This window comes from Symphodus melops (genome assembly GCF_947650265.1).
Source record: "Symphodus melops genome assembly, chromosome: 1".
Lineage (NCBI taxonomy): Eukaryota > Metazoa > Chordata > Actinopteri > Labriformes > Labridae > Symphodus > Symphodus melops.
In genome coordinates this window covers 39,769,433-40,057,790 of record NC_136691.1, presented here as the reverse complement: position 1 = coordinate 40,057,790, position 288,358 = coordinate 39,769,433, and the positions used below count along the sequence as shown (strand labels likewise).

The window sequence follows — 288,358 nt, the reverse complement described above, 5'->3', positions numbered from 1 at the left end:
AGAGATGACCTAGCAAATTATTGAGAGTTTACAGCAGCGGCTGGCTCCTGACCCCTGCATCTTTTGACAATACTGTAAAACTATGTACCTAATGGATGTACAGTACAGACGGATAGACTTTTTGATATTTCAAGCTGTATGTGTTGATATTATTTGAGGACCTTTGGCTGTAGCTACAGCTGTGCTTCTACAGTGCTAGCTAAATATGATTGCCTTAAGCACTGGTTCTCAAATTTTGAGGGAATCCTCCTGGCAGTGTGAAAAAAAAAACCCATATCAAATGGACAGATCTGGTTAGCTTTTTCTGCTGTGTGTTGGAAAAGTGTGATAGTTTGGAGGATCTACAGACAGAAGGGAGACATTCTGGAATGAGCAGCAAAAAGAGGAAGTACAACCGCAACAAAGTTTGGATTTCACGTTTTGGTCCTGATGATGCTTCATAGCCAAAGTAGGCAATTTTTATAAATAGGTGATGAGTAGTGACAGTATGAGGCATACATGAGGAGAAATATTGAGAGAAGTTTGGTGTCCAAGCCACAAGGAACACCAGTTGCATAGTTTTAAAATAGATACAAAAGATTAACCAAGTATCCCTTGTGCACTTTTAGCTGTCTATAGACACTGAAAACCCTCATCTGTCCAAAACAAAGGCTATTAAAGTGCTGATTTCTTTCACCTGCACTAACCTGTGTGAGTATGATCAAAAGCAAGTACTGTTCAAGGCTGCAGGCAGGAGGATAATCTGCAGTTATTACTTCCTACAGTATATCATTGTCTTCAACTATTCGCATCGAACACAGAAACTCATTTTTCCCACTAAATAAGAGGTCAGCCAAATTACAGTAGTAGAATGCAGTATTGGCAAACAGTTTATTTCTGAAAACATATGAAAATGATTTATGCACAATATAGAGACAGTCATGTTAGGAGTACAGTGTCCACAGTGAGCAATAATGGTTTTGTTTGATGTCCAACTGACTTTGATATTAAAGACATTACTGGACTTGAGTAATGTATTTTTTAGTTGGTCTGTTTTCGTTTTGGATATTAGTTGGAATAATCGTTACATAATTGTGTTAATTTGAGAGAATCTTAGACTGAGTCATAGTCACTAGATGTACAATAACTATAGGGATTGTATCATCATTTTGCCCTCTGTACAATCAATAATTGTAGAAAAGGCGTAATGTACGATCACTTTGCAATTTCAATGTCCCTGCAACCAAACTTTGTTTGTGACTTGAGGGCAACCAATCACATCAGCATGACTGAGATAGCTATCACATCAGTACCACTCAGCAACGCTGCTGTACGATTTAGCTGTTGTTCATCTGGTAACACTGGACTGAGTGCAAGAAAACCTTTCTGTTCACTGCATGTTTTCTTAACACTTAACCCCAAATTGCTCGCCCAAGTGCACTAGGGGCGTGTGAATGTGTATGACTGGGATACCGCATGTGGGTCAACATACATAGCAACCATAGCCATCAATGGGTGTGAATGGGTAAGTGTGTAAAAGTTGAGAAGACTAGAAATGCGCTATGTAAGCTCGAGTCCATTTCCATTTACCGATTATCTCTTGCAACTAGGCTAGAAAAAACACCTACATTTAACTCTTCATAGCAGTGGTTCTCAACTGGTGGGTGGGGATCCAATAGATTGTAAATCAGTTTTTAAGTTGTTCCAAAAATGTTCTTGGAAAAAATTGACAAAGATACTTTGTAGCACTTCTTTAACCTTTTATTTCTTAATTTTGTAATCCTGCATGGCCAGTAAATTCACAGTCAGAAATATAACAGAGACAATTACATTCAAAAGGACAAGAGAGAAGACAAAAAAAAGGATGTTGACAGGATCACATAAATATTTCTGTACATGTGAGAGCTTGTGTTTAAGGTTTTGTGTTGTAACTTTTTTGTATCCACGTGTTTGTGTGTGCGACGTGCGTGCATATGTGCAATCAATCATTGGATAGCCATGTGTATGTCCTGGTATCAGGAGGCTCACCTACAACTTCTGATGGAATGCCCTGAAGGCCAGACGGGCTGGTGTGAAAGGAAAGGGAAAAGAAGAGGAGGAAAGGAGAGGGTTATAAAGGTAGTCGGATCAGTGACAGGCAGGAGCTCCCTCCCCAGTGAGAGGCCATTAAAGGGGGATGGAAGGGGGACACGATGGCAGGGCCTGCCACCAGGCTTATTGGCAATCTGTTAGCAAGGCCGTCGGCAGGAGGGGGAATAACAGATCCAGGGACAGGAGAGTGCCTGCGAGAAAAGAAAAAATCTACTCTCCTCAGGATTCCCTGCATGAGGAGAGGGAGATATGTTGAGCGGGTCAACGGTCGACAGCAGGGAAGAGAGTAGGGCAGAATATATAGCATTTTGTTACGGCGAGGGGCCGGTGGGGAATGTCTCAACACTTGGATTGGCATTTGAATTTAGTGCTATATGAAAGATGAGAGTGTGGTGATTTCACATGTGGAAAAGAAGCACAGAATAAAACGATTCATTACAAAGAGAGACATTTGAACTGAAGGCAAAATAAACCAAAATGTGCTTTTTGTGCATCCACTAAATAGTAAAATGTCTTTTTAGACAGACCTACATAATAGATCCTTTTTCCAGTATAACAAACAACAGAGTTGTTGTTGTTCAGTGTGTCATATATTTATATGAGTCCTCATCATTCATATATTAGGTTGAAATACTTACATTTTAGTTAGAAACAAATAGGGATAGGTATCATAAGAAATGTATTGATATCTGTAGTGGTATCAATACTGATTATCAATACAGATACAGTCATTATAGATTCTCTCAATCATTACTACTCACCATATGTTTATGCATAAAATGAAAGACATGAACATCTTTCTTATTGTAGCTTATCTTGCAACAAAACTATCTGTAATGGAACATTTTTCAAGAAATTGTTTTCTTAATAACATCAGTTCTTCTCATACTGGAAAGGGTTCTCCTTAGGATTTTTTTCTTCTGGATTCCATTGACTAAATTTCCCACAATCCATAGGCTGGACTTAAACATTACGAGTAATTACTAAAAAAAAAAACAACAACTAAGAGCTTCTTAGAAGCTTATAGAAATGGATTACAAAGAAGCTAGGGCTACTGCTTGACGCCGTCAGTGTCTTTAATCGAAACATAAACATGAAAGGCTAACAACACTGACTGAATAACTGAACTAAAGGGTTGAATCTCTGATTTGAGTGCAGCATGGTCACTTGTCAATGGACTTGAGCAGAGCAACCTGGTGCTCGGCAGTCAGCTCCCTGAACCCCAGTACCCTCCATGATACCTGCTTTTTGGTTAAAACCATGTGAAGCATTGCCAGCAGAGCTCACAAGACCCTGAGGTTGCACCAATGGCATACGCTAGTACAGTAGCTACTGCACTATTGGCAGTAGTGGCCTTGCTGAAGCAGTTAAAGACACTGCTCTACTTTATCTGAACAGCATGATGATTTTGCAAGTGTTTCATTGCTGGTGTTCCCAGGTGCTTCCTTTAGACACAACAACCTTACTGCATAAATTACACAGAGACAATTTAGGGTTAAGTTTGGTTAGCCCGAATCTCTTTTCTCTGCTATAACATGAGCCCACAGCAAAGTAAGGATTCACCATCACTAGGTGATGGAGTCCAGTCTACAACAATCTAATGTAATGTAATGTAATGTAATAGAAATGTTAATATAAATTAAGATATTAACATACATTAAGCCCAGTGCTTTTTCTTTTTTTTAATGCACTGCAGGTTTCCACTGTGGGTTGAGGGGATTGAAATTTCATCTGTGCTGTATGTTTAACATGGAGCATATTTGACAAATAAAACCTACCTACCTACCTACCTACCTACCTACCTACCTACCTACCAACCTACCAACCTACCTACCTACCTACCTACCTACCTATAAAAATAGTTTGTTAGTTTAACAGTACTTTCGTAATGACCAATCACGGACTGGTACAAAAAAAATGTTTTTGGTGCTTGTCCTTAGAAACAAGCAACATAAAGATTGTTTTATTTTGTATACATGTATCTGTTATTTTAGGTGGGATTTTGAACTTCCACTTCATTCTACATGACACAATGTAATGCACGTATTGAACCTTTCAGTGAGCACAGTATGGTTATACAGAGAGTCGAAATTAGAAGACTGTCATTGAAACATGATGAAATATAGACAGAGACAGGAAATTCCAGATCGGCAGGAGTTAGAAGAAGGAAGATAACATAATCTTTCAAAACAGGCACATTATTTCTTCCAATTTCTCCCGGCCTGATACACAGACTGATACTGTGCTGCTTTGTGCAGCCTTTCATGTCAGCAACCGTAGTAATTTCACTTTCTTAGACAGAATTAATGATGTCCAAGGGGAAGAAAGAAACATCAATCAGCAGATGAGGTGACAGACAACCTTATAGTTGAATTACCCACGCTTACTGCAGGTAATGTCATATTAACCGCAACATCTTTGCTGAACCTCCTCAGAGTAACTTACTACAGACTCATGATCCATCTGAGAAACCAAGGTTTCCCAGAGACTTATTGATTCTGTCACATTACCCAATTTCTCATAGACCCTGCTCCATGGGGAAAGGGGGAGAAATGAAACTGTACCCTGTACCACCAACAAGCAGTTATTTTTCTCTGTAACGGATGAGGAGGGAGCAGATTTCCATTCCAAATGGGCTTGGAGTTATTAGTGTACGTGGTGGGTATTTTGTCACTGTCAAAAGCACAGTGAGAATTAATTGTTGAAAAGGTGCCCCACGAGCCATCTTGTGTGATGCAAACAACATTTTCTTAACCTAAAGACCTTAATCAAAAGCAACGAGGTGCAGCACACCTACCAAGTGTGTTTTAACGGGGACAACAGGTGCAGGCTGACACCAATTTGGAAAGTCAACCAGATTTGCTGCTAAAACGGCTTAATAGCAAGTCTTAACTATTTATGATTTACCATTTTGTCCTCTGGCAAACAAATTAAGGGTTTAAAATCTTCCTTTCACATTTTAAAAAGAGATGCATTGGAGCTGCATAGTCAATACAAATTTCATAGTTACTATAATATGAGCATTTGCAATAAATATATCAAAAAATTAGATTTTTCCGTAGAGAACATTTAGAGATGCAGCGTTTGCCATATTTGTTACTGATTAAATTCCTGATTTTTTCCAGGTCTTACCTGCGGAGACTGAATTTTGGGTTATGCAATTATTTTTTATTTATTTATTCACTACAGTTGACATTACATTTTTGGAATTTTTTTTCAATGGAAATTAATGTTTTGTGTATAATAAAACACTGACTGTGTCTGTATTCTACTGTGACTGATTATTCCTAAAAATCTTAAAAACTGCTCATAGTTCTCACTCAAATGAATCTCTTCTACAACATTTTTAGAGTCAAACCCTTTGTTACCTGTGTTCTCTTTTATTTATATGCCACCATTTATCGTGGAATTGTAATTAATGTAAAGTAAAACAAAAAAAGGAACTCAATTATATTCTAAAATAACAAACGAAAAGTATTCTATTCAGTACATTTTAACATTCTAGAAAGATTCAAATTGAAGTATCTAAACATCAACTGTATGCGATTACTACAAAGACCCTGCAGCTTGTCTACTCCTTTGTCTTCAATCCAGTAAGTCTTTTTACGTTATTGGCAGAATGGCATCCTGCACTACTGTGGCTTTAAGGTTCTGGCTGCTCTGAACTTCTGGGCTCCATCCCTCATTACCAATTATATCACTATGTTTTTAAAATAAAAATAATTACAGGAAAAGTGACACTCTCTTCAGCTGATTCTCCCAGATTCCTGAAGTCATTAATTATAGTCTCCCACCTATCGAAAGAAAAACTTGCAAAGAGTGTTTCTTCAGGTTTATACACTTAAATTATTTATATTAATCTAAACTATTTATTGCAAAGTGATACTTTCTCCCGTTAAGTCAAACGTTTAGATAACATGCTCAAAAACTAACCCTCCGTACCCAAATTATATTACACATGTATTTATTAAATCACATTTTCATGTGCAGAGCTCCCACAGCCTGCTAGGAAGAGAGAGACAACAAGAGATAGAGAGTGCACGCGCATATGAGCAGCAAAGACAAGAAAATCTGCCATGAGCCACATTTTAAAGAGAGAGCAGCAAGTGCAAGGAATGTTTTTTTCCTCGGCTAACGGGCACCTCTTTGTAGACATGTTTGCTTGTTGAATGTAGCGTCTGTTAGTACTTGTGTTGCAGTTTAAAGGCATGAAATGGCTTGTATGTGTCTTATTCTGAGATTGGCACAAAATCATCCGGCTGTCAGGATCAAACAGGCTGAAAATCTGCTGATTCTGGTCACTCACAGATCTATTGATGCCCCTTTAAAGAAAATGTATTGTAAATAAATGTATACTTTAACATATCGGATGCAAATCGAGCAGAAGTTACACATCTGTAAAATAAAACAAGCTCTTCAAAACACAGTAGGTGTTGACTTTAAGAAGGCAAGTGGAACATTTTGTAATGCCATTCCATTCACAGCAAGTAACTAGACATTTAATCAAGTGCTTAATTAACAATTGTAAACACTAAATTGCCAATATTGGTTCAGAGCATGTGCATGAATGACTTTCACACTTGATAAATAGTTGTGTGAAATATGATAAGTTGGGTGAAGTGGAATATAAAAAAAGTAATTCTCTCACTGTGAATACAATCCAATTAACCTCCTTGAGGCCTTTTATATTTACAGCAGGAGAGAAATAACATGATTCAAGACCTCTGGAAAAAAATAAAACCTTTAGTGCCTTAAAGCAGAGGGGAAAATGGGCGACTGTTGCGCTCGCATGTACTTTTCTTCAGTGTACAATGTACAGATTATAATCATATGCATTGAATGAAAGAGCTTGTGTGCGTAGGAAGTCTTTGTCTGATTCCTGATAATTAAGTTTGATAAGAACACTTGTGACCTGACTTTGCTTAGGTAGGACTCAGTGATTCTATCGAGCGCCTGTATTAAACTCCTTCTCTTTTTCTCTGTCCTCCCCTCCTTTCTCTCTCCATCACCGGCCTTGTCCGGACGGGTAAATAATTTACGCCCCTTTCCGTGCATTGTGAGAAATTTATGAATTGAAGGAGCAGTGGAATGGTTGTATTTTTTCCACGAAGAAACTTCTCAGTAGACCTTCTGTGACTTATCTGTGTATCCGCACCAAGGTCAAGAAAAGGGTGTATATTTTGTAAAGATGGATTACTGTGGCAGAACTCTCATATTCAGACCTGGCCAGCACTCTCTATGCCAAGATGCTTACTGGCCTTACCTAGCCCCAGGACGCCCATTTCTCACAGTGCATACTCGTATGTCAGTGTGTGTGCAGACGCTTCGATGACTAGAAAATATGAAGCATCAACACCTGATTTATTTTCAGAGCAGACCAAATCAACATATATTCCCAAGTACCAAGAGGGCATATGGGTATAAATATAAATATTAATAAAGCAGGCATTTCACCAAAAGCATTCAGGCTTTGTAACCCACAAAAATGGCCATGAAAAGAAAAAAAAACAGAATTTTCTTTAAAGAGTGCCAAGTGTTATCCAATTACTGTGAAGTACAGCAAGACAAGTTCACCCCATATCTTCCAAACTATATTTTGAAAGAAGGCCTCCATGAGCTGTCCTGTGGCCCGCTCTTCAATCCCACTTAGCACCAGACAGGGAATTATAGATATCCCCCTCCGCTATCTGCTAACATTTGTCAGCTCATGGGTGTATTTTCGGTTAGCGTGCACAAAGTCAAGTCAACTTCGGCAGAGAGGGAGAAAAGCCCACAGCACAAATATCCTCAGCGAGAGACCTCAAGCAACTTTTAATCCCAACACTTCACAAATCATTTTAGTTGTTTGGGTTATTATTTTTAGAGTGTGAAATGTTCTTGCTAGTTGTTGCACAGCTGTGTTTGGCTGGACTGTAAACAGTGAGCCATGATTATAACTCCAAGTACAAAAGATGCTTCTATATAAACTCCAGTATAATAGTCACTGTATTGCATATGTTCAAGAGTGTACAGCAGCGATACGGCTTGAAGTCAGATTTTTAAAAAAAGATGTCTACCGTTAGAGAAATAAATTACAATTTGATGAGTTAAAAAGAGAGGACGTGGACTTGACCACACATCTCGCTGTGTCTGCATCATTTTTATTTTTTATTCTGCCTGCCTTGTAAAGTAAGCATGCTAGAGGTGTTGTTTTACAACTTTATGTACAAGAGGTAACCATGCTCAGGCCCATGTAGTCCTGGAGCAGTGTGAGTATAGGCCAGCGGGGAAAAGGGGAGGGGGGCAACCGTGCTTCATCACAAACCAGTACAGCTGTGCTTGGTGAAAGTGCACCCTCCGACCAACTTTTGGTCAGCCTAACTGGCAGAGAGATGGAGCTGAGGAGGGGCTTGAGCCTCCTGATAGATAGCTACAAAGCGCAAGCCAGTCGGCTCAGCTACATCCCTATTATGAATCGCTCTTAGGCCTTAATAACATCAACATGGATGAGCTATTTTCACATGCAAATAGGTGTGTATGTGACTGGGGCATATGCAGCCAGCCTTAGGTGGCCACTCTATGCAGTGCAGGTTTTAGTACTTCTTGGCTTCATTTTTCAAAACCAGAGGATGCTGCTTAAGCAATAGCAGCAATCATGAAACAAGGTTGAATAAAGTGAGAATAAAGCTTTGAGGTGCTTTTCAGGTGAAAACACAACAATCTGATAGCCACAGCGATTATTTTAAGGCACAAATAAAAACCCCAACACCTCCACACAATTATTCTGGTTTCAGATATTGTGTGAAGCCAACTACACATCATGCTTCCTGCTGTGACCTCTATGAGAGGCGAACATTTGAGAAAGCAGTGTGAGCTAGTTACTATGTATTTATGTAGCCTTGACTTGCTGACTGGCTTTGTGCTACTCCCACCACCCAAACATCCCTAAATCACAGTCAAAAACAAATACAAACAGAGCTCAGTTTGTCAATATCACATACACTGTTACACACTGTGTAAATATATGAATAAACTGTAAAGCTACAACCAACAATCATTTTCATCAGTTTTTTTTTGTATAAACACATTTCTTCTTGCAAAAAGATCTATCACATGTTCCCAGAAGAAAAGAGGATACCTTCAGATTTCTTGACATGTTAAACCAACAGAAAAAACTCAAATGCATTTGGAAAAATTACATCCTTACATTTAAAAGGCTGAAACGTATTTTGTAGTTTATACTTTAATACAACTCAAGTAGCAAAGACATTACCTTTAACATCTATCCTTTCAGATCAAATAAACCGTTAGAGCCAACTTACACAAACTGGAATGAATGTACGACATACTTATTAAACACGCAACACAATTCAGAGACAGGACTACCCTTTCATCTTCCTCTCACTTACGTCTCAAAAATACAAAAAACAAACTTGTCAGCAGCCTAATTTACTTGACTAGTTGTTAGAAAAACAAAATGTTCCATTTGTTTATGTTACACCACACCACACCACACCACAAAAACAGTATTAAATGACTCTGTTGTCAACAGAAATTCATTAAAGAGGCACATCCTCTCCAATGTGTTCTTCACCCACTGCCTCCCGCTCTTGTCATCCACGACTAATTCACCTGGCAGCCAGTGTCAGGGGCCCAAATTGTATATTGGTTGACAAAGCATGTAACCTGCATTTCTTCTGCCTCTACTTCCTGCCCTGGGTAACGTGCTGCTCCTCTGTGCTCCTCACTCCACACAGCAGCAAGGGCAGCAGCAGCACCAGGAGGCAGCCAAGCGCTCGCTGCCTGTCTCGACCATTCTTTTCAAGCCATGCCAAAAGACTCCCCAGATACTGTATGCAATGCTGCTCGCTGACCAAACACACTTTACGGACTGACAAACTGTCTGTTAGCACATTCAGATACAGTAATTGTGACCCCGCAAAAGGTTAATTCACAGCACAAATGTTTGTTCTCAGTGAACATACAAAACTATTTGAAAACAGATATTATCAAAGCTGGATCAGTTTCTGTGAGCAAAATTCCGGGACTTTTTTCAAAATTAGAAACTTTCCATGGGAATTAACTGGAATGTATGGGAATAAACTGAGAATTTACAAAACTGAAGGTTGGCTCTTAACAGGGAACTGAAATATAGTTGGGGAAATTTCATTTTAGCATAATCTTGATTGAAACAACCATATTTCATGAAAGTACACTTGAATATGCTATTCTTAAATCACATGAACATATCACACTGCTAACTGTAGGGCTACTGAGGCCACATGCACTGTGCACTCCTCCATCACATGCACAAATGATTTCTAGAATCCTGGACCAAACTTTGAGCCCAGAGCACAAGACTATTGAAGTCACACATCTTAACCTGTGTACTACATAAATGGAAGTAAGCTTTGATGGTATTATGGGTTAATATATTTTAAAGTGTGATGTGAATGTATTGAAATGTTTTTAATTGTATTTTTTTTGAATGAAGGTCTGCTTAGGACGAAACAAAATTTTTATATTTACGCATGGATATGATACAGTTTGATTAAATTACCCTCAATTTCAATTACTGCCCCTAAATTCCCATAATTCCAATCAAAGGTGTCCAATTTGGAATATTTCCAAAATCCCAAAGCTTAACTTCCCATCGAAGTTTTCCAGAAATTTACCGGGAACCCTTTGCAACCTTAGTGGGTATTCATTTTATTTGGTGCGGTTTGCTCCTGCAAATTAATGGATTTCATGGAACAAGAGGAAAACTGAAATCCTGAAACAAATTCAAATCAGACTTGTAAATATATTGTAGTTTTTCCTGTTGTTTTTGTTGTTCAAGGTTGTTGTGGCTTATCAATCACACATTGGCTTACTGTGCTGAAGTCTGTGCTCATTTGCTAAAAGGTCAGTGTGCATGCACCAACGTTGCTTTCTGTCAGCATGAACCACTGTTTAAACTAAAGTGGAAAGTCAAATCATTGCTCAAGCAGGAGCTTTACTCTAGACTAGATATACATCTCATAGAACTCACACCATTGTTTCTTACTAAAAAAGTCTCAACCTTGGACATGTTCTGTTAGCCTCCAGCAACAGCTCAGATCAAAAAAACTACCATCTACTGTAGAATAAGACATTCAAATGAACAACTGGAATGGCATTGTGCTTTGGCCTTTTTCACAAATCAATGTGGTTATGTGTTGTACATGCAAGTTGATAACACAAGCCAATTGCAAGGACAGGCTCTGTAGGCTCAGGTAGCTATTTCCCCAAAAGCATGACCCATAGACTACTTGATCTGGTTCACCAGCTGAAAGTAAAATTCAATTACTGTTTTATGTTTTATTTTCACCATTAGAAGTCAAAGCCAGCTTCAGTCATTTCAATTAAACTCTGGCTTATTGAACTATAACTGCATTCTATTAACTTTATCTTAATTACTTCTCTGTGTCCGCTGTAACCTTGGGGGTTGCATTGCAGTCCCATGACTATTCATTGTCAAAGCTCGAGGTTTACAAGAAATCGCTGCTTGAATGTTTATATCCAGAAAAAAATAAATACCAATGTAGTGACAAATGAGGGCCTCAGGGCCTCCTGGGTAATATGGACTTGATTTTCAACTTATTTATCCTGTCAGGTTTTTTTTTGTTTTGTTTTTTTTTTGCTGTGGTTGGGTATAGTCAAGGCTGGGCAGTTGAAGTCCAGCTGATCTTTTGCTCAGCTCGTGAACAAACCATGAACTTTTAACCTCTTGGTGTATCAGATTTTCTGAGTTTTCAAGTCTTCATGGTCAGTATTGATGCGAAGTCAGCTTTTTCAACATTGCAATATGATTTGTCAATATAAAACATGAGGAGTGGGTTGCTGTACTCAACATCAGCATTGCTTTGATTCATTTATGGGAAAAAAAGCCTTTAACCAAATAGAAGGTAATATTATGTTCATGCAAAGTTTATACATGCAGCATGCATTAGAAAAAAAGTCAAATAGCCTACAACAACATTTTTGTTATTTAATCATTCAGTTGGTTGTATCCCAAATGTATGAGCTCTGAAACTCCACTGGAAGTTGAGAAGTAACTGGTTTATTTCCCTTCATTGTTGTATACGTTTCCATGTTACTGCTTATCAGATACCTTAAAATAGGCACATTTATCCGTATGTTTCTGAATCCTGCAGCAATAGTGGTCGATCAAGAAAAATCATTTTTGCTGGTTTTATTCTAATACTCAGAACTCGACCCTGGTTGATACAAAGAGATAAAAGAGCCTGTAATGATGTACTCTTCATCAGCCCTCATGAAATGCTTCTTTTTTAAATAAATTTTGTTGGTTAGAAATACAGTTTTAAAAATGGCATTTCTATTGTAAAATAGTATGTTTTGATGAATTTCATCTTAATGCTTGTGATTAATTAAATGATAAAAATCTTTTATTTTACCAGGTTGTCTCATTGAGATTTTGTAATCTCTTATTCAAAAGAGACCTGGGTACATCAGGTACAAATAGATAATAAAAAACATTAAAAAAACATATATCAAAACACAAAGTAGATTCATGATCAATACACATAAAAAAATACATTTTACAGATAGATACAAATAGATTTGAGATAAATACTTTATTGATCCCGAGGGAAATTCAAGTAGTACAGCTGTTGCGCAAAGTTACAGATAAAGAGGCACATTGGACCAGCTGGTGACCAGAGTCAGATAATACTCAGTCTGTTTGGCTGTTATTGGTGGAAGGAGGTTCCTCACAAATATAGCTGATGCAAGCCACACACACTCATGCTTACATGTTGGAAGTGTGGATGACAGGTGCCCATCAGCTGAGTGGAATATTAATGTATGATGAACTATAAATTGAATTTTCCTTGCTGACCTTTGCTGTTAATCTTTTTAGGAAAGATAATAGGAATAGGCCAAAAATGGTACCTGCAGGTCAGGCCAAAATCATGTAAGATGTTCAGGATATTTATTCATCTCTCTGAGTTACTGATGTGTTTTGACGTCCAAATTCTCTTTGGTGAGTTCTTCTTATGCTGTTTTTTTGTGTGACTCTGTTTCTGTTTATCAAGTGATTACATCGCTTATTTTGTAGACTACACTAAAAGATGGATCCAATATTATTTGAAAGCACCCAAAATGTAGTTCTCTCTTGTATATATGTGGACTGTATATCCCAATTGGATGAATTTAGATTACTCTTTTAGAGAAGTTTATGTCATCAATTATTCATACCCTCACTCTTCTTCTATCTCTTCCACTTTCGCTGTCTGTCTCTCTCTCTCTCTCTCTCTCTCTCTCTCTCTCAATACGTCTCATGCTTGAATATACTTCCACCTGAGTAAGCACGCTGTCATTCATAACACAGCCAGTCTGGGCTGAGATAAATAAATAAACCAGGCACATATATGCCTCATTTCATATGCCATTGCGATATTCGTATCCATCACTTTCTCTGCCTCTTTGGTGGACTATCATTCAATTAAACACCATTATCTGCCGTCATGCTCGGGGAATTTTGCACACCTCAGTTACTACGTATGTTGCAACCTTTAATCTCAATCAAAATGCAATTAATCAACAAGAATCAGTATTATGGAAAACGAACCAGGAGATGACAGACTTGATCAAATGTTCCCCAATAAAAGAAATTACTCCAAGGGACTGTGGTCTCATTTGCAATTTACAAAAACAGTTTTGAGGTATTGAGTAGGAGATGCTTTGAAACCTCACTGAGAGGTGTTAGGCAGCAGGGTTTAGCCTGCAGTGTTTGGATGAAGCTTTCATTTAAAAGGGATCAGATGACATGTTTGCGTAACTGCTTTTTTATCCCAAAGGGCTTATACTGAAATGAATGTGACCCTGCATGTTAAATAATCCCTGGGCTCACTTCATGTTTAACATTCATTTGACCAACAGCAATATAAAATAGTGCTTCTAATGGATTGTCACCTATAATGTATTCATTAATGGAAGTAAGTATTCAAATAGCGTCTTCATTTTGGAATGCTTGTGTTGGATCTCCGTTTAAAATGTATAGTCGTACCCTTCTCCCCAAAACTTTCTGGCACTTCTGATAGTAGGGTAACATTCAGCTACTGGATGAAGCTACTAAAATGAAATCAAATAGAAAACTAATCCTCCTGAATTCAGTTGGCTTCAAAAAGTGATATAGGATTATCTCACCAGACAAGCTTTTCAAATTGGTGAGGATGGGCGAGGAGGATTGAGTGGTTAAGATTTTGAATTCACAGCTGTGGCTGGACAATTCACTGGCAGTCCCTGCAATGCTTTTCAAAACTTTCAAAACAATAATTTTCCTACAATTGTTTGACTATTTTCAAACTCTTCTCTGAAAGATTGCTACAATTTAGTTGAAAAACAGAACTGGAATTTGTCTTTTCGAAGCTTTGCACAACACAAATTGTCGGAGCATAATTGTTAAAGCATGATCAGCATGACGAATTCCCACAGCACATCCTCTAACAGTGCATGAAATGGCAAACCACAACAAGAGCTCACAGACAGTGCATGTAATGTTGTCCCTTTTTGGAATGTGCAGGATCGATCATTAATAAGACCATTTGTTTTTCATTGTCACGTTTATCATTTATTCCTTTTTTTCCATTCGGCCTTCGAAGCATGTTGCCTTCTGTCTGCACAACCTGTCGTGTTTCCCTTTGCAGTCAAAGGCTGACCGTTATCTCAACAACAAAAGTTAATTCAAGGGACTCATTGTCATCCAGACAGTGAAGAATGCACTCAATGCAGGTTGTTAATTATTTGATTTATTGATTTAGAAATAGGGGGGGTGCACTTTAAAAGAAGAAAAACACTGTAGCCATATTGTAGCTATATAAGCACTTTAACACTGGTACTGGATTGTCTCTCTGCATCATCAGACACTTAAAGCACAGGCATCTGATTGATATCAGAACTTAAACATTTGGATCAGTGCCTTACAAACACCTATCAAAGACAATGACACAAACTTGTATGAAGGACAAGTTATTTTCTTCATTAGATGTAAGTATGTTGCCAAGAAAGTTTCTGATTGATGCTCGGAAAGAAACATGAACACCTGATGGAGGAGTTTTTGTTTAAGTCTTAGCACATAAAGACTTAACACCAGAACCATTTCTTTCTGTAAATTATCTTACTGACCAAGGAGGATTCTGATGAGATGTTTTGCCACAAAACTAACTTTCAATAGGAAAAGAGGACAGACATTTTAAAGACAATAACTTATGCACAGACATAAGAGAAAAGGTTTTGGGTATAACCTTTGGTTTTATTATACTTACCCTTACTTTAAGAGTATCAAATCATATATGAGGAAGAATGTCAGGTACAATGTCATATATATGAGTGATTTTCGGATGATTTTATGATGAAGAGTTGTCTGACATTGTACCTGACATTCTAGTTCATTTAAACTAAAAGGAAGAAGGATTAAATATTTAACTTGCTCTTATGAAACACAAAAGGTCATCAGCAATGAACCATCCATGTGCTATTAATGGAGCTGCCTCCATCAGTCACCTAATGTTACTTTTGAAATATAACTTTGGGATTTCACTTTCAAAAAGTGTCAGTCCTGTGGGTAACTCTCTTAATCCTCAATCATGAATGTTTGAAAGCTGGAACAGAAAATATATACCACAGATATCTTAAAGATTGTTCTTCATTAAGACAATACATTACATTTACTTCAAAAGGTGATGGTATTGGCAGACGTTTTTTGATTGAGGAAATAGTTGAGAGTTATGTCAAAGAAAGGACAATTACATCATGTAACAATTTAACTTCAACATAAATTGGTTTCTTTGCTTGAAGGAACATTGTGTGATTTTTTGGTCCAGTAGATGTCACCCTTGAGCTCCGCCATGAAACCAAAACAAACTCCGCTCTCCTCCAGTGACACACCTCAAACCCTCGCTCCACTCATGTTTGGTCAGAAACAATTTAACACAAGCGGCAGCAGACAAAATTGTTCTTGGATCAAGCTGCAATAGCCTGTGGCCTGCATTGTTGTGTTAGCTAACAAGCTAATATTAGCACACTTTAGTTAGTTCATACCTTCACATTGCATATAAAGGGACAAAGAATAACCTTCTCTGTGACATCCAAAGAAGTGGTGTTATGTTATTCTTTTTTTTGTTCCTGTATTCCTTAATCAAAACAGCTTTTATTGTAAACGCAAGGCCACCCCATCCATGTAAACCTGATGTAAACACAGCTCTAATAACAACACTGCCAGCAGGACTCACACTTCTCACTCATTGTAAACAGTCATGACTAGGGCTGGGCAATAAATCGAAAATGAATCCCAGCTGACATTTAGAAACTAAAACAGCTACTATTGCCCATGTCAATTGTTTTCAGGGCAGAGTCACGTGACAACATCCAATTAGTTAATTTTTTGCAGTGTTGTTTTCATTTCAAGCACTCTTCATAATATTCAATAAATAACCACAAAATCAATCATCAATCATATGACCATGGAAGTGAACTATGAGGGCAAGAAAAAAATGATTGAGGTCATATCGCCTAGCTCTAGTCATAACTCTGAGAGAAATAAACAGGGTGTACTTGATTTCTGCTGTATTTATGTGTAAAATGTCACACATTCTCCCTTCAATACATTACATCAAATGAATGTACCTGACGGGTTTTCCTATAAGTGAAAAAGAATTGACAGGAATTTCATAATCACTATTAATTGCAGCACAACCTGACAAAGGTCAGAGCCTAACAGTTTGTTTAAATTTTAATGAGGCCCAGGAGGAAATTGAGGTCTTCATCTCTGCAGGGGATAGAAAAGGAAAAAAAAAACATCTGACAAATAGTGAATTCACCTTTGAATATTCCTGATAGTACAGATGTATTTATTTACAGATTTAGTTGTTTTATCTAAGGCTGAGGCCATTAAATAAAGATGTTTGAGAGATATGGTCCAGAAAAGGGTAGGAGATGGTCGCACAGTGTATTTGTGTAGAATTGATTGCCAGTGGAGGAGGTACTATAGGAAGATTACATGATTTAAATGTGGGTTTTTAGTCTTCTTGCAAACTTTAGCCTTTCTAGAAAATCTAGCACAAAGATTTAAATGTTCGTATAATACCCAGGGTAGAAAACCAACACATGAACTGAAATGTTTTTAAGATAAAGGGGACATATTCGATTTTATATTTCTAAGCAATCAAATTATACATGTGACAGTATAACTGAAAAATTAACACATAAATATGAAGCCCCTTTCATGCAGTCAATGTGTGAATGACACAGTTTTATTAAATCTTATTTGAATGGCAGTGTTATCACTAATTAAAGGCTTGGATACTTGAATTAAAAACACATTTTCCAGAGTTTGCAGAGGACAAAAGTTGTTTTTGGTTTTATGCCTGTTGCAAAAGTTGAAATACAGTTATTATTACTCTAAAACATATGCCTTTCTTTTTCATAATGACAGGGTAGGACATTGATTTTTTTTCAGATCGGAGCACTAAAAGAAGGGTTGTGAATAGGTTGTATAAAAAGGTCAAAGCAAAACTGCCAAATATTATGTTGTATAGCTCAGGGTTGAATGACAGCAACAGTATAAACAGACCCAGGAAGACCCCTGAAAACAAATGAGGCAAGTTCTGTAGGCAAAAAATACATATATCTTTTCGTTAGTAACAGTTTAAATTCAGGACTTAAAGTAAACGACTTGAGTGACTACCAAGGTTTACTAAAGAGACATTTATCCATTTGTTTCAAACACACTCTCTCCACATAATGTTCTCTGTAAAATATGTGTCAACAAAAGCACACACAGGTCTTTTAACATTATGCCACTAGGGTTTAGGTGCAATGTTGAAACAAAACAAACTGCTAGTCCAATGTACTGTTGTTTTTGTTTCTAGCCTATGTTAATTCCCCAAAGCAACAATAGGCTTTCACACCACTATAGGCAACCTTGTAATTTACCCCCAACTAAACCCACTTTAAGGTACCAACTTTCAAAAATTGTGTCATTTACCCCCTAAAAATTACAGTGCATGCAATAGAGAAAAAAGAGAGTCAGTGGGTTTGAAAATGTTCAGAGTGGGTTTATCATTATCATTGTTGTTTTCATCATTTTCTTTTCTTTTTTTTTCTTTTTTTGTCGATTAAATTGTTTTGTTACTTCTATCTTATTTTTTTTATCAAGCTTTGGACAAGTCTGTGCCAGCACTTAACCATGTATACTTTTAAAGTATTTGTCAATCATGGCTGCTACAAAAAAAGGTAAGAGAAGTACAATCTGTGCTGAGGTTGGACACTTAGCTGCTTTAGCAAACTTCAAAAAAAGTCCTCCCTTGGTGCTATACTTTGTGTATTATGTGGGGGAAAAAAGGTATGTTTAGTCAAGGCAGTGAACTCAGCAACAGTGCAAACTCAGCCCTGAGGTAGTTAGAAACCTTTTGAAAAGAAAAATCCAAACCTGCAAATGAACTTTTAGTCTGTGACTGTTAGCAATGTCATCTGTTGGGAATTGCTCCTCAATTAGAAACAAAAACAAAGAGACACTGACTGTGAATTTACAATGCTTCTCATCTGGCTCTTCTCTCTTTTTCTGTTTCGAGCGCCCCCACCGTCATGTAAGATGGTGTTGCCTTTTGTGGCATCACCCAAAGCTGCCAGCCAGGTTTTAATAAATTATGAAATGCACCTTGGAAAAAGAACCAGTTGATTGACTGATAAGTGCAATAACAACACAGAAAACAAACCCAGCTACCTATTCTTTGTGAGGACTGAGAAAAATAATAGATTTAAGAAAAGACAAAAGCTGAACTGTGCTCGACAGGGTCGGCGGTTTATTAATTTTGAAAACGTGGAGATGGTAACATTTTGTTTTTCATGCTCAAGATGTTCACAAGAGAATTGAGCTTCTGGGGAATTTTTTAACTTAAAAAGTGGGGAAAAACTGAGAGTATGTCAGAGAGAATGCTTAAGGATATAAACGAAACACAGCACAGAATGAAGTATGAAACATAATGAGGCAATTAGTGAACAATCCCAGATGATTATCACTCATCATCAGACACAGTTTTATTTAATTGTCTTATAGAAGTCTGGATGTGGTCTGTATTTTAACAAAACTCTCTCTCCCAACCATGTCTCTTATCAATCCTCTAAAAAAATCATTATCTTAATGAGAAGAAATACAACATACACAGTAAATCCACATTCTGTTAATTTGATAATTGAAGGTATGCTGAGGTCTCTGCCAGATGAGCTCTTAAATCAGTAGCTGCAATCTGTGTTTTCTTGGAGACAATTTAAAGGTCTACAGTCTGAGTGATAAAGTCCCTGTGCATTAATAGGTACAACGTCCATGTTGACATTTTTTAATAAATCCAAGTGATTGTTTTTGCTCACCTTTATGTAAACATTACCTTCGCTTTCATTCTTTTTGATGAAGGTGCAGTTAAGCATTTAGTATTAAAACCTTTTTTTTTTTTTTTTTTCATGTTTCTGCTTTCGAGTAGATAAGCTAAATTAATTTGAGAACGTTTATTTGAAAACAGCACATAAATAGATATTACATACAAATAGCATATACATAGCATTTAAAACTGATGTTGTTTTGTCTCAGACTGGGACAAACTAATGCTTGCAAAAGTTTCCTCGGTGTTTATTGAAAGTGCATGAAACAGCAGTGGAGGAATACAGACTATTTTGGCTGCATTTGGAGCGAAAGCGGTTTGATGCAAATTCGCAACAATAGGTGTCAAGGGGTTAATGTATAATTTTACATTCCCTGTTACTGATACATACATACCAAGTAAAATGTCATATTGTTGGTGCTATATCTGATGTGTTTTTGTTAGTCATTGTGATTTAGTGATTCAAGTCATTGAATCACTAAATGATTGATCAACTCAAGACTGATTTCAGCACATTTCACCATCTCGTACATACAACAAGTATTGGACCACACAACAGACATTGCTATCTGATGTGTTTAAGCTTGCCAGGTGCTGTATTTGAAAATGTTTTCAGCTGGACCATTGCCATCGTTCTTCTCTTTTCTCTCTCCAAATAGAACCATAGCCACACCAGCCGCATTTTCACTGATCGCATTGATAAATGAAACTTAAATGTACTGTTTTATCATCAAACGGTGAGTCACAGGCTTGTGTTTAAGTGATTTCAAAGTCAGAGGCATTCATTTCAAGTATCAAAGATCATTACTGTTTTATCTCTTTTTCTTACCTTAGCTTGAGAATTCCTGCATTTCAAAACACTGCACTGTGAAAAGAGAAGGTGTTATCACAGACAGAGGATTTCAAACCTGTGGAGTTATCAGTTTACTGCACAAAGTGTTTTGGGGGTAGTGCCCCTTCTAAGCTCCTCTGATCACATTTAAATTGCTAAGTAGATTTTCTTACTGCGGCTGATTGAAACGGTTGTGTTGCTGCTGCTGTTGCAGCTGTCCTTGTGCATTTACTCAGGTAAAATGTTAAAAAATGACCTGAAATGATGACAAATTTAAACATCTCTCATAGTAGTCATCATTGATTTATTTTGAATTGTTGAACTATTATTTGGTATGGAAGACAGAGAAGTGTGGTGAAGAAGTGTTGGTTTCCTCTCAAAACCTTTGGATTTGCAGGTAATTAAATTTATTTAATTACCTGAATGAGAAGTTAACAAACAGGTTTCTAAAGAGAAAAAAAAAATACAGTAGAAAAATGACTTTGCAAGATTGAGAAAGACGTGTTTGCTAATGTCTAAGTATAAATGAATGGGTTCATAGATAGAAGAAGAAATGAAAGAGCTGAGGTAATTCAATAGTTCATATACTGGGAAAGTGACAAGGAGCTTAGTGGATTTCAAGCCTTTGCGCGACACTCAGCCTTAGTTAAGAAACTAATACCTCAGTTCAGCATCTGGAGACCCAGTATGACACTCCCCATTCACATATTCATCCCTGACTGACACAAAACTGAGAGAGTGAGGGAGAAAGTGTTATATTCACCAACACAGTTTTTGTTTAGCACCTATGAGGCACTGCAGAATTCGTAATAGTTTCCTGGTTTGAGTAGTTTGTCTTTCTTTAGGTTTAGGGTTATAGGTTCCTATAGGACTCAACAGTTTGGCAAACTGTGATGAAGTAAAAATGCCATTCATTTTCTTTATCGCTGATTTGATTGTGAGACATGATGTCATAACCATCCAAGGTGGACTTACCCTGAGGTACCTCAGTTAGCTACATTTGGTGTGAAACGATGATCTATGCTTTGTATGATATCAACTTTGTTTTGAGAAAAACATGCTTAAAGGTCCCATATTAAACCCTTTTTCGGTTCATATATCTATTGTGTGTGTCTACTAAAGTATGTTCACAATTTTCAATTAAGGGGGGGCGAGGGACCGAGCGTTTCATGTGGCTATTGCCACTGTTAACAGGAGGACGTAGGAGAAGTCGCGTTTCAGCGAACTTTGAATTTTTACACATTGATTAGCGCACCAAGCGGTCGACCACAGGAGCAGTGACCCGCATACACCCTGACGGAGCAGGGAGAGCAATTCGGGTTTAAGTGTCTTGCCCAAGGAAACATTGGACATGTTGCGGAGGATCGAACCTTCTATCCTCTGGTTTAGGAGACAACAATTCTACCCACTGATCCACAGCCGCCCAAATGATGTGCCTAAACATGCACAAGACACCTGGACAACACACTAAAGACCAAACTAAGAACCAAATTCATTTGGATTACAGCTCAAGGGCACACAACACATTTTTACAATTCTTCTTTTCAGCTAAGAGCACAGAGTGTTTTTTTTATTTTTTATTTCACTAATAAATATATTAAAATGAAGTTGTGTATCAGGCTTGAGAGTTCTGTTGTGATTCATGTCTCTCTCACCTCCAGTCACGGACCTGCGAGAGAAGCTACAGGTAATTGATCCATGGCCGCCTTGTGGACTGCAAATTTTCTTTATATAACTTGCAATGTAGTCTCTGGCTTTGACTTTGTCATCCTTAAGCTTCACACACCAACACATGCAGGCACACACATACAGTAATGTATTCACTGAGCACTCACCAAACACACTACCTACATTACACACATTCATCACACACTAAATGTGACACAGGGCTCTTGAAGGTGGCTCTGTGGATGTGCGCTATATAAATGCAAATGATGCAGGACACAGACTCTTTTCTTGATCCTTACAGAGGAATGTGAAGATCACAAAATAAACTATCCTCATTTGCTGCACTTTACATCCCCTAAAAGGTATTACACTTTTGTGTTTGTTTTCTATGTTGGTGCATGTGTGCATGGTGCAAATTTCCTGGTAGATAGAGAAGAGAAGAGACAGCCGATTCAGGTCATTACAGCAGTCAGGCACCAACATGTAACGGAGTGTGTCATTTCTGAAAGGTCAGTTCAAGATGGAGCTGCTGCTTGAGAATTATAGATTCAAAAAGTGTGCATATAATAGTGTATCAAGGACGAACAAGCACATGCGCATTTAGAAGTAGCTCAGTTTTAGCGTTTTACCCTCTATTTCATTTAAAGGTCACATATTATCCTCCTTCTCAACCAGTTTAAAAAATATGTTTCAGCAAGCTCCAAAACATATCTGTTAAGTTTTTTGTTTTAAATCCACTCTGATCCTGTACTTTAAGGTGCCTATAAACCCCTCTACTTTAGCCTTCTTTAGAAAATGCGTATAAAGCTTCAAATGCAAATGACCTGTGTCTGACCACACCCCTTTGGGTGGCACAGGCTTTCTTGCACCATGGCCAATTGTATATTTCATTTATTTATTTATTTGAACAGGGGCAGTGTACAATATACATTAACCTCAAAAAGGAGAGATGCATTGTACCAGGTTGTAGCACTTGTGCTAATTTCCACCTGCAGTCCCTGTATATATGGTGAGAAAGCAGAGTCAGAGGGCTACCTGTGCCAGTGTCACCAACCTGGAAGATGGGTTGCTGCCTTTTGTGATGTCACAAAGGGAAATTGCCAAACATATAAGTGTTAGAAAACGTGCAAGTGTGTAAGGGACCTTTAAAGTACTTCGTCTGGCTAAATTGTTGATAAACTTAAATATCTGACTTAGAGGTTACCTACTCTAACTGCATACGGTGAAAAGAGGCATCCATAATTTGGATCTGCCACATTGAGGATAGTAAAAGAGAATAGGGAAAAGCGTGGTAAACTCTAAATACCTTCTGCCTCTTCACATTCCAGATGTGTAAAGAGTACTACATATTCATTCAAGCAAAAGTACTGTTACTTTAATAACATTTTACTTAAGTACAAGTCAAAGTAGGCCTACCAGATCAAAAGTGTACTCAAGTAAAAAGTAGCTTGTTGAAAATGTACTGTAAGTTAAAGTTACTAGTTCCTTTTACAAAGATTTATCTTTTCCATGAACATTTTATCTTCCCACCATTTACTAAAACTAAATATGAATATAGACATTAATAAAGATTTCCCCCTTGTTTTAATCAGCAGCATGTTTAATGATGGATCATTTAATAATCAATGCTTTTGATGTTCAAGTAATCGGCTGCTTTATGGCGGTAAATGTTTAAAGTATTTAAGAAAATACTGACAGGGTATTTGTCTCTCTCAGAAACAGTGTAAAGTGTATTTGAGTGTTTATAGTTTAATTATTTTGAGGCTGCTTCATCTCTACGGCTGTCTCCTCAAAGGTTGATTTAGCTGCAACTCAACCTGAGATAAAAGATCATCTGTGTAATTGTTTTAAAATCAGCCTCTTTTAATTTGTATTCGATAGGAGGGATGCCCCGATACAAGCATTCAGCATTGGTCTGATACTATCTTTAAATACTCGTAAAACAACGCGGATACAATGGCGGGTGGGCGCACTACCCTATTAAATTGAGTAGATGAAGAAAAAGCGAGAGGTCAGCAGTGTCGAGATATTTCAGTTGACAGAGTTTGTTAAATCTAGCAGCATGAGACAGCTACAGTCAACTTTGCAGCAAACGCTGGAGAAGCGAGAGAAAAGGTCAAGAGACAACACGCGTGCTGTAAAAATAACAGTAGTTTGTCGTCTTCTAAATGTTTTGGAGCCGAAGTATGACTTTCCCAGGCGTTATCACATCACAGACACTGTGTTTGCTGCTGTACTCGATCCGAGGTAAAGTACCTGTTTATTTCTGTGTGCCTGCTTCTGTCTGTCTGTCTTTTATCATCTTAAAAACTAAGTTATGCCTCCATTTCAGTGGCATTAATAAGTACTCGTAACAGTACTTGGTGAGTAGCCAAATGTAAGTACTTGAACTTGGTTTGAAAAAAAAAGTGTCGGTGTATCTCTAGTATTAGATGTTGTAATGTTCACCTCTTAGCAAACGTCAAACTGAATCTGGTTTGTATTTATTTTCACACGTCTGAGCTGTGTTAAGCAGCTGCAGCTTACAACACCCACCTTCCTGATACATCTGATTCAAAATGAAAGCATATCAAGGAGATGACAATAAGGAACTTTTTTGTGAGAAACTGTACAGAATCAAACATGTTTATTGCTAGGCATATTTTGTATATATGTAATGGAGCTGCAGTGGTGATTGTCTATACTGCTGTCATGGAAACAGCATTCACAGCCACTTCTTTGTCCATGAGTCAGATCCAAAGACAACTTTTGGACTTAAGACGGTTAGTCATCTACAAACCTTCAGCAGGTAGACCCGCTGTGATGGAGGTGTTTATCCACTCTGCATTAGCTTAAGGTGCACTGAGCCAATAAAAGGGTATATCTGCCTCTTGTTACTCTGGTGCAATGATAAATCATTCAATAGGCCTTTTTTTAAAGTCAGTAATGGATGTGATTTAAAAATGTAGCAAATTACAATACTTAACAGAAAACCTACTTAAGTAAAAGTACAGATTTTAAAAACCACTTCAAAAAGTGTAAGTACACACACAAAAAAACAACAACTAAATTACAGTAACATGAGTAAACAAAATTTCTTACTTTTACATTCTCTTTTACATACTCTGTCACATTCTAATTCAACCATCTTTGTTTTTATGGTGGAACAAGTGCTCACAGTCTTCCATCAGTGCCACGAATAATCACACAAAGGACCTATTTATGGTTCCATTATAAATGATTACGATGGTAGAGTCAGCATGGCAAATTACAGGTTGGGATTGGGTTTCTGCTGAAGGTTTTGTTGTATGGAAGCTTTTAGGGCTGGTTGAAAGAAAGTCTTGATTGCAGGGACTCCACTCCTTTTCCTTTCAATTTGCCCAGAGTAACACTGTTTTCCTTCCATATAGATGTACTTTTACCATATGTGCGACACATTGCTGGAATTTAAGGTCACTTTTTAGTGTGAAATATATGACAGGTTTTATGATGTTGGGATGAGAAATGTACACATTTTCCTTTTGCCACTGCCAACAACCAGGGTTGTAATCATTATCTGTCTCAGGAGTCTCAGCTTTGAACCACAGCTCCAGTCCATAGATATCTTGCACTTACTAAAACTGATAAAACATAAACTTGTTTTCATGAAAATAGGTTAACATTTGCCTTGTCAAATACAAGGTAATGGTACAATGCTAAAACAGCAGGACACTTCACATGAGAATATTACTTGTTTTTTAATGGTCTAAGGAGGCCTTAGGAGAAACTGAGAGCCTGGGGAGCAATAAACCTCTCTTAGCATGACCTAAAGAGAAATTAATGATCCGAGGGGGGAAATGGAAGGAACGTTGAGTGTCTTCTGCTCTTTATGTTTCACAGAGTGCCACAAACGAGATTTATTCCCATCAAACCATTTGCCCCACTACCTAAACTATTAACAGAAACCTATATCTGACAAGCATTCTTTCCAACTTACACATCCCACAATCCCTGCCTCATTACTTATCCTATACTTCAATCAGTCAGGTGAATCATGATGGTTTTTCTTTGGTCAGTTGCCCATAAATTTAACATCTCTAGCAATAATAACTCTACTGTATGAAGCCAACACCAACTGAGTTTAAATTTGGCCTGCAGCCAGATGGGTTTTCATTTTGGCAGAAAAAAAGGGGTTCAAGCTCTGGATGACACGTCATCAGTGTCATCCAGAGCTTGACAGTTAATTATTTTACCATACCATATCATCAGACGTAAAGGAAACATGCTATGTTGAAGTGCTGGTGCTGGTGGCCAGTTTATTGATTTGACTGGGGAAGTAAGTGGCACCCCAATACAGCTGTTTTGCGTCTTCGCCCCTTGGTTTGCCTGGCAAATGGCCAACCAACAGGTGTTGCAGTGATGGTAGCATGGGGAACAAAGAGGTTCAGGTGATTCTAACCGACTTAAAAAGCCTCTGTATTTTGCTAATAAGAAACGGGATATAACAAGGACATGAAGGCGGGGAGTGCCTGTAGCGCAGTGGCAGCGCATGCGTCACAGTGTATTGAAGCTATAATCCAAAGTCGGGATACAGTTGCATTCCTATCAACAAGAGCCTTCTTACTGTTAGTAGTCCTTAACGAGCCAATGCACAATAAGGGGCTCAAGAGTGTGGAACAAGACATTATTTTAACTTTTTTTTTTTTTAAAGAAAACTCAGATGGAAAAGTACTTGAAAAATTGAAAACAATGCAGGTCCATTTTGAATTGTGTCAGCTGGTAATCATGTCATAACAAATGTCACTACTTAAGTATTATTTATGTTTTGGCTAGCCATTACTTATTTATTGTTGGTTCTAATATTAAGCAAACAATACTTTTGTTTCTATTTTCTCCTTTGTGAAGTTCCCTGGTTATCATGCACAGATGGGGCTACACCATATGAAATTTTATCGTCAATATTGTCCCTTCAGATTATTATTAATGGTTTTAAAAACAGCCATGTATAAAATGGATGTTTAAAATGAAACCTCAAAAAGCTGTAATGATGTTAAAATTATTATTTTTTTGAATGAATATGAATTAATTTTGACATAAAACAGTCCTGCTCCATGGAGATTGCGGCTGTTTGGATGGTAACAGACTTCACAGCGTGCAGTCAACTTTCTCTCTTACATCCACATGGTACGTTCTTGTCCTCATTTACACATCAGTTACTGTTTGATCTCCATCAGCCATGCACTTTAATAGTGGCAGCCTTGCATTTGGGCTGGTGGATGAGGAGACATGAATGTTTTAAGCACAAGCAGGCATACATCATTATCCTTTCCCCTTTCCTTCTAATTAGTTAATTGAAAGGACATCTGTGTAATATCTGCAACACATTAGTGTCTCCCCATGGATTTACTCGGGCGCTGGTGCCATGTCAGTTCATTGTGGCTTCTTTTGAACAATTACTGCACATTCTGTTTCATCTTGGCTTTCAGTTTGTGGAACAAGTTCACAATTTACAATCAAAGTCCATCCCGGTATTGAATATAAACTCAAAACTGTGCTTATAAGTTTATCTAGCATGGAAAATATATACCACTAGATCTGTGTCAATGGTGGGAATGCACTGGGGATAATTAGAAAACCAGTGAGGCTGCTTTATCCAAAGGATTTTTTTTTTTACTCTCTGATCCTACACCAGATCACTGAATTCCTTTTCGCCTGTTCTCCTTTTAATACCTCCAATGTATTTCATATAGATTTTGTCATAAGTCGCGATCAATACCTCCATGTGAGATTTGTGTTTGCTGCCAAAGCCAGGCTATGGGCTTGGCAGGTGAAATAAGCGAGTGCTGCAGGAGAGTTGAAATGAATACAGAACATTAGGTATGCTAAAACATTACGACATGTGATAAACGACCCCTTAGAATCATTCTCCTATTTTGAGTTACTCTTAATTTGTATGTGTTGATGTTGTTTCCTATCAAAATCAAAGTTTTTTTGGATATACTGTTTTAATGACGTGCTAACAATTCTAAGGTAAAAGTGATTTTTAACTCATCCATATTCTAAAGAAATGTTCTGTCTTCTATTGTCCACCTTTTACTTCTCTCTTTTTGTTATTGTTAGCAGGACACTGCTACACTACCCAACAGCCAAAATGTGTGATAGCAGGAAATGCATTCTGGGACACACTGACACCCCAATTACCTGCTGGCACTGGCAGGGCTAGCTCCTTGTAGTGTCCTTGGGTTGTGACATTTTCCCTCTCAGCTCCCCCCTCAGATTTACTGGAATGTGCGGGGTTGCTGAGCAGGGCACTTTATAAATACATCTCCTCTCGATTACCGCGACCAGCGGCCCTGGGCATCTGAGTGCAGCTGGGATGGCTTCATCCCTTGAGATCCCATGCCGTAGATCAAGGCCCCAAATGGCTGTCCTAACTTGGCTATCAATCTCTGTTATTGCCTGCCACTGACGCCAACGTACGGGACACAGAGAGTGGTGCCATCTCATCAGTCTGCTGGAGATCACTGTACGGCAAACCTTAAACAAAGGGATGTTGTGATACTTGCTACAGGTTGTGCGCAGACAGAGTGATCATTGGTGGTTGTTCAGTTTACATTGTATCAACCTACATTTAAAAAAATAATCTGTCAACCTCTGCTTAAAGGTAAAAAAACGTCAGCAAATTGAGGTTGTATCCTCAACAACTGTAGATATGTAAATACAAATTAACACTAATTTACTAAGCCCAAGACATATAGGGCATTCTCACTTTCATAAAACTGATATTTTCAGGAGCAGCAGTATGTGTGAATTCAGATTTTATCTGGAGTCCGAGTGAGCTGATGTGAGGAAGAAGAAGTGAGGGGGGCTGGTGATGTTTATATCCTGTAACCAGTTGCATAACATCATGGTGATAGGCCCCAGTGCATTTTTTTTTTTTTGCACACACGCTTGGACACACATACAGCCACTCAAGAGAATTGCTATTTTCACCATGTAGCCTAACGTTACAGGTGATTGGCCGCACACTCATCCTGCAAACCAGCCTTTAAGAACCACAGAGAGCGGGCGAAGTTCCATGTCAACACTTAACAGTCTGCCCTGACCTGGGATCAAACTACCACAGGATGATGGTGTCTCCAAACTATCAAACATTCAAATAGCTGACACTAACAAAGCTACATAAGTTCCACTTCATAACAAAGATAAGCTGTACTACTCACTCATTCAGAGCTCATCTTATGGCCTTGCGCTTAGCAAAAATGTGCGACGCTGCTCAGAGTATTGTATATTCCTCAATCTGTGGGCAGAGGCTGTGGTGACGGAGAAGTGTCATTAGGGCCGACCAGAGAGGTGGAACAGGGCAGGGCAGTGCCTGAGTAAAAAAGTTCTCTAATTTGGCCATATTCGTTTTAGCTTCATCCTGCTTCTTTCTTTCCTACCTCTTTTGCGCACCGTTTTTTTGTTTAGGCTTGCTAAACATGATCATTTTTACTCTCACCTGTGTCTGATTACCACTGTCTATTTAGTCTCTGTGTTTTCTTACCCTCTTGTCAGTTCATTGTCTTTCATAGTCTGTTAGTGTGGTATGTGGTTTGTATCCCTGCTCCGGTGGATTACTTTGATTTGCTCTGCTTGATATTGGACATTTTAGATTTATTATTTTAGTAAGTTTTGGTTTTGCCTTTTGTTTAATAAATATTTTGTTTATCTGCGATTGGGTCCTCCTCCTGTGTTTCTGCCGGCGTCCCTGACAGTCTTATCGGTATATGAAGGTGTTTGTGTGAGGAAAACTTGCAGGAATGACTCACACATTCCAACATAAGTTCAGTGTGAGCCTTGACAGTTAATCACTTTAATGATCATCTCTTTAAAAGGAATAGTTTACCAGACTAGATGTCAGGTTCTTGATAAGAAACAGACCAGGTAGAAAGTATCTTCCCCTAAAGGTTGGAGAAAGGATGCAGGAGTGTGACGCACCAATGAGAGAAGGGGAATCACACATCCAAAGATGCATAATTTGGAAAGCTGTGCCAATCGGAGGAAGGAAACGACACATCTGAAAATGCACAATTTGATTAGACAATCTCTGTCTTGAATATAAGAGGGTACAGGCAAAAATAGCCAGGGTTCAGACTTCTTGATCTGAATCCAGAATCTGTCTATCAGGAAAACGCAAAGAAAATATGCAGAGAAATCCTTTTTTTTTTTTCAAATTTTAAACAATGCAAAAATGATAACAATAAAACTTTAAGTCGGTACAATATGGTCAAGCTGTCCTAGGCAGAGCTTCTATCAGCCAATAAGTGGAAAGTAAAAATACCTTTGAAGATGTTTTCTCTATAAGGGGCTAGTTGAACCACTAAAGAGTCTAAAGTCAACCTTGTATCAGAAGCCGTTTTGAACTTCCCTTTATTGCTCCCTTTATTTAAATGTATTTTTACATTTGTCTGAAAAGTTTGTCTTCTATAGCTCCAGGGACACACTGACTTTTTGAGCTGATAATTGCTCTTGTAAACACAAGTTTTGCTGCTACTGAACCTATGCATTATTTACACAGCTAACTCTCAGCAATAGAATGTTAAACAGTGGTCTAGTCAGCTCGGGCCTGGAGGCTTTTTGCATTTGCAACAAGAAAAGTGGTAATCTGTCAGCCTCACCAGAGTTTTTCTTCTTCTTTTTCTTAACAATGGACATGAAAGGAAAAAAAAGGCTGACAAATATGAATTCAACAAAGCAAATGAAGGGGATTTTTCTTTGAGAGTGTGAGCATCGTAGCGCATTTTCCTTTTTTCCCCCTCTCGACAAGGTTACTGTAATGTCAGTTGTAATTGTTGAGCGTTTTATACGTGTTCCTCAAAACATGCATGCAAATGATTTACTGTAAATGTGAACAGAAAACAAAACTGTCTTAATGAAGGCTCAGCTGCTTTTCTCTTGTACCCTGAGACATTGTCCTTTATCATTCCACTGTTGAAATGTTGCAAAGATGAAGTTTGTTTTTGTAAAGCCTCAGAGTAAATTCTTATTATTTTTAATTACATCATTGTTTAAATATAAGCTCAAAATGCTAAACGTGAAAAGACCAAATTCATATAATATATTGTCTGGAAACTCCTTGTTTACACTACTATATAAAAATATGTTTTTTAGTTTCTCCAAAATAATTGTATGGTAGATCTGATCAAGAACTCATAGCTCTCTTCTTCTGACCATACTGTAAATCTGCATTAAGCAACAGGAACTGTCTAGTGTTCAGTGTGTCCTCTACCTCCCACAATGATTGTTATTATTGTACATGTTCTTAATGTCTTATTAAAGTCTTTTTTGCACTGATGGAGCCTAATGGATAGTGTGTCCACCCCATGTACGAAGATTGTAGTCTTCCAAGCAGGCAGCCAAATACTGCTCGTGGCCCCTTTCCTGCATGTCACTCTACACTCTCTCCCTCCATGGGTTCAGGCTCTATCCACTGTCCTATCTCTAAAAGAAAGACATGAAAGTCCAAAAATAATCATTAGTATCCAAACAGGACAGCTTAGCTTACTGTTGCTGTCTACTGGCTGCTGAGCTCAACAGCGGGAAGCCCCGTGGCTGGATTACTGTCCAAAGGAAGCAAACCACCCAGCAGAAAGAGCCCACAGTCCACCAACAGCGAGTTCACAATTCTCAGAGTTTATCTGTTTGTAACCTGCATCCAGTCAGGTGTGCTTTAGTGCTGCAACGAGCGCTAAGCCAGACAAGCACAAAACAGGAGATTTTAAATAGAGCGGTGAGACTGAGGGTGGACAGCAAGGGTCAATCAGTCACATGTCTGTGATGTGCCATTTGGACCCAAGCCTCTTTTAAATGGATTTTAATCCGCATTTAGCAGCAAATGTGGGTGCTAGTTTTGGAACCTGTTTGATGGCAAACCTTGCATCAGATAATATTAACAGACTTAGATAAAGCAGAATAGTCCAATTCTTTTCCATGTTCTGATTCCCAAATTACCAACCCATTTCAAGATGTGATAATAGGTTCCTATATTTTCTATGCTTTCTGGGGCGTTTTTGCTGTGTTGTAATAAAGTCATCAAATTCCATCCTTGCGTCATATAAAAAAGATTTTGTATTTCAAAATCAGTCCAAATGAGGTTGTTACGTTAAATGAGTTGTGTTTAATATTAAGTAAACAATCTAAGCAGTAACAGGTCTAATATCCATCATCAGTTTCAATTTTTTTCTCTCTCATAAATGCTTTCCATCTCTCTTTAAATAAACTGTAATAGCTTTGATCTTTCAAAACAAGGTGACAGCATATTTAATTGTCTTTCTCTGGCAGAACTGTGGAGGCCACAAGAAGGTATTGTCATAAACATACAATGCTAAAGTCCCTGAAGACAGAGCCAATTCCTTAATGTATCTTACACCTTTATATAGTGACCTGAATTTGATCCCAAAATGGCTCTATCTTAAAAGGGAAACAAGACACCCATGGCATTTACATGGCTCAGGAGTGTGGACTGTGGTCATATTGCCAACACATCTAAAAGAGTACAACTCCACCTTTAACTGATAACTATATTAACTTGTTTCTTCCTTACTTATGTCCTTGGAACCCATAGTTAGAACCTGCTGGTTCATTGAGTCCATTCAGTTGGCTTTAGCATAACTGATGTGCTAACTCACAAATTACTATTAAGGTTAGTGAGATGTGGTAATTCTGCATAACAAGGGGCCTATTCACTGAATGAATCAAGCATCACATGTTAGAGGTGTAAAGAAAAATCAATTGAAAAGTCAACTATTCAAGTCAATTATTACTTTATGAGATTTTGAATCAGTTTTAAAGGATTTTTCAATACATGCTTTCTTACACCAGCTCATTTCTGAACAGACTTATTAAAATAACATCACTCATTGTCTGTTTCATTGACCTGCATTGGGTTGTTGGTGAAATGTTAGTTGAAATGGCCCATTCATATATTAATTGAATCTTTTCTGTTTATAGAATAATACACGGGTAATGTGGAGGGTGGGACTGTAATATATGCTATATTGACAAAATCCAGTCTTTTTTTTGTGAAATCATGATACTCAATTCAGAACTGGTACTGATGTGAGAATGTTGGTATTGTGAAAATCATGTTACAGGACAAAATTGATCCAATTGTTTGTTAGACCGAGGGCCCGCTCAAGCAACAGTAGAGTAAAAGGGAATAATGTGGTCAGCTTTAAATTTTCACAGACATGAACACTGTGACTAGGCTGCTTGTGGTGCAATGGCAAAGAAAAAATAGCTCCTCTGTAAGGCTTATTATGCTGTCCAATGTGGAGTGAATCCCCTTCGTAGCTGGTCTCAAGTAGTCACAAGAGAAGCAAAAGTTTTTGACTCTTCAGCATTGGCTTCTTTTCTCAGCCTTTTCTCAGTTTTTCAATTGGGTATTCACTCAAGAAAAATGCTGAATTGGCATTTTGATAAAGATGTAAATATAATTTAGTTTTCAAGATTACCAAATTTGCAAACAGAGTGGTGTTCTGTTATTGGACTTCTGTGCTAGTCACAGTCTGTCCATAACAAACACCATGTTCGAGCACAGGGATGTCCATAAGTGCACGTGGCACCAGGACTCCCTAGGCCGGAGGTCGATGATAGACTTTGTGGTCGTGTCATCTGATCTCCGGCCGTGTGTCTCGGACACTCGGGTGAAGAGAGGGGCTGAGCTGTCAACTGATCACCACCTGGTGGTGAGTTGGATGCGCTGGCAGGGGAGGAAGCCGATCATACTTGGCAGGCCCAAACGTGTAGTGAGGGTCTGCTGGGAACGTCTGGCTGAACCCTCTGTTAGCGAAGTCTTCAACTCCCACCTCCGGACGAGCTTTTCACAGATCCCGGGGGAGGCTGGGTGCATTGAGTCCGAGTGGACCATGCTCTCCACCTCCATTGTCAAAGCAGCTGCTCTGAGCTGTGGTCGCAGGGTCTCTGGTGCCTGTCGTGGCGGCAATCCCCGAACCCGGTGGTGGACACCGGAAGTAAGGGAGGCCGTCAAGCTGAAGAAGGAGTCCTATCGGGCGTTGCTAGCGCATAGGACTCCTGAGGCAGCTGACGGGTACCGGCAGGCCAGGCGTTCTGCAGCCCGGGTGGTCGTGGAGGCAAAAACTCGGGCCTGGGGGGAGTCCGGGGAGGCCATGGAGGAGGACTTTCGGTCGGCCTCGAGGAAATTCTGGCAAACCGTCCGTCGCCTCAGGAGGGGGAAGCAGTGCTTCACCAACACTGTTTACAGTGGAGGTGGGGAGCTGCTGACCTCAACTGGAGATGTAGTCGGACGGTGGAAGGAATACTTCGAGGATCTCCTCAATCCCACCTTCTCGTCTTCCACTGAGGAAGCAGAGGCTGGGTGCTCAGAGGTGGATTCGTCCATCACCCAAGCCGAAGTCATCGAGGTAGTTGGCAAGCTCCTTGGTGGCAAGGCACCAGGGGTGGATGAGATTCGCCCTGAGTATCTGAAGTCTCTGGATGTGCAGAGGCTGTCATGGTTGACACGCCTCTGTAACATCGCGTGGAGGTCGGGGACAGTGCCTCTGGACTGGCAGACCGGGGTGGTGGTCCCTCTTTTCAAGAAGGGGGACCGGAGGGTGTGTTCCAACTACCGGGGAATCACACTCCTCAGCCTCCCTGGGAAAGTCTATTCCAGGGCACTGGAGAGGAGGTTCCGGCTGTTAGTCGAACCTCGGATTCAAGAGGAACAATGCGGTTTTCGTCCTGGCCGTGGAACACTGGACCAGCTCTACACTCTCCAGCGGGTGCTCGAGGGTTCATGGGAGTTTGCCCAACCAGTCCACATGTGCTTTGTGGATTTGGAGAAGGCATTCGACCGTATCCCTCGCGGCGCCCTCTGGGGGGTGCTCCGTGAGTATGGGGTTCGGGGCCCTTTGCTAAGGGCGGTCCGGTCCTTGTACGACCGGAGCAGGAGTATGGTTCGCATTGCCGGTATTAAGTCGGACCTGTTCCCGGTGCTCGTTGGCCTCCGGCAGGGCTGCCCTTTGTCACCGGTTCTGTTCATTACTTTTATGGACAGAATTTCTAGGCGCAGTCAGGGGCCGGAGGGGGTCCGATTCGGGGACCACAGGATCTCGTCTCTGCTTTTTGCGGATGATGTGGTCTTGTTGGCTCCATCGAACCAGGACCTTCAGTGCGCACTGGGGCGGTTTGCTACCGAGTGTGAGGCGGCTGGGATGAGGATCAGCACCTCTAAATCTGAGGCCATGGTTCTCGACCGGAAAAAGGTGGTTTGCCCCCTTCAGTAGAGCCGTTACTCCTCCACATCGAGAGGAGTCAGTTGAGGTGGTCCGGATGCCCCCTGGACGCCTCCCTAGGGAGGTGTTCCGGGCATGTCCCTCCGGGAGGAGGCCTCGGGGTAGACCCAGGACACGCTGGAGAGACTATGTCTCTCGGCTGGCTTGGGAACGCCTCGGGGTCCCACCGGAAGAGCTGGAGGAGGTGTCTGGGGTGAGGGAAGTCTGGGTGTCTCTGCTTAGACTGCTGCCCCCGCGACCCGGCCCCGGATAAGCGGTAGAAAATGGATGGATGGATGGATAGATGGATAGATTACCAAATTTAACAGTGCCATTAAAAAACAAGCATTAGCCATGTACTTTACCCCTGTAAGAACTGTTAACATAATGGGAAAGAAAGAATATGATACATTATGCGCTTTCATAACTTTTGTAGTAAAAGCCTGACTGCATTAGTAGCATGCTTTAAATAAGATAAGAACCTAGATTTAATACATTATACTCCCTGATATTTTATCTGTAGTGAACACTGTCTGAGAAAATGGTATTTGCCCTGGGATACAATTTTAGCTGTATATCTTATACATCATATCTCATATATCCCATAAGACACAGTCTTTGCTTACAATGCCTAATAAACTTACACAGTTGTTTACAGCAGTGTTACACAGCAGTATGGCATCAGCTTTAAAGTGATGCCTACCAAGCATCCTCTCTTGCCAAAGGGCTGTTAATAGAGCAATTACTCCATCACCCATTATCAGCTGGTAATGTCTTCATGCAACAAAGAGCCAGCGTCTTAAACAGCTCTCCTTACACCAGAGAAGTCTCCAAAGTTTTCCCATTACATTTTATGAAGAACAAAATAAGGTGAATGCCTTTACAACAATTATAACGAACCTGGCAGTAATGTCGACTTGACCTTCAGATTCATATTACAATATGTGTTGCTTATTGCACAGTTACAAAATGATATCATGGTATAGCAGTATTAAAAGGGATTGCACATAGATGCATATTCACACATATTTTAGCACTTCTAAGCAAGAAACCAGACAAAGACATTTTTGTCAGTCACTGTGTGTTCAGGTCTCAGTAGTTTGTTATTTGGTCAGTGAGATGCTGGCTCTGCTATGGGTTCCAGGCCGAAAACATGAAGAAAACTTAGGGACTCAATCTAAGCCATTGTTTTGTCACAAATCATCATTAAACGCTACTTTTATTGATGCGGCACTGTGGGTGGTTGGTTGAACAATCAGTGTCACCTCATGTGTGCAGAACAACCATAATGTGTTTATGCTAGCCCTTGATGTTGGTATCGAAAAAACTCATGCTCGGCAGAGCATAATACCACTGACCCATACCTGGCAGCAATGCACGTTTGTTTTTTCATTGGCCCTTCCTTTTCGATGTCAGGGTAGATAAGAAGTGTCTCTATTTGGACTGGAGAAGTAATCAAGTTGCTTTAATTGTTTGCTCACAAAAATAGTTAAAGAGATCAAAATCACACATAAAATAGATATATAAATGAATTAAATCTCTACACAAAAAAAGTTGTGCCATTGAAGTTTAAAATAAAGGAACCCGTAATATTTTTATTATATTGTTTAGTTTTAAAAAAATCACTTTCAGTCATTTTATTGCTATTATAAATATAAATATTATAAATAAAATAAAAAAGTTTGTCCATCAAGAAAAAATATCTGTCAGGAACCAATCAGCACTTTTTTATTAACTTATGCAGAAATAATGTAAAACTACAAAAACTCAGTTCATTTCAGTTATCTTAACAGCATCATGCAAGTGATGAAAGCACTTTTTGAACACAAAGGAAATAGAAGAAGACCTGCTGTTTTTCTTTGCCACCAGCACTCTCACAGCCTTGACTTATGGACAACCTGATGTGTGTTATTGGTCAGTGTGTGGGATGAGCTTCCTGAGCTATGTCCTCTTCCACATGGCAGGAGAGAAGAATAACAACCTGATAATATAATAAACAACAACCAGTGAGAGAGTGTAAGGCCTTCACATGAAGCCTCTTATAAATTACGGAGGAAATGTGACAGTGTGCTAAGGAAAGAGAAAACAAATACACGTATAATGATGCTTCAATGACTAATGTTGTATTGCTGAGGTTACCTTCCTGCCTCTAAAAGCTGTCTGCAAACAGCAATGCATCTTCAAGCAAAAGGCAAAGAGAGCGATGAAGCCAGATGATATAGTTCAGGAGGTTGAGTCACTTGCAGTCGTAACTGACTGTAGCAAACAAGCAGCATGTGTGAATTATCCCATAACAACAACACATGGAATGACAGGTGGAGGATAATGAAGATTCAGCCACAATTTCTATGCAAGTGCATAAATCACATGCTGAATCAAAGAGAGCGTCATATAGACATGACAACACTTCTAATAAACGTTTTCTGATGGTGATGACAAAATGGCTGTTCTTTTACTCAAAACATCTTGTTGTTCAAGTTACACGAGACATAATTTCCAACATATGACTTGATTTCATCTAACTGGATACAAGCAAAAGAAAGACAGTACAATAGGAGGCCAAGGCAGCAGCAGAATTGAGAGGAGAAAGTATAAGGCTATCATATTTTTTAAAATGTTGTTTTGTATATTAATGTTAATTTCATTCAATATTTTTACACAATAACACTTTTAGTCTTTTTAGAGATTTTTATTTTCAATGTATGAAGTAGATAGATAGATAGATAGATAGACAGATAGATAGATAGATAGATAGATAGATAGATAGATAGATAGATAGATAGATAGATAGATAGATAGATAGATAGATAGATAGATAGATAGATAGATAGATAGATAGATAGATAGATAGATAGATAGATAGATAGATAGATAGATAGATAGACCTTTCCAATTGGAAATCATATTGTAAAAGTCGGGAAATTTCTAAATAGTGTTACCATCTTTATTTAATCCGCTGCAAAAGCTTTTGCTATTGACACTGACAAAAGGTAGGACGTAGAGCTGAAAGTTCCTGCCTTGTCTGATTGTCTCTATGTTGTCTTAAAAGCACAAACAGACTGTGTCTGTTGAGACAGCATAGTATGCCGCTCGCTTTCTTATTAAAAGTCAGGGTAGATCACCCATTGATCTATCTCCCTTCCCTCTTGTTGTGCCCCCGGAGCCAATACATAACATGAAGCAGACCCAAATCATTCACTTCCCGAGCTGCCACGTGGAACAGTTTAAGGCCTTCAATCAAAACTAGTATGTATTTTGATGTTTTAAATCATGAGCATGAAAACAGCAGTGACAAATAATAAAATAACTAAAGATAAGGGTGAATCGCTGTACAACAAAACAGAGGCTAACCTGATAACTCAAGTAAAACAAAAGACAACCAACTTACATTACTAACTAATACAAACATGAGAAAACAAAGGGATCCCCCCATAACACAAATTGAATTAAGAACCAAACAGAGAATGTGGTGTGGCCTGCAGTGATGTCGTCTTTCTGCTCTACCTCGATACAAAGTGTAGTATTGGCTGGAGCAGACAAATGACCAGCCAATCAGCTCCTGGGCCTTGCACACCTAAAACACATACAGCCAGAATATTACAAACTAGAAAACTGTCGTAACATCCTATATGATATAAACAAGTAATGTTCTATCCTGATCACCAAAAAGAGGAGATTTTCTGAAGTAGAAATAAAATGACAGTGTTGTAAAAAGATGATTTATTGGTCTACACACAATCCACATTTTGGCACAAAAGCAAAATGCTTTACTTGTTTGTGTCAATAGAAAAATCAATCTCAGTTGGTGAAATAAAAGTTGTCTTAGTATTTAATGTTTCAGAGAAATGTCTTTTAAAGAAGCAAATAATACATGGTATCAGAAAAGGAAGAGGCCTATCCAAAATTTGTACCCTGGTGATGCGTCTTAGACAAACCATAAAAGATATGTGTCAGTCAGTATGATTGGGTCAAAGACAAAAACTCGCCCTCTGTAAGAACAGTGACATTGCTCAGAACTGATCCCCATGCTCTGCTGAAATGAAAAAAAAGCATGTGAACTCTACAAATAAATAGTTGCGTGCCTTTCTTTGGGGGTTTGCACCTTTCTCAGGCTCAAAACCTCCAAATGAGTAAGGTAAAAACAAGAAATATTGGCTTGGTTGAGCCGATCATAACTCCTATTTCAGCATGTTACTGGGAGTGAAGATACTATTTCTGTTTATTTTTTCCCACTCTTGGTTTATTTGACAGATATCAATGTTTCTTCATTCATCTGAAACTGTCTGTCTCTGATTGTCTTTTTCTCTTCTACATCTCTTCATGCACCCACATGATTGATCACATTGCACTGTTGCAGCAGTCAGGCTTTATTTCCTACCTTCAAGGAATCATAGTGTGGTGTGTGCTGAATCTTTTTCCACACCATTTCTGATCTCTCTCTTTTTTCTTTTCTTTTTTTTACAATGGAGTTAAGTAATGAAAAGTCTTATGGTAGTCGCTATGTGTATTTTTTCTCCTAATTTCTTGGAGAAATAAGTTTCCTAGTTGGTCTTAAGAACGCCAAAACAATACAGAGACACTTAACACACCAGGATTTATATGCCTGCAACTTTCATGAGAGCAGAGGCACAATTCTTGTTCTTCTCTTTACCTAAACAAATTGGAATAGATGAGAATACAGTGGGTCATTGGTCAAGCCCACATGATAAGAAAGTTTAACCTTCTCACAAATAGGACGTTTTTCATTATTCTCATTTCACATCTATCACAAATGAAGTGGTATTGATTTTACTGGGCTCTGCTGAGGCCGCTATATACTGACTGCTGTTGTTCCCTCTGTGCCAGCACATTGAGATTGACAGAGGCCTTATGTAGCCAGGCAACCGACTACAGGACAGAATAAATCTGACAGAAGGATATTAGTCATTCTATTGCCCAAAAGAGAGGCAGCAAATAGAAAAAAATGAAAGTAGAAGATCCCAGTAAAGCGCTGTAAACCACTAAGCTTGTTAAAGTTCTGACAGCTCACCTGGCGAATGCCAGCGGCCCCAAATCCATTCAACAAGATGAACAGGAACACTTCAAGTTGTTTGTCTTTTAGAGAGAATCCATTAAAAAGTTCCCTCTCCTCTGGTTTACAGTGCATTCAACTTGTACCCAATAAATCATGCCCCTGTCTTGAGTTTCTTCCTGCTGTGTTCTCCCATTTGCACAGCACAATACGTCTGGTACAGAGTAATCTTATATTGGAGAGAAAGCTGATGGTAACATCAATCTGAAAACAACTTATAAAGTCACTGATTAGTGCTGTCAGGCATTCTGACTGAAGAGTCATCTCAAGGTTTCAAACTCGCCAGCCATAACAAAGAGAAGAGCCAGGGAATGAACGAGAGAGATACAAGGCAGGAAAAAAGGAGAGGAAAAAAAAGACTTTTAAGACTACTTTGCACACACACACACACACACACACACACACACACACACACACACACACACACACAACATTTTCAATTGAGAAAATTAATAGATGATCGAGGAAATAACAAATAAACGTCATTATCCATAAAGCTTTGGTAACATTAAATAAATAAGATGGATAAGGATTTGGAAGAAAAATGTTAAGTAGGGTGCAGAGAGTATGGGATTATAGCAGGTAGATATGTAGAGAGAGGGAGAAGACACCAACCATTTTATGAGGTCCGAATATAATTTTTGGATAGACTTATTACTGGCCTTAGATATAAAGAGTAAACTATATCGTTCCTTTTTTATTGCTTCTTGTAAGGGTTTAACAGAAGCTTTTAAATAATATACAACATTATTTTAGCAAATTCTGAGAGCCAGTCATACACAGAAGTGACTTAAACAGCAACAGGCAGAATGTGCTATATCCTCTGCTCTGCCCTTGAGAACAAATACGGCATAATCCTCAAATTCAGGTATGATACATTCCTGTTTGCATAATCCCAATTCATCCCTGCTTCACAAAGTGGCAAGACCTTCAGAGAGCTGGGCCAGAGAACTGATTATCAGCAGAGCCAGGCACATGATTTAAATTATTTCAAACTCACCCGAAATCTAATTCAACTCACATATAATTATGCTTCAAAAGAATATTACTGATTCATGAATTTAGAGGAGGTGACATTTTTGGAGTTTTTCAATATTAAGTTAACCATGTTTTGTGGATTGGCTGTTGGAAATGTTTTGTTAGTATCTCTAAGAGATAATATTTTTAGTGCAAAGGAACTGATTTGCTGGGTATGTCGGGTCCAAGCACCAAGAATACAGAGCACCAGTGACTCTTTGATCCCATTCTGGTGTTTTTCACTGAACACCAATTGAGCATCACAGTCCTGTGAGCAGGTCTAACTACGGTAAGTGACACCAGATCTCAGCATGCCTCTCTCAATGAGTATGTTTCCAGTAGATTGAATGGAAACATGCACACCAGTAGCCTGCTGGAGGTCACTTTGTAGGGCTATGGCAGTGTTCCAATTATGTTCCTCTTCCCACATAGGAGCAGATACTGGTCCTGCTGATGCTGTATTGATGCCATACAGTCATGGCCAGCTATCCTTATGTAGCTGCTGGTCACCTGTTATCCCCTCCATGCTTGTGAGACTATACTGGAGATTGATGTGCCATCATAGAGGACCTGGACTACCTGTGCAACCTTCAGCTTACACCTCATGCTTCCAGATGTGACAAGGACACCAGCGTAAAACTAAGATAGAGAAGAATCAGTCAGGGAGGATAAGGAGAGAGAAATTCTCCAGCCACTACATTATAAAACTGTTCTGTTTTTGGTTGTCACTTTCAATTGCACCAAAACATGCTGAAATTGGTTTATAATCGCTTGTGTTTACTGAATGGACAGATTAATTTTGCTAAAGTTTAACTGACCGTGTCTTACTGTGATACTGTAAAGACTAACTAATTCTTTTGAGCAGTGTACATAGCTCATTGACCCATCCAGTCACAATAGACTGTCAAAATTGATACTAAAGAAATATACATCTTGTCTTTGTTATTACTTGTATCCAGAATCTTTAACCTGTATCAGCCACAATACTACAGGACTAGTCACAGTTTGGCTAGAGATTTATATGCATGCCAGTAGCAGTTAATGTAGCCCCAAGCTTTAATAGCCTCAGGCACAGATGTAGCGCAGACGACTGGTAAACTCACTTTTTTTTTAACTCACACTCCCATATATTGAATAACACATACAAATTGAGCTCCCATGGACAATTTCTTAGCCTTGGAAAAAACTCTTTATTGTGCACCAGAATGTGTTATACGACTCTCTTCTCTTGATATTATTTGAGAATATCTGAAAATAGATTTGACTGATGTGTAAAACTGGTTGTACTTTTAAGCTTTAATCATCTAAAGTACACCCTCTATAATACTCAAAATATTAAACTATCAGTGGCCAAATAGTGCTTTCCTCTGGATTGTGAGTTCAAATGGATATAACATTCAGGATTTCATCTATGATAAAAACACCCAGATTAATTAATGCCTCACTGAGAATAAACACAGTGGGTTTTTTGTGGACATAATCTTGCAAACATCACATTTGAGCTGCTTTTTTTAAATGTGTTAGTTGCAAAACATTCACAACCTGTGAACTGTTATATAATCCAATTTTATCTGGATTGTTTGGTGTCCCAAATAATTAAAAATGTCGTATACCAAAGCTGTTACTGGGACACTGAAGGTGGGGAAATTACTGGAATGAGATCTTGATGTTCAAAGGTGGCTCCCAAAGCAACATGGTTTTAATTGAAGCAACATGATTATAATTTTACCCCTGTATTGCAGATCCATTGAGAATACCAATTTACAGCTGAGGAAGAAGGCAGTTAGTGGATTTCATTGAACACTAGAGCAACAAGGGATACTGTATCCATCAAGCCAAATGGTTTTAAACTGGTACAATTAGAAGAACATTTGCAGATGAGAATTATAAAGCAACTTTCAAGCAAATTTTATTCCTTGTCAAATTTTGCTGGCCTTTCCTTTACAGTGTTTCCAGGCTGTATTCACCTCTCAGGAAAGACATGAGTCTTAAAAGAAAGATCGAGCCCAACTCCAATCTGACATTCTAATGAGGACAGTGAATTTGGATGAGTAGGTATCCAATTTCAGAATCACCAGCGATCCTCCTGCTCACTGATTACAGTGTCATCAGTTTGCTGCCTCACATACTTTGTGCCCGTAGGGCAGAGATTAAATGTGGAATTATTGGACATCTGTCATATTAAAGAAAGTTGAAATGTCCCTGGGCCTTTTTAGACTGTGGGAAATGAAATTACAATGACATGACAAAAATGAAAGCAGGTGAGGCAGTTGTGGATTCCCGACAAGACTGCAATGTGAGAAGTATTAAATCAAATGTTTTACTGCAAATTCCACCTTTTTTCCACGTTATTTTTGCCTCTGTGTCTCGCTCTTTCTGTCTAACTCTGTCTCACTCAAATTCACAATAGACTTCTTCCTCTGTCCTTTGTCTCTTTTTCTCTGCCTTGTTAATTCAAACATAAATCATCCTGTGACAGTGACTGAATTGCTTTTGATTGTGATCTTGCAGTTTCCTTGCTTGATAGTGTTCGTTTCCTTGATTTAGCCCTTTTTGTGAACATACATCAAGGCTTCCTTCACACAAAAAGATGAATATGGGCTTTTCAATGAACCTACAGTATGTTTAAATTTCTCTTTGATTGGCAACAGACCTGTTATGTAATTCATTTCCCATTCCTTTACATTTTCATGATGTTTTAAGATTCTGCTTTACTTTGATTTGTCGGTGCAACTGGGTAATCAAGAAGCTGATTAATGGCATCTCTATCAGGCTCTACCTCAGGGGGTTTTGGAAAAGTCTGTTCAGGATGGGCTTGATTTAAGCTCTAGCAGCATTTTACCAAAGATGGCAAGAGGAAGGTCAATGCGAGGGAGTCCGCAGAGGAGAGGGGAGCAGGAGAACAAGGGACATAAAACCAGATGATGGATGCAGGTAGTAATTCAACAACATTCCCTCAAGGACAAGGAGCTTGGCCTCAAAGCAAAAGGAAATAAGAAAACACACATCTGCCAATTAGACAGACACATCAAGTCATCAACTTTGCACTTAGTTGGCAGTAAAGCTTTAAAAGATGTATTACTCTTAAGTGCAGACAGGTAGAGCCTGGAGCAGTGTTCAGAAAAAGTGTTCAGAAAAACTAGGGACCTTTTAAAATCCAAGGGCAGTTACTACACTGATTTGTTCATCACTTAAGTGTTGACATGATGAGAAGACAGCAACAGGCAAGTGCAATAAGTGGTAGTTATTTTTGTCTAAGTATTTTCATCCCTATATAGACATTTATGGGTTTGAACCGTTGCATATAGCCAAGTGTATTTTCAGGGTAGCCACACATATGTAGATAGAATTTACATTAGCTGCTGGATTCATCAAGTTGAAACTCAGTCTGGACACATAAGCTCCTATTTCTGATGTATATTTGCCCTTCTCAGTTTTCCAACCTTTGATATTGCTGGTTCCTCCACAAAGGCAAAGGCTATAACTGATCTGTGTGCATAGTAGTTTAATTTAATCAAAAAAGCTAAGCAAAAGTAAACCATGTTTGATGAAGGTATTCATTGACAAATCAGCTGCAGAACAGACAGTTTTAGCATGTTTTTTCTGTTATATAGAAGATGAATAGAATATGAGTTAACATAGTCAGTAACCCAGCATACTATAAATTCCCATATCATGAAAAAAAAAAGTTTTCCTTGCCAATACTTACATAATGCTCCAGCCTAGCAATCAAGAGAATGTGGAAGTGAAAAAATATCTGAATTTTTCTTGTAACCCTGCTTGAAAAACATGGCTTCAATAAGTTGTTTTGAATTTAAAACATCATCACATAACGACAGGAGTAATTAACATAACCAACAACAAATACAATTTTGTTTATCTAAACATAGAGTCTATGGAGCTGTAGCTAAATCATTTGACATGTGTTTGGAGAAAGACAAAGAGATATGATGTCTTAGTGAACTTTAGTACGATAACTTTAGCAACAACTTAGCTCTGTTCCTGGAGGCCCTTTGAAATGGATTTTGAAGGATGCCTATTGTGAAAAAGCATTCAGAGGAAGCTTGTTTGTTTGAGGAAAAAAGCTAAAATGTTTGAAGTGTGTGCAGTTTAAGCCTGGTGCAAAGTTGGCCAAAATAATCACTAAATGACTTACATTTTTACTCAAAGACTCTTCACGTCTGCCTTGCATTTCAATGTAACTAACCATATACAGAAGACAGCTGACGGTCAACAGCTCTTCAAGGTACACATTCCCAAGTCCAAGAAGGAAGCGTGTACCACAGATGAAATGACAATAACATAAATACTTAAAATTATACTGAACAACACAAATCATTGTTTTATTTTTTTTATTTGCCACTGTGAGTACACAGTCTTCATCTGTAAACTTTCCAGCTCCACATCTCAAAAATACCCTTTCAAGAAAATACACAGTTTGCAGTCATTTTAGCAGGTCAGCTAAGGAGAATTTCATTGCCAGCTCTGTGTCACAGTTCAATCCAGAAGTACCCTGCAAAGCTGCCTTCAGCATAAGAGGACTCGATGTAAGGCATAACAACATCTATGCTTACATGAATATGATCTTAACCTATAGGAATCTCTGGCTTTTGTATCCTGCTGATTTATTCTTCCTGTAATGTAAGGAAGTTTAAACAAGGATACAGTGAGTGATTTTAAATTGTATTCAAGCATTATTGTAACAAACCCATTGATCTCATGATACCTGTTGTGTAGCCCTGCAGCATGATTTCTTATTCTGTATAGGCATGTTGTATAATTCCAACATGTGCAGCTCTTGAAGAAATAAGAACATTTAGATAGAGTCAACTAGAGTTAAAACCCATGGGTGTTAAAAATACCTGGCCAATATAACTGAATCTAACATAAGCAATGGTTATCAAATGAAAAGCTAGTTAGATGTTTTGTACAAGGTCCAGTACCAGTAGGTCTCCATAAGATACGTTTGTATATTCCAGCTTGTTGCAAATGATAAAGTGCGTTAATTATCAAATTGTTGAGCTACATCGATAAAAAAAAAAACATCAGACATTGCCAAAATGATAGTGTGGTACATATTTTTGTACTTGTATTTGTGCTTCTAGCAGTAGAGCTGTTCTCACTTGTGACTGGAAGCTAAAAACTCAAAACACAGTACATTACCTACTCGTTAAAAGCTTATCAAAAGGCTGCAAAAAGCCACATAACATGGTAAGTGTTGCAAAAAAGTGGCTTCTGAACTATTAGCATTATAAACAGAGCTTGACTAGACCAAAATTCAAGATTCTGTTTATTTGACATTTTTCTCATGTATCTGCATACATAGAAGAGACAAATGGTTTTCACCAAGCCCCAATGTAGTGTGGTCCTCCAATACGAAGTGATCTGAATACAATAAATAGGAACGTATAAATCTGAATTGAAAACCTTCAGTGACACATCTGACACATCCCAGCACTATGAATCTAACATGTTCAATAAGTAATGTTACTTTTTGAAGAGCACAGTTAAAGTGAACACTTTGCATGTAATAAAGTTAAATTGAATTGTGCGCTGAAGGAAATAACTTAAAATCTAGTGAGTGTTTTTTGATTCATAGCAAATACTGAGCGCAAAGCGTGAGTGCTTTTTTTGGTCTCTGTCAGCTGGCTCATCAGATCAAACTATGACAACAGCCATAAAACAAAGCCGTGTCAGTTCTGAGGAACTGACATTCAAAGGAAGCAAGAAGTTATTGGACTTAAGCACAATCTGTGGAGCCTTTCTGATGTGTGTTCTTGTGACTTTCAAAAGAAGTTAGCTGCAGAAAACGACATTGAAAAAGCCAACTGTGCACATACTCTTGTATGACATCATCCCCTTTGCAAGGAGACCGTGAGCCTGCGTCTCTAATCTTCACTTTCCTTTTGCACAGAGCAGATAGGTGAAACTGCTCTGAAAGCCCCCTTTAAACCAAGATCATAAGGGCTCATTGTGCAACACGCCTCGATAAGAAATGATTTATTTGGATGCATGCATAACCCGCAACTTTGAAATAGCCTGTGAACACACAAGATAAGTGAGTTTACACCTGCTAAAGAGACGCAGTGCATGGACAATTCATCATTATTCTGACACATACAGAAGGATATAAGGGTGGGGGAGGGCAACCCTTATACCCTGATGAAAACTGGCAGTTTATTTAACATCATTTTGTGCCAGATTTTAGATTATAGTAATTCTTGCTATTTGTGAATTAGATGAATTGTTGTAAAGCTGTTTATGAAATAGAACCACAGCCAACACGCTAACTTAGACCTGAGAAAAATTAGGAAGAAAATAATTACACAGCTCTGCCTTTTATTTTTTTTAAACCAATCAGTCGCCTTCTTCACCTACCCTACTGATCTTCTCCATCACCCTCCCTCTGCCTCTCCCCTCTCAGTATGTCTAACAGCAATTTAGGGAAAATTAGTGCTTAAAAATTAAAAGTGTGACTTCAGAATAAAGCAGCATCCCCTTCATCGACTTGTACCAGTTTATAATTATTTTTTATGTATATGTAGATGTATAAGTGATACTGCCCTGCGGAAGATGTTGGACCTAAGCTTTGGGTACCATTAGGTCTTGAAGGTAAGTTGTTCTATCGAATGTTCTGTTAGACAATAAGTCATGAATAAAAGAAGGATTAAACAAAAATAAACGGCAACCCTCCAAAATACATGACTTATTCATTTGCAGTATTCTGCTTTCTGAATGAAAAATTAGCCCGTGTATTACCTGCTGATTGCATCAAGTGCTGGTGTTTTTCTTCCACAGCTTGATAGGAAATTCAAAGGGGAAATTGCATGGATGACATGAATTTTTCTTCAATAAATAAAATGACAAAAAAATAAAATAAAATAAATAAATAGAAGTATTTTTGCTTGTCTGAAGTAAAAGAGAATGAGTAAATTCCTCCAATGTGGCATACCACCCGCTCTTTGATTCAGAGGTTAGAAACAGTGTGTGTGATGTGTGACTATTGAAAGAATCATGAATATTCTCATACTTCAGAAATAGAAACAGCTTCTGAAACCCCCCCCCACCCACCCCACCCCAAAAGAAAAAAAAAAACATGGCCACAATGCCTTGAAAAAAAACCCATAACGGCATATGTGGTTCTGTGATTAATTATTATGCATATTTTTATTTGTGTATGACACAATAAAAGCAAAGAGTTGTTATTTGACCGAACAAAGATCATTAGTTGGATGATTAGCTTGTGTATACTGTATACCGGGGTCATGGGAGACAAACTATCTCTACAGAACAATATCATTAAGATGTTATCGGGGGATTAAGCGTCTGCCTCCTGCTCACTGGGAGTTCATTCCCTCACTCACTGCTGTCACTGCCAATTTCTATAAAGAATGATAGACACTTGGAGATGCTTTACTGTGCAATCAAAAAGGTTGTTAGGATTCAGGTGTGTCCCTGTTTACTTCTTTGCACAACAACACACAAAAGAGACCAGAGGTGTCCTTTAGCGGGCTGGTATCTGAGAATGCCCCTAATACCACCTAAGGTGCTGCATTGGCTATGGGCGAATACAAACCTTGATGTGATACCTTATTTATTAGTTTCAAGTTTTTTCACTGAACATGATTTCCTTTTTGCTGCTCAGAACAGTAGACCACACAGCAAACTATGCTTTTCTGCCACCATAACAGGTATTATGGCTGCCACCTTACATTTTAGTGCATCGAAGAAATATAGTATTTACTGCAGTTAATCTAGTCATCCATTATCCGACGATTCCAAACAGCAATTATGTCCTAAACGCTTGGGCGGAAACAAGTGGCTTCAGGCTTTGCAGCTGCTAATGTTAGCTTAGCTTGAGTGTTCTTCTTGTCATCTTGGACAGAATTTCTTTACTGCACAAGGTTGTCAGGTTTTCAACAGCTGAATTATTCCTCAAAAGCCTCCTCCTCTACAAAATAAAACAATGATAATAATTTAAAAAACAATTGAAGTGCTCATAAAGCTGAACTTTAAGCGACACAAAACTCAGTGTTTCTTCTACTCTTGTAAGCAGAGACAAGTGAAAGACATTTATGACATTAATCTCTGGACAGATTTACTTTTTATTCCAAGATCTGTTGATTTATTATGTTCTATGTGTTTTCTTACTGAGGGTAAAAGTGGTAAAAATCTATAAGTTACAGTCTATTACTTTACCTCACAGAGCCAACTTAAACAAGAATTATAGCAATCATAACACCTTCATTCAAGCGTTCTTGTATCGAGATGGAATGTTCAGATCAGGACCAAACTTGGGAAGTGAAAAGAAAGAAATGTTATGAGACGTTCTATAAAATGGACACACTAGTCTTCATTGAATGAACTGCAACCCATCAATCTGTTAGCTTACATGGAACACATTTGTAATTTTTAACCTCCCAAGATCTAAACGTCCCTCACTGCAGTACTTTCTTTTTAAATGTATTCCACTAAAGTCAGAGAGGGAGAGTGAAAGTTCAGGAATCTCACTGTAGACTCCAGTGTTTTAACCAGCTTGAAGTCAGGCGCCAGTCAGTTCAGGCTGGGTTTATTTACCTTACAGTGTCTTTTTTTCATGGGGGCTTTGGCTGAATTTGGGAACTATCTCAGAGGGAGGAAAAGCTAGCCTGCAGATTCACCAACAAACAGAGAGTGGTAAAGCCTCCCCACTGGCTTCATGTAACTAAAGCTGATAGGTGTCCCCAGGCTCCTTTGAAGCCATCTGGAGTGAGCTGGGCGGTGAAGTGGGCTTGCAGGGTGAGTCAAGGGAGTGACTGGAGTTTCAGAGATAAAAAAGTGTTTCAGTAAAAACTCCAACAGAGCTGCTTAAAGTATTTTATTTGGATAGTCTTCCTACAGGGAAGAAACACTGGAGTCTACAGAGAAGAGACTAAATCAGAAAATTAAAACTATAGATCATGCAACCACAAGCAACAAAGATATTATACAAACACTTTTCAGTTTACAATTAGCAGATGGTATAAAAGCCAGAATCATGTTATCCATTATACAGACTGTGTTTTTTCTATTTTATACAACACTAACAAATGTCATTTGAGGTTTTCTGTTCTTCATTCATTTTCAGCTTTTATCATCCAGCCTTTATATTAATCAAATACAAATTGTATTTACAACACTCACAGTGATAAAAGAAAACTACAGTTGAATCCCTTTTGAAAAAAAAAGGTAAATTGACTTCCATTGAAACCACTTTTTTTTTTCCAATGATATGAAAGTGAAGCAATTTCTATCCCCCATGTGTGCACAGGCCTGTAATTCTCAGGCATAAACCAAGGGACGTAAACAGATCTAAAAGAAGTTGTCTCCACTCTATGACACTTTGGATATCAATATGAACTCATGCCCCCTTGCCCAACTTAAACATTATCAGCTTTCCCATAAACAATTTCAGCACAGCTAATAGCAAAATGCAAAAATCAAATGAACACTGCCTAGAGCAGGAGTTTGTGTATGCAGGAGCAGCACAAATCATGAGGAATAAGATCATTTCACCAGGGGGAGGAGGGGCATAACCATAAAGTTTCTAAATCTGGCATGTGGGTTATTATTCATCCATGTTGGACTGGGATAATGAAAGTAGAATCATCTCAATACCCGAGAGTGTGTTACGAATTCAGTGGTATATGATCAGTGTTGGGAGGGTTACTTTTAAAATGTATTCCCCTACAGATTACTGAATACATGATGCTAAATGTAATCTGTAATGCAGTTCCTAAGATTACTCCAGTAAAGTCATGTATTCTAAATTCTTTAGGATTACTTTTAGTTTTTCTTCAAAAACGTCGAGCTGAGCGTGTTTATCTGGAACACTGAATTTAGGTAACACATGCTTTAAAGAACGATCTAATTACTAGTGCCACCTCATGTCAGTGAATGTGTTAGATTGACAACAGTGCTCTGAGAGGTTGTAAACCTGTCAGTTATGTCAAGTCTCTATGAGAGTGTTCTACCCAGGTTAAGTGTGTGATTGGTCAAGAGCTTGAGGGAAAGGTGGGACTGCACGCTCTGTGTGAGTCTGTGTGGCTGTGTGAGCGGAAGCTAACTTGTTACAGTAGGTTTGTCATTTTGGCCTTGGCTACAGCCCATAGTCTGTGTTACGTTTGGGAAATAAAACCCATGGAAACTGAATAACATTCTGTAATTTCACGAAGCAGAAAGTTACAGCATGTTAAAATAGAGCAGCTTTCTCTGCTCTGCATGTCCAAACTACAGCCAATGAGCCTCGAACGTTTATTCAGGAAGCCCTCCTAAAAATACACAACTTAAAACAGACCTCATTTGTGAGTGTTGGACAAGCAGCATGCGAGTCGGTGGACATCACCCTCCTTTCTTTCCCCGCATGTGAGTTGGTGGAGCTGTATTAATAGTTGTTGGGGTCATTTCGCAACGCAAATTAGCCAATTTAACTCAAGATGCTTCTTCAAATTAGACGTGGAGTCCCTCGATGCTGAAAGCAGCTTTGTTGACGGTTTGCAATTGCTTGCACTGCACTGTGATGCCTTCTTGCTCAGGTTTGAAAGTAAAACGCTACCTGAATTTCCATTTAAAAAAACATGTTTGTCCTCCTCCTGGGCATTTTCCTTATCCTCTGCCATCATCACTCAGTTGTGTTGAAAGTGCTCTCGCACAATGACTTGCATGTAGAGCCGTAAAGTAACCCCTACAAGTAATCTTTTTTTTTTTTTGAGAAAGCAACAGAAAACACCAATTTTAACTGTAACTTTAACAGAAAACTGCTACTCTTTTTTTGTATTATATTTAACGCCATTACATGTAATCCATTACTTCCCAACCCTGTATATACACTCTGTCATGTAAAGGGGTCATGTTTTAGTTCAAGAAGACCAAAACTATATAAAACATTGATTAAATGGAAAGAAAAAAAATCTGGAAAAATAGGTGAAGAAAAATGACACGTAAGGTACTTTGACCATTTGGTGGTCAAAATAAGTAATTAAGAAGTTTTCTCTCACCAGAGACAGTTGACAGCAGTTTCACAGCCCAAAATGCCCAAGACGAAGCAGTTAAACACACAAAGTTTGATTCACCCAAACAGAAGGTCAAGTGTAAAAGTTTCACTAGAGAAAAGAGAACCTGAAAGCTCCAACACTTTCTATAATAAAGTAAAAAAAAAAATAAAAAAAAATAACCTGCTTGGGCAGCAGTGTTTGTGTTCCCTCCAGGTAACAACAGTGAATTATTCCCTCTCTGTTTATGAATTTTCTATCTCTATTGTTTGTTTGTTTTTTCTTTTCAATTGTCATTCCAATAACTGTACGTGTTGTGCAATTACCATACAACACTTAACAGGCTGAGGAAATACAAGAGCTAAAGACCACTTTGAAGTCTCCCTCTCACTCCTCTGCTTTAATATCCACTTTAATTTTACCTCCATGCTCTGCAGCAACACATAAATTGATATAAACAATACAACTGCCAAAGAAGAGAAGCACCAGAGTATGCATTAACATATTATGCAGTGTTCTACAAGCCAATTATTTTCCAACTGAGTTTTGAACTAATGTTTATTTCTGACAATAGTTTACAGTCAGAAACGTTTGTCCAACAATAAAGATGTTGGGATGTTTATACAAAGTTTGTCATTCAATATTATATCCCAACATGGCTTAATCTGACCCAGAACCAGTACATGGATGCAATTAAGTTTTTTCAATTAAAGAAAAAAAAATAAAATAAATGTCAAATGTTGTAAAATATGAATGTGCCTAACTTAAATTTATGTCTGTTGAAGGAGTGCATACACACTGCTGTAAGTCTGCACATTATTTTATTTGAGATGAGATTGAATAATTCACATCCTTTGCAAAGTGTTTTTTTTTTCTTTTTCTTTTGTTAAAGGTTATTCTTGTATGGAACAGATTGTAAATGAACACAAGAAGAACTCTTTGTGCTGTTATGCTGCTTGGTTGAGACAATCAGGATCCTTTCATTACTTCAGTGTCACATTTTTATTGATATCCATGAATCTGAGCCAGAGTTGTCCATAATAGGATGGAAATCTAACGACAGAAAAACAATTATGCAAACTCCAATCATCCTCCAGGCATACTATATTTTTCCTAACAGGAATCCTTCAAAGGCTAATTGACTCCCGAGTCTGAAAAATCAGTTGGAAGCAACACAGCGACTAGAAATGATTTTCAAACGTACAAACAACAAGACAAAGAAGGGTCAGAAATAGAACCATGTATCACTCTCCTCTGGAAGCAGGCATGTATTGTCAGAGAGCTCCTCTCAGCTGGTCTCTTCCTTCTCACTCCCTGGGGCTGACCCTGGAACAATTTGTCAAGGTTTTTCTTTTTTTTCTCTTTTTTTTATCCACATCATAGCCTGCAAGAGGTGTAATTTGCCCCGGTGGTGGAGCAGCGAGTAAAGGCGGAGTATATCCTTGTGTTGAGATTTGCTGTTGGGGCCAGGTCAGAGCTGACATGCTTGTTCACACAGTATACACTGGGTATTGGGCCTAAAGAAACTGGACAGTAAAGTTCTGCTCACAGCTTTAGCAACAGGTCGATTGGACGAAGTGTAAAATCAGCTCTGACACAAAGCCCACAGCTGCTATTCAGGTATGTTCCTATATACTTCTAAGTTTGATGCCATGGCCTGAAATGAGACTGCTGGAGTCTACAAAGAACACAGAATTTCCCCCTGGGGATTTATAAATGATTCCTGATACTGATTCCAAACCTGTTAAGGACGTTCGATGTAACCAAGTACTAGTTCAGTCACTCTACACAAATTCAAGAGACAGAATTGTAGCAGTTCTCCTGGATCTTTACTATAATTCCATCATCTCTATCAACATTGAATTAGTCCTCTTCCTCAGTTTTAAGTTTTGCTTGCTGGACCCTAAACAAGCATGTGGCACTGAACCCCAACAGAGGTAAAAAAAAAAAAAAAAAAAAAAACAATATTAGAAGCATTGTAATGGCAAGGTAGGTATTTTCATATTTCAGCTTGTGATGTCATAATAAGGTCAACAACTGATTTTGAATTTATTTCAATTCTTAGTTGTACTTGAACCTTGTTCACTTTTGACAATCAAGATTTTTGACTAAAAAATGTAGAATAAACTCATAAAATCTGGTGCATTAAGTTGAATCTACTCTAAACAGTTCATGTTACATGTTCACACATCAACGATTGAAGACTGAAAGGTCCTTTTGCTCTGAACGTACATTACAGTTTAATTCTACAGTTACAAGGCACAAGGAAATAGTTGTCCACATATCTAAACTTCCTACTTGAAAGCACAGTACATGTTAGATTCCTAAAACGTTTTTCAAGTAAGCAGCACATGGAACAGCTTCTTGACAAAGTCACACTTTAGAAGTGACCCAATACACCTTTAAAATGGGGACCAGTTAATGGTCTGTAAAACTCTTATCAGGGCAACTGTTTATGGTTTTCTGTTTGGCTTTAATCACATAAGAAAAAAATAGGATCATCCTTTGTGAGGAAATTCAAGTGTTGGAGCAGTAAAAAACAAGAAGAAGAACATATAAGTGCAAGTAATATAGAAATACAATAGAAGTCAAAATACAATGTATTGACAACCATAAGCATTTTATACTGTGCACCCATTAAATGCCAAAATAATAATAATTAAAAAAAAACTACATGCATATACAGGACATTCAGACATGTTGAGCAATAAGTGGAAAGTTGAAATGACCAGATATAAGAAATAGAGAACCAGTGACGGGTATTATTTACTATTATTATGAGCTTTACTAACGGAATTAGAAAAAAGAAGTTTGAAAACAATCATCACAATGTCTTACTTGACAATAATCAACCCCACACACAATGATGTAAATATGATCTCTTTTAAATTTTAAAGCCATGAGAACACAGAGAGATGATGCAAACCAACAGTAACAACCCTGCTTTGTTTGTCCTCCTCAAATTATAATTCTTGGTCCATTGCACATCAATCTGTCAATCTTTTTTTCCTCTTCTTCGATGCATCGGAATGTCCTGCTTTCCTCTGAACTCCTCTGAAACACAAAGAGGATTACCTTCTGACCATAAAGATTCTTAGAACACAAGAAAAATCATTAAATCACCATCTCTCTTTTCATCATGTCTTTATATCAAACAGAGAACTATAATGATGTCCTTTATTTGATTTTGAAGACACATTCAGTTCAGAACAGTTTGCAGATTTCTATCAGATTTATTTTGTTCTGCAGACATCTGAACTCTCCGTTGTGTATTTGGAACAGAACAACAAACCTCATTGTTGAGCTGTTGTTGTTGTTGTTGTTGCTGCTGCTGTGTGTCCCCTGAAGTGTTTCTGAATTTCAGATCATACTTCTCAAACTGCTGTCACATTGATTTGTTTCTCTTCATATGTCTATGTTTTTGGAACTGTGTTTGTCAAACAAACCTATTAATTCAAGCCCTAAATGCAATATCTATAGTTGGCACATTTGGCTGCTCCGTATGTAATATCACAACAGACCCTACGGATGTCATGATGCATAGAATCATTTTATTTTATTTTATTTTGTTTAATTGTTCTGAACATGCCATCACATATGATGTTCACAGGAAAACAGGGAGACAGAAAAAAAGCATCATGTTCGGATCTTATTTTCTCCTAAAAAAAACAACAACAAAAAAACAAGAAATGTCTAGATGGTCTGTCCAATTCCGAATTAGTGATAAATTCCATGGCAACACAAAATAATTCTGACAATTTCGAGTCTTTAACTTCACTTCCAAGTTAATAAGGAGAAAAAGACATCAAACACACTAATTGCCAATTTCATACAGTTTAAAAACTTTCTCCTTCTACATTTTTTGAAACTGAAATATTTGAACAAAGCTCTTCAATTTGTTAGTTAGAGGATTCCAAAATTTGATACCTGTAACAGAAATACACATTTGTTTTAGAGGTTGTCCGTGCAAACTGACATGAATATATATATATATATATATATATATATATATATATATATATATATATATATATATATATATGAGATCATATAGTACATGTTATATTTATCGCCTTACATCTATGTCTTTAATGGAGTTCAAAAAAAGTCTAATTTGCCAAAGGCTGATCCCTGAATGCTAAACAGCCCTATCGGCCCTGCGAGCTCCTTTATGGATTATGAGCTTTGCCTTATCAGTAGATTGGAGCACCTGGAGCATCAGAATAATAATGCAGCTGGGAGCTTGTGGGTAGAAAAAAATGCAGCATAGCTCAGGGCTCACACCCAATAGATCTGTCAGGTTAAGAATGCATATTAAAACATTATTTTTTAACACACTCACCGAAAGGTTTAGGCAGATTTGAGCTGAATGATAGCCTTATGCACTTCTATTTTGATGTCTGAAAGCCTAAAATAAGTTAAATCAAGTTTAATTGAGCTGTTTGTATACAGGCAGGTTTTTTCAAACCTTGTACGCTGTCATTTTTCCAAACGTTCAGCTGTTTAAAAGCCACATGGGGTGTTCCCTGTTCAGCATGGCAGCGGATGTGAAATATGCGGCTGAGGTCATAACGTTCAGTGTATTTGACGTGTACAAAGGTGAACTCCTGACTCTGCTCTTTTCCGTTGCACCATGCTTAATATTTTAAATGCCGCAGTCTCACATTGTTGGACAGAGGGCAGGCCTCCCACCAGAGTACAGGACCCTGAGCTGAGACTTACGCCATGACTGACGCCCCTAAGCTGCCATGCTGCAGAGTCTGTGCAGCACAGAGCAGATCGATCACAGCCTCAGCTACAGCACTAGTGTGGCACTTTTACAAATTCGAAAGGAGGTGGATTCTTCCCCAATGCTTGCTATTTCCAAGACAAATTGTTTCCTGGCAGCATTTTCTTCACATTCCTTATTTTGACTTAAGAAAATATGATTGAGTTCAGCTGAAGACCTGTGTTTTGCTGAAAACATGCTGGGCAAGGAATCTGTCTTAACGCTATTTAAAACTCACAATTTCAAACAACATTTCTTAAATTTAAAAAGTTCTCCTAAGTCACTGTTTCTTGTCTTTGTGTTATGAGGAATTACTCTCATGAACAATATAGTTGAATGTTCCACAAATAAACCCTCAAAGGAAAATAAAAGACTCCAAAAAAAAACATAAAATTATCAACTGTGGAGCAGATTGATGTTTGCAAACCACAGAGCACTCAGGAAGACGTCTGCAACTCTCTTCTTTTTTGAATCATGTTTTATGAGAAACTAGTATTGACTTGGATACAGTTTGTTTCTAGGGGCTGAGCCTGCACAAAAGCACAGTGGTTCACACTGTCTGCCCTAAGGCCAGGGGTTGGTTTGGATTTTGGCCTTGAGCCTTTCCGTTTGAACTTTGCATCCTTTCTCTCTGTTTGCAACAGTTTCCTGCAGGTCATAGTTGATTCCCACGGTCCTTACATGTGAGAAGGAGGTCATGATGAAGTAACAAACTGCTCTAGATGTGATATGTTGGTCTGGGTGAGAAAGATGATATACTAGTTACCTGTCATGGGCTTTTCTCTGCATTTCACTGAATGCATGCTGGGTGTATGCTGAGTCTCAACTTTCACAAGTGAGCACCATCCTAGTGATTTTAGGTTTCACTGCTAATATGTTAGATCAATCAAGCCTGTAATGTCCAGAATTTCACTCAACAGTCACTGTAGCTGTGTTTCAGGCACACAATGTATGTGTATATCTAAATTTTTCTATTTCTACAAATCGAAGATAGATCGAGATATTGGCCATATATATTATCTGATTTTTTCACTTGCAAACTTCTCTCGAGCATCAGCCCCAAAACCCCCATATCAGTCAGGCCCTAATTCTGTTTCATATTCATTGAATCAAACTTGTTGCTAACAATCAGCATTCAAAGAGAGACAAAGGTAACCTTCAGTCAACGCCAAGAGATGACACTAAATCTCAATATTAAAACGGTATTTCAGATTTACTGTGAAGTCAAAGTTAAACTCATAAATAATATTAAAAAAAAACCATGTAGTTTTAATTTGCACTTCACTGATTCAAACTCAAAAATCCTATCTCCTCAGCATTTCTCAGTTCAGGTTCAGTAATTCAGTATGAGTTTGACAAGTTCATGTAACTCTTTTTTAAGACAGTCTCTCCTGGCAATAAGCTCTTGCTTGATACTTGCTGTCTCTGCAAGTTCTATTCACACATTTCCAGATTGCTAAGCGTAGAATAAGGCAAGGATTGTTATGACTGTATTTATGCATAGATACAGAACTACATTATTTTTGTAGTTGTACAGAGTTTTGTCTTAGAATCAAACACTGCATCAAGGCACAGAATTACTGATAGCAATTACTGTTAAGTCAAATATCCAACAATTTTTGGTGATCGTAGGACAGCAGAGAGTAGACATTTTCAGTGACAACTGACACGACAAGAACAATCACAAATGAAACGGACAGCAGAAGATGGGCGGCTACAAACACAGGCTACATCACTTCCGCTTCCTGTCACCTCTTCAGAAACCAAAGGGTTGGTAATAAACTCTATAATCAATGACTTTGTAGTGACTTAAAGAAGAATTGTGGGACATTTGACGCATACTGTAAATAGTTGTTTCTTTTGGTTTCATGCTGGAGCTCAAGGACGACTCCTGGATCAGAAAGTTGACCATTGTTCCTTTGATTTTACTTTTTAAATGAAACCCTTTTTTTAAAAAAAAACAAACAACTATATTCAATATACTGTATAATCTAAATGGCAGTTAGTGTAAAGAGCATACCAACACAAGCTTGTTGGACTTCCAAACACTACAAAAACACATTATCCATTCAAACAGAGTCTTGGCTTATGGCAATCGTGAGAGTTATGTGCTGCTGTTCAGCCACAGCGAACCGATTTCCTAAAGCTCCTGCATGCTGATGTTGGTTTAAGAGGCAGGTTATAACTCCGAGTGATGCAAAAGGTTATAGGTGATTTTAACTTGTTACTTCCACTCACTGACCATTCCTCGGGGGTTTGCGTGACCTATAACCTTATGGCTGAACTGTTGTTGCTCCTAAGGGCTTTCATTTTGCAGTTGATTTTAAGTTAAAGGAACAAGACATTTTATGAATTTCATGAAATGGCATGATGCAAAAGAGAATCCAGTGTCTCATTTTCAATATCACAAAGCTCTTTATAATTAATTCAGAATATCCCTGTTTAGAGACTGTAGTGCTGGATTTAATGAGCCTGTTAGCTATCATGATAGTCTTTTATTGACAAGTACATTTGCTGAGGAACTTGTCCTTGAGTATTGGTGAAAGAAAAATCAAAGCTAAAATAACAAGTACTTCAATGAAATAAAAAATAGAATTAAAAAAAGTCAAATATATAGAGAATAATAAAAAACACATAATGTAATAAAAAAAACAGGAAATGTACAAAGGGTGCATGAGAGAAAATAAATTTGAAGTCCAGTGAGCGTTAATGTAACGCATAAAGAGGCCGTGTCAACCTTCACATACTGTGATGCTTTCTGACAGTGGGGCTGATGAGAGTCTGTGTTATGTGGGAGGGAGGGCAGGGACATTGTTCATGAGGTTGACAGCTGAGGGGAATAAACTGTTCTTGTGGCGAGAGATTTTGGTTCTGATGGACCGCAACCTCTTACCAGAGCGGAGAGTCTCAAACGGTCCATATGCAAGGTGAGAGGGGTTGGCCACAATCTTATCATATTCTCTTCAGAGCGGATGACACGCTGCAGCCTGCACTTGTCCTTTGCTGTGGCTGCAGCGTACCAGACTGTGATGGAGGAGGAGAGGATGCACGCCATGATGGCAGTGTAGAAGTGCATCATCGTGGTCTTTGGCAGGTTGAACTTATTCAGCTGCCGCAGGAAGAACATTCTCTGCTGTCCTTTCTTGATGAGGGAGGTGATGTTCAGCTCCCACTTGAGGTCCTGGGCAATGGTGGTCCCGAGGATGCGAAAAAGATGATTTACTTTATTGATCCCTGAAGGGAACTTAAGTGTCTACACTGAGTTTTTATACTCTGAGTGAGGGAGACTCCAGTGAGTGAGGGAGATTGTTTTGTTTGTTCGTTTTGTTTTTCCTGAAGGAACGATCTCCACTGTCTTCAGAGCGTTAAGCTCTAGGCTGTTGTCGCTGTACCAGATCACTAGATGTTCAGCCTCCCACCTGCAGGCAGACTCATCCCCACCAGAGATGAGTCCAATGAGGGTGGTGTCGTCTGCAAACTTGAGTAGCTTGACAGACTGGTGATTGGAGGTGCAGCTGTTAGTGTACAGGAAGAAGAGCAGAGGAGAACGCAGCCTTGAGGTGAACCAGTGCTGATGGTCCTGCTGTCCGAGACATTCTTCCCCAGCCTCGACTGCTGTCTCGTGTCAGACAGGAGGTCTGTGATCCACCTGAAGGTGGAGTCAGGTACGGTCAGAGCTTGTCCTGGAGCAGGGCCGGGATCGTCGTGTTGAAGGCAAAGCTGAAATTTACCCAGAAGGGGTGTCTGTGATGATTTGAGGTGCGAAAGCACAAGTCATTTAAAAGACTTCATCACTGCATAGGTCAGGGTGACAAGTCTGGGGCCTGGGGCAAGGTAACTTCAGGGTTAACCCTGGTTTTTCAGTCCTACGAAGGTCGTTCACTTCTTACCTGGGTATATCACCACGGTATCTTATACTGCACACCTAACCTGCTCCGGAGCAGGTTATGATGGAGATAAGAGGTCAACCTGTGAAAATCTCCGCCCACTGACCAATCAGAACTTTAGATCATGGAGCACCGGGAGCTGATCGAGAGAGGGGAGGACACTCTCCATACTGCTCTGTTTGTGATCGTCAGAGCTGCAGCTGAAATATAACTTCTGAAAGTGTTATAGGCCTACTCACCACTTTAAAGAGTCAGAGCAACGCATTCAGTTCAGAGAAGAAAGAGGAGTTATTATCAGTTCAAAGGTGAACTAACGATGGGACAAATATAAACAGCCGCAATTTTCAAGTTAATACTCGCCAGATTTTTTTTCCTTCCTGCATTTGTTGCTACAGCTGTGTAACTTCAGTCTTTTGTAGCCTGTTTGTCTTAAACGTCTCTATATAGTTAATATAGTTTGATCACAGTTTGTTAGATATGACGATCTACTGACAGCAGATGCGGTGATGATTGCGATAGGTTAAAGGAGATTAACTCCGCCCCTTTTATGTGAACATGCTCTCTGAAACTCTGGGTTGACATATCAGGTTGATAACCAGCTTCGTAGGACTGTTAATCACGATCTCTTATGTCAGGGTTAGTGAAGCCAGATCACCCAAAGAGACCCTGGATATGTTGAACTCACTTCCTAGTACAGGCCTCTGAAGTCATGTATTTATTGTTTTTACTAAATGAGTGTGTGTGTGCACAACTATATTCAATACCCTGTGGACAATTTCAAACACTTTCCTTCTAAAGAAAGTCCGAATGATTGTTGTCAGCCCCTGCAGTGATGAGTGCTGTAATGTACTACGCCATAGCAACAGTGACCCCTGACGCTTGTGCTCACAGCTGAAAGCAACCCCCCCCACTGTTTAGACTCGTTCTGCTTTTGATATATTGAGAGAACTGCATGTTAAATTGTTAGACCATAGCCCACGCAGCAATAAGTACACACCTGCAACATTCAAGGTCAAAGGTCAGAAGAATGTAGTTCTGTCAAATCAATCAACGATTATGCAGTGGGGGGGGGGCCCTGTTGAATTCATACTTAATTCAGCAGGGGGCCCCCCACTGGAGACTCCAGACGTGTAGAGATAATGATAATGATCCCCTTCAGGTATTTGAGATTTAAAATAAAAAATACATTGCAACAAAACCATTTTGGATTTTAAAATGTTTAAACTCACTCAAATTTGCTGTTTGTTTTCCTTTCTTGGGTTTTTAGTATTCAGAGCAGAGGCCAGGTAAGAGAACACAGCTCCTCTTGATAGCAAGGGCAGACTGTAAACTTAAAGAAGCAGTATTGAACATTTTACAACTAAAGCCTTCAAACTACAGCATGTCTGCAACATTCACTGGAGGAAAGAATAAAACAACTACACCCTTGGGTATCAAGTCATGCATAAACAAGTGAGTAATAAATTATGCACCATTCATGAATTTTTTAACAAAAGCACAGAATTTAAGGTGAAGAAAAGTGAGTAGTTTTAAAACAATAAAGGAAAGTAGATACAATGTTCTCTGTGTTAGCTGTAGGCTAGCACTGCTGCGGTGTGGTTAACTGAGTCTCAGTGTTTTTGAGGCTCAGCTAACTGCTGGTATTGTGCTGTTTATGCGCAGCTAGAAATTAGCTCTTGCTCCATTCGAAAAAAAAATGAACAGGCACGTATAGAAACACCGCTCGTAATTGCAAAGAAGATGGCAAATTGAAAGGAATCGCTACCTGTCCCAAAGCTATTAGAACATTATGTTAACCCTTCATTGGGAGAAGATCAATCTTTAATTCTCATAGAAACATAATAACAGTCTAATCAAAATGAGCCACAACAATAATCAAAGCACTGGCGTTATAAACTTTTTTTTTACTAATCCTTAGTGTGACCTCATTCAAACCCTTATTATTGTTCCTCAATTAAAGTTTTAATTTACTTTTTATTGCTTCCAAAATACAGATTAATCCATAGATTATAACTATATTATGTATAACATCATCCCTAGAGGCATATTGTGTATATTATATGCATATATAACTGTTTCTGTTTGTATGTTCTTGTAGATAGGAGCCATTAAGCAAACAGTTTTAACTGTTAAATCAGATGCACTATGTAGTTTTGGTTGAGAAATGTAAATGTTGCAGGGGGGTACAGATTCTGTGGTATATGTGTATAACTCTAAACTATCGATGTTCCCTGTGACACTTATAGTTAAGACCAAATGCTTCATGAGAAGTTATGGAGGGCCGCAACAGTGAATCTGTAGTTCTCCTGGTAACTTTTTAGCTCCAAACAGTGATCCAGGGACCCATTTTTTTCTTTGAGTAAAGTTTGTAAGTCATCTAAAAAACTGATTGCTGTTTCTGCTACTTTGTGATGTGATAAGGCTTGAGTTTACTGTTGATTCTGTACTAGACATCTTTATATATTAAACCATTTATGGAATGACAATAAATGCTTTTAAATGCTTAATACGCCTCCTTAATGAGGGCTTCAGCTCGATGGATAGTCACTGCTTTAACTGAAAGGAAATGTAAAAGGATAGAATCGAAAAAGTAACTTGCAAGAAGAATAAGACTTGAATCAGAGTCTTTCTCTGTTGGGGGTTGAGGAGGTTTGCTGGCCCATGTTCAAACACCTCTCCTCTCTATCGTTCACCCACTGATTTGTCAGCACAGTCAGACACCATCTTGATCCGATACATTCGTGCAGAAAGATTTAATCTCTTCAGAAAATACTTACCACCATAATTACAGGTTGTCACTATTCACCCCGCTCAGTCAAGTGACTGGTGTAATTGGTTGGAGGGAATCCAACCGCGTAACACCATACTCAGTCTATCCTGACAGAGTAAGACTCTAAAGTTTGGTGTCAAGAGGGAGCTTTAGAAAGGGCTGAACGGCTTTAGCCCAGAATCGGCTCATTAAGCCTTCATAATTGCAAAGAACAAAGGTGTTTAGGCCGAAAAATATTCAGGTCATTAAGTGGTCCTCCTTCTGTGAGTCAACACAGCAAAATTAGATATGTATCCCTTAAAATTGCCCACTTGATCACAAAAAGAGGAGCTCTTAATCGTACAAAGATAACCTGATTGAACCAAGGTTAATCCCCATTTTCCTAGAAAACAAATATATGGAGAAAAAAACAAGATAAAACCAAATAAAGAGAACGGAGAAAACAAATGGTTCTGAGTTGGATTCAAGCCCTGGGAATGCCCTCTGGCTGTGTTTTATCTGCTTTGATCCTGATTGCTTAGAATTTATGCAAAAAAAGGCAAAGAAGTGGAACAAGACTTTTGCCTTAGAGGTAAAGCTTTCTTTCGCTGTCCTCAACCATCCCAAGAAGCGTCACCACTCACCAATGAAATGATGTTCTATGAGGGTCATTAATTCGAAAGCTACACAAGGTATTAATGATTAGAGTTTGGAGATATTGGAGTATTTTTATCTGATTCAATCCATTGGGTAGTGTCACGGTGCCAACTGTGTGTCCTCATTGAGATAAACCAGGGTGACGGATTTGTATGAAACCTTTCAAAAATTCGAGCTGCCTGCAAGGCTGAACTTGAGGCATGGAAAATCATTTGGATTGTTAAATTAATCTGACTTTTAAGAGTGTCAGAGTAAGTCATTGGAAACAAAGTTGCTACAATTGTGTGTGTGTGTGTAGGTGTAGTTGTGTGTGTGTGTGTGTTTGTGCCAGTGCATGAGAACAGAAGCTTTTTTTTCCGTGACACGTTTAAGTTTAAGGTGAGGAGCAATGAAACAGAAGTTGAATTACCACAGCACTGCATTAAGTGACACGTTGCCATTATAGCAACATCAGTACAACTATCATTTATCTGTCAAACCCAGCAGAGTCAACACTGCTCCTAAGTTTTTCTTTCTACCCTGACAACTCCATAACAAAAACAGCTGTCAGCAGGGATGACACCATGAGCACTTTTGTAGGAGAAAAAAAGATATATTTCCAAGCACTGTTGCTCAATGTCAAGCTGTCCTTGTGTCCCCTGTGAGTTGGTGTCTAAATGATTTGGTCAAGTAGCTGCTCTATTTTATATTGCTTTGTGAAGGGGTGCTGAGCAGGTGCTCTGTGACTGATAGCTGTTTTCTCCCTCTCTGTTCCCCTTGTCTTTCAGAGCACTGAGCCTTTCATTCAACCTCTCATAGACGATGATGTGTGTCTGAGAAATTATACATGGGGACTGATTACCCAGCAGGACCCCTGGTGCATTCAGATATGGCCTGTGGTGACGGACAGGTGGTTTCTTCTTCTCTGGTTATTGTTCTGTTCGAGATACGCTGTGACAGTTGATGTTGAAAATGCCACTCTAAGAAGTGATGGATTTTTGGGGGGTTTGCAGGAGGTGTGATGATTGTATGTAGTCAAGCTGAGAAGACGCATACATGTAATGAGTCAACAGTGATTGGTGTGATTTGCCCCTTCTGGACAGGGGATTATTGATTGGGAGTGTGCCATTTAGTGCGTGGAAAAGGATGAATGTGAGATAAAACGTTCAATAAATCTGTTCATTATAGTTTATGGATGCTTTACTTTTCTCGTGTGCTCTTTTTGCAGTGTGTTCAAAGCACTTTTTTTTCTATCACTCTTTTATTCATTTTCAAATAAACATTTCTACAGGGTACACCAGTAGCACAGAGAAAGTAAATGATCTGCTGTATATACAGACTTTCTGCAGAGACGTATTGATCCCGGACAGACACATTTATCATTGGTATTCATGGCTATAAGATATTGATGATGTTTTCCCCCCTGCTGCAGAGGTGATTTGCATTTAAAATCTCATTTTTATGAAGGTCAGGATCATTTATTTTTAGAGAGAGATAGACACTCTTTACGTATTTGTATAATAGAATATGAATCACTTCACACCTGAGAAATGAAAAGGTGGAGCTGTGACATTTCCAAGATCTGCTTTTCTATCTCTCTCTCCCGCTCTTATTTTGGTAATGGCATAATTTGGATTTGATAAATGGTCTGTATTTTTAATGAAGAAATCGAATTAGAAAAAAAAAAAAACTTGAGCATCATTAACTGTTTTCACTGTTCAATTGTCACTTATGCTTTTCTTAATGATGAATGATGGTCTCTCAGTTACTTTTCTGGGCAGTTGCCACAATGGAAAAACATTAAGTCTCTCAGAACTTAAAAGTCAATAATTCATTGTGTATTACGCAACAAAATGGTGCATTAAGGGCATTAAATTAGTGTCATACTTGGGGCTTATTTAATGGCATGCTATCTTAAGTACCCAGAGACAACATTAACATTTCAACACTGTGTTAAATACTAAAAGAAAAAATATAATAAACAATACACTCCCAGCTGAAAGCAGTAGCTCACATATAAATTAGACCACAGACTAAATTGAGGGTATTACGACCAGACAAGAGACTCAAGCGCACAACTCAGAGTAAAAGCAGAATCAAAATCTGTTTATTTAACAGGCAGGGTTCAGTACACAGTGATCAGTCAGTCCAAGCAAAAGTACAAAAACGGCAGGCAGAAATCGGGGTTAAAAACATAACTGGTTCAGATTAGAAGGCTATACAAAAGAGTGCTGGTAACGCTGCTACGATGAGACAAGACGAACTGGCACAGAGTGAGGGGAAAGCAGACATTAAATGCTGAGGGGGTAGAGTTAACAAGACACAGGTGAGACATCAGGTAATCAGAAGGCTGGGAAACACTGGGGGAAGGGCATGCAGTCAACAGACCTGAAATGAGACACAGGGTAAGTAACAAGTAAAACACAAGCACAGGACATGATACCTGAGGGAAACAGAAATAAACAGACACTTAACCTGGGGATGTGACAGAGGGTTATGTTCTTTTTTAATTTTTAGTAATAACTAAATGGAAGATGTGTAGCACATTAACATGCAGCTGTCTGCACATTTTTACTGCATTTGTTTAGTGCTCCAACAAGTTGCAGCTCTCTTTCCTTTCAAAGCAAATCGAGCACTGGTTGCTGTCTCCCGTCAAAACAAGTTTGGAGTTGAGATATGCCTCCTCCCTCAGAAAGAGTCAGTCACAGCTCCAAGATAACAGAAGATTACTCCCTTCCCATAAATAATACAGACTACTAAAAATGAACTCTCCTGCAGTTCACCCTGCTTAATGAGGTTTGACGTACCAACATAAAACACAGGAAGAATGCTTTTAGACTCATTATGACAGAAAAAAGGAAATTCAAGGCAGACAAAGTTTTAAGAATACCTAAGAAAAACTCCTGCCGATAATCTAATTGTACCTCTCTTTACTGGCAGGAAATAATGACAACATACGTTTAATTTCACTGCCAAGCCCAACGCAGCAATATCAAACAAATTCCTCAGGGACAAAAAGAATAAGAGAAGGATTCAGGGGAGCGGATATTAGAAGTATGGGGTAGAGGAAATAAAACAATAAGCCTGTCAAATTTACAGGGAAGCCAGCTGGTCTTCATCAGATGAAGATGAAATGATATGTCTTTATTACTCAGCGTTGAGCGTAAATCGAAGATCTGCCACTTGTTGGTGCGGCTGTCATAGAGATTTTTTAATTATTCTAAATATGTGCTTTGAATGTCTGGTAAAAGAACGGCGGCAAATCATTTATTGTGACTCTTTGTTCTGCTCCTTTTTGTTAAAAAATTGAGATTTTGTGGTTGTATTTCATTATTTTGTTTGGTCAAGAATGTAAAAAAATAAATAAAAAAGATACTGAACTACAAATTTCTCCACCGATTGCACTGGCGAAATGTGAATGTACATGAATGCGATTAGGTAAAAACTGATGCACTCTTTACAAAGCGGCCTCTGCCATCAGTGAGTAAATGTGGTGTGTCATAGCTCATGGGTCATGGCAAAGATGAAGAAGTCAAAGGTTATCAAATAAAACATGTAGTATTAAAAACAACTATGTAGATAAATTACCAATAACAAGATGTCAGGTGATTTTCAGTGAGGGATGTGTGGGTGTGTATGAAAGAATTATGTGGTCCTGCTGATGAGCCTCCAGCCAGGACACACCTCCTGCAGAACATACAAAACCGCCGCAAGCCGAAGACTCCCAGTGGCTTGATGTCAGAGTTTGAGTTCATGTGACATGTAGTGTTTAAAAGGAACATGAGTAGTCAGAAGACTGGAAAAGCATCATACAAAAATGACCTTGTCTGATTGATCTCATGATGAAATGACTACTGTTGTTTCGGTTCATAGTCAGACTCATTCTGCCTGAATTCCATTTCTCTGTCGATACAAAAACATGACTGACAGTTGAAGACTTGTTTCTTTCACTTTTCAAATTAACAAAATTTAATCTGCCAAAATAGCAAAAATAATGCATATAGCAACATGAATGATAAATGACTTTTTGGCTTTGTAAAACATACATGTATTGTACTGCATTAGAGCCAGACAATTACATTTCTAAAGACAGAATAATCTGCAGGCCAATGCAATTAAATGGGATTGTGGAGGATTATGCAGGAAATAAAGAGGGGAGTAAAATGCATTATGTGCAGATTACAGTAAACCTCGTAATCTGTTTGTCCTAAATGAGCTTTGTTCATAGGGAGCCACAATTCATGTGTGTCTCAATGGGCTATTGTTTCACTGATGCCATCTGCAGCTTTTCAGGCAAATATATATTATATTCTATTGAATCAGCTCCATATATACCACCAAGTATAGAGCTCGGACACACACACACACACAAAACACACTTCAAAGAAGTCACAAGCTCTTCAATTTTAAAAAGGCTCACAATAATGATGCATTTATCGACTATTGATTACTTCTAAACTTTCTGCAGACATTCCCACCTCTCTCCTCCAAATCTTAATTAATATATTCACAATTTGCAAATCTGAGTGGTAATGAGCCGTTGCCATGGATGCAGATTTAACATACTGTAACCTCTATGTTTCTTCACTAATTAACAAAATGTTTCTTGCAGCCCTTATTTAGCTGTTCTCATTCCCCCACACCTCAGCCCCCTCCATGTTTTTTTTCTTCTACCCTCAAGAAACATGGCTGTGGGTAATGTGTAATGGCAGTATTGTAGCAGCTCGTGTGGAGAGCAGGATGAGAGGAAGACAGGATAAGAGGAAGACAGACAAAGTTTGAAAGCCATGGATTTTATACCAGTGTAAAGCTTACGTCTGCTTTTCTTGAACAAACTTTTGAGCCCCATTTAAATATGTATAAATATTTGGTTTGAATCCAATTGTAAATATTCCTTGACAATAGTTTGGGGGATTTAAACAAAGAGTCTGCCGCTGTTGACAGACTTGGCTTCAAACCATATTTCCCATGAATGCTTAGGGGATGAAGGTAGCTCCTCATGATAAGATGCATTATAAGCTCAGTGTAAATGTACATACTGACACAGTGACAAACAATGTATGGAAACAAATGCAGACAAGGAAACACTACGAATTGGCAACACAGGAAGGACACCGATAAAATATACAGACAATCAGGGAACAACGAGACACAGATGAGGGTAATCAGGGCAGACACACCGGGCAGAAACAAGAAGACAAGGGTGAATATGAAACACAAAATAATGAGGAAATAAAATAAATATGCAAAACACAAAACATTACCATAATTAAGGTTGACCCTTATCATATACAAGACTTACCTCTCAGCTGTTCAAACAATGTGAGATTTTCTCTCTCAAATGAAAAATGTTATACTTACATCTAGCTTCTCCCTGATCTTATTATGGTGCTCTGGTTATTAATAGCTTATTTAAAATTGTACTAAAAATGCTTTGAATTGCTCTGGAGATACTTAAAGGCATACTTCACCCATTTGCATTAGGCTTTGTATCCAGTACTCATTTTGCCCTCAGGAGAAAAAAGCTTTTGTCTTTTCCTGAAATGGACATTTTAATGACACAAAAATCGTCACAGTGGCAAAGAAAATGTCTTTTAACAGGCAGAAACCTTGAGCTAAACCGGATTGTACAAAGCCATTTGCCTGAACAGGACGGGCTATGTAACTGGGATAAAAAGAGAGGCAGGGAGGGACAGAAAGAACTGGACAGACAGTCAGGCAGACTCACACATTTGTGTCAAATGTAACACAACACTTAACGAGCTATATGTAACTTTCAAAAATACTGAGTTTGTAGCGATACCGCATGGCCGTCAGGTGAACTGCCTAACGGTCTAATGATTGATCTATATAGTTATAAGTCACATATATATGTAACTTTTTACATGTATACATCTTTTTTATTTCCAACTATAAGTGAAAGTTGTGAAAAAGTAGATGTTCACTGTCTATCTGTGATGCCTATTTTTGCTCAGGTCTGATTTTCTGCGAAAGCTCCAGGCAGTGTCATTATATTTGCGTTTTCAACGTCCTCCTCACTCCGCTTTGCTTAAAATCAACAGTACAAACTGCAAACTAATCACATACTTAGGGTCATGACCTGCACAGCCAGAGGCTGCCTTTCACACACTTCTATCTGTCCTAGGAGCTCTCACTGGCGGACAAACTCATCAAACACTCCTGCTCTCAGGCGCTGCCTGCAGAGACTGTCGTTTGTAGGATGGAGAATGAGACACATAGAGTTTTTCACAGACTCTCACATGTGTATGACCACTAACCTCCTCTGGAAACATTATACCTGTAAATCCATATAATAGATGGTAGGTGCATTTTAACAATGCTGAATATAAATTGAATATCTCTGAACAAGGCACTGGACCATTGAACCTGCTGAAGGGGCATGGTAAAGAGGCCTTAAAAACACTGCCTACATTTACATTCAGAAAATGACTTTTCGACACTGTTTGAAATAACAAAAGGCTGAAAAAAAGTCAGTAAACCTGGCGAGATCACATGAAAGCACACCAGCAAACACACTTTGAAAATGAGAGCTCTAGCCAGCACTGTGATACAACACTACACTGTCTGCAGACAACCGCTCTGTGTAGAAAAACACCATTAGCAGTTGGCTGCTCTTCAGTAAGGTTGTGGGTTCAAGGAGATGCAGGGCAGTGCCAACACGATGATGGGTAATCTAACATGACAATATTATTGCGTAGGAGGGCATGGTTGGCACTTTCCTCTGCCATTTCTGCTCCTCTCGACTATGCTCCATTATTGCAAACGAGATAGTTCACTTTGTGGATGTTTCCGACAGGAAGTCAGACGCAGTGAGAAGAAAGGCAGAGACACAGGATAAGGAAGATGATAAAGAGCAACATCAAGTGAGATTTAGTAGGCGGTCTGCTAGGTCTTTCCCCCCTAAAGGTAGTCTAGCAAGGCCTGCAGATCTCATTTTCATTCAGTACTCAACTTGCGTCTTCAGTTCAATTAAACAGGAACTTCATCTTTTAATTTTTCATAATGCATATTTTTGAATATATCCAGCGAATACAATCCTTCTGGTTCTGTGTCTATTTATTTCTCATGGGTTTGTTCATGTTGTGCATAATTATTGCAGTCTGTTGGTTCTTCTTGTCTATTTTCTGTGACATGAGCTCCGGCAAACTGAGAAGCTGATTCAATACAACAACAGGCCGGGGCCAAAGCACATCATATTAATTAAAATTTTGGAAGGGACGTTTGGATTTCACCCAACACCAACACACAATTCACTGCCATTCCATTTCTAGTCTCTTTCCACTGGATTCTATGGCACATAGTTAAGAAGAAACCAAGGAGGATATTGAATCATAAAAAAGGCGAAGATGATTAAAAAATAATATAACATACGTGTCTTGCGTCAAGATGAATGCAATGATATAAGGAGAGTAAAATCAGTCATTTAAATAACCTTGCTTAAAATAGTGGAGAGCTTCATCAATCTTCTTGTCATTCCCGAGGATGAATGGAAGAAGTAATTAGAGCTAATAGGAATTTCATTTTCAGCCCTATTCTGTGGAGTTATTATTCATTATCTGTCTGTAACGGGGAAAAAGGATCACCAGATGCATAGGAATAGTTTGTTCTTGAGTGGTGGGCTGTATAGAATGAGGACCTCATATATGTTCTTTTTTTGTGTTCTATTACTTTAACATGAATACAAATATGCCACATGTAGGGCAACCTTTTTTGTTATTATTTAACACAGTGAAATACATTCATCTCTTCATCTCAATGACAGACGTTCTTAAAGAACGTGACTCTTGAGCAAGGAACCAACCATGTGGTCCAAACACACAAAATGACACAGTTTATGAATGTTGTTAACCAATCTACCAGTCAACTAAAAGGCAACAATATATGAGTAAATGATATTGTAAATATTACATGACTTCCACTTATACAATGCCAGTTTCATCCTTTCAATCACTCAAAGGGCGCTGCAGTTTTGGACATAGATCACATTGATCACACATGATATAAATGGCGCTTCAATCTCGAGTTCTACCAATGAAAAGATTCCTGTGCAAGATGCTGACATCACAATAGCTCCTTAAGACATACCGCCTTCAGTGTTTGAGTGCAAAAGAGTGTGTTTGTGTGAATATTTTAGTAGTGTAATGCTGTCTCAATATCTGACAAAGTAGTGTTTATAAAATTGTCTACAATAAATTAGCTTTCAAAGATTTAAAACAGGTATTCGACTTGTAACAGATAATCCTTTAAATTACTAATAGTTGAGTAAAACAGCTTTGAAGCTCTGATCTTGAGAAGTGAGTAAGTCTTACTCTCTCCGGCTCATCGGCTGCTTCAGAGATGCCCTTGAGCAGCACGCTTAACCTCCAGCTTCTGAAGTAAAGCTGCTCAGTGGCCAACTGCAAGGAGACCTGCAGTTCCATTGGGCAACTTCCAAGAGTCATTAACCATTACTGTGTGGGTGTTTAAACAGGGCGTGCTGAAACACATCATTTCTACAGATACATTTCTTTCAAACATGGGATAATGCTGTCCTTTTGGATTTAACCATTGAAGGAACACTAGCTTCCAAAGGACAGGTGGGATATATAGAATTAATGAAGCATATAGCAAGAAATTATGTGCACAATATTGATTAATTTTGCAGGGGTTTTTTAAAATGTTTTTTATACAACTAAAGTTACTATCAAAGTAATACATCATAAGACCATAAGAGTTTTTGTAAGTCATTTTGTCATGGACGTGTTTCTGCCTCGTATTTACGAGACCCAGGTTTGGCTCACAGAGAGTTCTGACCAGGATTTCTGGCTACTGCAAATCTGGACATGTATTGCATGCGGAGAAGATTGCAAATTACAAGAACTTTTTGTGAGGGTTATCAAGTTTTTATAATTAAAAAAAAAAAAAAAGATAATCCTTCTCCTCAGTTTTAAAAAAAATTAAGAATTATTATCCAACACACTCCTGTCTTGCTAATGAGCCCGGGTGATGCACAAAACTCCCTGGATATCCAAGAAAATGTTGATACCCATGCATTACAGAGTCATTTTCTTTGCTGCTTAGATGCATTTGCAGAAAAATCTGATTTGTTGTACACTAGGGGGACAGGATGGTTTACAAGCAGTGAGCCATTTTTCACTAGAAAAGGTTAAACTCACATTTCCTAACACAACAACTCCCAAAGCTTCACAGCTTAAGTGTGAGGGCCCCTGATGCCCATACATCATCAGAATAGGAAAGATGATTTACAAGAGTTCTGCAAGACCTCCAGGAATTAACCCAGTGATAAATAACTCTGAAAAGACATCCCCAGAGGATTACATAATAGATGCCCTTATTCCTTAAGGTCTTGTGTTATTTCATTTTCAAGGCTTTGTCAAATAGCCACTCTGTTACCTCTCAGTTCAAAGTAGATTATGCTATCTTTATTAGAGAGATAGAATAAAGGATGAAGGGTTGCAGTCTGTACTGTAAAAATCGGATGGCTTATGATGCAAGGACAACATAACCCAGGCAGATACCATTGAGAACTAAATGCAACTGCTATAAATGTAAAAGTTCAAGAATAACACAAATCATCACATAACGATGCTCTGAAATATGTCATCCAACGGTGAATTTTTTGCTTCTTTTCTTCTGCCAGTGGTGAAAGATCATGAGCAATTTCAAGGCTGGATGGCCCAGATTCTAGAACATGTGTTTTGCCTGAGGGGACTGAGTATTGGTGAAGTATATCTATAAGTAAGTCTTTGGAGCGGGTGCATTCAAGAGGAATTGTTTTGGTGGGTGGTCTGACTAACCTGATACAACATACACACTAGCGCATACATGATTTACTTTCATCAATATCTGTTTTATCAGGCTATCTGCTGCAGGAATATGTTTCTGGTTTAAATGTCATTGCGTTGCTGGGAGTACATGCTGTGATTATCACATGTTCTGGTGATTTGACATCATACATTATAAGGGGAAGTTCTATAAGAGGACAGGAACACTAAAAAAGGGGTTTTACTTGTTGAACAAAGGTTTCAGTTTCGGATAACCGAGGTATACTTCTCGAAATATTCAGATCACAAGCGTTGTGCCCCACTATAAACATATTTTCGCTAACCTTAAATGTGCATAAGCTACTTTGAGCTGTCCCTGTGTCGAAAGGAATCCTTCTCTGACACCACATCTAAGCCACTTTGCTCACATCAGCTGGGAGAAGAGAGAGAGCGTGAGTAAAACAGAAGGATGGGATGATAACTGCTTTTAAGAATTTAAACCAAAAAGAGATTAGGCCAAACTCAGCTACAATGGAGAGATGACTACTGGGAAGGACAATAAAATACTATACATTAAGTTTTTATACTGTATTTCTACATGATTGAAATCTGCCTAGTTAGGATTATGAGTTAAGTCTGCAATATGAGACCATGTAATTCGCCTGTGTTAAAAACAAAACAACCTCTATTGTTCATTTTTCACATGCAAAACACACACATACTAAAGCACACAGATCGATGCTGAGTTTCTTTTAAAGGTCTCAGGCCAGTGTTGTGTTCCCTCTTGAATTTCATCATGCAACAACACTGTTTTCATGTGCCATGGGCTTTTGCCTGTTGACCCATTTCCCCCCTCAGAAATCCAAAACATTTCCAGCGCACTAATTTAATCCCAAGAGGAGAGTTCATATTAGTGACTCATATTTTTGTTGGTTTGCATGATCTCTTTTTGGACTTTGAGACGCATTATGACAGAAACATTGGCACATTTATTGGGAAATTGGAAATTAATAATATTAAAGATGATGACATGGAAAATATTCAAAGTCTTACACACAATGTTTTTACTTTTAAGAAAGCAGCAATACTACTTTTTCCTGATCTACTTACATATTGCTGGGATTCATACCTGTTATGTATGTAGACTGCCCTCCAACAGCCCTAGTAAGTAGTGCATATGTGTGTGTGTGTGTGTGTGTGTGTGTGTGTGTGTGTGTGTGTGTGTGTGTGTGTGTGTGTGTGTGTGTGTGTGTGTGTGTGTGCGTGCGCCTGTGTTTGTGTATTTTGTGAGTCTAAGCCACTTCAGACAACTTCACAGTGATGGCATTCTTTTTCAGCACACTCAGCAATATGTTGATGTGTTTTTTTTTTCCCCCTCCGCTCCTTCATCTATACATTGGCTTTGTATTCTATAGCTGGCTTAGGGGTGTTTGAAATGCATGATTCTGCAGCACTATCCTCAACACAACCCCAGTTAGACCACTGAGAGAATCTACATCTGGGTTCACTTGAGGGCAGACAGCATGCGTCATTGAAGTGCTCTGATGTGAGTTAAGAGCTGCTAGCTGTCATTATGGGTCAAAAACCCTCCTGACAGTATTGGGAGTACAAAGTTGCTTTGACCACAGGGGACATAAAACAATAGCATCAACATGGCAGCTCTTTGTTGTGTGATAGTGAGACACAAAGCGACCAAAACTATTGAGGGAGTCCATTATGAAACTTGAAATTGGTTCTGTCTGGCTGCTTGACCGTTTGACTTCCCTTTCCATTTTGAGAATGTCCCAGACAGTGCAGACAGGGAGGCTTTGCTGTATTTTTCTAATGTGGCTTCTCTGTATTTCTCATCAATCTTCCATATAAAGTGCAATGTGTTTTGGTCCTGTTTTTCAGTTAGTTTAATATTCACAATATACTGATGAGGATTTTTGGTGACCATTGCCCAGTTCTCCATCTTCTCCTTTTCATCACCTTTTCTCTTTCATAACTAAAACCACCCAAAAAGAAAAAAGAAAAAAAGATAAATATTTGATCAAAGACAACCTGGATCATCTTGTAAGGAACATATATTGCAACTCTTCAGTAGTTTTTCATCATCTACAAAAAGAAAAACCTACAAGTGTCTAGGCTAATGGCTTTTTTATTTTCGCCCTGAAAACAACCAATCCACCTTTATTACAGCCTTCTTCCTGTTTTAGTCAAGGCCAAGCCAATTTTAAACGGTTGCTCCCGTCTAAAATTCATTGCACGACTGAATCAGTTTTAATGAGTTCTGCTCAGACTGCTAAATGAAAGGTGCAGAGAACATCTGATTTATAAGATATTGGATTTTTTAGTCTGGCTGAGTATGGATCTCTAAACATGTCTTAATTAGTGATTGCCATTTACAGAAATCTACAATAAATACTCCTAATTGTATTACCTTATGAATGAGCACTCAAGTACTTGCTAATTTTACATGTTTTTTCCATCATAAAATGGTAGATACAGACCTTCCAGTAGCCTTCAGGTTTTTTTTGTGTCACTGATCAATACAAAAAAAAAGTATAACCACATTTTTACAATACCCAACTCTAAAGCAGAATTAAATGTGTTTATTTCCTGTTCTCGAAAGCTAATGTATCTGTCCATGACAACTGTAAGGGTGAATATAGTGTTCCATTCAGTTGTCTCATGGCTACAGATTTGGTTGAAAAAATGGTGTGGTTGCTGTAGGTAGGTACAGTTTGGTCACTGTAGCACTTTCAGTAACTGGCACCACCTGCTCAGCTGATTCCATTCAATTAACTTGACATACTTGCCTTGTTTTATTGTGGATGTCTTTTGGTGTTTGTTTTTTTCACACGGTTTAATTCCAGTGTTACAATATTAGCTTGCATTTACAACAGTTGGGTTCTGTGCCCACCATACCTGATGTACTTCAGTCTTTCTAATACGTTGACTAATAAGCTCCACCCTCTTGTCCAAATATGGTCACCTCTGACTCTATACAAGCAACATGGTGACCTCGAAAATGCCAAGCTCGAGGCGTTAGTGGCCCATAAACCAATGGCTAATGGCCTGATGTCCACTTCTTATTTACAGTATATGATTAAGGCAACAGAACATTAGCATTTAATGTTACACTTAGTAGTTGTGAAAAACAATTGTTCCCCTCTTCTAATTAACTGTATCACAGTAATGCTAAAAATAAATCCAAGGACTGATTTGTTTCAGGCATGTGGAGATGGAAGGGGGGTTATTTTCAGATAGAACACCCAAGTTTGAGGGGAAAGAGACCCCGAAAACCTGCATAAATTACTCCAGTACATTCTACACAGAAATCTCTCATTTCTCTGCATACATGACCTAATTTCAGATACCTGGGGGACCCAGCAGCATCTCTACTCCCTCTCGTACTCCAACACTCTTAGAGAAGAGGCACTGCAGCAGAGCACAGAACATAGAGAACGGGGATTTTAATGACCTGAAGTAAAATGCAGGTAAACGTGGGTCAAACTCTTATGTGTGGTGAAAATGTGATATAATTAGTGAGCTTTATATATGTTGTATTTATTGCTGTTAGAAGGCTAATTTCACTTAAACCTGTTCTCAGTGTTTATATTGTTGGGTGGTGTACATGTTTTTTTTTTTTCATTTATAAAAGTTATTCATGTTTTTTTTTTTTTTACAATTAAAAGTGCAGATTGAACCACTGCAGCCACAATCTATGTTAGGGTGACCAAACGTCCTCTTTTGCCCGGACATGTCCTCTTTTTACGTCCTGTCCGGGGCGTTCGGGTTTTTTTTTATACAATCATGAAAATGTCCGGGGTTCACTGTCTTTCATGGAACCATCAAGTTTGTACTTAAATTGACCGGCGCAAAATACTACGGTAGCTACTTCGTTGTGTGACGTAATTCTCGAGGGACTGCTTTGTGGGCGGCTCTGCGACGTGCACATTCACAGGGAGGGAACAGCAGACAGCGGCAACAGAGCTGACAGCGGAGCAGCATTGATTGCACACAAAATGCCGAAACGTAAGTGCAGCTTCACAGATGAACGACAAAAACACTGTAAAACACTACAGCAGCTACACAGCAACAGCATAGAGATGTCTTGCAAACACTTTCATGCTTATTTGTTGAGCAACTGGAAACTGCTGGGAAAGACCAGCGCTGCAGAAAATATGGATGGGCAGACAAGGAGGATGAAGAAGAAAAGCAGGATGAATAAGACAAACAAAAAATGATTAAAAGTAGATCATTTTTGTTTGTTAAGTTAGTATTTTTGTGAGCATTTTTTCTAATTTATTATTTATTTTGTTACCTTGAAAAGGGATATATTAAAAGCGGCATTTTCTAACACAAAGAGTTCATATTTTCACATTATTTGAAAAGAGAGCTATTATTTTGTTACAGGTAGTTACATATTGCATTTGATTTCATCACAGAAGTTACATTTGCACCATTGAGGCATAATAAATCATGATCATAGACCTCTGAGAAGCCTGTCTGAATTTGTGTCTCATGGCCGTCCCGAATGTCCTCTTTTTTGGAAATCAAAATATGGTCACCCTAATCTATGTATCTGTCAGATCACAAACAAACACAGATCTATGAGCTTACCATTTCAAGATTTACTGATTTCTACCGATTTCTACCCCATAAGTCCAAATCCAGTAATAGATTAAGCCAAACACATTATTTCCAAGGATCTCTTCACATTTACTTCCGTGTAAATGTAGACTTTAAGCACCCCCAAATGGAATAATCCTTGTGTTCGACTGGCAGTTGATAACATTTTGCTAGTGTGAAAATGGTTTTGAGTGCTAGCATGCTGAGTACAGTGCCAAGTGCATGGCCGCTACCTTTCTGTTTCACTCCCTTATGATTTTTAGCTGGTTAAAAACACTATTGACACTGTGTAAAATAACTAAATCAATAATTAATTTTGTTTATTTGCAAAATTAAGTTCTTTATATTCCTTAAATGTGTTGTTATCTGGTCGCTCTGTCAGTTAATATGGGTTTTTCCTCATTGAGAATATTGCTCAGTAAGCAAAATGCACGAGCATGTGTTTACACTTTTGTTTGTTGGAACATTAAAATGAGATTTAGTGTTCAGCGTAGTATGTATCTGAGTGTCTGATATGCACTTAAAGACACAACATATACTGTATATTGTGTTTTGCAGGTTATAGATTTGTTTAATAAAAGTCTGGCAGAGGCAAGAGAAGAGTAAACAACTACAGCCTGTCATGATTTAGTTCTGATTTCCTGTTTTGTTTTTAGTTCTCATTGTTTCCCTAGTGTTTCCCTGTGTGTAAGTGTTTTCTGATTTATATTATAGTTCTAGTCTTCAGTGTTTCCTGAGTTACTTTGTATCCTTGTGTCCTTCTATGTTGTCTGTAATATTGTTTCCTGTTAAGGTTCCTAGTTTGGTGTTTAGTGTTTTAAGTCTAGTCTTTAGTGTTTCCTGTTTTATTTTGTAATATCTTGTTTAGGTTGTGTTTTCAGTGTCACGTTTTGCTTTGTACTTGTCCTCAGTGTTCTGGTCTTGTGTTCTTTGTTCCTTGTGTTTCCCGCCTTGTTGATTACCCTGATCAGTCCCACCTGTGTCTGATTACCCCATGTCTATTTAGTCACGAGGTACGTTCTGGTTCTCTTATTTGCAGTCTCCTTGGTCCTCAGCCGAACCACAAGTAGTTCCAGAGCCGCCATGTTGAGGATCGTTCCAAAGCTCTTATAGTGAACGGAGGAGAGAGGATCGAGGAGCAAGGAAGCAGATCCGAGGACCGATGACCGAGGAGACACGCAAGCCGACTTCACGGCAAGTGTTTTCACTGACAGAAACGCCCCTTCTCGTATATCACTCAGTGATTGGACGCTGCAGAGGATCAGACGCCAGTGAAACTTCTCAACATGAGCAGAGTTTAATACCGGAGAAAAGACGGACATTAAAAATACGCTAAACGGAGCGTCTGACATTTAAACAGATGATGAACATCAGTGAGTTTGTAAAGAGTCGGACTGTGATGAGCTGGGATTAAAAAAGAGTCTGACATGAAGATTAACAACCAAATATGAAGCTCTATAACTTCTATAAAATCAATACACCCTTCATGTTCTGTTCATCATCCCTCAGACTGTTTAAATGTCTGATGATAATGATGAGGATGAAGGTTTGATGAAGAAGGGAGTCTGTCAGTCACAAACAAGTTTTACATTTACATTTATTTATCTTCAGAAAGTTTCATCATTTAGATTCTAATCAATCCTTATAAAATACAGAGTGTATTTTGTGTTTATAAAGTCATGCCCAGATTTATTTTGGTCAAAGTATTCAAAGGCCAAGAGAGAGCACAGGCAAAATGAAAGACGATCAATAGTGCATAATGTCAAGCCTAATGTTTCAACAGAACAATGGTTGCTCTAAAAGCGTGGGTAGTTTCTTTTAACATGTGCCCAACTATCCCACCACTTCAGCCTTACAGAAGGAGGGTTTATAGACTCAAAGCTTGATATGCAAACAAGCATGACAAGGACACAGCCAGCAATAAACATGGTAATTTAGGAGAGCGTAACAGTCACTTATCCAGAGCCAAAAAAAAAAGTCCCAACAAAATGGGTTATAGGATTCTCATCATCTCTGCAACAAACCGAGGCAGGAGTTAGCAGTCACAGCATTATGGCATTAGGTTGCATGCTAAAGCCGCAGTTTGTTTTTGCCTTCCACCCACAACTTATAAAATATTAAAGGGCTATTTTTATTAGAATAACATAATCATCACTTCTGGCATTTACATATAAAGTGTATGCTTTCAATGGAATAATGTCTCTGCTCAAGGACAGGATAATATTGTTTACGCAAAAAAAAAGTCTAGTGCCTTTTACTTCTCTAGGCCCTTTAGCTGTGTGTTTGTGTGTGTGTTTTGAAATTCATTAGAATATAGTTATTCTCACTTAAAGTATAAAGGTAATCTGGAAAAGAGATATGTGTGCCAATGGTAAATTATTTTCACATTTGTTCTGCTTTTATTTGAGAATATCACATCTGTTCAATATAATGTGAAATATCTATGAATTTGAATTGAACCTCATTTTGAAGTTTGAATTGCATTTGTGTGTGTCTCTTTGTTTTTAGTATGCTGTGTTACAACCTGTTTTGCTACTTTTAGGTCTTTTCAATTTTATTTCCATATAACTCTCAATTTCCACATTGCTTGTGTGCCACGTTTTTCTCCCTCAGACTGTGCGCATGCTGCCTATTCTGGAATGTGAAGGCAGTAGAGCTCACCCATGAGCAGCTGTACACACAGGACAACTACAAAAAAAACTTTCAAACAACATGAAAGTTGTTTCCGTTTTGTATTTGTGCATGTAAACATCATATCCTGATTTTAGAAACCGGGATACGCCATTATCCTGGTTTTGAGGAAATCCGATTTGCCGAATACTGTATCCCAGTTTCTGACAGCGCTGCCAACATCTGTGCAGGCGCAGATTCAGCCAAGTGACATACAAAACAAAACATAAAACAAACATGACAGCGGAAATGAGAGTGTCTTTTTCTGGAGAGAGGAATATGATTTATGTTTTGCTATTAAAACATAAAATATAATTAAAGGTAGACTATAATATAGACTAATAATAAATATGGCCCGATCTGGCATGCATCCTGGTGAGATTGCTTCTTTTATTCTGGTATAGCTGTGATTGATCGACTACCTTTGTTGGATTGTTTTTTTTACGTTTTTGGATGGACTGAGTTTGTTTTGGGTGAGCAAACGGCCGTGTCGGCAGATGACTTCCTTCTTTTCCTTTTTATTGTTACAAGTCAATTTCTTATTTATAAACCACTGTGAGCATTGAAACCTCATATCTCGAATATGATCAAAACCAGGATAAGGCTCATAACTGGGAATCTGAAGTCCAGGTAAAGACACTCATTGTCTTTCCATGTATGCTTTTACAGATCATTCTCAGTTACTGTTGGTAAACATGCTTCGTCTGCAGAAACCCTATTTTGTGCTGCTCTGCAAGGTTCTTTTCTGGGCCTTTAGTTTTTTGTTGTTGTATAAGTAATGTTGATAAGAGGCTGTGAATTGTGTTTTATTTGGAAATTGTACCTGTCATGGCTGTTTTATTCTGTCCATCTTGCTGCTTCCTCTCAGAAAAATAGATCATTGTTTTTGTAACAGAGCAGGGCCTAATGGTACAGCTGTCACGCGCCAGAGGCGGACCATTGCGCTCGCTGTGGAAACACGAACATATACCAGGCTGGCAGCGAACAGCAGTGTAATGAGTGGAAGTATGGGGAAATTGGCAGTAAATGTCAAAGTATTCTCTTAATCCAATTATGAATAAAAACAAAAGTATTCATCTTTTTTTTTTTTTAAATATCGGCTTGTAATTCATTTTCTTGATTTTGCTCTTGCAAGTTTAGATAAGACTAAAGGAATTTCTTTACAAAATAAGTTAACGCCTCTAGTGGTTCAGGACTTTTACAAGATGCATTGTTTCACTACATGATACATTTGTGTCTCAATGGTAGCAACATTTTACAGGATGACAATTTTGCTTTTCACGTAGGGAAGCATGACAGAGATCTTAAAGGTTCTCACCAACAAGCCAAAATAACAATGGTAAATGGTAGGCGATTCTGAGGGGGCATTAGAGATGATGGAGTGCCAACATGATTGCTCGCCATCATTTTGTGTGTTCATGCCACATTTGATTTTTCCCCCGAAGAAATAAATTGGCCCATTGAACAACAGAAGACAATGGATTATACTTTATATGACTCTAGTTTGAAAGTGTTGTCAATCTACCCTTCTCTAAGGCAATGTCTTGATTATGACATGTACACTGTTAATTCCCAATTAACAATTAGATACTACATTTAATTATTAAGTTTTTACCTACAATTACAAATACTTGAAAATATGAATTGTGCTGTTACGATCATTCATATTTTTTGTCAAACTATGAATTTATTGTCTTGTGGTGTTGACACTGTCCATCTATGACTCCCTCATTTTCTTTAGTTCAATCCAAACAACAGTTCCTTTGCTATGAACTTTGTTTCTCCTCATATTAGCTTTACTTTCTGCCTCTGTGTCCCCACTTCCTGTCTCCTTTCCCATCTGCCCCTCTATCTTCATCTCTTAATTCCAGCCAAGTGTTAAGTCATTGGAATCAATGAGGTCTTTTCAAATCTAACTTGTGTAGCAGCTGCCAGCCATACTGACTATTTGATAAGCACTTTGGTTTCCAGCTAAGGTGCTTTCATCAAAAACCTCAGGGGGAGTAAATTCAATTTCCATTTTGAATGTATCTCAGGTGTTTTGCTATAAACAGGCCCAGGTGCCAGAGTAATGTAGGGTCACTCTCTGCATGCACATAACATTTATGATGATTGTCTGTTTGGTTTATGCTCATTCCATAAAATGTAATGATACATATTTGAACCCCTAAGGAGTAATGCAAAAGCCATGCATGTACTTTAGAATGTAGTTTCTTTGCATTCCCAAAACCTATAACATGTTGAGAAAAAATCATTCTCAACATCTTCACAGTCCTTATAGGTGCAGATGCCATGTTACCTGTTTTTTAGTTGTCACTACCTACCTTTGTGTCATTTCATTAAAGAACCAAGCAAATCTAATTACTTTAATTGGGAACTCTGGTTTTATGCCTTGCTTAAGGGCATTTCGGCATAAATGATTCGGCACCTCACCTGTACAATTTCCAGTTTTGGTCCACACCAGGACTTGATCCAGCAACCCTCCAGTTCTCGGGCCAAGTCCCTTCAGACTGAGCTACCAGCACAGTATTTGGTCATATTACAGAAATTCTGCAAGAAACAAGCATAAGCCAGTGGTCAGGATTAGCACCAACTACAGGTCTGCTTACAAATGGTTGGAGACTTTTGAATTCTTTTTCCTGCCAGTCCTTTGGTAGTACGTCTGTATGAAGTCTGACAGTGTGTGAAGGTAGCAGGTGAAAGTCTGAAACATTACAGCTTGTAAGTGAGCAGGGTGATGGCTTGGTTCCAGTTTATTGGTGGTTTCCTTTTTAAGTCTTCACTTCAGTAAAACGTTTTCAATCATTATGTTTTTACAAAAAAGAAAAAGAAACAATCTTTAAGCTAGTGTAATGATATTAACCTAGAAAACAGTCACCATTATGGGAGACTCCTCCTCATCCTATAGGCATTACTCAAGCAGCCCTCTCAACGAAAGCAAATATTCTGAGTAGTGAGACCGCATCAGACATTAACAATACTCTACCTTAAATATGAGGGCTTTAATGTTCTGAAAGGATCTAGATGCTGTATGTTAGGAGTTCACTTGTGAGGGGGTTGAGCCTTTCCTGTAGCTGGTTTTTCTGTTTTCCTTGCCAGTGATTGCTTTTTGAATGCATACAAAAATACATTATATGGGGCCCCTTGAGCGCCTGAAACCTCTTGTGTGGCTATTTCCCTGTGCTTGCTGCTGGAACTTCACTGTTTTTTGTTAAAAATTATCTGAGGGAACCACATCTCTCTGCTGAAGTCTTCCAACCAAAAAGCATCAAAGTCAAAGCCCCAGGTACTTAATATGCTGGAGTGATTTTAATAAACAACATTCAGTCTTCCTGATTTTTTCACTCCCCTAAACAGATCTACATATTCATATTTGGTCATCATCAGAATGTCAGCCAGATGAACGAGGCAATATAAACTCCCACATCTTCTTTGATCAACGTTGTGTGTGGACCAACCTGCAGCTGCACCACATATTAATGTTCACAATGGTGTTAGGGCCCATTGCAGCATTGCTTTTCTTGTCATTATCCCTGTGGGACAACAATGTATCACATCACAAATTACTTATTTACTGTTGAGTCCTGTTTTCATATTTGATGTAATTAGGGAGCCTAAGTTAATAACATGATGGTGATTTTGAGGAGTACCCAACGATCAATGACTTGACCTCAGCTTAATATTAATGCACAAAAATTGTTTCAAGTCTCACTTGTTAAAATCTGACAGGACAAGTACTAAATAAAAACCTCTTAACATCATTTCACAGTAGGTGGTTTGAAAATTACAATTATGACATGAACACATGTATTTACCTGGCTATAAAGTTATTTCATTATCACACATTGTCCAATTCAGCATTTAAGTGTCCTTGCATTATGCAAATGTCTTCTGAATGCTACTGTATCTAATAATTAGCAAAGAATGTCCTGCAGTCACCAGAGAGAGGAATTTGTGTCAGCGTGTGTTGTATGTGGTGCAGAGCCTGTGTGTGTATATTGTTCATACTAGCATCAGAGTCATCTTGCCCACTGAGGTTCAGTAGGCCAACAGTCTGTTTGGTCTTCCAATTTGACATCCACTAGTGCCTGCAGATAGCTGGAGCTAAATGCTTGTGCATGTTAAGCCAGAGGCAGAAAATAAATAGATCATAAATAATCAAACATCCCCACATCATAGACTCAGAATTGAGATGTGGGATGTTTCTAGGGCAGGGGAGGGCAATTATTTTTTACAAGGGGCCACATGAGAAACTCACATTTTGTCAGAGGGCCGCACCGACGATAACTTAAACTCTGCTCAATGTTCTCTTAATGTAAAATACAAAATGATATATTTTGAATAGCTGGTGCTGGAAATCAGAAGAATAAAAATAGTCTGTAAATATTTGTAGAAATAGGCTTTGTTAAATTGTGGTGTACAGGTCAAATAAGAAAATACAACTATAGAAGTAATAAACAAAAAAAAGTGAAATGTCATGCAATTTATTTGTAACTTTGTTATCTATACAAGCAAAGAAAAACTTTCTAACAAGTCCAAACGATAACTTTGAATGTTTTTCATCTCATTCATTCACTTAAGTGAGAATAATCCAGTATATCTTCATCAGTCTCTTAGTCTTGTACACATTAGTCTTTATTTACCTGTTTATTTTTAGTTAGTTGTTATTCTCTAATGTTTACATTGTACACAGAGAGCACAGGCCAATAAAACTGATTCTGATTCTATCTTGGACTTCAACAAGGACATTGAAATCTGGCTGAATGTCTTGAGGTCTGTCTGAAGTGGCTGTGAATCACAGCTGAGAGGTGTTCGTCACTGATAGAGGATCTGTGTTTGGATTTGTTGAGCTTCATCACTGAGGATGTCTGTTCACAAAGAGGACATGCATCTTCTGAAAATTGTTAATGTCATACTCGGCCGCTCTGTCCTTCAGCTGAAGCTCCAAGTTTGCAGGGATGCCTCAACCTGCCTCGTTAGGCCCGAAATATGCTCAATGTTAGATACGCAACCGCCGACGCAGGATACGCACTTGCGAACCTGGTGTCGGTGGTCGCACCAAAATGCGTGAGGTACAACTACGCGTCCGCAAGTTGCAGTATCGTCAGTCCCGCCAGAGGTGCTCCTAGTCGCTGGTTTCTATGGTTTCCCCGGAAGTTTGGTGGGTGACGTGCATATAGGAGCATAGGAGGCGGGAAGCAAGGTTTTTTAAAAATGGCGGCGCAAGACACAATTATGTTCAAGGAGCGTTTCATGGACATGGTGCGTGATTATAACCACCTATATGACATCACCCAGCCACTCCACTGGGACAAACATGCCTGCCTGAACAGTTGGAGGCAGATCGGACTTGCCCTCGGTGCCAACATAGGCTGCCTGCCCCCTACAGGAGGCCTCCAGTAAGAAACGTATGTTAGGTTTGGACTTTGCGAGTATAAGCAAAGACAACGCGAGTGACAATCAGAACTCGTACGTATCCGTTTGGTACTAACGTTGAGCATATTTCGGGCCTTACAGTGCATCAGGAGAGTGGTATGTTGTCAAGTGCTCCTATTTCTCCATAAGTGCAATATAGTCCAATAAACACTCCTTAATAAACTCTCCGTCAAAGAACGTCTTACTGTTTCCGGCAACTCGTCCTGACGGCTACGTCACTGGCTGTGTAACGTTTTGTAAAAACCCCTCGTTGGGTTTGCAGCTTTGCTAGCAATGTAGTTTACCTTCACTCGCGCGCGCACTGCGTGCGTCCATACGGAAGTTATACGAACGTAGTGTCTTTCAAAATAAAAGTGTCAGCGTTGTATTGCATGCACGGCATAAATATACAGTATATTTTGATTTATGATTGGCATCGCGTGGGCCGTACAGGGACGCACAACGGGCCAGGTGTGGCCCGCGGGCTGTAGTTCGCCCAGGTCTGTTCTAGGGTGAGTCTTTGCTTTATACTGAGGTATGTGAGTTTGCTGGAACAAAATGTACTGCTACATGTTTAAGTCGGAGTTCAGTGAGAACAAGGACTGATACAGAAAATTTTTACATTTGAGAGAGATATCCTGACATGGGAATGTATGTGTTGGAGCCAAATGGTGTTCAGGGAGTTCCCAGTGTGAGGGAGACATATGGGAAAGCACATTGTAATTCCTTATTAGGAAACAGATGGTTTCAAGATTCCCATACAAATATGAGCGTATTTCCTGTGTTCAAAAGAGATGATTCTGGCCTCCTGTCTCTCCCCGGCTGAACCATGGCAAGTCTGGTTGATACTGTTACTTCTTTTAAATAAGCATTTTGTTTTGCAATCAAGTCAGTGTCAACAGAGATTCCTTCATTATCGACACACATCATTGTCTATCAGCTAAGAAACTTCAGTATATATCCTTATTTCCCTCTCTGTTTGCACAAGGCTGTTAAACAGAGAGATAACATTTAGCTTGATTTACCAGAGGCAGTCCTTTTAGAGGAGGACATGATAAATCTATTGAGATCTTGGTGAAAGATGGAGACAAGCACAAGGCTTCATTTCTAAAGGAAAGAAGGAGCTTTGAAACGTTAGTGTTTAATTTTTTTGATGGACTCTTCAGAGTATCAAGCAGCTCTCACATACAGAAATAAATACAGGCCAGTAGGAGCAAGAAGGCTCTTTAAAATATGTTTTTGTATCTTCCCTCCTAATAGTATTCCATGGAATCCAAACAAACTCCAAACAAAGTTAAAAAAGCTAACTATTTGAGTTCTTTAAACCACTATTATGATCATCTCATTGATATAACACTGAAAACACTCTATTAACCTTTCTTTTGTTAACTAATACCTGACCTAACATTTTTTAAAGACAATTCTTTTGATAACATTTTTTTATGAACTTGAAAATTAAAATTCCATGAAAAAGCATTTTCAACATGCAGGGTATCTGTAATGTATATTAAATCATTTCTCCATGTGATGAATGAGGGTGAATATCCTTACAGTGTGTCTAACAGAAAGTCTTTTTACTGTCACCACTGCTACAATGGATTCATTTACACTGTAATGCTGAATATTTTGATTGCAATGGCCTGTAAATGTCCCTGAAGTAATCTATATGGGTGACGCCTATTATAATTTCCCACTCACATCCATAACAATGGGAAACTTTCTCAGAGCTATATGATCCAGAAAGGACCCCTTCTCCAAAGAGCCACGACGGTTGTTGCTCTGATCACTAACAGTCATTCTTTTGGTGTGATCAGGGGAAGCCATTTACCGTTATAAATGAAATGGACCTGCCTGACTGTGATATCTAATGACACTGGGCCTATCAGAGAAAAGTCCACAAAGGAGTGAGAAAGTGATCTGATGAGTGGTTAAATTCAAATAGCTTTTGAAGTGGTCTTGGTCTGTTTACTGCTAAATTATATTGGTGTTTCAATACCAACCACAGCTTAAATACACATCAGGCCTCGAGGAAACCATATTGAGACAGTGTCTTAGAAGAACACGTTATTGTCAATCTATATACACTTTGTGATGCAGAGCATTCACTAACTAGCTGAAAGGAGGATTTATTTAATTGTGATGTATTCTTTTCAACTCCACTGGCAGCCGCTCAGCCTCTGATATTTCCAGGCTGCTTTTGCTACTAATCTGACAGACTCTTAAATGTACTTATGATAATAATTCATTCAGCACCACTTCAACAACTACCCAATCTGCCAAAACTCTAAAAAAGAGATCCTAAAATCTATCCCTCCATACAATTAGAAGACCTTTTGGCTTTAAACGTTATGAATTCAGTGACTCAGTCCAAGTTTAGTGTTACATGTTGGGTTCCTTTCGCTGTCATCTCTGATTGAACATCAGCCTGTATCAGTTGTCGACCTAAATCCCACTGTAACACGCCTGCATGAGCATAGCCCCCCCAAGAATCAACCTCCCTCTCTTCTGCATCTAAGACATGCAGAATCCTCCCTTGTGAAATCTGACTGGGGACTGAGCAGCACACCAAAGACACACATTTGCATATCCAGCATCTTCTGTTTACATGGCTCTCATTTATCATCAAAGACAACTATATGGATAGGTCTTTCAGTGGGCGAGAAATATTAATCAAGCGCAGATGCAACAAGAAACAGGAAATCACATGCCAGAGGCCAACATGTTCTTGTCTGTGTGGTGAAAGCCCATGTCTTTGGTAGATATTGCATACAGATAAAAGTGTTGGAGTAAGCAGAAAAAGGCAAAGGAAGGCAGTGAAGTTTGCAGAAAGCAGGTTTCTTGGACTCAGCATTTTGGCCTTGCATGGTGTGCGGGATTATACAATGAAGCACTGCTTTCAAGGGATGCCGTCCTATGTTTGCAAGAGGCAATGTTGGCTTCCATTTAATCAAACATGGCACTGTTAATGCAACACTAAAGACAAACACAACATACAGTATGCTTGATGTGTTGCAGGATAAACCATCTACCATACATGCACAGCCGTTGTATGGAAGCCTTGAACTGCTATTATCAATGAGAAATAGAAAAGAAACTGTAAGAGTATTTTTTTTTTTCAGTATAGGTGCAATATGAGCAACATAATCACATCTCACGGTCTCAACGGAAACATTAAATGGTCTCTGAGGAAATACCCAGCAGAAGGGGCCTCACAGTGTACAGATCTATCCTTCCTGAGGGCTTACGGTTCATGGTGGCAAGTTTGTAATGGTGTTACAGAACAACACTTCACTAAATCTGCTGCCCAGGGAAACCCTACTCCACTGATCTCTATGGGTTTTCAGGATAAACTCTTTTTCGCCAAGTGTCATAGGATGGTGTTTTTATCAGTATTTCTGCTTCGTGCCACAATTACCACTTCACTTGCAGTAAAAGTGGACCAAAACATTTCCCTACAGTTAATGAAAGTTCAGCGTCAATTAATCTGACATTTCTTTTTTTTTTACATTACAATTGTTTGATTGTTTTTTTTTCATATTTTGCCAGAGGCATAAATCTGTGTAGCTTTATTCGTAAAATCAGTTGTTCCAAATCATGAAAGTATACAGTTCATAATAATAGGATAAAGAATAACAGCTAATAGTTTTTGTTATTTTCTCAGAAAACTAATGTAAACAAATGTGCTGATCAATTTTCTTCAAGACTTTGAATCAATTAATTGGCTAACAATGAATCTGCAAAATGTTTTTCAAAAAAAAAAATGTTAAGAAATACAATTACGTCCTTCCCTTTTTCCAAAGAAAATACTGTAGATGTTGAAAATAACACTATTAAGACCTGCACAGTCGTGCATGCATACACACATACATACGTTGTAAATAAACCACAGTCTTCACACGCACACACTATAACACGATGACACATCCACTCACATAGAGATTCTTCTCATGCTTTACATCACTCTTTTTATAACTGATGTAAACAGCAAAACACACACACACACACACACACACACACACACACACACACACACCGGGGCACAGCCCACATCACCAGTGATAGCTCTCCCAACACCCACCATCAGTTTGTTGTGTTATTCACATGCTGTCCCCTGTGTGAGTAGCTCTGATGGGGGAGTGAGAAACGAGAACAAAGACTAAACACGGTGTTGAGAGGTAGGAGAGTTTCATCCCACAGTAAAAAAATGGCCACTAACAACGCCTCGGCTTTGTCCTCAAGGACTCACACAGGTGTCATTTATCTGTCAGCAAGTATCAATCAGCCATTAGTTCAACTATTTTTTCAGGCTTCACGGATGCAATCACTTAATGTTTTATGGTACAATTTTTTTGCTTTTATTTTCCACATTTTAGTTCCATAGTGTGTCGTGACATGGTATAAATATAAGTATGACAGTCACTGCAATTGCATCATAGTCAGTAAGTTAACATTCAGAGTAAAGTCAGAACATTATTTGACTCACATCAGGTGATGAAAAGTGAATGCAGCAATGAAGTAAACAACACATTGCACATTAAATGGTTACATATTTACATGATAAAGACATTGAAAACTGTAAGGTGGTATGTGTGATGTTTCACACACAGTTTAAGCTTGTTCTTTCATTTAAAAGCAGGATAACCCTCTTCATAAATCAATGAGGCAAGTTCAGGGGGAAAAATCCATATATGGACAAGATATACAAGATGCAAAAAAAGTGAATATTCAAGAAATGTGTATTCTGTCTGGAGTACTTTACATGCAAGAAGGCACAAAAATGCAATTTCTTTCCACTCTAAACTAAGTATACAGACCTTTTTTTAATGTTGACATACACAACTGCATGTCACTGGGAATAGTGTAAAATGTACAAAACACTCAGAGACATCTGTTACCCGTGGTTTGTAAGGTCAATGCATACAATAGGTTAATGATGATTAACAGTGTCAAGGTGCTGAAATCTTGAATTTTTGAAACCCTGTAGCTTTGTAGCAAGGTTCTCTAATATCTCTCTCTACTAGGTACAGCTCCAATGGCAAAGCGATTCTTTCTGTAATCATACAGCCTATGCACAGAGCATCGCAAGTAATCCCCCAAAACCCAAAATAGAGCCAAACCATATGTCAACTTAGAATGTGTTCAGCCTTGCTAATTGCTGCACAATCAGGATTAGACACGCTTCCAAAGTGAATTGTGCTGCTTGTAAGCATTTAGTGTTTCTGCAAGAGAAGGAATCAGGTTTCCTTGACAGACAAGGAGCATTCCCTCTTATGTTCTTCAGCAATCCCCATGTAGATGTATAAGTAGCCATGATACAGCGCCAACATCTTGGAGCATACTAAATATTCTGCCTGTAGAGCTAAGACCACATGTATGGAGCAGGCTTCCACTGCTTCCTGGATATCATGGACCATCAGTGGCTCATAAGACTACCGCTCATAAACAAAATGTGAATCACCCAGAATTGTTGCCCATTTCATTTGGCTGAAAAAAATGTATAGTGTAAAAGCTCAGTATTTCCATCAAGTTTTTAAACCAACATTTTTTTTATCATCCTAACCAAATCTTTCAGAGAGGAGAATATGTACAAAACAGCACAAAAATAGTTTATTTTTTGCTTCTGTCTTTCAGACTGCTCTTTTTTTTGGGTTGCAAAAAATGAATGGCTTATAACTAAGCTCAGCCTTCATCAAGTCTTTCTAGATTCATAGTGATCCCTCAGCAGGGTAATATTACTGTCCCAGTCTGCAAATTCAAACTGGTTACAGCATTATAGAAGCCCACCACAGCATGAGCTCCAAACACAGTCAGACATGCATTGCACACACACTAAGAGCTGCTCTCCCCTGCTGCATCTGCTGAAACTGTCTCGTCTCTGTAACCCCCTTTGTTACCACCTCCAAAGATGGTACAGAGAAAGGATCACTTGGTCCCTTCATTACGCCTCTGCACCATTCAGATTGAAGGCAAAATGTCACAGTGGTAGTTATATCACGGCTTGGAAGAGCAGTCTGAATAGAGGCTAGAAAGAGTTAGCCCTCCAAATGCATGTTGATTACTTTGCTGTTATAGTCTCTCTCTCTTACCTGATTTCATACAAAAATAAGATTGTTTCATGTTAAACATGTTGAGATTAAACCATTAAGAGGTCCTTTATCAAAGGATACCCCATGCCCTCAGTTAAATCTCTCAGGCAACCCTTCCTCTCAGGCTGTCTGATTCCCCAGCAAGCTCACAGCATGAGACTAAGTGCAGTCTGAGAGTATTAATATAGGCCCAAAAAGTCTCTCTAATACATGTCCTGCTGTAGTCACAAAGACCCAAAAGATCTGGCACATTGGGAGATAAAATTGTAATTGTAAAAACCTTTTGCACAGTGTGTTATCTTAAAAAAGAAAGAAAAAACTACATATTGAGAGGCAGAAAAGTGTAAGTAACAAGATCAGCTTCAAATCCTGAATGGCCACTCTTTCAAATCTGCCGGTTGATTAACAGGTCTGTTGTTACCCTCTGACAACAGCTTGTTCTTATGTAAAGAAACATTACCTGTCTGAACAAGACAGGTGACTTATTAGTCTGAGAGACAAATTGGGGTCTGTATCCTCCAACATGCTCAGTCGCAATGTGACATTATGCATGCAGACCCCCTGGAAATGAGCCACCCATACTGGAGATGAAGTGGACAGGAACACACTGCTTTCCAGGGTTTGAAGTGGCTCTCAGTCATGAGTGCCACTTCATTCCCCTGACAAGCCTTCTTGAGGCTGTATACAAACTGTGATGCCAGATCCAATGGTGGGTTTGGATTGAAGTAGATACATGAATGTATTGTAAAATGAATGAGGTAGTCGAAATATGGCTGCACATTCAGTCCTGTTAAATATTCTAACTTGAATCCTCTACCATATAATTTCTTGTTTCCTAACATATGTGAACGAGAATCTTTCTCTCATTAAGCCTAGCTTAGTAACTTGTTAGTGAACAGTTTTTACCTAATTAGCATTTCACTCTCTTAATTCTCATAAAGCTTAATTTCTCAGCTCTCAAACCAGACATATATATTTTATTCCAGGCTTTAAACTTCCTTTTAAGACTTGACATCCACATTTACACAATACACAGATCAACTGCTGTCAGTTCAGTCCACAGGTTGGAGTTATGCTAATAGTGGCTAATATAGCCTGGAGCTGCTAGCCTCAAGCATGGATGAGGAGCAGGCTGGGATCAGCTAAGCTCCCTTCTTATCTAGTAAACTCACTTCATATCCCCAGAATTTTTTTTTTTATTTGCCACTCAGCTGCAGCACTCATTATACATCAGATTCCTTAAAGCTGTCTTTGAAACCACAAAAAGGCTTAATACAACTTTTTTTTTTCAAGAAAGATGTACTTCCCAAGACATACGTTAAATATAAAATTGGTGCAGTTCCCTTTAATAATTCTGCAGCATTGATAGTTTCTGGAGTGGTTGAACAAAAATCCTTTCATTTAGTCTTTAGTTTGAATTTCCAACCACAGAAATGACTCCAGTCTGAAGACATAACATTACACAGTCTTATTTCCACTGGCTCTAAGTCTCTGCAGGCACACACATTCTCCTGATGTTTGGCAGAAGGCAGCAAAATCAAAGAATTGGCATGTCTTTGTATAATTCTGTCTTAAAACGGTCAGTGATCTCATTTGTTTTAAAGATTAGTACCTACTATACTTGTGTTCCTAGCTGAATTACAGCATGTTTTTAAGAAATCACAAATCGTCATTTATTTATAAATGAAATGTACCGAGTTTAAGCATGAAATCACATTCATTTCACTTTTTTTTGACCCACTTCTTGAAAATCATATGATACTCCAGGTGGGAATAACCTAAACTGCTGTGAGACCCATTCATTATTCATACTTTCCTTTCAATGCCTTAGGGAAAAAAATCAGTCAAACACAAGAGAGAAAAACTGAACTTTGGATACTGTCTTTCAACACATTGTTTCTATTTCACCTCAGATGAACTTCATCCTTTGACCTGAGTACTTTGATAGATTATACAAAGTTTCAGTCTGACCCGGTGGTCTACTTGGGTAGACGTTTTGTGACACAACTCTGTCTTTTATGAAGTGCTGGCTGTCCGTGTTCAGTGTGACCTACAACAGAAGCAGGCATGTCTCATCTGGGTGACAACACTCAGGGGAAAAGAAGGAAAGAAGATTTTTTTAAAAAGAGAGCAAGACAGAGACACTGACAGAAAGATTTTGATTTCTCAGTATGAGACACATTGTGGGTAATGCATCTGTGAGAGAGGCCTCAGAGACAGGAGATCAGTCAAACAGAAAATGAGAAGGGTGGATTCCATAAACAAGAATCAGACTTATTGGCTGAGCTTGAAAAATGTGCTTTATTTGAGACAAAACACTGAGTGGTGATGGGAGAGGACAGGTAAACAGAACGGTTACTCATCCCCCATGTTGACAGTGAGATGTTGCGTCAACAGGGAACTCATTTTCTCTTAAAAAAAAAAAAAAAAGCTTTAGCTGCAGAGCACTCATCGGTTGGTCCCTGATGTGCACTGAATAATGTTTTTTCAGTCTGAATTGTTGTCATCAAACCTACATTTTTTCCCCATTAAAAATGTATATTTCAAAATACCATTTTAACAAATTACCATTCCAATGATCTAAGTACACATGTACTTGTGAAAAAAAATGGTTGGAGTGCTTTTCTCTGCATACATACACTAAATGATTAACTGCATCAGGTTGTTCGGTACCGCATTTAACAGGAAATAAAATAAAAAAAACGTTAACATCGCTCCATATATACCCTATAATGACTTGTATGACACTATGCAAAGCCTATAACTCTTCCTACAGTATCAACTGACATCATTATTAACTTAGACTCACACACACAAGTCCAACAACAAAGAAAATATAAAAATCCCAAAAGTGAGTTGACTCATTCAAATACTATCTGAGGAAAAAAAAAAAAAAACATAGACCATTTGGAAGTGAAACTCCCCAAAGTCTTGTTTTTATAAGCACTGCCAACAATCCGTGAAAAAACACGGAGAGAGATCTAAACACTTGGAGGCTGCATAGTTTTGTTGCTAACTGCAGTTTGTCTCAGGTCAGTGCTTCTCTTTGTGTTGGCCACTCCATAGTGCCTCACAACACTGTTCGTGGTTTTTTTGTGGTTTTTTTTATCTCTTGAGTTTTTTTTTGTTCAACTGAACATGTGTTTATTGAGGTCAACTATTTCTCCAGCTCCACCTACCAGAGACAAAAAAGTAAATTGTGATACAAAGTGGAGTACAGTAACAATATCAATAGTTGTTCAGATAACACAGTACATTTATAAATGTTAATTTGTTTGAATTTAAACTTAGCTGATTGTTGTTTTAATGTTGTTTTTTAGATCCCACAATTCCACCACATGTGTTGGATTAGGCTGTGGGGTGATTTGATTCCATCAGATGAGTTCACAATCTTGAAATGTTTCTCATAAAGCGATGCTCTGTGCATAGGCTGTCCGTTGGACAGGGCATTTGCAGTTTGCTTGTTCTCCCCATGCATGCTTGGGTTCTCTCTGGGTACTCCGGCCTCCTCCCGTAGTCAAAAGACATGCTCATTAGGTTCATTGGTGACTGTATAAATTCCCATTCCTAGGTGTGAATATAAGTTTGGCTGATTGTCGTTCTCTGTATGTCAGCATTGACTGGCAAATAATCCAGGGTGTACCCCACCTCTCGCCCAATGACAGCTAAAAACAGGAAAAGCAGTAAAGATAATGGATAGCTGGATGGAAGCTAGATCAAATAATTCCTGCTTTGCTTGATACCAAAGAGTTGTAAAACTGGGCTTGTTGAGTGTTTTTCTGGTTCCTATTATTTAGATGAGGTACAAAATCTACGTTGCAATGGAAAAAAAGAACTAATCTAGTCAAATAAGGCTAAAGTTGGGGAAAGCACTTAGCAATGATGCTCTAATTTCAGTTTGTTTATTTGTTGGTTTTTCATCTCATTTGGCACTCCAATATGGAATACTCCGAGTATAACTATGTTAATTACCCAGACTCTGATTTGATAGACACTCACTTGCCAAAGTACCGCCGTCAGATTCTGATCAAAGCACCTTGTTTGTGCTCCTGTTCCGTTGTTGACCTAGAAATGATACGAAAAAATAACTTGCTTGTGCACTGTGTGCTTGTGTGTCTGTCTGTGTTTGAAGGAGTGTGCACCTTCGTCAAAAGCTTTTTCTTCTGATAAAATATGTAAATTAGTGTAGATGTAAACCATGTGGAGGAGAGATGGAGCCCACATGTGTGTAATTAATGGTACTTGAGATGCAGAACAAAACTGTTGATATGCATTTGTCTGTTTATCTCATATACATGGCTAATGTATCCATGGAGACCCTCTGTATGTGGGTGGTGGTAGTAAGGACTTTTTAGCCATTCACATTTTTTCTGTCCTTGTCTTGAACAGCTTTTATCTATAGTTTGGTCTTGCAAAATAATCATCCAGGGTCACAGTCATTGCATGCCAACTGTTTGTAGGAAAAGCCTCTATGCAGGTTTTGTTCAGCTTTAAGTCAGTTAAACTAAAACACATCTTTACACATCCATATTACAAGACAGGTGCATATAGGGGAGCAATGAAGCAAACAACTCCTGCACACTGTCTAACTTGCAAACAAACTTTTATTTATTTAACATTTCAGTACTAGAAACCCATATTATTCCCTTTCTAGGGGTCCTACTAAAGCACGTTCACAATCGACAATTTTGGAGTTTTGGAGGAGCTAATGCATGATCAACAATTATGTTGGGTTTCATACAGTAAAGTTTGGTTATCAACTCAACATTAATAATTAATTTTATTATATAAATCAACAATATTGTTAAACTTAGTTTAATAAAGTTCGGAGCACCCCCCAGAAATCAGGGAACAACCAAACTCTCAAATTAATTAATTGAATACTAATATTACTAATAATTAACAATCTGTATTTAATTGAAGGTATAACATCCGAACACAAAGCCCTTGCACCCAGCGTGTCACAATGTAAATACCAGTAATCACAGAACACAAAGCATAAATAAACAAGCGTGGCGTGTGTGTGTGCGTGAGAGAGAGAGAGAGAGAGAGAGAGAGAAAGGGGGGAGAGGGAACAAGATGGCGGTGCAACCATGTGCGATCATGTGACGGCGGACACTGAACACAGGTCTCCTGGTAACCTGGTTTATTGTCTTGAGACCACGTGAAACTCTTTCTCTACTTGATCTATGTCTGTGCAGCGTGAGAGCGGCTACAGATCTCTATGTGTGTGCTTCTTATCCGAAAGGTACGTGTGGGTTAGAAAAGGAAGCGGAGAAAAGGAACAGTGCACGTCTGAAGAGGCTGGATCATTGTTTGAAACTTGCGCACAACTCGGGAATAAGTAACTTCACTACCAGAAGCCAGTGGCCAAATTTATGTTAGACAGTGTTTACACTGGTCTTCCTGATCATGAAGCTATTACCCAGTCATAAAGCTAGAGTTCATAGAGAAACACACATCGGACACAGCAGCCCAAACATAGAAAACAAGAGGTTTTACTCTCACAAGACACAGTGGTCAAATAACAATAACATATTATCACAGTTTCACATTAATCAACTCAGTTAATCACACTCTCTAAAGCTAACTGCTCAGACCTATTTTAGCCTTACCTGTAAACGGTTTGTCCGCGGTTGATGAGAGGTAAAGTCCAACAATGAAACCAGATCTCCAGTCTGCTTCTGTGCAGATGAGTGGTGATGGCGGATCCCAGAGGATGAGCAAGGCCGGTGTGTTCTCCGTCGTGCGAGACGATCTCCTTTGCTGGATGGAATGAGATGTACTCTCTACAGTCTCTAAATACCGTTTCAATTCGGTATGTGAATAACAGGCTCTCCGAGCATATGAATAAGACGGTCTCCCTAGCAACCCTTGCTAGGGATTCAGAACACCGTCATGAGGCCTAGGTTTGCCTGTGCACCAAAACATTTAAACAACGAAGCGTGCTGTGAAACAAGAGTAGACTTGTGTCTTCAGATGCCAGTGGGCTTGAATCACTGACATCATGTCATTTTTAACAAGGAGGCTAGGGACTGAGCGTTACATGCAGCTATTGCTACTGCTAACCGGAGGACGTATGAGAAGCCACGTTTCCGGCTTGAGTTTTTGCAAATAGATGTGCCTAAATGCACAAGACACCTGGAAAACACACTAAAGAGCATATAAATTAAGAAAAATCACAATATGGGACCTTTAAGTAGGAAGAGGCTATAATCTGGCAACCAATCACCATGGTAACATCAGCTCCGCATGCAAATTCTTGCAAAAAAGTTGTGTTATATTGTAACGTGAGATTTTCAGAAGCCATGAAAAGGGCCAAACGTATTGATGAGGTGAAATGGATTTCATATCGCCAGCTTCAGTCCACCAGCAGCGTGCTAATCACCCCGCAGCATTCTCCATTCTCACATCTGTTTTTCCACGTCTCTTTGGGGGTAGGGGCTGTTTTTTACAGACAGTGCTGCACCAAAAATGGCTCTTGTATTGGAATGCAAAAATGTCAAGTGTACTGCTTTGTGAAGAGAGGGACAGGCAAATTGAAAATCCTTCTTCCCTTGCGGAGAGTTTCTCGTCGGCTGACTCAGGAGCAGCCAAGACAATTCATTGCATAACCTCTGAATAATTTACATATTCCAGTGTGGGTGCATAAACATTACTGTTGTGTGCTTGCCTGAGTGAGAATGGACACAAACATTCCCCAACAGTGATACACCATGTGACAGGGGGAAGAATCTATGGAGCAAAGGGGGAAGATATGTTCATGAAGGGTAGATATATTGATCCTGAAAGCAGAGACCTGTGCTACTGTCAAGTCAGTAGCCCCCCTGCTTAACATATTGATCATTTAATAGTTCTTGCCAAAGCACTTATTGATGATGCAGGAATTAATCATTAACAAACCTCCAAACTGTTGCTATGAATAAACCTGCATGTGCTAAATTTCAGAGTATATATTTTAATGCTTAAAATGAAAGGTGAAGTCTTCTGTTTTACTACCCACCATGAATAGGTAGACATTTCTCAAGGATGCTGGTCTCCAGGGCACTTGTTCTTATCAAAACCAGTTAAAGCGATGTCCCTGTAGCATACTAATACAAGGCCATTGGGTTGTCTAACATACTTGCTTGTTTCAATTATAGACAAAGTCCTTAGCTTGAAATGCACATCAAAAGAGAAAACATGCCTGGGTTGTTTTCTCCTCCATTCTTTCTGTTGTATTGCCATTAAAGCTTTCCTTGAATGTCATTGACCTTTTATAAATGCTTCTTGCACAGTTATTTGGTCAGATACTTGTCAGTGTACACTAGTCAATACTTTGCATCTGAATGGAACAAACTGCCTCTTGTGATTTAACAATTGAATTAATATAACAGCAGAAGTGACATTTAGTAATATGTGACATTTCCTGTAGTTACAAATTGTCAGCAACTTTCTCAAGATATTCAGTAATCCAGGCAAAGGAAGAGTGACTGAAGTCACACGTGTTAGTAAGTAAACCCTGCTTTAATGTTATTTACTCTATCTGAAAATGGAGGCTTGATGTAAAGTGTCACCTCGTGCTTTCGGCTTTCATCACCTCCTTTTCCACCCACAAACGGCATGTGCTTAGGAGTACGATGTATCATCATCACCATCATCATCTCTGAGAGGGCTGTAGGGAGAAAAAGCAGCTTAAAGACTCTCTGAGGCAGCGACACATTTACTCATACTCTGAGTCAAAGGTTTGAATATTTTTCGGAATCAATGACGTAACTTCAATGCAATCCAAATCTTTTCCTAATTTTTGGCTGCAATGGATGGCTGCTCAACCACAGCTCATTACCTCTAAACAGTGCGTTAAGAAATCAAAGTGTGGCTTTGAAATCACGGACAAACATTTAAAAAAAAAAAAGCCACTTTACCATTAGTAGCAGTATATCTGAAATAATTAGAGTAATTTCATTCAAAACTGAGGTGAGTGCTCCAAAGAAATAGACAATTAGGCTCAGTGAAAAAATGCTGTTAGTAAATGTTTATTTATTGTAAAACCAGTAATTGAAGGACATTTTGTTGTTCTCCTTTTAGAAACACAATAGTTACATGAGAATACTGCCCTCACTGTCTAGACTGTGGGTGCTGTGTGCTTGTATATAAGAAGTGAATGTTGCTACCATCAGGTCAATCAAGTTCAGCATTATTGCCATTCATGTAGTTTTTCACGTGTCAGAAGCAAATTGTCACGAACACACCAAGAGACCCAAATGCACGACTCGGTGGGACAAAAACAGTTTCTCAAAACGTTTATTCCAGGCAGGGTTCGGTACACGGTAGTCAGTCCAATAAGGCAAAGGTACAAAATCGGCATGCAAAAAACGGAATCCAAAAACACTCGGGGGTCAGAACAAGAATCAGAATACTAGAAATTGCTGGGACGCTGCTACGAAGAGACAAGACGAACTGGCACAGAGTGAAGGGGAGACAGACATTAAATACTGAACAGGGGGTGGAGTTAACAAGACACAGGTGAGACACATCAGGTAATCAGCAGGCTGAGACACACTGGGGGAAGGGCATGCAGCCAACAGACCTGACACGAGACACAGGGTGAGTAACAAGTAAAACAAGCACAAGACATGATACATGAGGAAAAACATAAAACAAACAAACACTTAACCTGGGGATGTGACACAAATACATCAACTCACTTGATCTGAACACAACTAAAAAAATGAAAAATGAACAACTTAAACAGATGTTTAGTATAGTGTCCAGACAGTTGCTGGTTTTAGCATAGAGAACAATCCAACACATAACTCTTAATATAAGAAATGGTATATGGTATGGAAAAGTGATTATTTAACCTCTGAACAACACCAGGCTAGCTGTTTGAGTCTGTATGCTAAGCTAAGTATGCTGGTGATAGCGCCATATTTAGAATACAGACATGGACACATCTTTCACTTTCTTCTCTAACTAATAACTCTATTTTCAAAATATTCTACCTTTCCTTTTTATTAATTCACACAGTATTGTCGGATTATTCTTACCCATCTTATAATGAAAAAGTGACTCAGGTAAGAGAATATTTACTTTACAGTTTAATTGGTTAACAATGTATAAACATCATTTGCATTATCACATTATCATTTTATTGCTGTAGATGGGATCCCACTAAGGGAAATGTTTTCTTGGCCATTTAGCCATGATGACACTTAAAATGGTATTTTTATAGACACACACACACACACACACACACACACACACACACACACACAGACTTGTGCAACTATTAATAAACACAGTAATACACATCATTGTGATCCCTGCATGCAGTTTGAGTGCAGTGTGATCATATCAGCGACCCTCTGTGTGTACGTAAACACTTTCTATGGCTTCACCGGAACAGAGGCCTTGAGTAGCCTCAGTAAATGATTTTATAAGCAGTTCACTGAAGCATGATGTTTCCTAACCTGAAATTCCATTACTATTATCCCTCACACATTACCACTGATACAATTTATTTTCTGATGATTGTACCACAGACCAGTCATTCCCCTGATTACTTCTCTTGCTTATAGGCTAAAATGTCTTAAATGAAGGGAGTCATGCCTGTACCATGTCCATCAGATGTGGACTTTACAGCACAGCTCTGGTCACGTGTACATTAGGAAAATGTAAGTAGTTCATGGTGACTCAACATTTTTTAAGAATTTGTCTAGGCTGAGGCTAGTATTTAGGGCAAACAAGGGCCAACTTCAAACAAGAATTATGATGGCTGCTGACACTTTAGAATAAATTCCTTTAACCACTTTTTTCAAAATGGTTACTCATCAGGAATACCATGATGTTTTGATTCATTTTGACAGAGAATTAAAATGTTTAACATATTTTAGACTTACTTTAAAGCAGACCACAAAGCTGCTATCAAAAAAAACCACACAAATATTTGCAGTGTTTATCACATTATGATAGCCCATGACTCCCTCTTTTGATCATATTTAAAGCTGAAACAATGCAGAGCTACCTTAAGATACAGAAGCTTTTGACACAATCAACATGCGAGCAATGGAACAATTTGATTGATTAAATTAGCTGACCAAATTAGGCCAAAGCAGTCAGCATTAACTAGAGTATATTCATTGTGGAATGGATTCTTTGCTGAAGATCCCTTCAAATTTTCAGCAAAGAATCATTTTAGTGGATAGTAAGTTTGTTTTCAGTCTTATAGTAAACAGGTAGATGAGGGAATGAGTGGGGAGTTTGTGAGGGTCGGGAGGTGGGGGAGCACGTCAATTGTTTGGGTTATGGAGGGAGTGGATGGGAAGGACTTCCTCATAGTTCATATTGTAACGTTATAAATCCTGCTGTCTCATGCAGGCGAATGGCATATTGATTTTTACACAAGACATATCGTCCTTCCAAGCTGTTTCCCTTTGTGCATATGTGGAAAATGAGCTTCAGAGGTCTTTGGAAATGAGATTAAACTCTGCACTTATCAAACCAGTCTTCATCCAAACTGTGACTTTTTCTTTTACACAATTACCAGTTTTATATATTTAGTAAATCACACAATTTGATCCAGTTGGGTGTATCGTGATGGCAGCTTGTGTTTGAGCAAGCTTTGAAGTTCTGTTCTCTGTAAAGGGGTTGAGTGCCATCGCTATAAATTGCACTCACGTCCCAAGCCTCTGCCACTGAAGAAAATAGTTGCTTTACCCTGGAAGTTAACTGTCAAGTCTTAAACTTGCAGGTAAAAGTATGTCCTAGATCTTAGCAATTATATAACCTAAACCAAATCTGATTGTGTCAAGACTTAAGGAGCACAGCTAAACAAAGTTTTGACATATTTGAGTCCAGAAAATCGTAATAAACAAAGCTGCCTGTAATTACATGCAGCAAGAAGCCAAACAAGAAATTATAGTCTGTTAAAATACCACCCTGCCAAGTGTTGTTGATTTGGGGAATCTGTGGAATTCAGTTAGAAGGAGCCTTGCTGAGCTCCATTGAGATAACTTGATCTCTTGAAACGTTCATTTTCCCATCCGAAATATGGCTAACTTTGGTGTTTTCAGACTCTGTACTGCTAGTGTTCTCATGATAACACTTAGACGTACTGGAAGTATACTACAAAGAAATGGGTTTGTAAAGGACTAAATGCACACTAAATCACAGCGAAGACATCTGAAAAGACTCCAATTCTAAATACCTGGCTAATTAAACCATGGTTATAGGAAGGAAGGCTTACAATAGTGTGAGGGCTCATGTCATTCATTCAGGAGAACCTGGTGTATATCACTCTATTATGCATTCAGCAAAAACTGACAAAAACGCCGTGGAGTGGAACGTCAGCCGAGCGTAGCTGACTACTCAGCAAACCCGGCCAAATATTCTAATTCTCCCGTCGCAGTGTAAATAAGAAATGCAGGTCTGTGGATGTGAGAGGGTCCAGGCAGTGTTTCCTAGTTTCATTGTTTCCTTGGACTTATCTGTGGTGGAGACAGATGGGAAGGGGTACACAGTGGCAGATCATGGTTATTATTATGGTCACAGAGTGTAGGCAAGTTATTGAAAATGTTCCTTTTGAGGCAATGCGTCATTCATTGTGGACAACTAAAGAGAAAATCAACAGCTGACATTGTAAAAACATTTTTTTTTAAAACTCTTTTAATGTGCATACAGACAATATGAAGATGGAAATCCAATTGCTGTACAGCAATTCTACAGTTGGTCAGTTTTGAATGACAAAATGTGTAGATAACATTTTATTTCCTCATTATGAACATCACAATCAAAGCCTAATCTAAATGTTATTGTACATGCATGTGTAATTCTTGCACCAAGTATACTTGCTGCAGAAAGAATCGAGCAATAAGCCGAATGAGAAAGACGGAAAGTACAGGCTGTTGCCAGTGGTATCATCGACGTGGGACTAACAGAGGCGAGGAGAGAGAAATAGAGGAGCCTGCTGGGGGAAGCACATAACTCTCTGTGTCCTAATGCTGGGAGAGGAAGGGGGGGAAAAAGAAGACACAATGCAATATTCTCTTTGGAATTAATTCTCTGTCTCTTCTCCAAGAGCATCTAATTTAGTGTTGCTTGCCTTCCTTACCGTCTCAATCTGCCCACTCGCTCTCTCCATCTTCCCCACTTTCTTCATCCATCTCCTTTACTGTCTCATATGAAACCTCCAGCACCACCGACACCTCATCATCACCAGCCTTCTCACTGCGGCCGCCCCTCTCTTTCCCTTTTACTTTCTCTCTCCTTCTCTCTTTCCCTGCCTCGGGCCTCTGTGAGACTGTCTTTGTGGCGAGTGCAGAGAGAAAGAAGGGAGGCCTTGAAGACGACTGGAGCCGTCTGATTGGGGAGGAGAGCAAAGGAACCTGGAGACATGGGAAAATGAGAGAGGGAACGAGTGGATATGAAAAAGCCTCTCCTCCTCCCCTATGAGAGATGGGGGGGGGGGGTGGAGAAAGGAGAGAGAGAAGCGCAGACAGGCGAGGAAGAAAAGACGCAGTTATCCCCTTATCCTCTGTTTTAAAGAGGTTAACCTCATTAAAATTGTGGTTATGAAAATGCTGAGGGCATGGCAGATAATAAAAGCCTCACTCCAGTGGTGCTCCCTCTGTCCAAATTCATAGATTCTTCACCTGTGAAGTTTCAATTTGAGATTATTTCTGCATCCTTAAAGTGCCCTAGTCCTCCGGTCCATTCGTAATAAAGGAAACAATCCTGGTGCCCTTCAAAGTGTGGATTATTTCTGGAGGACAGATCGTGACCACTCCAACCACTCTGTAACTTCTGCTAGAAACAAAAACATTTTCTTAGAGGCTGAAATAAAACCAGCAGTAAATGAGTCAAATATGAGAAGGTCACTGTGTTTTCCAGACCGTTGCTCATCCTAAATGGGTCCCCGTGGCCTAAATGAGGATGGATGTGCACCGAGGAGGACTCACTGGTCTGAGCTGCACCCTCTCGACAAGCGGAGGGGAAAAACAAGGGCAGATGAGGAGACGGGAGGAGTTGAGTTTTGAAGGAGGGCTGGCGGTGGAGAAGTTGATACAGTGTGGAGGATTCACAGAATTGAGTTGTAATAGTTCTGTGTGTAGGCAGACAGCAGAGGCTGGGGAGGGGTCAGGAGGTCTATGCTTAGTGTACAGATTTACCAACACGCTACAGAGCCCGTGACCAATCCAGTCATCTCTGTGTCTGATTTTTTTACATTCTAAATTCAACATAAAAAAGGAATTTTGTATCTTGTATGCTTATAAAAGCACACATGCCAGTCAAATTGAATATATGTATAAGGGCTCATTTTAATCCAACGCCTAACAAAAAGGTAATACATGTAAAACAAACAAAAAATAAAAAAAATAAAATTATAATAAAATAAATCATTAATTAATAGCTGGATATGCAGGATTAGCAGTACTTGTCCTAAGTGGATTCTTTTTTTCTTTTTATAAACACTGCCTCAGACGTTTTAGTGCACGGTTGTTGTTTTCCTATTATTAATCCTCCTTAATGCTAATAACTTTTTAAAGAGATCCCGTTATCTGCTATGATCTGCTATGGAGACAGAGCCTTGATACTCAGGAAAAAAACAGGTGTTGCTGCGATCATGTGAATACAAAGTGGCCTCTCGTTAGTATGATCACAGACTTCACTGTGGGTCCTCTAGATGATTTATAGGTCTTGACCAAGTGCATACAGTTAGAGGTCTCTATCTACATTAAACCCATAAGACATTTGATATCTTTCATGATTCATGGTGAGGAGCTCGGAAACACCTCAAGGTCGCACTGATAACTGCGATGTTGGATGATGACGTCAGCTTAGGGTTTGAAACTTGCTCTGCGCTTTCTGCAGTTCCAGGGTCAGTCTCGCTTATGTGCCAGGATTAAAAGAGGAAACAAGATGTATGATGAATTCTCCCTAATGACCAATTACTGACCTACCGCGCATGTCTCTTGACAACATAATATCCAGAATTACACTGTCTTGCAAGAGAAGACCACTGTTCTTCATCTTGAATTAAAAACACCCCTATACTTTCTTCTGAAACAATCTCCCTGTCATATAGGTTAATTACAGATTAAATTGAGATCACCAAAGCAATTGTCACATTAATTTAACCCCAAGTTTTTCTAAATCTAATCAGGGCTGGCAAAATATCACACATGTTGCCTGAACAATCAATAGGGATACCACCCTTGTGGAAGTAATCACATTTTCAAAATGTCACAGCTCAGTGTTACCTGCAACAGTTTTAATTCTAGTTTCGCCTGAGACATGTTAGTGCTGTCTGAAGGTGAGGATGCTTGAAATCTCAAGATGGTAGCTACAACTTTCCTATTACGTTTCCTATAGCTGAAGTGGCATGTAGGCCACAGGATTGTGTGCATTTGGTGCTTATTGCAATATCCCACTTTACGTTTAATTATTATTTTTTTAAATTAACGTTGTAACAGATCATGGAACAATATGAGATAATGATAACAAACACTATTTCATGTTGTAGTAGATAAAAGATAATTGGCTGAAGGGAGTCCACAGAAGACTTAGCACTCAATGAAAAAAGATAAAGCCACTTATAAATAATGTTTTGGGGTACTGAGCTACATAGTGTTTTAGCATAACATTTTATCCTATATTGACTACAGAATGGCATATTTTCCACCGTTTTGTTGTGGTAAAAAAAAGTACACGTTTCCCCCCTTTAAACTTAACAAGCTTTTCTTTTTTTTTCAGAGGAAAGATACTTGAATAGCTATCCAACTTCACTGAGCTTGAAAGGGAAGTCATGGGGAGTGAAAAAGAGGTCAAGAAAAGGCTGAAGAGACAGATTACATAGAGCTTTAAGCCCCAACCCAGCAGGCCTGTTGGAAGAGCTCTTCAGAGGAAGAGGAGGAGAAGGAGGAGGAAGAGTTGTCTCCATCAGCAGGGCAGGGCCCCAGTCGGGGCTATATATATAAAATTATATAATATAATATATGGACTATATAATATATATATATATATTTATATAGATATATATCTATATTTATATAGTGATGTTATTTAATTCAAAATAAAATATAGTAACATGATTTTGGTGGAAACACAGTCTTGAGCTTTTGAAACTGGTTGCATCATTGAAAAAAGACGATGGGAAACAGGGTAAAATCACAACCAACTACTTAACAATATTCACAAGCTTGATATTCCCTAACCTTATGTGAATAGGACCATTTTAGTTCAAATTCAGTTAGTTATTACGTTTTACCTTGAAAGTGTAAGCCGGAAGTGATGTTCTTCGTCACTCTATGTACGCTTGACACAGTTTAGTTGTCCGGGAGCAGTGAGCGCACACGTCGCTCTCTCCTACATCGCACCACTGCGGTTGGAGCGGAGAAGGCAGGCACTCTTCACTTGTCCCTGCACGAAAAGAAAATCCAGCAGGCAAGTGCGTCTTTGTGCCGAGTTTCTCACTGACGAGGACGTAACCTGAGAGGACATATAAAGCAGCTTCCACAGTCCAACAGAGCGACGGTGGGACAACTTTTGGCTTATCGCGCCGTGATTTTTTTTTTTTTACCACATCTGCGTAACCTTGGAAGTCAGATCTGGTTATTGTGAGAGAGGATGGGACCACTACTCCTTTTCCTCGCGCTGTGTCTGAGCGCCGCCGTCCCGCAGCACGCGAGAGGTGAGTGGAAAAGTGGACTATAGCTGTCATTACCGTTGTCCAAACATTGTACATGACATGCCCTTAAGAATGGAGGCATTATAAACTGGTGAATAGCGACCAGAGCATCTACCAGACTGAAAGTAAGTCGATAATTCAAACTGGGGAAACCCAGATGAATAGCTTACCAAACTGGGATGATGCGTCTATATAGAGAACCTGTGTTGTTTGCGGAATGTTAGCAGACAATCAGCACGGATTTGCCACATAAAACTATTGCTGCTTATCTCTGCACGACTCGTTAATTAATTCCTCAGCTTGACTCTTAACGACACTTGTTTGAGTCGTTTTTTTTCCATGGATTAAATTATGATCCATGCGTAATTTCATTTTGATACTGGAAGAAATCAATCCGTGCATCATGCGCGCACATTTACGGCAAGAATGCGCACAGCTCCAATGTGAGCCCTCACAGGGAGCATCTTCAGCAGTTTGCTTCTCTCATCCGTGATGTTTTTTTTTGTGTGTTATTTTTTTCTTTTAACAGAATAAAAAGACCGTGCTTACACATAGTGATGATGACCTCACCTTAAAAATAGATTGATGGGACGGTTTCCAGATTAGGTTTAAGATGCTATCACTTGGCAGAGATATGCAAGAAAGCCTTTTTCATCCTATTAGTTGCAACAAAGTATCGTTACTGACAAGGATGACACCAAGAGAAGGTCAGCTGTGCATTTTAAGTCTGGTCACTCTGTGGATTAAGGATGTAAAAAACGCTTCTAGATTGACCCTCTGGATCTGCATCTAAATCATTCCAAACACACACGCACACAGGCTTCTATCTTCCTCCCCTCCAGTTTTCTGGTGAGGGGAATATTTAAGCTTATTCCCTGCTGTATATTCTCCATGAACGGTGCAGAACGGTACCTGTGGGATTTGTGTAAAAGAAGGCACTGTAGCTTGTATGGAAGTGGGTCGTATCATCCTCCCTGTCTCTCCTCATTTAGCAGCGTACTCGACTCAGGAGTCACACATGTCAGACAGACCCGGGTCTCTACAGCAGAAGGGTGCCTTGAGCACTGAGTTTCTCAGGCTTCCTAAGCCTGGCAGTGTCAACTCAGAGTCAGCCTTTTGTAAGATGTGATACTCCCTGGTAAGGTGGCATAATAAATATACAGAGGAGGAGCAGGGAGCTGTGGTGGTGCCATTGTAGACTTGTTCAAGGCTCAGTGAGTTAAAAATACACCCTCAATTAATCATATTCAAGTTAAATTTGGTGGTATTGTGAAAGGATTTTTTTTGTCCATCTGTTTCCAAACTGAGCACAGCTGCAGCCTCATCAGCTGAAGGGCTGATTCGAGGAGAAGGAGGAGGCTGTTAGTAATATGTGAGCTCTGTGTGAGCATCCTTTACCCTCAAGTAGCTTTTTTAGGAACAAAACTGCTCTGGGATCAAGGTCTCCTAATGTCAAGCAGCATCCAAAGTCCCGTTTGTGAAAACACGCCCAGAAGAATGCATTGCGATGATATGCTATCTTCTTCTGTTGTACAAAAGACACACGTTACTTACCTTTTTTTGTGGTTCCTCAAAGGCAGCAGGTGTCTTCACAGACAGCTGCTAACAAACACTCTATTGAAGGTGTCACAGGGTGCCTCTGTCTGCTGAAACAAATTGATGGGGTAGAAACATTCGCCTTCAGGTAAAACAGACTGCATTGTTCCAAGTCAGTGTGCAATACATCACTTCCTCTGCCCGGTTACTGGTGCTGACTCTCACACATTGTTTGGGATTCCGCCTGTCTGCCCGCACAAAGCACATGACTGCACCAGCGAGCCCTCTGTATGGAAATATAGGATGCTTTTGTGCTTGTTTAGAGAGCCAGTTGTAATGAATTCTTTGCATCTTAATTTGAGTCTCAGGCTTGTTATAATAGCACCGCAATTAAAGCCTTTTAGGCAAATGGACGGCCATCTGGAGAGATTTGCGAAGTCTGCTGTTGGTGAATCATGATGAGTGTTAGTATTGTTGCTTTACTGTTCGTTTTGCACAAAGGTGTCACATGCTTAACACAGTTCAAGAAGTCTGTCAAACAAAAGGTGTTGGTGCAGAAAGGTTAGGATTTCTCGACTCCCTGTTAAGAATGGCTCGATCAGTTTTCTCAAACACAGACTGTGGTGTTAGTTAAAAAATCAAGTGAAAGACTGACAGACAAGACTCTCTTTGCTCTCTTTGTTGCTGCTTCATTTGGATAAACAATTGATCTGACTATGAAGGAGAGGGTTGACAAAGATGGCGACATGATAACTGCTTTGAGGCTATGAACTCCTCAAACATCGAACTGATAAATCCTTTTCTCTGGACAAAGGATTTTTCCACAATTCATGCAACTATTGTCATGATGTTTTTCAAGCTTTGATTACTACAAATATATAAATGAATGGATTTGTGAAACAGAAGCGGAATAGTCATGCTCAAAGCTACAGCAATGATTTGTGTATTTGATAAATGGAATGAATAAAGATGAATAAAAACATGGTAAAACATACTGATACGTTTATGCAAAAATGTGTAGGTTAAACCTTCACAAATGTGATGTTTAAATTTGAATTTGTTGGTAGATCTCATTGGTCGGATTTTCATCAGGAAGTGGGAGGTGGGAAGGAGACCGAATGTGTTTGATTTTTAATCGTTATTGTATTGGAAACAAAATTATTGACTTTTATCTGTCTGTTTTATTAATCATGTGGTTTAATAGACAGAAAAGTCAAAACAGCCATTACAAGTTTGGATTCCTCCATTCGAGAAGAGACTGATGACAGCGAGGCAGAGCATAATTCAATAAAAGCTGTTCACCACCCTGATGATTTGTACTCAGTGTTTCCATAAACAAATAAATAAATAAATAAATACATTTACAAAAAACACTCAGGCAGTTTAATGCATTCTCCTAAGTTAGGCTGCAGAGCAAACAGCATCTTTGTGCACTGGTGCTGGTTGTACTTATTTAAATGTTGCTTTGAAGCAGCCATTTAGGGAACACTAAAAACGTTGTAGGGTGTCGCAGACATTGATTGATGTCAATTTTAAAGTTAATTTAGACTACCAGCCGTGATGCACTGACTACACTGTCACTAATTAGGTTGATGTAGAGATTGACTATTGTGTTTTTTTTCAACGACTAATCCATTGAGTGTAATTTCAGTTCAATTATATATTTGTTTGATTGACTACAGCCCTTATTTTGCTTTAAGGTGGGCACCATTGACTGTTTTCTAACATGTATTGACCAAATAGTAAGTCAAAAAAGTAATCAGCAGATTGAGAAAAAATTCAAATAGCTACCGTCTTTTCTTAAAAGCAATGAAAAAAGCCCTTTGTAAACGTTGTACATCACTATGTTAATGTGTTGAACTATTTGGGTTTTACTAAAATTCAGTTAATTTTAAGTCAGCTGTTCATTGTCGCTATGCAGAAAGTGACTTGTGTCCGTGGATGTTATTGGAAGGAATCCCCTCAATGCATGCCGAGGAGATTTAGCTAAAAGCTCATTACATTACATTTAGCGGCCACTGAAGGTTATGGTTGATGTACAGGTGACTTTTAATAAGAATGACATGCAGCCTTCCCCCACAGTGCCCTTCTCTCTGGTTGTAAATGGCACAGTCTTCAATCAGGCGAGGGAGGTGTGACCTCTGTCAGATCAGCAGCCACGATAACCAACAAACTCAAAGCCTCTCATTGGACATCAACCCACACAAACGGAAATGAAACACTGGATATCAGAACCCATAATCAATCCTCCCACAAAGCCTTCTCCTGCTGCTACTGTCTTTATTTTTCTCCTGTTTAAGGAACCTGATTAGGCTATTCATGGTCTGTGTGTAGATGTTCTTTAATCCCATTAATATTTGAAGGAGAGTTCATGTGTCTCCTGTGCTGACAAGTTAATGGAGACAGTGCTATTTGTCTTGGCTGTAGTTTGACCTGTGTTGTCCTTCCTACATTTCATGCTTGACTTATTGGGAGGGCACTGGAGGGGCAGTGAAAGAGGTTGCAAGGACACAGGCTTAGGAAGTGCTTACCAAAAGACTTGACTGTGTCTCTGAGATGGAGCTGCGAAGTGGTGAAATAAGCTGTTAGAGCATACCAGCAGATTTTAGAAAGAAAGAATCTGCATTTTAACAATTCACACAACCCCTCCGCCCCCCCAAAAAATAAAACAAAACAAACAAACAGAAAAAGGAACCATTCTGCGGTAGAAGTAACCTTTTTTCACTGAAGATTTCTCTTGTTTCCCCTAATCCTCATGTCAATGCCTGGTGTTTCTATTCTCAAAACTCTGGAAACTTTAATTCAGTATTTTCCCAGACATGCTTAAGGTCTAAAGATGACTACAACCATCATGTAGCATCATGGCAGGTTGGCTTAAGAGGCGAGCATCGTATTAATGTGGCCCTCAAAACTCAGACCCAGACTGCACTGGAAAAAAACGAGTTCTATGAATCAGTGGAAAGATTACATAAATGTTGCATTTGTAGTGCCGTCTCATGTTGAGTGTACTTGACTTTTTCACTTTGCAACATGCACCAGCAGCAAGCTGTCCTTTCATAGTGTTAGCAAGTCATAAGGCTGCATGCTGGTTTTTAGATAATCCCACTGGGTCACGATTAATCAAGACTCAAGTCTTGGAGGCAGGAGCTGGCTCAGAGTACAGGCCCAAATGTGTAAGGCAGGAATATAGCAGATAATGAAGTTATATGATGTTGTGCTTGAAATACATACTTTAAACTATAATAACTTGAACAATTTGCTTGGGATTGTCCAGGAGCTTCGCCACATTATTAACACAGGTCTTACTGCAGATCACTCAATACAAAGAGACATTAAATCCGAATCTAATTTGATGGCATAGTTCCCTTAATTTGTTGTTAAGGAAAATCTTTTAAATAACAAAAGATTTTTTAGCAGGCCGCCGCTATATTGGTTGGTGCACGCGCCCCATGTAAGGAAGCTTTAGTCCAGTCCTCCCTGGTTTGAATCTGACCTGTGGCTCCTTTTTCTGTCATTCCCCTTCCTCTCTGTCTCTCCCTGATTTTCACGGTTCTATCTCTACAGAAAGGCACAAACGCCTTAAAATAACTATCAAATAACCAAAGCTTTTTCGAAGCATTTATCATAACATAAAGTGTAGAGTGCAACAGAAATGATCTTAATTAAAGCTATAGGTGGTAAAACAGTGGTCTAATGACTCAGCTTTATTATACTAACATTGGTATAGTTGCAATTCAATTATCAACACTCATATGTTTAGAATGTGTTTATTGCACTCAGTAGTGCAGGTAACATAGATTCAGGTCAAGGTTTTTTTTTTTTTCTAGCTTTGAGTTTCACCAAGAATAACAAAGATGGTTAGGCTGTCTTACACTAATTCAATCAGACACCATAGGTTTACTTCTCTTGCATCCAAAGAGGCGCCTGGCATCGTCAAACAGGATGTGCCTTTTCGAAAAAAGACAAAAAAAAAAAAAAAGACAAAAAAATCACAGCTCAAATAAGATTAGAGCTCTTCATCTGAGAAAAACAGTCCAAAGAATTTTCCAAAGAATTTTCGATTGGCCTCGTTCCTGAAGCAGCACGCTGAGGAAGAGGAATGCACTCCGCATCCTCAGTGTGCCCCTTCTGCTTGTGCATGAAAGAGGATATCACTTATTTCATCATTCTCTCCTCTTGTAAAGTTACATAGAGGCAGAGTGCAAATATCCATTTGCTTGTCTTTTATTTGCCTTATAAGAAGGCTGTATATGAGCTGTGTTTAACTCTACTTGAATTATTATTTCATCGCAGCTGTCCAACTCAGGCAGCAAATAACTGTTAACTGGAGACAGGCAGCACTGTATGCAAAAGAACAAAGCCGATTAATTGCATGAATAAATCTCTTAAAATAATATTTATAAACATTTTTCAGACTAAGTAAGGGAGTGTTATGATATTGCATGACAGCTTGTGTATATAGGTAGGGAGATACAGAGCAGGAATGCTAACCCCCACTGACAAGCATCAGGGTGGATTTGATTTTTTTTATTACATTCCTTATTGTGATTTGTGGGGTGGATACTGACTGTCTTGCACCGCCCTTTTTCTTTCAGGGAGCTGTCAGAACAGCGTCAGCTTTTTTATTACCAGTCACAGTCCTACCTTTACAGAGCGGATCGATAAACAGAATGTATTATTTTGGATTAAGTGCAGAACTGCAGCAGTCTGAAAACCTGAGGAGTGACAAACGTCAGCCTTTTGAAAGCTTTATTGTGTGAACAGAGCTTTAAAACAGTGACATTAAAATTAAAATGTCATTTCTCACAGTTTTGATTGTTCAACGACACAGCGAGTCATGGACCGTTCAGTGTTTGAGTTATTTATCTTTCTCAAAAAGCCAGCCCCTGACACATTTGGAGCTGTTCTGTCTGCTGTGTGTGATCATATTATTGTCTTTTATGTGCAGAGTATGAGCCAGAGCTTGTAATTTGTATTGTTTCATCCATTCTTCACAGACTTTTCTTACAATATGTGTAATGCGCTCAGATTTATAAGGCACAGTCAGGTGTGTGTGGTCCATCCAGGCCCATAATATGTTTGTAATGGGAGCATATTGTGTGGCTAAGTTTTCAAATAAACCTAGAGCTTGAAAACATTTCAGCTTTTATTTATTGGACAAGCATGCCTCGGCTTGCTGCAGACTGAAGCTAAGCCTGCTTTAGTCATAATAAGATTGAGGAGTTAAAGCAATGAGCTTTGCTTTGGTCTGATAAAGTCTCTCCGTTGGGCTCTGGAACGCCACTGCATTTTCAATAAGCTCCAATCTACTCATTTGAGATCAGATGGGTGCAGGTGGCTTAAGTTCTTACTTCCAACAAGCCCTAAGGAGATGTGGGCTACTTATTCCTATTCTAGAGGCAAACTTGAATGTCGAACCCTCATATAACAGTCTGCACACAGAGGTTGAAAAGGTCACATGGATTATGACATATAATAAATGATGCCATGGAAGCTAATCTCAAAAAAGTCATAGTTGACAAAAAATGTCTAATGTCAAAGTTATGTCAGCTGCCATTCATCCGTATATTGTATTTCCTTAATTTCAATGCATCTCTAAATCTGGTGACATCATCCTTTCTCCTCCCTATCCCATAATGAGTGTATTTGATACAGGCTTTGTTTGAGGATTTACTTGCACATTTCATCTCATTCCCAGACTCATCAGCTCTTAAGTCTTATTTAATTTGATCATGTCTATACCCACTCTGATGATGCTGCATTCTTTACTGTGCCTGTGTGCATGCATTCGTGCGTTCGAAGCACTGAGAGGTAACCCAGAAATGTCACCACATAAAGTCTATAGGGCAGAAATTCTGGATATTCTGCACACGGTGAATGCGCATCTTCACTTCAAGCCAAAAAAACCATCCTTTTACTGAGAATTGGCCACATGAAATCTTGAAGAAAAGATGTCCTTGATATGCTCTTTGATATGAACAAACTACAAATTGAAAGACCACATTCCAACTGAAAGACTCTCAGACTTTCAATTATGAACAAAAATGACTCTGGACTCTTCCCAAGTTCTGTAGAGGAGGCATTTGAGGTAGAAGCATAAAGAAGATGCTATCCATTGAGAAGTGAAGTTTTTTTTAAAATGGACTATCTCCAGTCCAGATGTTTTAGATTAAGCTTGGGGGTATGTGGTACCAGAGGAGAAACAGAGCCAAAATGAAAATCCCATTCACTGTGCAATTAAAAGAACATAAACCGTTGACTTTCAAACTTTAAAGTAGAACCCATTTATAAGGTGTTACAACAACCTTCTTATAACAGTAGTACATTGTCAATTAAAAAGATGGCAGAGGTTGCAAAACTTGCATAATTTGGGAAATTGTTTGGAACAGATGTGTAGCTGATGAGTCATTTTTTTGTAATATCAAAAAATCTTTGCCAACTGATTAGAGGTTTATAGTTTCCCTTCGGGAAGCTAACTTAATGTGGATTGGCAGTAACTTTATAGTGCACTGGATAACATTTCGCACATGTTGATTCTGCCATTAGGCTTCTTTTTTCCTGTAGTTCTATAATACAGTATATCCAAGGGCAAGCTGCAAATAACACCATTTAATGCCACTAGTTTAAAAGGCAATCACATCCTGTGGTGCTCTTTTATCAGCTGCTACTATCTTTGGTTGTAGCAGCGATCAGAGTCTCACAAGGCTCACGTAACAAAATACATAGTTTTAAAAAGTATGAATCCATACTCGACGTTAACAAATCCATACGCACGCATTATAAGCCATACCCAAAGATTTGTAAACTGAACCGTGCCCACAGTTTATGAAACACTGCCCCCATTTTGCAAAAATGTGCGCATTGTTTACAGGTCTGCAAACACAGTTTCCATTCCCCCAGATTTCAAATCGGTGCACACAGATTTGTAAAACATGGAAACAGATTTGCAAAGAGCATTTTTTTTTTTTCTCACACGAGCCTTTGGGGGTTCAGTACTTTGGTAGACTATGTACTAAAAAAATACCCATGATGGTGGTGCAACTACTGCTAAATTGCTGAAGGTGTGTTCACATTTTAAACCACAGAACACCAGTCTTTGTTTTCTTTATTAAAGTCATCAATTTGAAGCCTTTCTCAACATGTATTGGGAATGAGTCATGTTTCAGCCTGCTACCCAAACTGTCTATCACAGGCCTCACACAAATATTCACAGAGTTTCATCCTGTTACAAACAATGATTATGTCTCATTTTTAATCTCTGCATCATGTTGTTTTACAGGAAGGAAAATAAAACCATCCCGGTCTCATCAATCTGCGTACAAGTAACACAACATTACACTTTCAAATTATGTGCCATGCATATGCCAAATTGCAATTTTGCCTGTATATGATACGACTTGCAACACATCCCAACTGGTTATGGTTAGGAAAAGGGATCGAAAGAGGTTAGAATAGTTGTCTTTGGCCCCGCCCAGAAAACTGTCCTAAACCTAACCAGCAGACTGACTTGCAACACATCCCGACTGCTTAAGGAATGGATTCTGGTAGGGTAACCCCTTGACTCCTGACAAAAGTTATGTACATTCTTGTACTGTCGCGCTACTTCGCTGGTGACGTCATGACTTTGAAAGGTAAAGCGTGCGCTACAGCTCGCTACAGAAGTTAGTGGCAGGGATTGGCGTATCATATGCAGGCAAAATTTCAATTTGGCATATGCATGGCACGTAATTTGAAAGTGTAATGTTGTGTTATTTGTACGCAGACTGTGAGACCAGGTTGATAAAACAGTTTAATTTGTGTCCTTCACTATGTACTGTACAGTAAAGAATCACACCACTTCTAGAGAAATATATGGATGAATAATTTGGTAAGCATCACTGACCTTTTTATATTTAGATTAAACTTAAATCTTTTAAACCAGGTAGTCTGGCAGAATGCTCTCTCTATTATTTACCACTGCGTGAGCCTTATAAAATATTTACTAGTACGATCTTATGGACCTGCTATAGATGTCCTAGGTAAATCTCATGAATTGAAGAGGCAGGAAATGAAAATGCTGAAGTATATTGTGAAAGCTGTTTTTGTAAATCTTGTAAAGTACTGTGACTAGTGTTGACGCTGGGAAAAAAAAGTCTGACAAGTTGAATTAGCTGCAGAAGAAGTTCAGAAGTTTAAATTCCAACTCATATTTCTAACCAGCTTTAGTGTTTCGGAGAGAAATAATTGTGGAATATCTCACCCTCTGTCAATCCTTCTTTCTCTCTCTCTCTCTCTCTCTCTCTCTCACACACACACACAAACACACACACACACATGCACACACAAACACTAGAAGTTATTATTATACCACGTCAAATCATGAGGTCTTTAGGTGGCTGCTGCAGCTGGAGGAGGATTTGGTTTGATGCTACAAATAAAAGTGTTTTATAGCTTTGCTGCGCTGTGGTTTGGACTTGTGTGTTTGATTATGGAACATGTGCTTGTTTTGAAGATCCATGCCTGTCTCTTTGTCTCTGATACTGTGCTTGCATGACTGTGAGATTGATTCAGTTAGTGGTTTAACATTAGTTATTCATGTTCAAAGTTTGGGTAAAGTGATAATTGCTGGCTTTATAATCATTTATGTAGTTTTGTCCGCTGAAAAAGGGAATGTTTTATTCAGATAAATGAAGTAATCCCTCCTTTGTGGACAATGTTCAGTATTTTGATCTTCACTAATTTCCTGTGACTGTAGCTGTCACTCAGCTTCTTTGTACCGTTGTCTTGCTTAACACTAAGGCTCTTTAAGGAAGCAACACCTGCCCTATGAAATTCACTGACCAAGTTAGGTAGGATGAAGAAATCCAATTTGTCAAGGCCTGCCCTTTTCAATACACACACTGCACAGCTAAGGCTGGGGAGTGTGAAGTACCAGTGGACAAAGGATCGTAAGATATTTTTTAACAACTTCTTCACCTACTTCTAACATTCATAGCGTATAATACAGATTTATTGCACGCAGCTTTCATTATTCAAATTGCCAGTTCGACATTTAAATAATGGCATTAAAAGATGCTATTTGCAGCGAGACATTGAGAGGTTGTAAAGTCAGCTGAATACATAGTCATAACAACCACATGTTCTCTTTAGACCGGGGGTCTCCAACCTTTCTTCACCTGAGAGTTACTTTGACAAAATGAAAGTGGCCAAGAACTACTTGCATTACTTCACTTGCATTTACTTTCTGCTACAGCACATATCAGCTTTATTAAGCTACTGTTTGTACATGCTTAATTGCAATACACCGTTGCTTATCGATAATCTTAAATTCACATCAAGGTGAACACAAATTCACATCAAGGTACACTTCTTATTGTGCCACATAGTAAGCTATGTTATTGAAAATTCACATCAATGTGCAAAAAAACATTACTACTTTACACTTGTTTTATGGGTCAAATATATGAATAGTGGGAAGAGGTGCATTTACGTCGTCAGTTTTTTGTTTTTGCCCTGAGCTACAGGTTGGAGACCTCTGCTTCAGAATAACTGTGAAAGTAGCTTTTAAACTATTGATAAAGTATCCAGATTAATTTGTACAGGCAATATTGTCTAGGAAAAGTTTGATCATTTAGGTTAGCTCTGCTTTTTTGCTTTCAATATGTAGCAGGAGCTATTTAGCAGTTAGCTTAGCTAATTTATCCTACAAATGTGAATGTTTCAAAAGTGACCTGACGTTTTAAAAGGGTTTTTGCACAGCACTGTTTTAGTAAGACATGGTTTATCGTGAGTCTGGCATGCCATCAAATAAGATTGAATAAGATTTAATCAGGAAATGTCAGTCACATAACCTCCAATGAAATGGCATCATGCCTTCTTTTTTTTGATTTTAGTACAGTTTAGTACAAACAAGATGTTGTGAGCTTCATGGGCTTGTTGTTTAGAATGAACCACCATAGTTGTTTCCCCTTCATCTGCAGATTTTTTGATGCGAAGCTTACTTGCTAAAGCATGCCACTATATGTAAACCTGGTGGACATGAAATAGAAGACTAAAATACATGAAGACATGAAGTATATTCCATTTCTAATAGGATAAGCCCCTTAGGATGTACCATCTTATTTTAACAGGGGTCCCAACAGAAAACAATTCACAACATGGCATAGTAATAGACAAAAAACCCCCCAAAAAAACAAAAACAGAAAAAAACAAGTTACTCACTAAGCTACGCTAAAACAAAGTAATGAATGAGTAGCAGTTTTCTCAACCATTTCTTGTCATTAATAGAATAGTATCGGTAGTAATACAACGTGTCTCTGTTATATGTTTCCTTAAAGGCAAAGGAACTTAAACAATAACTTAATTCTAGTCTATTAGATTACTGCATTTATAAAACATACGTTTACTTCAAGCTATCTGTCTCCCCTTGTCTCTTACACTAAAACACAATTGTAAAAAAAACTGGAACATTAAAACTCATCATAGTAGGGCATCCTTTGTGAATTTAGAATCAGCTGGTTGCTCAGAGTGTATTTGGGTGGAATCAATTTCCTTTCATCCAAAATGCCACATGGAAAACATCATGACAACAAGAGCGCTAATGAGGAAAACATTTAACAAACAGGGTCACTGCAAATGCCTTCATATTCTGATGAATATGCATTAATCCTGTGAATCAGTGGCATGCTTTTCAAGTCAAATGCATTTCCAATTCAGCCCCCTTTTTTTCTCTGTTAATCTGCTCTGGCATGCTCCATCCCAGACACCTTACTCTTCAATGGTTACTGTGAAAAAGGATTCAGAAGAGATGTGGGCTGCACTTCTTTATACATGTTTGATGAATCTTTTTCATGCTACCTCTGGGATACAAGCATGAATGTGGGGGATCTTGTTTGGAAAAAAGGTACAAAAGATGGGAGTTTTCCAAGTTTGTAATGAGGCTAGCAAGGCTCTCTTGGCTCACAAGCAAACTGGGGCATCTGTAATGAGCGTGCAGAGAAACAATGTGGTAAGCGAAGTGAGACTGGGAGAGGGTCATATTGCAAACAAGATTTGAGCCACGAGCTGTAACATCGATGTTCAGAGCCAGGAGGGGTCAGCTGTACTGTAGCTCCCACTCAACAGGAGATACTGCAAGGATTCGATAATTGCAGCTCCCCTCATACATAATGTGTGTTTTTTTTTTCCAAGAAACAGCAGCTTGATTTCTGACATGTTCCAGTTTTGCAGAATCTTTAGATGGATGGTGAAAGAATGCAACAATGCTTGCCAGTGGATTTGCTTACATATGAGCATGTAGAGGCAAATCTGTCTAACGCTGCTATATGGTATATGGTAAAAAAAATAAAAATAAATATATATATATATATATATATATATGTAGCTGGTGTCATGACTCATGTAAAGGCAGAATAAGATAACAATTTACTGTCATCTCTGTATTCGAGTACTTGAATTAACTAATGAACGAGTACTGACGCGAGATTTTTTATGCCTGTTATTCCTTGAAAATGACATAATCGTACAATATTTAAAGATAAATATAAATAAATAGCCAACAACAGAAAGCGATCGTCATGTCATGACAGCAGCATAGGCTATGTACTTCATACTGTGTTGCTTAACCCCTCGTACCTGTTGTTCTCCGTGATGTAAGCTTGTACTCCTGTTCGACAGACACCCTGAGCTCTCAGAAGCTCCTTTTATAAAACTTAATGGGAGTGTATCTCCAGTTATCGTTTTGGTTATTAGCAGGCTAACGACGTGTGCTAACAGGGCTAGCTAATGACATGATGTGAGACTGCCTGTTTCGGTCTCCGCTGTTCTCCAATTGTTTTTTAAGCATCAAACTAATATTTCTATGTTATGCAATTTAAACGCCACAAATCTTGTACGGAACATTCACTATATCATTTTGTCATCACTTTTCTTGACTGACATATCGCAGGTGTAGCAGACAGTTCTGTATTTGTTGTGCTTTTGCTTTCTGTCTAATTTGTCCCATTAAGATTTGCCGCAGCTGCCTATTGTTTTTGGCTCGTGTGTACTAAAGCTGAAGCCGTGGCCGGAGAAGTCATACGTTTGTATCACGTTCCTTATTTTCCTTGCCAGAATATTCAGTGAGGCGAAAATAAAAAGTTTTGTCACAAGAATAACGCTGTATGAGCCAAAAGCAGCGCTTGCACGAGTGCAGCGAGTTCTCGAGTGCTCGTACCCATCCCTAATTGTGATTAGAGAAATGTTTACAAACCAGATGAGCGTAGCTGACTCTGAATTAGCAAGAACTTGACAGATGATGGATATGCATTAATACACATTATGTTATTATCCAAATCTATCATTTGGGGCCTTAATGCTTTGTTTGTCTGTGATTTATATCTCAGTTAGACTAGAACATTTACACATACTGTAGGGCCTTGTGGCCAGTGATCATATTTTCATTGTGGACCTCAAAGGTGACTGAAGCAGTAAAAAAAACAATACACACTCTATGAAAAAAAATGTACGTGATAAACTTTAAAAGTTAAGGTACAATATAATTCACATGAGCTTGAGAGTAGACTTGAGTGCAGACTTAAACTGAGCTAAAGAGGTAAAAAGGAACTTTCCGCATGTCATATATTACGATACAATACTACATTAGAAGTGAAATTGCAACATATGTTACAGTACAATACAGTACAATTCAATATTGAAATAGATAATACAAATTGATACGACAAGAAGATGCATCATGATACAATACAATCTGATACGACATCATACGATCTGATAAGACTATATGTTATAGATACAGTATGATATAAATATTTAGATAAGACTATATGATCTAGAACGATCTGATAACATACGACACAACACAATAGGACATGATCTAATGTTATACGATAAATACGGTACACATTATTGTCTCCATAGGGAAATTTCTATCGCACTCGAATGCTTCTCATTTAAAAACATATCACTCTTTATGTATAAAACTTCATTTTTCATGGTTTTAAAAGTTATTTGTTTTTAACATTGATTATATGATGTCACTAATTGTTCTAGTGTCATGGGAGGATGCTGTATTATGTCAAATGCTCAAGTATTGTTTTGGATCCTTACTGCAGGACTACACTACCTGGGCTTTGCCCCATAAGATTAGCTGTCAAAGTTTCCCAAATCCTCTTTTTTAATAGCTGCAAATTAGACATTCATGAGAGGGGCATTATGCAGTGAGTGACTCATTAACCCTGTAGCATTTTTATTAGGTGGTGCCTCTGCATCCCTTTGTAATGTATGGTGATTTATAATGGCAGCAGAATTAACCTAAGAATCCTACTAGTCTATTAAAATCTTCACATCTAAATGTCACTATATTTAAGGAACCATCACATGTTTTTTATTCCTTAAACTGACTTCGGGGTTCATACTGTACGTTTGTAATGGTTACATGAAAGCCAGAGTTCTTGGTCCCTGGTGGCTGCCAAATCCTGTGAACCCTCCAGACCCTGGGCTGAGTGTCTTATCGCTGCCCCTGGCCCGTGATGAGGAGATGTATCGATCTTATCCTCGGACAAAAGCCCTCTGTGCACCTCTGCAGAGCTTAGACTGGCTGAGGCAGGATGTTCAGTAATGAGAGCAATAGAGGGCGGGATAGGGGACCAGCTTATTCCTAACAAGGAAAGAGACCTTTACTATAAAGAAAAAGAAAGAGGCTAGCTTGGCTTTTTGTTGTGTGTAGTTTATTTAACCCCTCCCTTCAAGCTGCACTGTTCTGTCTTTCTCTGAGCACAGCCGAGGTCTTAACCTCACAGCATGCACTGTAGCCGTGACGGTGCTATCTAGAATTGCGGGCTCCTGTGGGAATACTTCTCAGCACAGACAGTCTGAAGAGTAAATTTGTTTTACTCCCTGTACGAAGTCAGAGGAGCATGGGAGGTGGGTCTCAAACGATTAATAGTTCTTCTAAGAGAAGATAGTTTGGGCTGAAACCACACATATGAGGGTCGGTACCCGACCCTCATATGTGTGGTCTCTGCCCTTCTGGCTGGGGAGAAAGAGCTTTACTCCTTTGAGAGCTGTGGTTGGATGCTTTAGTGGCTACAGAACTTGTTTTTTATGACAAGGACTGAAAAGAGAGGACTTTTTGTGTGCAAGCCTTTGAGAAGATGATGATGAATGAGTGAAGGCTGTAACCTCACAGTGACCAAAGCTCAACCACACCATGCTTATTATGTGTGCTGATTCTAGGCCCTGGCTGTTGTAGGTTTTGGTTAGGATTGCCCAAAGATTACATCATAGTGTGGCAGTGGGGGAATTAACGAAGCTGAAACAAACCTTTGTTTCATGTGCAACAACAGATGAATATGCTTATTTCGTAAAAGAGCACCTTGCAAATGTATTCACTACTGGTCATATCAGTCAGTGTGTATGCACCAGAAAGTGGTGAAATGTGTTTGTGTTTCATTGTAAAATACTGTAAATGGTTTTGGAAGTTTTTAGGAAATATTCTGAATGGCTCTGTTAAGGATTTGATTAGCAGATGTATACCATAATTTAAGTCAAATGCATATATTTAGTTAGTTGACGGTTTGCTGAGCTTGGCAGAAATACTTGGAAACAGCTAGCCTGCTCAGACCCAGTTTAACATTGAACACAAATCTTTCTATCTTTAAAGAAAGGGTTGGCCATTTTCTCCAGATACACTTTTTTGGTTGAAATAAGTCTTTAGGTTCTGACAGTAATCGATAAAAATCGATAAAAATGAGTCATGTCTGTACTTGGTACGAGTTTTATGAACCAATCATGCTTCCATGTCTCCCTGTTCGTTCTCTACCCCATGCATACATGAGCCCACACTCAAAGCAGGAACTGAAATTCGCTTCTGGACCAATGCGCTAGTGCATTTAAGTGAGGGGTGCGGCTTTTGATGGAGCACAGAGGGGAGGGTGTGGTTGAAAATGCTATTTTCAAAATGTGCTAATTTTTCGAAAATTACCAATTCTGGCTTTAAGTGCTAACTGAACGTAACTAGCATGGAACCATACAGTTTTTTTGCCAATTGTCTTGAGGCAAACTGTGCTATACCTCTTATATCTCCTTAGGTTGGTAAAACGTATTAACAGCTTCAGAACCACAGTTGCTGCAATTACACAGCAGTAAAAATGTCCTTTTCATACCTTTTGAACCGACTGGGCCTTTACATTCTTACTCATTCAAAACAAGGGAACTACTGGTTGGACCTTTCTCAGTACTAAAATTGTCCTTTTCTGCCTCACTTCCACTGGCAGTGAAAATTGGTTGAGCTCAGTGAGGGGTAAAGTTTAAAGGACTGCCCCCAGCTAGTGGCTGACTTCACAGGAGCACCTAAGGTTTCTCTCATCTTCAAATGTTCCTGCAATGAAGATCTAGATCTCTTCTCTGTGGACTGGGTTCTCCCAAACACTTTCACAGACTCAGCAGCCAGCATGCTTTCTATTATCATAAGCCATTTTATGTGTTTCATTTTCTGCTTTCATAAAGGTCTGTCTCTCTGTGTTTTATTTCAGTCCACTGTGTTCGTTTTTCTCTATTCACTTTACTTTTAGAGCTGTTTCTGAACAGTAGGCTGTGTGTATGTGTTAGGCTTACCAGGACCACACTCTGTCTTTCCATCAGTCCGATGTTTAGCATTTTCAGCCCTCTCTAAACATATCTCCTCTTCTTTCTCACTTTCCCCCTCCCAGAGGCCAAAGCAAGCTTATTCCCTCTAGCTATTACATCCAATTAGGAGGAGTGAGAGTTTCACCCCTCCTCCCTTTCTACACTAACAATGTGGAATGAGTCAGGGTTTTCTCTTCTCTGCCTTTGATGTGAAGACATTACATTTCAGATACACACTTGGCGAAGAAACAAAGATCCAGTTTACTCTTTCAAGTTTGGATTTTTGATTATTTGGTGAAGGAGATGAACAATGGAATAAGTACAGTATATCATTCGTCCTGAGTTTATGGCGTCCTTCAGATTGAGATTTCCTTACAGTATTTAACTTTGCAACATAATGTATTTATATGTCAAGGAAGGTTGTAGTTCTAACATTTACACTCATATCAAACCCATCCCTGAAGTACCAACTTTGACCTTTTGTTCTATGAACACACAAGCTGTTCTTATACAGTGGTTGTCATATAATTCATGCAATTACTTAGTTAATGTGTCATGTTAATTCACTGTTGCCGATGTCAGTCAGACCTGATACAGTTCAAGGACAGCTGGGAGCGAGTCAACAGCTCTTACTAATATCTGCTGGGATGTTTGGGAGAACTTGTTCACTCCCGGCACCTTGACGTCACAGATTATTCTAGGTGGGTCAATGTGTCACGACCCTGATAATGATAATATCTCTTTGAATATATGCAGAGCCTTTGGAAGTGTCTGGCAGTTATGTTTGAGCATGTCAATGTGGGATTTCTTATCTGATGTATAAACTTTCATCAATGTGAACCATCTGAGTCTAAGGCCTCTTATTGTGTGGAGTCAAGTCTTGATCATTTCCTCGACAGTGATGTGATTTCTGTTATTTCTTCTTTTACCAAAACATATGCAGAGCGGGACTAAAGGCAAACTTTATATTTTAGTAAAGAGTAGGGGTGGGTAAAAATCAATTCAATTGCGTTTCAGGATTTTTATTGAACGATTTTATTAGATGTTTTTTTCTCCCCAGAATCAATACTCTGACAATCCTTAAATCTAAGAAAAGTGGAGTTGTTTGTATCCAATGAAGCGCAGGTATTTATTTCATCTTAGTGAATGTGTTTGTAGCTAAGAGCTGATGAGGTGATCAGTGATTACTGTTAACCTGTTAACAGTAGCCATTGTTAGCTTGCATGCTAATTCAGTTATGCTTTTGTAGAGCTGTTCCCAATGAAGAGAGAGTGGATGAGCAGAGGGCAGTTATTTAAAAGTCACATACCCAGCATCTTTTACACAGTGTTCAGAAAGCTAGTTAAGTGTTTTCGTTGAGCCGCTCTGGATGCTAATGCTGCAACACCTTTGCCCATACTGTTCAGAGAGGTGCTAAGACACTGTTTCAAGCAATCAATCTTATATGAGAGGGGGCGGGACTTGTTACCCAGGGAAACCAAGACAACAGATGCTCGTCAGGCGATGATCACATAGAAAGTGAATATAGAGTGACCATATTATCTGGATGTTACGGCTGGATGAATTGATACAAAAAAAAACACATACACACAGAAAACTAAGAAGTAAGGACTGACTGACTTATGCAATGTGTATTGTTTGGGACACATTACTTGCAATATACTTTTTTTTCTTTTCTATTGTATGATTTGACCTTGAGAGGTAAAAAAAAAACACAATTTGCCTGGGTTCTTATAATGGTGCTTGTAATGGTCGGGTTGGCTACGTTGGGCTTTAGTTTTTCGCATTTGTCATGTTCCTATGCTGTTGTTTATGTTTTTGTGTGTTTGATTTGTTCTTTTCTTATTATTGTAAAGCACTTTGTAAAACAGTTTTTTAACGGTGCTATAATACAGTTATTATTATTATTATTATTATTATTATTATTATTATTATTATTATTCATACTATTGAATCACAATACAAATCAAACCAGCACCCAGTAGTCGTGATTTTTGACTGGGCAAAAAAAAAAAAGAGAGAAGAAAAAAAATAAAATCAGCAATATCAGTAAAACTGTTTCTGACTCTACTTAAAACACAAAAGGAGTTAACCTTTGGAGTCCCTTCTCAGGTAATTAAAGTAAACAGTGGGTTGTGATACTTAAGGGGCAGAAAATTACCATAAATTTCAGGAAACAGCTTGTGAATCATAATGGGGTCAGTGTGCTTGAGCACTGTGGGAGCTTATTTGCTTTTGATTATTGGTCACACATAAGTTGACAGGATTTGACTAAAATTGCATACGTGAGGGTGAATGTAATGATGGCAGTGTCTTTGTTTTGGTGGTGATGGTGGTGAGCGGTCTCATATATGTAGGCAAACGGTCCTTGTTAGTACTGCTTTGGTCGGCTTCTTTCTTCTTCTCTACCACTCTCCTCCATTTTTTTCCTTCTTGGTACTGTTGCAGTTATAATCCCTGCTTGCATTATTCATTTGGAAACAGATCAAATAAATGTACATTTGCCCTGGTAGTGGAGACTGTCTGTGTATATATACACTGTGAGGTCTGAACACACATTTGCTATTTTAAAAAAAACAAAAACAAAAACACAACAAGCAAAACAAGAGCTGCTCTGGTTTTGATCTGACCACATTAATGCCTGGCCAGTAATAGGGCATTTATATATCATGACTGCTTGATTTTGCTTACATGTATAATGTAATTTTCCATTTTGCAATAGCATCAATTATGGAATCCATGTAGTTTCTGGTTTTCAAAAAATATAAGGAAACAATGTTTTTAATAGCTTACTGCTGTAGAAAACTCTTTGTCCTTAGACCCTTCAAAGACTAACATCTACAGAAAAATATGCTCATATTGTTGTTGTCTGCAGTGTATCAACTAAAATTAAACAGCATAAAGCACGGCATGGCAGCAACATCTCAGATGAAAAGAATCACTTGCTCCACTGCCACGCATGTCTGCCTCTTTGACAGGCATCTTGTTGTTGCTCATTAAACAGTGCCTGTTATCCAGTTCGAAATTATTACTGGAAGAAAAGCTTTAATTACTGTGTAAACAAATAGTTCATTCATCAAACTGGATTGTATACATGATCAACTGTTGCAAAGGAAATCTATCAAACCTCTGAAATTGTTGGCAACTGTTATTTCCAGTATCAGGGATTGTTTTGTTGTTGACAATTGTGAGGAATAAATGTCAATTTTCTCAACTTCTGTATTCTTGATGCAGCCTCCTATAGGGTATGGACAATCAATACTGTCAATAGCACTATTGAGAACATGCTTTATTTGCTGACACTTGGTTTGCACACTGACACTTAAGAGCAGACTTTGGAAAACAAATCGATTATGCTTCAAAAACACAGTATGAATCTGGTACTGGATGTATCTGCTCTGTGTATTGACCACATTACAAAAACACTTCCCCTCTGACAGTCTGATCCAATTGGTTTTTCTTGATGTTATGCTTGGAATAGCAATTTGATGCTCTAGTTGAGTGAACATCCCCTACACAAGCATTTACATCAGACAGTACTATTCATTGATATTGGACAGTGTGGTTTCTTTTGTTTGTCTGAGGTACAAATAGGTTTCATTAATGTTTTTTTGTTTATAGCAAGGTCATATTTAAGAAGAGTCATACAGATGTAAGAATTGACTGTTACTCGTTTAAACAAGTTACATATTGTTGAACTCTGAAGAGGTTGTCAGTGTTTTAAAAAAAGGATGTGCTACATCGTATGTATAAATAAAGGATAAATTAAGTATATCCTATTCAAATGTCTCTTTGAGTCATGATGAGCATAATGAGTGTGAAGCGCGATTCCCGCTGGCTTTGCCGCTGTCCGAGCCGTTCTTACATCACGTGTACATGGACGGGATGGCTGGCTCCTCCCCTTGTGTATAAAAGCTGTGTATAGAAAAAGTCAAAATAAGATACATGCGTGGTGCTTAAGGGCGACATCTATTGGATCAAAAAGTTGCACGTTCTTCCTTAAAAATACCAACAAAATTCATGTTGAACATATGGGAAAAACTTCCCATCTTTTGGCACGGAATAAAACCGTCATACATTTGTTTAAATAATTGTATTTGTGTGAATGCATTTCATTAAAAAAAAAAAGTCGTTTTCATGTCTGTTTGATCTAACTCATGCTTTAAGAATATAGTTGCAACTGCATTTCATAAACTATAGTGCAGGCTAATTTAACATTTTCTCCAGTGTGCTCACTTCATAACTGTTATTACAGCACAGGTTTAAAATGTGTTAAAGGATAATTAGAGTTTTCATACACATCATCAATCAATCACTGCTTTGTTGAGCAAAATTTGCTCCCATTATGACAGTAATGTCACCACTCCATTAGGAAATTATATATATATATATATATATATATATATATATATATATATATATATATATAATTCCACTTTCCTGTACAGTCACTGATTTAAAACAGGTTAGAATGGTGTGTTAAGCGTCGATAGCAGACTCCCCTTTGTCAAGCACATGTTAAAGAGGCATTTGCTAATGGAGGACTTTTGCCTGGATTTCTCCTGCAGCTGGAAAAACAGTAAAATGAGGATGGATGAGTTGTTTCCTTACATCCGTATTGTTTCACCTCTTGACTTGATAAAAATGGGTACAGTATGTGAGTGCACTTCCTTGTCATTAGCTGGAGGAGCATCAACAATGCCTCCATAATTATTGTTGGTATTGCATCTGTGAGTCATTTCTCACTTAGCCACCCACTCCATAGCAAGATGATTTAATGTTAATAAGCTCAGCTATGATGGAACAAACACTTTAAGGGTGAAACTATGTGGGAGATAGACAACCGTTGAACATCTGCTGCGGGTTGGAGAGTGAAAGTGTGTGTGTTTAAGTGTGTGCGTGTGTGTGTGTGTTTGTGTGTGTGTGTTTGTGTGTGTGCATGCAAGAAAAGGTAAAATCTGTTGTGCTAATGTCACTCATGAACACAGATTGCCATATGTTGGACAGTGCAGCAGCTAAATCCTCATTTGCAAGAAAAACAACAACCTATAAGACACTGTTTTTATTTTACTGTCAGAAAAATAACAATGATGAATGCAAATTCTGAAAAAATGATCTCCAGCTGGATTTAGCTTCAAAAACAAAGACAAGTCTGAAATGTGTTTTAAACATTTGATACAAATGGAATGAAAGCTGGGTGTGTATGTGTTCATGCTTGTGTGCGCATGTTTGTGAGTGTGTGTGTGTGTGTGTGTGTGTGTGTGAAAATGCTGATTTCCTTAATAGTGTGACATATCTATGGTAACTCACATGTCAAATTACGATTTAACTGCTGTGACTAACCTTCATCACCTTCTTTTTCTGCTGCTGCTGCAAGTTAATTGTTATAATTAAAACCACTTGATTATAGCTGAAAACACATGGAACAGCTCAAACCTCTACTTGAGTCATGCAGTAATTAAAAGCAGTTCTTTGGCAAATTAAACTGCCGCATGTGACAATTTCATGGATTCTGTTTTTCCTCAAACTACTGTTTCTTGATTTAAGGAGCTCACATCGGCCACTTACTGAGAAACAGAAGAACTCCAAACAAAAAGTTTATTTTTTTTTTGTATCATCTTGAGATTCATATCATGAGACACATGATGGACACAAAGAGGATTTGTCAGGCTCACAGAGTGGTGTCTGGGCTGCCAGCGTTAGCAGTGATGGCTGACTGTCACTCTTGATGCTCTGCTGAATGGAAGTCAGATCCATTACCCAGATTGTTTTGACTTTGTCCTAGTCTGGCAGACTATAAAGGCTGGAGTGTTTCTATTTTTTTTTTTTTTTTTATTGAACCTTTATTTGACCAGCTTAAGATCTAACAATGACCTGGCCAAGAGGGCAGCAGCACCTGCATAATACATGTTTCATGATTAAAAACTAAGTTAAGAGAAAACAACAACTACATTGTGCTAATTGGTTCTCAGAGAAAGAGAGAAAGTGCAGATCACAGATTTCCATGTCAAAAAACAGCTTGTGATGAGCTTTACAGAGTCACTGTGTTGAAAAGTCAGCTAGCTGTCACCCTCGGGTCATGGAGTTGTTGTGCGTTTGTAGTTTCATTGTATGTTTGGCAAGAATAATCAATAAAGAGTAGTTTATAGCTGAGAAGAACTACAATTTCAGTTCAAGTGCATGATGTGTACTGCAATTGTTAAGGTTGGTATTGCTCTATGAATAAATTCTGCATATGAATGCACAATCTCTCAGCAAGTGAAATGATTTTCGCTGTTGGAAGCATACTTGTTCCCATGCATGAACTGAGTTGAAAAGTTCACTAAGTGCCAAAATGTATCAGCCGTAAAGTCATTTAGAACGTATCAGCTATCATACAGCGGCAAATTGACTTTAATTATTTGATGTAAATAGATGCCCCTGCATGCAAGTGCAGTGAACGATCTGCTCTTAGATGTCCTCTTTGAAATCTAGCTTCTGTTGGTCTTATGTCTTAAAACAATGATAACACTGGGGAAAAGGAAGTCCTGGAAATACTTCATTGCTACTAGCTGTCCACATTAGAAGTCATGAAAATATGCCTGTTGCTCCCTAAGGCTATGTCTTTGTCAGATGATAGCTGGTAAGTTTAAAGGTTGGAGAAGATTAAAAAGAAAAAATTTGTCGTTTTATATTAATATATTTTATGAGTTACTGTTAAAGCTAAAAAAATAAAACAGTTAAGGAGTTAAAGAGTTATTATGACTAATGTTTACTGCCATAGAAAAATGGGCAAACCATATCACATCTTAAAAGACTATGTTTCACCTTCACAATGCTGACTAGGTTTTTCTTTTTCACTCCATCTCTTGCATATCTGCATATTTCAACCTTACAGTCATTATTACAGTCTCTATTGTATCAAGTATCCAATCCAATCTGTACTCAGAATCTTATTTTGTCTGGTACAAGTGATTCTTAGAGAAGGAGCATTTTACTGTCTGTATCCACTGCCAGGAAAATCACTTACACTTCTATTATTTACAACAACTCTCACAGCTGTCAAGAATTTAGGTACGGCTTAGCGTTGGCTTGTTTAAATAGATTTGACCACATTAAAGTAAACACAGCTACAGAGTAGAGGAATCACTTTATTGGGAAAGTCCTACACTTTTGTTTGGTATATTAAAGTGTTCCTATATTCTATATTCTCGATGTCTTGTACCAACATTTGTATTTATTTCAGTGTTACCCATGTAACAAATAGTAGATAACAAGGTTCACATTTAATTCCAGCTCCATACATTTCTCCAATATCTTTTTTTAAAGTGTTTGTGGGCCTGTGATACTGTCATTGCGTGGTTTATCAGAAGTGATCAAATGCATTTCACACTCTTATTCACTGAATGACATTCCCTTTGGCACCTCAAACAAATGTATCACATCGAACATATCTTCTGTTGATCTCACCTTCATTGGTGATACATTAGCAGAGGTCTTAGAGTTAACTTTTTTTTTTTTTTTTTAAAGGACATGTCACAGCTCTGTATTTGACATTTTATTATGTTTGTAGCGTGATCCGCTTTATTATGTTCACGTCACTGAAGTACACTTTCAGTTTTTAGCTAGCGGAGCAAATCCTTCTTTGATTACCGGCTGTTACCTGCTCCCTTAACTAATTGGAGATTTCGAAAACCATATTTATCTGCTACCCTGCTTTCTTTAGACCCACACTTGGACGATCTGAGCCTCACTATTGGCCAATGGTTAGATTAACAAGATTGACTTTATTAATTGCAATAGTTGCAGAAATGGAAGGCAAATGTTAGTTGTTTGATTCACTACCATCTATTCTTCACATCGAGGTGGAAAACTATTAATAGAAAGTGGAACTCCATTATTCTTATGTTTAATATAAGGTAAAAACTCTTTCGTAATTTTTTGTCACTGAATATCCTTTACAATTCCAATAAAGATGCATGCTTGTTAAAATGAGCATCTCTGTTCAGGATTGTGTTAAATGTGTGCCCTCTCTCTTTGCAGCAGCCACTGCCATAAAAATCCAGTTATTAGAATTTCATTCAGAACTCAGGTTCATCTTCTGTGGCCTTGACTGCAGCAATGCACTTATGCTTTTTCACTCCGTAAAACTGAATGAATAAGTTGAGTTGTACTTGCTGAATCTTAATGTAATTATCTTATATTTAAGGTTTAAAGAAAAACAATCTATAGAGGGATATATTAATTTGTTACTTTGTTATTCACCTGACATTGTTTTTGTAAAAATTGGTTGGACAAGACCCTGGTGTATTTTGTTATTGATTTTATATTATGAATACACAGTATCTGGGTGTGTACACTGTATTTTGTAAAACTCAAACCTGTCATGTTTTATCTATGTGAATTTTAATTCATTTGCTATGTCCTTCCTGCTCTGTGCTGTGTGTGTGTCTGTGTGCATGTGTGTGTGTGTGTGTGTGTGTGTGTGTGTGTGTGTGTTTTCAAGAGTTTTGTACGAGATGGTCCTATGCTCGGGCCTCTCTATCTCCTCTGAACACCTTGAGGTCATATCGCCCCCATGCTGGACAAGCTGCCTGCTTCCCATTTAGATTATGGATGGTTATTACTGCCTCCCAGCTGTCAGTCAGATTAGACCAACTGTGTATGTCCCAGGAAGAAGTGTCATCATGGGCAGGAGGAGGTGCAATATAAGGAAGACATCTCCAGAACCTACCATGTTGTACAAAGTTTGTTAGTGCTGTCTTTGAGGTGTTACCATGAGTGAAGTCAGAGTATACAGTCTGAGGACTACATCGGCCTTTTCTGTTTATAATATTATGACTATATTATTAGGCAATCCATACCAGTTGGTTTGATTAGCTTTAGTGCTCTGATATGTGCTTAAGCATGGCACACTTCCTTGGCCCTGGCACACTTGGAAGAGGTGTGCTTAGACACGGTACAATTCATTCACAAGCACAAACTCGGGCACACAACTTGGACAGCCTCCCATCATCAAGAAATCTCGAAATAAGTACAAAGAATTAAAAAAATGACACAGAATCAGTAAAGTAGCTGTCACATTCTCTCTCGTTTTCTCTGATGTGTGGATGCGGACTCAACCGTGCATCCCTTTAATTTAATTTATTTTATTTTTTTTCATTTTCCGAGTCTGTCGGTCTTGTAAACTAAGCACGCTTCATAATTATGTAAAGCCATGCATGAGTTGTGTTACTACTTTATGTACAAGAGGTAACCGTGCTCAGGCTCGGTTAGTCCTGGAGTAATTTAAGTGCAGACCAGTAGTGGAATGGGGAGGGGGGGGGGGGGGGGGCAATTAAGCTTAAGCACAGTAAAGGAAAACTGGGCTTAGTGTGACTGTGCCTTAAAAGAGGTTAATCTTGGCATCAATCTAATCAGAATAAGATTGCCTTAAGCAGCTTTCATTGGTCTCTAAATTACAAAGTATAACTTTCAAATACAAGTCTATCCACCTGAATCAAAGCATTTTTACAATGCCATTGATTATTCTTTTTCTTTTGTGGGTATGTAACACAATATAGAAAGCATAACCACCAGAGTATTTGTGAAAAACCGACGAATCAAAAGCATTCCATGAAGGCGTGTATGAATGCACAAAACATCATGCTCTCTGCAATCCCCTGTGAAATTTACTATGTACAGTACATGGCTATACAATGTGAACAAAAACAACTATAAATGGGTGCTGAACTTCCTACAAAAAACTTACTTAAAAACACTTAAAAAAAAATGCAATCACATTGAATTACAAGGTTTTTGAGTCCTCAACCTTTACAACAAAATAGGTAACCTGTATGTCTTTTAACCCTTGTGTAATGTTCACATTGTTGTTGCTCAGCCAGTGTTTGTTGGTCTGATGGACCCGTTGCATTTTGTGGCTTTTAATGCGAGGTAAAACAAATTGTTGCATGTGATGTTGTGTCCACTGAGTCCCTGAGACATGTCGAGGACAACCCTCATTCCTTGGTTTTTCTCTGGGGCTCCTCCATCAGGTTTCCCTGTGTAGACTTGTAAGTTCCAAGCATATGAGGAAGTGGCATCACAGGCAGCCCAGATCTTTATACCATACTTTACAGTTTTGCAGGTCTGCTTCTTTTGTGTTTCTGCACCTGCGGTTCCCACACAAAGTTGCAACATTGTTTGTCAACACTGTCTGCTCTCCTTTTCTCGCACATTTGACCCTCTGATGTTCAGTGTACCCACACTTCTATTAGCCCCGGGTCCAGTGGACCCGGACATCTTATATGTAATAGAAATGTGTAGGGGGGATGTATGGTGTGTGGTCATTAAATTTGTATTCTGATATATGTTCTTCACAGAAAATGAGCCAAAGTCAGTGAGTCTCAGTTTGAAAAATTAATTAATTGTATCATTTTTCTTTTAATAAAAAATGAAAACGGGTCCCACAGCCCCGAACACCACACAAGGGTTAAGAAAGCATTTAGAATCTTTCACCATCTTCCAAAAACAATATACACATACACCATGTTGAAACGTACAGTAGGCGAGTCAATGTGGGTGAGCTCATGAGATTTTGACTGTAGTTACGATATAGGACATGTATCTTCACACATCTTTTCAACCCTACCTCCTTTTTTGACTTTTAATCGATATTGTGCTTTTAAAACATCAGATTATCTCAGATTTTCTTTTCCTATAGAAGACGGCTAAAACAATCTCCAAAACTGTACTTGTGAGGAAAGTGTAAACATAGATCCTCTGAGTGTCTCATTTAGTCATGCTAACACTACAGATATACCTCCTACACACTGCATGCGTGTGTGGGAGATAAAGCCAGTCTGCAACTGTGTAGCAGTAAGACATTTACACAGTGTTACCCACTGTGCGCTTACAAGTATGAAGCACTGATTAAGTAGAAGAAAAAACACACACAAATCTTCAAAAATTCATCATATGAATTTAGCAAGATTATATCATTGTTAGATAAGGATAGTAATTCTTTATAGGAAAAATAGTTGCAACTTGCACAGGGGTGTATTAACTGATATGGAATATGAACAGTTGAAGACCCCTTAGCGTGGTATATTTACAACTATCAGTCACTATGTTTTTCTCTCATTTGATTTTTCACTTTAACACTTGAATAAACCACTAAAAACCTTCATCTAATGTATCTCTATCTTTTCCACATGTGTATTTGTATGTGGGTGTGAATAGTTATCTGCTCTCGTAGGCGCTTGTTGATGTGTTTTTCTTCTTTGTGGGTGTGTAATTGTGTGTGAACTCTGTATATAGTATTTGTCTCTGGGCTTGCATGTGTGCGGCTTGACCTCTATGGTAAGCTAGGAGAGGAAATGGCAGAAGGAAAACCACAGTTGAGTAAGTGAAGCGTGGAAAGTGCTTGGTTTTGGGATTACACACTGGCCCTTGTGCATGGGAATTCACAAAGGAGAGTTTCACTGGCAGACAGATGAGAGGTTGGGAAAGTGCTCGGCTTTGGCTGCCTGTGACTTCAATTTGAGCTTTCTCTCACATTTAAGGCACTTTTGAAAGGCTGCGGTTCACTCTTTAATTCTGTATGTTCATCACAATGGTGTCTCAGTGAATCATTTTCCCCGTTCAGTTTGCAGCTGCTGAGAATAAGAGTCATGGCTGCTGTCTGAGTGGAAATCATTTGTTTTAGAGGTTTCCTTTATCAAAACAGTCAGCTCAGCATTTTTCACCAAACATGAATGTAGACCCCCCAGAATTTTATAACCACCACATTAAATTAGATTGGCCATATAAAAGTTTATAAAACCCCCTGAGAGCACTTTGTGGAGTGATTTTATTTTCACGTCCAAAAACACCACAGGGAAGGACTGACAGAGAGCAACTATTTGGTTTGTGAAGAGCAGAATAATCTCCTCTGTGTATGTTTCTCTGTGTTTTGTCTGGAAATGAGACTTGATTAGTTTTTCAAAGATGGATTTCGGAGCATTTGTAGTTGCAAACAAAATTATGCCATCCGTTACTGTCTCGCTGTTTGCCTCATGATCTATGTGGCCTTAACCCTCTACATATGCTAATATGGAATTAACATTCAAAGATGTGAGAGGAAACATGTGCATGACAGTAAATCATGCTTTAATTAAGCTGCCTCTTTGGAAGGCAGCATCATTAGCTATTGAAAAATAACAGACATGCATATTTAATGTGGACTTCAGAGCACCGAATCCCGATACATTGATGTTTGTTCATCCATCAATCCAATGAGTGCTTCCAAATGTAACACATTACTGATCCTCCCCAGCAGTAATGTCGATTGTATTTGTCATCCAATGCATCTAGTACCCTCGGCATTTTGTCTCTAGAGCTGTGTCCAGCTTCAGGCCACATTTTCAGGGCAATATTACAAGTGATGATGGAGTTAGAGGGTTGTGGTAATGATGGTAGACAGGCCAAATCTCAGCTACAGAGTCCGACTGGGGGCTTATAGAAAGCGGGCATGCAGCAAACAAGTATGTACAGTATGCCACAGGGTCTAATCCTACATTCGTCCAGAATGATGAACACATATTAGTCAAAGGCCAGCAACCAAGATGTAGCATCATTCCAGTGTATGGATGGGGGATGGGCTTTGGGCTGTGACACAGTGCCAGGTCACGCTCCATAGACACAGTGTGGAGTATGCTGCTGGTAGGATGCACCACCCTACAGGTAGCAGGTGTGTCTGGATGAATGTTCGGTGTGATGAAAACATGTCAAATGTTACTACACACATGCTAGTGCACAGTGTGATTAAGAATACAGCTGAATCAGCAGTGTTATATGCAGCTGTAGCATTGAATCAAGCTAATATAATGTTTCTCTTTCCCTCCCCCTCATCCCTCTTGTCCTCCTCTGTGTCTCAACAGCGGCAGATGGTGAGGAACCAACTTCAGCAGGTGGGAAAATGTTATGCTTGGTAACGTGATTTCCCTGCTTTTGTGTGAGTCTGTGCATTTGTGTGTGTGTGTGTGTGTTTGTGTGTGTGTGTGTGTGTGTGTGTGTGTGTGTATAAAGATGGGGATGGAAAGAATGAGCTCTTTTAGTTTCTCATTCTTGGCTTGAATCCTTTCCTCCTTCATTATTGCAGACTTTAATTTCTGTATCGACTCACTGGTCTTGCCTGGTCAGCAGTACTCTCATGATTATATTATTGGTATTTCAGTTCATAGAGCAGAACTGTAGAAATCTATGATGATATTGCAGCTCAACCGAAATTTCCTGTCTTTGACTGGCGCCCAGTTTTCAGATTGTTTTCCTCACAGTCTAATCCAGTGCAGTGATTGCTTTAGCTTGATTGTCCATTACGAAGGAAATTTTCCAAATATGAAAGTACTGAATATGATTTCTGAAGCTGTGGAAGTCCTTAAAAGCATTTACTTTATGATCCATTAAACCCACAGTAGTATCATTACAGAACATAATATATCGTAAAACCTTACAGTTATTTATTCAAATGACGAGGCGTTCCACCCTTAAATGCACATCATTATCATCTGCCTTAATGTACATGGTGTCCGTTCCCTAAGGAGTGCGTTGAGGGTGTTTTGCACCTCTTTTGTGTGTTTGCAAGAAGCGGGTAGTCAAGGAAATAGCATAGCAAATTATCATACAGAAACATCTAATGCTTTTGAAAGTAATCTTCCTCAGAGTGCATATTAAGTATTCTGAAATACTGCTGCTCAATATTAAAAGAATGAATGTGACCAGACTTTCATTACAAAAACAAGACCACAGAGGACGGCAGAATCTAGAAACTGATTTATCTCTGTCAGTCATAGCATTAAAATATTAAAATATCCTCCTTGTTTTTCCTACATTCTCAATGTCTAATTATCTTGTCTTCAACTATTTTATTAATATTGGTATTGGCCCGTTTATTCAAGATTAAATGGGTTAAAACTGCCCAACCAATAACCATAACTGTCGGTATCAGCTAATTTTATCGCAGAAATACACAGATATTACTAGATTTATTCAAATATGATTTCATTTATGTACCATCGTCTTACACTAGCAGTGTTCACACCAGCAGAGTGTGCTATATGGATTACAACAAATTACTGTATCACTCTACAAAATGTAAAGTTGTCAAGTGAACAACTTGAACAACTTACATTTTTTTTTCTTTTTATAAAAGTGTTTGATTACTGTATTTGAGAAAAAAAGAGATACTGTAGATAGATCAAAGCTAAGAAAGATATCAGCTGAAGTATCGTTCTCTGATTTATCAATTTCGATATCAGTATCAGCCCAGAAAATCCATATGGGTCTAGTTAAAACAAGAACCAAATATTTATATATGTAATTATACCCCAGAAATCAAAGCAGTGTGTTTTCAAGTGTGAATGTTATCTCTATAAATCAAGATGCAAAGACATTTATACATGTTTACACTAACAGTATTTACAAAAGGTAAATACATGACTCTTCAAAACAATGGATTTTTTTACACAGACGTAAAATAAGAAAATGACAAAATACTCAAAAGAAGTCAGAACCCATAATTTAAATGTGATAGTCTAAAGGTATAAATGTCACGCAGAAGAAAGAATTTAGAGCTTCAAATGTCAAAGATAACATATGAAAAGAAAGTTCATAACTGTGGCGAGAAGACCATCAGTTTGTCACCCATATTTTCATCATGAATATGTAATAATGTGAACTATAAAATTTGTATGATTTACAGTTATATACAACGAATTTAAAATTCTCTTTAAGTCGTTTAACTTGTGTTTCCTGCTTTATACAGACCTATGTTTATTTAATGTACTGTAGACAGTTCAGATAGCAGAGATGGACTGTTGCAAACAGCACAAGAAATAATTATCGGATTAGAAGATGACCTGAATTAGGTGTGACTTGTGACCACTGACCTGGAACTGGACTAAGAGAGAAAATAGGACAGGGCGATATGGGGGACCAAATTAATCGTGACAGCTTTGAAGAATTTAGCATATCAGCTGCTTCTTCACAGGCGTCATAATCTTGAATCTACATATTCACACTCTTTTGTCTGCACACATAAAGGGGACTATGCTTCAGCGAGTTTGTCCTGTATTTCTTTAGGTGCTGTTTAAATCTCTGTGCCCACGCTGATACGATTATATTTTAGTATCCTTTGCATATTTGCCCACAATCTACGGGCATCTAAAGCTATACGATTTAAATAAAAAAAATTATATCAGGAGGAAATAAAGTATGTCCTTAGTTTGCAAGATCTGACTGAATATTGGATTTAATTTTATCCTTTTTCCTAATGGGATAATAAAAAGAGGAAATTGGCCACTTTTCATCTACATAGAGTTGGAATTTGTTTCTTCACGTCCAGGAAGACTTTCTGTTCGGTAAAAATATGGAATAGATAAAGCCCATAGAGAAATTTCAACGTATCAGAATGCATACTGAATCACAATTAGATGTACCGTAGGCCATATTTAAGTTGACGTGTAGTTAAATTTGACCTCTTTCTCACTGTTGGCTCTGATGAAACAAAGTCATTCTCAGTGTAACTGCAACTTAATTTTTCTTTTTTTCTTTTTTTTAACCAGGAATATCTTATATTATGAGTATTGGTCCTTCATTATCTATCCTAAGACTCTTAGACTTTATTATTGAAGCTCAAGCAACATGTTCCACATTATATATCTCAAACTGTCACATGATGTAAACTCTTCAGTGACCTTTTCTGCAGCATATGAGCTCAAAATGTAGAGAGACAAGCCTGTGACACAAGTACATGTATTATCATATTAAAACATTACAGATATGAACATCATTTTCCTGAGTTTAGTTAATGGGAATAGCTTGTCAGCAGCTGCGATTCAGCTTGAAGCTGCATAAAATTCGAGGAATTGAATGACACTTTCCGTGTTCGTTCTGTTTCTGAATTCTCTCACAGGCTAAAGATTTGACTCTATATGTTCAATATTTTGTAACTAACAGTCTTTAAAGTCACAGGGTCCATGGCTTTTATTAAGAAAGCATTTGTCATGTAATTTAATGATACAGTCACTTTTACCTTTATTACATGTAAGCCTTGGTTTTCCACACACCAATCACAAATGTACATTTTTGCAAAGCCACACAAATCATGTATGTGCATTGTCTTCTGATGCAAAAGGTGTAGGAGGGTGTAAACATGAATTTAATTCATTAAAATGCTGCAGGTTTTCTTGAAAATTCCATAAGTTTCACAAACCCTGTGGCTGCAGCATGTGCCCTTGATACCACTGAGATCTCGAGATTCAGAGCCTTAAGGTTAATTGTGTTAACTAATCGTCTATTTGTGTATCGCGGAACAATGGATCTCCATTGAACAGGTTGGAGCCATCCTCCATCTGGTTATCTGAAATCTCATTAGGTTTCAGGGAATTTTTTTACCGTAAACAATCTGACATTGCTCACAAACATTAGATTGAGCAAAAGGCCTTTGTTAGAGAAGACCTTTGGGGAGGCAGGGACAGCGCTCTGACATTTTCATGGCATTTAGTATCTGACAAGACAACCTCCCTTTCCTGCCCTTCACTGGCTGTTCCAAGAAAGATTCCAATCCTCTGTGTGACCTCTCCGTTTGGATATTTATTTGACATATTCCAAACCATTTTGCTTTTGCGTCATTTCTACAACTGTCAATTCTAAGTGCATTTGTCCTGACATTGTCAACGTTGATGGTCTGAAATGGCAGAGTGGTGCTGGAACTTAAGAACAGGAGTCCAAAGACTCACTAAAAGCAGGAACGTTTGGGCGTCTCACGCTGAGAGCACTGATGCTGAATCGGCGGTGCCAACTTTCATCAGTCGAGGTGAAGGATGGGTGCAGTGACCATGAGCCTGTGAAGCGGTGAAGCCATCATAGAAAAAAGAGGCTGGGTTAAAATAGATTTGACACAATTAGGCCATGTTAGATTCCTCAGTGATGTGACTGGCTGTACAGTCAGAGCTCAGGCTTCAATGGAAACGTCTCTCTTTCGGGGCAGGTAAATGTTTCGTTTCTGAAGATTTTGCAGAAAGGTTAACAAGATTGATGAAGGGCTAGCTCGTCACTTTTAACCTCATTAGAAGATGGCAAGGGTGAGACAGAAATCACAAGGAACAGTTTCATTTTGAAGAGTTTTTTTTTCCATTGACAGTCATTTGAAAAGTATAATGTTATGTCTCTTTAATAAGAAGCCTTTCCAATAAAGGCTGTTGGTATCAGTGGGGAAATATTGCTTGGGGAGCTGTAGAAAGTGTTGATGCTGGTTAGCGATTACACTTGAAACCCATTGGCTATCATCTGAGGAGGATACAGCCCCTGGAGGCCATCGCAAATGTTTGAAGGGGCTTTAGTTAATTTAGCTCTCTTAGGGTCTCTTGAGCCAAGACTTCCTTTCATGGTGGTCCTTCTCTGTGAACCGTCCATAAAAGCCACTTGACAAGCAAGAATTAAGTTTGAGTTGATAAACAGTGTCTGGGAATTATTAGCTGGCTGAAATTAGACATCTTTTCATAGATATTATGTCAAGATAAATCCCTGACCACCCATGCGTAGTCAATGCAACCATTTGTGTTCCTTATGAACATACTTTATATTCTACTCCCCCTGTAACACTTTGTGGCTACACAGAAATCAGAACCTTTTGGACATTGAAAATCTTGTCGTTCAGAATCTGTTTTATAGATTATCTGTGTATTGGCACAAGTAAATGGTGTAGACAGAATATAAGGCTTTATAGTAAATTCTTTATCAAGCAAAGTGCAGCTTGTCAGAGCTTGTTATGATGGGTTTAACAGTAACTGTAGCACGACACTTTCTCCTTTTCTGAATTCTGTTTTTATAAAGATATCTTGTCTCTGTAATAGAATAACAGAGTACAACAAGAGACTTAATTATATCCCTCTTATGAAAGGGAGGGTGTCCTAACATTCAGCTTCAATGATGCATTGTCAAATTAAGAACTGTAAACAACATCATTTATAAAAGGGCTAAACTGTAATGTGCTTATTATGAAATATTTCCTTACTCTCAAACATTTATAGTGTTGAAGTTTTAAGATGTAACAGTGAACTTAAGCTTTCTCTTTACAACAATAGCAAGCTTTTATTTGTGATTGCTGTCAGCTAAGAAACATGGACACATGTGTAGCTTTAACCCTGAAACCATCAGGCCTATTTGATTGATCTGCAAGGAAACAAGGGATTCTGTCCTGTGTTTAACCGTTGCTCAGGTTTTCACAGCTGATTGATTGGACTCTCTTTGGCGCCAGAAAGGGAATCGCAGAGCTCGTGCCGGACACAACACAGGCTCACATCAATCACGGAGCGAGCGTTGGCTCGTACAGCAGAGCAGCAGCTGACATTCACACAAGAAAAGCTGCCAATGTTTCCTCCAGACATGCATCACAGAGACGTGCGTCACACAGCTCCTGAAGAGAGCATCCACTGTCAGACAGATGAGACACCCCCCCCTACACACACACGTCCACTTCCTCTTCTTTGCCTTTACTGGAAAAGTTGAGTTTTTCATTTTAAGCAAGGTAATGTGCAGGTTTGTGTCTTTTGTCCCTTTTGCTTCCATAATGCCTGTTAATCCGTTCTACATGTGTGCTTCACTGAACATGTCACTCTGATTTGCTAAATTATTACTGGACTCTTTAAAGACAAGAACTCTAAATCCCAAAATAAGGAAAAAGAGTACCGTAAATTCCGGACTATAAGCCGCTACTTTTTTCTCACACTTCGAGCACTGCGGCTTCTACTCCGGTGCGGCTAATGCATGGATTTTTTATGGGGGACAATGAGCTTCTGCCGCAAAAACATTTGACTTCGTCACGTCGGATCTTAATATCAGTCATTTTGCGCTTCATGCACGCACCCTCATGATGGAAAACACACAGAGAAATACATATGATGCAGCTTTCAAGTTAAAGGCGATCGACCTGGCTGTCAAAGAAGCTAACAGAGCTGCTGCACGTTAAGATGACACTGACAGCGACAACAGAGACTGAGGAAGTGAGTAATGAAGTCATTCTGAGGCAGTGAATGGATGGACTTTTTCTTGTGAAATATATTACGGTCATCTTTTTCATCAGCCGTGTTACAGACACCGTCGGCTAGGCTTCGTATTGTAACGGTTCATGTTGTAAAGTCAGTAGTTGATAATGTGTTCATAATTCCGATTATGTGGAGAGTCAGTGAATGCACCAGCGAGAACGTGTTGAGTGGCTGTATGAGAGAACGCTGGGGGAGAGAGTTGGATTGTTACGGCAAGTTATGTGTTGCTCTCTGCTGTAAACGGCGTGGTCACGGCCGACAGTGATCGGGTTATTAAAAGTTATTATTTGAACGCTCTCGTCGTCCTTTAACGTCCGTACGGACGCTACAGTATTTGCGGGTGTTACCGGTAGCCTACGTCTGTGTAAATAGCTCTTGTTATAGCGTGGACACCTGCGGCTTATAATCAAGTGCGGCTTATATATGTACAAATACATTTATTTACTTATTTTTAGCCGGTGCGGCTTATATCCAGGTGCGCTCAATAGTACGGAATTTACGGTACATTCAAGGGCTGTTTGAATTTTCTCTGTTCAGACCAACTGGGCACTAAAAAAAACACTTTAAATATGTATTTCCTTCAGCGTGGTGCCACACAAAACTACTATATATTGATGTGTTACCTGTTAGAGGCACATGTTTACTAGTGCAGAGTTGTTTATAATCGTTGCAGCCTTCTGCTTTCTGTTGTTTCAAGTCATATCACTCTGTATAATATCTACATTATTTTGGGAGGACTGCTGAGGAGAGTCTCACTTTGGTGGTTCTTCTTCCATGAAATGATGGCGTTAAGAACTCACACGTGTGACTTACACTTATAAACTGTAAACCCTTTAGTATGACAAAAAATGGTAATGGTAGAGATATGTAAAGAGGAAGCAGGCAGCAGCTGACTCTCATAAAATATTGAACATCTGTACAGGAGAAAGGCCAAGCAGGGTACGGGTGTTTTATGTATTTGATAGCTGATGGTAGAGTGTTATTAGATGATATAGCTTAATATAATTAATACTTCTATCTACAAAAAAGTTTTTTTAAAAAGATGGGGAAAATGCATAAAAGGGTCATTTAAAGGTCCCCTATTAACCCCTTTTTGGGGTTCATATAGCTAATTAATGTTCCTACTAAAGCACGTTGACAATCACAAATGTTCGTAAAAAGTATGTGTTTTCATGGACTGCAGCTCCAGGCAGCGTCTCTCATCTGTCCGTGTTTGCAGCACTCTGAATCCCCAACGATCTGAGTCCTCACGTGGGCCTGGTCTGATGTGATTAGTCGGTCGTTCCGGTCCGTTGTAATTGGTCAGTCGCTCAGCACGGATATCACATGGGCGTGCAGCACGAGCTTGATGTTGCTACAACGAGCCAATGGGCTTGGATCAGTGATATCATACTGGCAAGACGACACACTGGCAGATTTCATTCGGGAGGAGCGAAGGGCTGAACGTTACATGTAGCTTATGCTACAGCTAACAGGAGGACGTAGCAGAAGACAAGTTGGAAAGACACTTGGAAAACACACTGAAGAGCATATAAAACTAGAAAAAAGGATAATATGGGATCTTTAAGGGGGAAAAAATCCCCCTTTATGCTGGCTATGAGCCTGAAACTCACCTAGGAAACGATGTTGACTAAAGAGTCACCTATTTTCTTGCATTAATCTGTAAACATCTGCAGAAAATTCAGAGATGCAGACTAAATGTGAGTCAACTCTGAATGTTTTAAACTTATAGTTCAAATTGGTGGCAGATCCCATTCATGCTTCATGCACGTACTTTTGTGTTGGTGAGTGTGTGCGGAACTGTTTCTGTGTCATCTGTTTCTCACACACAACATCTACCATGGTGTTGTGTCAGTAATAGCGTTGAATGCTTTTGGTTTGAATTGTAATCAAGCCCTTAAATCCATGTATAAATCTTTTACAAAATAACACTCTCTGACTTAAATGGAGCTGTCATACAAAACAGAGTCTCTCACGCACTCAAACACACTGTGCCCTTCTCACTCTCTTTTCCTTCTCTGCTTTTTTTTTCTGCTTTATGCGCTCTCCATTAGGAAGGCTGTCAGTGTGCTCCATGGTGCGACTATAGATTGTCACGTCAAAACAGCTCTGAAACCTGTCACCCCCCCCCCCCCTTTCAGAGAGCAGGGCCTCTGTGAAAGCTATTATACATTTCTCTGTACTACTGATTAGCCAGCGCTCTCGTTATTATACTGATACAGGTCCTGCCTTTGAAATGGGATGACTTGGATAGGATTAACTCATTTGTAATTCATATCCAGAGGCCTACGACTACTTCAAATGAGAACAATAAGAATAAGGATCATGCCGTTCTTTCTTTCTATATTTATTATTTTGCTTACTGAGTTCATTTTCAGACATTTCATGTTCTGGTTTTAGGCGAGTCTTGAACACTCAGGTGATGCAGTTTATAATCCAAGGCTGCACTCGCTTACTTTGACATTGTCAAATTCTCCGCTCATGGCTGTTCATTTGTCAAATTGACTTAAGAGGGCATGATAGTCTCACCCTTGAGACTTCATCTTGTTTCCTAACACTTAAAATGATATAAGAGACCCGTCAAAGCTGAGTTTACCTGCCAACGCTAAGATACGGACAAAAAAAGACTGGAATAGAAATCACATCAAGACACAGCGAGCTTAAGAAAAGACTTATGATAGCTCACACACTTCAACAGGCTTTGCACTGATAATAATTTGTCATGTTAACCACCAGGCTTTCTGTTTCGCCTGAATTTTGCTGTTCAACATGTGCTGGCCTTAAGCAAAGTTTGCATGAATATCCAATGGAAGACTTCTCAAGTTTCCCATCCAATCTCAATCCGAAAAAGTTTTGACAGCCTGGGTGCAGTTCTACAACTCAATGTTTAATAGATGAGACAGCTATTGGCAAGCCCTTGAGTTATGAAACCAATAACCCCGCATCAAGGCCTCGTCATTTACATTTGGCCCCACAGGGCAGGTTAGTGCAAGAGAGGTTTCAGATGGCAGGAATATGGCACCACATTGTGAGCGCTGCCAATAGAGTAATCTACATTTGGTTGATTTGATTTAAAGCTTCAGTTATCACCATCCTTCCAAATAAGACAAATTATGAGAACATTTTTTTTAGTAAAAAATGGGGGAAAGCAACTCACTGAATGAATTAGTGTTCTTACTGAGTGATAAATTTTCACTGGGTTTTTTTCCATTGGTATCTTTTGTATGCTGAATCCCCAAAGAGTGACTACACTAATGTCTGCAAAGCTCCTCCTTGTTGTCTGCACCCAAAAAATACAGAGACAACAATGGTAATGATGAATGGGGCGCTACACACACAACGAGAATACATCTGCTCTATGAATATAAAATCCTTTGCAAATTTATTTTGTGCAAGAGCCTTTCCAGAACTTAGTTAAACTGACCCATGCTAAGGCGCACAGCACATATAGGTATGATTTTCAGGAAAGCAGTTTTCAAGTTAATAAAAATATTGGGTAACTTCCTTTTACAGAATGTCCCGACAGTCAAAAAATAAACAACTGAAAACACATTTTAACTGATAAAAGATGTGGGGAAAGCACATGGATTTCCAATGACGGTTATTATAATCCATATCTTTCTAAGGGTCATTTTATTTTAGTTAACTTATTTTATATATTTACAACAGTCAGCGGCCAGTCAACACAGTACCAACCATGTTGGCACAGGGGCACTCAAGGAAGAGTTAAATGTTTCTGTATTTTCATTTTTTAGATATTTTTGTTCAAATGTTCTGTTCCCTCTCTGGGGTCTGTAGCACTTTACTGCACTCTGTATGCATTGAAACAAATCAATTATGAATGTGAATGCAAATCTTTATTGTTGTTATGGTAATGTGATACACAGCAGTGCAATGAATGCACAATGGCACTCCCTGAGTTAAACTATAAATATATCAATAAGGCCTCTAAACATTTGTAAACAATTGTAAACATCAACATGTATTAAAACAAATAGACACAAACTGCAGTGTGAGTTATAGTGTAGCTGTACCAATGACTTAGGGTCAGATATCACGTAGTGAGGCATGTACACTACCCAGCCAAGCAGGAATCATTAGTGCAGTCAAGCAAACACAGTTGTACATTTTAGAGTGTATCAAACTTTTGATAATTGGCCTTATAAATTGGGGAGTACAAAGACCAACTCAACTAATTTGGCTCACTTAACTTTTAGATTTGTTTCAGACACCGTGTCCACTTATCGTTCAGTTCTGTTTATTTAAAAGCATTACATGGCAGTTGCTCATTCCGTAGGGACTTGGGTTGGTAACTGGACGGTCGCTGGTTCAAGTCCCGGTGTAGACCAAAAATAGGGAAGCTGGGGGCTGCTCCCTCACTCTCTCCATTAGTGCATGTCCATCCTGTTTGTGCATGTATACTATTTACTGTACAGTATATCTGTGTGTGTGTCTTCTTCTTCTTAATATGGTAAACAAAATAGGAAACATTTTCTCTCCAATAAAAGTTATTCAACTAAGTATTCAACCTGCCAATGCTTTCATTTGTGTATGCACAAGTTAGTGTCAGTCTATGTTGTTTGTGATTGTATGCAGGCTTGTTTTGTATACAGGTTGTGAAGCTCTACCTTGCAGCTAGTCTGCAGTGCTCTCCAGTCAGCTCTATGAGGATGCTTCCTGTATGAGGCATATTGAGAATTTCTAGACCTCAGGCTGCCCTCATGACCACAGTGATCAACAGCAAGAACCAGATCAAGCCCTTCCCCTTTCCCTGGCCATCCTTTTTGCCTCTAAGACATTTCTACTCATTAGTGAAGGTTATGGTTAGTGTGGTTAATAATTCTCTTTTTCTTTTTTTTCTTTTTTACTAAAAATGTCTTCAAATCCTCAGACTTAAATAAATTTTTTGATTAGGTTAGTCGGTTTTAAATCACCAGTCTGGGAAGATTGTGAAGGAAAGTTTATTTTGCACTTTCAGCATGGGCAGTGAACTACACCAGAGGGAATCAATTACCCAGAACCCTTTGTTTTTGTATACACTGTAGATATGAAAGCCAAAAATGTGAAGCCTGTCATCAGTGTCTCTCTGGGTGAACTGACTTGTTTCATTAGTGGCACAAATGGGACTTCTCTGCATTGTTTTATTCTTTATTCTTTTTTTCCACCATGCAGGCCCTTGCCATCCAAACCCCTGCCACAACAGAGGAACATGTGAGATCAGCGAGACCTACCGGGGTGACACCTTCATTGGTTACGTCTGCAAGTGCCCACCAGGCTTCAGTGGAGTTCACTGTCAACACAGTAAGTCTGACTCACCTTTTCTTTGTACCTTCATAATTACTATCTGCTAAATAAAGTTAATGCAATCTGAGGGTAAAGTTCTATTTTTGAAACATTTACCACAAATAGGATTTGATCATTGGCATTGAAAGATTTTACAACACCAATATCAGCTATAAGCAATGAAAAGACGTTGAACAGCGGACAAGAAGTGCTTTAAATCTATGGAAAGGATGAGTTCAGCAAAATGATAGTGGGTTTGCTGAAAAAAGGAAGTGCTGAATTTGCTTTCTTTTGTTGAGCATGCTCTTAAAGGTTAGGGTGGGAAGGTTTTTGCTGCCCATGAGATAATATTTTACATCACAAGAGAACCATTGTCTTTCACCTCAGTACAATTTATGGGCTATCTTAAAATGACCTTCCTGAACTTTTGAAGCCTCTAACACCCTGAAGCTGAGCATTCAGGGAAATTCTACGGTAACATCGAGTATGACCAATACCAGCGACTGTAAAAATATGAGCTCTTGTTTTTTTTGTTCCTGTTGTTTTGGGTTGTTTACTAGTAGGACATGGTCTAGTTTGTCGTTATTGACAATATAGAAAAAAAGGTAATCAAATATCAGCAACATGACTTTTCTGTAAACATTTCAATATACATGTCATGATAGTTGTTGGGAAACTTTCTCCAGAAAATCTACACCTTTAAATTTGAGATATTTGGCTTACCCTTCTTGTCTGGACCATTTATCAAATTGGAGTGATTTGTTCGACATTTTAAAGAATGATTTGGTTACGTTCTTTGACTTTTTCTTCGCAGCATATTTCCCTTCTTAGCAGTCACTGTCGAAAAAGTTTCAAAGTCGAATTGTAAATTGTCACGTCTGCTCTGTCAGTAAGTTAAACATGTACCAGCTGGTTTGAAAAGTAATTATGAATTATAACATAGTTAACATTAGCTAACAAGCAGCAACCAATTTTGAACAGTTATAGCATCAAACTTTGTCATATAGTTCAGTTTGGTATTTAGTAAAAGCAAGCAGATTGTCCGTCAGTGTTAAACTCTGCAGAATGATATAGAGGCCGAGTCCTCTGTTTTGTTTGCTTGGCTGAGCATTGCATTAGCCGCACACAACCCAGCTGTCCTTCATCACAGGTGTACTTGTAAGTAATGGATTTAGTGTATCACAGTGCAAATGGTATGGTGAGATGGAGCATTATTGTTTTGAAAGAAAAAGATAGATGGACAAACACAAAGAGAGGTAGAGATGTTAAGGAATACTTAGAGGAAATATTTATATCTGTCTCATTATTCTGCCAGACTAACATCAAGGTTGAAAAGACAGCAAATCAGAGGGGGAAAAAAAAGAAAAGGGCTTTTTGGGGGTGACTGTCACTGTGAGTCATTTTTTATTTGTTCCCAATCACATTTTGTCCCCTGTTAGATAAAAGGCACATAACATAAAAGGAAATGAAGCGAGTCACCGTATCAACAGTATGTCATTGTGTTTGTCTCTAGCCAGAATTGTGAGCAATTGGCCAGCATTCATGTCATAACTCAGTTATTGTTTCCTATTAAGCCCCCAGGGTGGTGAGAAAGTGATTCGATATGGGCTGAATACACATTAATGTCTGCCAATTCTCCTCATGGTTATTACAACACAATGGAAGAGAGTGGATGAGACAGGGACAGTAGGAAAGACGGGAACAATGCTGTATCTGAAGACATTAATAATCTAATCTAACGTCTGGATAATTCCAGTAATTAAACAATAAAAGGCAGACAAATAATTGGTCTTCAAGAAAAAATGCCAAGCTGGCTTTGTTACGGTATTGTGATGACTTTGTTATTTGAATGGTTATAACTCACTTTTATGAGTAGTGCATACATGTGAGCCTTACTTTATTATATAACATTTTAGGTAGACTTCTGCTTCTGTCAGTATAACTTCATTAGTCTTCTCGTGGATAAGCCAACAGCTGTCGCAACAGAGAAAATCCTTGCTGCTTTGAATCATCACCAAACTCAGGGTCTGATTTACTAAGGGTTTGCGTGTATTAAAACGTGTGCAAACTTGATACCACCAGCAAAAAATGTGCTGAATTTGATCTACTAACAGCGTGCAGTGAGGATTGCGTCTTTCATATGAGCAAAACAACACGTATTGTCCGTTTAGTATGTTTGTAATGAATATGCAACATGAGGCGTTTCTGCCTCAGTGTGCAAAATACTGGGAGGAGAAAATGCAAAGAAGTGAAGTTAGTACACGCAATGTGATTTACCAAACCAGACAAAAATTGTCTAAATTTAACACCTTTGAAAGGAACGTGCTAATCCAGGAGCTCAGGTTACACATAACAGGCTGCAGTTAGGAGGAGACATAGGCTCAATAAAAGAAAGTGTAAAGACACATTTTTTTTTGATTTTGCTTTATTAAAAGTGGAAAAATTAGAAACACCATGATTAAACTAATGGTGAAGAGGCTGTGAATACTGAACATTCACTGCCTCTGCATTCTAAAGAATTTCAACATTGACGGTTATGTTGTCCTAGTTCCCTCTTTTCGCCAACATTAGATTTTAAACTGGGCATTTCCTTTTTCTCAGGTTGCACGTCTCTCTGTTGCTCTCCTTTTGCAAAGGAATTTATGTCCGATCACATACACTGCTAACCAGCTGTCTAGTGAGCAACGGTCCAAGTGGTGCACCTGAGCGCCATGCTACAGCTCGCACATCATACACAATGTATAACAATTCATTTAAAAAATGAAGGGAAGAAAAGAGAGGCACGTTGTAATTCCGTGGTTTTCTGATAAGCCAAATGTTATTTTTGTTATATTCAGATATGTTGAAAATACTGTTTGTTCATTTTTTCTCCCACTAATACTTATTTTGAACTTGGAGTCGTTCTGCTTTCTGTCCAAACTCTCGCGTGACGTAAACCAATAGAACACACACAATCCTGTCTGAAATACTACCGCCTCCACAAGGTTTGTACCCGTTTTCATTCACCCAAATTTTCTTAGTAAATCACCCACAAAACTTCCACAATTGCTAGTGAACATGCAATTTAGTGCTATTTAATTGAGATCTTAGTAAATCAGGCCCTAAATATATGAAATGAATCCTTAAACAGAGAATCTTTTTTGATGGCATCAGGATTTTAATTAACTGTAGGATTAGCCTTGATCTAATGTGACATCTACAGTAATCCACTGTTTTAAACCAGTATTGGTCTAAGCCAGTGTTTGGCTTATATACGGTATATATACTCTCTGAAATATGCGTCAGTCATCCCTGTCTTTTTACTGTGGCTCTTCGTAGCTCCTCGCTCTGTCAGAGCCAAATCCAATTTCACACCTTTAAACGTTCCTCTAAATACCTGCACTACATATCCCCCCTGTTGGACCAGTTTTATGAGGCACAGTCTGAAATGATGTTGCACATGGACACCAAGTTTAAGTACAAGCTATTTTAGACTTCTATTATGGGATGGTACTGCACTTTATACACTTAATGTGTTGACTTTTTTTTTTATAAGACAGAACACAACCCTTAGTGAGTCAACATGAGGTGTTGAGATTTCAAACAATCGAAGCTGAAGGTGGGGACAGTATGAAAACATGGCAGCTGTTAAAGTGAGAGTTTGACTTCACTTAACCACCTGATATGCCGCTAGATATCACACTAACCCACTTCAGCACCATTAAAAGAAACTTTCAATGGTCAATTCCAAAGACGTTTTTTTTTTTTTTTTTTTTTTTTTTTTTTTCACTTTAATCTGCTAATGTGTTAGGCAACCACAGTTATTTTCAGGTTAGTGTCCCTTCTTTATTTTTTTGACCCATTCTTATATGAAGGTCATTCGTCTTTTGAATAGTGAGGCTGCACGTCCCTGCTATGTTTTTGGGCATGTGGCCAAACATCATAATGAACTGTCACGGTGTGAAGATTGGGAGTGATTGCCTCAGTCGTCATGGGGTTGCAGTCTATGAAGGGCAAATGAAGTATAAACTGTTTGGCTATTTTTATCGGATACTCTTTTCTTTTTTTTTTCCTTTTTTTTTTTTTTTACAAGGAAATGAGTTATAGCATCTCACCTATTGTCTCCTCAAAAGTGTAAGCTTGATCAAACTTCCAGTTGCCCCTTTTTCTTAAACCTTCTTTCTAAGACGTCGGTGTCATTCATTTAAGCCCTCACATAAAATGTAATTCACTTAACAAGTCTGTGTGAGACGGTATGTTCAGGCTGGTGATGTTAGCAACTTTGAAGTCACCATGCAATTTAAAAGAAAAGTTAACCAATTACCAAACTGATGGAAAAAATTGTCCCTTAAGTGTCTGGCGTACGTTTTAAAATTGGTCTTTTTCCATTCTTGCATGGTGTGCAAACGTTTTCAGCTCTTTTTATCTTGCTCTTTGATCAATACACAATGTTACCTTTCCCGCTGAAACACCAGCAGCGCAGGATTGATTGAGGCTAAGTGTAGGATGTGTGAGATTTTTTTTCACTTTTTTTTTTAAATGCATTGCCTAGTATTTGATCATGTATTGACTGTTTCTATAATGCTGTATGAGCCCTGCTGCCTTCACAGCTTCTTGCCACAGAATAATCAGCCGCTGTTTATCGCTGTGGACTGATGTAAAGCCGCAAGGAGACATTACTGTTAGTCAATGCACCTGGTACAGATCACAGAGACCTTTCATCAGCACATGGGAGGGAGAGGAGGCTCCATTAGGACTCATTCTGTGCTTACTCTTTGGTCCCACATTCAGGACTGCATTAGTGACCTGGTTTCTGTGTTTTACAGCTAGTGGTAAGGAAGTATACAGTGGAGGGTACATTTCTTTATCTTGTTTTTACCTCTCCAGTGTTCCACAAGGCTGTCAGACTCATCTTAACTTTTTATAGATTTGTGTCTTATGTCCTTCCTTACTCATATTGTTTGCTCAATATTTTGAATTAAGGGCAAAATTATAGTATAGTTCCGGCAGTGGCACTATATCTTTAGGCAGTATGAGTGGGTATTAAAAGGACAGCGGCTCGATGCATTTTTAACCGTAAACATTTAAATACATAGCACATTGTTATGCAAGAGGGAGAGGCAGTCTCCCCAAGCACCCTTTCCACTTTACAGGAACACCAACCTACCTCATTTGACTACCTGTCCTCCAAATGGTTACCTGCACCTCCTGAAGAGAAAAATGACTTGCCCTTCTCAAACCTACCATTTCCTCACAGAAGGTGAATTTGTAGCGGCATGACTGTGTAGTGAAGACACACCAAGGGATGGAGGCAGGGAGCTATTGTTATTCGGTATACTTTTAACTCTAGCTATGGAGGCCATCAAAGAGAGAGAATGGTGGGAAATGTAGGGGCTTGTTTTTTTGCTGCCCCCTCTCACCATGATTGAGGAAGTCGTTAGCGCCTTCTAAGTGCCCTGTTGTACTTTAAACGTCAGCCTAGTAAAGTTCACGACAAAGCATGAAAATGTCCTTCTCCTTTTCTTAAATGTTAATGGCATCTCACTGGACCTTTTAAATCCAACATCCATTCACTCAAATGGAGATTGCCTTTTTTTGCAGATGATGTAGTGTTTATTTCAAGAGCTGTATGCCTTTGAGTTTTAAACAGATATATTGATATTACAGTTTGTCTGGTACTATTATTAGCATTAGTCTCCGATATGATCTGAAATACATGGTGGGTAATAAGTGAGTGTGCAGGTTATTGCTACTTCACCGATTAGACATGGGGTTCTCAATTAGAAACTTAAAAGGTCCATTCTCCAAATGTCCAATCTGTCCAGGGTCCGTGTAATTCCAAAATTAGAACTCTGAACAAAAAAAGGCATCAGATACGCAAAACATTTGAACTATGCACAAAGGATGATGTGTTCTGTCCACATAAGTGTGAAACATGACCCTTTTTTTTGCCCCGTGTTCGTTAAACGTGGGCACAAAAGGTGTGAGGGCCAGGCGTAAACACTGGTGTAAGTTTTGTGTTAGTGTTAGTTGTGTGCGTAATTCTGCTCTTTGTTACATAATGACGTTTTATGTTTCCACTTTAGACAAGGGCAACTGTCTCATTACAGATTAAACACATCGGTTTTGTGCTCCCCACAGGGAGCAAAATGCATATTTATTAGTCCACTCTGTCTTAAACTCACAATTTTCAGATTCCACCTCTTGCTTTTTGTGAAGTTTGGAGCACGCCATGATTTTTGCTTTGCTGAAGAACAGATACCTTTCGCAAATCTGAATGCGTTGTTGTAGCTAATGGTGACCTGCGTGACCACGGTGAAGTGAGTTTTATGTTGGAGGTTCCATGTTTGGTTTACTGGAGTGAAGCAGAGCGAACGTCTATCAAATATCCAACCTAAAACTAACTTCCTGCAGAGGAAAAAAAGCACTCGCGGAAGAAAAATATTAAGCACTCACGGTCACAATGAGTTGCCTTAGTGACGTTAAACAACAGCTTATAGGACATTTGAATTTGGGCATGGGATAGGTATGTGATTGGACAAAAAATTGGAATATTGATATTTATCTCGCCCATTATATTTCATTACGTTTGGGTCCGAATCCAGACCGAAGTCCACCAATTGAGGACCCCTGGATTAGACTGTCCAAGTATCCACAGGTTTTAGATAATCTATTTAGGGGTAAAATCAATGTTTTACACCAATATTCTTATTATATATGTTATTTAAGTTTCACATCAGTGTCAAAAAGATTTCTCAACGTTGGTATATATGGAAACAGAAATTAATTTTTCGACAAAAAAAAGGTGCCTGTAAAACTCTAATTAAATCAAAGCTCATAATCGAGATATAGAATCTCTCTAAGCATTTTTCAAGGTTAGTTCTATTCCAAATGTCTGAATAAGCCAGAATATGTAATATGCCATTTCCAAAAACATTTGACTTTTTTGAGTGTTGGGCTGCTTCATCCTCTCATGGTAATTCAGAAGAAAAAATACCAGTGCTCAACCAGAATATTGGCCCTTATGTCCAACAATTTATCTTGCAAATTGCTACTGTGTCCACAAAATCAGCTTTTTATTAATCTCAGTGGTGAAGCTCAACAGAGTGCTGCTGCTATTTTGTTCATAGCTCGGGGGAAAGCTGTTGATATGCAGAAATCCACTAACTGTCTTATGTCATAAGAGCTGTATAGCTCAATTTTGTTTTAGGGCATATTTTAACTTTCAGTTTAGAGAAACAAAGTTAGTTTGCAGGGCAGGCTTTAGCTAACTGGATTAAGATTGATTTAAGTACAACTATATGTAAGTGAAAAAGTTTGAGAAAGAAAACTTTTTGTGGTACAAGGAGTACTTTGTCCATGGAAAGTTAACCTAATTCAAAATAAACAGAAGCATCAGTTTAGTCACAGTGCCTGAGGTCTGTTCTTGTAGGTATAAATCTGTCTCGTCTTAACAGCCTGTGGCTTACAACAACCGGAAAGTGTTACTAAAATTATGCTAATTATGCTGAACTCTAGTTTTATTTTTACATGCATAAATTAGCATGCATAATTTAAACACCAGTTTATTTTATCAGGAAGACGTATGTCTCTGTTACAAAAGAGAACTTTTTCTTATGTTCCTGGTGCTGTTTTCTTTCTTTCTTTCTTTCTTTTTTTTTTTTTTTTGGGGGGGGGTAAAGTTTTATTGTAGTGTTAAGTGTAGCATTTCTTCCTGAGCTTTATTTAGGTTCAACCAGAGTCTCCAGTCGTCCGTGGAGTGTTTTGCTTGGTACAATTATTGAAATAAATGTCACTGTTTATTGTTTTTTCTGAGTAAAGATCTCCACAGCAAGACATTCCTTCTTCTCAGATCCAAAAATGTGGCCCCTGCGTAGAGTAGCCTCATAGCCATGGTGACCACTGGCCGCCTCAAGGCTCCTCTCACTGGCCCTTTACTGTGATTTGGAGCTGTGTGGAGGACACAGCCATTTCCAGACACCCTCTCAACATTACATTAACAATCCCACAGCCCACCCACCACTCTCAGTCTGTGGCTTGAAAGCTGCATTTACAGGAAGAAATGACTGAAGAGAAATCTGGGGGAAGGGTCCGTGGTGAACGGAATATCCAAAGAAACAACCACAATCATCCTGACGAAACTGTCAGATGCCAATGATCAACAACTCGAGGAGAGACTGCTGTCTGTGAGCTCTGTCTCTCTCTGTCTGTCTCGATGGAGTCTCTGTAGATCAAAAATGGAAAAGATGGATATGGTTTTGAGCCAGCAGTGCTGTTGTTCAAGCTCCCATCACATTTGGTCTTTCTTTCTTCAAAGCAGTGCACATTTGTGCTGTGGGTAACAGCTGAGCGCTAATTTAGTTGATAAATCTTGCCTTTGGACAATGTTTCGCTTTTTTCTCTGTGTAGAATAGTGAGAGTGGGTTTAGTGTCTTAACCAGCACTATCCATTATAAATTCTAAATAAAACAGAGGATAAGGATCCACTTTTACTTCATGCGAACTGACATTATTATAAGTGAGCAAGGAAAAGACAGGACAGAATGATGTAATTCAAATAATAACATGCATTGGTGATATGGTGGCCAATGCACAATAGCATTTTTTTTGCTGCTACTTTGCTGACATACAAAGTAGCCTTTTTGTTTTAGTCTAGTTTCACCATACCATTTTGTTGGAAAAACTGTTGTGGCACCATTAAATGTAAAAGGCATGGTGTGTTATGGTTTATTTGTATTTAACTGCTGTTTATGTCTCACTGGACTATGTTTCAGAGAGCCTTGTAGGGGAATGAAAAAATGGATTTACAGCGATCATCAGGGGCTTGTCCTTGACCTATGTATAGACAATACAATACCATATTTAATTTGCTGTATATGGTTAGGTGCAAAGAAACAGAATCAGATTTGACATTATGTACATGTTTATTGTTTGTCTTTTACATTTGTGACAAATTATAGGCAATTGTAGTTTAAAACACTCACACATTTTTCTAACTTAAATCAAAACAAATAATAATTTCAAACTATTATTTGAAAGTTGCTTAATTCAAATAGGACGCCCTGAACATGGTGATAAAGCAAGAGCTCAGTACAGTTCAGTTCCTATTATGTTAAAGTGAAAAATATGTGTATCCTGAGAAAGTTCATACTTCTTGAAAGCCATATGTTTTTTGCTTGCTTTCAGTGTGTTTGTTTCTTGGTCTGTACCTAAGCAAGCATCTACCGAGTGAAAGAGACCCAGTCAAAGATCAGCGTTGTTCTTCAAATATCTATTTTCTCTGGTATCCTCCTGCCCCTTTTCTCCATCCCAGAAGGATGAGACCCTATCTCTCTTTTGTCAGAGGGCATTTTGGATAACAAGCTGTAGAAACAAGCTGGAATCAAGGTGTTTAGGGCCACTTTTTCTGTGTCACTGATACAGATATTCTTTTTAGCTTCCTCGATGGAGCCTTGTGCTTGATGGATCACCACTAACCTTTATTTATTTAACTTCAAACTCATCGAATACAAAGAATGACCCCAGACAATATTCTCCTGTATGTGCCCCTGATCTTGTCGGTGCTCGACTTATGCATGTTCTGACATATTTATTAGCCTTTGCTCTGACCTATCATTGGCTATATAAACTTGTCCTTTCTCCATAAAGCTTCCGCAAGCACTCTGGATTTTTGCAAATCTAGCCAAATAAAAACTGCTGCAGAAACATCCTTTGAGAAGATGACCTTTCTTCCTTGGCAAGGTAACGCTTTGCTAGCAAAATTAGTTTGTTAGTCTGTTTGTTTTTATTTCCTGTTTTTTTCCCCTCCCACAAGTCTCCTGTTTATACAAAGTACAATATCACAGAATGTTGTTGAAAACTTGTGTCTGCTTATAATGATTGGACCAGTGGCATGAAGTGATGCCATTTTTGCAAAACATAATCTCCCAGGAAATGGAAAGCAATGAAATTAAGGATTGGTAAGTAAGTACGCCTACCTGAAGGCAGTAGAGGAAAAAAGAGAACATGTAAAATGCAAAACACTTTATTAGAAATGCATGTTCCAAAGAAGAAACATGGATATATTTGTTTGAATAAGTTCCCTTTTCCATTTCCCTGAGCAACAACCCACCTGGTTTATCCCTCCCGTAGAACACTTTCAGAGAACGAGCTGTAACCATGGGCCCAATTGTATAAAGCCCCCTCGGACGCCCGTGCTGCACTGTCACCTCCTGGCCTCTCCAGTAAGCCTGTTGGCAGATAGCCAGAGCATAAATAGAGATGCATTTCTAAATCCCAGGTGGTGGAGAAGAGTTAGATTCAGTCCTGCCTGGGGCTTTTGGCTGGCACAGCAAGCCAAAACAGAACACTGATAAATGTACAGGTTGACTCCATAGGGCTGCATAAATTCAGCGTTGTCACTGTCCTTTTTTTTTTTTTTTTTTTTACTATACTAAGCGGTACACAATGAGAATGTGTTTTGATCAGTGTCTTGAAGGGAGATTTAATAGTATTATTCAAACTCTGATTAGATAAAGAATATGACTAAGCCTGGAAGAAAGTATAGATATGTAAATCACTGTTCACTAGAACTGATGGAATCTCCTCTTGTGTTCATTAGACACAGAAAAGAGTAGTTCAGAGACGGGTCAGCAAGGAAATGAATTAATAAAATCAGTGTGAAATGATTCTGTTGAAATTGCTGAAGACCCTTAATATTGCAGCTCTATAAATATGAAATGCAGCTTGGGTCATTCCAAATCTGACCCACGTCAAAATGACTTCTCTTTTCGTGGAGAGGATTTTAAATATTTTGTTGTCTCCTCATATGCTGCTAAACTCAATTAGTTAGTTTACTTGTTTTAAGTTGTGTTATAATGCTTTTACTTTAATCAAATTGAGTGTCTCTATTTTATTTGAAAAAAGATTAAAGCAATATTAATACAGTTCTTCTGGATGGTCTGCCAGTAAATATTGTCTAGACTTCATAATTTTCCATTTTTCTTCGAGGTCACCCTGAGGTTTATTTTCCCCTGACATATTTATAATATAACAGCCACATCTAGTAGATTAGGTCCTGTGGCGTTTCGCAAAATGATCTAATATTTTTTTTTCTACAATGTGTCACTAACAGTAATAGCTACCAAAAAAAGTTGAAGCTAACATTTATTTCATAACAACTTTCCATACTTGGTGTTCAGCGCTGACTAACAAATTTATCATACCAACTTGCTGATCTAAACTTGTGATTTAACTCTTGTCCGGAGAGGGATAGTTTAAAATGTATACTGAAGTGTTTCTTCAACCCCAGTGACATCTGTGGCATTATGTGTAAAACTATCAGTGAGTGGGCACTGGTAAGCCGGGGGCTATGTTAAGGCTGAACGATTTTAGGAAAAGATTGAATTGCGATTTTTCTGGCAAAAATTGCGATTTCGATTTTTATCACGATTTTCTTCAAATCAAGCTTGTGCAATGTTCTCAATGTACAGTAACATTTACAAACATGACAGGAAATTACATCATACCAGTTAAAACTTTAAATGTCGGAACTCTAAATTAATAGACTGAAAACTGAAGTTAAGAATTAATTTTAAATATATTTATTGTGATGTTCTTGTTTTTAGTGTCAGTTTGACAGAAATCTGGTCATATGTGTTGATATATTTTGTGCCTTTGGGGTTGCCGTAGGTGACTTTGTTCAGAGAAGTTATGCAACAAGAGAAGCCAACGATGTCTCCATATTTTCTTCTAGCCATATGACTGAAACATTTGACTGTGAGCGTAATTTCATGTTCAGGCCTTGCATTGTATCCCGCTAGCGTACTTATCGGTTTTTTTTTAAGCATATTATGAGATTAATAACTTATGTTTTGATGTCTGTTTAGTTTTACAGTGCTTCCTTTATTAAAGACTGGACACAGAAACGTTAGCTTCTTTATTGGAGGAAAACTGTTAGCTATCTGTCGAGCTGTGTATCAGGCTAAAAAAGTCACGCAGGGGCAGAATGAACAGCTCCTGGGTCAGTCGGGAGAAGCACTGCTAAAAACCGCGGCTTTGACGATCACGTGATCGCGTTTTTTTAAATCGCGATTTCGATCAGAAAACGATAAATCGTTCAGCCTTAGGCTATGTCGTGCACATGACATGCACTATTTTATTGAGTGTCCTCTACACAAAAGTTGTAATCACCTGGAAATAATCTAAAAAACAAAAAACTGACAGTATAGTTAAAAAAATAAAATCAATTTTATTGTGTTTTCTGTTAGCACACTGTCTATTCAAATATTGTAAAAGCCAAAGTGCAGATGACTTCTGCTATCCTCATTTTCTCCCACTTCAAGTCTGTGTTTGCTCTTTGCTCTGTATCTGCATCTCAGACCGTTCAAGTGTCTCTAAACCATCCTCGTAAGTATACCTCAGTGATGTTAAGGAGCTTGTGTATCCCAATGTTGTACCAGGCTGCATCAGTATTCTCCTCACACACCTGCAGTGGAAGCTTCATCTGTAAGCTTAAAATGACACTTAAGGCTTTCCTCCGAGTGTCACTCTGTCTGCAAGCGGAGAGCTTTTCACATTCTGCACAGCCCAGCTCTGGAGAAGCCCCCTGGTCTGCATGTCTTTCCAAATGATGAGTGTTTGGCTTTTCTGAACCTCTCTGCAGTGCATCCTAAGACACCTTTTCAAGGGCTTCTCCAGTGCTGCTCTGAATAACTTTCCAGTGGGCTAATCCCACTTCAAAAAGCCAGTCCTTGGAATGCACTATTCTTAATCCTGAATTCACAGCTTCATGCATCATCATATCCCTTGAAATAGTACAGCATATTCCTCTACCGTGAATTTGAGATGAGATTTTAGAACTGTCTGTATAGGAGATCAATAAAATCAAGACTTATGCATGTTAAGCCTGGATGGGTATGACCAAGGCTGAAACCTATCACTGGGAAAACACATTTCAAGGATACATCTGTCCATTTAAATTTCTCTTTCAACTCATCGTAGGACTTCATCAGACCCCGTACAGGGATCCTGATTTTTGTGTTGATAGTCACTTCAGTGGCATGGGCAGGACAAGGAGAGATTGACAGCACGGTTTGACAGTGGAGACAGGCGCTTCCATGTTCCATCTTCCCAACTCTGACTCAACATGGAGAGACAGGGCTTGTCTTGGCTTTGTGTGGACAAGAAACATTTCACTGCACCACGACCTGTCAGAGGCAGAATCCAGGGTTGATTGCCCAAATACAAAGATGCAGCTCTGTGGAGAAGTCAGCACTTCCTGAAGAACAGGAGCACTATTAATAACCAGGCTGGAATTCACATAGGCTAGCAAAAATCTATTCAGCACAGATTCAGTAATGTATATTCAATATTTGCATTGCATCTAACATATATGCTGAAGCTTGCATTGGTATTAATTATTGAAAAAAGAGGAGTATACACAGACAGGAGAAAAGAGATAAGATATGACATAGGTTGAAATGCCGGCAGAAAAAAAAAATCATGTATCTCACTTTTACATGCATTATAGCCCTCACTGTGTACATACAAACTAATGAGGTGTCTTTCCAGCTGAGATAGGAGCAGGTGGCTCTTTTATTCACCCATTTTGAGCAGATGCTGTGTCCCACCAAAACTGACAAAAAAATAGATGGAAACAGTAATATTCATATAACAGATAAGTAACTGTGAGGTTTGCATCACAAGGAACACTATCAACAACGGAACATAGACAGGACAGCCCAGGATGTGCTGTTTTTATCAGGACTGTGGCTCTATCACTGGCTGGACATTTGTGTATATTGTTCCCATGTGTGTAACATGCAACAGAAAATTACGTTTATGCTAATGTATTTTTTTTTTTTTGTCAGCACTAAAAACATCTAGTTGTACTACATGTCCTTTCTTAGGTGTGTATCTTCTGGTCTTGGAATTTCCATATAGTCTGTGCACACGACAGCACCTTCCGCTCCCACTCCCACATATTCAATAGTTGTGTTTCCACAGTAAGCGACATGGTCGGTTTACGGAGCATGCCAGCAGTACCACTATACTATGCTACGTTTCAAATATACATCGAGTCTTTGTTTGAAGGAGCCTGTTGCAAGCACCTGTCAAGATGAACAGAATGTATCGACCTGGACAGAAAGCATCTGTGCAAGGAAATGCACAGAGAATCTGAATTTGAAAAATATTATTGTATATTTCATCACTTTATCAACATTGGCTATGCTCACGCTCCAGAAATGGACCTAGTGAGGCAGGGAGGGCCATCAGACGGATCAAAACCATGATGCTGATGGAATGTAGCATGCATGCTCTCTGTGGAAAAATATGGTTAAAGCAAGGGTTTGTATATCATCATTTACAGTAAAATATACCAAAGGGTCCTTTAGTGATACATTCCTTATAAATGTGTGCTCTTGTAACATCTCTATGAAGTGCTCCTTCAGAGAGCTTATATTCTCTCTACTTAGAGTAGCATTTGTCAGTGTCAATCATTGGCTTTGTTTTTTTTTTGTTATTTTTCACTCGCTGATGAAACCATTCTGTGTCATAAAATGCAATGTTGTTTCAAAATCAAATACAACATCTACAATGCCACCATGATTCAGGGGGCCTCACCAGCAGCCTCTCTCAGGGGAAACCCAGTCCATTTAAAAAAAGAGATGATTATTTCCAAGAAGCATTCAAGGTCAAGGGTTAATTATGTGGCAAGCATAAGCAACCGGTTGTCCACGTCATTCTTGTCGATCGCAGCTGATGGAGGTCAAACTGCTAGGTCTAGTCTGGTTAGAAATATCAAGAGTATCAGTGTGCTCAACAAACGTGTGTCGGTCCTATGGCTCCAAATATAGAGATAAGATATGATGAAACCGAAAAATAAGAGTGTATAGATGAAAAGATGTGACCTGATGAGACATCTCTATCAAACAAAGTGTTGACTAACCTTTAGTTGTGTGGCTTACAGTGCAAATAGTAAATCGGAAAATGAAGCATTATACTGTGTTTTACCAAACATCTCACTGTAGTTGAAATGCTGGCCCAACACTAGTGGGACATTACCTTTCATTTTGCTAATTAAGTTTGAGAGGTTTACTAGTGCGAGAGGATTACAGGTTATAAGCAGGCATTTATTTAAATCCTTTGTGTGATTTACTTTGTTGTTTGGGGCCAGTGTATGTTTATTTAAATCTAACTGAAATTGGAGTGCTTGTTGTGATCTCAGTAAGCTAAGTAAATGCTCCTTTTACTCAATTGTTTAAAGCAGCTAGTACAGCATACTGTAGAGATCATGCATTTATCAGAACAAATGTTGTGGCTACCGTCAACGTTTAATCATAAATTTGATTTTGCTGTTGACTGTGTGGGACCGTGTGTTGTAGCAAACTTCTAGCTTTAATGTGTCTTTCTTATCTGCAAGAATGGACAGATGTGTTTGTCTAACACCATAGCTTGTTGAACAAACTAGTAAACAAACGTTCATTAAGAGAGTGTAGCCTATGCTAAAGGTAAGAAGTAGCTGCTAGCTTATCAGCTGAAATTGTTTGAACAGTGTACAGCGTATCTGGACGTGACAACAATGCTTTGTTTGGATGCTAAAATTGTGTTTTTTGTCGTGCAACTTTAAATATTTCACTCTCTGTACGGAAAACTTTATCTGTATTCCATAATTGTCTGAAAAAGTCCATTAAATCATATCCTGTTGGCTCAGCTGAGCTGTGAAAGCACATAATCAGAATCCGAGAGCTTAAAGTTCCATTTCTGAACATGATTTCATTGACATTGTCAAGAATAGTTACTGACAGCCTCAACTGATCTGTTTTCTAACTTCTGTTGCTTTCAGCTCTCTAACCTCTTATTTGAATCGCCTACAAACACCAATTACTGCACAATCCTTTACACTCAGACAAGCACAAAAGGTTTAATACACCGGATGGAATTTAATCTTTTCTTGCTTTCAACTTTATGGCACATTTATGTCTTCAGTAACTCTCCTTTGAGCGAGTTTTGACACAATAGCTTTCCTGTTGGATGAACTGGAAAGCAGAATCATGGGGCTGTGTGTTTGTGTGGTTGTAGTAGCAGGTGCAGGCGCTGTAGAGGTCAGTGCAGCTCAGCAGAGAGGGCAGAGGTAACTCCTCCCAATGCAGGCCTCTACCTGCACTCTGGACATGCAGCATTGCCAATTTCATGCTCACAGACAGTGTAAGCTCTTGACACACAACGCTATTCATCGCTCTCATTATTGTCTGACTGAGACACTTTGAGAGCAAAAGAGGGGCAAAGGCAGGAAGCGCGACCTACAAGTGGACCGGTGTGAGGAAGGTCAAAGACTGAAGAAAAATATTTTTGGATTCAGGTTCTTTATTTTGGACTGAATCAAAAGGCTGGGGATAAAGATGCTGATGATGATAACATTGAACATATAATCTTAATTTTAACATCCCTCACAGGAACAACCTTGGAGGATTTATGGTGATTTGATTCAATGTCATTTTTTTGCTCATCTGTTGCTATAACATTGAACTTTGACACATTTAATCCACCAGCACGGTGCAGTTGGCAGACAAAAATACTAAGTGACTACATCAGTCCAACAACATACACACGACTGAATCTGAATCATTCTGGCCCAGTTTCAACAACAACTGAACATTAAAAGCTTCACTTAAGTGGTGTTATTGGAGCCAATGTGTTCTATTGCATTACATTTTATGCCTGGTAGTTTTATTGTCTCTTAACGCTGCAGAAATCTTTACTCAAACTGGCTTGTTAAAATCGTTATAACCTTCATAGCACCATTCCCACTAAACTGAACACATCAGTTGGTAAGCGTCGTTTCACCATTTTTAAGGCTTTGATGGCATATTTAAATGCATAATGGTAGATTTTGACTGTTAGTTTGGAAGAAAACTCCTCATATGGATAACTGTCAACGGTGTCAAATGAGTTGTGGAGACAGTTTATTTGCCCGACTACTGGGCTGTCACATCTTCCTCTCTTTACACCGCCTCCTCTGTTTCTTTCACAGTTTCAGTCTCTTCTATCGTCTCCATGCCTCCCTTGCCTCTCTTCTTAAGTTTTTATCGGGTGGATTAACTGCATTCCCTGAAGTAATCCCCTTTCTCCCACCTGATTTACTGGCAATACACCGCTTTCAAGTCTCGCTCTCCACGCGCTGATCTCCCAGGGGCTGATGGCCTCTCATAAAAGAGGAAGCAAATTGTAAGATGGGCTCACTGTGTTTTCCTCTTTTAGAGATGTGTTCTGCTTCAGGCTAGTTCAGTGGCTGGCCCATTTGGATCACCTTTGAATCTGAACCTACACAGTTCTGGTGGCAAAAGGAGGATATGAACTTAAAGAGTAACAACAGCTCCACTTCTCTAAGTGGTGTAATTACAGTGATGAGAAAACTGAATTGTGCAGTATAAGGAATTTATGTAGAATGTTGTACATGTGATTAACCTTTACAAACTACACTACATCTTGCCCAATGACTGCTGGGATTGGCTCAATTATGTGAGTCATTGGGTTAAGAATGGGTGAAGGGATATTTATTTTCCTGATAGATATTTATTGTCTTGTCTCCCTGCCTCTTGACATTTGAGATAATTCTCTGTACAAAGCAAAAAAACTAACCAAATGAAGTGTTTTTGTTGGCCAACCTGAAAGTAGCATCATCATGGGGTCTATTGAGAATTTTCCAATGGGATTTTTGTATTGGATTTTGGATCATTTCAGAAAATAAGCTCTGTGGCAAACACATGTTTCTGATTCATAGATGTTTTGTTCAGCAGGAAAGTCATCACAAATGAACATGATTTGTATGAAGTTCGAAGCATTAATGCAGCCAACAGAAGTTAAACGCTAACGTGATGCTATGGAGAACTACTATCTCTTCAGCTTGTGTTAACCACAGACCTTATTTCAGGCATAGAAAAACAAACCTGTTCACTCCACATATAAAACCTTCAGAACGTTTTTGAGTTTAAATATAACTAAGCAACAATTGTGTCATTCATTTGAAGATATACATTTTAATGATGTTCCAAAGATGGTTCTTCATATTGGATTCATTACATCTCACTTCTCAAAAGTACCTATAAAATAGCATTTTGACTTAGACAAATTAGAGCTAGGACTGTGTAAATATTACTCTGCTATGCATGGTCTGTGGCCAAGTTGTCCGCTTGGTTAATGACTTCACAAGTGTGTTTATTGTTGTTGTCACAGTTGATAACGGTTAATGACTCCATTAGAAAACTGAAATATTATTTGTTTAATGGAGTTGTCATTGTTTATCTTAATGAGGCAGGTCCAAGTTTTTATCGGGTTGGGCTCTTTACAAATTCAAATAATTTGTTATGATAAAAACTAAGAAGACAAATGCACCAACTGTTCATTGTGTGTTTAATTGTTTTATTAAATGGCTCAGGAATACTGAAAATAATCTACACAAAGAAGTGTATACACACTGAACGTCACTGACCATCTGTTCAATGGCAGAATGGAAAAGAAGAGGCAACACCCCTGTTAATAGATCTCAGATGCATGAATCCATTGCAGCCTGACAGGCGTTTATCTAATGTTCAGCGACGGCGTTCATGTAAGTGAGAGCTTCAGATTGGATTTTATCTGCCTTTATTGGGTCCAGACAAACTGCAATGACGAAGTGTCTTTTCAAATATCTTATTTTTGTGCGGATTGTGAAATCCGCTCTCTTTGTTTCGTTTGTGCAAAATAATAATGAATTTTTAAAAAAGCCTTATAGCAGGGTATTACCATATATCAGGGCTACATTTGATCACTTAATCAGAAGAGGGATTTAGCCGATAAAAAACACATCCAGGAGGATAAACAAGGGGAAAGGGTTTGTATTATGCATACCACATTACTAATTATAATAAAAGTGTGTGTCTCAGGTTTAGCTTTAAAACATTTTTATTGTTTTCTGGGAGAGGTTTTACTGCCTAATTTGATCAATGAATTTTATACCGTCTTGTAGTTGGTTTGACGATCCCCCATGGAATTTGACTTGAATCACATAACATTTTTTATCCAGCTCTCTTTCTCTCTATTATTTCGTTTATGTAGATTTCTGCTCAGGTACAGATTAAAGACACTGCTTCTTTCAGTTACAGTACCTCTGTGGCCAGCATCTGACTACTGTGACTATATATCTGTGAAGCAAAAAAAAAGAAAAGAAAAAAGATTCAGAGCGACTGTAGACATTGTAGATAAAATCTCAAAGAGATGAAGCACCATAACAGTCTTATTTTAATCATGTTTTGCTTCCTAAGCTTTCCAAATCTCCAGCCTGCGTACATAATAATGCAGTTAAGATATACCGATGAGTCACAGATGACTCACAATATGTCTTAGGTTATCTGAAGTATTTTTTAATCCAGGGGGATAGTTTGGAAGTCATTACAAAGTTGTTGTTTTTTTTTTTCTTGTAAGTTTACCCCCTTTCATGCCTCCTTCCATGAACTATCCCTGTAATGCCTTTGTGTAACTTCAAATGGTTGTTATTGTCGAAAAGAGTGGGCGTGAGTTGTTGAATTGTTCGTCAATCAACTTTTGCAATCGTTAAAATAAATCAGAGAACACCTAGTGTAGAAAGCAATTGCAGTTACAAGCAGAAGGAGTTGTTCATTGGGGGATAATTCTGTGATGATTACGTTATATGAATATTATTGTTTCACATTGCCTAATCTCTTCTATTGTTTTCATTTGAAAACTTATCTCTAACACAGTTTATACGGACCAATTAATGTGCAGGTTATGAAAGAAAAAGTCCTCTAATGTATTATGAACTGAGCCCATGATTTTTACAAGAGAAAGGCTGTAATGAATTAGTCTTATTGTAACATTATGATATTAGCTGTAAAAAAAACAACTTTCTCATATTTCACTTAAATTATGAACAGTCAATATTAATTAATTGTCAGTGCTTATAAGCTTGACAGTTTTAAAGGCAGAATAAGTGAGCACATTTGAAGTCATCCTTGTCTCATTGGATGAACAAATCAAGTTTTACTAGCAAGGACCACGCTACAACTACGCGTTTTAGGTACACTCTTTGCTAATAGATCATGAGACTGATAAGGAGAAGACTCTGCAGGGGAATTGTCTCAAGCATAGTTCTGCCCGAGCTGATCACGGCCCAGACTGTACTGAGAATTAGACAATCGGGAGGGAGGGATGAAGAAGGAGGTCGAATGGATGAGAAGAAGGGTAGGGAGGGTGGGTCGTCGAAGAACTGAGACAAACGGTGAAGAGTGGAAGGCCTCAGTGTAGGTAGGCTTGTCAGGTGATTGGAGGTGTAGTTTAGTCGTGGTCCTGCTCCTGAAGTTAAGTTGATATACATTATCTAAAACTACAAACTACAGCTCTTACTTTTCTCTTGTTTCATTTTCAGTTTTGTGTACGTTACGTTTGGCATACTGTTATGAGACGGCGTGGTATATGTATTTCTTCAAAGTTCTGTCATTGCTTTATAGAACTAAGACGCCTGAATTACACAGTTCAATCTGCACAGAACTCCCTTTTTATTCTACATTTAAAAGCATAATCATATATAAATTATGGAAAGTACACATGTTCATTTTTGTCAACATTTCATAACTTGCTGCTTGTGTTCTTGTATTAAAGGTTTCCAGAAGGGCTGTTTGATTTATTAGTCTCAGAAGGCTGTCTTTATGAGAGTGTCTTTGAGCAGACAGAATCAAGAATCACACCGAAAGAATTCAATATACACACCCTACCAATGCAATCTAATGAGGAGGAGCTCTTTCTAATTGCTTCATGTCTGCTTCAAATGAATGAATGCCCCTTCTTTTCTGTGTGTCTTGCATCTTCCAGATATTAATGAATGCGAAAGGGACCCATGCAAGAATGGGGGCATCTGCACAGATCTGGTTGCCAACTATTCCTGCGACTGCCCAGGAGAGTACATGGGGAGGAACTGTCAATACAGTAAGGGCACATTTTTCTGTATTATAACTATAGCTTTGACTTGTAACTGTCTAAAACTGCAAACCTGTCCACTATCATAGGTACTGATGCTGCAGGGAATTGAGAAGGAATCGCTGTAATATTAGTTGCTGTAGCATAATTAATTGATTAAGATATTAAATTTTCCTCGGGGCACCATCTTCCGGTTTAACGGAAGAAATTGAATAATTGATCAGTTTCATATTCAAAAGGTGGAATTCTCCAGGAGCACTTTTCAATCACTAAACAACACAAACAACGTTTGAATTTATTACAGGAATGGTTTAAAATAATACAGAATAATATAAAAGACTATACTGATTATAATTATGATGATAACATTAATAACTGTATGGTTTTGATTCTATTTTTTATGGTGGGGTTATAAAGGTACAAAGTAACAAATGAAATGACAAATCTGTAATGTGAAAATTATGTGATTAGAGAATTTAGTAAAAAGAAATATCTACTAGGAGTGACCGTCTTCACAACAACCTTTCCTCGAGTTTTCTCTCTCGAGGTCGAAGCTGTGGCAGGATCTTATGCTTGAGGCATTTAGTCAAACTTCCCTGCGTGGTCCAGCATTTAAAAGGCACCGTCGGGTCCTCCAGAAATGATGCTGGCCTGAATGCCTCAACAGTCCGGGAGAAGTGGTGTCACACATCAGTGTAAGACTCTTGATCTATGGGGGTGCAGGGTGTTCGTCTCAGCAGCTATGAGTGGATCAAAAATTAATGAAACTCTTGCAAAAATTAACTAACTTGAAACAAAAGTTGTTGGCCAAACCAAGTTAAATTGAGTCAGGAAAAGTTGATGAATGAAAATACGAGCAGATCACTTTCTTGAGAATCAAAAAGACGCAACACACCTCAGCAAAAACTTAGAACTCAACTCAACTCCTTCTTGGCTCGTCCCTTGCAGTGGGCAGAAAAGGGGGGGCTTTGCTCCACCCTCAGACAAGCTCCAAGAACTAAAGAGTTGAATTTCTTACTTACTAAACTCAAAGAAGAATAAAAGTGAAAAAAACGCTTTATGACATCACCATATTTAACTAAATATGAGCATTATGAGTTTAGACATTCTGAGAGTCATCTCTGAACATTCAGGAAAATATTATTTTTGAAATCTGAAATTCCAAGTACACTGTTAATCAATTAATGAGAGGAAATGCATCATAGATCAATGGTATGAAAACATCGAAAAGATGATGTTACCCTCTATATATGATAACGTGCAGTATGATTATACAGAGTCTAAATATATATTTAAAAGCTTTATATGAAAGCACTTACCCCAAGATGGGAGGAAGATGTTCAGTTTAAATCCAGGAACTAACTTTCAAACAATTGAAAATCACATCAAACTGTCACTTTTAATGTCACAAACATAGATATAAAAAACAGAAATTAAATGGACATTTATTTGATACACAAACTAAAGTCTTTTAGTTTAGTAAGACCAAAAGTCTCTTATTAATTTTTCTGGCTTCTTGAAGATTCCCAGGTCCCAGCACAAGGTTCTTTTCCAGAGATTTTACGATTTTTGTCAGTGTTGATTATTTCTTATGGGAGGTTTTCTCACCTGCTCAAGGTCAGCTAATGTGTTAATCTCAAAGGTTGTTAACGGTTAACTAAAAAGAGCTGTTGGTTGCTTTTTTGGAGAGGAAGTGTCAAAGAACTCAATTATAACTCTCGGTTTAATGCACTTGCGAGAGTCACAGGAGACGTCCGTGCCTTGGACGTGTCTTCCAACAGAGCGTCGTAAAACTCTCAGCTGTAAACAATCTGAAGTTAAGGATCAGTGGATAACTGAGAAAGGGGGGTTTGACCCAGGCACCAAATGTCTCCATTACATTGTAAACTAGGTAGAGACTTGAGTGGCATCCATCAGTGATGGATTTAAGAGTGTTTGCTTATCAAAGCCTTTGAAGAAGGCATGGCCACAATCAGTGATGCTCCAGTGCACTGTGATGAACATCTACAGAGGTTATTCAAAGTGGAGTTTTTATTTTTTATGACTGTTTATAGGATTTTTTTCTTTTTTTGTTTTTGTATTTAAACTTTATTTAACCAGGTAATTAACCCATTGAGATCAAGATCTCTTTCACAAGGGTGACCTGTCCAAGAGGGCAGCAGCACACGTCATGATTCAAACAGTTTACAGACAATAAGTTAAGAAAAAACAATGAGCAAATCAGTTTACAGATAAAGTGCAGAGTCATGATGACAGGTTATAATTCAGACACACAGGCATCCGATTTTAATGATCATACGTCGTTTTAATTTTTTTTGGTTAACGACCACCCCGGTTGAAAAGCTAAAAGTTTCTTTTTTATTATTTCATCAAAAGATTTATTTGTTGGTTTTGATTCATATGCATATTTAATGTCAAAGTACTTTTTGAACCGCTGCAGTTATTTTAGTAATATGAGAATCGAGTATTTTTTAGATAATCCTTCCCATACATATGAAGTATGTCTCAATCTTTCCTGATGCAAGGCAGCACAGATTGGGAAAAGAAACACGTACCCTGAAAATCCTCACAGTTTTTTTTTTGTTTTTTATCGGTATGGCTTACCGAGCACGATCATTTATTTTTCCCAAGTTTGTACATCTACAGACTCCATATTCCACACATTTTTTACAATATTGTAATCACTGACATGATCTGTTAAGATCAGTTGTACTACACTTTATGTTTCATATTAAAGCTAACTCTTAAACCTACAATGTTCATTTTCAATCTGAGCAACAAGATATGCAAACTTATATACAGAACATGTATTTAAACTTCACATATTAAATGTCCCATATTTTTTGTTTGAATGGCAACACACACAAGCTTGTAGCTGCATGTCAAGACGAACATATTAAAACCAAAAGTACAAAAATATTCGATGATAAAAAGAAGTCAAAAACAAGGTGTCACATAGACTTTCAGCTTGTTGCTCCTTTATTTATTGTTTTGTTTTGTTACTGAGTGGCTGGACAGAAAAGGAAAAAAAAGTGCAAGAATGACTTTTTGCAAGACGCTGAAAAGCTCATTGGTGCCTTGTCTGTATATGCCATTGCTCAATCTGTGAATTTATTAGGATTAATGCATCAGTTTATTTAGAGCATGACACAACCCCTTCACTGCTACTCACAAATGACTTCAACAGATCTTCTGTCTTCCCTGTCAGTTTAGCACGGTCGTTTTGAACACTGAAGGCGTTTTAAAAACTTCATCGAGATGAGAGTTTCTTTAATTGTTTTTGGAAACTTAAAAACAGAAGGTGGGGCTGATTAAAGAGGCACAGCTGTACTGATTTGATGAGTGTGGTGATTGGACAGCTTGAGGAGAAAGATTTAATCTTTCTCCTTGAACATTCGCTAAGCTCCATTATTTGTTTAATGACGCTAATTGTTATTTCCCCCATCACTTCAATGTGTACACCATAGTTTACAACTTTATTCAGCTTCATTTATCACAATGCTTCAGCACAGTTCAGAAGTATTAGGATGTTTTGTGTGTTTTTTTTGCTTTTCAAAAACACTACATTTGAAATATAAAATACCTTGTGAGAAAGTGCTGACTCTCAGCTAGAATGTGTTGTTGTTGTATACATCAACATAAGTTGAACTATGTAGGAATGTTATCCCTTACGTACAAATCACCCAAAGGTGAAAAGGGGAGTGAGTCCATAATTTTCCACTCAGTATAGAGGTAAACAACCCGAGACACCAGCCGATGCAGCACTCTAACCCTGTTTTAGTCATTAAAATTTCCATTTGAAATCCAGTGCACTCTGGTACAACCATCTACTCTAAATATTAATGGACAAAGCCCGAGTGACGTCACCCATCTGTTAATGCAGGGGGCTCTGGAGGCTCATCGGCAGCAGTTGCCATGCTGGAGATACTGCCTCGGCCTAATTTTCAGTCAAGCTAATGACAGGCGGAGCTGAGGCTGGTTTTAAGCCTCCTGACAACCATGTCAATACATAACTATGGATAACACGTATCATTCATTGGCTTCATTCATTTTTGGCTGTATACAACCACTGTTGTATACAGCTGATGTTTGTGTTGTGGTTTTATTATTCTCTTCCTCATCCGCTCTCTCTCCTGCATGCTCATTAGTATTGGTTTGCTGGCATTAATTTCAGTGGGGCTCTAATTTGTTTAGGCTGTAGGTAGGGCTTGTGGGAGATGGATTCAGCTGTCACATCAAGGTTGTGGTGGTGTTAGTGATGTATGCTGTCGCGGTGCTGATGTATGCTCAGGGGCCAGAAGGCCAAGGCCCGGGGGCCGGCTGGCTCTGCTGCTCTGACGGACGGCTGGCAGGCAGCTCGTTAAGAGTGGCCCATCATCGCCGTGAGGTGAGAAGGACCACGACTCTGCAACAGTGTCAACAACCACAAAAAATACAAGAGGGAGCTGCCTAAGATGTACCACGTCTACACAAATCTGCATTAATGCAACATAAGACCTCAGCCCTCATGTCAGGTGGTAATGAGGAAAACTACATTGCACATGACTTTCAGGTATTAAATCAGATAATGTACGATTTGACACTTGTACCTGGAAGTAAAGCTCGGTCCACCACACATTTAAAGAAAGATATGAAAAATATTTTCTTGTGTAGCCTATCCTTTTCTTCCTTTTTTTCTCCACTTTCTTTTATTAAAGTTTTATGGTGAAATATAAAAAAAAACACCCTTCAGACTCAAGGGAGAATTCTGCTCATGACATTTTTCTTGTGGGGTAATTATCATAATATTCAAATAAAGTGCTGCCCTATATGGATTGGATGAAACCTGCTTTTCTAATTACACATTGTGAATTATCCCTTTTGTTTACTGCTACATATCAAATATATAAGCATGCTTTTGCTGTTAACCAAGAAGTGAAAGTGGAGAAATGGAATTCAATCATTTGTCTCCTTTGTCTAAAGTGCTTATGGCCACTTTTGAAGAGTTGTTCTCAAGTCAAGTTTGACTTGAAGTATTGATGCATGAATCCCTTTGGCAATGTGCAAACTTGCACATTTTTTCACTTTATTCATATGGAACCAGAACTACTTTGAAATATGCATCGACTTCTAATAACAACAATAATGTCTGTCAATTCATGCAGTACGACATGTATTTCTATATTCTAAAACAAAATCGGATTTTTGGAAAACTAAGTAAACACTGCCGTGACAACAAAAGGTCAAATATTGAGCCATGGCTATCACCTAAAATTGGTAATCTTTGTCACACTTATTTAATTAACCAGTAATAAGGTTCATCCACTTTTACCGCCTCAATATTAAAAGCGTTCCTTGTTTGTCAACTGCTCCCATCTACATCTTTCTCTCATTTATCTGGAAGCAATGAGACACACAGAAGGAGGAACTAGAGAGGCTAGAGTTACTCACCATGGTGGAATAAAGAAAGTGTTCTGGTAGTACACACAAACAGACACACATAAACAAACATAGAGATATACTCTTTGCTCTCTTCCAGCCTCGAGTCATTCCCCCTGGACTGTCTTCAGACATTACTCACTGTCTCTCTCCGGCATCCTGTTGCCTAGAACCCTACTGTTAGCAGCTGGAGAGGTTGTGCTGGGGTTGTTTTCATTGTTTCATATTCTTGGCTTTTTTATGTTGTGTAAGTGTTCTCACAGCTCTCAAGCTCTGCCAGTTTCATCATCTACTGGTATTATGTGTCTGCTTTGTGTGCTTTCTGAGGTGGTTTGCTTAGAAGGTGAAGACGGCTTTATAGCCTTCAGGTGACCATCGCTCCGGGTGTTCCCCGGAGACTGCTTTACACAGACACTTACAGCTCACCCAGCATGAGCAAGCGCTGCCTCTAGCTGAACTCTGCACTTACGATACCTCCTCATTCTTTGGGGACGTCTCCAAATTCTGTCAGCTTTTCCAACCCTGGGGTTATGAGGCTCTTAAACACAGTTGTGAGATAATCAGCCAGAAACAAAGCCCTGCTGTTGAATGAATAATGTGTGTTTTAATTAGATCCTCGAGTTTTAGAAAAGCAATAATAATAAATCTTGTGTGCCCTCCGTGTTGTTACTGTAATCATTGTAATCACTAACCATTTGTAATCTCTATCATTGGAAATAAACAACAAGAACAGATTGGAAGAATCCCTCATTAAATGGTTGTCAGAAAAAATAAATAAATACAGAATCCCTCATAATCTTAAAAAATCAGCGTTAGATTTTGTAAATAAATCTGAAGTGAAAAGAAAAAAATCCTCACATACAGTATATTACACATCATGGGAATAGTTATTATTTGCTTCTCATCTCTGATACATGTTCATTTCTATTTTTGGGGTCAAACTGTAATTGATAAGGAAAGTTGGTTGTATAATATTTAGAGAACATATCGCAATACAAAAAATTGCAAAGCCACAAATCCCTGTACTTATCATATGCTTAATTTAGCAACTAATTAAAACTTAAACATCTGGCACAGCAGCTCAGCACATCTTCATTTAGCTGTGTTTAAGAGACACTGTGTGCTCGAGGGAAGATGCTCATTCTTGGGATTCTGCGTTGTTCAGAATTCAAGCCGACTGTGTGTCACCTCACAGCTGTGGGAAACCAATTTCTAAACTGTCTTAAGCGAATAAGTTGCTGCTCACAACTTGTGCTCGTTATGGTGTCCAGTGGAGAAACAATCTAATTTACGGTCCCGGTTACAAACTCTGTAACTCAATTTAGTCAGCCTGCAGGATTCTGAAGACCTGCACTCACAGCTGATTCACTTGAGATAGCAATAATACACAGCTGTTTACCCCAACTTAATTCATTATTTGTGTTTTCCTGGCATTCTGGACACCTCAATGATAATGAATTTTCACAGGCTGAGTGATGATACCACAAAAACGTATTATGCAGTTGACATGCATATATTCCAGCCTGATTCCTTCCTTCCCGGATAACAAAATTTGATGTTTTCTCAAAAAGAGGAGGATGTTTTGTATGTGAATATACAATTCAAGAAAATCTCATTATGAGACCAGTGGCATCGTTTGAACTTAAAATGTGCATATGTTATTTATGACAAAGTAGTAAGTTTATTCTGTATTTATTTAGCTCACTATCTGATATTTGCTCCTTTTCCATCTGTTCCTTTAGTGTGTTTACTTGTTTTTTTACCAGTAGACATTTACCGTAGTTAAAAATGGAAAGACAACGAAGTACTTGTTTTGCAGCACAGTCAATTCCCTACTGTAGAGACATTGCCCGAATCTCTTTCACCACAGGTATGACTATTAAAATGTTCCTGATGTGCCTGGACATACAAATAAGGATTATGAGGGGAAAACAAGCAGCTTAAAGAATAAAGGACAGTGCTTTTGTGTGAAGATTTCGCTGTCAGGCTTCCTCACTTTAATCCTGCAGCTTGTAGTGGAGACTGTTAAAAGTAGTTTCAAAGCTCGTTGACTTGGGGGATGATACTGTTCAGAATACACTGCAGCTCCTATGGAGGAAGCTCCAGTAAGGAAAAGATGAAGGAGCCACCAGTTAGTGCTGAGGTTGTAGACAGTGTGACGACACAGAGGAGACATCCTCTGTCTGCTGAGACTCAATAGTGTTCTGCTATAATTGCAAACATTTGGGATTTTGTTGTGATAATCAAAGTAACATCCACAGTTTTCAAAGTGTCTGATATTGTACCAGTCTGAGGGTTTGGTCCCTGAGACTGACACAAACAAGTATATCAGCTTTGATGTGGAGACATATTGGAGTAAAATGGAACAAGATGTGGAAACCAAAATCCCTATTACGACAAAATACTTCTTTGTGGTGATTTTTTTTCATAATGTTCTGAAAGAAAAGTTTTATGTTATTTGAGTGCTGGAATGACGTTAAGTCTCATTTGTGTCTTTCTCCCTCTTTCCCTCAGAGTGCTCTGGACCACTGGGCATGGAGGGCGGCATAATCTCCAACCAACAGATAACTGCCTCCTCCACCCACCGTGCTCTCTTTGGCTTGCAGAAGTGGTACCCGTACTTTGCACGCCTCAACAGGAAGGGCCTGGTCAACGCTTGGACTGCTGCCGAAAACGACAGATGGCCGTGGATCCAGGTAAAGCTCGGTTACAGGACAGGAGACATGCAGGGCCGTGCCAGTGCCAGACACACATGAATATAGACACAGGCATGCTCCTTACTTCAGTTACACTTTTAATTGTTGCCTTGATTTATGTTTGCAATTTCCTTAAAGCCTCACGTCTCTTGGTGGTAGTTGATGCTAACCATAAATCGTTAAATGCCTGAATGCAGCAACTTCAACTTTAGTTTTAATTACACATACTCTAAAATTGATGGCTTACTTACTGGTAATAAAGAACAATGAAAAGTTTAAGCTAGGGGCAAAACAGGTGCAGGTGTAGTCAACTGTGATGAACAGTGAGATGGTGCAAAACTGTTTTCAGCTTGTGGCTGTTTGCTAGCAGTTACTCAACTGTGCCATCAATTGTTCTGATGCTGAGATGTGAGGAGCTAAATGATGTAACTGGCTTGGCACTTTCTCTTTTTCTTACTTTGACATAAATTGAGTTTTGGAATTGGTGGTCTTTTGCAAGAAAAGTAAAGTGCACAGTAAAGTCATAATTTGATGCATTGATGCTTTGGTATGTCTTGTGCAATTTCTGATCTGCAAATCACTGTGCTGTCAAGAGAGAGATTTGGTGCATAATTTTACACTCAAAAGGGCTATTAAGTGTAATTTTCCTGGTATTCTTAAAAACAGATTGAATTCTGCTTAGAAATTCAGTGCCTTCTTTTGTCACTTTACAGTAACAGTGTTTCTGCATCTACTAAAAAACTTTAGTTTGATCCAAAAACATCCCAGTGGGTCTTGGGGGAAAATAGGTTGGATGTTTACAACGGCAAAACACAGATAAACCCAAGTTTCCTCTTCTTCTTGTAATGCTTTGTCTAAGTCAGCTTTCATGCTTTGCAATTAGTGAGCGCTTATTGTCAAAGAGCCACATAGACAGATCAATAACATGGATTGTCTGCTGGCATCTGACAGACACATCCGAAGCTTCTGTTCTCCCAGATCCTGCCCTGCCAATTTACACTATTACTTATGTGTGCCTGTTTTCATGCAGAAAAAAAATCTAAACGATACCATAGCAGAATATTAACCCTGGCAAAATGATATGTTGTTTGTGTCATTGTGCTTCACAACTTTTTAAGCTGCTGCAGATCCCTGACCTAAAATAATTCAGCTCCAGTGTATGAATAGAAGATCTATGAAAAACTGTGTTTTTGTCTGATACATCATGACCCAGGTCTACAGTAAAACAGTCACATAAAGTGCAGCTAGCATGTATAACTCTCCAAACAATGCTCTGAAGGCTTGACACAGCCCTAATGGCACACATAGATGGAAAGCTATGCTATAATCCAGTACAATAGGATGCAGTCAGTAGGAAATTGTGCACAACATTACATGTTTGATAAGAAGCAATATGATTGGTTAGGATAGGATACAGTGCCATGCTGTGCCGTGCCTTGTCGTGCTGTGTTTTTGATCATTTCTGAAGGGAAACTTCTCTTTGCCTTAATGTCGCACACACTTCGCTGTCTCAAGAGTAGAACTAACAAATCAAAAGAAATAAAAACAATTAACTTTTTTTCAAAGAGCAGTGAACCAGTAGGTAAGAATACCAATCAGAATTGTAAGTACTTTACATGACCAATATTGCACCTCTTTCACATAATACAAATAAATGATGTGTAATGCTCACTATTAAATGTTGTTCAAAGATAAAGAGAAAGGAGAAAGAATGAAATGATTTTATACTTATTAAGTTGCTCTTATGTTTGAATACTGTCGCGATGACATGCGATTCTGACAGCTACTTTTGATGTGAGCTTTTATCACATGCACAACGTCAGTGGACTGCGAACAAAACATAATAGAACAACATACCAGTGTGACAGCATGATAGAGCAAGTGAAGCTGTAACTCACAACAAGAGAATTGTACGACAGGGCAGAAATGGATTTGTAAAAAAACAACAACAAAAAAAACAAAGAGACAGAGTCAGAGAATCAGCCAACATGAGTGAGAGGAAAGAAGCCTGAAACAGAGAGGCAGAAGAGAGAGCGGGACATAAAACATTCAGGCGATTTGTTTGACTTTAATGATGCCACGCGGGATGTTGCGCGGGATGCTGCAGGCATTGTGTGTTTCTAGAGAGGGCTGGGATAATTGGGACGTGAGTATGGAGGTGTACAGTCATGTCAGTGTTTTGGGATTATGCTAAGGAGTCGCTGGTGTTCTTTTGTAGTGCTGAGTGAGGTGACTGTCAGCGTGTCTGTCATTATGAATCAGGGGACACCGACAGATGACAACCCTATCAGGGTAGAGATCAGACATTTCTGACTATTTGTAAGGCTTTCCTTAGTGCTGTATGCATCTTTGGATGTCAGCCAGAGTCAACTCCCCCGTAAACCTCAAACACAACAAACTTTTAATGCAACAACATAGAAATGAAGACAAAGCATTCATTTTCTGCACATGGCTTTGCTTGGTTTTTTGTGTGTATGTGTGAGCTTGATATTGTTCACACTTCTGTGTACGGTGAAAACATCAGTTTTCCACGGCCTCACCACGGCGAGCTCACACATAAAATTGCATTTGAACACTCAGGGGAAATATGCTGCTGGTCCGACCAGTTTCAGCAATGACTGTATGTGTTGGACCAATGATACAATCTGAAGAGGGTCCATACATAATTCACAACACACTGAAGAGTTAATGACAATTAGTGTTCACATTAGCTTTCATGAGATGATAAAACCTGCATAGGCTCGAACTCTGTCAGGGGAGCTTTTCCTTTTTCATTCCGTTGTAGCTTTTCTTATTAAAGCACCTGACTCTACTGTCGATGATGTAGTGGAGATGTTACTCTGACAAATAGATTTCCATCACGGGGTGTTTTAAAATTACAGATAGAATATGATTATTTCATACTTAACAAACCTTTTGTTCACATACACTGCAGATTATTTTTTCTTACATTTTCCCAGCACATTCTTCTTGATTAGATCACATAAGAATGAGTCAGGCTCCTTAAACCCAAACTAAACTGATTGAAGTCAAATGGTTGTGATTACCTATTCCAAAAAAAGTGCTTTATATCACATATTCTTTTCCTGCCAAAATATATGAGTGATGCTTTAGATCCAGGCTTTTCTTTCATGTTATTTAAAATAATTTAAAGATTTCTAATGTCCCCTGAAAAAAACACAAAGAGCACATGATTGCATATTATTAACTTCAGAGAGGTTGTTACACAGTCTTGATTATATTTATTCCCTGATCTTATTAGTGGCCAATCTTGACATGAGCTCATAGTGTCCCAAATTGCTTTCTGAGTCTACGGTTAGTTCAGTGATTCCCAAAGTGGGACATGTGGCCTCTAGGGGGCCCCGAGGTGGGGGAGAGGTGGCAAGGGTAAACAAAAACGATGCAGACCGTTTTGTTCTGCCAGGAAAGCAAAGCAAATATTGTGCGAGGACTTCCTGTTAAAGGCTAACAATAAATCTCAACCAGAGATTAAACAGAAATCACAACCACTTAAACAAAGATGAGAAAATATGACTATGAGTCATATCTCGCCCTCGAGCCACACCGCTTCCTTTTACAGCAACCCTAGCTGTGTGAGGTTTTTCTGCAGTTGCTATTGCTGCTGGGCAGTTGAGCATTTCCTGTAGCCGCAGGAATGAGCTACGGTTTACTAGCTTGTAAAAACCGCTGATTAGATTGTCTGAAGCGTAACGGTAGTGATGTCATAATCAATCGACTGTGGTGTAGTTGCTATAACATAATGTTAGCTTTTCACTTCTGTCGGCTGCATTAACGCTTTAAACATCATAAAAATGGTGTTCATTTATGAAGATTATCCTGCTGAACACAGTGCCTACGCATCAGAAATGAGTGTTTACCACAGAGCTTGTTTTCTGCTTTTTATGATCCAAAATCCAATGCAAAATTCCACAGGGGAATTCTCAATGGAACACATGATGATGCTACTTTCGGGTTGGCCTACAAAAATACTTTATTTGATTTGTTCTATATAGCCTTTACTTCCTAGTTAGTGTTCCCTGCATTTTTAAGACCACGGCGAAGACACTTTTCCCATGTACTGTATTTTCAGTATCCTTTAGGTCACCTGCCATTCCCCCTCTTAGTATCCTGTGATCCTGAACTGGGCATGTTTCTAAATCCAGTTTAGTTTTTACCATGATGTGCAAGCTACGTCTATGTATTTGATCGTATTGTACAGCACTTTGTTCAACTTTGGCTGGCTTGAAAATATTCTTATGTGCCAAAGGGCGGCCCAGCAGAGCAAGTTTGACAGCCACTGAGTTAGTTTTAGAATTAGACTTAAATCTTCAAATATAAAAAAAAAAAAAAAAACTTTTTAATACCATTATACATTATATTGAAAAGGAAGGGAAAGAACTCTGCTTTTTTTTGTAGTATGTATCTATGGATGCATGCGTGTTATGGAATAAAATATAAAGCTTGTTCATGCTGGCTCTTTGTATGTTCATGCTCACATTTAAATATTGTTAAATAAATCTTTGTTGAATGAGCTGTGAATTGGAAAGTATAAAACAGTAACTTATGTTCTTCATTGTGAAGCAGTTCCTTACAGCAGCCTTTTAACAGCATTATTTCAAGATTAATCGTACTATGGGTACTCTTCTTAATGAATCCGTCATTTACCACACAAAATAGTTTACTATTGATTTAAAACAAGTCATTTTGATTATGTATATAGGTAATAACAAATGTCATGCAATATGGAAATGGATGTTTTTTTTTCTTTCTCGGCCTGATGCAGAAATTAAATAAGCATCTGTTATGGATTGTTTTTAATTTAGGTCTAAATCATATAATTTTTTATGCTATCAGTATCCATATCTGTGATCCAAAAAGTCCGATGGAAAATCCATGACGTGATTTTCAGTAGAGCAGTAATTGAAATGTGCTAGTCATTTCTTAGCAAATCAAAAAGGGTAAAAGCTCCTAACATATCAAGGGGGCTCATTATGGTGTTTCCTAAAAGAAGAGCCTTAATTCCAGATACAGGACTAAATCAGTTCCAGGAAGTTTTCGATTCGAATACACTGAACTATTTCTCAAAGTAGTGAATGTTGTTCAGAGAGAAAACTGGTTATATCACACCACGCAAACAGGCACTATTTTCTTTGAGTTGAAAAAAAGAAGTTGGAGAATGGAAAGTATTTGATGTAAAAGGTTTTTCTTCTACATCTTCCTCCGTCATGCATTTTACCCAGAGTACTTCATACAAAGGAAACTGTGTGTTCCAGAGGGAAAAAGAGTAGAGGGTGAAATGGTGAGAGGGTAACAGTTCAACATAAACTTTGTCTTCGAGGTTGCTGGGGTTTTTCTTGCTCACTTTTGCAAAGTCTCTCAACACAACTTCGAGAGCACATGCTTGATGCTAAAGGCATGCAGCTCTTTTTTAAAAGTTTAATCTTGATTGTTTTCAATTCATGAAATTTACGTGTTAAATGTTTTGTTATAAAGCTGCAAAAGATATTCATAGTGTAGTGTTAGAGCGGCTATGCAGGGGAATCAGTGGATTTTAGTTCAATGTCATGATGCAGATTACTGTCACAAAAGAACAATAGTAATCGTTGAGAGGAGTTGTATGAGGACAAATTGATAGTCTTTGCAAAAGTACCAGTCTTTTAGGCTTACTCTGCCCCTTGAAGCATTTACCTCTCACAGTGGTGCATCAATTTAAACTCCTGAGACAATTGTTGCTGATTCAAACAGATAAATGCATCACTATAAATGCTCAGATGAATGACATGTATGTTCTGAGTGCTCGTTAAAAATGTGAAAGATCGCTCCAATTACCACCCTCAGTGGCCTTTTCGTGACAGAGCCTCTAATTAGTGTGAGAAGTATTGCTCTTTATGAAGAAAAAAACTAAGCTGTGAAGCTGTGAAGAAGAAAGAGTGGGTCATTACTTCAGTGAGGCTGTAAGAGGCTTTTTTAAACATAATTACCTTGATGTGTTGATTTAAGTATTTTTTTAAACAAATATGAGTCTTGTTTCTCCAAGCGGAAATCATACAAGGAGATACATTCTGCGTTAAGTTACATTACTGCATTAGTTCTTGACACTTACACGTACAAGGTTAGTGTTCATAAACAGAGTTTTTTTTTTCTTCTCGGCCATGAGCTGTAGTAGTCAATTGAATAATCGCTAATGTCCTCAGTAGACACAGCTTAGATATTTTCATCAACAGAAAAGAAGAGCATAACTCCGTGGCCTCAGAATTCCTTTTTGAACTTCTCCTCTAAAATATATTACTTGTAAATTGCCTTATTTCACAGTAATGCAAACATCTCTGCTGCGAAAAATGAGCTCAAGCTGCTGAAATACGCTCCTGCATGTACTCACAGTGTCAGTGAAGTTAAACTTAGATTTCTCGAGGATCAGCTTAAAAGTGGTTCATGTTCCGAAATAGTAACTGACTTTACAAACATACGTCGAGCTGTGGTCTCGCTTGTCTGCAATATCACATTAAGTTATGGATTTTCTGTCTGAATGCAACATCTTTTAAGATTAAATGAAACCTTGAGGCACACTAGTGCAATTCTGTTGTCTTATCTCTTTTTCTTTTTTAGGCTTTGTCCATTCAGAGAAAAATGGCCCTTTGCCTTATACAAGCTTAATACTGTATTATTGCCTTCCTTTTGTTTTGCAGCTTTACAGCACTAGAGAGCTGTGTCTTTAATATTTAGTCAGCAGGAGAGCCGGACGAGACAAAGTGTCCTTTTTCCTGGAAATTAAAAGCAGCTTCAGTGCCAACATGATGAATGAAAAATTGTCATCACCATTTATTCACTTTATCTCTTTTGTCACCGATAATAAAAAGAGTGTAACACTATTGAAATAGCTCAAATAGCCTTTTGATATCCTGCTCTAATTTTTTGTCATTGTGAATATTCACTGTACAAAATGTCAGTTTGCATGTGTCTGTCGGGCTAAGGTTTGGGAGTAACCTAACCAATATTCGCTTGTTTTAAGCCAAAAAGCTCCTTCATGTTGTCGCTGTGAGCTCAGCTCTCATCATCAGCTGTAGAGAAAATAACAAGCTCTCTCGACTTACAAAGTGAGTGTGAGGGAGTTTGTTTGTCAACCCGCAATAACTGTGTAAAGACCCAAGATTTGTGAAAAAGACGAACGTGAATCACATGGGGTCCTTTTGTGAAGAGATATGGAATCAGGGAAGGAGATGAAGAAGGAACAGCCAACACTTACTGAATAGGCGCAGGCCTGTCAATCAAACAAGATATGAGAGAACTGATGGAATAACTTTAATTAGAGACGCTGGACAGTCATGTAATAATTATTTAAGTGCCACCATTCATCTTTTAGCAGCCTGTGTTGATGTTCATCTTTAGCATTGTCTTCAGTTAAAACAATATAGGATATAATAGTCACATAGTTTAAAGGCATGAAGTAAAGAAACTAAATGTTTTTTTATGTAAAATGTAAGGTTTGTGCTCTCATGGACACATTATTTCTATTATGTCTAAATTATGTAACATATAACAATACAATTATAATAATCTGCATACAAAACGACTGAAATTGAGTTAACACAAATATTTTAAAAACAACTGTAATGAAAATGGATAAATACAGATACATATATTTGAAACAGGATAAGAGAAAAGGGAGGAAGGAAACAAATGAGAATGTGAATAATGTGAAATGATCTACAAGAGACGTATCAAAACCCACCCAATGGTGTCGAAATCCCAACCCTGCCACTCATGCTGATGCCTATTTGTGAAAAAGCTGCAGCTTTATTGGAAGCCTCTATATCAAAGTGAAAAACATGTCAATTCAAACCTTAAACTGATGTGCAACACATCCATCGTATTCAGATAATAGTGACCCTTCTGTATGCGCTTGGGGCAGGATCTATGGAAAAACACTGTTTTTAATAAATCTCTTTTTCCTCTTTTCTCTTCAAGTAGCTTTACATTGGCACCATATTGACAGTTTGCACATGGCTGGCAGGTTGGATCTGCAGTGTGAGGATTGATTTAATGTTCCTGTTCCATCTGATCACAGACTTTGTGAATAAGATGGATGGCCCTGACAGAAAAGATACGCGGCACTGCAATGATTCCCATGATTTGGACTCGCACACACAGACGCAGACCCACACACTGAATTGAAATTAAATCCATAATTTACTGACTTTGTGTCTTTTTTGACTCAACAGATAAACCTGCAGAGGAGAATGAGGGTCACAGGACTAATTACTCAGGGTGCAAAGCGTATCGGCAGCCCGGAGTACGTGAAGTCTTACAAAGTAGCCTACAGTGATGATGGCAAGACCTGGAGAACATACAAAGTCAAGGGCAAAGATGAGGATATGGTGAGTCACACACGGGAACACACATTGTCATCTCTCTACTCTTTCCCCCAAACACATCTAAAGATGCACGCACAAACACACACGGCCACACTCAAACACGTGCACACACAGCGACTAGAGACTGAGTCAAGGGCAGGGTGGAGGACATGATGAGATGGCTTTTTAATTAGCTTGCACACACCGGGCCCATCTTGCTGCCCCTTTACCCCCCTCCACTTTTATGACTTCTAGATTGAATTTTATACTATTTGGGGATGAACAGCCACCAAATAGGCCACACAGCATTCTATCATTCTTGACAGCAAACCGCCGCTGTCCTCCGTTTGGCAGTGCTGCGAATGACCCCAACCTCCAATCGTGTCCTCAAGTGTATAACATGGACCAACGAGTCAGGACTTACATATTTCGTGTTAGCCGCCTGTTTTTGCGGCCCCACTTGTATTTTTCTGTCTTTCGTCAGAGGTTGCAAGTGCAAGAAAAGCTCGGGAAGTGTGCATGAAGTAGCTACATGCCCTGATCCTTGTCTAATATAAGTTGGGGATATGTTTCCGCGTTGACCTGTAACCATCCTGTGACAGCTTTCATTTTCTGTTTCGCCAGAAAACACACGGCTCTATAGCTTTACTTTCTCCCTCTCTGTTGCTTTCACACATGCAGTAAATCAGTCACTCAAACCAGAAGGTCTCTGTTATACTATCTCAGGTCATTTGGATAAACTACTCCAGAAGGTATATTGATGTAATTGCAGCACTAATTTAAAACACACCACTGTTCTTATAAATTATGGCCTCAAATGATGCGAGTCGTTGTCTAGTTTTTTTCCTGTAATTCTAGCTCATTGACCTTGAATGGCAGCAATTTGTTGAGTGTGTAGTTGACACTCGAGACAGCGGCAGATAGACTGCTACATTACAGCATAACTGATGTTTCACCATCCTCTCCACCCCCCCATCTGCTGTTATTTCATCCCCTGCAACAGATTTTCAGAGGAAACGTCGATAACAGCGCTCCATCAGCCAACTCCTTCACCCCTCCTATTGAAGCTCAGTACGTGCGCATTTACCCACAAGTCTGCAGGAGGCACTGCACCCTACGCATGGAGCTGCTTGGATGTGAGCTAACAGGTGAGTGAGCGGAGACTTTTCTAACTGCGAACATGAAACATAACATGTACTTTTGTATGCCTCTTGTGCAGTTAACGTGTTTCTGCATTTGTTTATGTGACAACAGTGTTGACAAATGTAGTTGTTTTTATGTCTCCCTGCAGTCACAACCAAGCTCTTGAACACAATATCTTAGCAATGCCTTGTGGGCATTCATTCAAATTCACACAAACGCCCAGCATATTACTGTGACCTTATATTATTCACATTTTTTGAGAATACAATAACTCTCCCACTTCACTGTACTACCACAACAGCCCTGAAGGTGAATCACAAAAAAAAAAAAAAAAACATTTTGGGAAACTGCAAGAACAGAAGACTGCAAAGTAAAAAAGAAATACTACCCTTTTTTAAAAAAAAAAAAAAACACACAAATACAGTATATGTCACATAGTACACAAACATGCTGTTTTGTTTGTGAAATTATCTTGTTGTTCATGACATGTTGCTGTAGTTGGTGCTGTTGTATTTGAGAATAGCTGGTAAGTTGTTAAAAAATGTGTGTATGACCTTCAGGGCTTCTTGACTTACTCGTTATTAGTACTACCACCACCACATGTCTCTTTCGGATGTATTTCTCTGGAATCAAATTATTCACCAGTCCACTCCCCCCCAAAAGACTCCTTATAATACCCTGTATTACATTTCTTATAAAGTCTTTACTGTTTATTTTTTGACAAGGACATGAATGGTAACTACGAGCGTCTCTCATCTCTTACTAGATTGGCAGGGGTGAAGAACCACTGGGCGATAATTCAAGAATTTTGTGGGGTGGAGAGAGAGTGTGAGGTTACAAAGGTTACCCAAAAATCTGTTGCTGTTTTTGTTGTCATCAGGATGCTCCGAACCACTCGGAATGAAGTCAGGCCATATCCAGGACTACCAGGTTTCAGCCTCCAGCATCTTCAGGACTCTCAACATGGACATGTTCACCTGGGAGCCTGGAAAGGCCCGTTTGGACAAACAGGGCAAGGTCAATGCCTGGACAGCCGGACACAGTGACCAGTCACAGTGGCTACAGGTAGGATGCTATCAGAGCTGAATCTCTTATCTGTTGTCGCTATTGTGGAGATTAAATCATTTTTAGCAGGAAAACGAACAACAGACTGCAGGTTCTTACAGATAGCTGCTTTTCATTCTGCTGAAGGATAAACTGTCACCTCCCTGGCATAGTAATTGATGGTGTGTTCAGTAATGCATGCCAATGAATTCAATTATATTTCACAGGGTAAGACTTCATTGATGTTTACACTGTAAGTTGTAAAGCAAATTAGCTCTTGACATACTACCTCTATTAACTAGCTCTCAGAATTATTCACTGAAAGCGTCAGTATTAGTCAGACACTTCTTCTTTTTTTTTTTTTTTTTTTTTTACATGCCGTTCTTTTTTACTTTGACGCCCACACTGCCTCTTTTGGAAGAGCTTATCTGTTATCCTATTCGTGGCTGCAGTTAAGAATTTCTATTTCAAAACAGCCGATCTATTTGTTTAAAATACAGTATAGCGGAAAATGTTTGCTACGAGGAACAAGGCCTGTTTTTAAGTGAACATTTACATCCCGTCTAAAAATAAACTAGATTGATTGAGGACCAAGGAGTTTATAATACATATCTTTTTTTTTTTTCAAAGATAAAAGGTATTAAATGTGCTTTTCTTTTATTGCGAGAAACCATGTCTTACCTCAAGTCATAAGACTGATAACGTTGAAGAAATTGTGTTTAAGATCATCTTCTCAGGGAATTAAACATCAGAGGGATTTCAAGGATTTCTTGGCCTTTCTGCTGCAATCGCTGCACACACACCACCTCCCGAGCGGTGACACAGTTAGCGCTCTGTAACCACACTGTGTGGTCGTTATTAGATTGGTCAGCTTTGGAGTTGGATATGTTTTTTTATTAAGCTGAAAGCTTTCAGCAGAATGTGAGGCTATGCAGGGCTATGTGTCGGAGGAGACAGGTACTTAGGCTGGACCCGTCCGGGCCGGGGAGCTCGGCTTTAGCAAAATTGATTGCAGTGAGTAAAGGAATACTTGTGGGCTCATATTACATGCAGTGCTGGCAGGAAAGGGGAGATGGTGTACGGCCGGAGTAAGAAAATCAATGGCTTCCACTGCCAAGGACCATTTCTGTGCACACAGGAATATATACTATATCTGCCTCTTGAGATGTAGACAGTAAGAGTTATATACTGTGGAGTGCTGTTTCACATTTTTACCGATATTGCTTTATGTACCGACTTATTTTTAGATATTATGATACGTGCATTTCTGTAACTACCACAGTCAGTGTGGTATAGAGGCTTCCTTTATTGGTAACCATGACAAATAATTGATTCTTGGTTGCATCACTGAATGGCTTTAGAGCTTAAAGATTAATAGAATTAATCAGCCTTAATGACAAATTAAGTATTCCTATTAATCATGACGACTGCTCTGGTGTGCAGTGGGAGCAGTGGAAAGTCTGCACAGACACTAAATGTCAAACTGGATTTTGTGATGCATTACATCAAACAAGATATCATTTTCTCTAATGCATTTATATTTAACATACATGTATGCCTGCCCTTGAAATACCGAGACATACTTTCGATTATGTGTTTGCTGCACTAGCAGCATTGTGTATTATTCGGTGTTCTTTGCAGTTCTAAGAAATTGTGTTTTCTTGAAGTAAAAACAAATGAGGCAAGGCCTACGAGCTCGTCAACTCAGTCAACACGGTCAATTCGAGCCACACTGATTTCACACTTGACATGCGTCAAGTCATCCACAATCACCTGATAACACCTTCTTCCAATTAGCGATCTATTTAAGCTGCAAGATTTCCCCTCTCTTCTCGTGCTCGTTCACCTCCAGCTCTGAACATGCAGAAATCACTCCTCAAATTTCTGCATGTAAATTAAAACTGCGAGGAGTGATTATTTTTCTCGAGACCTAGACGCCAAAAACAAACGATCTGCTGCAATATTATTTTTTTTTAAATATGCTAATGTCAGTTGTCTGACTGAAATAATAAATTACCCTTATTTAATTCATTTGTAAGAAATGTCCACTGATTTGTCACCTGCATATGAGCTTCAACAAATCTGGACATGTTAGGAACCTGGGGAAGTTATTCTTCACAGGCTGAAGATGAAATTACACAGATGAAGACAAACCAGATACTTTTAAGATGTTTCCAAAAGAGACTGAAGCTGTCAGAGTGCCCTGCCAAGTGTTCCAGCTGGCAGTAGCTGATTACTTGTTTGTGCACATTAACACATCCAAGTAGTAAAGAGAAATTGCCAGAGAGGCCGTTTCTACTTTTTACTTTCACAGAGTTTCTGTGAATTCAACACAGGGTTTTCAAATGTTATGGCCAGTACTGTTCCAGTTGTGTGAAGAGGTTTGTGGTGGATTATGGCAAGCATTCACCAGACAAAGAAATGAACAAGGTTGTTGTGGAGTTTTTCAGTGTTTTGCTGTCAACAAGCTGCTTAGCAAATGACTCACTTTCCTGAATCAGGATGTTCAGTTGTGAATTACATCTTGGTGTGGGTAGCATCTAACAGAAGGTGGTAATAAGCAAAAAGTGGAAAACTTTCCTGAGTGCTATATTTCACCTGGATTCATCATGTGATCATATATATATATATATATATTCTTATTATTTCCCTTTGCCCTGCTTCGATGTTCACATTCTTGCGACTGATGTGCCAGGATAGGCACTGATACGTCATTCAACACTTTGTAAAGACACAGTGATCTTAACGTATTTGGCAAAGCTCTGAGTTAATGAATGATATCCAGCTGCATGGTTCACAATGGTATTTGGTATTAAACCGTGTTCACTATTGAAGTATTGTGCAGAGATTGAAAGTCTCTTGACACTGTAACAGTTCATTAATGTAAAAACAGAAAACAATATTTGAATAAGTTTATCATTCATTCAGTATTTAAAGTCTATTCCTCTACAAATGCACTTCTCAACTTCTCACTTCAAAGAGTGTTGTTTGTATGAAGTGAACATTTCTTAAACAATAAGAGCCTGGAAGACTTGATGTCTTTCCTTAACCAGTCAATATTGTCAGACTTGTAATCCACTGACATATAAAGATATTTAAATGAACTACACATCAGAATGTTGACGATGTTTTCAAACGTATTTTTACACCCCACCCTTAAAATTTAACACATAACGTGGCAAAGCAAAGGAAATAAGATATAGTCTTCACTGTTTCCTGTTAACACTTTAACACGTTAACACTTTGCAGACTCCCTTTCTGTTGTTCATTTTGTGTTGATAATTTAACACAGCATCCAAGCAAGCAAATAAAGTGCTGCTTACAACTATATACTGCTCATACTGTTTTCTTGAGACTGTTGTAGTGGCACTTGCTATTCACAAGTGTTTACATTATCAGACATATTCCCCAAAAGTTAATCTAATTTGTCCCTACTTGGGAAAGTAGAATGCATTCATTTTGTACTTTATAGAAGTATCGCTCTACAGTATTACTGTAGGAACTGTCAGCTTTAATTGTGTCCAATTAAAAAAAAATGCAATTCCTTAAATGATATGATTAATGAGGATAAATAGCTGTACAGGACTTGATTGTACAGTGTGCCTCTTTTTTAATTGAATATTTGTTCCAAACATACCTTGTGAAGTCATTCAAGGTGCAAAATGCATCACTTCATTTGCACCTTTTCCTTTTTAATGGGGACTTAAAGGTTACAGAACAAACTATGAAAGCTCGTCCATACTGGGGCCTCATTTGTTTTCTCCTGTCTCCAAGGTTTCACACCCAATTATCTGTTTTAAGTGATAACTATGTGTGCTGTACGTCTGTGGCACCCTGATAATCACTCCTTCACTGATGATGCAGAGTGAACTCAGATATGTGTGTAAACTTTGAGAACCCCATTTGGCCTGTATGCAGATGATACATGGGTTCTAATGTGAAATCAAGGTTTCACTGTTTGACTTTAAATGTGGACCCCCCCCCCCCCCCCCCAAAAAAAACAAAACAAAAACAAACTCCCAGATGCAGTTTTTTTGATTGAGAGCAAAAGCAGTTACATCACAGGATCCAGGGAACTTCAGTAGATGTACAGTAGACAAACATATGCAGAGCAGAGCACACACAGCAATTAAGCAAATGACTGCTTTGAGAGTGAAGGTTTACACAGGCAAATGCTGATGAGGTAAATAGAGGACGCCTAGCAGTTAAAGCAATGCCTGCACATGGTGAAAAGTTTCTCTCTGCTGGAGCACAGGGAACTGGGGAGACAGCACAGTTTCAGACTAAAAGCCGAGACAGCAGAGTCATAGACAAGTGGAGAGACACAAGTAAAGTCAACCATCACAGTCAGAGCTGTATGAAGCCCTTTGAGTGCTGCTGATGGTGATACTACTTTAACTCGCCTGCATACACTTCTTGATTATCAATATAATAATTTATTACCCCTGGAGACATCTGGAGAGGCGAGCAAACAAAGGGGCCGTCTGATGGTTGGTAAAGTGGAGATATGCTGATGCTGAATGACTACCATGATGGTCATGCTGAATCGATGCTTAGTGTTTTTGATGATGAAACTTAGCTTGAGTTTAACAGACACATTTAGGAAATAGGATTTGCCCCTGGAGTCCAGATGAAGAGTATGAATGGGTGTAAGGATGATATGTCATGTGTCCACAATATGTGTAAAAGCTGACAATCTTCAGAAAGCAGCTCAGCTGTTTGACAGAACTGGGCCATTGTGACCATGTGTTTGCTGTCATTGCTAAATATCCCTCAGTACATGTACATGGAGGTGGTCAAGACACAAAATTCACACTTTGTTGGATTTGATGCTATATGCATTTTTACCCACTGAAGGACCTTGCTGAAGAATGATGGATGGTCCTATAAGAACCTGCACGCGTTACTATGTTTTAAAATATGTTGTTGTGGAATATTTAATTACAGGAAAAGGGTAAACAATCCTAAATGGTATCACCCTAAACCAAAAGCTTTTCTTAATGTGTCCACTTATTAATGAGCGCAATGCACAAGCTTAGTCTTAAAAGGAAATATTATGCATGATGGTGGATCCTGGTAGTTGCTGTTTGAACTTCATGGAAAGATGTGTTTGTAATGCTGAAGACAAGCCTGGTGTGATCAGGGGGGAAATGAGAGATTCAACAACTCTTTAATAAGTCATTTATCTATGCATTTCTCCAGGGACACTAATTTTAGAACTGTTCAGTGTAAAAAATAAATAAATAAAACACAGTATGTTTACGAAGAAATTGGCAGAATGTTATGGTTAAAAAAAAATATATATGTATTTGTCCCTGGGGGCAATTCAAAAAACTGATATTCACCAAAACATGTGTAGCTTTTTAGTTGTAGTATAGCTTTTTAGTTTAGTGTTTTATTTAAGATAACAGATTATGGATAATATATGGTCACATTTCTATAAACAAAGGACGTCTTGGATCTAAAGTCTTCTACCACCAAATATTGCTGCAGTACTGCAGGACATTGCCAGCTGGGCAGAGAACAAGCAGCACTTCAGATGGATGCCACCCAGCACTTGATCTGGGATGATCAATCTTGTACTGGCCAGCTGCACTGAGTCACCTTCTCCTTGTCCTGTGAGTGACAGAGTCTTTTCTGTCTCATTAATCTCATTAAAAGTTACTCAGGGCAAACCTTGATCTGTCAATTTTGCTCGACTGAGTAAGCAGATTTGTTGCTTTGTACTGTAACAATCAGATTCAAACCCTTGCAGACCTGAATACCAGCTAAGCAGAAAAAGAAGTACATTCTGCAGAAATAGATGTTTTAAAGATAGTAGTATATCACTGAGTGTACCTGAGAAGTGAGGCACTTTAGTAACAAATGTAGAAACAGTTCAAGTCAGAGGAATTGCTTTTTGGAGCGCAAATAAAGATAAAAATCAATTCACGAGAAAGCCATGTTTAATGCATTTCATGTTAAATTAAAGCTGCTTACTGTTTCTAAGATTGAAAAGATTGATAGCAGTTATGAACAAACTCATATTTTATTTCTGTGTTAGAGCTTGCAGCCATTCAACGTGTATGACTTTAAGCCACACACGCAGACCGTAAAAATAATTTACTTTTTGTTTTTACATTGTAGTATACTGTATAGATTAGTCAAATGTTTCATTAAAGGTCACTTATTATCCTCCTTTTTAAAGAAGTTTAAGCAAGTTTCAGAGCTACCCAAAACGTGTCTGCAAAGTTTCTTGTTAAAAGTCCACCTTGATCCTGTATTGATTATGCCTATAGACCCCTCCATTTAAGCCTTGCTCAGAACAGACTGTTTCTGTCTGTAGATTAAAATGCAGATGAGAAAAATGGAGCAGGCAAAAGACAGAAATGATGGGCTTTTCTCATAACGGGGGGATTGTCGAGACACATATGTTTGAAAACCATGGTAAAGTGTACCTTAAATCATGAGAGACTTTATTAAGAATCAATAATAATTTATTTAACAAATTAGGAAAAAAAAATGAGCAAAATCTTTGGGGATTATAATCCATTATGGCGACTTCATGTACTCTGAGGGGTCATGTAGCTGACAGTAGAGTAGGAGTCTAGGCACTGGTGGTGGTGGTGATGAAAGAACGTAGGATGTGATGTGGAGTGTGTTGCTGAGGCTGTATCTGAACAATGTTGAGCTGTAATGGGGGTCGCATTGATCGCACAGTAATGACAGATTGACTGTGGAAACAGGTTTCAAAATAGATAAACTGAACTTGAAGTGTAATATGTGAAAATCAGCTGCCTTTTTATTGTCACAAATGCTTTTATTTCTGCAGTTTGTTATAATTGTCCTAAAGTGCTCATCACACAGTTGGCATTTGAAAGTCATGTAAAGTATTTTTTTTTAAAATACTTCACATGGGAAATCCAGCTCTTTTCTTATTGTTCCGAAGCATCAGCGCATGTTGCCACTTAACACTCTATTGTCCCATGTAGATAGAAGCAAGAAGGAACAATAAGCAGACAAAATGCAAGATTGATTCCCGCTCAGTGCCTGTGAGTGTGCATTTGTTGTAATCAAACCGGGTATTATCATTACACCAATTTTGCAGCACAGAGCTTCCTAATCAAATCGCTACCTCAGATACAGCACTGCTGACAACCAACTCCATTTCTTTTAATCAATAGAATTAGTTGGGTGTTTCTTTCATCCATCCACAGAGGAGTATGGCTTTAATTTGTCTCATTGAAACTCTCAGCGCTTCTTGAGTGTTTATGCAGCAAAGATGAAGCATGTCTTTTCTGCACACAGAGAAGAAGCCTCAGAGAGAGCAAAGGCATTGTAGCATGAAAGGATTTAAGAGGGATTTTGATCATCTGGAATAGCAGTGATCACGCCTTTATTTCAAGAACAAGAGACTGGCAATTTGTTGAAGTGACTTGCACAGGAAAATGGTCTGTAAGCATTTACTAAAAACTTCCAAGGGTGTGTTGTCTTCTGCGTCCTTCAAGCTCAATCTCTCTCCACCCTTCCCCCCATGTAAAATGCTGTACTTACTACAATGAACTTTGCGGCAAAATAAAGAGGATATGATCCAGAATCTTACGTTTTCATTGCTGTTTTGATATATTGATCTTGTCAAAACTACATAAAGGCCCTTTTGTCAGCAGTTTTGGACAATACAAAGTTCTAATCACACCCTTTAGTTGAGACCCTGTTCTGCTTTGTAGCATTATTGTCCTACCACTTTCCACACAAAACTGAATCAATATAGGAACAACGCTAGTAGCCAAGTTTTTCTTGCTGAACTGATTAAAGAAACAGTGTCAGAGCGACAGCTTCTCCTGGTGTTTTCTGTTGCAATCAGAGAGAAGCACACAACCATTTAGACACAGCTGTGATGCAGGGGAAAAAAAAGATTAAACGTATGAACTCAGGCTTCAGGATGTCTTCAGGATGTTTGGCTGCAACTACACTTATGTGCATGAAAATAGCCCCTTAATTCAGTCTTTGAAGGATTTTACGTGACAACCATATCGAATATAAAAATGGGTTCCAATAAATTCCCATGAACATTATTAGATATAAATCAGTGCTAAATGTAGTGTCTGAATAATAGCATGGTTTCCTGGGCTTTTTTCAAAATGTGTTGAATATTTCTGAGTTCTAGTCCTGCTCACTGATGTAAATCGTGTAAGCCAAAACAACAGATGTAACCATGACTGCAAATTGCTCAGCAAGCTCTGGTGTCGCCAGATGTACTGGCCAGTTTCAGAGAGGCAAGATCAAATTTGCACCATTTATCTTAGTGCAGTGTGTGCATGATTATAACACTTGGCAAGTTGAAAATCATATTAAGAGTGGCGGTTGGGGGCCATTATCAGACTTTTATGGAGAAGTATGTCAGTTGGAACCTGTCTAATACTAAATATCAAACTTCTAGATGCCCCAGTTAGAGACACCTTTCTATTAAAATAAATCTCCAAAAATGTTCTGATTTGAATAAACATAAATACAGCTGAGCATTTTGGTTAATAAAATGGTGCCTTGTAGCTTTTGCAAATTCAGTCATCTTGAAAAAAAATAAAAGATTTGAAAAAGAATCTCGAAAAGATATCTACTTCAAATTCAAACATGCCTGATGTTAATTTCATTAAGGCATTATCGTCTGAGCCTCATTTTAATCCTGTCCAATGGGGCTTTTTCTTGTCTCTATCCTATTCACTTTCCCTGCAGCTTGTATGCTGATTCAATTAGCTTCTCAATTAAGTTATGGAAGGGATGCTAAGTCCATCTGCTTCCTGATTCAATTGGCTGGTTTTAAGCTTCCCGTCCCTTCTAGTAATACAGGTCTGCTTCGAACCTGTGTAATGTTTCACTTTCATTATCCATAGCAGCCATCTTATCCTTCAACTCCACATCATCGCCATCTCCCTCTCTCTACCTCTGTCCCTCTCACTCCCTGTCAGCAAACGTAGGATGCATTTATCTGTTTCATCTCAGGCTGAGTGATTCATGAGTCTGTAGCAGCTCCTGCTGTAATCATGGGATCTGCAGGAATCTTCAGAAGTAAAGGCGCTTGAGCTTAAATCAGTGCGGCACAGATTGGGTCCAGAGTGTTGTGCATGTGTAACTATGGTTTTAGAGTATCTGTAAGCCATCTCTTGACAAGCAGACTAACCCCCTCTCACATCCTTACATTGAAATCAGACATCTTTACGTTCTGCACCCAGGAGAGTGTGGACTGCGCTTAAGATGCAAGGCTTCATGCTGGATGCTACCGTATACAGATTAATCAGAATTTTCTAAATTTGAGGGGCTCTGCAGAAAACAGCTTGATTAATATCAGGATATTTTTATATTGTAAAAATATGATCAAATATTTTCTATTCCTTTTTTGTTGTTGCGTGTGAACCACATCATATTTTTTTATGTGCAGAGAGTGTTTGTGTGTATGTGCGCACACGTGTGAGAATTTGATATGAATATTTCATATACCTTGTGAGAAGCAGGAGAGGGGAGTGAGCTATGATGAGTCGTGAGTGCAGCAGGCAGACTTATAAACAGCTTTATTTTTAACTCACCTATTTTCTAAGACCTTTTAAAACCTGCATCATCTTTGTTACGAAGGGAACATCATGCACCATTAAATCATTTCACGTTCAACGACTTGCATAATATCCAAACAGACAGTATTATTTTCCCTCAAGCAAGAACTATAGATTCGATTTCAGACACAATCACCAGGGAGACGGATGACTTTTGAATTTAACATTAAGTTTTCACCGAACGTCTCGTTACATTGAACATTTAACAGAGTGTGAAATCCTCAAAGTCCTCCACTAGCGCAATGTCAAGACCATTTTTATACCCATGGATCTGAGTTCCTCACTTCAATCATGTTGACACAGTTTGCAACTTGCTGTTTCTACAGATGCTGTACTTTTTGTTGTAAACTTTTAACTTTATCAATACAAAGTTGTCCGTTATTTTTGATAACAGAATAAAAATGAAATAATACCATGGTTATCAACATTTGCTTCATACATTAGTTTCAAAAACATTATCCACGTCTTCCCTTTTTTAACATGCTAAACACCCAAATCCTTAGTAATGAGTGTTTTTCAGACACAGCCGAAATGATAAAATGAACCTCAAATGTAATCTCTTAGATTGCGCCTTTCATCCAATACTAAATAATGGGATATAGGACAGAGTTGTTATTTGAAGCTATAGTTGTTAAATGTTGTCAGCATGTTAACATGCTGACAAATTAATGCTCACACTTCTGTGATTGGCAGGTCAAAGGTTTGTGGGTTTGCTAGCTAGTCTGGTGAAAGTTCACATGAAGCTAATGTCTTTTGTTTGAAAGTTCTTGGCTAACCAAAGTATTTGATTATTTCAATTTGAAAACAATAAGATGCTGTCTAAATTTTAATATTTGGTTCAGCAAGTCATATTGATGGCTTTTACACATTTCAATACACCATTTCAAAAGGTGTCAAGACATTTCAATTCTAAACCATACATTCGATCATAGTAGCACAACAAAACATCTGAAGATCATCAAAGTCTGTCGAAATTCTCCACTAGGGACCAACAACTTTGAACCTATCAGACCCCTAAATTTTGATGTATTTCACTGGATAAAATAAAAATTAGATCTGCTTGTGGTGCACCACAAATCACCAATGATATCTCTTTGGGCACTGATGGACCAACCAGCAGATTGCCATCCTGAAGTCACACTGCCACTGTAGTTAAAAATAATTGACTGCAATATGAGCATTGTGTTTGTTTGCTTGTTTGTTCAGAAATCCATTTTGGTCTTTTCAGAAGGCTTAGTGTTGTCTGTGTTATTTAATATATGTTTAAGCACATTAGGGATGCCTACTGTAAAGATAAAAGTGTGTTGGCAAGAACTGGAGTGAAGAGGAGGAGAGAGAGGAAGGGAGGGAGGGAGGGAGGAGTAAAACTGTTTGGCTTTTAAATTTGTAGGCTTGCCAACATTGTGCGACTTACTGTGAGTCACTGCAAGAGTGCTATTCACTGGTTTTGTATCACCAGCATTTTGGCTGTAACATGAGCCGGAGCCAGCCAACCAGCTGAGTCTGGTGATAAACAGTTAAAGAGAGTCATCGATCTCCATGTAGGACCGTCTTTCCATAAGGAACAGCAGAATGCATGTGTCTCATATTTCACATCCAGCTCTTTAAATGTACCCATCAATTTAAGAAGATGGTTGTACATGTGTGATAGCATCCCTGAATGTTGTTCCTGCTGCACTGACTAGTCATTATGATGCAATATGATGCAGACATGAAGGGATTCTATGACATTGCTTATACAATCCGCAGTAATGTAACCAAATGACTCTTCAGACTGTGTGTATTTTCTCCTCTCTCTCTATGTGAATGCTCAGCTGACATTTGTATCTTCTTACATCACAGCGCCTGCTGGAAACTCTCCTTCCAAAAGGTAGATCATGCTGTGAGTGTGTGCTATGTATGTGTTCAATCAGCAGTGTTGATTTAACCTGGTCGTAGGCCCGGGGCTACGGGTTTATGTATAGGCCCTCATCGGCCTCCCGTCTCCTCCCCCAGCGTGCACTCATGTGCACTGTTTGAAAACAAACAAACTTGTACCTGCATGCTCTTTGCTCTGTGTCGGGTCGGGTGAAAAATGATCTCAAATATAGTATATAACATGCAGTAAAAAGTACTTAATAGGCCCCGTGTCCACCTAGCATGTCTTTTTTTTCAGGCAGAAAAGTGTTGACTGTACTCACAGGAGTGTGTGCAAGAAAAGTTTGTGCACTGAGAAGAAAAGCTCTGCAGGTCTGTCCTGTCTCTATGGCAACAGATAGTTGACATTGGCCACTGTATGACTGACACTGTTCTCTGTTACTTTCTACTGCATGTTAATAAATTTTAGATCATTTTTTAACCAAGCAGGTACGGAGCAAAGACAATGTGGGTACAAGATGCGATCCGTAGGAGGCTAAAATACAGGAAATATACATTTTGAAAAGAGCGCCTGTGACTGATTTTCAACTTGAGCGCTCGGAGCAGCCGCACAAAAACAGCAGAGCGCTTGTAAGAAAGGCGCTGGACGCTGCGCTTCTCGACCAGCTGGCTGCTTTTTGCAGCAAACGCTCTCTACCCATTGACAACAACTGAAAAAAGACACTGCCGATGTCCGACACAGGGAGTGTCTGTACAGTGCTTTTCTTCTCAGCAAACAAACGCTTCATGCACACACTCCCAAGCGCACAGCCAGTGCTTATCTGCCCAGAAAAAAAAAGATAGCTGTTCACAGGGCCTTATTGAGCACCACCACCAATAGACAGCAATAATAAGCAAACATTAGTAAAAGTTCAGTGTTTAGTCTCTTTACCTGATAACAAACACCTGAAGAACAACCTGCCAACTCATAACCAAAAGGACAATTTCTACTGACTAAAAGATTTCATTTTGAATTGTCTATTTATGATTTATTATTATAATACAGTTTTGACTTAACCTAGCCTGTATTTCAACAACAAACTCTGTATTTTATAAACAGATATTTATGTGTCAGGAATACTGAAAATGATTGATTAGAATCTAAATAAGTGTGAATGTAATGTGAGGGATGATGAACAGAACATGAAGGATGTATTGATGAGATAGAAGTTATAGAGCTTCATATTTGGTTGTTAATGTTCATGTCAGACTCTTTTTAATCCCAGCTCATCAATCAATCAATCAATCAATCTTTATTTGTATAGCGTCAATTCATAACAGGCATTATCTCGAGACACTTTACAAAAGCAGGTAAAGGACCTTACTGTTTGTCTGTTAACATTAACGAAAGAGCATCACATCATCACAGACCGACTCTTTACAAACTCACTGATGTTCATCATCTGTTTAAATGTCAGTTTAGCGTCTTTGTAATGTCCGTCTTTTCTCCGGTATTAAACTCTGCTCATGTTGAGAAGTTTCACTGAAGTCTGATCCTCTGCAGCGTCCAATCACTGAGTGATATACGAGAAGGGGCGTGTCTGTCAGTGAAAAGACTTCCGTGAAGTCGGCTCTCGTGTCTCCTCAGTCATCGCTCCTCGGATCTGCTTTCTTGCTCCTCGATCCTCTCTCCTCCGTTCACTATAAGAGCTTTGGAACGATCCTCACCATGGTGGCTCTTGAACTACTTCCGGTTCGGCAGAGGACCAAGGAGACTGCAAATAAGGGACTTGAGATCCAGCCAGAGTCTTTAAATCCCTGTAGGCCCAAAGTAAATCAATACAATTTTCATATAATATTTTTTGGACTGATGTAATTGCTTTAATAGAATGGAAGTAAGCTGTGCCCTATTTGCTCATTTACACTTCTTGTTCGGTGACTATGTGCTTTCTCACAGGAAATTTAAAAAAAAAGTTGCCATACAGTATTTCAAGCTCAGTAAGACACCTGGTTCCTCTCATAGAATAAGCTTTGCAAGCTCACCTGTGTGTGCAAAGACACATTTTTAAACCCAGAAAGGTGTCATGACACAAACAACAGGCTTTTCTTTGCACTCTGTAGAGAAGTGCTGTACTCAGTGAGCCATCTGTCTGGAAATTGCCACCCATCATGCTTCACTTTTTAGTCATTTTAGGGGAGCTATTTGAGACTGTTTTTTTTTTTGAAGATAGATGGGTTACTGCAGCACAGAGGTGTAATTTCATACCTCATGAAAAAGTTCAGGCAAACAGGAGTTTGGTGAGTTTCACACTAATATGGCCCAAAACACACTGAGGGGCTTCATAAAACAACATTGACATCATGTGTACAGTCAATGTGGTTTAGATGTGTGATTGATCTCAAAAAGTTAAAAGTTAATGGCTGTCATAATGTTGATATGGCTAAATTTATCAAATGAAATTTATACAGCAAGTTTTGATGGTCTGTTGGGGTGTTCCAACATATGATATGATAACCTGCTGTAGATTTATTTTAAAGTCCTCCTACTGAGAGAAGCGCAGTAAAACATGGTTGATTCTGAGTGCATACCCCAGATTTAAGCTTTAATAATAGCTTCCCTGTCGTGAGGTTGATGGGCCGTAGCAGTGTCCTCCTCATGGCTGACTTTTCTTTTCGTGTATGCAATTCAAATCCACTGTGACCTCCCAGAGTGCAAAGAAAGTATAGATCTCACACACACACACACACACACACACACACACACACACACACACATTTATATCTCTCCAGCAGGCTTTGAAGATTAAATGAGTCTTCAACACATGCATTAAAATTAGGGAGAATGTAACCAGGATTCAATACATGTACATGGTGTATTTTTGAAAAAAGAAAACGGCCTCCTTCAGCTCCTCATGAAGCTGAATCTCAATGCAGTAATCTTTATATCCTACATGTGCGAAGCCAATTCAAATAAGGACACAAGATTAGCACGCCAACTCATGTCTTAGTGAGCAGAACAGACAAATGTTTGTCTGGCAGAAGTGCAAAAATGTTGCACCCTCGCTTGCTGACATCAAAGAGATAAACAAATAAATAATTGACCCTCTCTCACGTTTCAATGTGCAGCTTTATTGTTGGGGAAACTGGAAGCTTAGATTGGAGCCACACAGATCTCATTTTTAGTCTCAGACACAGCAAGCAAAATCCTAAAATTGATTCTCATGTTTTATTCCTTTGGAACATCTATGCCACGAGCATGCAGAGATTGCTGCAGAGACTCCACACACGCACACACACATAGTTTGGCTGGGTGAGCAGCTCATGAAGGAAGGAACGGGGTTGCGAGAGTGTGATGGAAGACAAGAACAAATGGTGGGTACTTGGGGAGCGGCCTTGCTTTAACAAGCTTATCTCGCTCCCTAATTTGGTTTGGGCCATCAAAGTGTTGAGAGCCGGCGTCACTGGGGGCGGTTGTGTTTTTTTGACCGCTACCTGTGACGGCAATTACAGGTTCCCCTTCAAGCCTGCCTTTGTTTTCATGGCAGACTTGACTGCTTGGGTAGAACAAGATTGCCTCAACATTCTCCAACTCGAGCATAATCACAGCCTCACAATGCAAGGTGCCATGTTCCTCTAAATCAACCAAACAGCCCCTGTCACCTGTTTTCCGTGGCCTTCTTTATCTCTGAGGTTGTGTTGAAATTATGGCTGCTGTAAGAGCTGTACTTTAAAGGTGTGTGTGTGTGTATATATATTATATATATATACTGTATATATATATATGACGCTCAGAGGCATTACTTTGCAAACAAGCAAATCAAGAAAAGAAAGTCACAATGTTTAACCAAATACTCTTTATTTTTATCAGCATGCAAAATTAAATGCATTTTGTTCTACTTTCATTTGCTTAACATCTCCCAAATGGAGAACAGGGAGATTATCTACTTGAATGCTTTTTCGAGAGCAGTGAGTTCCCTTTGTGCACGCAAAGACTCAGGTCAAGCCTGCCAGGGGCTACACCGACTGTGAGAAGAGAGCAGTCCTAATTCTTATTGTAGCAAGGAGGGGAAAAAAGAAGCTCTCGTAGTGTTTAAAACTTGCGAGCAATGAAACTCGAAGTGAGCTCATGCGAACCAATGCTCTCGTGTTTGTAACATATTGCAGTTCAGTGCAACGTGCTGAGACGCACAGTGGTGTTGTGAAATGAAACTCAGTCGTAACTCATGCTCAGTCGTAACTCAAGCATGTGTTTGCCTATTTCTTTTACCTACACAGGGCCCTATTTTCCTTTGTCAGAGTGGTTTGGCACTGTGTATGTTGGCCTATGACCAAGCCTATTAATGTGATGTATGGTTGTCTCTGTATTGTGTATATTCAGCAGAGGGAATAAATCTGCATGCTAAGGTTTTTCTCTAGTTCTGCTTGTGCTCCTTAATGTTTTCCACTTTCTCCCTCATGACACAAAAATGTCAAGTTACACCTTGTTTTCCATCCTGTATTGATGCAATATAATGCTAATTTGTAGATTGACTTTATATATGAGACAGACTTGACCATTAGCTTATGACGAGCAATTTCATGATGCTACATACACAAGGCAGTGCTAGCAAATAGTTATGTATATATTTAAGATGATAGAATAAACACTCCTTAAAAAGGTAAAATACAAATGATAATTGTGTTGACATAACTGAGTTAATTTGGAGTCTCTTACACTTGCAGTTGTAGAAATAGCAAACATGGATCGTTGGCTTAATGCGCTTCAGAGACAGATGTTTGTTTTTTCTTTATTCTTTAATATATAGAATAAACACTTATATTGTGCATAACTCAATGCTTAATTCTCAAGAAACATCAGTAGGAAATATTTTTACAACCTTCATGTTGTATTTGAATGTGGGTTGTACTTCTGAGCTGCACAGTATGGCCCATTTAAGTAAGCAACGCCCTCCTTTTTGCTTCCACTTGAGATTGTTCACATGTATTATTCATTTACATAATTAACAGTGCAAAACCTTACCTCGAAAAAGCTCAACTTGTTTTACAGGTAATGGCAAAGTGTATTCCCTGAAACAGAGTGAATCCGGTAAATGTGATAAAGCTAAAGCACTTTTCTTGTTTTTATGCATTTTTGGGGAAACGGCTCAACTACATTTTGAATCTCAGCCCAACAGAGCTGTGTACTATTTTTAAGATAATGAAGCATAATTGAATCCAACATCAATAGAAGTAACAGTTTATGTGTTTACTGCCTAGCACCCTTGCGCTGTAAATTGCTTGAAACAAATTGGAACCTATAAAAAATTAACCCAAATGGAGCAGTCTGCATCGCAAGCTGCTGCTGCATGCGCTTTCTGTTGTGCTGAGGCGAGGTTGTGGACTTTCCCTTGCTGTTCAATTTTCTGTGAATAATTGAAACTGACTTTTTGCACTCACTGTCTTTATACGTAAATCCTCTGATGAAATCGGTAGAAAAAAAAGACATGCTGACTAGTTAGAGAAAAGTTTGCATCTCTCACATCTTTTGAAAAACAAGTTGCTTTAGAAATTATTTATTATTAAACTCTATTCTTCTCTGCTCCTTTTTTTAGGTGGACTTGCAGGTGCCTACAAAGGTCACTGGCGTAATCACCCAGGGAGCTAAAGACTTTGGGCACGTCCAGTTTGTTGGCTCATACAAAGTGGCGTACAGTAATGATGGCGAGCGATGGAAAGTGTATCAAGATGAGAAACAGGGAAAGGACAAGGTAAGAGGCCATAATATACAGAAGTAACATGCATGTTAATGATGTGATATGTAAAATATTTACACTAAAATATCTACAATAATTGTTACAGTGGAAACTGTACTGTTGCTGTATGCTCTGCTGTGACTAAACAGACCATTCGTCTTAACTAAGGTTACTCAATTTGTTGTTTTCTTGGTGGGGGTTGGAGTAGTAGAGCGAATCACTCCCATGATTCCTCCCCAGCCTCAATGTCATCTTTTGTAATTGTTTAGATATTGAGCCCCTTGGCGGCAGAATTTACCAACAGTGTGGTTAAGACAGATCCAACAAACCAACTACAGAACTGTTAATCAACTATTAAATTGTCTTTTTTTTGTCATGCTCAGAAAGAAAACATACTAGAATATACAATGGAATAATTAATGCATGTCTTTGTGCACTTTGTACGTCGGTAAGAGTAAGTGTTGAATTATGCATTACACAACAATAGAAAGCGGCATTCTGGGAAGATAAAAGTAAAATGCACTTGGAGGACAAAAAGCAAAAGCAGGCAACATACAAAACGGCAAATGTCAAAAAGTTTTCAGCATTAAATATCTATTTGGGGACTCGTCTGTTTCGTCTTTCCATTCCCCTTTATCTATTGCTCAAACTGAGCCGTCCTGGTTTGTCCTACTGCCTCTCTGTGGTTTAGCATCAGATAAGACTGTGCTGTCAACCTGCTCTGGCCAGTGCTCTGCTGAAAATCTTGTTTACGGTCCTTCAACAGAGTGCATGTCCCTTCCAATCGCCCACGACAACAGAGACAGTGCAGGCCTGCTACAGCCTCTGTGCTGATATCAGGAGAGCTGCAGGCACAGGGTAACTGCGAGAGCTGAAGCCTCTTGTCTTTCAGATACCGGTCACAAGAGAGGTTGTCTACTTCTCTCTGTGCTGTGTCATGAACAGATAAGCCTGCTTTGTCTGCATATCCATGCATTCGGGATGTCTTGGATTTGGTACATCAAGTAACCAAGATCTAGTAGAATCCAAGAATGCAAATTGCCAAAAATGCCAAACCCTGCAGAAGTGCAAGTAATCAAGCTGTGTTTTACTTTATTATATAGATGATTATATTTAAGTTTCATCTATTCAACGTATTAAGCTTTTGTGCTAATTCTGCCATTTACATATATGCCATTTGCTGATATGTTGATTTATGTGCACAATCCAAAATTTAAAAAAATAGCGTTTTGTGGCCAAATGTTTTGACAGAAATAACATTAAATATCACACAAAACTGTCCATTAATGGAGCAATATGTTAGATATCCATCAAATTCAACCAGAAAATAATCTAACTACATCATCAGACATTAAGGAAAAATGCTTAGTTGAAGTACTGGCTTCTCTGTAAACAGCAGCAGCCAGTCAGTCCTTCTTCTAACTTTCCATTCTGGCCCAGTGTGGCCTTTTTATGTTTTAACTGGGAAGGCAAGCAAACTGGTTCAAATGTAAGTCATTCTACCTAAAATAAAGAGCCTTTTTCAGAATCACGTTTTGGCTTGAAGCCTTTGTGGATAGCTTTTCTAAATCTGAAGATATCTAGCATCGCTAACTGTGCACATAAAAACATCAGCTCTGATAGACCCACAGTCATGACACTGATGTCTGACTTGTAGAGGTCATGCTGTAACCTCACCTGCTCTTCAAATGGATTATTTATCTGTAAGCAAGGCTCCTTTTTGTTGTTGTTTGGATTCAATGTTGTTAACCTTAAGTTGAAATATGATACAGTACCTTGTTTGGGCAAACAAAACCCCTCTATATAGCCAGATATCATCTATGCTTTTATACGTGTTACAGGATCAGTGCAGCAGCCAATGCACGGAAATATTTTTCCATTCCTGCCATTCTGATTCCTCGCTTGCAGAGTTTATAATTTGCACACTCGTGATGATCTTTGGATACGGGCCACTAAGCGCTCAGCATGATTCTCACTCAAGCAAAACCAATTCTGAACACTGGAGGACTCTGAAGGCCTGGCATGATCCGAGATAGCAAAGCAATGGAGAGAAAAGTACTTGTGACATCTCGGGATTTGATGTTTTATTTTTAAATCTCATTTGTTTGGAAATGACTGGAAAGTAGCACTTTTGTGAAGCCATACTTGTGGTTATAAAAAATGTGTTTAAACCAGAGACAAGCCTTTTTCGAGAAGAACTGGTGCAAATCCCTTTGTTGTTAATGCTGCATAATTCTGAGCAAAAGCAAAGATAGCTAGTCAGTGCGCGTGTGTGTCCTTGATATTAGTGTCAGGCGTGTTTGGTGAGGCTTCTTAGAATGTCAATCAGTGTGTCCCCTGAAGGAGCCATGGGGCCGTTCAGATGTATGATTCTTCAAGGTGTTTTCCCCCTTCAGTCAGCTGAAGCAGCCATTATAATGCTAGAGGACACATTTGGCTGTTGGAGTCCCGAGGCTCCTCCTGCCACACCACAATGCTTTACTTGGCAGGGATATACTGCTAACTTGTGTGTGATTTTGTGTGTGTGTGTCTGGGTGTCTGGTTGGGGCACAGAGGTAGAGGCTTGTAAGTATTCTTCTCAGCTCCCCCCTCCAGCTCCTGTGTGGCTGAGGCTGCAGGCAGTTAGATCTAGATTGAGAGAGGAGGCTGTGTCAGAATACAGATGTTGTCAAAGCAGGGCACACACAGACACAAACACACACACACACACACACAACAGTGCCCCTCTACAGAAATCCATCGAGTGCCTTGTTTGCCTTTCCTTTACACACAAATACTGGTGTTCTGCTCTCGTAACCGAGTCAAGTAACGACAGAGTCCTTTGTTTAAACATAATTAAACTTGGATGCATTCCATAATTATACACATTGACTCGGCTGCATTCCCACATGTGCACCCTCTCCACACCTGGGTCGCTACTTTAGCTAGTCCTTCCTCTACTGCTCTATCCCTGGTGTCAATATTTACACAGCCAGTTGATGGGGGCAATCAAGCACAAAAGTAATTGATTTATGTTTAATAGTGTTTCGTTCTGATGACACCGGGTTAATTGGTCATTAGAGCCTTCAATTCCATCCGGGTCAGAGGGTAACTGGATGTTAGAAAACTGTGACTACAATTGTCTTAAGACTTAACTGCTAATAATCATATTTCCTTTCTGAGAGGGTAGAAAAGGTTGGCTGCATGGTTTAATGCACTTCAAGATTAGAAGAGTCTACTAATGAACATGTTACCATCCTCTTAGAAGTAATTCTGCCTCCTTTAAGCTGAAGACTACTCTTGACCTTTCAATAAACTTCCCGGTTTCACAACGCCCGGCACAGGGTAGACGAGGAAAGAGAGAGGAGAGATCTGAGTGACCTGCTGCCTTAACCTGTGCAGCAGGCTTAAATAATGGAGCACAGGCAGTTGTTTCTCTAGAGGCATACAAGGCATCCCTTGGTAATGCAGACCCCAGACTCTGACGGCAGAAAAATCAATAGTCTGGAGCAGAGTTGTGGCTCCTGGGTCAGTCTCAAGACACACTGAGACAAATGGGTGCTATACACTTGTGTCGATTGTTGGATAAAATAATTATACTTGGGGGTGACAAAGTGAAACTATGTCAGTTGCAAGTAGTTGGCACAAATAAAACCAATTGGCTCTACCAGACAGGGGGCTGAGAATTTTATTCTAGTTTTTGGGAACAGGGGTCAGGTACAGCAGGCTCAGATTTGTCTGTGGTGGCAGCCTCGTTTCAAATAAGCTGTATTGCTTTTTGTTTATTTGTTATTGCTGGATTGAAACAAATACAATCTAATATGTCTTCTTCTTTGGAAAGCCAAAGTACAGATTCAGTCATTTTAACTAAGCACAGTTATTGCTATTAAAGTAGCTACAGTACCTGGGCCGGTGGTTCTGAGGGCTTAAAAGCCTGAACCCAGGGTGGATGTCTCTCTCTCTCTCTCTCTCTCTCTCTCTCTCTCTCTCTCTCTCTCTCTCTCTCTCTCTCTCTCTCTCTCTCTCTCTCTCTCTCTCTCTCTCTCTCTCTCTCTCTCTCTCTCTCTCTCTCTCTCTCGACCACACACACTGACATCAACTACATGTTTTTTTTGTGCTGTGGTCATTCTTGGATATATACTAATAAATCATTATTTGCAATTTAAACTGGTGTCCTTTATCACATTCGCCATGGCCCTTGAGCCAGGTTATGAAAGTTGGTTGTAGAACCAACTAAGACAGCACCTACAGTATGGTGCTGAAACTTTATAGGACAAACCAAGAGCAGGAGTGTGCTGGTTGTCTAACGCTTGAAAATGTACAAAATGTCTGCTATAAACCTTTAGGGAACAATAACATAAATATAATGGCAGTTCATAGGTTTTGTGTGTCTTATCCAAATTGGGATTACTTGAACAATGACATCGACATCGAAATATGTTTCTGATTGCCAGAATGTCATAATAAATGGTTAAGTCATGAAATATCCACCATGTTGATAAGGGCAGCAGAAGCGGAGGTCATCCAAGCTAATATGTTGGGCCATTTGAAAAATCAGAATCAATATTATTGCTCAGTCCTCCCACATCTTTACACTCCACTTATCTGTTAATGTGATCCAGTAACAGATGAGCAAGAAGTGGAACATCCACCTCCCCCTCTCCTGCAATATTTAGGAAGCTATTCAGAATGCGTTGTTAGAGTCTCATCTCTGATGATAAAAGTGACACTTCATACTCTGACCCTATATGGATAGCGTTGTGTTTGTCTCCTCTAAAAAAACAAAGTGCTGCTAGTTCCACTTTACTGGGTGATGCATTGTATACAATATGAGAAATCTGGGGGCCGAGCAATAAAGCATCAAGACACTGACAGCAAGGACAACAGTGAAAACGGGAACAGAAGGGAGAGGGAGGAGTGGAGAAGCAATTTTGAAGGATAGGTTTGACATTCTTGGTCCCAACACAAAGTGGGGCTTCTAATGTTCTTGTTGAGACTGGAAACACTTACCCTCAATTTGCATCTTATTACCTTGTTTTGTGAAAGTTAACAGGGAAAGTGCAGAGGGGGGTGGAATCTCACAAAAGGGCAACTTTTCAAACATTTAAGTAAATGCATGCCTGGTTTATTAATTTTTTTGGTGTGTTCTTCACGCTCCTTACCTGTTAAATGAAACGAAAATGAGAATGAAATGTAACATTGTAACATTGAAATGTAATGTAAACTCAATAGTTACAGGATTGCCCTTGAGCATAAATGTTCTGTAAAAAGAGCCGGCATAAGAATCTTAAGTTTCAGGTTACACCTTTATCGGTCAGTATATAATTCATCTTTATATTCGTTAATTTTTTCAAGGTAATAAATATAACTTTAATACAAATTCATTGTGGGTTGGTAGAGTCGCCGTCTCTCAATCGGAAGGTCAAGGGTTTGATCCCCAGCTCCTGCATGCAATATGTCCGATGTGTCCTTGGGCAAGACACTTAACCCCGAATTGTGTGAATGTGTGTGAATGGAATTAGTTGAGTAGAAAAGCGCTGTACTAGCTAAATCAGGGAGAGGTCAATTGGGCAACAACATGTGTAAAAGGAGCGACAGGTCGGATTCAAGAACAGACTCTGTACATGAGACACACACAAACTAACCACACAGCCACCAGCTGGTTGATGTATTGGAGGGGAGAAATTGTGAAGGAACACAAAAATAAAGTACTACTTCTGCTCCTTTTTGCTTTTGGCGACTTGAAGGCTTCTTGACTGATGTCCTGACACTAATCTTATATGAGCAGCAGAAGTGAACCATGTTTTTGTTTGTCCATATTTTCCAGGATCGAAACAGTTACACAGAGGGAAAAGACTACAGAGATTCAATAATTGTTCATTGTCTTAAATGACATACAGCAGCTTACAGACAACAATGAGTTAAATTCTGGGGGTAAACATCAGAAGATGTTAAGACATGTTCATAAAGTGGGATAATGGCTCCTCCTATTCTGTACAGACAAATTATCTAGTTAAAGGATGTGCAAGTGCATATATATTATGTGTCAAAACTACATGAAATGTCTTAATTTGCAGACTTTTCCTGGATTTTTAATAATTTGTTGTTGAATATATTTTGTTCAGCTTTCTAATCCCTTTTCCTTTTTTCCAGCATTAAAGTTTTTCCTTTTATTGTGAACCATCACATATCCTACTCCAGACACTTTATTTTATTTTAGAGACATAGCCTCTGACATTGTGTGGCTTCCCACACAGTGCAGGCAAGATTGCTGTCATATTTCAATCAGCTGCTGCTGCGAGGATTTTCCTCTCCTGCTGTTATACTGTGCAGTTATGGGCCCTGGTTGACACATTACAGTTGTGGTAACACTCTTGAAAGTGTCACATTTCTCACTTCCAAATGAGAAATGTTGAAATTCTGAAATATAATAAAAAGTGAAAAGTATAGGTCAACTCAGGGTGGTCTGGAGATTTGGAGCGCTTAGTCTTTGTTGGTTTTTAGAAATCATAAACCATAATCCCATCAATTGAGATCAGAGTTACAAAATGTAGTTTCTTAAAGACTTGGCAAATATGAAACGATCAGCAATATTACTGTACATATATTTATGGGGAATTGATTTATCTCTATATTTATACATGTATTACTAACGTTTGTATTTCTGTATTTTAGCGGGTCTATAGCATCAAGGCTATTTTTCACTCTCAGTTTCATTGTTGGCCACTGGGGGGAGGAGTATCCACAAAACTAAAAATGTCCTTGTATCAGTCAGGTCTGTGTGCTTGCACAATAAAAAAAAAGCTTTCTGTGTTGTCTCAGGCGGGATCATAAAAGAGTCCTTCAATTCTGAATTCTGTTTTATTGGAATTTTTTTACTGGATTCTGTTGGGCTCATTCCTTGATTGATGCGGTTGTTTGTCCTTTGAAGAAAGTTTTACTTTTGATCCCTACATTTGGCCTATCAAACCACATAAATTTAGATCTTTTAGATAATGACAACATATCTCACTGATAAGGAATAATAACTCAGTATTTGTGACCCTATCGTTTTTAATCCAAGAACATTGACAAACAGAGGTTTGCTAGTCTTGACTTAAAGGGATACTTCACCCATTTGCATGAAGCTTTGTATCTATGCAATATGACGCTTTTTGCATCACATGAAGAAAACTTTCAAGCAAAGGAAAACACATGTTTCTAATGATACACAGCTTCATGAAAAATGGGTGAAGTATCCCTTTAAAATCAGTGTGTTTTGTGTTGACAGACAATCAAGCTAGCCATAAGCTGTTAATAGCCAACACAATGGACTAAATAAAGCTCTTCATAAGTTTACCTTGTACAGGAGCACACTCTGCCAACAACACTTTACATATTTATAACCTCTCAGTCGGATCTTCTCTTCTGTCGCCCCCCGATGGTGGAACAAAATTACCAAACTTCATCCAATCAGCCCCTTTGCACCTTAAAGAAAAGGTGGAAGGCCCAGCTCTTTCATAGGTGCACCTACACATTTAATTATTATTGATGATGACATTTATGAGAATGTTTTTGATGCTGATTAGAAGTCTCAAGAGCAGCTGTCCATGCTGTGTGTTGCCTCTGTGTACTGCCTGCAAGCACCTAATAATCACTGAATAAAAAAAACAAGTAGTCATAAAGAGAGCTTCAGTTTAGTGATAAACATAAACTACAGTTATGTTTCACTGAACTTTCTGACATAATCAACCAGAAACTCATCAGAGTTGGTTATCATGAATTTTATTAGAAGCCTCTGGAAATTAATTTGACAGATCCAAAAAGCATGTATGATATCAAAACTGAGAGTCACATTTGGCATTCTGTCAGAATATGTAAGCAGATAATGACACATTGAATATTGTAAGCATTTCAAGTCCTGTCTGTTCCTATGTCTCTAAGACATACAGAGAAAGAGGTAGAAATGTCACACTGCAGATCCACATTTGATGTTGTGTTGTTAGCCTCTCTGCAGATGCACACTGTGCCTGACTAGAGTCTAAGCTTTGTGCTACAATACAGATGATGATACGAGGCTGAGGGGGTTTTTCACTGCAGGAGGAATATGATGAAAAAGAACGTCGGATTAAAGGTTGCCTCTGCTTGTTTGTATTAGACATATGGAATAAGAAAATTGAAAAAAATGGTACACCTGTCACGATTTAAGTTGTAGTTGCAAAAACAGTCACAAGAAAGCACAATGACAGACTAAAGAATTCTATGAGGGCTGGTTTATTAATGGACACACACACGAAAGAAAGACAAGACAGACTTTAGATTTTGGGTCATATCTTTGCATATTGTTGAAGGTCCAGCTCCTACTGGATAGCTAGTATATCTGTAAATCATTAGGTGAGTTTGAGTAATGAATTTCTTTAATGAGACCATTGTTTTTGTTAACCTTAGTGTTGTTAGGACAAAGTTTTCAATTGATCAATGAGGCAATGGGGAAAAAAAGAAACGTTAACTTATAGTTAAATGTTTATAAGGATGGACAGGTTATGATAGCAATTAGAAGTTTACATTATTTGTGGTAGCAAACACAAAAACGCAATTCCTTGTCTGAACCTTAGAGTCTACATGGAAAGATAAAGTTCTCTTTTTTGATAGTTGGGTAAAGATTGATTTTCTTCTAACTTTTGTTTTACCTGATTTCATCAGCCACTTCAGGTCCATTATGGATCTGATTAAGGTCACTCTGTACAGAAACTGTGGTGGAAGTTTCTTCACTGTGGTGCTTACAAATGTGTATACTACTCACAGATGGATGAATATTAATCATGTAAAATCACTTCATTATGGCTACTGCAGGTCACAGACACGCATGCATAGCTCATGATAAAGAATAAAATACCAGTCTAAAAGACAAAGATATTGTTTTTCTCTGTTGGGAACTTCATTTAACATGTCTTAAGGTTGATGTCTAAACCATTATTCTCTTCATATGCATTGGCTCCGTTACTTCATATTAAGGGAGCAGAGGACCATGTTTTCACCGGCTAAATCCAAACCAGCCGCCAAGATTACTCCAGAGAAAAATACTTACATTTTTACTTAAAAAAGTTCAACCCCTGTCTCCAGCACCTGCTCGGATTTGGCTCACTGATTTTCCATTCCACACAACAGTGAATCTCAGCACATCCCAATTACTCAGTCATAATCATGTCTGTTTAATTTGCAATGATCATCCCCTTTGATGAAGCAGCCCCTGTTGATACATTACATCTCAATATCCCTCACTCTGTTGTCTTTTAAGCACACATCATCACACAGCTTCTAATAACAAACAATAGATCACACATCCCATCTGGAATATTACCCTCTTTGTGCTGGTTTGTATAATTTTGAGAACTGTTGTTGTTTTACAGGTCTTAACTGAATTGGCATGAACTGAGAGTTCTCCCTTGACATCTCTAATGTTTAGCTAGATACAGCTGGATTTGCCATAGTTACCCTGAGTGATACGGTACCAACTACATTGCGACAGTTTAGGTGTGTTGATCCAAAATGCAAATGAGGCTGTTGCACAGTATTTTGTGAGTTTTACCGAGCCAACATTCTGTAGGAGGGAAAAAAGCTTTTCTTTTACAGCAACATTCAACATAGCCTGTCTTTTATTGAAAAAGTCAAAAAAAGGAACAAAAGATGAAAGACACCCAGGCCAAGAGGTGTAAGATGCATGCTTATAACATCCCACAGTAAGCTGAAGAAACAACAGTAGATGTCTGTCACTAATTGTGAGGGTTGGCCTTCCAGCTGTGCCGCGCTAACAATGAACAATTTCCCACAGGGGAAAGCAGATGATGTGCTAATGTGTGAGGAATTAAAGAAGTATGAAAGCAAAGAAAAAGGGCTGTTCTCTCAACTGCTGTGTTTGAAATTGACCCTCTGTTTGGCTGCACATCATTTGAATCTGCTCAGGTGTGACGCCCTTCGAGGTAAAAGTCTGGAAAGTCACGTAGTTTAAAACTGCTTTTGGTTTCTTTCATTTTTTACTTGAGGTACTTTTCCACAATGGACCGCTGAAATTAACCCTGTTGTTTCTTTTGGGGGGAAATTCTTCTGAATTGCAGATATAAACACGTTTTTTTGTTGTTGTTTTTTTTTGTAGGTATTCCAGGGGAACTTTGACAACGACACACACAGAAAGAATGTGATAGATCCACCCATCTATGCTCGGCACATCCGGATCCTTCCCTGGTCATGGTATGGCAGGATCACTTTGCGTGTAGAGATTCTCGGATGCACAGAGGAAGAGTGAAGACCTTTTCGCTCCATCTTTTTTTCGCCATCGTCCCCAGTCCCGTGGCCTACTGGATTATCTCACCCAGTATCTGAAAAATAAACTGTGCAACCTGTAAAAAGAAATCAATTTCCAATGGATTTTTCAAGAAAATGTGTTTGGTTGTGGTGGGTTGCTGTTTGTTCTTTTTGTACAATGATTTCAAACCTGCCCCCTGGGTCCACTTTAGTCTTTTTCAGTTTCTTCTTTAAGGCGTGATCTTTGTCTTTTTATTCTTCTCAAGAGTCACCATCCTGTATGGAATGAACTTCTGTAAAATATTATGGGATGGGTGGAGTTTGGGGCGGAGTCGGTAAGGGGTCCTGCTGTGGTTTTAAATTGTTGCCATAGAAGCTATTGTACAGTGTCACTTTTTAACAAAGATGTGAAACCTGTCAGCCGTGCTTCATTGGCCATGATTAACCATCTGATGAGCTTGATAATCTGTCGAAAATAAAATGAAGAGATCACCTGTTATCACATTAGCAAATATATTTTTACTTGAATTACTACATTTCATTAAGCCATGCTTTTACCTTAACAGACACTGGCATTACTCCATCAAATCAAACAGTATTCATTCTATTGTATAATATGTAAAAGACTAAAAATTTGCATGGTGCGTGAATTATACATGTATATTATGACAAATCATTTAAAACCGCCCTGAAAGCAATGGCTTTGATTTAGGGACCTATTTTTATGTGCATTTTTAAATAGTTCTGAAACATTAATACACACTACAAAGCTAACTTAGGATGACTGATATGTGCGACAATAAACAAGCACTGCAGTAACATGTGGGGCTGCAGCACTGACACTAAGACTTATAGGCTGTCTCTAGTTGAATTGTTGTAACGCTTTCATTGGGAGTTTTCTTTTTTTATCTTTTTAATTATTGCTACACTTTTTCTAAGATATTTGGAATTATTGTTTCTGCTTTCTATTTTTTTGGTATTTATTTAGATTTAGTCAGCTGTCAGATGCATAAAATCCTTCCTTAATGTTTTAGTGCTGTCTTGGAGATCTAAGTTTGATCAATTAAAAAGCTCAGGATAGATGTCAATCACAGAAACCCACAAATGTAAAACTTTTGGCCACATATTTAAAGATTGTTCTGTGTAAGTAAGATCATTATTTATATACCATCCACATATTAAAATACTGAGAAGCATTCTGTTATTATCTTAATATATGATAAATATTAATTGATTTTGTTGTTTTGAAATGAGAGCTTATCTCAAAGATAAGACAAATACTAATGTCATAATCTCAAATCTGCATTAAAGAGGAACTATAGTAAAAGTACAGATGGATTGAATATGGACAGTCTCTATTTCAGGGGATCTGCTCTTTATTGATATAAAGAAATTAAATGTCAAAGATGTGCAGGGTCCTTCACAAGAAGTGACAACAGCTCTGCATGTTCATTTGATACGTTAAGGTTGCAAGGGATAAAGATGCTGTTTTTGAAAATCCAACTGCATGATCTCCTTTGTATCATACAGTAAATAAACAGTGATGTCTGTCTGGTTAAATGACTGGAAGCAAATAGTTACCTGAGGTATCGCAGCAGTGTTAAACCTTCACTTTTTTTTTTTTGATTGATTACTGCAGCGTTCTCCTCTCTTGTCTAGTTTTTCAATAAGCTTTTGAATGCTCCAATAAGAGGGAGCCACGTCTACTTGTGTGCTTTGTGTTTCACGTCAGTTTTTCAGTCACTAAACTAATGATTGATTTTGTATTGTAGAATAAAATGTCTTTGTTGTGCGATCACAGCCAAGCCTGAAATAGAAAGTCAGACATTTACAAATCTTGAGGACTTTAATGCCTTTCTAAATAATTGTTTTGACAAAACTTCAATGAAAATACAACAGTGCCACTTTTATTTTCATGGATGAATAAAACCACATAGGAATCAAGTGTTTTTGGATTTATTCTACAATGAAATGATGAAAGCACAGTGAGGAGATTACAGAGAATCGCTGTAGTTCAGTATATGACATTGACAAAGCTATCTTTTACGCCAGATATTGCCATTAAGTAAAAATGTGCTTTCAGTGAGAATCTGTGTCATTTTTTATGTTCTTGGACACCAGTCATGACAAACATAAACAGGCTATTTCTCCCAGATTTATTTTCTCGATTGTTTTCCGTGTTGACAGTTGTTTATGCCAAATAACAATACCCTTGGCCAGCATCTGTTTTGATTGGTCTTTGTTGTTTGGCTTCCTGTCAGAAGGCTGCTACAAAGCTTTAAGGAAGTTTGCATGATGTATGAGTTTGATCAGTACAGTATGTCCAGAGGCACATTATGTTGTTGTTGCATATCATGAAGATCTGATAGCCTTTACTTTGTACTCACCATAAATTGTCTTGTGCATTGTAAAACTCCATCTCACAGATTCAAAATGGGAGCAGAAGTTGAATCTCATCCTGTCTTTGTGTTTCTGTGTCTGCTGTTCACATGTCATTTCTTACCTCCTCACTCTGAGTGTCAATCACTATGTAGAAAACGTACCTATAATAAGGCTGATTAGGTTGAAGCTTGCAGAGGAGGGTGAGAAACTGTGTACAGATTAAAAAAAAAAAAAAAAAGATGTTGCTTCAAAAAAAGGCTCTTTCAGTTTGACAAATAAAAACATATCTGTGAAAATGATGTGGTTGCTGTGTTTTCTCAGATTAGAGATTACTTATTCTGTTAGTTCATTATCTGGATACAAGATGCATTCTTTATGCCATTATCTGTCTCAGTGGGTACCCACCTCAGAACTGTTTGGCTGTTTGAAAATGTAAGCATCATTACGTAATATGTATAGATTTGTTGCTTTATGGCTATAAGTTAAGTGTAAAGAGTCAAGGTACCTTGTTAACGCTAAAAAAAAAAACTAAAAAAAAACTTTTTTTTTTAAAGTACTGTGACTTTTTAGAGATTAATTAGCTTTCCTGCTCTGGGCTGGATGAGATGATGGGTAGTAATCATCTTGTTTGGTCAACATGTAGCTGGAGCTAGCAGCACTTTAACGCTCCACGCACAATCGTGCTCCACGGACAGGCTTAAGAACTCTCGGTGTCCCCCTGGTCATAAGACTGTACAACATCTCACTGTCACGGTAGGGGAAAGCACACAGTGAGTCCTCGACTAATTTTCATCTTTCTTTTTTTCTCACTTCTCATCTGCCCTGCTGTCCCAAGAGTCAGCCTCTAGTTTGACACTTTAATGACAATGACAATTGTTTGGATACTAATGTACAGTCATCAAACATGGGGAAGCAGTTTGCCTATATGCCAAAAGATTACAACATTTGCCTAATACCATCCATGACAAAGATGACTCATTACTTAATGGGTACAGAAAGCAAAACAGTAAAAACATACTAAGATTTAATGTTAAAATACTGGCCTAGTTTTCTGCTCAGACTGGAGGAAGTTCATAGTTTGCTAGCTAAGCTAACAGGCTTGTTGTTCTTGCTTCATCTACTCTCTCGTAGAAAAGAACTACTTCTGAAGATAACATGAATGGTAATGTCGTCACAATCACATTTGGCTTACTGTGTGTAACTGGGACATTTGCCTCTGTTATGAGTTACTGCTATAATACAAACATCCAATGTAGATGCATAGTGTGCTTAGGTGACATTTAAAGTATGCATAAAACTAGCTATGGTTTGGTTACCTGCTCTATGGTTTCATTTCATTTCCCAGGTGTGACCTTTTTCATAATACAAACATAATAATACATAATTGAAACAAAACATAATTTACAAACTATTGAAATAAAGCACAAGTGTATATTTTAGCTTTTTATTGTAATTAAATAGAGACAAATCTTCTTGTAAAGACTCTGATGGCTTTGTGCTGCACTCCACTCCATCAAGCATTACTCGGTGTCAACATGGTTTTACCACATTAGGCTGCTTCAATTGATTTTCTCTGTCCTGCCTGTTCTACTTTCTGTGTCTCTCTGGCGAGTTGTCACAGTAGTGGCAGGGAATCAAAGACTGAGTTGCAGGCTTGGTGGAAGCTGAAATGTCCATACTAGTGATTCTGTTATCAAAGTGTCGCTGCAGGAGGAAGTAATTGCCTCCTTATTCAGGTGAGTGAAACTACTTTTCAATTAAAAGTGGGTTAGGAAACAATCAGTTTAGTTTGGATGTCCTTTCTATTAATGCTTTTCCATCCAAAGTGAGAGTGACTACTTTTTGTTGGTCTGTGGGGGGTGATTTTTCACCTACAGACATCCAATCGATACAAAAAAGTGAAGTTTGTGTCCAGAAAAGGACTCATTAAACTAAATGCAACTGATCTGATCTTTGTTTGGTTTAAAAAAATGCATAACACTTTGGATCTGGTTTTCTGAGGCTGCCACATTTCACAACTACTTGTTGAAAAGGAATCAGCTGTAATTAGTACAGCTGACTGGAAAGAACTAATAAGAAACTTTGTAACCAAAGCACTGCGATTGCAATTATTATTTGTTTTTGTGGGTTTTAGTCTGAAAAAAATGGGACAAACAGAATCTCCTCCCTCAAATATACTATACATATAAATTAACATTTGTAATCTATATCATTAAATCCCTTTAATAAAATAACTTTCTTTTATCCATCTCATCACTTGTAATGCACAATGCACTCTTGTGTTTGCACAAAGCTTTGGGTAATAGACCAATGAAACATTCTTTGCTGTCTTCATTTCAACATTTGTGGACTCTGTTTCTTGACCTTTTTATTCGCTTACCAATTTTCTTCAGTCTTGCAAGGTGCATAATTCTATTACTGTGATCAGAAGCAAGTCATATTTATTCGGGGGAGCCAATGATTAAATTTGGTTTTGCAAACTGATGAAATGAGTCGGCAGATTAAAGCACCCTGTGAACCTGTGGTTTAGGGAGGCTAAAACATATCCATTTACAAAAGGCTGTCTGTGCAGGAGAAAATAATGTGGTGGTCAGAGTTACTCAATTGCAAACACGTTATGCATGTTGTTGAAGGTGATATAACGTTATAAAAAACCACAACTGACATGTTACAATGACACAATATTCCACAGAGAGATCAGTGGCATTAACTACAAGGGAGTAATCCTGCTTTGTTTGAAAAAAACACTAACACTAGTTTACAAAGAAAAAAGTGATGAAATATCACACACCTCATGAAAGAATTTGATATATTACACTTTGGGTTCAGCATTATGTTACATTATCAACCAGTTAGGTTTTCTAAAAAATTTTTAATTAGATTTTTGAGTAGTTGTTGCATATCAGGCTCTAACATGCTTGGCCAGGTACTTAACTCTTCATTTTTCCTCTGAAATTTTAAAGTGTGAGAGAATGGTGTAGCACAGGGCAAGAACAATTAAAAGCAGCTCATAATGATTTAAAAGGTAATTTTAAAATTCTATACTTAAAAAAGATTTTTCAATATTGTATTCGGAGAGAGTCAAATGTAATCTGAAGTGTCCTTGAATATCTATCCTATGGCATGTTTGGAAAGCTATTTGTTGAAATGTGTAGAAATTATCCTTCCCATCAGGAGCAGTGCCACCCCTTTGTTGGAACATTTTGCATTATCAACAGTTTGAAATGGTGATTATGAATGTGTAAGTGACAGGCCTGTAAGTTAACATTTCTGCCATCATTTTTTTCACGTTCACCTCAAGTTCTATTAACTCTTTACTTAATTGAGTATTCAATTGCAGAGAAAGTTGCCCAAGATAATACAATTTTGAATGCTTTTTTTCTGTCCTCAAAATCTTTTAAACGGCTCTCTTGTTTCACTATGTTGCCCCATAGAGTCTATTTTAGCATTTAAATCCTGCGTACTTGAGCCTATCCATGCCAGTACTTTTGTTCCTCACTGCTTGCAATCCATCACCACAGATAATTCCATAGCTTCGTCGCCTGGGGCTCTGACAGAGCCCAAGGCTTTAGCGGCCTGGTCTTTACAGGATCTGTTTTGCTCAAAGAACCTTCCAAGCTGTCGATAATGGCGTAAAGTTGGAAATCTGGAGTGTTGACGTGTTGATGGCTCAGTATTGCGTGTATTTAATCAATTAATACAAACAAATCCCTACATGCTACCCCTCACCAGTGCCCCCCAGATGTGTTTTCCAGCCAAATTCCAGCTCATCTTGAGATTTCCATAATAAATACTAACATCACAAATAACTGAGTAAAGCAAGCTTCCAGAGAAAATAAACAATAGGTCTAAATAATAAGGACGTGTTGTGTTGCCTGTTTGTCGTTGCTACCAAAACCAAATTCAGTAATCCACAGCAACAAATGTATTTTAAAGAACAAATTCTAATATTGATGGATAACATTATTCTGATCATGTAACACTTGACATCCATTTACTAATCCAGCCCTGGATGCCACTGAGTGAGTGGGTTCTTCTATAGTCTGGAGGAGTGTTAACATGAATTTTAACCCATGAGAACCCGCTCCTATTTATACTGACAGGAAAATTATTGGGAAAATAGAACAGACTAAATGGACCATATATAACACATTTCTGATATTTCAAAAAAAAAAAAAAAAACACTTGTTTTAGAGATCTAAAAAGTGACATATGTCACATCAGGCATTTATTGTATTTTTTCCTCATTTTACACTAATTCTGCTTGACACTGTGTTTACTTTATACCAGATTTTATACTCAAATAATTTTAGAAACTAACATGCTGAAAGATATCACACCAATTCTGAAATCAGTGTTATCAGCATTGTTGGCAGTTAAAGCCAGGGTTGGTCATTTTTGAAAACGAGCATAGTTTTGAAAGTAGCATTTTCTCTGTGCTCCATCTTCACCCGCCCCTCCCCTCTATATTCCCTCAAAATCCATGCCCCTCACTGAGTCAGACTTAATTGACTCAATATATGACATGACTCTGTTGCTGGTAGTGTAATCAGGGTTTTCAGGGTATTAATCTGAGCTATCTCCACTTTCCTCAAACATTTACCATCATCTCCACAGATAACTGCCAGTTCATGAGCTCTGACCTGCTTCTAGTTATTCAAACTTCAAAAATATTAAATAACATTGAAATATCACTGGAATATGATATTCCATTCAATTGCTAACACACAAAAATATAGTTTTGACTGTTTACATTTGATTCAGTATCCTTTGGATGTAACAAGACTATTTTGTTAAAGGCCCAATGTGGCACATACGTCACAATGATAATTGTGTGATTTGTTTTATGCCAATTTGTTCTAGAAATATGGTCAGAACAGGTCAAACGTATTAGATAATATGTTGTTTAAACATTAGGATTTTTAAATGGCTTGAATCTTATCTTTAGAAACAAATAAACAAGCTTTTTAAAATGTGCTAATGTTGTCCCACCTGACACACAGCCATCTTGGAAATCTTGTCTTGGAAAACTAGTAATTCAAATGAAACGTCACATAATCAGTATGATTTACTTAAGGGACTTCTTTCGATAAACTAAAGGATAAAGTTATAAAAGGAGCTCTTCAGAACATTTAAAGTGTCTGCAACACTTGAGTCATTGGGGGTTCTTACAGTACGTAGCTCATCAACCTGTTTTTGCAATTTTTCAAGCGTAGGACAGAGGACAGGTCTTCATCACACCTGCATGCAGGCGCTTGACAGGCTAAAGATGGGTTTGGGGATATAGAAACATCATTCATTTTCATTTTTTCTAGTAAATACCCAGCAGCATTTCAACTCCACTGTCTACACAAATCTAATTTGTTTCACTTGAGTTGTCTTTTCTTTCTTTTCAGAGTCTTATCTTATATATCTGGTTATGGCAAGTAAAGTAAGGATATTTGCTCCATGCATACAAATCAACCTACAATCCCTACTCCATTATAGTACTTGGTTTAGCCTTTCTATCCCATTAGTACTAATATTATGACCCATTGTATCATTCCTCAGCCAGAGTGTATTATATCCAGATCATCACAATACTATATTTGAGCTTTCTATAATGTCACTTTCCAGATTGACTAAATTTGTTTGCATGGTTCTTTTTTGCAAGTGGTCAGTGGCATTTCTCCTGTTATCTTGGTTGTGGAGTCTTTGGGTAGTTGTTGGTTGAACTGGGACAGTCTTGTTTGCATGTCATTAAATGGATGCAAACACTAAATCGGCCGCTAAAGCCTAATTTAGCCCAAATAGAAATCTCAAGGACTTGTGAAAGGCATTCTGGGCTCAGACTGTGTAGAATTACTGCATTATTTTACGTAACCTTTTCTTGGAGGTGTGTGCCTGCAAGTTAATACAGACTACAAGCCTTCACTGATGACCCCTGGATAAGTCATTATTTCACAGTGTGATGTAATGTCTATGAGCTCAGAGGAAATAAATTGAGACATGAAGGACTAGGCAAAGTGTTCTGCATCAGTTATATCTTTTTCATTTAACAACACATGTATCAGTTTTTCATATAAAATGGGCAATGTGAGGTTGAACACTTTCTTTTATTTACACGATGCACATTGACAGAATTTATAATTGGATGTATACTGTTATGTTTAAAGCTGTTTGAATCCATATTTCTGTCTTTTCAACTGATTAAAAGACCATAATCTGAAAGGTGTTGCCTGAAGTGACAGATCAAAATAAAGTTTTGATCCGAGTCTGGCCTGATCCTCAGCTTTCATCTCGTTGTTTTGGTTTTCAATCCCACAACTGTGTTGCTTTGGTTCAGACTACATCATTATTTACAGCACTTTTCAGCTTTAAAGACAAACATATTAAACACTTTCTGCTCCCTGAAGTACTTAACAACATACAAGTCATCTGTCTTAGGGGCTGGTGGATACTAAAACAAAGCATAAATAGTGATTAGTGTCAAAAAATGGACTCTGTCATGTTCCTCTTTGCTTGTTTAACATGTGTAAGACAGAAAGTGTTTGCAGTTCTGCAGCCTCAAAGTGGTAAATTCAACATAGTAGTTGGTAGTCATTCTAAATGAAAAGAAAGAAAATCCTCGAATAACTAAAGCTTTAAAAAGCACAAGGTTTTAGGTATAGGCAATCTTTGACCTTCAATTCTCATTTTGAGTTGAGTCTTTAAAATAATAAAAAGATCCATTCATGTTATAATCAAGGCGAGAATAGGTCAAAGTAGTTTATGTTTGAAGACATAACATGGCAGAGGAGGTGTATGCATATGATTTTTTTGTCCTGCAGAGATGTGACTGCTTGATGAAGTTGACTATAAGTTTGCTGCAGAGTCGATGAAAGATACATGAGCTGAGTTCTGGTGAGCCTCCAGTCCTTGTCAAAAACAAATGTGAGAGTGTAGGGCCGGTGAGAGTCAACTCTTAACTACTGGAACATAGTCTGTGCAGACATATTGTCAAAGCTACTTTGTGCTATGAATGATGATTTACAGCACTAAAGGCACTAATGGCTTCTGAGTCAAAGAAATGAATCCTTGGAGACCCTTATAGGTCAGCAGTTAACATTACATCTGTACTTCTGCAACTAAATCTCTTTACTTAATTCCATTGATGCATACATACTCTATTGTGATTTTAAAACAACAGAACAAAATAGTTATTTAATGTTATTTAGTTCACTTTTTACTTTAGCTGACATTGTCTCTTTCTTAACAGTTCAATGATATATTATATATATATTATTGTGCAAAAATACACAACACAAATGTGTGTCTTGCTCAGCCTCCTGCTTCTACTTCAATGCAAGTCAAATTCAACAAATACAGAATAGAGGGGGTGCTGGTAGCATCATAGTTAGTGCTGCGCCCCATGTCAACTCTTCACGGCCATCTTTTCCCGCATGTCATTCTCCACTCTTTCTCTCTGTTTGATTACTGACTCTTACCCTTTGCTTTGTCTCTAAATAAAAGTGTAAAAAGCCTCAATTCTAAATGAATATAACAATTTGAAGAATAAATCACAATCCCTAAAACTTTTGTTGAGCCTGCATACCGGCTTGTAAAACCAGGCCAGCATGTTTAAAATACTTCATGTCTGTTCGTTCAAATTCTGCATGAATGTCCTATAGTCTCTGTGGACCCAATTAGAATCAAATAATGAAAAACAAAATCCCTTCAGAAACTTACAGTGGAGTTTGGTTACTTATTTCACAATGAAATCGGGTGCTTTTTGCCTTAAGCATTTTGACTGCATTCATTCTGTCACACTACTTTATCATTGCATCATTTCCATTTGGGAATTTTATTCTACTGCTGTTTCAATTATATTTGGGCTTTGAAACACAGCAGAGCCTCTTTTTCATTTGTGTCATTAGTGGTGGGAAGAGTGGGACTGACTACCCAGGATTGCATTTGAGGTATGGGACCTGGGTAGTGTTTCTTAATGTGGAACTGAAAAACAGAATGTCATAGTCTCAAGTCTGAATCATTCATGACACATGACCAGATCTTGTGATTTATGTCCTCACACAGTACGAGCCGATTGTGGGACACGTCCTGAGAGCTCACACTGTACGAAGGAAAATCGAGACGTAAAATTGACAATTGTTAATAAAGTTTGAAAACTGCAACGTTCTCCAGAGACCAGCGACTGGTGAAAGAGAAGGACGTGGAAGCTTGTGTAGGATATAGGAAAGTTGATACAATAGATAGGATTCAAAAAAGTGCTGCACTGATCATCTGCGCCACCCTGTAAACCAAAACCTAAAAAAAAAATAATATCTACATGTATCAATATGAACCTGTGCCAGATATTGAAAAATATCTGGCACAGGTTCATATTGATTGGATTGAGGATTATCATTTTAAAATTAATTTATGTGTTGAAAAACTATTTACTTTTGCTGCTGGATATGAAGAAACATGCACTCTGACCAGTCCAGTAGTTTTAAATATGCATGACCAAACTATGAGGTAAACAAAACTGTGCTGTACTTTGCTGTATCCCATTAATTACCTAAATCCTTCAGTTATGAACTTCTCGGGAAATCATGATGTGATGGTGAGTTGATCAATTTAAACTGAAGTGTGGTTTGCATTGACTCCTCATAGCAAGCCAGCTTTTGGTTCGAATCCAAGCCTCTCCATTTGAAGCTGGAATGCTCTGGCTTCAACCCACAGAAGAGTGGACCATGGTTTTAAAATAAAATATTTGTAATGTTCTGCAAAGCAACTTCAGCAAGTAAGCCTGCAAATCAGCATGTTAGTTAGTGTGGTGGTTAGAACTGTTGCCACATTGCAGGCTGGTCTACATTGTCCATAATTGTGGAGCGTATACAGTAAGACCTTCCTTTATAGCACCAGGCTTTTGAATTGTCCTAGAGAAAAAAAACTAAATAAACCTAAACAGGTGAACAGGTGATATAGATGTATACCTGAAGTTGAAGCAAAAGTCATGACAGAAATTTAAAATTTAGGAAGATTTTCACAATTACCAACAACAGACTGACACCAAAATAAAACTTAATTGAGATGGTTTACTTACAAAACCATACCTTAGTTGCAAAAGAGATTAAGGTTGGATGTGAATATGGTCAGTAATGTACGTGGGTGTGTGAAAGTGTATTGTGCCCGGAGAGAACGTACTCATGCAGAGGGAGAACACTCAAACTCCAAACTCCATGGGAACAACCCAAATACTCAGCTTTGATGCTTATCCTACAAATGTAGCACCATTTAAAAGGGATGTACTACAGTATACAGGCTTTCCAACAGTATAAGATTTATTGCCAAAAAGCATTGTTACAGCAACAACAGCAAACACAAATGTCCTTACTTTTTGTGCAATGTTTATATAGCCTTAATGCATACATATTGTATATCTTGACTACGGTTGGTTTTGCTCAATAAAAAACTCACATATGCAGCCCTACAAGTAAACAAACGTTTAAATCCTTGCAGGAATTCTAAATCCTTCCTATTTGCATAAGATTTTTGATTTACATTTAGAGATGGCAGAGATCGTACCAAATTGACGTGAAAGGCCCAATAAGCCATTTTGGCGCAGCGTTACACTTCAGAGAGCCTTTAAAGGCAACCGCCTCTCATCTCTGCCAATGAATGCTGCATGTCATTAAAACTTAATGCCAAATCACAGGAAGGGACTCAGTAGTTCAACCAAGAATAAAGAACATTTGACTTAAAATCCATATGCAGAAGGAGAAAAAGACATGATGAGGGAATGAAAAGGAATGAGCATGGAGCTCATTTTGGCAGTTTGTTGCATTGCATGAAATATATTCATTCGTGAAATTGAGTTCACAGACACAAAGTGGAGCTACGATTGGCATGCGGGTGATATTATGCTCATCCTGTGAAATAGAGGTAACACTGATTGCTGGTTAATGGTTTTAAACAGCAGGTAGACAGTTATATTCACAGGGGTTGCAATGTGTCTCAGCAACAATCCTAAAAAGTGTGATTCATTTCAAGCCAGAGCAAGTACAATTATATTATCTTCAATAAAATTATGTTTTGTGTGTTTATTGGAGGATGTAATACGAATGTAATCCTCTTATATATCAGTCTATTGTGCACTTTGTTGAATCTTTGTGTAAACCTTTCATGCAATCAAAAATTGGTATAAAAAAGAGAGGCTTTTTTATGCTCCTTTGGATGTTTTATGACTTTTAAACAACAGTTTCAAAAAGAGTGCCAACTTGGCTGCCAGAGATGGAGAAAGCAGACCTGAATAAAGAGCAATCAGATCTGAACTGAACCCAACCTTAAAACCTTCTAAAGCTTGAGAAGCAGGAGAGGATAAAGAAGGGAATATGGGGCCGGATGTGACTCGGATGAGGAAACAGCTTTGATGCCTGCAATCCCAATCTGGTCAATCAGCAATCAGAGCACACTGAAACACTAATGAGGGGTTTCAACACAGGATCCAGCTCCACTGCCGCTGATGCAGATGTGATATGACAGTTAAATCAACTACAGGAGGAACATTTGCTCGGCACATGTCGTGCTCTGACAGAGTGAGAAAGTCACTGATTTGAAGGGGTTATTTGAGAAAAAGGGAATGTATTCTTTCAGGTTTGATGCTGGAATCAGATGGAAGGAGAAGCCAAACAACCCAGGAGAAGTGACAATAATATACATTGCTGCTTTTTCACACTTTCAGATGTGAGAGACCTAGTTTTATAACAGCCTCAGTCTGGCAGCAGATATGTGAGTGTGCACTAAACATAGCTCATGAGAAAGCACAGACTGTTTATTTATTTCTTCATTACAGTTCTACAGTAGTGCATGTCTTAAAGTGTTACCAACTCCATTCATGATCAATTTAAATGTAAAGGGAGTATGTTTGTCAACATGCAGGATGTGTGAGTGAGTGTTTGTGATGTCTTGAGAAACATAGCACATTCCCTTTCCTCTACACACAAACTTGAATAGATGGCATTTTAATAAAACCGCCTGTTGAGGTAAAACGGGTGAGTCTATATTTTTAGAGCTTGAAAACAGTGCATTGCATGGCAGCTTCTCCACACTGAGGCCCCCAACCTAATAACACGCACGGTTAAAACCCACTATTGCTCTCCAAATGGTGGCATCTGTCCCAGGCAGCTGTCCTCATTTGTGCTCCCATGCGCCCCGGTCAAATCCCACCACCACCACCACCACCTCTCTCGGCTGCTCAGGGCTATGACATCAGCGGGACTAATGCTGCAGGTTGTTCAGGTATGAGGACAGGTGAGCAGTTTTGGCTGCATGCTGCCATCGCTCTGCCTGCTTGATCTCTATCATGAGCCCCCGAGATAACGCGATACCCACCGCCAGCTCGGCAGCAGGCTTCAGTACAAGCTAGAGCAGCTAAACTGTGACAGGGGTCAAACAGATGGGAAAGGTGAGGAAATAATATAAAACTGATGACTCTAACAAGATCAATTATCCAATAGCTTTCTCTTTTTATGATTGATACAAACCTAACCATGTCTATGGCTCTAGTATATAGTAGTGTTATTATAGACACTAACACTTTCGGCACTGGATGTCAATTCAAACTTTTTCCTTTCCCCCTCCAATATCTAAACATAGAGACCAGGGATTTGTGCACTTAAGGGACTTTTTGTTATAGACTTTTTTTTTTTTTTAAATTCAAATTGTTTTAATTTAGAATTTAATTTAACTAACTCAGCTAATAACAATTAATCACATGTATCTATAAAACACAATTAAAAACAGCAACAGCTGACTAAAATGCTGTACATGAAACGAGAGCCATACAGAATAAAAACAGGACAACAACTGACACATACTGTACATCTTTTCCTACACACATGCACACACAGAATAATAAACAAGTACAAGCAACCTAACTCGGACTTAAAAGGTATGAGTGCTTTTTGAGGTGGGACTTAAAAGATTTCACAGAGGGGGCAGACCTGACTGATGGAGGAAGGCTGATCCACAAGCGAGAAGCCTTGGCTGCAAAGGCTCAGTCACCTCAAAGTTTATAGCGAGAGTGAGGTACAGCAAGAGGCCTATGTTTGATCTGAGGGGGTTTAGCCGTTTTAGGGGTTGAGGAGATCAGTGTGAGGCTGCCAGGCCATTTATAGTAGTGCTTTAAACATGCAATGCATCTCTCATCAATCAATTGTCAGTTGTCAGTGGAGATTAACTTACTTCTAATTTTTCTTCTTATTTTAAAAGGAAAACGATTAACTGGTTATATAAGTTAAACCAGCAAGTTTACATTTGAATCCCCAGCCTTTAACATTGCATCATTGTCTGACACACTTTGCAAGTTTAAACAATGAATTACCATTGGGGTCATACAGTATAATGTTTTATCTTGTATTTAAGTCCTTCACATCTCTCATCTTTCAGATAAATTAGTGTTGATTACAATTTGACAAACATGTATTGTTTTTTGATTTTTTCTAAACATTTTTTTTATATTTTTTTGCTTGTTGAATCAAAAATGTTAATGTCAGATAACTGTGGAAATGAATGTCCTCATCTGGGGCTTTGAATGGATTGAATTTTATTTCTCATCATATATTATAATTGATGTTGTTTCATTATATTCCTGGGAGGCATCATAAGCAAATGAGATAACAGCAATGCAAATAACATTCAACATGAACCCAATTATTCAGAAAAATAACATGTCCCGCTTCCATTTATGTCATTAATATGATAAAGTCTTTAAATTAGCATGTTGACCTGACTCAATTACATGTGTCTGTTAAGACATATTGTGAATGTGTGTGTGTGTGTGTTACCTCATGTTTAACAGGCACAGTTTTGTGCATGCGAGGAAGGTAATATGTGTTAACCGTTATGAATTTTCACAGCTGGTCATCATGAAACCTCATTCTCTTTTTTAATGAGATATTTGCACAAGGTGTAGTTTTGTGCAAACCAAACCCACTATTACCCAGATGATAAGTAATCGACTAATTGCTGAGAAGTTGTGCAGTCAGTCTTTTGCAGCCAACATTGCTGTGCGACACTGTTATTGAGATAGCTGATGTGAGAGGCGAAGCAGCATGTGGAGCATACAGACACGTGCTTGCTCTATCTTCCTTGCAGGCCTGCATTAAGAACTGTCTGTGAGGTCTGATAAGAGACCAGAAAATAATGACATTTTAATTACAGCGCCATTCGGATCCTCTATCTTTGTTTTGTAACAAGGGCAACCTTTAGGGGACTAAGAGTGGTTCACCGTATCTCTGCAGCCCCTGTGTCCCATAAAAGAAAACAATGGAGGGTGCTAATGTTTTATCATATCATGTCAATATCATTTAAAGTGACAGCGTTTGTTGTTCAAAGGACAACAGATCTTTGATTTCTGCATTCTGCCAATTTGTGCACACTTGTCTGACTTGTCATGTTCAGCCAACAAGTTGGCAGTTGAAACTCATTCATTGCTTGTTACTTATGAAGAAAGCAGCTTGTTAATTGGAATATGTGTGAATAGTTTTTTTCTCCTTGAATTTAGGAGTGATGTGAAAGTGATAATTTCTGTCATGATGTCTTAACTATGTGTGAAAGCAACGTTTTCCAATTAATCTAATTCAGCCTGTGTCCTTATCTTTTGACACTGATAAGGAGTTTGAATTACCTTCTCACTTTGTTCTTCTCTCCTGCCTTCCACAATGTCTGTGCCAGCCAAAGTTGACTCCATGGGCACTGTAAAGTTGGTCTTTGTTGTTTTTCACCTTATCGTTTTAGTTTTATAACTCTCCAGGTGGGTTAAAACTAATAAATATTGAACTGTTATGCCTTTCTTTAAAGGCTGCTTTTGTTCAAAAATTGTATCTGCAGTATACGTATATGCACTTTACAAAAAGAAAGTAAAGGACCTTACTTATGGCTATAAATGTTTCTGATGTGTCCTTAATTGGGCAAGACACCCAGCCCAGCCCAGGAGCACCTGGCAGGTGCTTCCCCCCTAACTCAGAGTGTAAAAACTCAATTTCCCTTTGGGATCAATAAAGTAAATCTTCATGTGTTTTCCTTTGTGATAATACAGTATATAGGCTACTGTTGAGCTCGTTTGGACTATCGCTACGTTTCCATGCCATTGTTTGACTATTAGTCCCTGTGTGTTGTATGACATTGCTTATGTGTGTTGTTTCTTCCTGTTTCTTTTTCTTTCTTTTTTTTTTTTATGAAGAAATGAAAGAATGTTGTTTTTGTGTACCTTTTGGGGAGATATGTATTCACCACCTGCATACACTAAACTCTACTTCTATAACAGAAAGGAATATGTGTACAAATAAAGTTTAAACAATCAAATCAAATAAGGTGAGTGATAACAGGTCCCACAAGGGGGATGGTGGTGGGATTGAAAAGGAAATACTAATATTTGCATTGCCATTAAACATTTTAATATTTGTCCTAACAAATCACAGTAGAATACTCAAAAGATTTGATAGTAAAATATTATTTTTATGTTAACAACATGGTAAAGATTGTTGCATGTGAAAATGCCATGAGATGTGAAATATTTGAAAATAAGCTTTGTTTGAGACATTTGACTTTTTGTTATTTGTTCTTATTGCCAACTTGACTGCCTCATTCAAAAGTGTAACTGGAGAATACAAATGTCTAATGTTGGATGGTGGAGCCCTCTTAGTCCAAAAGAGACGACAAGTTATTTGATGACAGAAAGAAATTAAAGCTTTGGGGATTTGTTTCCAGATTACCCTTTTGTGATGTCAAAAAATATGAATATGGCATTGAATATGTAAATAGCATCATCTCTACATGTATGATCATAATTACTTTCCCCTTATTGCATTCAGCTATAGTCACCTTTTTTTGTCCGTGTAGCCAAAGCTGTTGATGCTGCCAGCATAGCAGACATTTCATTAAGACTTGAAAAAGAAGATGAATGAAAAGAGGCATCTGCATAAAAATAACACTAGTGAAATAACAATCAGATGATGCCGGGTTGTGCTGAAAGTGTCATCCTCCTGAGACAGGACCAGGACTGTATCATTAATTGAAAAGCAAAAAAGGGATAAAACCTCTCATAGATAAGTTGACAATTGCTATTGTCTTCTTTTTCACCATGTTCTTATATTGTCTTCCATTCTTGCTGTTCTTTTTTGTTTGCACTTGCATTCATTACTTATTTATCGCTTGTTCATTGCAAAGCCTTCTTTGGGATTACCGCGTTGTGAATGGAATGACTATGAACTGCTATGTGACGCTGATGATTTTCCCAAAATGCTATAGGCTAGCTTCCACATTTGAACCATGGCAAGTGAGAATTAGTTCTAAGCAGAAGATAAATACCTCAGTATGTTTGTTGTCTTAGCAGTATCAAAATGTCTTAATTAGCTTTATCTGGATGGTGAAGGCGTATTGCAGATGCATATCATTTCTGAAACAGTGCATGGGGAACCTACTGTTGAGGAGTGTACGGATACGCAAGTGAACATCCCATGAGCTTTTAACATGTGCATGCATTTATCTTGTTGTGAAAGACAATGATACATTCATGCTTATGTACATTTGAAGAGCACAATAAGCACTCTGGTACAACTTGATTAAAGGACCTTTCAAGATGCTAAATCAATGTTGCTGAGGGACTGATGCTGCAGAGGTTACATATCATTCATCAGGCAAAATGAGAATAGGCCTAACGAGCTAGCTGTGGTCTGCTGTGGTATCGCGTTGGGCCACATGGTCCTGTTACGCTGTAATGAGGAGAAATGGCTGAGGCGTGAAGAGAAGCCAAGTGTCGGGGTGAAGGCCACTAATTCCCATCGTCTGGAACCAGAGATAAGAGACAGATTAAGATTAACAATGTCCAGCTTCTTGAAAGACTAATTATGAGGCACTCTGTGCTCTTGCTAACTTCTCGAGGTAGCATCTCACAGGGAGTTCGTCCACTTGTGGTTTGTGTGTGTGAGTGAGGGTGTGTTTCACCTGCCCCCTCTTCACTGTTTACTCTTTAGTCCTCTGTTCAGATTCTTCTGAATCTTTGCTCAGCCTCTTTCTTCATCAGTTTCTCACGTCAGCAGTTTTCACCTTGCATGGCTTCACACAGTCACTTATCCTCTTTTAGTGTCTGCACATTAAATCTTAGTTGACAGACCACTATCAATTAAAATCATGCCAGATCTTAGTGTATATTTAGATACACTCAGTATGTTGTTGTCCTAATAATCCAAACTAAAATGTGTCCTCATAAATCGCAATTATTTAGCATGGTATAACACAATTTTATGGAACCCTTTTTAAACCTGTGCAATGTTCATGCGATGAAGTTGATATGGGTACTTATCAGCCATCCATTTAGAGCTGAGTGTTAGGCCAGCTCTAATTTGACACCCCTTTTTTAACTGAGTAGCTTTTCAAAAACGTTCATGTTCTTTTGTTGCTGAATGCTTTGCTAGGTCATTCTTAAACCAAAAGCAGCCGAGAACTGTCAAAGGGCCTTGAAGCGCAGAGGAAAGGTAGATGTTTAATGCTAATAATACCATATATTAGCTAATCATTAAAAGTAACACATTTTACACAAGTAACAAAGCAAATCAGTTGAAAAGATAACTTTAGCAGCTTCAAAATTGGTTCCTCATCATTAAGCCCGAAGTTTTCCTGCGCTGCGAAATAAATGGTGGAACAGATTTAGAACTCAAAAGTATCAGGTTACATAAGAGAACTAGAACAGCCACATCAACCTTTTTTTCTCCATAAAAATGTACTTGACACTGAGGTGCACATACAGATCTCTACAGCCCTTTCATCCTCACCATTAATCTTTTGCAGCTAATTAGACAACACCTGTACAGAACGAGTCGAGCTAACACGCTACCTGCAGAATCAATCACAACAGCAAAGGAGGACAAACGCAAACCTGTGAGGAGTTCTCTGTGGAGATATAAGCAGTCGACTGCTGGGTATATGTGCTGCTGCTGACATCAAGTTTGTAATTTTTGATCACTGAAGCGGTTTTACTGTAGCTACTGCTGCCTTGCCCAGAACAGAAGAACAGATGGAGAGACCTGAGACTTTCTTTTTAAAGCTGTTCTCCACCGTTAGGCACTAAAGTGCAGCCTCAGACTGCCTTCTGAGCCTCAGGGAGAAGCAGCATGAAGTCAGCTACAGTGGGGGTGGGTTCAGGGCTGTTTATACGTACACAAAAGCTCGGAAGAATATGTGTGGGTACGTTATTATACATTCTCTATATAAACCTGTTTATTCTCTTGTGTTAATGTGTTTGAAATGAAATGGTACTGGCTGTTTAGGTCTTTATTAATGATGTTACACAAGCAGCAGTACAGTACAGCTCTGTTGAACTGTAACTGTGAATATCTAAGTGTGCTTTTTATATCCAGCCTCCTCTTCCTTTCACATGCATTATTCATATCTGTCACCTGTGCTCTGTCTAAGCAACTCACTCTCTCTGTATCAAACCATTTTCTGACCTGCAGAGGACTTTTCTTCAAAACTTGTTGTGAAAACACATACACAAACACAGAGACATGTTGCGCAGTAGTTTGATGACTTAAGTCAAAATAACCCCTTTTTATGCTACTGATCCAATTTCATTTCAGTTTTGCTCTGCTTTTAAGCTGGCTGTGCAAACCCTGCGTGACTCTGTTTTAGAGGTGTTGATTCATTTTTCTCTCACTGATTGATGAACAGCTACTAATCCCTGCTGTGTAACACGGAGCTGGCGATGGCTGGATCACAGAGGGGGGAGCAATGGACAGCCGGACTGCCAAAGGAGAACCTGATGCAGTAGTCAGTCAGACCGGCTGCTGGTGCTTAGGGAACTCTGTGGATCTTGACATCATGGTGATACAAGACGACCACGTTTCCTTCTGTTTCCACCAAAGAAAAAAGGAGGGAAAGCAAAGCAATTCTCTGGGAAGACTGCTCAAGCTCAACATTGTTCCTCCAACTGTAAAATGTGCTGGGTCCATTGTTTGGTCAACTTATACTGTTGCACATTGACATTTCAAAAAAAGGAAAATGACCCAATTGTAGGACTAACAAATTGTAAAAAAAATAAAAAATAAAGGCAAAACAGAAGAATACTTTTAGTAAAGTCTTGTATTCCAAAAATAAACAAGGCCCAATGTATAATCATCGGAGAAAAAAATAAAAATAAACATGCCCCCTTTTAGATATCACTCATGGATCAAATGATGCAGATGATCAGACTTAAATAAAATTTTAAATCCCAAATTTTGATATTTTAAAACAAAAAATATGTTGATTTCAGATCTTAACCTCAAAAGGATCACAAATAAATTATTCATTCATTCAATTCAAATAAAATTATTTATTATTATCATCAATTAGACTGTTGTCCCTTAAGTGTTTTTTTTTATGAGAATCAAAGTCTGAAGCGGGGAGTCTGTCTTTTATTAATCCATACCACTTACATTAAGGGTGTATTCACACCAGAAAAGTCCTTTAGTCCGCTTTCTTTGGTTCGGACCAAATACAATGTTTCTTTTTTGGTTTGGTGCGGTTTGTTTTCACATTGCACTTTTAACAAGAGGCCCAGAATTCATAAACAAAACCACATGTGTGCAAAGATTGTTCAATCATTGGATAAAAAGGTTTAGGGCGGGGTAACGCCGTAATCGCAAGATGAAAGTAAACAATCATGGAGAACGTGCATGCTGCACTCGCTGTCCTGGTATTAAACATTTTAACAACAATTTCATCCATTTGGTACAGGTACAAAAATATTTAATTGTGTAAAAAATGTAGATCTATGTGTGGGCAATCAACCGGTGTTATGATGAATTTGGCCGAGGTTATAAATGACGTATGTGGCGCAGGGGAAAGGAGGAGGATCAGACTGCCGTGGGGGAAAAGCTCCAGGAAAACTCTGCTGCAGCTGCTGTTCTGTTCATAGTCTGTGTGATTTAAATGTATTGGATAATAAAAGAACAGAGCGATGAAACACTAGTGAAAGTGTCTGAAAGATAGACTAAAGATTACCTCCGCGTCTTATATCAAAGAAGTAGGCAATAGAAACAAACAAGAACACTGTGCTGCTGACCAAACAATTATTTCCCTTAATGCGCGAGGCTACGGGAGCCTGTTATGTCCAAAAAGCCGTACGATTTTTAGAGCTGGGTCGGACTGAGGTCTGGTTGCTTTCACACCTCAAACGAACCGTACCAGGGTTCGTTTGGAAGCGAACCGAGACCACCTCTTCGGCTGGATCTCGGTCCGGCTGTTTGGTGCGCACCTGAGTTCGATGGTTTGTATTCACACCTACTCATGAGGTCCACACCAGGGTTTAAGTTCGTTTCAAGCGAACCAAACAAGTTAGGTGTGAATACACCCTAAGTGTTATGTTGGTAAAGTTTCCTAATAATGTGCAGTGTTTCTGAGACATTAAAAAATATGGGTTTATAAAACAAAGCATTTACTATCAAATGGTACTGGGCTCAAAGAGGTACAAATCAAATATTTCATAAATGATAGCTTAATAAAGCATTGTGCCAGAGGAAATGGCAGGACGATTTTTATCAGACTACACACTGTTCATCATGTGCAGGTGTTTGTGATCAGGTTAAATACAGCGATAAAACACTGCTATTGTGTGTCTTCTGTTATTGTGTGTCTTTTGTTGGAATGAATACAGTGCATATTTGTGCAGTTATCCAACAGCAGTTGATATCATCATCACAAATGGACGTCCCTTCACATAATGCGTTGCAGGAAAGGACGTGTCACTTAAAACATATTTCTTGGTTCCCTCTTTCTTTGACTTTGTCACTTTGTTTATCTTCATGTCTCTAGAGGTAAGGGATAAAACACAAGGAAAATATGCAAGGGTCAGATACAAAGATGAAATTTAAGGGAACTGAGATATAGTCCAAGGTTTGATGTCTGCCCAAACATTAAACACAGGAAAAGAGGAGACAACAAGAAGGAGAGACAATGGGTGCTTCTAATGTCGCTTATGCAAGTGAGGGATGTATGGATGCAACTTAAAATACCCATTGAATACAATAAAAATCAAAGTGAAGAAAAACACACACGGGGACGAGGACAGTAACAAATGTACAGACCCGAAAAATTAGCAACATGCATAACCAGAACTTGAAATGAAATAAATAAAAACTAACGAAAACGAGAACAACTCATGAAGACCGTAAAGCATCTCTCGGTTAAGCATAACACTGCATAAAAACAATGCAAAAAAGTTGACCTACTTTTACAGTTTTGACAGAATGACTCAAACATAATTAATTTGACAATAATTAGTGTAAATTGGTAGAATTGCACACACTGGTTTAATTTGTTGGTGTCCTACAAGCAAAAGTGCTCACTGCACAGTCTGAGTTCATCCGTAAGACTGTGCACTGCAGCTGAACATATGGAACACAGGGATAATAGCGGAAATCTCACAGCCTCCAGGCCTGCATTCTGTGTTTTAACAAATGAGGCTCTGAAGACACCGCCTTGTTGATGTTATAAGTATCTGTAACGGTGAAAATTCAACTCAACTGTCATATAAAACTCCTGCATCCCCCACAGACCTCTATAGGTTTAGGTCAGCTGCAGGCTTGGCTTTTTGTGTACATACCTAATGCTCAAGGCTTTAACACATTATTCCATTTTATGGCTCCATTTGCTAACATCCTAATATCTCTGCAATAAAAGATATGTTGCCAACTTTGTTTATTTAAACACAGAAATGTAGTGCTTGAATCATTTTGCTGTAAATATCCGCTTAGTCTATGTGTCTGAGTACTAGAACAAATTGTGTGCTAGTGAGTACTCTTCTTCAGTGTGCTGTGCTTAGATTCGGTTTCTCTCCTCATCAGATATTCAAGGATGGCAGATGCAAACCAGACTGCAGGCAGCCTTGCTGTCACATAGGGAGTCAAAGTGCACCCATGGACACTGTTAAAATACCTGAGGAGAAAACAAAAAAAACAAACACCTGATCCTAAACTCCAGCTGGTCTCTCCGTCACACAAAACAGCACATGCTGCTGGTATAATCACGCACACTTAGAAAAATGTAAACTTTTTGCTCTGAATCTCCAAGTACAGCACAGTAACCCCTCATTATAATGTGCAACAGTGTGTGGCAGTGATTAGGCAGTGGCTCGCATTTTAAAACATGGATATTTAGGCCTTTTAGTTTTCTTTTCTCTGCCTACTGCAGTAGGTACTGTAAAAGTTAACACACTGACTTCTTCAAGAGAATTTCATAAACTTACAACATAAACCCAGTGCAATCTATTATTGTGTCTGCTTTTGAATAGACACCAGCGATCCAAACGGTGCAGATGGTGCACTGCACAAATGAATTTCAATGTATAAAGTCTAATGAAAGATCTTAAAGATTGTACACAAGTTGAAACAAAATAAGGGCAAATTACAGCTGAAAGCAAAGTTGAAATACAACACTTTTGAAATATAGTCTCTGTACAGATTTCTCTGACTGTTTTGTCCATTTTTTCATGGACGCAATGAAGTTCTGACCATGTACGGCTCCTTCTGACCTCAATCAGGTCATGGGATTAATTGCCTTGGCATTCCCGGTGATCCCTCATCCACCTTTAAGTTCTTTAAGTATGTGCATCACACACTTGACTGGAAAGTCATGATCTGGAAAGATTGAACCCCCGACATAAAACACTCAGATGGGGATAGAGTTGGTAGGAATTAGACATCAGGAGAGCCACAGTATGACACCAGCTGACCTGTGCAGTGCGGATACTTTAGATTTCTGCCTTGTGCAGGATATTGGATGGTTTACCCACTCATGTGTGAAAATAAAGGAGAGCTCTGGGGGCTTTAGGAGGAAATGCTTGATGATCCACATCTTGTAGATCTGGAGTTGGTTGGCAGCAGCACTGATGTAACAGACATTTCTTCATGGGATCAAATGTCCCAGACCCCAAGTATGAGATCAAGAAAAACACAAACAGCATACTAACCATTTGTTTGTGTCCTGATTGTTTTAATAATTTATATAAATGATGATTATTTAATGGGAAAAAGTTGCATTAGTTCAGTCATCTGGTTGTGTTTCTCTGCAATTTGTTTTCCCATTAACTTTTCTTGATATAGATTTATCCCCCTGAACTCAACATCAATGATGTCAAAAAGGAAACAGGATCCATTCAAAGAGTATTAACAAATGGTAATGTGCTGGATGTTTGTCTCAGAGGTGCACTGCCCCTGATTTAAATATAGCTTGTCTACTTCAGCGGATTCTGATCCTGTGACTCTGACCTGGTGTTGAGCCTTCAGGCCATGCTGCAGCATGTTCAATAATGCAGGGCCAGAAGGCAGCAGCAGTGGTTGTTGTTGTTGTGGAGTTGAGTTAAGGCTGTTCCTCAATACCACTTCACACCACTCGTCGTCTGCTTCAGTAAACAAAGCAAAAGGGCATGGGATCGGGCAGGAAAATAGGAGATCTTCTCAGAGTCAGGACACAACATGAGTATAGGAAAAGCCATAGGTCCAAATGATACAATGGGATTTTTTGACCCCATCAAAGCTTGCTTTTGTCTGTTTATTCTGCCATCAAAAGAAGATGCCGTCTTTACATCAAACCAACAGCATTCATTTCATAACATGATCATGGTTCCAAAAAAAAAAGTAATTTCCTCTTGCCAGACCATCCGAGGTTTTATCTGAATCTCACTTACCTCGCAGCTGGACTGAGCCGTGGGAGGACTTTGGGTAAAGAGAGCTAACACTGTGCATAGCCTGATGCTCACCACACTGACCAAAGACCCACGGGGCCTATCACTACCATTCAGTCCGATTCTCATAGCGGATGATCCACTAATGGAATTTATAATCAACTGGTTCAAATGCTGAAGTAGGAGAAAAGGGCTGTTTTGGATCATTTTTAATTGGATTGGTGTGATGCTTTCCTAAAAGAAATTAGCATAATTATCATGTCTGTGTTGTCAGGTCTATAAAATGTCTTTCAGGAGAGAAGAAATAATACCAAATAAAACCCTATCTACTATCCCTATCCATCTTAAGAGAAAATAAACCTGTCCATCATTCAACTTACAAGTTCCATTAGAAGGACACTTCTTCCTTAAGTATAGCTATGTATTCCCTTTTGTCTATTCATCCAATCACTATTATCAAGTCAACGTCTTCTTGATTTTCTTTCTTTTATACTAAAACTATTAGCTGGACCTTTTGCCATGTGGTCTGCCTCTTGAGAAAGAGAAGAAATAGAATCAAGGATAAAGTTCGAGACTGTATTGCAGCATTTTCAGAACTTCAAACTAAAAAGACTATAGTTAACTTATCAAGTGTGCCTGCCAGCACTCACCAAATTATCAAATGGAAGGATAGAAAAGGAAACTTTAGTTTTTAACTCTAAAGTAACTTTTCAGCAACACATAAAACATCAGGCAGACACAGTGTTAGGATGACCTATAGTGTCATTGACATGTAATGAAGTGACATCAGGTAAAAGCTATTACAGCACAGTGATTTTTTATTTTTAAGTGTTTGGCATTAGATGAAGTCTACAAACAATGACAGTATCGTTTTTAAGCCATCAAGGTTTGAAAGATGCTGTTTTGTGAGAACTGGATGGAAACAAGAATATTCCTGTAGTTTTCACACTGTCTTTTACAGTTAACTTTAAAAGTAACTTTTCTTACAATATCATGTTTTCCAAGCTTGTTTTACATTTTGTTTGTATTACTATAATTTTCAAAGCCAACTATAATTTACCTGATAGCTTTAGCAGTGTGAAACTAAAAGTGTGAAATATTTTCCCTTAGTAATGAAGTGGAGAAGAAGATGAAAGTAAAAAAAAAACACCTAGACAAACTGCATTAAAGCAACATTTAAATTGAACATTTCAACATTGTGTGAATATTTTCTAATACACAGTATGTTTGTTAATGGAAAACTAAAAAAACTAAATTCATGCATTCTACAATTCCAAAGACGTAGCCTCTGTTGAATGTAAACACAAAGTAATAATTTGATGGCGTGCATCTGAAGTGTGCACTTTCATAGTAAGACCTTCTTGCTGCATTGTTACAGCACACGTGTTTATGCAACAAGACACCCCAGAGTAACATTATGAAATTCTCAGCGGGTGGGTCCATACGCCCCCTTCTCCACCCAGCCCTCTCTTGTTTATGTTTTTTTTTGTATGTGTTGTTGATTGCATTCCTGTGACAACAATATTGAACAGCACATGTCAAAGAAATTGTTCAAAATATACATATTGCATCGAGTGTTAATTGAAAAAGAGGGATTTGGAAGAGAAAATTAGATGGCAAGGTACATAAGGTCAGTGAGGAGACTCCTGTATGTACATTATGAGCAAATAGAAAGCAGTGATTTAATCCACCTACTGCTTTCAACCCACCTCCTTACCACAGCACATTTGTATAAAGAGGGAGGGGGAGTGGAGGTGGTGCATGACATGTCCAATGGTGCCATCTGTTGTTCACTAGGTTACACTGCAAATAATCACAGCACTGCACTGAGATTTTTCAAATACTCATGAGAGAAAAATCATGATTAAATGTTTGCTTTAGAAACAGATGGAATCCAAATTTCATCTCGAATGCCTTCTTTAATCATGATCTTTGATTAATTCAGACTGCATCCTTCTGGTAATATTTCAGTTAGACTGAGGTGTAGAGCTACTTCCCTGGTTAGCATGGATTTATTTTAGGTTTGTAAATACAATGCTTCAGTGATTAATGTAAACATACATCTATTCTTACTTGCATCATCTTTGTATCAATGGCCCAGTTGCCCCAGTGGGAACGTCATCTCTATATCGCAAATGTTCTTTTATAAAACAAACTCCTTATGTAGCAATGACCCATATAATTGTATTTGTGTTGTATGATATGCTATATATAGGATATTTATTCCTTAAGTTCACACAAGGGCAAACTCTTTAGGAGTGCCTTAATAAAAGCCTATGTCTTTTTCTGGGTTCATTAACTATACAGACAGCTCCACCTGCTGTTAAGACTTCATTTGTTATCTACAGCAGCTTTCTTATGATGTGAGTTGAACAACAAATGAGGCACAGTGGATATCTTGTCTTGGATGACTGTACTAAATCCATCTTATGTTCCCCAGCCCTTAAAGCAGTTTAGTTTTGACTGATGCTTGAGGAGCTTAATGCTATAACCTTAGAGTAGAGTGGTGTGTTCTTCGTAGCATCGGCTGACAAACATCTTAGTCATAGTAGATCATCACTCCCTGGTGTATCATAACACAAAGGTTGCTAAATGTTCCCTTGTTTTACCTATATTCCTCCCCTCCTTTTTTTTGATACATTCTTCATGTTACCTTACATTTCAGAACCTAAATGTGGGGGTGGTCTCATCTCATTAGCAGCCCCCTAGGAGATGAACGATATCCCTGTGGTGATATCCATCATGGCATTGGCCCATGAGAGACTAATAAGGGGAGAAAAAACTGGGGCACCTGGAGGCGGCAGTGATTGATGATGTGCTGGGGTCAATGTGACGAGCCAATCATAGCTCAATAAGGCCAATGCGCAGCAGGAACATCTCGGGCCGATCCTGTGTGGGTGGAAAATAGAGGTTGTCAGGGTGTAACAGTTTAATTTATATGAGGTTATTCCCATGTTTGGACCTGAAGCGAGAGAATAGTGTCGCTAACACAGCTGAAGATTCAAAGCTGCTGGATCAACAAAAGAAAGAAATGAAACATAAGTTTGGGTTTGGTGTTACTTGGCATGTAACTCACAGGATGTCAGTGATTGCTGTCATTTGGCTGTTCAAATAAACCTATTAAAAACCAGATGGATGACGAACCATTGTTTACTATATGTAAAGTTTCTGTCGACAATGTGAGAAGTTGCTTCTCAAAGAAATTATTGAGTGCATGACATGGCTTCCTTTTTCTCAAAATAACACCAAGCTGGTTTACCCATTCTTCCTATTTTGAAACCCCTGGCATTTTCTGCACAACCAAAACTGCCTTCCTTTTTTCTTTTATACTCTTAGAGGGACTAAAAGTCTAGAGGCATGTTCTGTTCTTTTATTGTCGGCCTCAGGTCTCCCAGTAGGAGGAATGTTGGGACATAAAGAGGGTCAATATTGACCCAATCTCCTGCTTTATCACCTTCACTGAAAGATGGAGATTGTCTTGGACCTTTGACCTGAGTAACACTTTGTTTGCATGGTCTCATCCTCTGACTTTGGAATTTAGCTTTCTCAGGTGTGACTGTGACACTCCGTAGATGCCATAGTAACAGGTCATATAGAAAAACATGCTTGCAGGCATGATACATTCAGTTCATTATGTAGATTATACAAGCAGTAAGAATTAAAAAAAAGGTTTGGTATAAAATTTAATTGTTTAGTCATTTAGTCAAATTGGCACCTTCAAAGAAGTGTAATAGCATTTGGATTCCCATAACAAGCTGCAAGGTAAGAGAAATTGAGTGTTTTCCCCCACAGCTCAGTCTGATTGTGTCTAATTATCACGGCACACCACTTTTCATGTATGCAACATGCAAGTTCAAAATACGTGTGTCAGACCTTTGACCTAGGGCAAATGTGACAAGAAGGGACTTATTCATTGAACCTGCCTCACTTCATATCCCTGGTATTTCTCCTCGGTCCTATTAGCTCATATGCTGACGGATAAAAATTAGTGTGGGAGCAAAGACACAGAGCCAAAAGCCTTAGTGGTAGTTAAAATGAAGTTTAAAGGATTCTAACACCAGCTCATTTTCAGCAGCCCCTCTGCCCGAGGCATTTCTCCATATGACGAGGGTGGTAATGTCCAAAAAGGCTCAGGGGGCTACTTTAGAGGCAGCAAACTGCAATGCAGGCAAGAAATTATATTCATGTGGTGTGTACTTTAAAGGCTGAGCTTTGATCATATAGAAATTGTTATGTATATGAGGTACAAGCATGACCAAGTAATCTGGAAATTCAAGCAAGGCTATGTTGTTGTTAACGGGCATAAGAAGGTTTAAATCCAACTGCTTTGTGTATTCCTCTCATGTCCACTTTCTTTGCTTTCTTTTGACAGTAGTTATATATATTTTTCAGCACAGGAGATTATTGTGGCCTTTCATGATAGCAGACAAAGTATTTTCCATTGCTCCTGGTCCTATCTTCGGAGAGAAAACAAGCTAGCGCTATTCAATCGACCTGTCAAAAAAAAAGAAGCATAACCACAGATAATCCTTCGGAGAATTCACCCAAAAAAAAAGATAAGAAAGGTGTCGTCCCCGTATCAGAGACTTGTGTCCGTGTTTCCTGTCTGCTTTTCCCCACAGCATCTAAGTAAAGAAAAGATGAGGAAAAGCACAAAAGAAAGGGCAATATCAAAACAAAAGTTCTTTTGAGATTCATTTTTAAACTGTCAAAATATCAAATGTATTCTCTATGTATTTTTTTTCCTATCGAGAGTTCATTTCACCTTGCAAAGCTTTTACGAAAAAAAAAACCCCTCACTATTTCAAAATCCATGAAACTTCTCAAAACTGGACCTATCATCAGGTGAACACATGGGAAATCAAAAGCTACCATCCGTTGCAGCTTCTTCCTCCCTACGTTTGAAAAATGTGCACAGGAGCCTCTCAACAGTGTGAAATTACTCCCCTGGGTGGGCAGAGAAAAGGCAGTCAGCCAAAGAATGTCACCTGGATTCCTCTCAATGTCCCCTCATTTGTCAGGACTCCACAGCACAGAGCAGGCACAACTTACAGCAATGTCATTTTCTGTGGTGCACTATAAACTGTTGATGCTGTTTCTTGCTGTCATGTTGAGAAACAACCTTGTAGCCTTCGGGATTGTTTTGCTGTGGACCCTTTGCAATGCTCTCTGCTCCACGAATAATGTAAAGGTAAATGGAAATAGCTCTCACTCTAAATTTGTAGTAAAGTAGTAAAGTATGTTGCCCATTCTTTTATTTTTACCTGATAAATATGTACTATGAATACTGAAAAAATTTAATGACTTGTTGTTTTTTTCCTAATTCCTAAGGACTGAAGACTCCTTTTTCAAGCTGAATCATCTCAGGATTTGGATATGATATCAAAATAAAAATGCAGAGACATGCACGGGGGAATGGGGGACAGAAAGAAAACAGCAAGAGTTTTGTGGCAGACTGGGTCTGATTGGTATGAATGTCACATTGTGCCCGGGGAGTGTGAAGGAGAGTCATTACATTCACAGAGGAAGCAGGGGAGGGTCTCCTTTTGAACCCTGTGCATTTTGTTTTGAAGTGTGCTTCCAATTATCATTATTAAGTCACTTCCTCGGGGTAGCATTTGGTTTTTAATGTGAACATGTCACACACACTTTCAAAGCTCGGCCGCATTTGTGAGGGGCTCTATTTTGCAACTTTGTTGTTTTGTTGTGAGCTGCAAACACAAACTTAATCAGATGGGAACATATTTTAACGAGGACATGCACAGAACCTACATGAAAGCCTTCAAAGAAGCATATTCTTACGTACTCCTTAGGTCTAAAAAAATAAACACAGATTTCAAGTTTATGCAGCAGTACTCAATAAGTAAGTGCACACATGCTTTTTCTGTTTGATGGGCGTTACCATGAAGTCCAATTATCTCATTGCTAATAAAACTCTACTGCAAGTCTTCTGCCTGGAGTTGACGCACAGCTGAATACACACAGTCTTTATTGGCTTTGCTTGCGTCACTCCTAAACAGCACTCACGTGTGCTCTCTGCATGTACTGTGTTAAGATAAGTATTTTGCACTGTGTGTGTGTGTGTGTGTGTGTGTGTGTGTGCGTGTGTGTGTTTGTGTTTGTGTGTATCACAGGGACACACGTTAAACCTCCGCTTGAAAGTGTCACTGGCTTTGGATCACACCAGGCACGTCAGTTTGCACAGCAGCTTGTCTGTGCACTCACGGAGCCTTGCAGAGCTTTTCTGTGGGTGTTTTACTGGCGATTCATCAGGTGATCTATCTTGTCTTGTGGTCCAGCTGCTGATTTGCTACAAGCATTGCAGGGATTTGGCTAAGGTTTAAGCCTGACTCTGGTATGACAGAGTCATTTATCAAATGAACAATACAATAATGACAACTTTGATGGCCTGTCACTTGAATATTTTTTATATATATTTCAGTAGGGAAAGAATTTACAAAAGTGTAGTGGTTTAAAGGAAACATAGTTGCTGTTAGCTAAAGTGAAAATGTTATGTCCACTCACTTCAAACAGCCATTCAATCGATGGTCATTTTCTCTGCTATACCATATGTTTTACATAGCTCTCTACTCCCTAACGGTAACTTCACTCTCACAGGATGATCTTGGGGCAGGTTTTGCTTAAAGACATTAAAAATTCCAGCAGAGCAACTTTATCACCATAAAACAATCCACTCATAATGCACCGGGGTTTGACTTTATTATCTCTTTATGGATATTTACTTATTCCAGAGTATAGATCAGTCTTTATTCTTTTATATTATGCATTAAAAAAAATCTTCCAGAAGAGGGAGGCAACTATAAGTGCAGACACGACACTCTGTGAGTTACAGTGTTGCTATAATTACATAAGATGCAGAACAGAAAAAGACATTGATAAAGAGCACAGCTGCATGCATTTAACTACCAGCTATAGGATGCTCTGCACTGCTGGGGTTAGCAATGCATCTTATGTGACAGTACATACTGTTGGACCACGGACCAAGAACAATATGTCATCATTTTCTCATGTTATGGAAAGATGAACATTGCCAATCCCACATCCAGGATTTATTTTCACGTATGGTTTCTATCAGTATGTTGAGTCATGCTGCTCTCCGAAGACTGTCAGCGATCAGCATTACATTGGTTGCCTAATGTTACACCATCTATATTGTGTCACATATACATGTTACAGAGCTCTCTAAGGCCTGACAGTAATCAATGTGGTTCTTTATCAGATTACTACAGCATGAGCGGTGTTCATACACAGTGTTGGTTTAATGATATAAGCCATTTCTGCATCGTCCACTCAGTCTGCTTTCAGTCCAGGCAGAGCAGGAAGCCTCTTGAGCTGACTGCTGGGATAAAGGCTAATAGAGTCAGTCATTGTGCATGGTATATTATGAACACTAATGTGTGAATACTAAACCATGGTCAGAGCTGCTCTCTTAATGAGCGTTTAGCCAGAATCTCTCTGTATGTCATGATGAATTACATGTTTTTGGCTGTGACTCTCAAGATGACCTGGCTGCTAAATACCATGAGGGCCATTTAGAGCACTATTGTATATACACTTGTGACAAAAAATAAATAATTCACAAGGAAATCACCCAACAGGGACCCTTCAATATGCATGAGGAAACCCCCAAGCAGGGTTGTTTAAAGTAATTACAACATATCTTTAAAAGCAACCCTTTGGAACCCTTCTAACTTCAAATTCAGGTCGGGATACTTACAAGAGGGTAGGTACAGAACCACAAAAGCAACATTTAAAAGAAGTTGCTTTGAGTTGTGAAACAGAGACATCACTAGTACTGTACAATGTGAGAATGTAAATCAACAGAGAAGCAAATAATAGTCTTGACTGAAAAATATTGTAAATTTAAATGTCAATATTTTAACAAGCAGTTTCTCATCTCATAAATGTTCTAATGCTGGTCATGTTTAATACAGTTTGGTTATTAGTTTCCCTTTCTTTAAAACAGTAGTTAAAGGTGCAGAGAGAAGGATTTAGTGACACCTAGACATAAACCAACTGCATACGACTCCCACGAGAAAAGCCATGGTTGGAGCATTTCTTGGAACAATTTTATGTTTGTTTTTTTTCTCCAGCCAAAATATCAATTCAAAAATAACTCATATGTCCTTAAACAGCAGTGCAGCTTTTGCATTGTTACAGGAGTTTGGGATTTTATGGCACATCTATACAACACATAACTGTAATACAGACTTGACTTAGAGTATTGTTATAAAGAATCATAACAACTAAAATGTTAACTAATGTAACATGCAGTAACACTGCCTTATGAACCTTCTAACAGCATGGCTTTTAGTAGTACTTTACCGCTCACTTAATTGCAAATTTACAAGTGAAATCCTCATAACAAATCAGTTCAATAAATGTGTGAGCAATAATCTGCTGGTCTGTTACAGTAAAACTATTTTAATGTAGACTTTTTTCATCTCCGACTAGAAGCAGCCAGGCTATTGAGCTAAAGGCTTTTTAGTATGCTCTCAATCTGTTGTAGATTATTTTGTCTTTAGAATCTGAGCCCAAGGGTTTATTATTATTTTCAATATGCTCTTGGGTTTATAATGAACAGAACATCATGTGTGACTCTTGAGTTTAATGTGCATCAATTTATCATAATACTGTCCTACAAAGATTAGAGCTGGAGGAAAAGAAACATATTTTCTAGCCCATAAAAATCATTCAATGGGCTGTTAATAATCTAGGATTTGTAAGAAGGATTTACATAAACCAAGATTGAGCTGTGCCTGAGAAGCCATAAAAATAGCATAGCTAGCACAGTACTGAGTCCACTGATTTTGTCTTTTGCCGACTAACCTGTAAGTTCACTATAGTGTGCCCCCAAAAAGCCAGTAGAGGTCAAGACACATTACTAGATGTGTACTTGCCATTTGAGATTCAATTAAATATGTGATTACTATTTTTTCTATCTTGTCATTTAATGTTCTGATGACACAGAGAGCTCTTTATTTATTTATTTTTTTCAAACAATGTTCACTCTTATATGAATTCATAGTATGCAATATACTGTATTAGTTGAAAATGTCACATGACAGCAACAAGTTTTAATTTTGATTTAGCAATACAGACATTTTGTGTGGTATCTGCACATCTTTCCTGTGTCTGTAAGGGTTTAATGAAATAGACCGCAGCATACACGGAAAACTCTTTGTTAAACCTCTGCTTAATTAACTTAACCCCTAATCTGAGATGGAAGAGGCCCCAGTCCAGACTGGTCTGGTCAAATTACTGAGAGTATATTTATTATCTTTTTGAAAAAAAAATCCAGCCAGGCCTTTGTATTTGATATAACGAGAGAAACTCCTATGAGAAACTTGCAACTCACCTAAAATATATTCATCCAGTGTACTTTTATTGGATCCTAAGGCAAAATAACTGCAGGTTTTTATTTAATCAACATGTACTGAATGTACCACATTTTTTGTCTGTGTTCTGGCAGCACTGCGTCATTGAAGTATAAGATATATGATATAGACTGAATTACTGGAATATCCCAAGTTCAAAAGGACCACCATACCGTACCAAGTGTGTTTACCGTTTACGGTATATGGGTCATGCATCCCGTACAGGAAGCACCAAGTGGAAAGAAACACACAGCAGTCAGCAACCAAAGCAATTATTGTAAGCTCGATAAGTCCTATGCTAAAAAGGCAAATATTGTCTAAACAATAGGTTAGAAAGTAACAATAAAAGTTTATTAAAGTAAGATAGAGAAACCATTAGTCTGACAACATAGATATTTACAGCAAGCCTGTTGTCAATTTGCATTGCAAACTAGTTGCTTGTACTTACCTTGGCAGAGGACAGAGGCTATTAGTGGGCACTAGAAGGCAATGAGCCAAAAGGAGCTGTTGTTGGATTGCAGGATCGGATTTGCTGGTAGACTTACCACTGAATAATGCTCATGTTCCAGACTGGAGAAAATGAATAGGTTAAATGGTGTGGATTTTTTTGTGTTTCTTTTAACTTGACCTCCTTTGCTCCAAAAGGGAATCAAATAGAACATTATCAGATAAAGACAATTCTCAGGTGTCCTTCCTGACAGTCTTTAAAGCCTGAGGAAGCATATGGAAGCACTCAGAAATAAGTGGTACCAAATGTGTTTCCCCTTTTTCGGTAACAATGGGTCACTGTTGAGCAGAATTGTTTGAAGCAGACCTGCAACTGTTTCAAAAGCTGTGGTTTAAGCCAACAAATTTCAAAAGCTAAAGGCCTCCAATCATCAATATGTTTGCATCAGGGGCTTTGAGAACATTCAAACCATATGCAAGACACAAAATGTATAGCAACTCATATGTCTATTTTTCCATAGCTTTAATCTTATTTCATGCACATTTCTTTGTTCCTTTTCACATGTATGAACATAAAGAACATCAATCAAAAGGCTGCAGACACAGGCTATCTGTTTCTCTTGAATATATTGATCATATTTATTGTACTCTATTGTCTTCCGTACAATTTTAAGGTTATTGAAGGAGTGCTGTTTATATATTTCATATATCCATATGTTACCTATTTAACTCCCAGCACTCCAGCTAACTACATACAGCAGTTGCACATTATAGCCCTGATGGTGTAGTTGATGGCATGACTACTGGGTTAGGTAATCTCGCTGAGGCCTGCTGTGATCCACTTGCAACTGAAAGCAAATCATGGCCTCCCTCAAAGCTCTGCAGCTCCTACTGAGAGTGACTGAGAAAAGACTGATATGGCTCTGACGTCAGTCTCTGCTGGATCAGCATTTTGCTACATACAGGATATGGCGATCCTTTTCCTGCTGTGCTGTTTGGCTGTTGTGCACATCGGGTTCTTTATGCCCACTGCAGAAATGTGAGCTCAATCAAACATTAATGCAGTCACTGTGTAGTGTTTCTGTTTGACTAAACCAACGTTGACGTGATGTTTCTTTACATTTGTGGGGGGTCCATAAAGCATTTAGGGCCAAAGAACAGCCAACAATGTGACTAGCTGTTTCCCAGGGTGTAAAGGAGAGGAATTCTGATTTTCTGCACTGCATGGGGCATATATAACTACATTATTTATACTATATGGGGTCAACCTTAAAGCAGACTCTTAAATGAATGAGTCTGAGAATACATTACTGCTACAACTTAGCAATAGTACATCCTGCTGACAAAGGAAATTGCTGCTGATGTTTTATTATTTCATTCTTCCATTACTGTTAGTGACATATTACCACTTATGTGCCTCTGTGCACTCTCAGTTCATTCCATATAACTTACACCAGGTTCAACCAGCCTTACATAATGCTCATAGAGGGAACATTTTAAAAAAAGTCCAAAGAAAAAGTATGCAGAACCCAAGTAGTGACATAAGACATACACAAATATTGGAGAAATAATTTCAGAAAACAAAAGCTCAAACAAATTGGAATATTGGATCACAATGTACTCAAGCTATTTTAAAAAACTAACAAAAACACATCAATATGTTTGATACAATAGCTGAGGCTAAGAGATGGAAGAGGGTGAGCAAGGGGTGCTTGAAAGGGGTCCTTAACGCCTGTTGATTGAAGGTAAAATATAAATAGATAAAACATTGACCCATCTTATACCAAAGGTTTTCTCTACACTGGGCTATAGATGACTATATTTAGTTTGGTGGGGTTTAAACGCATAGCTCTTTGCCGGCGTGAGTCCATAACTCAAAACAATGTTCATGAGGCCATACAGGTCATGTCAGATATGAAAATTCATTTATTAAACACAACACATATATATCTGATATCTCCGAAAACATACAGATTATGCTACACATTTCCCCAACGATGTTACTTCATCTTGCCACGACATTGCCAAGGTTTTGTCACAGTCAAAAACCTTTAACCTCGTAGATGAAGAACACCTGCTGCTCATCGGTACCATTTAAATAACAATTAAGGTCAGTGAGTTTTCAGTGCGACCCAGTGGTCAACTCAACAAACCAAAACAACTACCAAACAGATGCTAGCAAAAGTAGTCAAGTACTCATGTAATAATACTGTACCTTGTAAGTCAATAGGGTTCACTGGCTTCTTATTACACTCCCCACTGTTTCTTAACAAACGCACGTTGTCTGTGATGGGGAGGCATAACAGCAGTGTGCGTTTTACGACACTTAGAGACCTTTGGTGGGTTCAAAAGCCCACCAAATTACCCATAACTCTGTTCTTAAACCTAAGAACTGACCCTCTAAGAGTGTTTTTATTGTGCATCAGATTGCTTGGAAAAGAGCAGTCTTTATATTCCTTGGACTGTTAATATGATTAACAATGAAACAATACGTGACAATAGCAGGCTCTTATAAATGGCCTTTTCTGTTTGTTACAAACAACTTAAAAATTAATTAACAAATTTGCTTGAACAGGTTTACTAACACTTGATGTTTTACCTGCTGGTGGAAAAGGCAGAGAAAAGATTGTAAAAAAAACTCAATGCTCAGTAACCATTGCAGTTTGTTGCCCCGCAGGGAATAGAGCACCCACGTGGTCCAGTCTCGGGCAAATATTTTGTACATAGTGTAAACCCCATGGATAATCATATCAAAAAGAAGGCTTTTACCTTCTTCCTTTTATAGGATTACTTTACCCTGATACATGAGGGCTAGTTTATTAATGATTTTCATAACTTAATCCTGTAACCGCCTTGTTTTCTTCAGCTGCAGCATCTGGTTTGTTTTACAAGACAGATGAAAGATTATTAATATGAACACTGTGAGCAACAAAGTCGACCTCCACCCATCTTGACTCACAAAATGTCATGTTTTCAATATGGCTTTTGAAGTTAAAGGGTCTTTTATACTCTATATACCAGAGCAACACAAAGAGCATTGCTGTTCCACACATGCTTCTTCGGGTTCTTGATTGGTTCTGCATGTTATTCTCATTAAGAGTGCAGGTGAAGTGGAACGTGCTGCAGAGTCACCGCTGTATTAAAGGGAACATTGAGATATGCAGGGTTTCCCCTGGTTTACTTTCTACATCTCATCTCTTTATTTACTTGAAATTGTATTAGGTGTAATTGCAATAATAACAATGCTGCCGTGTCTTCTAATTAAGTCATTTTCACAGACTGCGTGTGCATTGCTAACTTGTGTCGCATGCAGCCAACAAAAGCAGTTGATGCCAGTAGAAGACTTGGCAACAGTTTGTGGCACACATGTTTGGGAGAAACATGCAAAGCATACAGAGGGAAGTAAATGATGTAGATGGAGGACTAGAGTAAGAGTTGAGCTGAAAGGATGTCCCATATACTTGTCTAACATAGACCAGAATCAAGTTTTAGAGTTGTGTTTTATTGCATTTAAGTACACATTTACACATACAATTAATTTGTCTTGCTGTTTTCATTCTGAAACCATTCTAACTAAGAAAAAAAAGAATGTTTCTGTTAGTCTGCAAGACAAGTCCATTTTTCCTTTTTTAAGGGGGATAAGGGGGCAGTTTATCTGTACCAGAGATTTTGCAAAATGATGTATTTTTGCCAAAAGGCTGAAATATCTACCAACGCCTAAGAAGAAGAATAAATATTTGACATAAAACATTTTTGTTTTACTTTTAGTGGAGTTGTAGAATGAGTGAGAGTTTGGTCCCAAAGTTGACACACCACAGGGTTTATAAAATGTTATCTAAAATAATATATTTACAATTATCTGCATCCAAATTCTGACTTCTTACTGTTAAGAACCATCTCTCTCTACCTCTTTCCATCTCTTCACCCTTCCATTGTTCTCCTTTCCCCTCTATGATACATGTGGAAGCTATTCTCATGTTGATGTGTGGGGGAACATAACATGAAAGCATGGTTAAAATGGTGCAGCACATTCAGCGCTGGCAGATTTAGAGACACAAGAACATGTTGTAAAACTGCAGTAAGGGTTAGACAGGAGTGAATAAAAAGACTGCTATAGTCGAGACCCTGTGATTAATGTGACAAATGTTCATCTGTCCTTGTATATCCTGGCCCATGTATATGTTCTATAGGTGATCTTTGTGGTTCACAGTCCCTTTTTTATGATTAAATGACACTGTTTTGTATAGTAACATCCATTTAATAGGCAAAGGAATAGGATTGTAAGGGAGGGTGTTGGGCTTGTTGGTGGACAAGAAAGGAGGAGTGAAGGGGCAGGGTTGGAGGGCAAATTGAGTGTGAGAAGAAAAAAAGGAAGCAGGAAAATGGGCATGAGGAGAGCATTACACAGCCCTGCAGTAAAAGAGAGCAGTTACTTTGCCCAGAGCACACTAGTGTGGGACAGGCATGTCTGAAACTTGAATGTTCTTGGACCAGATAGCAGAACAAATTTTGGATCATGGCTTTATGTTTCTTCACACAAGGGGAATATATATCTTTCTTGTCAGAAAGATCATGTGCACAGGAGGTTTCATGTGTGTTCTTTCTACCTTGGCACAAGTACAGTTAAAGAAAAAGACATCTTATTTGTTGCACGAAACAAAAAAAGAATTACGCACTTTATTACGTTACTGCTACATATAACCGGAACTTATCTAAAAGTTAACTAAAGCTTCGCATTTCATTAGTTATTGCACACTGTCCATGCATTCATTGAGGTTGGAGAGTTGGTTTCTCTGGGCTATAGATTTGAAGGGTGGTCGTAAAACCTTGGCCCTCTAGCTCATCCCTGCGCTGAAAATTGGTTTACATATAGCAGCATTAGGCAAAAACAAGAGTAAGATACATCCTGTTTGGTAAGCACAAAGATGGAAAGTTTACGGATACACCCAAACACTGAAGGAATTCAGTGGTTGATACCCACAAAAAAATACATTCCAATTCCTGTTTAGTCATCCATTTGGGTGCAGGGTGGGGTGATTTAAGGCGCTCTCGTAAAAGTCCTGGATTATTCTGTTATTCAAAGTGAACTGTTTACGCACATTTTATAGCCTGTTATGTTACGTCAAAGTCTTTATGAATCATTGACCTTCCACCATTGTACTTGACCTTGGAGTGTGATCACAGCCACTCAGATTTTGTTTGCCTCTTAGAATTCTGGGAAAATGTCCAACATCACTATAAAATCAGAGAATGTAAAATATCAGTTGGGGGTATTTTTACTGTAATAATCTTCTTTTTTGGCATTTTTTTCTTTTCATTGTCATGTTAAAATGTTGTTGACTGAATTTTTTTTTTCTCTTCCTTGTAAATGGATTGAAACACTGAGGTGGTAAATTATTTTGAAATAAAATATGTAAAAGACTCTGCCTTACATAGGAATGTAAATCAATGTCCTTTTGAAGGTGGAAAAAGAAGAAGAAGGGAGACAGACAGAGACATGGTCAGTAATGGTTACACCAGTCGAAGGATTAATAGAGTTTACAAGCATCACTCCATCCAAAGGATTATTTCCTGTCAAACAGAGGTCTGTTCAGCAGGATGGACAAGAAGAGACGATGGAACGAATTCATTCCTCTCCCATTTCTTCTGTCTTTTCACACTGCTTCCTGTTACACAAAGGATCCTCTGTGAGAAGAGATGGTGTGTGGTGGGGTGCAGGGTGGGGGCGGGTTGGGGGTGAGTGGAGGGAACAGTGTTGGATGGCTGTATGCTAAACATTTAATTCATCAATATCTATTCTGCACTCACAGATGCTTCCTGCTGGAGCTCACAAATGCAAAGTAAGAGTGTCAGACTGAACATTTTCTCAATTTCCTTCCATCTAACAGAGATGTGCTCTTTCTGCAGACGGTTTAAATGAATATAACCTTCAAACCACAAGGGGAATACAGCATCTTTAGTACTTTTCTCCACCACTTTAGTCATGAATAAAAATAAAAAGTGAAAATCCCTTTTTTTGAGCCTGTTATCAGACCTGTTCTAATCATTGTCTCAAGCACTCTGAATGCTGGCTCGCATGTCTTGTTCTTCGTCCCATGTTTAAACAAAACACAAGTTGCTCTACACTCGTATCATGCAGCAGTTGGTTAACAGTTAGTGTTGCATTGAACATATCTGATTTTATCATTGATAACAGATAATTGACCATACTAACATGTTAACCATTTCTTCCGACATCACACTAAGAGTGGAGAAGCTCAAATGAATTTATGTATGTCATTTATATTGCACCTATACAGTATGGAAAAGTTACATTATTTAAATGTTTGGTTAAGTCATGAGGGACAATTAGTTAGCACAAAAGAACACCCATTATTACCTTCCATTACACAAATCCAAGCTTAGTCTTCAGCTACTAAATAGCATTACTTGCCAATGGTGATGTAAGCTAGAAACTGGTTGATCACTAACATTTGCTAGCTATCTTTTTGTATCAGATGGTTTTCAAATAGGTTGTTTTGTAGCTGGATGTCCATCTGTATTTATCTACCTCCTGTAGTCTTCTTGTGTTTCCCGTCACTAAACAGAAAGTCAAATGATAAAGTTTGTAAAATTCCCTAAATTCAACTCACCACTAAATCTCAAAGCATTATGATATCGTTTTCAACTTTCTTGGCCTTCTGAGCAGGATATCAGAGGACAAATGCCCATGATGTGTTTTAATATAGACAACAATTATTGCCTGTTTCTGTGTGTCTAAGGTGTTCTCTCTTTTCGTTTTGAGACTTGTGTATTTTGGCATTCATTTTTTCACAGTATTATCTTTAAGTAAGTGCTAATAAGGGAGAGACTTTTCTAAACATTTGAAAGGCATTGTGGGGGCCAGCACTTAATAGCATTTCCTCTGTTTGGCTCACTAAATGGGTTTTATGTCTTATTGATTATAAATGAAGGAACTGCTCTGGAGTAATTACTGCCCTCTGTTAAACACAGGCCTTCAAATGAATCAAACAGTTTATCTTGAAGCCATTTTTCAATCTGTACAGTGTGCAATGTTCCTTCAAGGCCTAACCTTCATGCCCCCGACAACATATGGTATCAATAACCTTACTGCACTACCGGCATGGGAGAGATAGACACTGTTACACTTGAAGTCTCCCTTAGCTGTCCAGCTGTGTCGTGAAAATCTCTCTAAAGATCCTTTTCTTCACTGACAGTTTTCATCTCCCTCTTGTTAAGTGTGTGTGAATCCCACAAGTCAGAGGAGTTTCTACTTTTCTGACACTTTTGTAAACATATCGTACTTTTGATCATGCAGCACTTAGAGTTTGGAGACATCTGTTTTCAATCTGCAAATAGATGCTAACAGCTCTCTTTTGAGTTTAAAGTGTAATCTAAACATCATGCTGAAGAACTGATTGAAGGTGAGGTCTGTCTTTTATTCGCAATGCCAGGTGGCTGAGTGACCCCGCCCGTGTCCTTGGCCAGAGCTCTGGTTGGGACCCTGAAGTCTGCATGGATTGTATGACTTTTTATTGGCTTCTTAAACCAATCTTTAAGAAAAAGCACATGTGGCCGCAGCACTAGCTCCTGTGTTATTCATTAAATTGTTGAGGTTGCAATAATTTGCCATGAATCCACCCAAACTATCTCACTACTCTCAGACCCTTCTGTTGTCATTTGATTCCTAAATTTCCTTTTAACTTAAGCTGTTTTCAACCACACTCTGGCACCAGGCCTCACTTTTGCTCAACAAAGCATTTCAAAATTCAATGTGTTGCTTTATACTGGAAATCGCTTCAAGAACAGTAAATTGGGTGGTAATAATTTCATGGTGTTAAAAGGAAATTGACTTAATAAACGTTGGATTTTTTTCTAGAACTGGACCTCTTTATTCCTAACTGCATGATAAATACTTCAACTTTATATTTCACAGCATTTCCAGACATTTTAACAGCTCAAACTTATGGTTCAAGAGAGATACCGTCATACAGATGAGTAATAAGGAAGCAAAAACTAGCTTGCAGGACACAGTAAAGAGTACTGACTCTGGTTATCATTCATAATTACAAGTCACAGTATGTGTGTAAATGTCTTTTTTGCACTTTCACCAGAAGAAAATAAAAGTTCTGGTTTCCGAAAAGTGCTGTCTCCAAAGAATGTGCTCATTTCCCTGGGCACCAGTTAGACTCTCTAAATGTGCCAGTGTGGTCTGTAAATGTAACCAAGAGAAATGTGCTGGCTTTGACAACATAGTGTTATAACATCTAGATTTCCATGGTTCCCTTTTTGTTTATCTTCACAAAGCTCTATCAGTTTGGAATTTATAACATTTAAATAGGCGTACTGTTATTACTTTAATGCTCGTGGATTTGATTCCTGCCACCCATCTTTACCACAGTCCAGTTTCCAGCCAGCATTTTTACCAAACATAATGTACACAATTATGTTAATTGTCAATACTTTGTCTCCCAGGGTTGACTGAGTTCCACTACAGTGTATGAAAAGATTGTTCAACAGATTTAAACCTGCTGGAGAAAGCAAATCCATCACAAAGGGCTAAAAATAATTAACCACAATCACAATATGATGTAATATTTCCACCATATTAGATTAAGTTGTAAGATTTTTAAGAAAAGGAAAGTTTGGCAATGTAAATAACCATAAGTGTGGTTTGAATGGATCCTATCAAATCCCACAAAGCATTTTACATTTGTTGAAGATATTTTTTTTATGGCTGGAATTAAGTGAGTACTATACAGTGGTGCAGTGGTTAACACTGTTGCCAACAGAAGATTCCAGGTTTGAATCCCTATTGGATATGACCTTTCTGTGTGGAGTTTGCATGTTTTCCCCTTGCATGTGTGGGTTCCCTCCGGCTACTCCAGCTTCCTCTCACAGTCTAAAGACATGCTTGTTAGGTTAATTAGTAACTGTATGCCAGTGTAGAAGTGAATGTGAGTCTGGTTGTCTGTATCTATATGTCAGTCCTATGATTGACTGTACTCCACCTCTGGCACAACAACAGCTAGGATCTGTTCCAGCCCCCCAAAAGTTTAAATGGGAAAAGTAGGATAGATAATGGATGAATGGATGTTTATTCAGTATATCAAGTGGTGCAGAAATAAAATCAGACAGAACAATACAATATATGTCATGTCACACAGATTATTCTCATGCATATTTGTCACAACTTCAATCGCGCTGTTTGAATTTGTGTTTAAGACCCCACAAAGGGTATATTATAATCTTATCTTTTAAGGATTAATGGCTTTAACATAGCTTTATTTATTGCATTGCTTTTTAAAAAAAATGTATGGCATGATTACTTTTCTGTCTTTTTTGTTCATGAAATAAAAATGCAAAAGCACAACTTTCACTTTTAGAATTTGTTGAAATAGGTGTGAACTGTTGTATTTAATTGTCCTGAATGAAATCACATGACAACACAGATATCTTATTACCAAAATTAGTCAGCTTTTTTGTAGACACGTCTGACCAAGACTTTCTCATCTCCTCTCTTTTCTGATTCCTGTCAATGATGGAGACTGTGTGCCGGTATTTTTGATTTTTTTCTTTATGTTGGTAGCATGGCAATCTCCTTGTATTACTCAATGTGTTATGGCTACCAGGACTCCATTAGCTCACCTAAAACGCCGGTCAAATAAAACAAGCCGCAGCTTCCAGTTATGCTACACTGTGTGATGGTTTTGTGAGCCATGACTCAGATATACATGCTGCCCTGAGTCATGGAGGATTACGGTACTTTCTGAGTATACGTAGCACCACAGTGTGTGGGTTGGGTCTGAACCCAAACAGCACACTCTCACTGGGGATGTTTTTATAACCAATGACGTTTTAATGACATTAAGACTCATTATTTCCATGACAAGCCAACCCCTATCTATATTGATTTAAATTTGTTCGGCTTTTAATAAAAAATGTATTTATGTATGTTCTCCACTTGGATCCATATTGATAAAACGAACTGATAAAACATATTGCTGACTACAAAATCCCTGTCAGTATCCATGCACCAAAAGGTGAAAAAAAAACCCTTGACAACATAACATTTTGTAAGCTGACATAACTGGTGTAATTGCTTAAGTTGTGTTACAGCAGAGTCTCTCCCACAGTCTGCTGCAGCTGTGGCTAACAGAGAGCCATACACCCACGTGCCCCCTGCTGAGAGATTGGCAGCCGAGTGTATGCAAACCATTAGATGGAGACAGGACACAAAGTTACAGAGAGAAAACAGGAACAAATGTCTGTTTGTTACACAGCAGTATACAATTACTCAAACATTTCCTAAAAGAAATCCCTGTGTGTCATACTACACATATTTAAACATAAAAGACATTTTATGTGATGCATCAGCATTACTGGAACTTTAGTGGGAACTCAATACAGACACAAAAGCCTTTGGAAGAGTCTTTATAGTTAGCGTAGCCTAAATCTTTAGCTCCAAACACATTGAGCAGGGCTTCTTTTAAATCTGCAAAACGAACAGACCTTTAGATGTACAATTTACAACTTTAATATCAAACCTCATCTAAAAAACGATTAATTAAAGCAAATGTTGTACTACTAGCTTAAAGTTGAACATATACAGTAGAGAATGTTCAAGCTAAATGACTAGATATCTTGCACAGTAATTGTTATAAAGTTCACATTTCCAAACAACACTCTAGTTAGCTAAATGTTAAAAGAACTAGTCTTTAATAAAAGTAAACAAAGAAAAGCAAATGCATGGCAGGATGTACTCTGGGGAAAAACTTTGTAGAGCTTGAGATAATGTGCAATGTCGTCCCTAGATGGGCTTGAAGAGACAAAGGTGAGCACAAAACCACAAATACCAATAGCATTAACAAAACCTCAACTTAAAAGGTGTTATGTCAATATTTTACTGCCCTGAAAGAGAAAAACAAATAATTTAGCGAATGATCATTTGATTTTCAAACTTAATAATAGTCCATTAACTTGGTATAAGAACAAACAATAAAACAAACATCCAAAATATAGTCTTCTTGACTGAACTTTTGCTAGAGCTACATTTCAATTAGGAGAGAAAGCAATTGATTCAAAGGTAAGATAAAATATTGATACATCTAAATGGTAGGCCATCAAAGCTCAGCCAGATTAAATGTACATGACTAGTAACATGTCAAAAACCTATTTCTTAAAAACTTAAAATGAATATTATAAGAGTCAAGCTGGTCTTTAGTATTAAACGTCATAAAGTTAGATTTAACAAATGTCATTTTGTATTTCAATGGATTTTGATCTTTTAATTCACTTGGCTGAGAAAATGCATTTGATCCTTGAGGCCCTCTTAACTGCTGTGTCATGTTGGTTTATGTTAAAAGCAAACAGATGGATCAAAACTCTCAACACTCAAGTAAAGTTTCTACTACTTTTCCAGTGATGCTGTGGCCACCATTCAGCCATTTCTCCCAGATGGCACACAGCATAACCTGAGAAGCCAAGCAGCAACCAAGGCCAACATGTGACATGACAGAAAAAAATCATGACAAAAAAGCAACAGAATCAAACAAGCTCATTGGGTTCCTCCCTGATCTGATATGGAAGGGATTAACTGAGACACACCAGCTGTGGGGCGTCAGAGCAGCTCTGCTCACGTATGTACCCATGCAATACATTTGGTTATTCATTCCACCCAGGACTTTAAAGCCCCAGACTCTCACTTCATTGCTGTATCAATGGCTTATTAGCAGAAGAGTCATATCCAGCATTGTTTCTAGCCTAATCACATGGTGTGCTGGTGTAGATGTAGATAATGACAAACACATGTTTGGCAGTGGCTAATGTGAACCTGGCTAACATTGGAACACTGATGCTTGTTAAGCTTTGACCTCTTCCGGTCCAGCCTTATGGAAAGCTTATGAGAGACTCCCAAAGGTAACAGTCACTTTTCGGATGCTACGCGCCATTCAGCCCCATCTGCCCCAGATGGGTGGGATTCAGAGAGCTCCTATATGTTTAAAAAAACCGAAACACCCGTCTATGAGCTAGGAGCTGAGCCTGTAGAGAGCCAGCTGTGAATGTGCTCACAGCCCTGAAACTTGGCTCTGACACAGGAGACACGTGAGTGGGACTCTGGGTTGACTCCTCTCAAGCTCATGACATTGAATATACATCAGGCCAGTACATTCTGTACTCACAGATGTGCACGTATACATATGCATAAGATTTGCAGTATGTGTGGTATATGATTGCATCAACACAAAGACTTACTCGAACACTTTGCCAACACCGGAAAAATGGTGTTAAAGGAGATGCCTGTGCTAATCTTCAGATTTACTGTTTTTGAAATAGAGACTCGGGGAAATTTGGTTTCCTCAATTCTCTTTCACATCCCTGAGCACTTGCATTAACCCCTTGGGGTCTCATTCAAGAGAGACACAGAGGAGCCTGTTAGAAATGTCATCCCGTTTGTGTTTTATAGCCTTTCTTTCAGGTCTAAATCTAACTAAATGAAGAAAAGCCTTTGACTGTTTATCCCTGTCAACCTGACTCCATTTGCAAGACAGAATTGGGGCAAAACAGACATGAATTCGATCTTTTTCTGTGCAGATCTTGACAAAATGTGGTTCAAATTAAGATAAGTTGGATGCAAACTTTTTTTTCAAACAGGACTTCTTCCGAACCCACAAATAAAATCCTGCAAACTCAAGGTCAATCCATCCCTCCTATCTGTCTAGCTATCTATGTGTGTATGTGTATATATATCTAGATACATATATATATAGCACATGCACACACACACACACACACACACACACACACACACAAACACACACCCACACACACACACACACACACACACACACACACACACACACAAATATATCCACATTTACTCTGAAGTATCAGTACCTTTGGGTACAGGCCATGCTTTCTCTCCCAACACCGAGTTCTCATCGAAACAGCCAAGCTCTTTCAAATGCAGTTAAGTTGACTATCTAAATATTTACAGATTTGTAATTGGATAACTTCTTTAGAGTCTCTAGCATCCTTCTGCAACGTATCTACATGGCAAATCTGCAGCAAAATGTGCTTTTCTTTTCTTCGTTCTTGTCAAGTGGTTCAGCATAATAATATTGTTACACAAACGTTATTTTCTTCAAACATATGTTTGCCAGATTGTTGTGCTTGCACAAATGACTGGTTGCTAGGAAGGAAGGAAGGAAGCGCCTGCTTTTATGTAACAATCTTACCGTCAACAGTTAAATTGCTACAATTGCCTTTAAAATTGTGAGAGTATCTCACAGATGCTGCGATGACGCAGAAGGTGAATGGTTTAAACTTACAGTCTGTGTCAAGAAGAGTCTCTGTACCCTTACACTAGGGCCATAATGTTAGCCTCTCTGTACCCTTACACTAGGGCCATAATGTTAGCCTTTCTACCATCTTATGTAATAGTTCTTCAGATCTTGAGGGAATGGGGGTTTTGAAGCAAGGGGTAGAGGGGGAAGACCCAGGACAAGCTGGGACTTCAGAATATACAACAGGGGCCCACCATGTAATCTCTGTGGGGTTTGAGGGTTTGACAGACAGGGCCAAAGAAAGAAAGAGAGAGACACAGAAAGAAAACTGTTTGGGTTTTCCCAGCTGCAATAACTCAAGTGATGGAGTGGTCTAGAACAGCATCTGCAGCGTGTTTCTGCACTCTGTACCTCACCATCCTTCAAAGACAAACAAGATGGCTGAGAAAACGTTTAGAAAGGACCACACAGGCCCGCTGTGCTCATATATCTGGTCACAAATCCCTGTCCTAGCTCGCTAAAGCTATTCCCTCTCCAAAACATTATTAGGAAAAGCCAGAAGGAAAAATCCTCACACAACTTACAGTGACTCTGCAACTTAAGTATCCAACTGTGGGGAGGGTTGGGTTATGCTGACTTGGTTGCAGATGTTGGAAATGTTCAACAAGAGACAAAAGGCATATGCACAGAAAAAACACTGATAGAAAAAGAAAGAAAAGGGAGAGTATAGCAGAAGCAGCCCTCTATGTGAATACATCATGAGTAGACGTCAATTCTATTGTGTGTGTGTGTGTGTGTGTGTGTGTTTATGTGTGTGTTTGTACATAAATACCAGTGTAAATACATTGATTTCTGATAGCCGTGTAAAAACACCTTAAAAAACCAAAATCATGAAATTGGGTGCAAAACCTGAAGAAATCTGAGTTAAAAAAATGAGAGCATGAGAGCACTGATAATGGGTATGATGCAAAGTCATTATTAGATTTTAATTATTATGTTTCAGTCATTGCATTGCCTCTAATAAGACTAAATTTGAAGCTGTTCAATTCTAATTTTTCAAGTTGTGACAATTTTGCTCTGTTGTGTTTCTTACATAAGTCATCATTGCTCCTCTTATGGCTGGTATACATATTACTCCAGATTATTATCTGCTGCAAAAGTATCTGTATTACAGCATCGTTCATTCTCCCAAGGGAGGAAGAAGTTTTTTCAAGATAATGTGGCAAAGGGGAGCCAGTATAGAGCTGTGCATGGTGATGAGGGGAGGGGGAGTGGTCTCAAGCATGTAAAGCTTCAATAAAAGGCACTTGTCTGGACCACTAAAGAGCCCAAACTTTCCAGTAGCACCACCGGCGGCTGCTGCACAAAGACAGACAGAGGGACAGCTCGATGAATAAAAATTAAAGAACAAATAAATACTTCGCTAAAATTTTCCTGAAATATTTAAAACTTTGATAACTAAGTTGCTTTTTTGAAGTTTAATTTTTCCCTTTGAGTGAAAAAAAATAATTGAAAATGATGAGTCTGCTGTGCATCACAATATTTGTACTGACTGTGGCTGGCAATGCATACAGCCAGGCAACAACTCCTCCCTTATCACCAACAGGTAAGATAACATTTTTTATTTTATTTATTTTTTAATTATTTTTTATTTTATTTTTTTTTTGGGGGGGGATTTGTGCATGTTTCTCTCATTTGTGAATGCATAGATTGTAACTGTGCATGGGGAAACAAGAGTACCATAAGAATCAGATGTTCAATTGACCTGAGAAAAGTAGTGCCACAGCTTAGGATCCTGGAACAACAGGGCCATTGTAGCAGTAGGTAACAGAGTCGTCTCTGGGGTAAAACCCACATACACTTTAACAAATACACACAGGCACAGAGTATGTGAGTTAACACTGACTCAGAGGCCTACTGCATACAACACAGCATAGCTTGCTGTTCAAAATCATTCTGTCGTTCACAAAGATGTACCCTATCCACAGTGCTCAGTGAAACTTACACCACTTCTAATTGGCTGAAACTGGGATATCAGTGCTTTTTTTCAGAGTCAGGTCTAGGTCTTAAAGACATTTTACTGTTCAGGATTATATTTCTCTTCCTCTGGTAGCAGAAAATAGAAATCTAAAAAAAATGTCTCACCAGAGAGAACCTGCACTTCATCGTGAGGTTATTAACATTCAAATGACTTCAACAAGTCACAAATCTGAAAACAGCAAGACACTATGAGGTGCTCTAAAATAACTAAATATTTCGATTGCTGTGGTGAACAATACAAATGCCCAGCTGCTGTGGATGCTCTTGTGATGTACTGGTGATATTCAATGCACTTTCAGCTGTTTTGCAGGCTGACTCAGTAGAAGTCAAATTAGGGGGGCCTGAGCTCTCTTGCTTCCAAAAGGGGAGGAAGTGGTTTCTAGCTGGGGACACACATTTAATGTGGGTGGAGATTGTTTCTTTTTTAGAATTCAAACATTGAAATGGATTCTTACTGGCCAGGGGAGCCACATGCGTTTCTGTGTATATCGTATATGTATGTTTATGCATGACCTCACTGTCTGGGCTATGTAAAAGCATTGGCTCAGTTCAATCATTGTTCCATACAATATAGCTTTTATTAGCCATATAAGCAGTGTATTCTCTTTCTTTTCACTGGGCGTTGCCCGTCCTAATACCTACTGACTCACTTTGGCAATAGGCGCTTTTGGACATCTGCCACTGTAACAGGCAGCCTGACAGAAGCAGAGTTAAGATTAACGACCCACAGCCAAACCTATAGAGCCCCATGCTGAAAAGTGTCCAAATGACTCTGTTTTTCCCTGTGAGGTAATAGTCTGTAAAGTCTAATGCTTAGTGTAGTTGTTGGTTACCAAGGCTTGTCTTGGTTGCTAAGGGCTGGGTGGGATGAAAGAGTTTGGCTGGAAATGAGGCTGGGGGCTGGGAGTTTAAAATGCATTCAGACCAGAGGATGAGATGTTAATGGAGCCACGTTAGCTGCCATTGCATTTGTGTTAAATTAAAATGACGTGAAGTCTTTGCCTGGATTTTGTATTTTGTGTACCCATGTGAGTGATACAAACCCACGCTGCTGTTTGTGCTTGTTCTGGATGACAGAAAGCAGGAAAGAGTTTGTTGGAATTGGTGTGTAGGAGTTGGCCTGATGAGTTTGTCCCAGCTGTGCTTGTTAATCCTTTGTCCATATTGACACAATATGTAGCAGCAGCAGAAGAGAAGAAGAGCTGTGGGATATGGAAAATCTTTTCATCTCAAACTGCACTTTCAGAGGGTGTGGCATATTTTGCACACACTGATTACTTTCATGATTTCATTAAAGGGGGAAATGTGCCAGTTCACCAACAGTGTGTTCATTCAGCAACTTCAAGCACAAATTATGCTTAGAGGTTTAACTGCAGCATTAGACTCTTGTAGTTTCAGAAAATGTAGGTCACTGAGGAGACTTGGACCATTGTAATGTTGTTGTTAATTTACAGTTCAGTATTACAAAGAGGCAGATGGTTCCAATCACTTGCTAATACAAGTTTTAACAGAGTGAGAGAGGATTGTGCTCGGTCATAAAATCACAGTAGGCCTTGGCTGCAGTTGCAGAGCTGTTTTTATTGTCATGCACATGTGATCTTTTACATCTTTGCTGCACGACATAAAGATGTAGATACACACAATTCAGAATTATCTGATGACCCATTTTTATGTAAAATGCAACAACTTAGCACCACCTTTGACCTCAGGGAGTTTTACATAAATAGGATGTGGTTTGACTTGTAACAAAGTGAAGAAAGGCTTTATTCTCATCCTGAAAGGCTAAGTACACACAACAGGCTGGTGCTTTATGAGTGCAGTGTGCCTAAAATGGTCAGGGCTACATTCTCTTGTGGGACATGTGTCTGCTGGTTGCTGCAGGAGCAGGAAGAGAATATGGAATTACTTTCAACATGCCTGTTTCCCTGTCTGCTACTACTGTCTCAAAGGCATCATTAACTATAATGTGTTCCAGAGTATAAAATATGTTTGACTACTTGTCTGCCTTCATGTGGTGAATTATGCAGTATTAAGTTAGTATACAGTAGGTTATTCCAAGATAACGTATCAGCATTATGCTGCTTATGTTATGTTTCATCAGTTCTTTTATTCCCTCTTACATTGACCAAACCACATCCAGCTGACATTTCTTTTCTCTGGACAGTCAAATATTTCCATGAGAGAGCACAATAACCCCTTATTCTAACCTCTTGAGAAAATTCAAGGCATAAATGCTGGATGGCATCACATATGGTGAGTGAGTGTTGACGTCACCATCGCCTTCACCTTTCCAGGGCGTTTTGATAAACAGTTTAGTCACCCTGCTCCCCTCAGGTTCAATCATGCTTCATACAACTGCTACCCATGCTGAGGATTTATGAGACAACGGGAGCAGTGAGTCATTCTTCAACGCCAGATGGGCCTTTGAGGAATTGCGACTGCTTTTGAAGACATTAGTAATTAGCAGTGGCAAAAGGGTGTTTCCTAACTTATAAAATACCTGGCATCTTGTTAACCAGTCAAGAGACGAGTGAGGCTACTGGATGGGGTAATGGAAGTCACTTTTGGCATATAAGAAGAATTGCAGTCTCGTGGAAGATAGAAGTAAAAATGGCAAGAAGTTGGACTGAATGGTAGATTAAGTCTGTCAGCAGTGCTTCTGCTAATTAAATCCTGCTGCAGGAAGGCTCAATATTAATGATCTGAGCACTGCTAAACAGTCCAGACACGCTTCTACTGTGTGGTTTGGCGAGAGCACTGCAACAGTTATTATTATTAGTTAATGTAACTCCATGTAAGATTTGGGGGGACAAGTTATGGGTAATATAGAACTGCCAAGAAAAGGCGCATCATCATAATCAGTCAGAAAGGAGACTGGCTGGTTTTGATCATAAATCTATATTGAGTAATATGGAAAGACAATCAATTAGAATTGATCAACAGAGGAGCTCAGGGTTTTTAGTGACCATAGACTTGCCAACAAACACTCAAGAGACAAAATCCAGCTTTAGCCACAACGATTCATTCTTATGTCTCGTTCATTTCTTCAATCACTATATTATTTTACAAATCCTGTGCATTGCAGGGTTTGACTCCACTTACAAGGTTGGTTTTCCAAGCTATACCTGTGGGGGGGATGGGTGTCAGGGATCACATCCGTCCATCTGGTGCTTATTATTGCCTGGCACAGGCTACCACTCGCTGGCTGGGGTCTTCTTAACTAAGCAAGCCCTGTGAGGTCTAAACATGGAGGTCAAGGAGATTGTGGAAACCCGCGGCGAGATACAAATGACCTGCTGTTTTGATTTAAAGGGTGGTCTAGCTTTGACAGGGAGGATAGAAATAAAGTGCACAGTAAGTACACATAGGAAAAAATATAATGATGACAGCTAGACTCTATCATCAACAGTGTTATATGCTTTTCTGTTTTTCACTTGGTGCCTTACATTCTCTGATAAATCTGATGGAACAGATGAAAAAACAAGTATTAAAAGGGTTAAAGCTGTTCAACTAACGGTTTTAAGTGCCATTTATGACAAGAGCAGGAAGGAGACTGAAGAGCAAGATTGGCTAAGGGGGCTAAACACTGGCTGGTGTCCAAAACTGTATCTAATAAACCAAACAGGATACACCCAAACTCTTTGATAGCATCTGTTGCGGAATGCTTTTCACTGTACCTGCATTTGTGAAGTCTTATAATATATGCGTTACAGATAGTATATATATGCTTCATAAAAAATGCATATATTATTATTATTATACATGTCAAAAATACTTTGGAACATTTAAAAGCAGATTCAAGCATTTTTGGGATCGATTCTTACAATGTCTCAGTTTCAAGTCTTTTTTTTATCAATACATTAAATAATTTTTTTTACATTGCTCTCTAATTGGAATCTAATAATTCTAAACCAATTCATCACCAAACGCCAGTGAGGTAATATCATGCTTTCTTCTTTTCCAGTTAAGGTATTTGCTGACCTGGGCTCCAATGTCACCCTGCCTTGCCGGCTCATGTCCAAGGACTTTGATCACATTGGTATCCGAGTTAAATGGACCAAGGTGGCAGATGATGAGTCCCTGAATGAGGATGTGCTGAGTAAAATGGGATTCCACCAGAAGACCTATGGCAGCTTTGTTGGCCGCGCCTCTCTGCAGGAGCAAGACAATGACGATGCTTCCATAGTAATAAATGATGTGTCCATGGATGACGCAGGAAAATACCGCTGTGAGATCATCAACGGGATGGAAGACACAGTGCAAGAGTTCCTCTTGGAAATTAAAGCCGGTGACCTTGATGGTAAACCTGTTTCTTTGTATCTATCTAAAGATAGCATAGAGAAGGGCCTAGAAGTTCATATTCATATGAAAGTGTGAAAAATAAGAAGAGCGTCCTCGCCAGTAATTTCAAATTTCCTTTCCCTGTTTTAAATGCAGTTTAATAATTTCCTTTAACAATTTTGATTTTCTGTAATTATTGAAAACATCCACTTTTCCATGTTGTGGAAACAGCAAAACAGAGGAACAGACAACTTGCGCTGATTAATCCAAACCACTGTGATGATTCAGTCATGATTACGTTCAAATTCCTTTGCTAACCGAAACTAGAAACATGTGTTTCTTTGTCTGCAGCCCATATTTTCATACAACCAATTCACTGATCACTCTAAATTGTCCTTCCATTTAAAATTTACCAAAGACACATGGTTTGTCATGCGAGTTAGGTGTATTTACATATTCATCCACAAATTTCTAAAACCTTGCATGCTGACACCTTAAAACTATTTCATATGTTTGAGCTCTTCATGAGTCAAAGGCAGCACCTTTAGTTGATCATTTCTCACATGTGTGAAGGCTCTGGTTGGAGGTTCTGCAAGCACACAATATTTTAGACAAAAGCTGTGTGCATAGAATCCGTATAACTCTCTGATACTTTGTTGCTTTGTAGCTTCCTAAACTTCTACTAAATACTGAAAAAATTTTTTTTTAATGAGGTGACAGTTGGTACAATTTAACTATCAAGCATTTCTGAAATCAAGCCTCATCATCATCATCCTCATATTTCTTGTGAATTGGATCATACTGATGTGTATACATGGTGTTGAATCAATATTTTCCCACCACTTATGGGGTTCATATTGTTTTTTTATTTTGCAGAGGATGCAGAGGGGTACACTAGCAAAAAAAAAAGTAATCAAAGTGCAGACCTTTTGAGACACTTAATAGGCCTCCTTTAACTAACGTAAAAGTATCCCTAGACTTCAACGTTAACATGTTATCTCATTTATTATTATCTCTCCTGCATGTCTCAGGTGTTGTGTTCCCATACAACCCCAGTGTGGGCCGGTACAGCTTGAACTTCCACGAAGCTTCTCAGGTCTGTGAGGACCAAGCTGCTGAGATAGCCACCTATGAACAGCTGTTTGAAGCCTGGAAGGGTGGTCTGGACTGGTGCAATGCTGGCTGGCTGGCTGATGGTTCAGTAAAGTATCCAATCACCAAATCCAGAGCTCCTTGTGGAGGGGCCAACAATGAGCCTGGTGTTAGAAGCTATGGCAACCGCGACAAAAACAATAGCCGCTTTGACGTGTTCTGCTATGCTTCTGCATTCAAAGGTGAGTCTTGTTTTTATTTTTAACTATCCATTTTCCTGATTCATTATTTTGTATATGCAACAAATGTATGTATGTATTATGTGTATTATTCTTGTGATTGGAATTTACAAAAGAACACATTGTAATTTAAAGTTTGGGGAAAAATATGCAATGTATGGCCAGCTTAGTAGACATTTAAAAATAATCTGAATTATACTTACTGAGCCTTAAATTAATCCTCGTCTGTTTTACTTTCTCTGCTGTCAGGAAATTTCTATTGGCTGGTCCAGCCCGACAGGCTGACCTTTGTCGAGGCAATGCAGGCATGCATTGATGATGGTGCAGAAATCGCCAAGGTTGGCCACATCTACGCTGCCTGGAAGCTCGAGGGCTTTGATCGTTGTGATGCTGGATGGTTGGCTGACGGAAGCGTTCGCTACCCCATCTCCAGGCCTCGTAAGAACTGCAGCCCAACAGAAGCTGCTGTGCGCTTCCTTGGTTTCCCAGACAAAAACATTAAGTCTTATGGTGTCTACTGTTACAAAAATGAGCAGTGAGAGGGTAGATAGAAATAAGGAAACCATAATCACCAAAGAGCTGCAGCAACCACATCCAATAATGTCAACTGTAAAGCATTAAAGCTTTGGATTGTAACTAGCATGAACTCAATACCTTTCTGAAACTGTGATAACCATTTGTAACGCCTAAAATGCCAATACTGTACAACTTAAATCCATATGCATTGAACGACAAAATCTTTTGTAAGTTTTTAAGTTTTGTTTTTCTGTAACTGTGCATCAGTTTATAAAAAAAGACTGTTGAAGAAAAGGCAATGGTGCCAATGTATGAGTGACATGACAGAGACAAGAACTTGATGGTTGTTTCACATCATCGAAGTTTGGTTTGTCCTCCACAGAATGTTTCAATGTGTAAAGTTGCAGATTTAAAGATTTTGGCCCATAAAGAGATTTGCTGCTCTAAAATCAAAACCTCTTTTGGATATTTTATTTTCACTACTTTAATGTAGAAACGTTTCCGACTGAAGTAGGTGTGATTACATTTACAGTTTAACAAGAACATGAATGTAAATGTCTTATTAAGCTGTGATTTTCTTCTGAATCAAAAGCTACCATTAGTTCATCTACATTATGAAAGACATCCATACTGTTGTAACCTTATGAGGTATGGTTATTTTTTTTAAACTTTTTTTAACCATAGACAATGTACCTTGTTGTTTTACTTGTTAATATTGTTCTTTAAAAAAACAAGCAATTCTGTGATTTTATTTTTTAATGCGGGGTCACGATAGTTTTGAGAAAAGTAATAACAGACACACCTGCAGCACATTAAGAAGTTAGTACAGATCTCCCTCTTTTGCCCTGAACACACCCTTTCATGAATGTATATCTTCCAGTGGCACTCTTCTTATTCTTTCAATGCCAGAGTAATGCTAAAGATCCATTACACTTTTGAATGAGGAATTATTAATATACATGGTTCTAAATACTTTGGACAACTGTTGACATGTTATGGACATACAGAGATGGTTATTGATATGTGTGTCTCATTGAGAAGAAACACTCTTTTAAGTTTTCAGTTACAATAAAATAAAGTAACATTTTACCTTGTCTTACTTCTTTTAATCCTAGGCACTGACAAAAATATTTAATGAAGGTTACATGTGGGAATATGAAGATGCATTGTTTGTAAAAACAAAACTTAAACGTGTCTGTTTTGTTTATGCATTTGTACACGCACACCTGTATGAAAAAAAGGCAAAGGTATTTTTGTATCTTGCTGCCATGTACCTTTTTCAACAAGCAGTTTGAAATAAAATATACAACTTTCAAATAATCACAGACTGTTTTATCAATTATTTAGTTATATCCACTGGAAAAAAATCAACATGTTTGATGTTGGGTTACAAAGGTTTACAGGGATATTTCAATTACTTTTTAAGATGCCATGGCCAGAGGCCATGTTTCTGGCATGTTGCCAGGAGGATTTAAGATTAGACTCCTTTCACATTTATTTATTCTTAGGCAGGGTGTTTTACTCATTGCCAGTTTGCCAGCCCACTACAGAAATAGACAAAGAGAACAGTACCACAGTCTTGAAGAGTGCCTGTAGGAATGCATGGGAATTGGGTCAGATTTATTGTGATACAATAGTGAAATGCTTGGCAATGTAAATGTGAATGATAGTGAAAACTCCATTGATTAGGATTTGTGTTCACTGGGACAGATAGGAGAAGAAAAAGAAAAAAAAGAATATGTGCAGAACCTTTGTACTTTGTTCATCTTAGAAACACCAATGAACTTCCATAAAATCTGAGCAGAAAACTATACTATAACAAAAACACATGAATGGGCCTGAAAACGTACGGCATAAAATACGCCTCACTTATTTTTTGGGGCTTGTTTCAGCTTGAAGCTGATCATTATGTAGATTAGAAATTATTCTGTTAGACAGCCTCTGTTAGTTGCATTGTTTATTTTGCAGGAATAATGCTGAACATTTACTATGGTTGACTTGTATGTTTTGAACCAATCAAATGCTGTTCTGAATTTTAGTAAATGTAATGTTGCTACATCACACAAACTTGTCAGTCAGTAGTATCCAGAGTGGGTAACTTAACAATAATTGAATGGTACACACTGCATCAGACAACAACATAATCTGTGGGGCCTGTCAAGCTAAAACAGCAATCAGGAAGAGCCAGGTTAGCTTTCTTTTCTAAAACAAGCTTGTTAAATCCCTGGGGGGGGTTTTCGGGGTTTTTTCCCGCAAATCACCATGATGACATCTGCATTTCATGAGTCAAGAATGTGGCTAGACTCTAGCTGGCTTATCCAGGAGCTTCCTTTAATCACAAGCCAAGTCTTCTCTATTGACAGAATGGGCAGTCACTGTGAAAACCACAGCAACGTAACCTACATAAAGATTGCATCTACCCACTTTATGTAATTACCCTGGTAATGGTGCTTTATACTATTAGTTAGGGTCTTTTTACTGCCAGATACGGAGGCCTACTTGGAATTTGGTGAAATTCTATGCACTTTCAAAGTCTCTGTTTTTACACCAACATATTTTATCTGCTTCTTTAAGCACAGCCATATAGGCATAACAAATGTTAGAGATTCAAGAGAAACCACCTGAAGCCATGCTGATAAGAAAAACATAGTGTGATAATGCAGTAATGCAGGTCCACATTTCTGCATAATACATCCTAACTTTCCTCTAATCCTTTATCCCATTGTGATTCACATTCAGTCAGATTTGCTTCTCCTGAAAGAACTATTGGAGTGGATTGTACAACATGTCTGGTAAGGTTTTCTGAAGTCTGGTAAACATGAAAAACACTGCTATACTTGATAATGATGCTCTGCTATGATGTATAATTGTAATACACAGAATTATGTTGATGTTTTTCACTGAATGCAAAGTTTTTACGTATGTGGGTGCTTTGCAAAAGAGAAGAACAAATTTATCCTGCAACTAACTCAAGCCATAACTTAGTCTGATAGCACAACCTGCTGGTAAAACTACAGCACTACCTACTCCTTAGTGTAAGGGGACTCCTAACTTGCAATAAAAAAATTGAAAGTGTGTTACTCAATCACAGTGCTGCAAAAAAAAGAAAGTCAAAGATGGACAATCTAGATTCAGCCAGCCAAACATGCATGTCTTTGAAAAATAAAATGGAACCCAACATATGGTTAGGTCATATAGGTCAAGGATTACATGAACAACACAACTGTATAGTGTTCTAAACATTTTTGTAAAGATCAGATTAAATATAATTTGTATATCATATCAATATATTTATTTTATCTCTTTGGTGATTTTAAGCAGGAAAATACATTTTCATCAAAAGTTTATGTCATCAAAAAATCCCAAACATTCACATTGTAAAATAAAAACTGTTATAAATATTAGATGATATTATATGCACATTGAGGCTTAAACCCACACACAGACATTCACAGGCAGACCAAAATGATTTTTTTTTTCCGACCTAAAAAACACAAACAAAAAGGAGACATACATAACCATTCACAAAAAAAGTCAAAGTAGCAGATCATTATTGCTGCCAATTGGGCCCTTTATATTCTTTGGTCCACTGTTGGCATTAAAGTTGTAAAAAGACATCAATCCATCATATCATCTTCCCTTTCAACCAGTCTGTGAGCGTGGCTGGTCTCCTGTTGTGCATACAATAAAAATATATGAAGAACACTGTTGGGCCAGTTGACAGCATCATGTTTTAAATGTGAGTATTATCCAACTGAGGAGATGAAGAGCAGCTTGAAAATAAATTATATGCGTCCTTGCCAAAACCGCCCTCAAGTTCAAGTCTTTTGGTTTTGTTTCACAAAATACATTCTCTCACTGCTTGATTCCAATTAACCACAATAACAGATACATAAAGTTTGCAGAAGAAGAAATACCTAGACAACAATCATCAGCTGCAGCCAAGGAGCAGACAAGAGTAAGACACTTTGAATTGTTAATAGAAACACCATTATATGTGATGTGTTGTAAACATGCTGTAGGAACTACTTTTATGTTTTGCACTGAACATACAGAAGCACAAGACACAGGCTACTTGAGCCACACATCCCTTCTTTCGTTAAAACAGAACCTTTAGATTGTCTTAATAGGAATCTATCAATGAACATTCATCCTTTGGCAATACTTTGATGACATGAGCTTATATGAGATGTTATTTGGACTTTGAGAGCTGCCACCACTTGAACAATCTACAATAGTAAAGAGTAAGAGTGATTTGGTGAGACTTCCCAAGGCATCAACGTGTTTGCATCTGGAATGTGAATAACTTTCACCATAAAAGCTACAGAACAACGACGCAGGAATTAAGGTTGAAAGTCTGATAGGCTGTAGAAAATTTAAAAAAAAGGCAAATGCAAATGGTGAGTCTTTGCATAATCCATTTGATGCCTCTTTGTGTTTTCAGATGCCATAATTGAATCTTTTGACATAAAATAAACAGATATAAAAAAAGAGGACTTCAATAAATATGCATTTGAATGCATGACCGTGATAGTTAAAGAAAGTTCAATTTAAAACAGCAAACAACACAATGGATTTCTTTACATAAAATAAGCGCTATAATTTCACAACCTTTTTCTCTTGGACTATGAACAGTTATTGATGACTTTAAATAGCACATTCAAAGTACAAAGATATTAGACAACAGTCATGGTTGTAGTTTTGATGAGCAAAGGACAGAAAAGGAACACTGCAGTTAGAAAAAAAGAATGAATGTCGAATTTTATTTTTCCAGTAGCCAGCTGAAAGTGTTTGATCCTCCTTGGCAATGCACCTCCCGTTAGAAGGAAGAAAGTAATGTGTCATTTTTTTAATTTTTTTTTTTTTTTTTACTAAAAGGCACTTCATAAAGTTCCATCGTCGTCCAAGATGCAAGAAAACTGCAGATTATCCATTTGGTTTCTTTTGTGAGTTTTCTCTTGTGCTTTTCTTTTGAAATTATTTTTCTTTTTTCACACAAGCATCAACATTGTGTCCTCGTTTCAATGAAACTGCGCCATGTTTATTAGCACTCAGTGTCTCTTCCTCCTATGTTGAGTTCTATCTCTCCTTCCTCTGTAAAGCTGTAAGCGGAAGGCCTCATCTGGCCATCTCTTGAAGTTGTTGATGCTGTAGAGACTATTATGTTGATGTCTTCTGATAAAGGTCCTCTGATAGCTCGATGCTGTCAATGAACAACAAAACATTTATCACAGTGATGGCACTTTGTAATGTCTATATAGTGATAGAGAAAAGTGTATCTAATAAAACAAAAAAAAAGTATACTTACGGTTCATACAGCTGATTTTAGGGTCATCCCACTGACCATTTCCTCGACAACGAATAGTTGGGACGTGTCTCTGAATAAAGCCTGTCCGGCACTGGTACCTCACCAGTGAGTTGATCTCATATCTCTCACGCTTCTTTCCAAAGGTGCGCGCATTCTCCACCAGAGGAGGCTGGCTACAGGCCACTGAAAAACAGAAGTGTGAATATTAGAGTATTTTCTAGAGTAACTTCAAATTATCTGTCATAAGCATACTTTTTCTATCAATTTGCTATTTTACCTGTGCCCTTCTTGCAGGTGTAGGTGAGATGGTAGTTGCAAGGAACATCATTCCATTGGCCATCTTCATGCCATATCATTACGACACAGTCCTCACCAGAAGAGAAGAAGCTGTCAGGCTGGTTGGGCCTCCAGTTTTCATATTGCTAAAATAAGAGACATAGAGTAAGACATCCTACTAAGTTGTGTGTCCTCAAGAGGACATTTCTTTGAATCTAAATGTATCATAGCATAAAACACACATTCAAACCCTAAACATCATGATCAATGTTTGTTTTTTTATAATCTCTCTTAGGGCTGTTAACCAATTGTCATATATTATAGGTATCTTGCTTGTTGGAGAAACCCACGCTCATGATGCTAAGAAGGGTGTTGGGTTTACAAAGTCATTATATTGTTATTACAACTGATCCTATAAATCCTATGCATAAAACCCTGTTATGTTGTATTCACACTACAACCCAAAGTGACCTGAATCTGAGTTTTCAGTGTCCACACTGCAAGCTTTAATGCTCAATTCTGATTTTTTTTTTTAAACCCAGATTGAATTGTTTTGTTTGGGTATTCACATTGCTTTTTAAATATGGCCTGGGGAATCCACATATGAAAGTAGCCAAAATGTGATTTGAAAAGATCAGATTCCATGTGACCATGTGCTGATCACACTGTCATCAGATCGGAGTCACATAGGAGTGAGCAAGACTGATTCAGGTCACTTTTGCGTGCAGTGTAAATGCAGCCTTATTCATAGGATTCACTCAAGAGGGAACAACAGTATGCTCTATATTGCCAATTTAAATTCACCAAATGAACTCATCTCAACTATTTCAAGAGCGACCCATGCTCAAAATGGCTAACAAAAAGCAGAAAGAACTTGTCTGACATGGTCCAATAAACTTTGCTCAGATAAGAGACAGCTTACTGTGCTCTCTCGCGTTTTTAATCAAGTTTTGAGATCACACTGCTACCCACTGCATGTTTTTAAAGTGTATTAATAAGCAACAATAGTTGCTTAACACCACTATAAAAATAAAACAATCTTACAATGTTGGAAATTCTGACAGTACTGGACTGGAGGTCAATTTTAAAAGTGAATTTAAAACTATAGTTTATGTTATAACCTCCCACATTCAGCATTACACACTGAAGTCTCCAAGCAGAAAAATACAACGTGTACACACAGATACAGATTAAAACATCAATACAGTATACACACAGCTGTAGTATTGTAGAGCATTTAGCCAGGATATGATGCTACCAAAAGTCTTTCAGCATATTCTAGGTTCAAACAGGCCCTTCAACACTGTGATCCCTCACTCCCTTCCCCAAACTCATGCCCCAAGGCTTTGCTAGTCTGTCATTATAGGTAACAAACACACAGCCACTTCCTGTTCAGCTTACTCTAACTTAACAAATGAGTGACCTCAACAACAACAAAGCAGGCCTGCATCCTCCTAAAATAATCAAACAAACTTTGATCCCCCACACATAATCAAAAACACAAAAAAACCTGGGTGTTTCAGTCCTGATGTGATTCAAACTAATAATGTTTCTTTCAAAATTTCCAAAGGTAAATACATTGAGGGTTTTTTCAAATGTAGCCTCATTTATGATTATATTTGAATCCACTGGAGGTGACCACCCACCCAGACTCCCAGGGCGGCTTCTATCAACTTTTTCTCCATGCACAGGTGCTGTCCATCTGTTTGTCTGCCTGCTTGGTGGCCATCACCCCCGGGTGGCCCTGCTGGCTGGACCTTCTGCTGCATGTTAGGGTAGTAGGGGGATCATACCTGTCTACGCCTGCAAAATTCCCTTTACAGAATCACTCACACCCTCATCACCCCTCAATCTCTCAGCTAAACAAGGAACTCCATAGGCTGCCTGTGCTTGTCTCTAACCCCAGGGCTGTTTCTATATCTCCCCTATCTCTGGTCCGGGACAATTATCTTTGAAGAGATACAAACATGGAAGCACATAGTAGTTTGCCACTTTCTCGTCTTTTGAGGAAGCTCTTAAGCAGCTACATTAAAGCAAACACACTTCTATTTCTCAGTGTTTTAAATATATAATTAACAGCATATATTCACCTCCCTTGCCCAGTCCTTTTCACAGAATGTTGATCTTTGTGCATTGTTACTGTGCATGGATTTCTACTGCTGGGCTCATACTGATTAAACAGCAAGTATACTATGTATACAAATACACTATGAATTGAGCCGTCACCCACCAGGCAGTAGTGATGAGGCACAGGTAAGTCATGAGAAAGCCCCTCTAGCCTCTGAAAATAATTTCTTCGCTTAGATGACAGCCTTTGTCATCAGCATCTTTTCCAAATATATACACTATTTCTGTGTCATGTTTGTTAAGACATCAAAATGTGAGAAAGCAGCCTATCTTACCATGGGCCTGCCATCAGTCCAGCGGAAGTCACTGTCATACATCTTGTCATTCAGGCCGAGCCATTGATAGTCCTGTCCAAGACCTGTCATACAGGGTAGAGTTAAACACAACAGAACATATTTATTTGTACCATATGCCATTTTAAGGACTGGCCACAGTAAGTGCAAGGGGAAGATAAAGAGAGCAATGACATTTCAAATGCCCGAATCATTACCCTGCATCAACGCTACAAGAACCTCTGTTCTTAGGATCGATTAGATAGTGAAATTAAACATACGGTTAACAAAGTGTTGCTCCTCATGGGAGAGAATGCTGGTGAGATGAGCCCCGTGCATGCGACACTCTCTCTCTGCTGTATCCCAGTTTCTTCTTTGGGGGAAGTACTTGTAGCAGTGGCCCTGAAACTTGTGCCAGCCATAGTCACATGTCTCCGTATCTGATGGATCAGACAAATATGATTAAGGGACAACCTGATCAGAAACTGTTTAACATACATGAAATATAATGTTGACAGAAGCAATAACTTTTAACTGTAAAACTTTAACTGCACACACAACCAGACTCCGGAACAGCTTCTTCCACAGAGCTATCTCACTCTTGAAAACACAAAAACAACTTCCCACTCCCCACTGACCCTCTCCCCGCCCCCCATTGACCCTCTGCATACCCCCCCTCAAATCATTGTATATTGTTTAACTGCAAGATATTCAGTGCAATATTCGTATTAACACGTAGAATGACCAAACAGACTCCTGTTATCTCAGAATAATGACTCTACTCAGTATGAAAAATACATCTTGGTATATATCTTCAAGGCGCTAACATCAGCACTATAAATGTTGGAGGCAAACAGTGATGAATCAAATCAAGCACCAGTTACAACTACAAGCTGTTTTATGCATCATTTGGTTTTGCTGTCCATTTATTCATTATGCAAAACAGTTCATTAAGATTCCCAATTCTCGTCATCACTTGAATATGAGCTGTTGGAATGGGTCAACTTGTGTCAAATGATCATACTTTGTGTATTTATATTAGTTAGATAGAGATAGATAGAAGCTTTATTGATCCCAAGGATGGATCTGAACAAAGTCAAGGTATCCTTGTCAGATAATGATACAAGCCTCATCTAATAATACAAATGTCTTGTAATTACTGCAACTCAGTTAACTGTTTATTTCCCTTCTCTATTTAGTATTCAAACAATAGCAGAAAAAACTACGGTACTTTTTCCAATGCTATTCCTCTTAAAGTTGTTCTTACTGGGTCCTGGCAAATGTTTTAGTATAGTGGTTGAGGCTGTGTTCACAATCAAAAAAAAGCACTGTTGTATGGGAACTAAATTCTGGGATGCTTTTTGTCATCACATTTTTTATGTGGTAAAAGCCTTTGTTGGAACCTAAGGGTAATTTAACTATTTAACTGAGGGTCCTAGATGAATATTAAAAGATGTGACCTAAAGTCCACCATCCTTACAAGAAAGGATACATCACATCTGATGCAGAATTAAGTACTAAGTATCCCAAAAATTTGCCTATTGTCTGTGTGTCTCAAACTTAAAGAACATGAAAATTAAGGCTGTTTGAAGGGACCATTGTATTATGGTCAGCCTTAGTTGAAGGATTGTTTTAAGTGTAAAACCAAATTAAATCAGAGGAAAGTGGGTACAATGGGAAGGAGGCCGTAAAGAGACAGCTGCTGAAATAAACCATTTCAGGCAGAGACTGAAATTAGGGGTTTTACTGACGCCAATATTAGATAAATAAGCATGTTTTAGTGCAACACATCTCTCAACGCTACTCAAAGGGTGTACCACACTGACATAATTAATGGTGAAAGTGAGTATAATAGATCTCTTTCAATGTGTGCAAGACCAGCAGTTTAATCTAGCTTTCATCAATCTGAACTAGTAAGTAAAGTAAATGTGATCATTAGTAAATGATCGAGATCGAGACTCTGACACATAAACCACAAACCTACCCTCCTCACAAAACAGCCCAGAGTAGCTCGGGAGACACACACATGTGAAGGAAGCCAGCCCATCAACACATGTGCCTCCGTTGAGGCAAGGGTTTGAGTGGCACTCATCAATATCTGCATGAGAAACACACACACTATATGAGGAAAGCAAAAAATAAAAAACAAATCCATGTCTATATAAAGACATTTCATTTAATGCCTCTGAGCTGGCAATTAAAGCAATGAGGTATTGTGAGAAATTCCTATTTCACAGTATCCTACCTGTTTCACAGCGATCACCACTGTACCCAGGAGCACAGCTACATGTATAGATGCTTCCACTCTGGTAGCAAGATCCTCCATTGAGACAAATGTTTTCAAAACATGTGTTACCTTCTGTGTAGATTGAAAAAACACGCAAGAGAAGTTATTATCAACATTATTTACTACTAATACATTTTGTTCGGTTCCATAGAAATTAAAAATTGAAAGAATAGTACCTGGAATTTCAACAGTTTCGCCAAAAACGGTGTGCCCCAATCCAATGTTTGGCTGTGCAGTTGTTTCCTCTGTTCTTAGGTGTGTTTCTTCTCCAGTGAGGGATGGATGTGCAGGTATGTCATGGTTTAGTTCATTATTCCTTGCAGACACAGATTGAGTTGTGGCTTTGTTTGCAACCGACATTGTCTGACTTGGTTCTTGAGTCACTGTTGTTGTGAACTCTGTATGAGACCTTGTGGGTAATTTAGAGGAAGGTGTTACATCTCCCTGATTAACAGAATCCATCCTTGAAGCTGTGGTAACATTTATCTTGTATACAGTCTTGATTTCACTCGGGGAAAGAGTTTGTTCCTCCATACTGTTGAACTTTGGTCCGTTTGGTGTTGACATCACTTCAGACAAAATCTCAGAGCTGACGGATGTGCTTTCAGAATTGAATTCAGTGCTGAAATAATCTGAAGGTGACCTAGTTGTGACAGATGCATGTGCAGAAGTTATGTTCTCAATCTCGTTGCCATTCAGTTTAACAGTACTTGCTGTGGACATACTTTCTTCTGCACTGCTGGTGCTTATTGAAGCGCTCCCTGTTGAGGCAGAAGGCAATACATTGATGGCTTCGGCTGCCACTGTAGGTGATTGTGTTTTATTTTCTTCTGAGCTACTGTCACTGCTACTCAATGATTCAACAGGATAACTCTGAGATGTTTGCGAAACAACAAGTGTAATGCCAGTGGAAACTGCTTCTGTTCTTGGTGTTATCTTGTGATTGAACTGCTGTGGAATTGCTTGTATTTGGTTGGGGTTTGGTGAGCCATAATCTGGAGGATTATCAATACCATAATCTTCAGGAAAAGGCTCTGTATCTGGAGTTGCTTCACGTCTTATACCACCTGAGAGCTGATCAATAGTGGGTGTCACTGTCCCATCTTCTATAGAGGCAGTGACAGTTTCAGATACCAAAGAAGAGACAGAACCGGAAATGGAAACCACCAATGGGGTTTCAGTGCTGAACAGTGAAGACACCGTTGATGTTGGATTGATTTTTGCTTTCATGGAGACTGGAATTGTTGTTGTCTCCCAAGATGGTTTAACCGAAGTTTCTGAAGAGGTTTTAGCTGAACCTAAGTCTGTGGAAGATGAAGGTACAACAGCAGCAGTTTCTTCTTTGTTCTTCGTCAAGTTGTAATTTTCAAGTTTTGGAGTAGTGTATTCCACCCCAGGAAGCAATGTCCCTTTGGAATATTCTGATTCATCTGTTGGTAATTCTGATTCGTCTGTTGGTAATGAAGTAGTGTCAGGGAACTGAACGCAATTGTTTGTGCTATCTTCAGCATGAGTCGAATCTAATATAGTTTCAGGTGCTTGGCTTGGTGCCTCCGCTGTCTTTAATTCTACTGAATCCTTCGGGTTCAAATGATTCCTTGTCTCCTCACTGTGTAACATTGGGCTGGTTGTTGACAAGCCATTGTTGTCATTGACGTTAATGTTGGGATGATGAGTGAATGTGATCTCAGATCTAGCTTGTTGGAAGGACAACTCAGACGGTGCAGTATCTGCTTCTGGAACAAAGGTGGTGACAAACTGAACCATGACATCAGGCTTTTTAGTGCTTTGGTCCTTTGAGTTTAGTTCATGTGCTGGGGCTGATGTTGCGTCAACAAAATGAGATGGAACTTTTATAGATGATGCTTTATCTGAGGTTATCTCACTCTTCTCAGTTTCTTCCATTTTTGTCATTGTGAGGGGGGTTTGTGTGGTGAACAGTGTGGCTGATTTGGCTGTGGATGGGGAGGTTGTGGATTTTTCTCTTTTAGCTGTGCTGACCATATACTCTTCACTGGACATCAGAGTGACTGAGCTTGTGCCTAATTGTTCCATCAAGGTTTGAGAAGGGAAGGATGAGGAAGTGATGAGCTCAGTGACAGACTCAGTGCCATCATTAGAGTCCTCATGTGAAACATCATGTATCGCATGTGGTGTAGTGACCTGCAGTGTGATTGTCTTTTCATTGGATGTCTCCTTACTAGAAACAGTGGATGGTTTTGTGGTCAACAATACATATTTAGAAGATGTTAATGTTGATCCCAATGACAAATCCATTGCTGGACTTGCATTTAAAGTTACTGGTGTTAGAGCAGCTTTATCAGTCCCTGAACCCTCTGTTTCTTCTGTTACAATAAACGTTTGAGTCATTGTGACTGCTGTGACACCTCCAGCTTCCTCTGTCTGGGTAGTGGGGTAAAATGAAGAAGAGGGAACTATGACTATATTATCTGCATCAATAATAATATTATCTTTGATAACAAGCTCTGGAGTGGGGCTACCTTGCGAAATAGTGCCAGGAACTTTGGAGAATAGGTCATCTTCATTTTTAGCTTCCTCTGTAAATATGATGGTTTTGCTGGTTGATGGTTTAGGCACATGCAGGACCATGGTAGGTGTTTGTTCACTTAAGTCAGTCTTTGCTTGGCTGCCACTGGGGGTAATGATCACAACCTGTTGGTCTGTTACACTATGATATACAATTGAGGGTATTGGGGTGGAGATTCCTGTGAATCCCTCTTGCTTTTGTCTGCTGTCGGAACTTATGGTGATAAAGTCACTCGGGTTTTCACTAACTGAAGCTCTGGTTTTAAGGGGGGAGATAGTTGTATAGGGAGATTGCATTATACGCTCAGCTGCAGTAACATCATTTTTACCTGTTTTCACTGTAGCCTCTGTCATTTCATTATTAATGGGGCTTTCAGTATCCATAGTACTTGTTGCCTCCTGTAAAGAAATCTTTTCATCAGAAGTTGGGGGAATAGAAACTAAGGTTTCTGTTTCACCTGTTGCTTCTCCAAATGACGTGTTCTGTTCCATTGATTGCTTTGAGGTGAAAATCTCAGTAGTTTGGTGACCCAAGCTCTTTCCTGCTGTAAAAGTAGGGCCTGGAATTGAGGTTGATATTTCAATTGCAGATATAGATGCGCTAACTGACTCGAAAGGTGTGACTGCATAAGGCACTGTCATATTCGGCATCTCACTGTTGTAGACAGAAGAAGCTGCAGTTTTAACAGAGTTTTGAATATCATATATTCCATATTCATGTGATGCTGTTGTTACAAGTTTCTGTGTGTTAAATGATCTAGAAGAACTTGTTGTTGTGACCGATACAAATACAGTTGACCCATTTGAAAAATTAGAATCTGTACTTTCTACATTGTCTACAGTGTCATGTTTGGAGACCCCACGACCCTGTTCACTGATTGCATTTTCAGTGCTTGTCATATGCGGTGATTGGGTTGCTGACATGAATTCATTGTTAGGAAGGGAACTGGGAAGAGTTGAGGATACAGTGTTTAACACGCCTGATGTTCTGTCATTCTCATAAATTTCAGTCTCTTCTGTGTTCACAAGAAACTCTGTGAAAATCTCAACTGATCCCTCAACACCAGATCCATCTGTACTGGACTCAAAATCATCCCCTTCATGTGAGTTACCTGAAGTCTCCATGTCAATGTAGGTAGTGCTCTCCTTTGAGGTATACACAGTGACACTAGGAATTACGATGGGTTGCAAGGTTTTGATTGTTTTGGAATTTGTGACATTTATAATTTCTTTAGTAACAGAACTTTCTTCATTGACAAATGTGGATGTAATTAACGGCTTAAAGGTAGGGGTGATTAACGTTGTTGTTTCCATAGAGAGTCCAACATGGGGTGTTGTTGTCGGGAAATTGTCTTCACCTGAGTACTCAACTTCAAAGGAATCACCACTTTCTGAGTCAGATTCCAACATTGTAACATGGGAGGTGGTGGAGAACATGGTTTGACTTTGGTCAACTGAGATATCTTCCACTGTTGGTGTCATTAGGGAGCTCTGCTCAATCTTTCCAGAAATAGGCGTTACTGCAGGACTTTCTGTACCATCTGTATCAGTGCTGTCTTGTCCAGTAACTGGTAATGCTGATGGTTTCTCTGTGCTGAACAATGAGGAGGCTATGAAGGTTGTAGTTTCTGCACCTGAAAACACAGATGTATGATCTCCAGAGCTCTCTTCCTCTGTTGTTAAAATTGTGGAACTTAACATCGAAATGGATGACATTTCCTCTGTCTGACTTGTGGTTGGTGACACCTCTGTTTTTGTTGACGTTGTTGGTGCCTCAGTGCTATAGAGTGAAGATTTAGCTGTAGCATGGGAGGTGGTAGAGAACATGGTTTGGCTTTGGTCAACTGAGATATCTTCCACTGTTGGTGTCATTAAGGAGCTCTGCTCAATCTTTCCAGAAATAGGTGTTGCTGCAGGACTTTCTGTACCATCTGTATCAGTACTGTCTTGTCCAGTAACTGGTAATGCTGATGGTTTCTCTGTGCTGAACAATGAGGAGGCTATGAAGGTTGTAGTTTCTGCACCTGAAAACACAGATGTATGATCTCCAGAGCTCTCTTCCTCTGTTGTTAAAATTGTGGAACTTAACATCGAAATGGATGACATTTCCTCTGTCTGACTTGTGGTTGGTGACACCT

The 288,358-nt window shown here is 38.6% G+C and overlaps 3 protein-coding genes across 3 annotated transcripts; 2 read left to right on the top strand and 1 right to left on the bottom strand.

Annotated features, from left to right (window-relative positions):
• The first annotated feature begins 108,211 nt into the window (after positions 1-108,211).
• Positions 108,212-219,719, top strand: edil3a (EGF-like repeats and discoidin I-like domains 3a). The gene is made up of 10 exons (XM_079347452.1): positions 108,212-108,581; positions 138,599-138,628; positions 149,936-150,064; positions 170,873-170,986; positions 178,910-179,091; positions 187,311-187,466; positions 188,446-188,590; positions 189,466-189,650; positions 206,641-206,796; positions 216,893-219,719. Exons 1-10 carry the CDS (start codon positions 108,518-108,520, stop codon positions 217,040-217,042), a joined length of 1,311 nt encoding a protein of 436 aa, XP_079203578.1. The 5' UTR covers positions 108,212-108,517; the 3' UTR covers positions 217,043-219,719.
• A 46,852-nt stretch (positions 219,720-266,571) lies between these two features.
• On the top strand, positions 266,572-274,723 carry LOC306829375 (hyaluronan and proteoglycan link protein 1-like). Its single transcript, XM_079352416.1, has 4 exons — positions 266,572-266,841; positions 271,240-271,575; positions 272,588-272,890; positions 273,137-274,723. Exons 1-4 carry the CDS (start codon positions 266,751-266,753, stop codon positions 273,424-273,426), a joined length of 1,020 nt encoding a protein of 339 aa, XP_079208542.1. The 5' UTR covers positions 266,572-266,750; the 3' UTR covers positions 273,427-274,723.
• A 3,731-nt stretch (positions 274,724-278,454) lies between these two features.
• On the bottom strand, positions 278,455-287,753 carry vcana (versican a; the record flags this gene model as incomplete). The annotated part of the gene is made up of 8 exons (XM_079347310.1): positions 283,850-287,753; positions 283,632-283,745; positions 283,371-283,484; positions 281,668-281,826; positions 281,390-281,472; positions 278,989-279,133; positions 278,712-278,894; positions 278,455-278,606 (listed from the first exon to the last, which is right to left on the bottom strand). Exons 1-8 carry the CDS (start codon positions 287,700-287,702, stop codon positions 278,455-278,457), a joined length of 4,803 nt encoding a protein of 1,600 aa, XP_079203436.1. The 5' UTR covers positions 287,703-287,753.
• Between the last annotated feature and the right edge of the window lie 605 nt (positions 287,754-288,358).

Bases quoted from the DNA above. Each gene is read 5' to 3' on its own strand.
- edil3a (XM_079347452.1), top strand. From the start codon at position 108,518: ATGGGACCACTACTCCTTTTCCTCGCGCTGTGTCTGAGCGCCGCCGTC. The intron at 138,629-149,935 runs GTGGGAAAATGT...TCCACCATGCAG, and splicing joins TGAGGAACCAACTTCAGCAG to GCCCTTGCCATCCAAACCCC. The intron at 206,797-216,892 runs GTAAGAGGCCAT...TTTTTTTTGTAG, and splicing joins AGAAACAGGGAAAGGACAAG to GTATTCCAGGGGAACTTTGA.
- LOC306829375 (XM_079352416.1), top strand. From the start codon at position 266,751: ATGATGAGTCTGCTGTGCATCACAATATTTGTACTGACTGTGGCTGGC. The intron at 266,842-271,239 runs GTAAGATAACAT...CTTCTTTTCCAG, and splicing joins TCCTCCCTTATCACCAACAG to TTAAGGTATTTGCTGACCTG. The intron at 271,576-272,587 runs GTAAACCTGTTT...TGCATGTCTCAG, and splicing joins TAAAGCCGGTGACCTTGATG to GTGTTGTGTTCCCATACAAC.